Source organism: Salmo trutta, chromosome 19, assembly GCF_901001165.1.
Source record: "Salmo trutta chromosome 19, fSalTru1.1, whole genome shotgun sequence".
NCBI classification, from domain to species: Eukaryota; Metazoa; Chordata; class Actinopteri; order Salmoniformes; family Salmonidae; genus Salmo; species Salmo trutta.
The window spans coordinates 38,717,330-38,972,274 of NC_042975.1; the positions used below are offsets into that span (position 1 = coordinate 38,717,330).

Below are 254,945 nucleotides of genomic sequence, written 5' to 3' on the forward strand. Positions count from 1 at the left end.
CAGCATGATCATTACAATATGATCATTGACAATCAAAGGACACTCTAAAATGTGCAGTTTTGTCACACAACACAATGTCACAGATGTCTCAAGTTTTGAGGGAGCGTGCAATTGGCATGCTGACTGCAGGAATGTCCACCAGAGCTGTTGCCAGAGAATTTTATGTTTGTTTCTTTATAATAAGCCATCTCCAATGTTGTTTTAGAGAATTTGGCAGTACGTACAACCGGCCTCACAACCGCAGACCACGCCAACCAAGGACCTCCACATCCGGCTTCTTCACCTGGGGTACCGTCTGAGACCAGCCACCCGGACAGCTGATGAAACTGAGGAGTATTTCTGTCAGTAATAAAGCCCTTGTGTGGGGAAAAACTCATTCTGATTGGCTGGGCCTGGCCCCCCAGTGACGTGGGCCTATGCCCTCCCAGGCCCACCTATGGCTGTGCCCCTGACCAGTCATGTAAAATCCATAAATTAGGGCCTAATGAATTTCTCTCAATTGACTGATTTCCTTATTTGAACGGTAAGTCATTAAAAACATTGAAATTGTTGCATGTTGCGTTTATATTTTTGTTCAGTAAACAATGGGCGAGTTCGTTTTGTGCCCCGGGTTGGTGGAGATTTCACTTAAGGACCCATGGAATGGTCTAAAATGTGCAAACTCCGCCTAAACGGGGCACCGGGCCATGCATAACGGACTTGCCCACTGTCCCAGGCGCATCTGAGCAAATATCCCCTTCCTAGCAATGACTGGCTGCTTTTAAACAGGCAGCCCAATTCTGATATTTTTCCCACTAATTGGTCTTTTGACCGATCAGATTAGCTCTGAAAAAGATCTGACGTGATCGGTCAAAAGACAAATTAGTGGAAAAAAATTCTGAATTGGGCTGCCTGTGTAGATGCAGGCTACCCAATGAAGCAAAACATATAAATTAGGTCTATACCTCGTTTAAAGGCCCAGTGCAGTCAAAATGTTGTTTTTCTAGGTTTTTTTGTATCATATTGTACAACAGCTGATGAAATGAACACTGTAAAAGTGTGAAAACATTTGAATCATGTTATTTCCTGATTGAAAATACAATCTACGCTTCACATGGGTGGAGTTTCAGCTTGCTTGGTGACATCACCAGGAGGTAAATAAGTTAATAGACCATTAACAAAGAAAGTTCTAAACCTCTCTGGCAATTAAAGCTAGTTTCCCCACTCAGACCACTCCCAGACAGTCCTAGCAAAATTCTTGCTTTTGTTTCTTTTAGATGATTTTAATGGAAAACTCTTACAGTAAGGTACTTAATTGTTACCCAGAAATTACTTGATATTGCTATAAAACAGCTGCATTGGGCCTTTAAAGCCCTTTTGGCTACTTGGTCTACAATTTACTTCCCTCCCACACCTGAATGGGCTGGGACCCAACAGAAGCCATAGCAATGGAAAGGGGTCTCATCTTTCTATCCATGCAATTATGGCATCTGCAATAGCATGGGCAGGACCATTGATGAGATCTTCATAGTAGTCCTTTCTTCTTTTGTGTTTGAAAAGTGTAAGGCTTATATAGAGTACCACAGTATGAGTCATAATAACTATACAACCTAGAGGTCAAACATAGGGGATTTTAGAAACACTTCAAATAAGGACACTTAAAATAAGGTCTGTGTTTCGTGTAGGCTTAACCTGGCGTGATGTTTTGATAACTGTGTTAATCCCTCTAGGACAAGGTGAGCTATCAATAGATTTGCCTGCATTTAACCCCCCCCCCCCAAAAAAAGTGAAATAAATACTAATTAGCTGCTAGTGTGGCTATCATAAAAAACTGCAAATAAAATGATCTGGACGAGACTGACGAATCAAGGCAAAGGTAAGAATTTCTGGATTAACTATCTAATGTTAGCTAAATGTAATAATGAATAAATAGGCTACATTTCTTTAAATGGAAAATTCTGTGAACTGTCTTGTGCAAGTTTTAAATGGACACAAAACCTGTTAGCAAAGGTGTCAGCTAGAGATGACATGCAGGAGCTTGCAGGGATTTGTAGTTTTGCATGATGTAATGATGCTAATTAGCATTTTCAAATCTGAGAGTAAATAGAGCCAAATATTAGTAAGTCACCTTGTCCAAGAGAGATTTACATGGTTATCAAAATGTCACGCCAGGGTAAGCCTACACGAAACACAGCCCTTATTTTAAGTGTTTCTGAAATACCCTATGGGAAAAATGAATGGTGGAAAAACGATTGGAACTATATCCCTGTTTGAGTCCTGAACCAAATCTTGTCATTTATATATTGTGGACACTAGATGGCGTTAAAGCCATTTACAAACCATAGATCCCAATTTGAAGAAGAGAACACTGCTCTGATCATTGGTTGTTGCTCCCAACCAACAGGAATCCCCACCCAGTTGACTACTATAAATGGGGGAAGCCTTCAATGGCAACTGCTAAAACAGGTTATATCCTATTTGAGTCCTCTATACATATCTACAGCAGAAACGCACTGCCACACCCAGTCTCTCAGTTCTCCATAATAGACCTAATACCTCCAATAGTAGATCACTACTATTAGAGTTACCAGAGGATAAACTACACAGTACAGACAAAGAATCTGAGCATAATACAATTCTAATAGGTTGAGCTTCCTCCACCCACTGGAGAGCAATTACCATTGCCAACAGTTCAAAAGAGTATGCAGACAGGCCATATGTTAAGTCTTCTACAGTATTTCTGCAGATCAAATTCAGGAACATAAACTCCTGCTCCCGTGTCTCCCACTATCAAGATCCTTGGAACCATCTGTAAAAACTGTTAAGGAAACATAAAAGCTTCTAATTTTCAACCAGTTCACCTATATCACTGATTTCTGACCAAACATTTTGCTATTTTCCACCAAGGTTAAATCAACAACAGGGGTGGCGAGTAACCCCAGAGGGACATCCCCAAGCTACAGCTTTCTCCAAAAATGTGCACCCTGGTCAAGGGTGTCAGACTCATTCCATGGAGGGCCTAGTGTCTGCAGGTTTTCGCTCCTCCCTTATTAAAAAAAACTAAAACCTGCAGACAGGAGGCCCTCCATGGAATGAGTTTGACACCTCTTGCTCTATGTAAGCATAGCCTACTACAGGGGTAGGCATTTCATGTTTTTTATTTAACTGACCTGGAAGACCAGTTGTTGAATTTATTGAACTGATCAATTAGCTCAGTTGGTCAAGTGTGGTGCCTACGTGGAACAAAATCCTGCGGAACTCCAGGAACAGTGTTTCCTATCTCTGACCTATGACCTGGAGTGGTTCAAATCCATCCTGGCTGTTCTGTTCATTCACTTGGCCTATTTGCAAAACAACTCATTCATTCAAATAAACATATTTTATGTCTAAGACAGACACTCAGATTTTTTTATTATAACTTTATTTCATTTCAAGACGTTTGACATTCACATAGTGTCACTTGTGATAGGCACAGGCAGATCAAAAACGACGTAACATTTCAACGGATTCATTTTCCTCCAGAAAACCCTCCCACAAAAACAGGCAGTACATAGACTGTAGACAGTCACCATATAAATGTGTTTAAATGAGAGTACTGTAATTAAGACCATTAATTGGAAACAATGCCATTACATTTACAAGTTATCTTAAGTTGGCCTAAGTACATTTGTGCTATGAGTCATCTTAAAGCGTAAACAGCTTAAAGGTGAAATAAAAGGTCACGTAATGTAGTTTCACTGGTAATAAGTACACCATTATCCTATGTATTGCATCAAGTTGATAAAAATCTGACTATAGATGTCTACTGCATAACTGATAAAGCCCATAGACAATGTCTCTTTATTTCTAAATGCGAGTGTAGTCTACAACAATCTATCATGAGAACTGTGTCATTTCAAATGGCAATTTCCCTGCAAATATTTTAAGACCTTCATTTAGTTGACTTGTTAACAGGTGAATTTAACTTCCCACTCAAGAGTCACTACTAATGCAATGTAGAGTAAACTGCTAATTTTAAACATTAACACTTGCTCTCCCATGAATATGGACTCATTACTATATTGATAAAAAAACTGCAAAGTAGCTACATATCGACCATATTTTATGATATTGTGCTGTCAAGTAAATGCTTTAAAGTGACAAATATTTATATTAACCTTAGCATCTATTATAACAAGGAATAACATTTTAGAGGACTATAATATAACTGCAAGGTTTGATTTTACACACAGATGGCACTGAGGAAGAACGCTCAAATACAGACAATATAAATCATGTAAAAGTTGCTCAGCTGTCCTTTTCCTGACTCATTTTGAAAATAAATATTTATAACTGCTCATGTAAAATAGAAATATCTATACTACACAAAGGACATTGAAGCAGGTTTTTTCCCAATCAACATCTGACTAAAATCCTGCATTTTACAGTCCACCACATCAAACCTAGAAATAAAGTAACACATTCAGAGCCAACTGTGTTGCATTTGGAATAATTAGTTATTGTCATAATTTATCCATGCCCATGCATCCTTTCATGCTTAACAGCATTTCAAAAAAGTCTAACAATTTATAAAGGAATGTGTAACAGGATATACACTACCAGTTATGCACGTGAAAATATTTTTTCTGCAGTCTCACAAATATAATCAAACATAACAAGAACTTCCTGTTACAAAACATTATAAATATAACATTTACTGTGACAAATATTTTGTAATCCCTTTGCAACGCAATTAAATTTACAATATCAAACAAGATAATATAAATCATAAGACAGTTATGTATATTCTTCTGTATATCAAATTATATATACATGAACTTAATTTCCTTTAAAGACTCAGACATTAGTTAGAATCTAAATATTGCACAATGTCCTCATTTGTGGTTGCCTCAACAACAACTATACAATTCGTTTTTAGTTTGTGTCCTGAAAGTGATTTGACTTGGCAATGACAACATGCTCTTGTTCCCTCACTCATGATATTTCAGCAAAACAAATGGATATTTGATGGCAAAAACGTAAGATATGTCATAAAAAAAAACTGAAATGCACAATTCCAAATATTCAGCACTCTCTTGGGCCTTTAGTAAGTAGTGGTCCCATTGTTTTCAAAAGCCCCCCTCCATAAAATGACCAGAAATAAATTGGCCACATCCCTTCATTACAAAGTAAACCTAGAGATACAATAACATAGTGGTGCCTCTTTCATCTCTCCATTCTAGGTTCCATTCATTGCATAATTATGGATGAGCAACAGTAAGGGCCTCATATACAATTATTCATACCATCTACATGCACTGGTATCAAGCAATGATTGACTTCCATTGTTGGCTTCAAGTGACTACCCTGGAGGGTGCTCCCTATATATTCCACACAGGTCAACTGATCACTCTCACCCGAATTTGAAAGGCTGGTGTTTCTGAAAATTAGCTGAGAGATTTAAGGCTGCATGAGAAAAACCACTCTGGCACATAGAAGCAAGATGCTTGAGCATGTTCGCTGGTGTGCAGACGACAGGACAAACTATGACTCAACAACTGGAATTTATACAAGTATATTTCTACGTTTGGTTACAGTGAACAGGGTTGGCTTAGGATCCTTTCCTGTTACCTGACCAGGCGGAGAAATAACAGTAGAAAATATAGAGGATAGTGAAGAGAGACTTAATGGCTTTGATAAGAGGGTTAAACCCACAGTGGATCCTTCACTTGTTTGTCTTGGCTTTCAACTGAGCACACTTGGCATGGTCCAGCCGGGCTTGAATGTCTACAGGCCTCTCAAAGAAGCGCACAAGGACAGGTTCGTTGAGCAGGGATGCCAGGATCTGCTCAAAAGCGAATGACCACTCGACCTCCTGTGGGATGGAGCCTGCCTCCAGAGTGATGGGAGTGCTAGGTGTGTCAGAGCTGCTCTCAGGGGTGCTGGAAGCCTCCCCGTCAGGTAGAGCCCCCTCTAAGGCAGCCTGGATGGGGCTAGTGGTGGACTTCTGGGGACTGGTGGGCTCCTGGAGCCTGCGCCCTACTTCTTCCATTCTCAGCAGAAGACTGGTGACTCGAGCCACAGCACGGTACAGAGACTCTTCCTCAGGGTCACTATGGAACAGGTTGTAGAGCGTTTTGGAGAACTGGATAAACTGAGCCTGACAATCATAAAAAAAAGAGATAGATTAAATTAAGACTTTTGCATAAAGGAATGACATGTGGATTCAATTGTTCAAAGTTTATCTGTTCAAAACATAACTATTTCAGTCACCTGATTGACTTCATGTTAACCTAGATAGCTGTGTATTCACCTGGTTAATTCTGGGTAAATCCTTAATGCACTCCTCTTTCTTTAGTATCTCATCTTGCCATTGTTTCAGGTAGGCCTGCAGATCCACTTTCCCTCTACCTGTGGGAGTGAAACAGAACGTGCAATGTGTATTCTGACATTCTGTTCAAATTAGCAACATTGTGAAGCTTGGTAAAAGAGAAAAGCCAATTAAAATACCTCTTTCAGGACTTTTTCTGATCACGCCATCTTCTGGAAGATCAGACACTACATAGTAAGAATGGAGTACATTCACATAAGTCAAAGGAAGTCATACAGTAACTGTAAAGTACATTTTGCCATTCTAAACCATAACCAGTGAGCAATTATATCATATATACAGTTGAAGTCGGAAGTTTACATACACCTTAGCCAAATACATTTAAACTCAGTTTTTCACAATTCCTGACATTTAATCCTAGTAAAAATTCCCTGTCTTAGGTCAGTTAGGATCACCACTTTATTTAATGTGAAATGTCAGAATAATAGTAGCGTGATTAATTTCAGCTTTTATGCATTTCATCACATTCCCAGTGGGTCAGAAGTTTACATACACTCAATTAATCTTTGGTAGCATTGCCTTTAAATTGTTTAACTTGGGTCAAATGTTTCGGGTAGCCTTCCACAAGCTTCCCACAATAAGTTGGGTGAATTTAGGCCCATTCCTGCTGACAGACATGGTGTAACTGAGTCAGGTTTGTAGGCCTTGCTCGCACATGCTTTTTCAGTTCTGCCCACAAATTTGATATAGGATTGAGTAGGGCTGGGCGATAAATCAATAATTATCGAGGTAATTACTTCCCTCAATAACGACATAAATGTCTAGATTTATTTTCGTTAATGTCGATATAGAATAATTAGGTACAGCAGTCCATTTCACCTCTGACGCAGCAGGAACGTGCGGAGAAGTGACAATATGCACGTGGAGAAGTATACACCCACTAAAAACCACTTAGCACCTCGAGTGATGGAGTAGCCACTTAACCACGAACAATGAGTGATGTAGGCAAAAACAGTGGCAGTGATAGCCATGGAGAAGGAGCAGCTTCCAACAAAGAAATGATTGATAAAAAAGGTTAAACTGTTTCAGTAATTTGGAAGTGGTTTGGCTTTTTGAAGTCCGACAAAGAGCAGAGCAATGTTCGGTGCAAATTGTGCCGTAGACAGGTAGCTACGAAGTCTGGTAATACATGAAACCTTTTCCAACATCTGAAGCAAAATCACTCTTTGGAACATGCAAGATGTTTGAGTTTGCGCAACGGTATTGATAAAACACCCCTCAAGCACCAGCCAATCTGGGGATGTTTGCCCAAAGCAGTCAACACTGACAGCGTTTATGCCCTACAAAGCAAACATCGAAAAGACAAAGACATCACAAATGCTATTATGCATTGCATTGCTAAGGACATGCTACCAATTAGCACAGTTGAAAAGGAAGGTTTCAAGAGGCTTATCAATTTAACTGACCCCAGGTACGTGCTCCCTGGCCGCAAACATGGAACAATTTTCCTTAAAGTATAATTTTATGTGTAGCTCACATATTAAAAAAATAAAAATAAATGACCTTTATTTTATCTAGGCAAGTCAGTTGAGAACAACTTATTTACAATGACGGCCTCTACGCAGACGACACCATTCTGTATACCTCTGGCCCTTCGTTGGACACTGTTAACTAACCTCCAGATGAGCTTCAATGCCACACAACTCTCCTTCCAAATTTGTGGGCAGAAGTGAAAAAGCATGTGCGAGCAAGGCCTACAAACCACCCCCGTGCTTCACGGTTGGGATGGCGTTCTTCGCCTTGCAAGCTGATGAAACAAAAATAGAACTGTTTGGCCATAATGACCATCGTTATGTTTGGAGGAAAAGGGGGGAAGCTTGCAAGGCGAAGAACACCATCCCAACTGTGAAGCATGGGGATCGCAGCATCATGTTGTGGGGGTGCTTTGCTGCAGGAGGGACTGGTGAACTTCACAAAATAGATGGCATCATGAGGATGGAAAATTATGTGGATATATTGAAGTAACATCTCAAGACATCAGTCAGGAAGTTAAAGCTTGGTTGCAAATGGGTCTTCCAAATGGACAATGACCCCAAGCATACTTCCAAAGTTGTGCAAAATGGCTTAAGGACAACAAAGTAGCTGCTGGGAGGAGGTACTCTTATTCTCCATGAACTACAGTGTCCCAAAACTTTTTGGAATTAGTGTCGCAGGATGCAAATCTCTGTTCGAAAGAGCTAGCCTTTGCTTTCCTAACTGACTGTGTGTATTGGTTCCTGACTTCCCTGAAAAGTTGCCTATTGATGCTAGTGCAGTACGCCACAGGGTGTTTTTGTGCTGGTCAAGGTCAATCAAGTCTGGAGTTAACCAAGGGCTATATCTGTTCTTAGTTCTACATTTTTTGAAAGGGGCATGCTTATTTAAGATGGTGAGGAAAGCACTTTTAAAGAACAACCAGGCATCTTCTACTGACGGGATGAGGTCAATATCCTTCCAGGATACCCGGGCCAGGTCGATTAGAAAGGCCTGCTCGCAGAAGTGTTTTAGGGAGCGTTTGACAGTGATGAGGGGTGGTCGTTTGACCGCGGACCCATAACGGACGCAGCCAATGAGGCAGTTATCACTGAGATCCTGGTTGAAAACAGCAGAGGTGTATTTAGAGGGCAAGTTGGTCAGGATGATATCTATGAGGGTGCCTGTGTTTACGGATTTGGGGTTGTACCTGGTAGGTTCCATGATAATTTGTGTGAGATTGAGGGCATCTAGCTTAGATTGTAGGACGGCCGGGGGTTTTAAGCATGTCCCAATTTAGGTCACCTAGCAGTACGAACTCTGACGATAGATGGGGGGCAATCAACTCGCATATGGTGTCAAGGGCACAGCTGGGAGCTGAGGCGTGTCTATAACAAGCGGCAACAATGAGGGACTTAGTAGTGACGCCTCAAGCACTGCGATGCATTAGACGACTGCGCCACTCGGTAGGCTTCGAAACAGTTTTTAACACGTGATTGCAATTAGAACTGTTAAGCAATTTGTTGCGTAATGACTGGCCTTAAAAAAAAAAAAACACATTTCATTCCAGTACCCGCTTTTTGAGGAGCAGCTCTCACGTTGGAGGACAGGTGATAGGCTATTCTGCTCCTCAAACTAGACTCTGTATGCTGTGCGCATGTGATAAACAACACAAGAGATCCATATAGCACATTGGGGGGCTATGAAACAACAGAAGACCATTCATTTTCAATGAAGGAAGCAAAGTGGGCGGGGGACCGTTGAGCAATGCGAGCATAGAGTGTGAACAGGGCAGGACCAAAGTTGGAAAAAAGTTCACTATAGTTTCCAGCCCCTACTGGATTGGCTATTGAAACCTAGCACTAGCTCACCTGCTTGTTAGCACCAACATGAGGGCGAAGCAAGCTTGGCTATGCAAATTTACGCATTAAAAGGATCTTGGCCGTAAGCTACATGACGAATAACACCAATTTAATTCCACAAAATTATGCAAATTAACCTATAAACCGATAAGCATGAGCGATCAAATGTATTTTCCGCGGCTAACCAATTTAGTTAACATCCCTAGATGGTAGTAAAACAAATTGTACACAACAAAAGACATTGTTTAAGACATTGTTAAAGACAGACAGATGAGCATCTACCAAAGAGAAAAGCACAGAGAGGCCTAGAGTGAAATGGTTATAGCAGAGAAAGAAAAGAGCAAAGCAAGCTGACCAGTCAATCGACTCAAGTGGGATAGGTCGTCAGTCATTGGAATAAAGTGAGGCAGTCCTTGGGCCTTTGATTGGAAAGGACTACCTGTGAAAGCTGGAAGAAGACATTCTCTGTGAGAGCATACAACATTACAGTAGGGACAGATGTAAGGAACGGTTAACAGAGATTAGTTGGTGAGTAGAAGAGTAGCACAAAATATACAGTACAGTTGAAATTATAAAGGCATAGTCTGCAGGAAAATTGTATTGGGAGTCAGATTTGTTTCTTATTATACAGTGCCATCAGAAAACATTCACACCCCTTGACTTTTTCAAAATGTGTTGTGTTACAGTCTGAATTTAAAATTGATTAAGTTTAGATTTTTGGTCACTGGCCTACACACTATACCCCATAATGTCAAAGTGCAATTATGTTTTTAGAAAGTTTCCAAATTATTAAAAAATGAAAAGCCGAAATGTCTTGAGTAAATAAGTATTCAACCCCTTTGTTGTTGCACGCCTAAATAAATTCAGGAGTAAAAATTTGCTCTGTGTGAAATAAGTGTTTAACATGATTTGAATGTTTACCTCATCTCTGTACCCCACACAAAAAAAATAAGTGTAAGGTCCCTCAGTCGAGCAGTGAATTTCAAACACAAATTCAACCACAAAGACCATGGAGGTTTTCCAATGCCTTGCAAAGAAGGGCAGCTATTGGTAGACGGGTAAATATGAATCGGAGAGATGCAGGGGGTTGCATCTCTCTGATTCTGCATCTCTCGACATCATCGGCACCCGGGGAGCAGTTGTGGTTGGGGGTTAACTACCATGCTCAAGGGCAGAACGGCAGATCTTTCCACCTTGCCGGCTCTGGGATTCAAACCAGTGACCATTTTTTAATTACTGGCGGAAACACTTAACCGCTAGACCACCAGGCTACCTACAAATATACAGGCGTCCTTCCTAACTTGGTTGCCAGAGAGGAAGGAAAACGCTCAGGGATTTCACCATGAGGCCAATGGTGACTTTAAAACAGTTTAATGGCTGTAATAGGAGAAACCTGTGGATGGATCAACAACATTGTAGTTATTCCACAATACTAACCTAATTGACAGAGTGAAAAGAAGGGAGGCCTGTACAGAATACAAATATTTCAAAACATGCATCCTGTTTGCAATTAGGGATTAAAGTAAAACTGCAAAACATTTGGAAAAGCAATTACCTTTTTGTTCTGAATAGTGTTATGTTTGGGGCATTACAATACATTACTGAGTACCATATTGTCAAGCATAGTGGTGGCTGCATCATGTCATGGGTAGCTTGTAATTGTTAAGGACTGGGGAGTTAATCAGGATAAAAAAGGAATGGAGCTAAGCACAGGCAAAATCCTAGAGGAAAAGCTGGTTCAGTCTGTTTTCCACCAGACACTGGGAGATGAATTCACCTTTCAGCAGGACAATAACCTAAAACACCAAGGGTGAATTCACCAACCTAAAACACCAATGTCTATACTGGAGTTGCTTACCAAGAAGACATTGAATGTTCCTGAGTAATTTTTGTTTTGTTTTTTACATCTACTTGAAAATCTATGGCACGACCTGAAAATTGTCTAGCAATGATCAACAACCAATTTGACAGAGCTTGAATTTTTGAAAATAATAAATGGACAATTGTTGCAGAATCCAGGTGTGGAAAGCACTTAGAGACTTACCCAGAAAGACTAACAGCTGTAATCGCCGCAAAAGGTGCTTCTATTGACTCAGGGGTGTGAATAATGATGTAAATTAGATATTTCTGTAATTATTTTTTTTTTAAATGTGAAAAAATGTCTAAAAACATGTTTTCACTGTCATTATGAGTTGTGTGTCGATGGGTGAGAAAAAACATATACTGAATACATTATGAATTCAGGCTGTAACAACAAAATGTGGAATAAGTAAAGGGGTATGAATACTTTGTGAAGGCACTTGAGAAGGAATACACAACAAAAGTATCAGACATAGAATGACAAGTGGTTAATAGAGAAGGTGCTGATGAAGTTATTGGTGATCTTACTTACCTGGTGGCTGATGAAGCTTGAACAGGAATTTCAGTTTGTTGGTGAAAGTGCCACTGTACAAAATGTCTGTATTAAGAACAAAATAGGGAAGGGGTAAATTAGCATGAAAGGTTTCATGAGGTTGATGCTGGATTAGATGTGACATACAGTTCCCACAGATAATGTTAGAAGCGGAGGGTGGGAACAGCGTTCATAGACTTGTAGCTATGCATCAGAGCGCTGGTGTAACCTTACCCAAGGCACAGCAGAACTCTTTGAAGTTGATGAGGCCATCCTGGTTCTCATCCAGCAGGCGGAAGGCCCAGAGGAAGAGGGCGTCCTTGCCGCTGCAGAGGGACCAGGGCTCCAGGAGGGAGAAGAGCAGGCTGAACTGATGGAAGCCCAGCTGGTACTGCTCCAGATAGGCCAGGCTGGGGTCGTGGTGCAGCAGGACTGGGCTGTTCATCATCCAGTAGCAGCTGAGGAAATGTTGCCTCTGGAAACACATTGAAGTATTCAATCTCCAGCGGTTAACTTTGTGTCTATTTTCAACATATTTAAATGTTTCATGCCAGTCATGTCAACTCTGTGTCTATGAGAAGGAATATTAATGCATGTAGGTATATTATTATTATTTGAAAAGAGTGATTTTGATATTGCACCCACCTTGAACAATACATAAAGTTCGTCAAGCTGGGAAGCACTGAACTTTACTTCTTGTGACACTACCCGCAGCTGGGAAAAAAGTAAATCTCAAATAATTCTACATCAAATTGTAGTGAACAATGTCAAAAAGATGCTATGGAAGTTTGGGGATAAGCAACTCACCACATTTTGCTTGGTTGTATCCTCTAACGTTTGGATAACATATAGTTTGTTTCTTTTCCGCATGCTCTCTACTTCCTCTGATTTCATGTCTCCATATTTCTGTCAGCAAATTAAAAAAGTCTAATCAATGACAAGCCTGACATTGAGACATGGGGTCAGTCCTAGCAGCTCTGACTGTTACAGTACCTCATAGGCTTCTTTGATGAGATCACTGACGTCCACCTTGGAGCTGGATGATGCTTTGTCGTTGTTCCCTACAGAGTTTTGCTGCACTGTTTGTGGAAGAGGACTGTCCTTATTTGTCACATTATCGAAAAACCTGCCAGGGCAAACAGAGCAGCAGTTAAGTAACATGAATTAAATAGACATTCCTGTAGAATTAACTCATCGTTTTGGAGATTATGTTACTTCACAATCCATCATAAACCTAATACGGTACTTTGAAATAACCAATTCAGTTGACCTTCAGACCCCGCCCTCTCTGTGTTGACACTCACTTGTTGAGGATGGTGACTGCCTCAGCGTCGTCATGGGAGCTGATCAGGCCCTCCATGTTGTAGTCGAGCACAGCCAGGCCCAGCTGCAGGATGGCTTTGATGCCGTCGTAGAAGAAGCAGTCGACCACGTTGACAGCGCTCTCTATTGGCAGGACGCTGATAAACAGGGTGAGGAACCAGGACAGGGACACGGAGGAGAAGAAGGTCAGGTCTGTCATGTGCTCCGTCAGCTGGGTGAGGTGCATTCGGATCAGTTCCTCAAACACTGCCTGGTCCACCAGTGCACCTGAGGAAACAAGTTTGTAAACAGGATTTTTAGCAGTTAAGGGGGAAAGTGTAATTCAGTATCAAACACACATACAGTACATATATCTAATGTCACGCTACAACTAAAAATGATATTGTTATTCAGCTGCGTCATTCACCAATGATCCTGCGGTTGAAGTAATCAGGAAGCATCCTCTCACAGACGGCCACCAGCAGCCAGAAAGCCTCCTCCTCTTTTGCATAGAGCAACAGGACTGACGTCAGGATGTTCATGGCCTTCACAAGAGAAAAAGCACGAGAGATGTAAAGGTGCCCATTAGCTTTTTTAAATAAAAAATGTCAGGAAGTGTTATAGGGGTTTCTAGCTTGGTACCTGGCAATAGCCGATTTTGGGGTTCCTGTAGGCGTATGCAGTGAGGACTCTGCGCAGGGCAGAGATGCCTGTGTCGCTTTGGAAGGCAGGGTGCTCTGGTAGGGAGCGGTGCAGGTCTCTCTCTATCTCGTCAGTGGCCAGGGTGCTTGTCCCCAGAGACTGATCCACCAGCTCGCTGTAGTACCCCGGGTTAGTGGCCATGTCGTTGACTGCACCTATAGTACAATGGCAAAACAGCCCACACCATATTTAACGAAACACATCTAGCTTCCTACAGCTATCTACAGCATTAAACATTAAAGACACCACACTTTTACACGTCAGTAAAGGAAATGCGCCATTTAACAGTTAATGAGCCATTTCAAACAGAACCTGAGAAAAGCATCCAGAGCTCTCCCCTTAAGGCCTCAGGGACGCCACGCACAATCAGGTCTCGTGTCTTCTTGGTACAGAACATACTGGTACCACGGCCATATTCTGAGAAGTGGATGTTCCATGACTGCTCCTTCATCTTCTCTTTCAGCTGTCAGGCACAGAGATGAAACAGGAGAATAAGAAATGAGCTGACAAGGCTGGGACACCTCTACAGTACAGGGAGAGCACCTTTCCAAAAAAATAAATAAATAAATAAAAACTCCACCCTATTACCATGCTCCGCACATTCTCACACTGGAAAAAAACTGTTCTCCTAGAGAAACTATCCTGAACAAAAATATAAAAACGCAAGATGCAACAATTTCAAAGACTTCACTGAGTAAGTTTATATAAAGGAAATCAGTAAATTGAAATAAATTCAATAGGCCCTAATCTATGGATTTGACATGGGGAAAACAGATATGCATCTGTTGGTGACAGATGCCTTAAAAAAAAGTAGAGGTGTGGATCAGAAAACCAGTCAGTATCTGGTGTGACCATCATTTGCATCATGCAGCGCGACATCTCCTCTTCAATGACTGTGCGGAGTTGATGGATTTCGGCGGGAACTGGAACATGCTGTCGTACACGTCGATCCAGAGCATCCCAAACATGCTCAATGAGTGACATGTCTGGTGAGTATGCAGGCCATGGAAGAACATTTTCAGCTTCCATGAATTGTGTACAGATCCTTGCGATATGGGGCTGTGCATTATCATGCTGAAACATGAGGTGATAGTGGCGGATGAATGGCGCGACAATGGGCCTCAGGATCTCGTCACAGTATCTCTGTGCATTCAAATTGCCATTGATAAAATGCAATTGTGTTCATTGTCCGTAGCTTATGCCTGCCCATACCATAACCCCACTGCCACGATGGGGCAATCTATTCACAATTATGACATCAGCAAAACACTCCCCACACGACGCCATACACGTGGTCTGCGGTTGTGAGGCCAGTTGGACATAGTGCAAAATTCTCTAAAACAACGTTGGAGGCGGCTTATGGTAGAGAAATGAACATTCAATTCTCTGGCAACAGCTCTGGTGGACATTCCTGCAAGCAGCATGCCAATTGCATGCTCCCTCAAAACATGAGACATTTGTGGCATTGTGTTGTGTGACAAAACTGTACAATTTAGAGTGGCCTTTTGTTGTTCCCAGCACAAGGTGCACCTGTGTAGTAATCATGCTGTTTAATCAGCTTCTTGATATGCCACACCTGTCAGGTGGATGGATTATTTTGTCAAATGAGAAATGCTATCTAACAGGGATGTAAACAAATGTGTACACATTTGAGAGAAATAAGCTTTTTGTGTGTATGGAAAATGTAGGGGATCTTTTATTTCAGCTCATGAAATACGGGACCAACACCAACATATTTTAGTGAAATGTTTATATTTCTTCATACTATGAGCAAAAGTAATATTTTAGAAAAAAAGACCACTTATATCCACCATTTTGGGGTCCAGGTTTTCGGTGTCCTGGGGATGGAACACAGTCATGAGGGCCTCAGTGCTGACAGCCTTGCTGCTGTCCTTCTGTCCCACCATCAAAGCCACCTCCTCTGGGTTGTCCTCAAAGTGATTGATGAGGTTCTGGCACTCCCCTCTGATGACCTGCAAGGCACAGTGAACACACAGTTCTGTTTGTTTTCAACAAAAGCAATTATAGCCTGGCAGATAAGGAGGTGAATTAGAGACAGTTGCAAGGTTGATGGCAAAGGTCAAAACAGTAAGTTACCTCAGTTGATGCAGAGTGCTGAGGACTGGCCGTCATCCCACACCTCCTGCGGATTGCATTGGCGAGGCGCTCAAAGTCTCGGACTTCAGAGAACCGTAGAGCCCTCTTACCTCGCACACACACAATCAAAGCCCTGCTGCTACGGTCCGGCTTCTCCACACCAATCACCTGTAAGGATAGGAGTTGGTTTCAACAACACTGGACAAACCACTGAGCAACAGAACATATGCGATCAGTAATTAGTTCTGTTTCATGGAAGCGTCTTGCCTCTCTCATGGGGATGATGACGTGGCACTGGCTGCCATCCTGGCTGGCGAAACACAGGTAGCTCTCGGAAAGACAGATCTTCCCCAGTGTGTTGAAGTGGCTGAAGGGCACCCACAGGAAGCTCTCATACACCTCCAGCAGGTTCTCCTCTTTAGGCAGCCTGAAGAAGGCCCGGAACTGCTCGTTCCTAGCGTGCGTTTCTAAGCCTCTGGAAGAGAGGAAAGTGACTGAGAAAAGCATGGAAGAACTAAACAGAATTATGACTATCATCTCAGTTCACCATGGCACCCTGATGTAACTGTCATATAGGAGTAATGTGGAAGAGCGCAGGGACAGTCCATCAGTAGAGTACAGTACCTCTTGGTGATCTGCAGAGGGTCTGAGAGGGAGGGCTCTTCCTGGAAAGTCTCCTTATCAAACAGGCGTTTGATGGAGTAGTCAGCCAGCTGCTCCATGATCAGGAATGTCTCATTGAGATGAAGGAACATGGAGAAGAAGTGGTCCTCCCCATTGGCCAACACATGGATGCTCTCCGTCAGAATGACATTGGACGTTTTCTCTAGCCTCCAAATCTCATTCCAGGAGATAATCAGCTTCACTGAAAAGGAAACAGATTATTTTCAATGAGTAACTCACTGCCATTCTGTCATGACATGGAATGATAATAATATTGTATCCAAATACAATGTATAAGTGACAATTTAGTGACAGTTAGCCAACAGTGAGGGGTTGCTCAGGTCTCTGGTCTCACCCTCGGAGCCCAGCAGGTAGGAGTAGAAGGACAAGAAGTTGGTGCTGAGGTAGAGCCAGCCCTGGCAGGGCACGCGACCCCTCCAGTAGCTGCAGGAGTAGTAGGTGACCAGCTTCTCCTTCTGAGGGAGGTCAAACCATTTCTCAAACCTCAGCAACGCCTCACGGAACTTCTCAGGGTCATCCTCCTGCACGCATGACACCTTTCCTTCCTCAGCAATCAGACCCTTTATAGAAAGGAGAGGTCAACATCCCTCTAATGGCCACTGAGTTAGCTAATATAATTGAGCAGTCTAAACAAGTCAGTATGCCATCTCCATTCTGTAATATGTATCAAGGCATATAGATTAGCATAATATGGTTTCTTAATTCATATTGTTATTACAAACCTACTATCCTTTGCTTAGCTTTCAACAAATAGTAAAATGTTTCCATATCATAAAGCAGTTGTGAAATAACAATCACCACCAACTATTTTCAAAGAGTAAGCACTTATCATCAGTAGGCTTCACTTCATGAATAAATCATTAAGTCTGGAGGAGGCCTCCATCTCCCGTGAGAGTGGCAGAGATCAACAATAGTATTGTTGATGTCTGTGTCTAACCACATGTTTAATAAGCTTTAGTGATTACTTACTCTGATCTTGCCCTGCACAAAGCTGGTGATGTCGTCGCTGGAGTCAAACACAGACAGGGTTCTCATGATGTTCTTCTCCAGCCACTCCCAGTGTTGGCTGATCTCCTCCTTGGTGCCACCTAACCACAGGGAAAACTTAGTCACAATTGAAAGGAAACTGTTTACACTATCCATGACTAAGCCATCTATTTTGTTACAAAATGGGAAATGTGTGTAGACTAAAATATAATCCTAAAGGTTATTACATGATTGTAGCCTGTTATTACAAGACTAAAGCCTATATATAATGTTTACATTCAAATCAAATGACATTTCATTGGTCGCGTTCACATATTTTGCAGATGTTATTGCGGGTGTAGCGAAATGCTCATCTTTCTAGCTCCAACAGTGCAGTAATACCGAGCAATACAAAACATGCAAATCCCCAAAAAGGAATTAAGAAATAATAGAACGAGCAATGTTGGAGTCTGGAATATAAATATGTATATGATGGTGTGTATAGATATTATGGACAGTATATGAATACAAATGGTGTGTACAGCAGTAGTTATATAGGATGAGCCTTGACTAGAATACAGTACATACATATGAAGTGGGTAAAACACTTAATGTGTGGTGTCTACTCTGTCTGAAGAGTATAGTTGAGAAAGTGTAGAGAGACTCTCACCACATGCTATTGACCAGTAGACCTGGGAGTCCGGTGTCTGGTGTAGAATGCGAAACGGCGCAACCTTAGACGTAGAGTCCAGCATGGTATCCAGAGTTCCAACCAGGAGACCTGTCCCCAAAATATGTAGCAATCATTTCCATTAACAGTCAGATATTTTAACAGACATCCTAAGACATTTCAACATCATGAGGCAATTTCATGTCTATTGATTTACAGTATCTAGCAAACAAAACAGCCCTTTCACCTGGGTTGGGTCAGCATGCCATGATAATGTAACATGGAACAGTCAAAACTCAATGGATATTGTGCTGCTTATTATCACATTCAAGTGTCCTGCCTGTCGGTGGCTCAAACCAACAGTGTTGTGTTACCCATCTACCCCTGTAGTGGCCTTCATAAATTATTAACAAGGTCAGAGCTATACTGCTATCCCAGACTGCATCAGCAGCATCTATGGCTGCTGTGCTGGGGGATCATGACACAGCTGTAAAGTGGTCTTAACCTCAAACTCAGGCTAATTGCTAACAAGAGCCGGCTGGTGGATGAGACTACAATGGCCTACACTACAGCTGTGAACTGATTACAGACTTTGTTTTGCCCCATACTGTAAATCATCCATCATAAAAGTTTGGCAGTCACTCTGACAGAACTTGTTTGTCTGCAAGGGCCTAATTAGGAGCAGGCATCACTGGATAATAGCCTGCCCTCTGCCCTGTGGCCATTTGAGATTTAAATCTGGATACTTCAGAATAAAAAGTTAGAGTTGCAGGGGGCTTCCGAGAAGACGTTGAACAGGAGAGCAGCCATTGGTGGACCTCCATCCATCATTAGCCCAGTCAGAGAATATATCTATTGTGCCCCAAAAATTGTGTTCTCAGTGTCCATCTGATTGACAAATACATGTACAATGACCATCAGAAAGCTATAACCACTGGAACACAGTTGGCTTCAACAGAATAGAAGGCCACCATTGTTATTTTTAGCATTAGAGATGAGAAAATGGGAAAGTTAGCTATGCTGTTTAAGTCAAGTGGATAACTGTGATCAACAGCTGAGAATTGGCTTATTGGAGCCTGTGTGTGACCATGTGCAAGACAACCTACTATTATTGGGAAACTGACAGCTGACATTCATTGACTGCAATAGAGCAAACAAGGTACCCTACTCACTCTTGATGTAATTTATACAATGAATGACTCCTGACTTGCACGGTGAAGGAGGATCAATATGTAATCAAATAGGGCAGTATTGAACTCCAAGATCAGCAAACATAATTTTTTATAATGTAGAATATGATCATTCCACTTCAAATGCAGGGAATTAGTAGACCAGACTGACACTTTGGAAAGGATGAGCATTGACCTGGCTCTTCTGCCTCCAGGGCATCATGCTTGAGTAGATACAGTACATTCTCATACAGAAGTGCACATCAGTATAGCCCATTGCTCCACCCATAATAAACTAAAGCAAATGTCAGCAACCCAATATTTGACACACACTACCATGTCATAGTGTGTGTGCAAACAACATTGGTGTAATCAGTCCAAACCATTGCAACTAAAAGGAGAGTTTCTATTGGACAAATTCAAGTAAGTCCCTTCCTGTTTCGTTCCGTTTAAGAAACCTTTGCAACAGAATTGGCGTAATGAATACGCCCCAGACGTTAAGTGTTGTGACTGTGGTTTGTAAACAGAGACAGTTTTGTTGAAGCTCAGTCAGTGTTAACAAAATAACCAATCTGCATCGTAGGTAAGCTACTGTAAACTGTTACATTGTAGATACACTACATGACCAAAAGTATGTGGACATCTGCTCGTCGAACATCTCATTCCGAAATCATGGGCATTAATATGGAGTTCGTCCCCCTGCTTGCTGCTATAACAACCTACACTCTTCTTGGAAGGCTTTCAACTAGATGTTGGAACATTGCTGCGGGGACTTAATTCCATTCAGCCACAAGAGCATTAGTGAGGTCGGGCACTGTTGATGGGCGATTAGGCCTGGCTTGCAGTCAGCGTTCCAATTCATCCCACAGGTGTTCGATGGGGTTGAGGTCAGGGCTCTGTGCAGGCCAGTCAAGTTCTTTCACACCGATCTCGACAAACCATTTCTGTTTGGACCTTGCTTTATGCACGGGGGCATTGTCATGCTGAAACAGGAAAGGGCTTTCCCCAAACTGTAACAAAGTTGGAAGTACAGAATCATCTAGAATGTCATTGTATGCTGTAGCATTAAGATCTCTTCACTGAAACTAAGGGGCCTTGCCCAAAACATGAAAAACAGCCCCAGACCATTATTCCTCTTCCATCAAACTTTGTAGTTGGCACTATGCATTCGGGCAGGTAGCGTTCTCCAGACATTCGCCAAACCCAGATTTGTCCGTCGGACTGCCAGATGGTGAAGTGTGATTCATCACTCCAGAGAACACGTTTCCACTGCTTCAGAGTCCAACAGTGGCGACCTTTACACCACACCAGCCACGCTTGGCATTGTACATGGTGATCTTAGGCTTCTGTGCGGCTGCTCTTCCATTGAAACCCATTTCATGAAGCTCTCAACGAACAATTCTTGTGTTGACGTTGCTTCCAGAGGCAGTTTGGAACTCAGTAGTGAGTGTTGCAACCAAGGACAGTTGATTTTTATATGCTACGCGAGTCAGCAGTCCCGTTCTGTGGCCTAACACTTCGCAGCTGAGCCGTTGCTGCTCCTCAACGTTTCCACTCCACAAGAACAGCCCTTACAGTTGACCGGGGCAGCTCTAGCAGGGCAGAAATTTGACACATTGACTTGTTGGAAAGATGGCATCCTATGACAGTGCCACATTGAAAGTCACTGAGTTATTCAGTAAAGGCCATTCCACTGCAAATGTTTGTCTATTGAGCACTGGCCCACACATGGCTGTGTGTTCGATTTTATACAGCTGTCAGCAATGGGTGTGCCTGAAATAACCGAGTCCACTAATTTGAAGTGGTCTCCACATACTTTATATTGTGTACCTGTTGCAATCAAAGCTAACATTTCAAGTCCAGGCTCAGGCTGTCAATTTGTCACGGGCATCTGGAGAACTGTCTGCCCCCGTCCCCTATACATGCCATAATCTGGGGGACATTAGAAAATATAACGGAAATATGAGCTTTCGTCTGATGGCGTGAGCACTTCGCAGACGGTCATTGCGGTGCCACTGGGTTTTTACCAGAACAGCAAAGAACAGAACACATACCTGTCAAACCGCCTCCTCCTTCTCCATATCCTCGCCTTCTTTGTAATACGAAATAATCGTTGCCTTTTTCCGTCACCCATAACTTGAATGCATTTTTCAGCAATATCTCTTCAGGTTTAAGCCACATATTTCAATTCACATATGTTTATTGCTTCCAGAGGCAGTTTCAATTACCATATATTTATTGAATCCAATGTGCATGTCAAGATGTTCATTTCTATTCCAACCGACATCCATGGACATTTATTTGTTTATGTGAGCACTGAGCAGACCCTTTCCCACGTCGACAAAAACGTTGCTTAAATCAACGATACAAGGGCTTTTGGGGATTGTAGTTTCTTGACATTAGTGGATGCATGAAGCAGAACGAGCTCGCTTGATACTGTAGACTTGCTTTCCCATAGTCCTTCTCGGTCGAAAAGTATCACATTTCATAACTTCAGTGCAAAGCAGTGTTACAAATACTGTAACATAATAACTTGAGCGTCAAGTGCAATGACTATAATTTAATATGTATTCTGTCTATAGTCAAGTGCCGCTGATATAATTGACTGAACACATTTGCTCAGTATACTGTCTGTAGTATGAATAATATGACTTCTAATAATAATGTCCCTCATTGGGGAGGGGACTGTGGATCTGTCTACGTCCGTCCGTACGTCACACGCGATATCAGACAGCACTGGCCCGATTTTGACGAAACTTTGGTGAATGAAGCATCTTGCGGTCATTTACAAAATAACAGTGATTGACCAGATGGTGGCGCTATAACAAGATATTGAACATGGAAACGTTGAAATGTCACGCCCCTTACCCACCTGAAGTCATGAAATTCGGTAGCCTACACGGGTCCCTCTCCTCACAAGGAACAAATTTGGCTCAGGGACCGATAAGGTCCACCATGATGGATTTTTCTCCATTTTGAATTCATGAAACAGTTAAAACGAAACTAAAGATTTGTATAACTAACCCAAGATAGACCAGAGCCTGTCGTTTCCAACGTAGCAAATTAATCATAGTGGGAAGAGCCAAGCACGAACTACTGAGATCCTATTGGCACGTAATAACAGATATTTGCATATTTCCGTTAAGGAACGCCTACGCTGTGAAGTGCGCGTGTGCAATAACTAAATTCTCCCTTGCGCTCCTAAATAACGCTGTTTTTTAAAAACTTTGGCAAAGGGTAAAGTCCACTATGTTTGTTACAGATTCTAGTTTGGGAAACAGAAAACTTTGTTCTGACAAAATGTTTAATCGATGAGAAAATTTGCAGAATGTCGGCCAAAATCCATCTCGCTCCATCTTCTCCCACTTGCCGGACACCAAGCTTCCTCTCAGCATCATATTTGGTATTGAGTGGAAACGCCAACCTTCACATTAATAGTAATGGCGTATTCTTGGAGGCACTAACTCCGCCATGGTTCGTTCGTTGGACAAAGCCTATGAGAAAAATTAATGGTGTTTTTGTAAGGTTTTAGGATAAACGCCGAAAATAAGGTCTGTGGTAATCACATGGTTTAAGAGAATCTTCATCAGCTGCCACTTTTTGGGAATTCATTTATTATTTATTCTTGTTTTTTATTTAACTAGGCAAGTCAGTTATGAACAAATTCTTATTGACAATGACAGCCTACCAAAAGGCCTCCTGCTGGGACGGGCTGGGATTAAAAATAAAAATAAATGAAATACAAATATAGGACAAAACACACATCATGACAAGAGAGAAAGGTCATGTTAACTGACTGCTATTATCTCACAGAACAAAACATATAAAATCACCTACGCCTGGGTTAACCTTATTTTCAGTCTTTATTCCAAAACCTTATTCTTTCCCCATTCATTTTTCACATAGGGATGGCTGAAAGAACCAAATCGAGGTAATTTATTTCCAGGTTCTAGGACTACAATCTGGCAAGCTCTATATAGAGATCAATAGTCATGTTGTCTTTTTGTAGGTGTAAAGGACGTCACCTACTTGCTTGCTTAGTATCACTTGTTGGTTAGAGCCTGTAAGTAAGCATTTCACTGTAAGGTGACAAAAACTTTGATTTCTCCCAATTCGGCCCATACCTGGCGCGAACTCGGGACCTCTGCCGCACAAACACAATTTACCGCCCTCCTCAAGCGTTTAGCCGTTTGAGCCACCTCAAAATCTAGCTAATGAGGCGATTCAGGTGGGACACTTCAGGCTGAGGAGTATTCACTCCTCAAATTTACTCTACATCAACCCCAGCGTTGAGCTGAGCACAACTGTAGATCCGGGTCACGGCACCACAAGTAAGGACATCACGTTGCTTGCTAAGCGAGAACCATATCTTCCCGATTCGGACCATAGCTGGTGCGAAGCTAATACGCTCTCCTCAAGTGTATTAGCTGATGCACCACTTTAAAAGCTAGCTAATGAGGCTTTTTGTGAATTTTAAAGCATTTATGTAATAATTTTTAAAAAAGTCACAAAGCACCTAACTCTTTTGGCTACAATACCTCTTTTGTCAATTGGCCTGGACCCTTTACTGCTGACACGGAGCCCTGCCAATCCATTACGACTGGTCTGCCGACGTAACCGTCTGAGATGGTTTCAACAGCCTCTTACGTTGCTACGTTGCCGGATGCCCATCTGCTAGCCCCGGCACGCTAGCTGTCTAAATCACCGTGTCTCCAGCTCGCCTAGCGTAGCAGCGACTACGGAATTGGCTCCCTGACTCATCTAGTGCTACTCATTGGACCCTATGATTACTCAGCTACACATGGTCTCCCTAATGTCAATATGCCTTGTCTATTGCTGTTTTGGTTTAGGTATTGTCTTATTTCACCATAGCCCTGACCAATATGACTTAGAAAGACCTTTTCTTCCACCCCCCACACATGCGGTGACCTCGCCTGGCTTAACTGGTGCCTCCAGAGACGAAACCTCTCTCATCATCACTCAATGCCTAGGTTTACCTCCACTGTACTCACGTCCCACCATACCCTTGTCTGTACATTATACCTTGAATCTATTCTTCCGCACCCAGAAAACTGCTCCTTTTACGCTCTGTTCCGAACGCACTAGATGACCAGTTCTTATAGCCTTTAGCCATATCCTTATCCTACTCCTCCTCTGGTGATGTAGAGGTTAACCCAGGCCCTGCAGCCCCCAGCACCACTCCCATTCCCCAGGCGCTCTCATTTGTTGACTTCTGTAACCGTAAAAGCCTTGGTTTTATGAATGTTAACATTAGAAGCCTCCTCCTTGTTTTATTCACTGCTTTATCACACTCCTCCAACCCTGATGTCCAAGCCGTGTCTGAATCCTGGCTTAGGAAGGCCACCAAAAATCCTGAAATTTCCATCCCTAACTATAACATATTCCGACAAGTTATAACTGCCAAAGGGCGAAGTTGCAATCTACTGCAGAGATAGCCTGCAGAGTTCGGTCATACTATCCAGGTCTGTGCCCAAACAATTAAAGCTTCTACTTCTAAAAATCTACCTTTCCAGAAACAAGTCTCTCACCGTTGCCGCTTGTTATAGACCCCCTTCAGCCCCCAGCTGTGCCATGGACACCATATGTGAATTGATTTCCACCCATCTATCTTCAGAGTTCGTACTGTTAGGTGACTTAAACTGAGATATGCTTAACACCCTGGCCGTCCTACAATCTAAGATAGATGCCCTCAATCTCACACAAATGACCATGGAACCTACCAGGTACAACCCTAAATTCATAACCATTGGCACCCTCTTAGATATCACCCTGACCAACTTGCCCTCTAAATACACCTCTGCTGTCTTCAACCAGGATCTCAGCGATCACTGCATCATTGCCTGCGTGCGTGATGGGTCCGCGGTCAAATGACCACCCCTCATCACTGTCAAACGCTCCCTAAAACACTTCTGCGAGCAGGCCTTTCTAATCGACCTGGCCCGGGTATCCTGGAAGGATATTGACCTCATCCCGTCAGTAGAAGATGCCTGGTTGTTCTTTAAAAGTGCTTTCCTCACCATCTTAAATAAGCATGCCCCTTTCAAGAAATGAAGAACTAAGAACAGATATAGCCCTTGGTTCACCCTAGACTTGACTGCCCTTGACCAGCACAAAAACACCCGGTGGCGTTCCGCATTAGCATTGAATTGCCCCTGCGATATGCAACTTTTCAGGGAAGTCAGGAACCAATATACTCAGTCAGTTAGGAAAGCAAAGGCTAGCTTTTTCAAACAGAAATGTGCATCCTGTAGCACTAATTCCAAAAGGTTTAGGGACACTGTAAAGTCCATGGAGAATAAGAGCACCGCCTCCCAGCTGCCCACTGCACTGAGGCTAGGAAACACTGTCCCCACTGATAAATCTACGATGATCGAGAATTTCAATAATCATTTTTCTACGGCTGGCCATGCTTTCCACCTGGCTACCCCTACCAACAGCTCAGCACCCCCTGCAGCAACTTGCCCAAGCCCCCATCCGCTTCTCCTTCACCCAAATCCAGACAGCTGATGTTCTGAAAGAGCTGCAAAATATGGATCCCTACAAATCAGCTGGGCTAGACAATCTGGACCCTTTCTTTCTAAAATTACCGGCAAAATTGTTGCAACCGACTATTACTAGCCTGTTCAACCTCTCTTTCATATCGTCTGAGATCCCCAAAGATTGGAAAGCTGCCACGGTCTTCAAAGGGAGAGACACTCTAGACCCAAACCGTTATAGACCTATATCTCTCCTGCCCTGCCTTTCTAAAGTCTTCGAAAGCCAAGTTAACAAAAAGATCACCGACCATTTAGAATCCCACTGTACCTTCTCTGCTATGCAATCTGGTTTCCGAGCTGGTCATGGGTGCACCTCAGCCACGCTCAAGGTCCTAAACAATATCATAACTGCCATCGAGAAAAGACAGTACTGTGCAGCCGTCTTCATCGACATGGCCAAGGCTTTTGACTCTAAGTCACCGCATTCTTATCGTCAGACTCAACAGCCTTGGTTTCTCAAACGACTGCCTCGCCTTGTTCACCAACTACTTCTCAGATAGAGTTCAGTTTGTCAAACCGGAGGGCCTGTTGTACGGACCTCTGGGAGTCTATGGGGGTGCCACAGTGTTCAATTCTCGGGCCGACTCTTTTCTCTGTATATATATATATATATATCAATGATGTCGCTCTTGCTGCTGGTGATTCGCTGATCCACCTCTATGCAGACAACACCATTCTGTGTACATCTGGCCCTTCTTTGGACACTGTGTTAACAAACCTCCAAACGAGCGTCAATGCCATACAACACTCCTCCCATGGCCTCCAACTGCTTTTAAATGCTAGTAAACCTAAATGCATGCTCTTCAACCGATTGTTGCCCACACCCGCCCGACTAGCATCACTACCCTGGACGGTTCTGACTTAGAATATGTGGACAACTACAAATACCTAGATGTCTGGTTAGACTGAAGACTCTCCTTCCAGACTCACATCAAGCATCTCCAATCCAAAATTAAATCTAGAATCGGCTTCCTATTTCGCAACAAAGCCTCCTTCACTCATGCTGCCAAACATACCCTTGTAAAACTGACTATCCTACCGATCCTTGACTTTGGCGATGTTATTTACAAAATAGCCTGCAACACTCTACTCAGCAAACTGGATGTAGTCTATCACAGTGTCATCCGTTTTGTCACCAAAGCTTCATATACTACCCACCACTGCTACCTGTATGCTCTTGTTGGCTGGCCCTCACTACGTATTCGTTGCAAAACCCACTGGCTCCAGGTTATCTATAAGTCTTTACTAGGTAAAGTTCTGCATTATCTCAGTTCACTGGTCACCATAGCAACACCCACCCATAGCACACGCTCCAGCAGGTATATTTCACTGGTCATCCCCAAAGCCAACACTTACTTTGGCTGCCTTTCCTTCCAGTTCTCTGCTGCCAATGACTGGAACAAATTGCAAAAAATCACTGACGCTGGAGACATATTTCCCTCTCTAACTTTAAGCATCAGCTGTCAGAGTAGCTGACTGATCACGGTACACAGCCAATCTGTAAATAGCACACCCAACTACCTCATCCCTATGTTATTTATTCTCTTGCTCTTTTGCACCCCAGTATCTCTACTTGCACATCTATCACTCCAGTGTTAATGCTACATTTGAATTATTTCACCTCTATGGCCTATTTATTTCTTTACCTCCCTACTCTTCTACATTCACACACTGGACATAGATTTTTGTATTGTGTTATTGACTGTACGTTTGTTTCTGTGTAACTCTGTTTTTGCCAAAATGCTTTGCTTTATCTTGGCCAGGTCGCAGTTGTAAATGAGAACCTGGTTAAATAAAGGTGAAATAAAAAAAAACAAGGCTTCATGATTCAGAAAGGTCATGTTAACTGACTGATATCTCATAGAACAAAACATAAGATCTCCTAAGCTTGACTCCATACCTTATTTTCGCCATTTAACCCAAAACCCTATTCTTTCCCCATTCATTTTCCTCATAGGCTACCTCTGCTTCCTTCAGCCATGCGTAACTAATTTCAGGGTTTAAGGACTACAAGCTGGGGAGCTCTATGCCCGATCTGCACAAAACTTTATATGTGGCATCTATGGACAAAGGTCTCAACGCAATATTTACCTAAAACAACATGACCAATAAACAGTCCCGTGGTCATGGTATGGCACAAATGCATATAAATCAGTCAAGGATATTCGTATTGATGCAAGAACATACACATGCAAGAACATTCATATCGACCACATGGTGGCGCTACTTTTTAAATTAATTCTTTAACTCTTATTCTACCAAGTAAGTTTACTGAACACATTCTCATTGACAGCAACGACCTGGGGAATAGTTAAAGGGGAGATGAATGAGCCAATGGTAAACTGGGGATGATTAGGTGACCGTGTTGGTGAGGGCCAGATTGGGAATTTAGGCAGGACACCGGGGTTAACACCCCAACTCTTACAATAAGTGCAATGGAATCTATAGTAACCACAGAGAGTCAGGATACCTGTTTAACATCCCATCCAAAAGACAGCACCCTACACAGGGCAATGTCCCCAATCACTGCCCTGGGACAATGGGATATTTTTTTAGACCAGAGGAAAGGTTGCCTCCTAGTGGCCCTCCAACACCACCTCCAGCAACATCTGGTCTCCTATCCAGGAACCAAGCAGGACCAACCCTGCTTAGCTTCAGAAGCAAGCCAGCAGTGGGATGCAGGATGATATGCTGTTCGCACATGTTAATATCTCTTGATCTGTTCGACTCAACAATGCTGAAATTTGGTACACATCCTCAGGGATACGAGTCTAGCAAACCAACGTGATCTCAGACACCACTGGCACGATTTTGACAAAACTTGGGTGACTGACTTGCCTTAAAGATCAGTCATTTACAAAATTACACTGATTGGCCCAAGGAGGGCCCTGCATCATTCGTAGGAGATAACATGTTTACCTTTGCATGCATTTAACTTAATTATAGGTTCTTTACAAGGTTGTGTTCATTGCAGCCTACAGCGAATACCCATCAAACGTGATTAGTCTTCCCTGCTCTGACCATTTGCAAAATTTCTCACCAACTGAGGTGAGCATGGCCTTCTATGCAAAATAATTGTCACTAGTGAATGAAGATCAGAAAATGCTTTTAATCCGTATACACACAAAATGAACAAATTAATATCAAAATGCAATATTTTAATATGAAAATATATTTGCAATATTCTAAAAGTATTTTATGAATATATACCAGTTATCAAATTTCCCACATGCAGTGCCTTCAGAAAGTATTCACACCCCTTTACTTTTTCCACTTTTGTTGTTACAGCATACATTAAGATTATGTCACTGGCCTACACACAATACCCCATAATGTCAAATTAGAAATAGGTTTGAGTTTTTACAAATGAACTAAATATGAAAAGCTGAAATGTCTTGAAGTCAATAAGTATTAAACCCCTTTGTATGGAAAGCCTAAAGTTAATGAGTAAAAATGTGCTTAAGACCATGCACAATAAGTGTTTAACATTATTTTTGAATGAATACCTAAGCTCTACCTGTACCCCACACATAAAAAAAAAAATGTTGAGCACTGTCTTTATTTGTAAGAATAATGTGTAAATATTGTACAATCCAGGTGTGCAAAGCTGAGACTTATCCAGAAAGACTCACAGCTGTAATCACTGCCAAAAGGTGATTCTAACATGTATTCACACCCCTGAGTCAGTACTTAACTAGATATTTCTGTATTTCATTTTTAATAAATGTGCAAACATTTCTAAAAACATGATTTCACTTTGTCATCATGGGGTATTGTGTGTAGATGGATGAGAAAACAACTAATGTAAACCATTTAGAATTCAGGCTGTAACAAAATGTGGAATGAGTCAAGGGGTATGAAGGCACTAACTGAGTAAAATAAAATATAGAATACCCTTTTTGTCCCTTATTTAAGAAAAATACTATAATATACATTTACTCTGGAAAGGCTGAACAAGGTTAAGACGAGTGAAAAAAAACAGTGATACATATATCGAAAGTGTAATGAATTCATTCACGTAAAGTGCATGCACAATCTACTTGAAAATACAGTGAAATCATAGCATTTCCCTATCAAAGTAGGATGGCATGGAATTATATCTTGCACCGGTGAATCATTTTAAGGCACACACACCCACAAAGCACAGGTAGTTAGTCAAACACATTTTAAAATATTTGCATGAAGCCAGGGGGTTCAAAGAGATGCTCTTACTGCCATACCGTGAAAGACTATTTCCAAGTTTAAAAATACCATTCCTAACATGCATCAACCTCATAACAGACAAAAAAAATAAGCTACAGATCAGGGGCAGGGGGTTGGGGCAGAGCATGTAAGAAAGAGTAATGTCACAAGCATACAGTAGGTGGGGCAGTCCCTCATTTTGGAATTTACCTTAAATAAACAAGTGGTAAACCAAAAGTACAATCAATGACAACAATGGGTGCGTTTAGACAAGCAACCCATTGATTTTTTTACCACTAATTGGTCTTTTGACCAATCACATCTTTTCACATCAGGTCTTTTTTCAGAGCTGGTCTGATTGGCCAAAAGACTAATTAGTAAAAAAGAAAATGATCAGAATTGGGCTGCCTGTCTAAACTCAGCCAATGAGACACGAAAATCTTCATTTCGAACCTGGAATGTTCCTCAATCTTATGCTCTCCTCTGCTAGGTAAGGAAAATTGAGGATTGATCGAGAGAATAACATCCTTTGCTTATGATTTAAAGTAACTGTCCAGTGAAAATCACACTTCTAAAAGTTAATATTCTCATACCCAAATAATGTTGCTGACTCATCCTATACTCGTATGGGCTCCCGAGTGGCACAGCATCTCAGTGCAAGATGCGTCACTAGAGTCCCTGGTACGAATCCAGGCTGAATCACATCCGGTCGTGATTGGGAGTCCCATAGGGCAAGCGCACAATTGGTTGGAGAAAGAAAAAAAAAGAAAAACCTGAATCTCAAACAGACCATTTACAAAATGCTTGCCATTTCCTTATAGAGGATGAGCTGGCCAATCAACGATCTACTCGGATTAATATTTTTTTATGACCAGTATAGTGGCGAGTCGTCGTCTAACGTGACTTCACCATTCATTTACTGTATTCAGGGTTCCCTCAAACATTGTTTTAAGTGTTGTTTTACTATTGACAGTTATTTTCGGGATTATCGATTCGCTCTCCTTAAAATATAAGTAATCTGATGTATTCATTAAGGTCTCAATTGTTTAATCAAACTTTGCCGCCAGCTCCTAATATCAGGACATAAAAACTAGAATCTGTTTCCCTAATTAGCCTAGTGCACGTGCGTACTAGACCCGAGCTCAGTGATGCCAACTTAGCAATTTTGTTGCTAGATTTAGCAACTTTTCAGACTACCCTGGCAACAAAAAAAATCAGAAAACAGCACCTAGCATCAAATTTAGCTACTTTTAAAAATGTATTTGGAACTTTCAGCAACTTTTGAAGTGACTCAAACGCTAAAATGCATTTTCCCTCTAAATGACAAAATGATTTTCTCTGTCACACACTCTCTGTCACACACTGCAAAAGTGCATTGTGAGTGACGTCAGGAGCAGGCGCTCAGCTCGTGCAGAGGCAGCAGCAGGCCAGCAGCAATTTCAGCAAATTGCAAGTCATTGTTGGTAGTATGCGTTCGACGAGACAAACCCAATGAATATAGTTGGTCACAAATGTTTGATCTTGAACAGAACTTACAACATCAATCAACATGTCTCAATCAAAATTGTACAGCCAGAAGTACAGAAAAGAGTGGGAGTCTGTACCTGAATTTAAAGGGTGGCTAAAGCCAGTAATTGGGGATGATTGTCAGGCATACTGTGCGTACTGCAAATCAGACATGCTTGCAAAAATGTATGACATCAAAAAACATTGTGCTACAGCAAAGCATATAAATAAATCAAAACCGTACAACCCCACAACGCAGTCTACATTACCACAGTTGGTTAAGAAAGTGGATAACTGCATTGTTCGCTGCTAGCATGCGACCATTTAGGTATGGCTTGCAAAGCTGCCCTTTCAGATTCTGTGGCAGCAACAAACTTCCAAATGCACCGCACCAAGTGCACAGAAATGATTAGGGGAGTACTGGCTACTTATTTTCTCAAATGGGTAACATCAGATGTGGGGGATGAGAAGTTCAGTCTCCTTTTGGATGAGTCCACTGATGTCAGTGTCTCGAAATACCTGGGTGTGGTGATTCGGTATTTCAGTGCTAAAAAAAAAGAACCGTTGTATCCACATTTCTTGGGCTGGTTGAATTGGAGGGGGGCGATGCCAGATCAATAGCAAAGGCGGTAGTTGAGTTTCTTGAGAAGTGTAACCTTAAAAAAGATAATCTTCAGGGTATTGGCACTGATAATGTGTTCGTGATGACTGGGGTGCACAAGATTTTAAAGGAAGAATGTGCATTGCCCAATTTGGTACTAATCCGCTGTGTGTGCCAGTCTTTACAATTGGCTGACAGTGCAGCATCCAAAGAAACCATCCCTAGGAGTGTTGAGTACTTAATCAGGGAAACCTACAACTGGTTTTCGATTTCCCCAAAACGGCGCAAGGCGTACAAAGCAGTGTATGCCACCATTAATTGTGGCCAGAAACCCCTGCAGATCACCAAAGTGTGTGCCACACGTTGGCTATTGATTGAGCCTGCGTTAACTCGTATATCGAGCCAGTGGGAAGAACTGAAACTCCACTTTAAGGTGACCAAGGCCAGTGAGCTTTGCTACATGGCGGGTGTGCTCCACGCCATGTACAAGACCAACTATGTCTATCTGACATTCTTGAAATCAATCCTGTCCGACGTACAAGTTGCAGTGAAGTCATTTGAGGGAGAGCAAATAGATCCTGTCAAGCTTTTGGACAATCTGGTACACCTCTTAACATCAATTTGCAGCAGAGTAGTCAACCCTATGGCAAAAATTGATGTCCTGAAGGATGCCATTGATGGACATCTCAGTCCATCACCATACCTTGGGTACCTTTTTGAGAGCACGGTGTACCAACTCAGTCTTGCGCCAGAGGACAAAAAGGTCATTCGGAGACGGTGCATCAACTACATTGTTGCTTTAAGCAAGGAGCTGCAAGCAAGGCTCCCAGACAACCTTGAAGCCTTGCGAAACATGGCCTTGTTCAGTGTTAAAGAAATGTTAAAGCACAATAAAGGCACCACTGAAATTATTAAAGTAGCTGAGCTACTGGAATACCTGCCCCAAACAATTGATAAAATTGTTTCCCAATGGAAAAACATCCATCTGTTTTGGTGGGACTCAACTGAAAATATAGTCGAGTTTTGGAGTGAAGTTAATAACTACACGGACTCTTCCGGGTCAAATCCATTTGAATAACTGTGCAAAGCTGCACTCGCTGCCCTCTCCTTGCCACACTCAAATGCGGAGGTTGAACGGCTGTTCAACCAAATGAGTGTGGTCAAGTCAAAGTTAAGAAATAGAAAGTCACTGCACACAACTCCATACTCCTGGTGCGGTACGGACTGAAGCTGGCTGGTGATACCTGTTACCAGCATAAACTACCAAGTGAAGTTCTGCAGCAGTTTGGCACCACAGCAGCATACAGCTTTAAGGCCACTCCATCCTCTACTGCTGGTTCCAGCTCCGTGACAATGCAGTTGGACAGTGAAGATGAAGAGGATTTCCTTGCCAATCTATGATTCATCATATTTACAGTACGTATGCAAGGAGTGGACTTTCTGGAACTGGCGGAGACACACAGCTGATGGTGGCAGCGTGCACTGCAGTGTGTGCGAGAACAGTGGCAATATCTGGAGGAAACCATTGAGCAGCTAGCCAGCCAAGCAGCACAACAACCTGGAGAGAGATGCCAAGCGCACACATTATTTGAGTTAAGTTGCTTGTTCAATAAGATAGCATATATACCTTGTTATTAGCGTGTACCTATAATTGTTGATCAGTTAGGTTGCATGTTAACTACCAATACACTGCTTAAAACTATAATTGTTCAGAATGTGTAGGTTTACTAGTTGAAAATAAAAATTAAATGTAATTGTTCAATAATGTGTAATTGTTTAATAATTCAATGTGTTGTGTTTAAAAATGAAAATATCTGATCATATAAAATGTGTTGTGTTTATATTACTTTTACAAATAAAAATATGATAATAAACAAACAAATCTAAACTAACAAATGTCAAATCATATTTTTCGCCGAGATGGCTAGTCAATTTGAGTAACGTTATTGTGTATTCTACGTAATGATGCAGTTTTACGTTATACGTAATGACGTCACAAAGTCATTTAGCAACTTATCGACCTTCCTCTAGCAACTTTCCCTGAAAATTAGTTGGCAACACTGCCCGAGGTTGTTTTTCCTGGTTTTCCCTGGCTAAACTAGCTGAACTATGCTAGTTTTCATCCTCATTGCCAAACTTCATCAATACTGCACCCTCCACTTAAACTCCTTTGCTAGTTTTACAATTAGGTAACTCAGGAATTTGCTGTAAAGAAACGTAAAAATGATTTATAGTCTTGACTGGTTCGAGATATCTGTCGTAAAACGACAGTTGCGAAGGATATCATTGCTACTTAACACAGATCCAAATTCAGGTTTGATATTCACCGTCCTCTTTGGCGTAGGATCAGCTGGACGTTTCTAACTGGTCTTGGAACTGTGACAACGGGCAGCTTCTCCCACCTTGGCTCGATGGGATATGTAATGATTTTGACCCTTCATCTTTTTTTTAAATGACAGATTTGTTGATTAAATCGTCATCACTCAATACACCCACACTATTCTGTTGTTGGTGTGGGCGTATTGAGTATGGTAAAAAGCTTTTTAACATACTTAAATAGTTTTCCTTCCAAAAACTTACATTGTAATTAATTATAGGTCATATTTTATAGAAAATCTGGAAACACTGGACAGTTACTTTAAATAAAATCAAGGCTTAAAAGACATATACCAGTAAAAGTAAAATGGAGCTTTGAATAGCAGTGTAAAATACATTTTCCATGCAACAAGTAGTATTAGAAAATGTGTAAAGCAGCAAACCTTCAGAAAATGACATACTAGGGTTGTAAAAATCCAGTAACTTTCCCCAAATAGCTGCGGTTTTCCATAAAACCCGGTTGGAAGATATCCGGAATCAGGAGGAAATCTGGCTCCCTCAACAGGATTTCTGGAAAACCTGGGGATTTTGGGAGTTAACCGAATTTTGCAACCCTAGTTTTACTGATACATAAACTACTGGATTATTTTACATTTTGAAATCTAAGGGTCTTTTAAACTGAATTTGCATACCGTCTCTAGAACTTTTTTTGTCATTAGAACTGTTTCCTATTAACCCCATTAAAGGACAGTAGTCTAATCCCAATAACCTGAGGGTGTTAAATTAGCATATTGAAACAATTTAAAATAAGTAACTGATCAAGTGATACATTGACTGAAGTAATTAAGCCTCAAGAAACGTAATCAAATAAACCATATTATTAAAAGTACAATTAAATTAAATCATTTTGTGAATAATATCAGACCCACATTCCTGGTTTCCCTTGCTTCATGACCACAGAAAACATCTTTGAATGTAATTGATTGTGGCGCAAGTCCCATTAGCCAAGATCTAGTGCTTGGCGTGAGCATCCCATTCATGTCAGGGGTTCCCGTTGGTTTCGTGAGTTGCCCTCAAAGGCGAGGTTGTCATAATGGGGCTGGAGGATGTCCACCTGGATTGACCCTGAGCCAGGATGGTGCCCCAACGCTGCAACACGAACATGATTACCAGTCAGTCAAGCCCCACATGTGCTGCTAGAAAACCGTACAAAAAAACAGCCTGCTGATCAATAATTACTTTGGCAGTCACTCATACAGATGTCAATGGATAGGCAAGGTAAAGAGAGATGGAAAGGAGGCCCTTTAACCCCAGACAGTAAGAACAATGCTGATTGTTTGATCAGGAAGACTTTGTAGTGGAGTTGTTGATATCTACTTGCAGCAATCAAACTAAGTAAACAAAAATAGAATCAGAAAAATTAAATAACGGGAATATCTAACCACTACAATTCAAATATGGGTGGCAAAATTCACATGGTATGTCTTGAGCAAGGTCTTCAGCACATATTATCGAGTTAACGTGAAAGCCAGCATCTCCCAATGAACCCACACAGAGGTACCACTACCAACTGAACTAAAATACTTCCCCTTATCTCTATAGACATCGCTAATGATGTGAAAAAGCTATCAAAATCTATTCTTGTGATGTTAAAAGACTTATTGAAATAATTTTCTCCCTCAATGTAAATTGTGTGTCTTACTCTCATACACGTGGGTCTCATCTGCTGGGCTGCTGCGCTCCTCTGTGCATTGTACAGAAGCATAGCCTGCGGAGGCTGTCTCACTGCGGATGTCCTCTGGGACTAGAACCCTGGGGTAGGACGTCATTTCTGGCTGCATGGTCAACTGATGACTGGGCTGGTCCTCTTCCGGCTGCTGCTCATGGGGATTAAGTTGGATAGATGAATATCATCACTTTCATAAAAACAAAGCAATTTCAGGTCCCACTTCAGGTGTTTCAACTTGCAACCCTTGAAAACAGCAATCTAGCATGTGTGCCTATTCTTCTTAGACAATAACCACTAGCAGTTTAAATAGTATTTTTAATCTAAAACAGTCTTTAATCAAGAACTTCAGTGAATGACAGGCAAAGGTTATTTCAAAGTACTAGGTCATGATGCAAGGTCTAGTTGCCTACCTCTACTCCCAAGGCCTTGAGGATGTCACATTTACACATGGGGCAGGTCCTGTGCTCCATTAGCCAGGGCTCAATGCAGGTCTTGTGGAAGAAATGACTGGAAAGTTAAACCAAAATAAACACATAAGAATAATGATGACAATCACAAAATGAAGGTAATTGGAATAGCAGAGCGGGTAGGACTACTCTAATCCATTTGTCAATATTAAACGAGGTAAAAGCCACTGCAGTTCCGTACATACTTGCAGGTGAGAATGGTCAGCACGTCGCCAGACTTGTAAGCGTCAATACACACTGCACAGGTGTCAGCGTCAGGCCCAGTCTCCTGAAAGACAAGTTTAAAAATAGATTGTAGTGGCACTGAGCATACATTGGGGGTGTGAACGTTTAAAACTAGCGTTGCACGGTATACCAGTACCACAGTAATATCACAGTACCAAAACGTCATGATACCAACATTTTAGAATACCGTAGTACAGTTTCATATGATTCTACCGACATTTATATCCCTACCGATCTAAAGAACCTGCTGGTACCGGTTGTAAAATGTTTACTCAGTTTTGTTTATAAATTCAGTTGAATTGAAGCAACAGCTACTAGTCTCCTGTATGCACAGGTCCAATAATATCCACTTCCATTTCATGTGCATATCACTTGTGGTAGCTGTAATCAGCCAGCTCCATCCCCTACTAGCCCTCAAAGGCGCTGCATGGTCAATCTGCATCTGCATTGGCAATGCAGCATTTACAGTGATACGGCCTCTGCAGAAGTCAGGGAATTCATACTTTTTGCACTTCACAGAGCAGTGCAGCGCTGTTGTGAAGAAGTAGTCAAGGAAGTGAGTTTGTTTATACTTGACCTCCCGCCCCCACCTACCATCAACCAATCACATCAATGCTGAGCCCTCTGCGTTTTTACAAAAGCTGGGCGGGGCACGGCGATGTGGTACGGAGCTCAATTTGGCCTCTGCATGCCTTTGGAGGCTTCGTATTTGCGTCACACCGTCCATACAGCGCCTCCGACCACATTTTCGGATCAAGCATACATTTGCTTTCATTCACCTGCTTCTCTGTCTGCTCTTCACGAGCATCCATCTACACACTTTTTTCAGGACCCTGTCTTTCAAAGATAATTCGTAAAAATCCAAATGACTTCACAGATCTTAATTGTGAAAGGTTTTAACATTGTTTCCCATGCTTGTTCAATGAACCATAAATAATTTATGAACATGCACCTGTGGAACGGTTGTTAAGACACTAACAGCTTACAGACGGTAGGCAATTAAGGTCACAGTTATGAAAACTTAGTAGAAAGGCCTCATGTGAAAGTGCCTTAGGCATGCTGCAAGGAGGCATGAGGACTGCAGATGTGGCCAGGGAAATAAATTGCAATGTCCATACTGTGAGACGCCTAAGACAGCGCTACAGCTGATCGTCCTCGCAGTGGCAGACCACGTATCACCACCTGCACAGGATCGGTACATCCGAACATCACACCTGCGGGACAGGTACAGGATGGCAACAACAACTGCCCAAGTTACACCAGGAGAGCACAATACCTCCATCAGTGCTCAGACTGTCCGCAATAGGCTGAGAGAGGCTGGACTGAGGGATTGTAGGCCTGTTGTAAGGCAGGTCCTCACCAGACATCACCGGCAACAATGTCACCTATGGGCACAAACCCACCGTCGCTGGACCAGACAGGACTGGCAAAAAGTGCTCTTCACAGTTTTGTCTCACCAGGGATGATGGTCGGATTCATGTTTATTATCGAAAGGAATGAGCGTTACACCGAGGCCTGTACTCTGGAGCGGGATCGATTTGGAGGTGGAGGGTCCGTCATGGTCTGGGGCGGTGTGTCACAGCATCATCGGACTGAGCTTGTTGTCATTGCAGGCAATCTCAACGCTGTGCGTTACAGGGAAGACATCCTACCTCATGTGGTACCCTTCCTGCAGGCTCATCAACGTTAAGAAAAATCCCCCCCCCCCTTCACAAAATTATAATCACAGTGCAGTTAATACAAAACTACCACTAACAGATCGATCATTATCATAAAGAGAAAAAAAGACAAATATCTAACAATGCTATAACATTAGTTGGAAATATGCATCTTTATTTTGTATTACTTGCCACGCATATCAAGCGCTCAGTACGTCGTCAAGTAGAAAAAAATTGCTGAGAAAGGCAAGCGAAAGCAGCGAACAGCCTGCTCTGCCCCGAGTCAGTACAACTTCGAGTCTGCTGCGCAGCTGCAAGCTGTCAAACTATAGTAAATAAGAGACAAGAATGGCTGGGAATTGCCAGGGACTTCATGATACAATATGACAATACTTATATGCCGATACGATATGCACTGCGATTCTATATGTATTGCAATTCGATACTGATATTTTATTGCAATTTGTGGTTCCAAACATATTGCTCACTATGTCTGTTGCAGAGAGACAAGGGAGAACATGTGGAAAGTTGTCAGGGAAATAAAAGTTCTGAAAATGTTGGCCCACTATTCAATATGAAGATGAGAACAAGCTATAGGATGAAAAATTATGGAGTTTTGGCGCAGGTACAGCCGAGTAGCGCTAGCTACCTACAGTAGCAAAAAAACAAGAAAAAAGAGATATAATAGTTAAGAAATATTGCGATATGAAACTCAATTCCCCGATCACTAGAGACAAGCTACACACCGTTACGTATGATTGGCACTGCACAGATTAGTGAGCCAGCAAAAACTCTATCCCTGTGTTTATCAGTGAAGCGAGCTAGCAGCAGCCAGGCAACAACAAGCTAAAATCAACTGATGAAAATCACTGTCGGCCGATATACTTGCATATATTTTGTGCAGTAGAGAGCTGTCATTATGTTTTTATAAAACTTTTTCCACTATCTATCCGAGTACGCATCTGTTCGCCCAGTTCCTGTATTTCATAGCGAGTGAGTCATGCACAAGACCAGTCACGGTAGACAAATATGGAATATTCCCACAAGCCGGGTTGTGACAAAAACTCACTCATTCTTATGTTTAATAAATGTATCGTATAGTGTGTGTGGCAGGCTTACAATGACGGCGAAAAACAACATTTGAGAGTGCGCTGACACTGGTGCTAGAGGGGGTATGCAGCTTGAGGTTGAATGTTTGAAGGGGTACCGGACTATAAAAAGTGTAGGAATCACTGGTTTACAGTATACTGAAATGATCTAATTGTATATACTCATTAAGTATGTAGTATACAGTATGTTAGTATGGGTATTCGAACACAGCTCTGGTCTTTCTTTTCTGCACTTAACTGGACAGTAATCAAGAAGGGACAAGTTCAGAGCCTGTACAACTAGTAAAGTTGATTTGTGTTAAAAACGTATTTTAATAAAAGACATATCCCTCCCCATCTTCACAACAACTTTGTCAATATACAGTTGAAGTCAGAAGGTTACATACACCTTAGCCAAATACATTTACTCCGTTTTTCACAATTCCTAACATTTAATCCTAGTAAAAATTCCCTGGCTTAGGTCAGTTAGGATCACCACTTTATTTTAAGAATGTGAAATGTCAGAATAATAGTAGAGAGATTTCAGCTTTTATTTATTTCATCACATTCCCAGTGGGTCAGAAATTTACATACACTCAATTAGTATTTGGTAGCATTGCTTTAAATTGTTTAACTTTGGTAAAACGTTTTGGGTTGCCTTTCACAAGCACTTGGGTGACGTTTGGCCCATTCCTCCTGACAGAGCTGGTGTAACTGAGTCAGGTTTGTAGGCCTCCTTGCTCGCACATGCTTTTTCAGTTCTGCCCACAAATGTTCTATAGGATTGAGGTCAGGGCTTTGTGATGGCCACTCCAATACCTTGACTTTGTTGTCTGTAATGGAAATTATATGATTAAAGGTTTGACTAAATGATTTCACCCTGAAAAGGTATAACCGAGTGATTATAAGATGAATGTACTAATGTGTGTGTCGGAAAAGTTGAAGCTTAATGATTTAGCAATGTAAGCAAGACATTCAAGGGAAAAGGGGAACTGTTACCAGACAGCAGTCAACTTGTGACCACTGTGAAACTGATAACAGGAAGAAGGTCTCCCCACCCAGGGAGGGGAGAAACCTTTAGGCTTGCAGTAGATTATGTAACATGGGGCAGGATATGATAAGCAATGTATGAGATGGAGAAGACTTGTAAATAAGCATTGACAGTGTTAAAGAAGAGGGGCATTTGTAAGGGGTATGACATATGGTATGACAAATGTCAGGTATAAAAGGCTGTGTACATTGTATGATTTTCAGAGCTCTCGTAAATAAACATTCTGACCAATTGTAGGCTGGCTCTCCGTCTGCTTCATTCAACCAGAATCTTACACCCTCTGGGGGGCAGACTGAGTAGTTTCATTGAAGTTCGGTTTATGAACATTGGGAACAGAATTCCCATGACATTGTCCTTAAGCCATTTTGCCACAACTTTGGAAGTATGCTTAGGGTCATTGTCCATTTGGAAGACCCATTTGCGAACAAGTTTTAACTTCCTGACTGATGTCTTGAGATGTTGCTTCAATATATCCACATAATTTTCCTGCCTCATGATGCTATCTATTTTGTGAAGTGCACCAGTCCTTCCAGCAGCAAAGCACCCCCACAACATGATGCTGCCACCCCCGTGCTTCACGGTTGGGATGGTGTTCTTCGGCTTGCAAGCATCCTCCTTTTTCCTCCAAACATAACGATGGTCATTATGGCCAAACAGTTCTAATTTTCTTTCATCAGACCAGAGGACATTTCTCCAAAACTACGATGTTTGTAGCAATGTGCAGTTGCAAACCGTAGCCTGGCTTTTTTACGGCGGTTTTGGAGCAGTGGCTTTTTCCTTGCGAGTGGCCTTTCAGGTTATGTCGATATAGGACTCGTTTTACTGTGGATATAGATACTTTGTATCTGTTTCCTCCAGCATCTTCACAAGGTCCATTGCTGCTGTTCTGGGATTGATTTGCACTTTTCGCACCAAAGTACGTTCATCTCTAGGAGACAGAATGCATCTCCTTCCTGAGCGGTATGACGGCTGCGTGGTCCCATGGTGTTTATACTTGCGTACTATTGTTTGTACAGCTGAATGTGGTACCTTCAGGCATTTGGAAATTGCTCCCAAGGATGAACCAGACTTGTGGAGGTCTCCAAATTTTTTTCTGAGGTCTCGGCTGATTTCTTTGGATTTTCCCATGATGTCAAGCAAAGAGGCACTGAGTTAGAAGGTAGGCCTCCAATTGACTCAGATTATGTCAATTAGCCTATCAGAAGCTTCTAAAGCCATGACATTTTCTGGAATTTTCCAAGCTGTTTAAAGGCACAGTCAACTTAGTGTATGTAAACTTCTGACCCACTGGAATTGTGATGCAGTGAATTATAAGGGAAATAATCTGTCTGTAAACAATTGTTGGAAAAATTACTTCTGTCATGCACAAAGTAGATGTCCTAACCGACTTGCCAAAACTATAGTTTAAGAAATTTGTGGAGTTGTTGAAAAACGAGTTTTAATGACTCCAACCTAAGTGTATGTAAACTTCCGACTTCAACTGTATATTGCCCATGATAACGGACCATCCAATGTTATAACTATTTTAAGTTATAATATTAGAATTATCGACAGTGAGAATTAATGGTGCTAGTCAAGGAACAACTGAGGCCTGGACAAACTGACTTTTAAATAAATAATAATCTCTGCTAAAGCCCAACACAGGGGGGTGGGAAGGAGTGGAAAAGGTGGTTTCTAGGTGGCAGGGCGGGATGGAGAAATGTTGGATGGGCGGGGTTAGGGGAGTACGCTCACATTTGTATTATTTTCCTTGACATACTAAATGTTCTGTAAATATGATCATAATGATCAATACTTTGTGTTTATGTACCTTTAAAACTTTTTTTTTCTCCCTTTTGGAGAGGCAGCCCAGAGGTGAATACAAACTAAATATGAAATTATAGTCAAAGAATCATAAAACACACAGTAAAACTTGTATATGCCATGTGTTCCCAGTTTGAAACACCCATACTTGCATATGATCCTGAAAGTCATGCATAATAACCATAAACACATCTGGACTGTACTTGAACATTTACCTTATCTCCCCGTTTCACGGTCCGGACTTGCAGCTGGCCAATGGCTTTCTTGGCCTCTGCCTTGAGCTGTTTCTGTTGGAGTAGAGAGAAGAACGTGTTCAGTGTTTAAATTACATTAATCTGCTTCCTCTGACAATTGGAGACATCTGGTTTTCAGGAACAGTGTCTTCAACCTACCTTTGCCCTGAAAACCGGATGTGGGGACTCTGCTCAGCTGTTTCTTTACGCCTGCTACGTTAGGTTAAGCAACAGACAAATAAAAAATAAATAAAAATAACTATTTAAAAATGTCTAGAATGCAACACCAACACAGCCAACATTTTGCGGCAACAATTAAATGTTAATTTCCTGTAATGTGACCATACATGATTGAAATAGGAGTGAGCAGGAGAACAGTAAGAGATGAGGTCACGTTAGAGACCTTTATTCCATTTGAACATGGGTGATCTGGGAGGAGAGCGTTTATTAAAGCAGTCCTACTGTGTGCCATTAAGCCTCTGCTCTAAAACCATGTATTGGAAACATTACATCAGCTTTTATATAGGACAGAAAAACATCAGATTTACGTACACCAGGGGCTTAAGTATTAGGCATAATCATGAGGGACAGAGACCAGTTCAATTCTATATAATTTCGGATATACCGCATACACAAATAAAGACTGTTTATGCTGCTTATGCAGCCTCCCCATGGCAACAAGACAAAATAATGTGCACAAAGGCACATAGGAAGAATCAACATTATGAAAGGGATTTAAGATACATAGTATGAGGGATCACAGGGACACATTAGCATTAAGGATTCTCTGGAAAATATCATGGAGATATTTTCTGTGATATATACATAGAACTTCAGTGGCGAAAGGGCCACTGGCACACTGGAGAAGTGTGCTCTTCACGGATGAATCCCGGTTTCAACTGTACCGGGCAGATGTCAGAGTGTGCATGGCACCGTGTGGGCGAGCAGTTTACTGATGTCAACGTTGTGAACAGAGTGCCCCATTGTGGTGGTGGGGTTATGGTATGGGCATGCATAAGCTACGGACAACAAACACAATTTCATTTTATCAATGGCAATTTGAATTCACAGAGATACCGTGATGAGATCCTGAATGCCCATTGTCATTCCATTCATCCGCCGCCATCACCTCATGTTTCAGCATGCTAATGCATGGCCATGTCTCAAGGATCCGTACACAATTCCTGGAACCTGAAATTGTCCCAGTTCTTTAAGGCCTGCATAATTACCAGACATAGCATGTTTGGGATGCTATGGATCGATGTGTACGACAGCGTGATCCAGTTCAGACCAATGTCGCACAGCTATTGAAGAGTGGGATAACATTCCACAGCCTGATCAACTCTATGCGAAGGAGATTTTTCACACTGCATACGGGTCACACCAGATACTGACTGGTTTTCTGATCCACGCCCCTATTTTTTTTTTTTTAAGGCATCTGTGACCAACAGATGCAAATCTGTATTGCCAGTCATGTGAAATCAACAGATTTTATTTATTTAAACTAGGCAAGTCAGTTAAGAACAAATTCTTATTTAGAAGGACGACCTACAAGAAGGCAAAAGGCCTCCTGCGGGGACGGGGGCTGGGATAAAACACTACATAGAGACCTAAGACAACAATTACGGCCTAATGAATTTATTTCAATTGTTCTTCATAATCCTGAAAGGAGTAGATAGAGTGAATATTGTTACATGTTCACTTGTATATTTTAGAGAGGCATGTTGCTGTCATTCTAGCTCACAGGGCGAACATGGAGCTTGTTTTGCATACGATTACAGCCTGAACAATGGTGCCCTCTGAGCGTAAGGTCCTAGCTCAGTGGGCGAAGTCAGATCTGCTCTAACTCCTCAGCTACCCACTTCTCTGTATCAGACTATTTACCCAGTCTCTCTGCAGAAAGCCTTAGAGAACCAGCCACATTTGAACAGAGGCTGCCTTAGACCACCGGGTGCTTTTGGACAAGGAAAAAGTGGTACACTGTTTATAAGTTAGGGTATGCAAGACCGTTTGAAATCAGTCAGTCTTCAAGGTCACCCCCTATTTGCAGGAGTAATAAACTGTGAGAACATTATTGTAAACTTGCAAATCATGGGCCTGTCCATGTGAATGGTTTTAACTGGCATAACAGAACCAATCAATCAGATGAAAAGGAAACCCTGTTTGCGCAGCAGAAGTTTCTACAGAAACGCTCCCTTGAGTGAAACTAAGCATTCTGCCCATAGTAAACACTTCACCATATAGGCCTGACAGTTCAGGGCAATTCCAAGGTAACAACATTACACCTTTTAAAACGTACGCTAAACAAAAAACATTGATTTACAGTGGCATGTACTCATGGATGCCAAGGGAAGCCAAGCTTCCCCAAAAAAATGTACCAAGAAACATAAACTAATGTATCTTACGTCTCTGATGTATATTAGTGTTTTCCTTCATTTTGCAGAAGGCCAAATGCATCTCACCAGCGAAAGCATCCGAGCAAGCGAAACAGTACACCTCTTTCTCAGTGTGTGCAACTCATCTACCTGATGCTGTCTGGACAAAAACAATGACCTTGTTGCCAACCATAGCATTCAATGCAAGGGAAATCAGCAAGCATTTTGCCTCCCTTGATAAAATATAAAAAATAAATAGTCAATCAGCGTTGAGCTACATTGAGTGAACAACTGTGAATGGTGAATGGTCCTAGTGTCAAGGAAAGCCCGTTTAGATTTGGCTTCACACAAATCACATCACATCTAAAGGAGATCGTCCGGAAAAAAACTTGAATTGCTGCATCTCGTTGTGTCATTGTCTTCCGGTGGCTAGGTAGCTAGCCTAAAATCAGCCGGAGATAGGGATTTGGAATTCTCCGTACTGGCCAATGACTATAACGGCGATTCTGATCCAACCATTAATTCATACATTGTTGTGCCCCTGGCCTGAGAGGATATAAGTTCAATATGTAGCTAGATGTAGAAGGCTAATGTTAACTAGCTAATGTTGCCCATGAATGTTAGTTAGGCGAGCAAGCTCACTCATGGACTAACTATGCGCAATAATATTTTTTAACATGATTTTTATGACAACCTGATCTCTGTACCCTACACATACAGATAATTGTAAAGGTCCCTCAGTTGAGCAGTGAATTTCAAACACAGATTCAACCAAAGAGCAGGGTGGTTTTCCAATGCCTCACAAAAGGACATCTATTGGTGGATGTGAAAATAAAATAAAGAGCAGACATCGAATATCCCTCTGAGCATAGAGAAGTTATTAATTACACACCCAAGTCAGTTGCCGGAGAGGAAAGACACCGCTCAGGGATTTCACCATGAGACCAATGGTTACTTTAAAACAGTTAGAGTTTATGCCTGTGAAAGCAAAAACTGAGGGAGGATCAACAACATTGTAGTTACTCACAATACTAACCTAAATGACAGAGTGAAAAGGAAGCCTGTACACAATAAAAATATTCCAAAACATACACTATCGTTCAAGTTAGGGGTCACTAAGAAATGGACTTGTTTTCCATGAAAACATACATGAAATTAGTTGCAAAATGAAAAGGAAATATAGTCAAGACATTGACAAGGTTATAAATAATGATTTTTAATTGAAATAATAATTGTGTCCTTCAAACTTTGCTTTCATCAAAGAATTCTCCATTTGCAGCAATTACAGCCTTGCAGACCTTTGGCATTCCATTTGTCAATTTGTTGAGGTAATCTGAAGATATTCCACCCCATGCTTTCTGACGCACCTCCCACAAGTTGGATTGGCTTGATGGACACTTCTTACATACCATACAGTCAAGCTGCTCCCACAACAGCTCAAAAGGGTTGAGCTCCGGTGACTGTGCTGGCCACTCCATTATAGACAGAATACCAGCTGACTGATTCTTCCCAAAACAGTTCTTGCAGCGTTTGAAGCTGTGCTTTGGGTCATTGTCCTGTTGTAGGAGGAAATTGGCTCCCAATAAGCACCGTCCACAGGGTATGGCATGGCATCGCAAAATGTGATAGCCTTCCTTCAAGATACCTTTTACCCTGAACAAATCTCCCACTTCACCACCAAAGCACCCCCCGACTATCACATTGCCTCCACCATGCATGACAGACGATGTCAAGCACTCCTCCAGCATCTTTTCTGCATCTCTCGAATGTTCTTCTTTGTGATCTGAACACCTCAAAACGTATTCTTCTGTCCGTAAGACTTTTTTCCATATCTTCCTCCGTCCAGTGTGAGTTCTTTTGCCCATCCTAATCTTTTATTTTTATTGGCCAGTCAGATATGACTTTTTCTTTGCAACTCTGCCTAGAAGGCCAGCATCCCGAAGTCGCCTCTTCACTGTTGACATTGAGACTGGTGTTTTGCGGGTACTATTTAATGAAGCTGCCAGTTGAGCACTTGTGAGGCATCCATTTCTCAAACTAGAGACACTCAAAAGTACTTGTTCTCTTGCTCAGTTGTGCCCAGGGGCCTCCCACTCCTCTTTCTATTCTGGTTAGAGCCAGTTTGCGCCGTTCTGTGAAGGGAGGAGTACGAGATCGTCAGTATCTTGGCAATTTCTTACACGGAATAGCCTTCATTTCTCAGAAAAAGAATAGACTGACGGGGGCCTCCCAAGGTCTAAGGCACTGCATCGCAGTGCTAGCGGTGCCACTACAGATTCTGGGTTCGAGTCCAGGCTCTGTCGCAGCCGGCCACGACCGAGAGACCCATGGGGCGGCACACAATTGGCCCAGCGTCATCCGGGTTAAGGAGGGTTTGGCCAGCAGGGATGTCCTTGACCCATCACACACTAGCGACTCCTGTGACGGGCCGGGCGGAGTGCACGCTGACACGGTCACCATGTGTACGATGTTTCCTCCGACACATTGGTGCAGCTGGCTCCCGTGTTAAGTGGGCATTGTGTCAAGAAGCAGTACGGCTTGGTTGGGTTGTGTTTCAGAGGACGCACGGCTCTCAACCTTCGCCTCTCCCAAGTCCGTATAGGAGTTGCAGCGATGAGATAAAACTAACTACCAATTGGATACCACGAAATTGGGGAGAAAAGGGGTAAATAAATAAATATACATAAAAAGACTAATATCTTTCTTCTGAAACTCAGTTTCTGTAAGACAGACTGTAATCGAAACCACAAATGCTGATGCTCCAAATACTCAACTAGTCTAAAGGAGGCCAGTTTTATTGCTTCTTTAATCAGCACAAGTTTTCAGCTGTGCTAACATAATTGCAAAAGGGTTTTCTAATGATCAATAAGCCTTTTAAAATTAAAAACTTGGATTAGCTAACAACATGCCATTGGAACACAGGAGTGATGGTTGCTGATAAAATGGACCTATGTAGATATTAAAAAAAAAAAAATATATATATATATATATATATATATATATATTATTTTTTTTTAAATCTGCCGTTTCCAGCTACAATCGTCATCTACAACAATGTCTACACTATTTCTGATCAATCTGATGTTATTTTAAATGGACAATAATATATTTTCTTTCAAAAACAAGACATTTCTAAGTAACGGGTGTACATCCTGTTTGAAACAAGGCACTAAAGTAACAAAGCAATTAACACGTTATATTCAGGACAAAAAGTTATTTGGGGCAAATACAATACATTACTGAGTACCCCTCTCCATATTTTCAAGCATAGTGGTGGCTGCATCATGTTATGGGTATGCATGCAATCGTTAAGGACTGGAGTTTATCCAGGATAAAGAGAGAAACAGAACAGAGCTAAGCATCGGCAAAATCCCAGAAAACCTGGTTCAGTCTGCTTTCCACCAGACACTGGGAGATAAATTCACCTTTCAGCAGGACAATACCCTAAAACACAAGGCCAAATCTACACTGGAGTTGCTTACCAAGAAGAAAGTGAATGTTCCTGTGGCCGAGTTACAGTTGACCTAAATCCACTTGAAAATATATGGCAAAACCTGAAAATAGTTGTCTAGCAATGCTCAACAACCAATTTGACAGCTTTAAGAATTTTGAAAAGAAATGGGCAAATGTTGCACAATCCAGGTTTAGAAAGCTCTTAGAGACTTACCCAGGAAGACTCACTGCTGTAAATGTAATCACTGACAAAGGTGCTTCTACAAAGTATTGACTCTGGTGTGTGAAAACTTATGCAAATGAGATATTTAACATTTTAGTGAATTTTTAATTCAATAAATTTTTTAAAAAAAGTTTACATTTTGTCATTATGGGGTGTAGATCGCTGAGCACTAACAAAATGCTGTAACAAAAATGGTCCTCGATCTTGACTAGTTTGCAGGACCCTGCTGCGGAAAAACATCCCCACAACATGATGCTGCCACCACCACGCTTCACCATAGGGATGGTGCCAGGTTTCCTCCTGACGTGACGCTTACCATTCAGTCCAAAGAGTTAATTCTTGGTTTCGTCAGACCAGAGAATCTTGTTTCTCATGATCAGAGTCCTTTAGGTGACTTTTGGCAAACTCCAAGTGGGCTGTCATGTACCTTTTAGTGAGGAGTGTCTGGCCACTCTACCATATAGGCCTGATTGGTGGAGTGCTGCAGAGATAGTTGTCCTTCTGGAAGGTTCTTCCATCTCCACAGAGGAACTCTAGAGCTCTGACAGAGGGCCATCGGGTTCCAGGTCACTTCCGTGATCAAGGCCCTTCTCCCCCGATTGCTCAGTTTGGACAGCTCTAGGAAGAGTCTTGGTGGTTCCAAACTTCTTCCATTTAAAAATGGAGGCCACTATCTTCTTGGGGACCTTCAGTGCTGCAGAAATGTTTTGTCTCAGAGCTCTACGGACAATTCCCTCGACCTCATGGCTTGGTTTTGCCCTGACATTGCACTGTCAACTGTGGGATCTTATATAGACAGGTGTGTGCCTTTCCAAATCATGTCCAATCAATTGAATTTACCAGAGGTGGACTCCAATCAAGTTGTAGAAACATCTGATCAAGAATGATCAATGAAAAACAGGATGCACCTGAGTTCAATTTCAAGTCTCATAGCAAAGGGTCTGAATACTTATGTAAATCAGGTATTTCAGTTTATTTTCAATAAATATTAAAAAATAAAACCTTTTTGCTTTGTCATTATAGGGTAGTGTGTAGATTATTCTAAAATGTATTTAAAAAATAAGACTAACGTAACAAAATGTGGAAAAAGGGGTCTGAACTTTTTGAATGCACTGCATGTCTGCTTTGATGGCAGGTTTGAAACCTGTTATCAAAACAGCTATTGAGGGGGTAGTGGACCAACATTTTAATTGGGATGGCTTTGAGAGTGGAATCTAATTCTGCTCGCTTCGTAGCCGTGCGTGTGGTTAATTAATAAAGCCACAGTGCAAGTCACTAACAGTGGTTTTAACGGCCAAGGTAAGAAAGAAACGAGGAAAGAGCAGTGAGAATCTATCCCCAGGTGCAGAGCGTCAGAGCATTGTTTTAAATGTGGGGTCGTCGGTCATTGGAAGAGTGAGTGTAGCGGGGCAAGGGAGCTCGAAATAAACAGAATTTACGACAGGGAAAAGTACTACAATTAAGCAGGGTAACAAGGGCAGAATCAAAAGCGATATGACTACTACCCATGTCTCTGACCATAGGACCAGTAACAATACCCGAATACTGTTACATTGCGATGGGTGTGGAACCAATTTTGGGGTTGGAAGAATCTATGTGAAATGCCAGTGGAATGGATTATAAAACAACTCATGGTGTAATCATACAGGAACTCAAGTCCTTCTGCTCACCAGACCTAGAATTCCTTGCAATAAAATGCCGGCCATTTTACCTACCAACAGAATTCTCGTCAGTTATAGTCACAGCTGTGTACATTCCCCCTCAAGCAGACACCAAGACGGCCATCAAGAAACTTCACTGGACTATATGCAAACTGGAAGCCATATATTCTGAGGCTCCATTTATTGTAGCTGGGGATTTTAACAAAGCAAATTTGAGAACAAGGCTACCTATATTCTACCAGCATATTGATTGCGCTACGTGTACGGGCAATATCCTCGACCACTGCTACAATAAAGATGTTGTACCCACTGTGACTATTAAAACCTACCCTGGCGGCATTTGAGCAAAACTGAAAGCACGAGCCACTGCATTTAACCATGGAAAGAAGTCTGGGAATATGACTGAATATAAACAGTGTAGTTATTCCTCTCTGCAAGGCAATCTAAATCCCAGTACAGGGACAAGATGGAGTCGCAATTCAACAGCTCAGACATGAGACGTATGTGGCAGGGTCTACAGGAAATCACGGATTACAAAAGAAAACCATTCACGTCACAGACCCCATTGTCACACTTCCAGACAAACTAAACACCTTTGCCCGCTTTGAGGATAATACTTTGCCACCGTCGCGGCCCGCTAACAAGGACTGCGCCCCCCCTTCTCCGTGGCTGACGTGAGGAAAACATTTAAACGTGTTAACCCTCGCAAGGCTGATGGCCCAGAGAATCCCTAGCCGCGTCCTCAAAGCATGCGCAGACGAACTGGCGGGTGTGTTTATGGACATATTCAGTTGCTCCCTATCCCAGTCTGTTGTCCCCACATGCTTCAAGATGGCTACCATTGTTCCTGTACCCAAAGGAGCAAAGGTAACTGAACTAAATTACTACCGCCCCGTAGCACTCACTTCTGTCATCATGAAGTGCTTTGAGAGACTAGTCAAGGATCATATCACCACCTTAGCGGCCACCCTAGACCCACTTCAGTTTGTATACCGCCCCAACAGGTCCACAGACGACGCAATCACCATCACACTGCCGTATCCCATCTGGACAAAAGGAATACCTAAAGTGGTTCCTCCTTTAAAAGTTGCGTCACGGCACACCTTGCGTGCTGCCGCAGCATTCTGTGGCAAGTCATTTAATTCTCTGACATTTTTTCTGTTACTGTTATTGCTAGTTTGACCACCAGAGGGCATCTTTGAGAAGCATTTGATAGTATTCCGTATTGGCATTACCAGAGAATTTAAAACTATTTTTGTAGTAACATAGTATATGGGAATGATAACAAAAGTTGGCTTAATTAATTTGATTCATATTATGGTGTTTCTATTCAGAGAAAAACAAAACCCTCACAAGGAACCCAAACCGGCTGCGCGCGTGCATACATTTATTTTGTCCCCACACACCAAACGCGATCACGACACGCAGGTTAAAATATCAAAAACAAACTCTGAACCAATTATATTAATTTGGGGACAGGTCGAAAAGCATTAAACATTTGTGGCAATTTAGCTAGTTAGCTTGCACTTGCTAGCTAATTTGTCCTATTTAGCTAGCTTGCTGATGCTAGCTAATTTGTCCTGGGATATAAACATTGAGTTGTTATTTTACCTGAAATACACAAGGTCCTCTACTCTGCAAATTAATCCACACATAAAACGGTCAACCGAATCATTTCTAGTCATCTCTCTTCCTTCCAGGACTTTTCTTCTCTTGACTTTATATTGCAATTGGAAACTTTCATAAATTAGGTGCATTACCGTCACCACGTGGGTATAACCAATGAGGAGATGGCACATGGGTACCTGCTTCTATAAACCAATGAGGAGATGGGAGAGGCAGGACTTGCAGCGCAATCTGCGTCAGAAATAGAACTGATTTCTATTTTAGCCCTTGGCAACGCAGACGCTCGTTGGCGCACGGGAGCAGTGTGGGTGCAATAATTGAATAACATAGATTTCTACATTTATTTTGCAACGCTCTCGCACGCGGTGTGGTCAGCCTGTCAGGGTTTCCGTTAAGATGGAATGGAAAATATGGCGATGTACAACATGACGGTCAGGAGTAGGCTACAGGATTCTAAATTGTTTGCCTTCATTAGACAACTTTGTTCCAATATTTCTGTAAATCAATTATATTTATTCCCATAGTAATTTGTTATGGATCCATAACTAAATCAACACCTACACTTTGAAAGAGTATTTTTTATCATTACTTTATTAACGAAATGTGTTTGTTTATTAGGCTACTGTGCAGTCTACAGTACACACTGTAATAAACATGGGAAAGTGCCTAATTCCTTACATAAGGGAGAGCAGGTCATGTCTGTACTATAGAATGCAGGAGACACGGGAGACCGGGGTTCAAATCCCCATTGGGGAGGAAGGAGTAGGCTGTCCTTGTAAATAGGAATTTGTTCTTAACTGATTCCATATGTGTTATTTCATAGTTGTGATATCTTCACTATTATTCTACAATGTAGAAAGTAGTAAAATGATAGAAATCCTGGAATGAGTAGGTGTCCAAACTTGTGACTGGTACTTGCTGGAACGGAAAATGACGGTCGGCAGTACAGTATTAGGCTATTTACAAGGAAGGAGTAGGCTGTCCCTGTAAATAAGAATTTGTTCATAACTGACTTGCCTAGTTAAATAAAGGTTACACTAAGAGCATAACATTTCTGCACCCTAATTTTTTTATTCTTGTCTAACCAATACCCAAATGGAGATTAAGTGAAATAAACAGCCACGTTTGAATGTCCTTTTCTCTCGTTATTTTATTTACGAAAGCATGAAGATGTTGATGAAGAAACACTGTACTGCTGTTTTGAGTTAGAAATGTAACACTTTAGAGTACTTAAAGCATCGAATACATTGCAAGTTGAGGGATTTTCACAACAGTAGCCAGGTTCTAAAAAGTATTTTGTCCTGCTAATAGGAAACATTTGCATGATGGGCTACACCTGCTACAGTTGATGTCTTCACTATTATTCTACAATGTAGAAAATAGTAAAAATATAGAAAAATCCTTGAATAGGTATGTGTGTCCAAACTTTTGACTGGTACTTGCTGAATTAATTTGATTAATATTATGGTGTTCCTACTCCATGAAAAACGAAAAACCCTCTGGGTTTCTGTTAGGATGGAACAGAAAACATGGCGCTGTACAACGTGATGTCCGACAGTACTGGGCTATTTAGCTAAAGAATCCCTGTTTCGTGCTTGTCTCAGAGCAGCTTCTAACTTCAATATGCTTTTTAAATAAATAAGAACTACACAATTTAACAGTATATCTAAAAATATTTTTGTCAATGTGACTCTCCACCAATAATTACATTTAGAGGATTGGAGGACTCTATATTTAAATCTAAGGGTCATTTTCCATTATGATCTGTGAGAATATCTAAGGGGATTTTATATCATTGTAATTAATAACAAATCGCTTTGTTTAAAAAGTAAAGATATTTTGGAAATGTCGTTTTCATTTAACCTAGAGTGAGCGAGAAAAAGGCAATTCTTGAACATGGGGTGAGACATTCTCACTAATTTGTAAATAAAGCCAGTTATTTAGGAAGGTTTCTCCAGAAATAAATCGAACTTTATTATTTAGCCGACATCACTTGCTTATATTCAGTCAACACATATCTTAAGAATATCATGGAATATTTTAACATTTTCGTTTCTCCATGCTCATCTCAGAGCAGCACGAAACGGTGCTGAAATAGACAGCCACAGCGGGAAGGCTATGTATTCTGTGCCCACTCGTGGTATCCCTCTTTGTTTACATATCCTTGGAATAGCAGAACAGCATAACAGTCCGGGCGGCCCTTGCTGTGCCTGGTGAGCAGTTGGTCAAGTTCTGTTGTCAGAAGAGGAATGGAAATGTCAAGGTGAAGCAAAAACCTGACGAACCCGCCACGTCCTGTATGTTGACTGCCTGTTGGAGGTGGAGTTCCAGAGCTCACCTAGGTGTGCCTAGCATGGATTGTGATGCCATCTTGTTCCTTTTCAATGCGTGAGTAAGTCAATGACTATTCAAGCCATTGACTCACAGATGAATGAAGATGATGAGCGATCGGCAAAGGCAATCTAATCTGCGGGCATCACGGCTCGGTTAGAAATGTTATATATATACATACACCGCTCAAAAAAATAAAGGGAACACTAAAATAAAACATCCTAGATCTGAATGAATGAAATAATCTTATTAAATACTTTTACTTGAGTTTGATACATCTGGTATTGGATATGGCTGGAGAATTTTTTATTTTATTTTTTAAACTGTAATTTAGCAAGTTTTCGGAAGTCACCAAAAAAAAATGCACAATCGTTTGCCTCTATATTAACTAACATTTTTTATTTTGCTTGACTCGCTATGACATTATAACTACATAAATTTGCTTCCCCGTAATGTTTAGTCAGCCATCTTTGCTGAAGTCACCAGGGACGGGTGGCCCGCGTCAAATTCGTCATTGGAACCACTCGATATGATTGGAAATATAAAAACCTTGGGACCCAAATGCATTAGGAGTGCTCTAACTCCCCCTTGTGATGGTCTGGATCAATGAAGCCGTGAAGCTGGGTACCTCTAAATCCCGCTGTGTAAGCTCAGCATTCAACACCATAGTACCCTCCAAGCTCATCATCAAGCTGGAGGCCCTGGGTCTCAACCTCACCTTGCACAATTGGGTCCTGGACTTTGACGGGTAGGAAACATCTCCACTTCGCTGACCATCAACACTGGGGCCCCACAAGGGTGCGTGCTCAGCCCCCTCCTGTACTCCCTGTTCACCCACGACTGCGTGGCCTTGCACACCTCCAACTCAATCAAGTTTGCAGACGACACAACAGTAGTGGGCTTGATTACCAACAACGACGAGACAGCCTACAGGGAGGTGAGGGCACTCGGAGTGTGGTGTCAGGAAAACAACCTCTCACTCAACGTCATCAAAACAAAGGAGATGATCGTGGACTTCAGGAAACAGCAGAGGGAGCACCCCCCCATCCACATCGATGGGACAGCAGTGGAGAAGATGGAAAGTTAAGTTCCTCGCCGTACACATCACTGACAAACTGAAATGGTCCAGCCACACAGACAGTGTGGTGAAGCCTGGTACGGCAACTGCACCGCCCTCAACCGCAAGGCTCTCCAGAGGATGATGCGGTCTGCACAACGCATCACCGGGTGCAAACTACCTGCCCTCCAGGACACCTACAGCACCCGATGTCACAGGAAGGCCAAAAAGATCAAGGACATCAACCACTGCCTGTTCACACCACTACCATCCAGAAGGCGAGGTCAGTACAGGTGCAAAGCTGGGACCGAGAGACTGAAAAACAGCTTCTATCTCAAGGCCATCAGACTGCTAAACAGCAATCACTAACTCAGAGAGGCTGCTGCCTACATTGAGACCCAATCACTGGCCACTTTAAATAAATGAATCATTCGTCAGTCACTTTATACAACACCACTCTAAATAATGGCACTTTAATAATGTTTACATATCTTACATTACATGTATATAATGCATTTCATACATCGCTTGGCCATCGCTCATCCATATACTTTACATGTACATATTCTCATTCACCCTTTTAGATGTGTGTATTAGGTCGTTGTTGGGGATTTCTTAGATTACTTGTTAGATATTACTGCACTGTCGGAACTAGACGCACAAGAATTGCGCTACACTCGCATTAACATCTGCTAACTATGTGTATGTGACGAATAAAAATTGTTTTGAAAAGGTAACATGTTAGAATTGGCACGCCCAAACACTCCTTGCAAGCTCAGAAAACCTTGGGGAGTTTTACTCTAGTCTGACATTTGATTTAGTCTTATTCTGAAATAGATTTCCAGAATTGACAAAAGAGAGGAAGGGTCACGAGAAATTAGACTGGAGTTAATATTGTGAGTAATTGTTCGTAGACATTGGAAAAAGTAATTGTGTCAGGCGCCAGCATTGGGGATGCCAAAACTAAAATTACCTTACAAAAAAGAAATCATGAGCATGAAGGGCATTGTACAAAAATAAAAATAAAAAATAAATAAGAGTCCAGTCAAGTACGGTGGTAAATCGTTAGTCTCGGCAGCAAGAGGAACGCCATGTCTAATGATAGAACAGGATAGATAGTGTACAGAGAGGTTGGGATGGGTTAAAACACAAACGATTAATGAATGGAGGGAGAACAGTGGACTTCCAGTGAACTGAAGTTACCATGTTTTGTTTGTCGTTAACGCGACCTGTCATTAACATGCCACAGTGTAAGACAAGGATAAACGAGGGCAGTAATGAGAAAAGTTAATACCTGTAATATAAGTAGTACATACTTTCTATATATGGTTACCTGCATGTAAATGTACATTCTAACCATGTTGGTGTGTGCGCTAAGTTGGTCTTGAATTTGAGTGATTGACAGTCGTTAGTGCTCCAGAGTCTAAATTTGGGTTGGATAATTTAACAATTGTTTAAATGATAAAATCGGGAAGGGAGAGAAAGAGAGCGCGCTGCCCCTAAGCTGTGAGGAGAGGGTGCACTGCTCGAATCTTTTCACATCCTCCAAGAGGGAGGATATTAGAGAACCCACTAGATGGTAGCTTGGGCTAATCATGATGGAGACATTGATAGTAGGGGTTGTGTTGTACCATGTCATCAGAATCCTAATGTAAAAGCATACCAATACATATGGCTTTCTGGAAAATACAATTAATTACGTACAAGGCTCATAGGCTGTGTCCTGCTTTGACACCCGAGGATGAAGGAGACTGGCATGGAGACTAGCATATCATTGGCATAGAACATAACAGATGGACGGTTCTAGCCCCAATCTCATTCGCGTCAAGGGTGGTGTGAAATTATTTAAAAAAATATTTTCTCTCTTCAAGTCAATATGTTTTATAGGTGTCTTGGAACATGAGTGATCATTGTTCCAGATGAGGGATTGTTGGAAATTGACTTGAGCATGTTCTAGTATGTTTATAACTATATAAAAGTGGACAAGCAGTGACTAATGTGTTATGGGTTAAATGGAATGATTTATGTGCAAACGTATGTAGCCAGAGCCTAAGTACATACAGGGCATGTGTTTGGGACAGAATGTCTGCATAAGGGTGTACGTTACAGTCTGGCAGGACCGATATCACTATATTCTATGGAGTCCCAAAAACCAAGGTGTTAATGTTACAGGGAATTGGGAGAGCGGAAAATAATGTGACTGGGGCGTAGATCTGTGGCATCTTTTAGTGAGAAGTTCAACGAAGGTACAACTTGAAAGACTAGACACAGATCCCTGTATACAGGAGGCCACATCACAGGAAGGGAAGTTCACAGGAAGGGAAGTTCGAGGGACGATAACAGGAAAGTTATCAGAAGGTGGCTGCTCATCAACCGTTGGGACCCAAAGTTTACACTGTAACAAGGGTGTGCACAAAGGGGTGGGGTGTAGATCAGCCTTGGGATGAGCGATGTCTACCTAACCTTAGCACAGGAAAGTATTATCCACAGGTACCTACTGTAACAGAACATAGGATTTAATTGGAGATGTTGGTGGCTAGAAAACCAAGTATGAATTGGGAGACAGGTAGGGAGTATCTGAAAGAATCAGTCTTTGAGCTATCAGTGAACCACAAAAGCAATAGGAGATCAGGAGAGTCAATGCAATAGCTATTATCACGGTAGTAGTTGTCACGCCCTGACCAGGGGAACTCTGCTATTTTGGTCAGGGTGTGGTATTTCTATGGTTTATTTTCTATGTTTTGTTATAGCCTTTCTTTGTGGTTTATTTCTATGTTGGGCTCGGGGGTGATTTCAAATCAGACAGCTGTCGCTAGTTATGTCTGATTGGGAATCACATTTAAGTTCCTTTCCCCCCACGATGTTTGTGGGTTGTTGTCTCTTTGATTTTGAGCAGCTAACGTTTCGGTATTTTCTTGATTTTTGTGTACGTGTTTATTTCGGTGTAAAAGAATAAACATGTGTTCGCTCCCAGCTGCGTTTTGGTCCGCTTCCTCGTCACCAGACGCCGAACGTTACAGAACAACCCACCGAACCAGGACCAAGCAGCGGGAGGATAAGGAGCGCGAGAGATGGGCTCGCGAGGGGAAGGAGTTCTGGACCTGGGAGGAGATCATGTCGGGGAAAGGACCCTGGCGGAAGGATTCCCAGGTCGAGGAGGTGATGCCAGCCGGTGGAAGGAGTCGCAGGCGGTGGTCGAGGAGGCCCGGAAGACACCCCCAAGAATTTTTTTGGGGGGGGCTAATGGGGTGGTCCGGAAGGGCAGAGGAAGAGCCCAGACCACTGCTCTCGTGGGGGATAACGGCGAAGGAGGAGGCAGAGATGTGGCAGGTCCTGGAGGACCTGCGTAGGGACAGCGTGGAGGAAGAGCCTTGGGTGGCAGAGGTGCGCACGGTACCGCCAGTGCGCCTGCACAGCCCAGTGCGCTCTGTGCCAGCGCCCCACATTTGCCGGGCTAGGGGGAGTGTTCAGCGAGGACGTGTTGTGCCGGCTCAGCGCTCCTGGCCTCCGGTGCCCCTTCTCGGTCCGATGTATCCTGCGCCGAGGACGCGCACTGCGTCTCCGGTACGGCTGCACAGCCCAGTGCGTTCTGTGCCAGCGCTCCACACTTGCCAGGCTAAGGTGGGCGTTGAGCCAGAACGGGTGATGTCAGCTGTGCACTCCAGACCTCCAGTGCGCCTCCTCGGTCCAGGATATCCGGCGCCGCTTATGCGCACTGTGTCGCCGGTGTGCGGTCACGGTCCAGCACGTCCTGTGCCAGCACCTCGCCCTTGCCCGGCGAATGTGGTGCGTGTCCACAGTCCAGTCCGGCCCATCCTTGCTCCCCGCACCAGGTTAGTGGTGCGTGTCCCCAGTCCTGTCTGGCCCATCCCTGCTCCCCGCACCAAGTTAGTGGTGCGTGTCCACAGTCCTGTCCGGCCCATCCCTGCTCCCCGCACCAAGCCAGTGGTGCGTGTCCCCATTCCAGTCCGGCCCGTCCCTGCTCCCCGCACCAAGCCAGTGGTGCGTGTCCCCAGTCCAGTCCGGCCCGTCCCTGCTCCCCGCACCAGGTTAGTGGTGCGTGTCCCCAGTCCTGTCCGGCCCATTCCTGCTCCCCGCACCAGGTTAGTGGTGCGTGTCCACAGTCCTGTCCAGCCCATCCCGGCTCCCCGCACCAAGCCGGTGGTGCGTGTCCCCAGTCCAGTCCGGCCCGTCCCTGCTCCCCGCACCAGGTTGGTGGTGCGTGTCCCCAGGCCAGTCCGGCCCGTCCCTGCTCCCCGCACCAGGTTGGTGGTGCGTGTCCCCGGTCCTGTCCGGCCCGTCCCCGTTCCCCGCACCAGGCCCACGGCGCGTGTCCACAGTCCGGCACGGCCTGTGTCCGGTCCACCGGTGACCAGTCCTGTTCCGGTCGGCGGCTCCGCTCCAGAGCCTGAGCATGCCGCTCCACCGTGGTCCAGTCCGGGCCAGGGCTAGGGTGGAGGCAGGGGGAGAAACACGCCCGGGGCCAGAGCCTCCACCGAGGATGAGGCGCCCACCCGGGTCCCCCCCTAATAGACTTTAGGTTGGTGCGCCGGGAGTACGCACCGTTGGAGGGGGGGTACTGTCACGCCCTGACCAGGGGAACTCTGCTATTTTGGTCAGGGTGTGGTATTTCTATGGTTTATTTTCTATGTTTTGTTATAGCCTTTCTTTGTGGTTTATTTCTATGTTGGGCTCGGGGGTGATTTCCAATCAGACAGCTGTCGCTAGTTATGTCTGATTGGGAATCACATTTAAGTTCCTTTCCCCCCACGATGTTTGTGGGTTGTTGTCTCTTTAATTTTGAGCAGCTAACGTTTCGGTATTTTCTTGATTTTTGTGTACGTGTTTATTTCGGTGTAAAAGAATAAACATGTGTTCGCTCCCAGCTGCGTTTTGGTCCGCTTCCTCGTCACCAGACGCCGAACGTTACAGTAGTGGTGAAGAATGTTATAGTAACAGCATGGAACTGGAATAGGGCGCCAATGAGAGGTATTCTGAAGTATGCATCATGACCAGTGTTAATGGTAGCAGGGGTTAACTTGGTAGCATTGTTGTGATATCACCTTCTGAGGGCTGATTTACCTCAGGACAAGGTAAAGTTGATTAGGGCCACCGCATGTGTATATCGGGTGGCCATGGAGGAGATGGGGAGTGAAGTGAAAATGACCTGGCCTGGAACACCTCTTGGAACCTGTAGCCTAACGGGGAAGACTGGGTGAAAGCATGGATTTTTTTTAGGGCATTCATTTTTGTGGAACCCAGCAGAAACTTATCCCGAAGGAATAGTCAGGTGAAGAGAGTGGTAATCATCATGTTATCAAACTTTGTTTTTTCTTTGCATATATAATTCTGCATAGCTTAGCACATTATTCATACTTGTGTTTTTTGTGTCTTTTGCTTTTCAAATCTTGTGCCATCACTCTTAGGAACCCGAAGGAGGAAACGGAGAAAGTCAAAAGCTCCAGCTGAAATGTCAGTTGTCCGACAGGAGAGGGAAATAAGAGTGTGCATAGTGTAATTATAGATCAGAGGCCATACGTCTTGGAGGTGTAAATATATTAATCAACTGTGAATGTTAAATCATGTTTCAATGTTTTATTTTTGTTCATTTATAAGTCATTTCCAAGTTTATATAACGTTGAACAGTATGGAGTTACTGTTCAAAAGGGGGGACTGTTGGGTACTAAATTCTAAACTTTAAATATCCTTATTCATGTTACCATAAGAATCTTCTGAGTGAGAAAGGGGAGTGCAGGAAGAACATGTTATTGTTAAATCTCAAGTATCCTATGGAGAAAAGGACCAGTCTGGTTCCAGTCAACTGATAAGGTAGGACACGTGTGAGTTGGGGAGGAGTGAGGAATTTGGGCTGAGGTCAAGTCAGATGAAGTGAGAAAGAACAGGCATTACTAAAGTTCACGGCCAAGCAACAGAGATGTATTGGCGGTCTTGATGTGCAATGAGTTGTGCAATGAGTTATACCCTCCGCCCAGTGGAGGGTATAAATATATGTACACCACCGGTGAAAAGTCTTAGAACACCTACTCATTCAAGGGTTTTTCTTTATTTTGACTAATTTCTACATTGTAGAATAATAGTGAAGACATCAAAACTATGTATTAACACATATGGAATTATATAAAAACCAAAAAGTGTTAAATCAAAATATATTTTATATTTGTGATTCTTCAAATAGCCACCCTTTGCGCACTCTTGGCATTCTCTCAACCAGCTTCATGAGGTAATCACCTGGAATGCATTTAAAATGAATAGGTGTGCCTTGGTAAAAGTTCATTTGTGGAATTTCTTTCCTTCTTAATGTCTTTGAGTCAATCAATTGTGTTGTGACAAGGTAGTGGTGGTTTTCAAAATATAGCCCTATTTTGTAAAAGATCAAGTCAATATTATGGCCAGAACAGCTCAAATAAGCAAAGAGCAATGACAGTCCATCATTACTTTACAACATGAAGGTCAGTCAATACTAGGGATGCACGATATATCGGTGAACATATCGGAATTGGCCGAAATTAGCTAAAAATGCCAACATCAGTATAGGCTCGATGTCCAGTTTAACGCCCACATGCAAAACGGATGTCAAAGCTGACGTGCATACCTGTATAACGTAATGACTGCATGTAAAATATTGCGCTACACGTGAAACACAGCATTCCTAACCTAGCCCACAATGTCTGCTGTGTGGATTAAGCAGTCAACAAATTGAGCATTCATATGAAAGAGTAAGAACATTTCAGTGAGACAACTCAAAAGGTGAAATCCATTAAACGCCAAGATAATGTAATTCATTGCCCTTGACAATCAACCGTTCTCTGTCGTGGGTGATGGTGGCTTTCGCTGACTGGTCGAGCACGGGTACACAGTGCCAAGTGCGCTATTTTTAAGACGTTGCCGTACCAGAGTTACATAGTAATAGCGTCACAACATACTATGGAATGCTGTTTGGGTCTTTGCAATTCAAAAAAGATAGTGTTATTTGACCTGTTAAATAAGCTTTGAATTTGACATGTCAAATAACACAGTTCTATTATAGAATGTTGTGGGTTCTGAATTTGCATGTGCAAGCCAAGCACCACCACGACTATCAGTAACACTGTCAAAGATGTACAAAAAGTCTAAACAAGCAAACACCAGCCACGAACGATGGGTTTACAATACCACGTTGGTAATAAAGCATTATTTGTTCAACCACAACTTCTGGGGTACCTAGCTAGCACCAATATGTAAAAAATTAATGAACGCGTTAAATGTGATGTGCAGTCATTCATATTGTTATTTGACGTATCTTTGACACGCAAAGACCCAAATGGCGTTCCATAGTATGAGAAATGCTGGTTAAGAATGAAACGACTGAACAAACGAAACAGCACAGCAAGTAAGTGAAAGAAATACGTTTTGATTCTGTTTTACTGGTAATGGGGACATATGTAAACGCCAACAAATAACTTTTTGTTCAGTGTGGTGTGTGTAACCTTTAACTAGGCAAGTCAGTTAAAAACAAATTCTTATTTAACGACAGCCTACCCCGGTCAAACCCGGACAACGCTGGGCCAATTGTGCGCCGCCCTATGGGACTCCCAATCACGGCCGGATGAGATACATCGTCATTAATGGAGTTCCAAATTGAGCAGCAGCTGCTGAAAAATTGAGCTCCTACAAATATTGAAATTTACATGGTTTTTAGAGTGAAGTACTTCGGAAAAAAGCTAAAGAAAACTGCAAGACTGAATAGGAGAAAAAACAAGCAACAAACAAAGAAGATAGGCTTTTGAAAAAAGTTACTATTTTTCATAAAATTGTAGTTATCTTAGCTAGCTGAATTGTTTACCAGTTGCTAAGCAGTTGCTAGGGACTCTTTTGGAAGAAGCTAGCTAGCTAACGAAGAATAACAAAGAATATCTAGTTAACAGAAGAAAAGAAAGAGAAAATCAGGACAGAAGAAAAAGGATATCAAAGTGAAACAGTTCTCTAAAGACACAAGAGACAATAATACAAGAAACAACACTTCTGTAGCTTGTCAACTATGTGTCTGTCTATCCCTGTTCTCTCCCCTCTGCACAGGCCATACAACCGCTTCACACCGCGTGGCCGCTGCCACTCTAACCTGGTGGTCCCAGCGCGCACGACCCACGTGGAGTTCCAGGTCTCCGGCAGCCTCTGGAAGTGCCGGTCTGCGGCCAACAAGGCTGAGTTCATCTCAGCCTATGCTACCCTCCAGTCCCTAGACTTCCTGGCGCTGACGGAAACATGGATTACCACAGGTAACACTGCTACTCCTACTGCTCTCTCCTCGTCTGCCCACGTATTCTCGCATACCCCTAGAGCATCGAGCCAGCGGGGTGGTGGCACTGGAATCCTCATCTCTCCCAAGTGGACATTCTCTCTTTCTCCCCTGACCCATCTGTCTATCTCCTCATTTGAATTCCATGCTGTCACAGTTACCAGCCCTTTCAAGCTTAACATCCTTATCATTTATCGCCCTCCAGGTTCCCTTGGAGAGTTCATCAATGAGCTTGACGCCTTGATAAGTTCCTTTCCTGAGGATGGCTCACCTCTCACAGTTCTGGGTGACTTTAACCTCCCCACGTCTACCTTTGACTCATTCCTCTCTGCCTCCTTCTTTCCACTCCTCTCCTCTTTTGACCTCACCCTCTCACCTTCCCCCCCTACTCACAAGGCAGGCAATACGCTTGACCTCATCTTTACTAGATGCTGTTCTTCCACTAATCTCATTGCAACTCCCCTCCAAATCTCCGACCACTACCTTGTATCCTTTTCCCTCTCGCTCTCATCCAACACTTCTCACTCTGCCCCTACTCGGATGGTATTGCGCCGTCCCAACCTTCGCTCTCTCTCTCCCGCTACTCTCTCCTCTTCCATCCTATCATCTCTTCCCTCTGCTCAAACCTTCTCCAACCTATCTCCTGATTCTGCCTCCTCAACCCTCCTCTCCTCCCTTTCTGCATCCTTTGATTTTCTCTGTCCCCTATCCTCCAGGCCGGCTCGGTCCTCCCCTCCTGCTCCGTGGCTCGACGACTCACTGCGAGCTCACAGAACAGGGCTCCGGGCAGCCGAGCGGAAATGGAGGAAAACTCGCCTCCCTGCGGACCTGGCATCCTTTCACTCCCTCCTCTCTACATTCTCCTCTTCTGTCTCTGCTGCTAAAGCCACTTTCTACCACTCTAAATTCCAAGCATCTGCCTCTAACCCTAGGAAGCTCTTTGCTACCTTCTCCTCCCTCCTGAATCCTCCTCCCCCTCCTCCCTCTCTGCGGATGACTTCGTCAACCATTTTGAAAAGAAGGTTGACGATATCCGATCCTCGTTTGCTAAGTCAAACGACACCGCTGGTCCTGCTCACACTGCCCTACCCTGTGCTTTGACCTCTTTCTCCCCTCTCTCTCCAGATGAAATCTCGCGTCTTGTGACGGCCGGCCGCCCAACAACCTGCCCACTTGACCCTATCCCCTCCTCTCTTCTCCAGACCATTTCCGGAGACCTTCTCCCCTACCTCACCTCGCTCATCAACTCATCCTTGACCGCTGGCTACGTCCCTTCCGTCTTCAAGAGAGCGAGAGTTGCACCCCTTCTGAAAAAACCTACACTCGATCCCTCCCATGTCAACAACTACAGACCAGTATCCCTTCTTTCTTTTCTCTCCAAAACTCTTGAACGTGCCGTCCTTGGCCAGCTCTCCTGCTATCTCTCTCAGAATGACCTTCTTGATCCTAATCAGTCAGGTTTCAAGACTGGGCATTCAACTGAGACTGCTCTTCTCTGTGTCACGGAGGCTCTCCGCACTGCTAAAGCTAACTCTCTCTCCTCTGCTCTCATCCTTCTAGACCTATCTGCTGCCTTTGATACTGTGAACCATCAGATCCTCCTCTCCACCCTTTCCGAGTTGGGCATCTCCGGCGCGGCCCACGCTTGGATTGCGTCCTACCTGACAGGTCGCTCCTACCAGGTGGCGTGGCGAGAATCTGTCTCCGCACCATGCGCTCTCACCACTGGTGTCCCCCAGGGCTCTGTTCTAGGCCCTCTCCTTATCTCGCTATACACCAAGTCACTTGGCTCTGTCATATCCTCACATGGTCTCTCCTATCATTGCTATGCAGACGACACACAATTAATCTTCTCCTTTCCCCCTTCTGATAACCAGGCGGCGAATCGTATCTCTGCATGTCTGGCAGACATATCAGTGTGGATGACGGATCACCACCTCAAGCTGAACCTCGGCAAGACGGAGCTGCTCTTCCTCCCGGGGAAGGACTGCCCATTCCATGATCTCGCCATCACGGTTGACAACTCCCTCGTGTCCTCCTCCCAGAGTGCTAAGAACCTTGGCGTGATCCTGGACAACACCCTGTCGTTCTCCACTAACATCAAGGCGGTGACCCGATCCTGTAGGTTCACGCTCGCAGAGTACGACATTCGCAGAGTACGACCATGCCTCACACAGGAAGCGACGCAGGTCCTAATCCAGGCACTTGTCATCTCTCGTCTGGATTACTGCAACTCGCTGTTGGCTGGGCTCCCTGCCTGTGCCATTAAACCCCTACAACTCATCCAGAACGCCGCAGCCCGTCTGGTGTTCAACCTTCCCAAGTTCTCTCACGTCACCCCGCTCCTCCGCTCTCTCCACTGGCTTCCAGTTGAAGCTCGCATCCGCTACAAGACCATGGTGCTTGCCTACGGAGCTGTGAGGGGAACGGCACCTCCATACCTTCAGGCTCTGATCAGGCCCTACACCCAAACAAGGGCACTGCGTTCATCCACCTCTGGCCTACTGGCCCCCCTACCTCTGAGGAAGCACGGTTCCCGCTCAGCCCAGTCCAAACTGTTCGCTGCTCTGGCACCCCAATGGTGGAACAAGCTCCCTCACGACGCCAGGACAGTGGAGTCAATCACCACCTTCCGGAGACACCTGAAATCCCACCTCTTTAACTTCTTAGGGCTAGGGGGCAGTATTGAGAATTTTGAAAAAAATATGTGCCCATTTTTAACTGCCTCCTACACCAACTCAGAAGCTAGAATATGCATATTATTGTTCAGGTTTGGATAGAAATCACTCTGAATTTTCTAAAACTGTTTGAATGGTGTCTGTAAGTATAACAGAACTCATATGGCAGTCAAAACCCTGAGACAGATTCTGACAGGAAGTGGATACCTGATGTGTTGAATTACCTTTAAGCCTATGCCATTGAAACACACAGGGGCTTATTAATGTTTGAGCACTTCCTATTGCTTCCACTAGATGTCACCAGCCTTTACAAAGTGTTTTGAGTCTTCTACTGTGAGATCTGACCGAACAAGAGCCATGGAACGGTGATGGCCGATTAGACTCTGGCGCGCGAGTTCATGTTGGGTACTCTCGTTCCAATACGTTTTAAAAGAGAACGCAATCGTCCGCCTTGAATTTTATTCATGTTCTGGTTAAAAAAGGCACTAATGATTTATGCTATACAACGTTTGACATGTTTGAACGAACGTAAATATTTTTTCCCCCTCGTTCATGAAGTGAAGTCCGGCGGGCTTAGATCATGTGCTAACAACACGGAGCTTTTTGGACATAAATGATGAGCTTTTTTGAACAAAACTACATTCGTTATGGACCTGGGATTCCTGGAAGTGACATCTGATGAAGAGAATCAAAGGTAATGGATTATTTACATAGTATTTTTGATTTTAGATCTCTCCAACATGGCGGTTAGTCTGTATCGCAAAGCGTATTTTTCTGGGCGCAGTGCTCAGATTATTGCAAAGTGTGATTTCCCAGTAAGGTTATTTTTAAATCTGGCAAGCCGGTTGCGTTCAAGAGATGTAAATCTATAATTCTTTGATTGACAATATAATATTTTACCAATGTTTTCTAATATTAATTGTTTAATTTTTTGTGCTGACTTGACTGCCGGTTATTGGAGGGAAACGATTTCCTGAACATCAACGCCTTTCACGTCCTGGCCAGTATAAGCGTTAATTAGTATTGTAGTTTGGTCAGGACGTGGCAGAGGGTATTTGTTTTATGTGGTTCAGGGTGGCGTGTTTGTTAAAAGGGTGTTTGAATAAGTATTCCGGGGTTTTTGGGCACTGTTTGGTTTTCATGTATTTCTATGTTTAGTCTAGTGTGTGTGGTTCTATGTTGAATTAATTGGGGTTGGACTTCCAATTGAAGGCAGCTGTTTGGTGTTGCCTTTGATTGGAAGTCCTATATTAGTTGGGTGTGTTTGTCTTGTATTTTGTGGGAGATTGTTCTGTGTTGAGCCTTAGGCTTTGCCAGATTGTTTTGTTGTTCGTGGTTTCGTTTTTTTGTTATTTTTGTATGTTCATTCTGGAGTTTAATAAATGTTCAAAATGAACAATCGCATGCCTGCTGCGTTTTGGTCCTCCTTCACCGACGACAACCGTGACAACGCCAGAGTAAAACGCTGTTTTGGGAGTGCATAAAGGAGTTCTGTATCTATAATTCTTAAAATAATTGTTATGTTTTTTGTGAACGTTTATTGTGAGTAATTTAGTAAATTCACCGGAAGTGTTCGGTGGGAATGCTAGTTCTGAACGTCACATGCTAATGTAAAAGCTGGTTTTTGATATAAATATGAACTTGATAGAACTAAAAATGCATGTATTGTCTAACATAGTGTCCTAGGAGTGTCATCTGATGGAGATTGTCAAAGGTTAGTGCATAATTTTAGCTGATTTTATGGTTTTGGTGATGCCTGTCTTTGAATTGACTAAACATTACACACAGCTATTGTCAATGTACTCTCCTAACATAATCTAACTTTATGCTTTCGCCGTAAACCCTTTTTGAAATCGGACAACGTGGTTAGATTAAGGAGATGTTTATCTTTCAAAGGGTGTAAAATAGTTGTATGTTTGAAAAATTTGAATTTTTACATTTAATTGGTTTCAAATTTGCCGCTCTTGAAATGCACCTGTCGTTGATAGGGTGCACCACGGGTGGCACGCTTGCGTCCCACATAGCCCCAAGAAGTTAAGGAATACCTGGGATAGGATAAAGTAATCCTTCTAACCCCCCCCTTAAAAGATTTAGATGCACTATTGTAAAGTGGTTGTTCCACTGGATATCATAAGGTGAATGCACCAATTTGTAAGTCGCTCTGGATAAGAGCGTCTGCTAAATGACTTAAATGTAATGTAAATGTAAATGTAAGATACAGCCTGGATTCGAACCAGGGAATGTAGTCATGCTTCTTGCACTGAGATGCAGTGTCTAAGACCGCTGTGTCTGTGTGTGTTAACTATTTAACTGTACTAGAATGCTTAAAAAGGCCACTAAAATTTTAAATATGTAAAAAAAAATTGCCAAGGAAAATATCAGATATCGGCCATAATGTAATATCGGTGCGTCAGTAGCCAATTCGCAAAATTTCAAGAATTTTGAAAGTTTCTTCAAGTGCAGTCGCAAAAACCATCAAGCACTATGATGAAACTGGCTCTCATGAGGACCGCCACAGGAAAGGAAGACCCAGAGATATCTCTGCTGCACAGGATAAGTTCAGAGGTACCAAACTCAGAAATTGCAGCCCAAATAAATGCGTCAGAGTTCAAGTAACAGACACAACATCAGCTGTTCAGAGAAAGCTGCATGTATCAGGCCTTCATGGTCAAATTGCTGCAAAGAAACCACTACTAAAGGACACCAATAAGAAGAGACTTGCTTGGGCCAAGAAACACGAGCAAAGGACAATAGACTGGTGGAAATGTGTCCATTGGTCTTAAGAATCCAAATTGGAGATTTTTGGTTCCAACCGCCGTGTCTTTATGAGACGCGGTGTGGGTGAACGAATGATCTCCGCATGTCTATTTCCCACCGTGAAGCATGGAGGTGGTGGTGTTATGGTGTGGGGGTGCTTTGCTGGTGACACTGTCTTTGATTTATTTAGAATTCAAGGCACACTTAACCAGCATGACTACCACAACATTCTGCAGCGATGCGCCATTCCATCTGGTTTGGGCTTTTTTTTTCTCTTTCTCAACAGGACAATGACCCAACACACCTCCAGGCTGTGTAAGGGCTATTTTACCAAGGCGAGTGATGGAGTGCTGCATCAAATGACCTGGCCTCTACAATCCCATGACCTCAACTAAATTGAGATGGTTTGGATGAGTCGGACCGCAGAGTGAAGGAAAACAGTCAACAAGTGCTCAGCATGCAGTTGAAGTCGGAAGTTTACATAAACATGTTTTAATGACTCCAACTTAAGTGTATCAACCACTCCACAAATGTCTTGTTAACAAAATATAGTTTTGGCAAGTCAGTTAGGACATCTACTTTGTGCATGACAAGTAATCTTTCCAATAATTGTTTACAGACAGATTTCACTATCACAATTCTAGTGCTTCAGAAGTTTACTGTTGACTGTTCCAGAAAATGATGTCATGGCTTTAGAAATGTCTGATAGGCTAATTGACATCATTTGAGTCAATAGGAGGTGTACCTGTGGATGTATTTCAAGGCCTACCTTCTAACTCAGTGCCTCTTTGCTTGACATCATAGGAATATCAAAAGAAATCAGCCAAGACCTCAGAAAACAAAATTGGAGACCTCTGCAAGTCTGGTTCATCCTTGGGAGCAATTTCCAAATGCCTGAAGGTACCACGTTCATCTGTACAAACAATAGTACGCAAGTATAAACACCATGGGACCACGCAGCCGTCATACCGCTCAGGAAGGAGACGTGTTCTGTCTCCTAGAGATGAACATACTTTGGTGCGAAAAGTGCAAATCAATCCCAGAACAACAGAAAAGGACCTTGTGAAGATGCTGGAGTAAACAGGTACAAAAGTATCTATATCCACAGTAAAACAAGTCCTATATTGACATAACTTGAAAGACCGCTCAGCAAGGAATAAGCCACTGCTCCAAAACCGCCATAAAAAGACAGACTACGGTTTGCAACTGCATTAGGTAAAATATCCTACTTGGAGAAATGTCCTGTGGTCTAAAGAAACAAAATGTAACTGCTTGGCCATAATGACCATCTTTATGTTTGGAGGAAAAAGGGGGAAGCTTGCAAGCCGAAGAACACCATCCCAACCGTCAAGCATCATGGCAGCATCATGTTGTGGGGGTGCTTTGCTGCAGTAGGGACTAGTGCACTTCACTAAATAGATAGCATCATGAGGAAAGGACAATTGTGGATATATTGAAGCAACATCTCAAGACATCAGTCAGGAAGTTAAAACTTGGTCGCAAATGGGTCTTCCAATGGACAATGACCCCAAGCATACTTCCAAAGTTGTGGCAAAATGGCTTAAGGACAACAAAGAAAATGTGTGGGCAGAACTGAAAACGCTTGTGCGAGCAAGGAGGCCTACAAACCTGACTCAGTTACACCAGCTCTGTCATGAGGAATGGCCCTAAATTCACCCAACTTATTGTGGGAAGCTTGTGGAAGGCTACCCGAAACATTTGACCCAAGTTAGACAATTTAAAGGCAATGCTACCAAGTACTAATTGAGTGTATGTAAACTTCTGACCCACTGGGAATGTGATGAAAGAATTAAAAGCTGAAATAAATCACTCTCTCCTATTATTCTGACATTTCACATTAAATAAAGTGGTGATCCTAACTGACCTAAGCCAGGGAATATTTTACTAGGATTAAATGTTAGGAATTGTGAAAAACTGAGTTTAAATGCATTTGGTTAAGGTGTATGTAAACTTCCAACTTCAACTGTATGTGGGAACTACAAGACTGTTGGAAAAGCATTCCATGTGAAGCTGCTTGAGAGAATGCCAAAAGTGTGCAAAGCTATCATGAAGGCAAAGAGTGGCTATTTGAATAATCTGAAATATATTTTTGGTTACTACATGATTCCATCTGTGTTATTTCAGAGTTTTGATGTCTTCACAATTATTCTACAATGTAGTGTGACGACCCTCCCACTCTGTCTGCCGTATTCTCTCTCTTTGTTTTTGTTTCCTTATTAGGATGCCGGTGGGCGGAGTTGGAAGGGTCGTCAGCTAAATGGGAAGCACCTGTGCTCGGGTGTGTCCCAGGATAAAGAGGCCTCTTCCCCAGTCATTGGGAGACTCTCTCCATGCAGACACCTTGTTGTTTTTGGTTGTGCTAGTTATGGTATCTAATAAATATATATTTTTGATACTCCTTGTCTCCACGTTGTCTCCCTTTTGTTGCGAACTCTGAGCCGGTTCGTAACAAGTGGGAGCTCGTCCGGGATCTTGAACATGTGTTTGGGAGAAAACGTGGAGGTATGTTAAATTGAGGTGCTTTGTTTGTTAGTTTGAGTTTGGTGCTCAGTACTGGTTGCCGTTGTGTTGGAGAGAGTATATTGGTTAGTTTCCAGGCCCTACCTAGCCTGGAAACGCTTGTTCTACTCGCTGTTGGGACATTGGTCTGAGGAGGTGAGTGCAATCAGCTGTGTACCTCGGTGGGAGATTTGGATAGGGTAGTGAAACTTACTACCCGGAGCTATAGCCTTTTTCCCCTGATAGGCTTAGTGACGTGTTTCATTTTGGAATATGTTGGGCATTGTTAATGTTTGTTGTTTTTGCGTGGTGTCTGTGGACTGAGCAGTTGTCTCGGGAGCACATCCGTGGCTTGGTGGAATCTGCCAGCGTGCTGGGGGTTACTTCCTTGCCAGCGGGCTACAGTGCATAATTACCCACCGCAAATCTGCATGAAGACTAGGGTTGAGATATTGTAGGTTTTGGGGAAGCTCCATTTTAATCTCTTTTCTGTGGTGCCCGGTGTGATTGTATTTTCTCTTGTGGGCTGGTGTGCTCAACTTAATCGTGTGAGTGACTATGAATCGGTGTGAGTGACTATGAATCGTTGGGAAATGACTGAACCGTTGAGTGACTATGAATCGTTGGGAGATGTTGTTTGTAGCTGATACGGTCTCTTGTGTGCCCTGTTCCTGAGTGTTATGTGACTGACCATTGTTTGGTTTTGTCATGTTCTAACTTTCCTGTCTGTTCCCTCCTGGTCTTGTGTTCTTCTTTCCTCTTAAACATTGCTTCCTGTGCGCAAAGGTTGCTGAGGTCTGGGGAGAAGGAGGTTGGCTGGGGCAAGTGGAAGGTGAACATGTAACCTCTTGTCAATTTGGGACGCAGAGGCCTGTGTCAATTTGGGACGCAGAGGCCTGTGTCAATTTGGGACGCAGAGGCCTGTGTCAATTTGGGACGCAGAGGCCTGTGTCAATTTGGGACGCAGAGGCCTGTGTCAATTTGGGACGCAGAGGCCTGTGTCAATTTGGGACGCAGAGGCCTGTGTCAATTTGGGACGCAGAGGCTGTACGTTGTTCCGGGGCCCTTGTTGGTCCCCGGTTTTATGGGGGGGTGTGTGTGACGACCCTCCCACTCTGTCTGCCGTATTCTCTCTTTGTTTTTGTTTCCTTATTAGGATGCCGGTGGGCGGAGTTGGGAGGGTCGTCAGCTAAATGGGAAGCACCTGGGCTCGGGTGTGTCCCAGGATAAAGAGGCCTCTTCCCCAGTCATTGGGAGACTCTTTCCATGCAGACACCTTGTTGTTTTTGGTTGTGCTAGTTATGGTATCTAAATATATATTTTTGATACTCCTTGTCTCCACGTTGTCTCCCTTTTGTTGCGAACTCTGAGCCGGTTCGTAACAGTAGAAAATAGTACAAATAAAAAAAACTGAACACCTACTCAACTTTTGACCGGTAGTGTACTTGTAGAAACATGTTTTTGTCTTTGCAGCTGTTTGGCCCAGTGAGTGAATAAACTTGGTTTGAGCTTTTCCTAATTGTCCTCTAGGTTCTAATTAAACAGTAAAAACGAACAGTGCTCATGGTTCCTTTTTGATAGAAATGCCCTTCAGTTACACAAGTGGATAAATAAACATTTCCTTTATCGTTTAGAATATAGACTTTTTAAAAGCTGTATGGGACAGACATGTGCAGACAAAACAATTGACAAGCAGTAAGGGCAAAGAACTAAAAGTAAAAAAAGGTGCAATCTGTCACCATCTGAAAGAATACCAGCACAGGTCATGACTCCTACCTTCCCTTCACATTTCAGGAGGGAAAGTCACTGCTACTATCCCAACAAGGGCATGTCCATCAAAAGTCTGAGCACCTACAAATTTGGTGTCAAATGAAAGCTCTAAGAGTCTATTTTTGTATTCTGGTTGAAAGAATCAAGTCTGAGCAAATCCAATGTCCCTTTTATACCGCGAGTGCACCGTTCATGCAATCATTGCTAGAGTTAGACCACTGCACCAGGAGTCTGAGCTGCATCATAATAGCTCCTCACTCTTGCTGCACAGAAGTTAACATGTGAATAATGCAACACGGTATGTAGAAACGTTTCATTACTGTTCGCAAAACAATGTCCATAAAGGCTAGAACACTTTACAATGGAAGACGATACCGGTAGTTTCTAGCTTTGTAGGCTACATCTCCTTGCTAGCTTACAGCTGAAGCTAACATCAATTCATTACTTTAGTAACATGCACACCATAACGAAAATTATGCTGATTTCAAAGCGGATCGTAATCAAAAACGGTATTAACTATTGTCTCTCCCTCGGCAAACTGACTGTGCATGTCACGTGAATTACATCAATGTAGGTCAAAAGAAACCTACTTCTACACAAATGTTGATCAGTACAATAAAATAAATCCCTGATGGAAGAGAAACAGATTGTCATCTACACTATAGCCCCATGATAAGGCTCATCTGTAAAAGAGACCTTGATCTCAGCATGACTCCCTGTCAAAATAAAAGGTTAAATGAAATCATGGAAATGGAAATTTATTTTTTGCATATCCCACTCCCCCTGAGACACCCTCGGATAGTGGGGTCACAGCCAGGGATCAGCCATTATTGACGGCGAGCCTGGAGCAACTAGGGTTAAGTTCTTTGCGCAAAGGCAGATCGACAGATTTTCCAACTAGTCGGCTCGGGGATTTGAACTAGCAACCTTTCAGTAACTTCCCCAACGCTCTAACCCAGGTACAATCCCGTGAAAAAGCATTTGCCCCCTTTAAATGCTCTACTTTTGCAAATTTTGGATACTGAACATTAGATCTTAAACCAAAAACTAATATTTGTTAAAGGGAACAAATAAAATGACTTTAATTTCTCTCATTAACAAAGTGATGCAACACCCAATGCCCCTGTGTGAAAAAGTAATTGCCCCCTTGCTGTCAATAACTGCTTGTGTCACCTTTAGTTGTAATGACTCCAACCAAACGCTTCCTGTAGTTGTTGATCAGTATCTCACGTCGCTGTGGAGGTATTTTGGGTCACTCTTCCATGCAGAACTGCTGTAACTCAGCAACATATGTGGGTTTTCAATTATTAACTGCACGTTTCAAGTCCTGCCACATCTCAATTGGGATTAGGTTTGGACTTTGACTAGGCCATTCCAAAACGTCAAATTTGTTGTTTTTAGCTATTTTTAATGTAGACTTGATTGTGTGTTTTGGATCACCGTCTTGCTGCATGACCCAGCTGCGCTTTAGCTCACAGACGGATGGGACCCAACTCATCCAAAAAGTTGCCTCAAGTTTGCCAAAAAGCACCTGGAAGTACCTGGATGATCATCAAGACTCTTGGAAGAATGTTCTAGGGACAGATGATTCAAAAGTATAACTTTTTGGATGACATGGGTCCCAGGAGCTCCCGAGTGGCGCAGTGGTCTAAGGCACTGCATCTCAGTGCAAGAGGCATCACTACAGTCCCTGGTTTGAATCCAGGCTGAATCACACCCGGCCGTGACTGGGAGTCCCATAGGGCAGCGCACAATTGGCCCAGCGTCGTCCTGGTTTGGCCGGGGTAGGCCGTCATTGTAAATAAGAATTTGTTCTAAACTGACTTGCCTAGTTAAATAAAAAGGTAAAAAAATAAATGACTTAAATAAATGTAAAAAATATGCCTGGTGAAAACCAATCACTGCATTCAACAGTAAGAACCTCATACCAACGGTCAAGCGTGTTTGTATTGTGCTGGTTTGGGGATGCTATTACAATTCTTCAAGCTCTGTCAAGCTGGTTGTTGATCATTGCTAGACAGCAATTTTCAAGCCTTGCCATAGTTTTTCCAAGACAATTTTCAAGCAACTCCAGTGTTTATTTGGCCTTGTGTTTTAGGTTATTGTCCTGCTGAAAGATTAATTTGTATCCCAGTGTCTGTGGGAAAGCAAACAACCACATTTTCCTCTAGGATTTTGCCTGTGGTTAGCTCTATTCCATTTCTTTTTTATCCCTAGTCCTTGCCAATGACAAGCATATCTATAACATGATGCAGCCACCACCATGCGTCAAAATATGAAGGGTGGTACTCAGTGATGTGGATTTGACCCAAACATAAATCAAATTTAATTGGTCACATACACATGGTTAGCAGATGTTAATGCGAGGCTAGTGAAATGCTTGTGCTTCTAGTTCCGACCGTGCAGTAATATCTAACAAGTAATCTAACAATTTCACAACAACTACCTTATATATACATACACACACACACACACACACACACGTAAAGGAATGATTAAGAATATGTACATATAAATATATGGATGAGCAATGGCCGAGCGGCATAGGCAAGATGCAGTAGATGGTATAGAGTACGGTATATACATATACCCTACATTTCTCATCTCATATGTAAACATTATGTAAAGTGGCATTGTTTAAGTGACTAATGATACATTTATTCATCCAAATGTTAATTATAAAAGTGGCTAGAGATTGAGTCTGTTGGAAGAAGTCACTTAATGTTAGTGATGGCTGTTTAACAGTGTGATGGCCTTGAGATAGAAGCTGGTTTTGAGTCTCTCGGTCCCAGCTTTGATGCACCTGTACTGACCTCACCTTCTGAATGATAGCGGGGTGAACAGGCAGTGGCTCGGGTGGTTGTTGTCCTTGATGATCTTTTTGGCCTTCATGTGACATCGGGTGCTGTAGGTGTCCTGGAGAGCAGGTAGTTTGCCCCCGGTGATGCGTTGTGCAGACCTCACTACCCTCTGGAGAGCCTTACGGTTGTGGGCGGAGCAGTTGCCGTGCCAGGCGGTGATACAGCCCAACAGGATGCTCTCGATTGTGCATCTGTAAAAGGTTGTGAGTGTTTTTGATGACAAGCCAAATTTCTTCAGCCTCCTGAGGTTGAAGAGGCGCATTCACCACGCAGTCTGTGAGGGTGGACCATTTCAGTTTGTCAGGGATGTGTACGCTGAGGAACTTAACATTTTCCACCTTCTCCACTGCTGTCCCGTCGATGTGGATAGGGGGGTGCTCCCTCTGCTGTTTCATTAAGTCCACGATCATCTCCTTTGTTTTGTTGATGTTGAGTGAGAGGTTATTTTCCTGACACCGCACTCCGAGGGCACTCACCTCCTCCCCGTAGGCCGTCTCGTCGTTGTTGGTAATCAAGGCTACCACTGTAGTGTGGTCTGCAAACTTAATGATTGAGTTGGAGGCGTGCATGGCCACGCAGTCATGGGTGAACAGGGAGCACAGGAGAGGGCTGAGAATGCACCCTTGTGGGGGCCCAGTGTTGAGGATCAGCGGGCTGGAGATGTTTCCTACCCTCACCACCTGGGGACGGCCCGTCAGAAAGTCCAGGTCCCAGTTGCACAGGGCGGGGTCGAGAACCAGGGTCTCGAGCTTAATGACGGGTTTGGAGGGTACTATGGTGTTAAATGCTGAGCGGTAATCAATGAACAGCATTCTTACATAGGTATTCCTCTAGTCCAGATGGGTTAGGGCAGTGTGCATTGTGGTTGCGATTGCGTCGTCTGTGGACCTATTGGGGCGGTAAGCAAATTGGAGTGGGTCTAAGGTGTCAGATAGGGTGGAGGTGATATGATCCTTGACTAGTCTTTCAAAGCACTTCATGATGACGGAAGTGAGTGCTACGTGGCGATAGTCGTTTAGCTCAGTTACCTTAGCTTTCTTGGGAACAGGAACAATGCTGGCCCTCTTGAAGCATGTGGGAGCAGCAGACTGGGATTGATTGAATATGTCCGTAAACACACCAGCCAGCTGGTCTGCGCATGCTCTGAGGACGTGGCTAGGGATGCCGTCTGGCCGGCAGCCTTGCGAGGTTTAACACGTTTACATTTTTTACTCACGTTGGCTGCGGTGAAGGAGAGCCCGCAGGTTTTGGTAGCAGGCCGTGTCAGTGGCACTGTATTGTTCTCAAAGCGAGCAAAGAAGTTTAGTTTGTCTGGGAGCAAGATATCGGTGTCCGTGACGGGGCTGGTTTTCTTTTTGTAGTCCGTGATTGACTCTAGACCCTGCCACATACGTCTTGTGTCTGAGCCGTTTGATTGCCTTGCGGAGGGAATAGCTACACAGTTTGTATTCGGTCATGTTCCCGGTCGCCTTGCCATGATTAAAAGCAGTGGTTCGCGCTTTCAGTTTTGCACAAATGCTGCCATCAACCCACGGTTTCTGGTTGGGGAAGGATTTAATAGTCACAGTGGGTACCACATCACCGATGCACTTGCTAATAAACTCACTCACCGAATCAGCGTATACATCGACGTTATTGTCCAATGCTATCCGGAACATATCCCAGTCCACGTGATCGAAGCAATCTTGAAGCATGGAATCAGATTGGTCGGACCAACGTTGAACAAACCTGAGCACGGGCGTTTCCTGTTTCTGTCTATAGGCTGGGAGCAACAAAATGGAGTCATGGTCAGATTTGCCGAAAAGAGGGCGAGGGAGGGCTTTGTATGCATCGCAGAAATTAGAGTTGCAATGATCCAGAGTGTTGCCAGCCCAGGTTGCGCATTCGATATGCTGATAAAATTTAGGGAGCCTTGTTTTCAGACTAGCCTTGTTAAAATCCCCAGCTACAATAAATGCAGCCTCAGGATATGTGGTTTCCAATTTACATAGAGTCCTATGAAGTTCTTTCAGGGCCGTCGATGTGTCTGCTTGGGAGGATATACACAGCTGTGATTAAAATCGAAGAGAATTCTCTTGGTAGATAATGCGGTCGGCATTTGATGGTAAGGAATTCTAGGTCAGGTGAACAAAAGGACTTGAGTTCCTGTATGTTGTTATGCTCACACCACGACTCGTTAATCAATAAGGCATACACCCCCGCCCTTCTTACCAGATAGATGTTTGTTTCTGTCGGCGCGATGCGTGAAGAAACCGGATGGCTGTACCGACGCTGATAACGTATCCCGAGTGAGCCATGTTTCTGTGAAACAAAGAATGTTACAATCTCTGATGTCTCTCTGGAAGGCAACCCTTGCTCAAATTTTGTCTACCTTGTTGTCAAGAGACTGGACATTGGCGAGTAGTATACTCAGGAGCGGTGGGGGGTGTGCCCGTCTACGGAGCCTGACCAGAAGACCACTCCATCTGCCCCTTCTGCGGCACCGTTGTTTAGGGTCGCCTACTGGGATCCGATCCATTGTCCTGGGTGGTGGTCCAAACAGAGGATCCGCTTCGAGAAAGTCGTATTCCTGGTGGCAATGTCGGTAAGTTGACGTTGCTCTTATATCCAGCAGTTCCTCCCAGCTGTATATGATAAGACTTAAGACTTCCTGGGGTAATAGTAAGAAATAATACATAACTTTGTATTCAAGACAAAGTGAATTTCTTTGCCACATTTTTTCAGTTTTACTTTAGCGGGTGCGTGCTACACCACTGCTTATAAATAAGAAATTTGAAGATGTGTCAAATTCTATCCAGCTTAGGTCTCCTTTTAAAAACAAAATGGTATTGAAAATGCTGCTACCATGTTGTGCTGCTGCCATGTTGTTGCCATGCCATGTTGTCATCTTACGTCTCACTTTATGTAGTGTTGTGTTGTGTTCTCTTGCCGTGATGTGTGTTTTGCCCTATATTTTTTATTTATTCATATTTTTAATCTCAGCCCCCATCCCTGCAGGAGGCCTTTTGGTAGGCCATCATTGTAAATAAGAATTTGTTCTTAACTGACATGCCTAGTTAAATAAAGGTTAAATATATTTTTTTTAAATGAAATAACCCGGTATACCGCCCAAGCATCATGATACTAAACCTGGTGTCGGTATCAAAATAAAAATTCTGGTATTGACACTACATAATATTACAGTGAGCTCCAAAAGCATTGGGACAGTTACACATTTTTTGTTGTTTTGGCTCCAGCACTTTAGATTTGAAATGATATAATGACTGAAGTTAAAGTGCAGACTGTCAGCTTTAATTTGAGTGTATTTTCATCACAGTTTAGAAATTACAGCACTTCTTATACATAGTCACCCACCATTTTAGGGGACCAAAAGTATTGGGAGAAATTCACTTGTGTATTAAAGTACCGTAATTTCCGGACTATTGAGCGCACCTGAATATAAGCCGCACCCACTGAATTTTAAATGTTTTTTTTATTTTGAACATAAATAAGCCGCAGGTGCCTACCGGTACATTGAAACAAATTAACTTTACACAGGCTTTAACGAAACACGGCTTGTAACAAAAATAAAAATAGGCTTTAACAAAAATAAATAGGCTTTAACGAAACACGGCTTGTAACAAAAAATAAAAAATTAGCAGTAAGCTTTAGTTGTCTTTTTGCACTGAGTCAATTCCTCACGCTGCTGTTTCCAACGTCTTATCATCGACTCATTAACCCGTTCGGCAATTTCATTGGTCTAATGAAAGCTTCATGCCGCCAAAAAACTGAGCACGTCACAGAATGTCTTTTTTTGGAGAAAAAACATTTGAAAGCGGGAAAAATCCATATATTAGCCGCGTCATTGTTTAAGCCGCGAGGTTCAAAGCGTGGGAAAAAAGTTGCGGCTTATAGTCCGGAAATTACGGTAGTAAAAAGTTAAGTATTTGGTCCCATATTCCTAGCAGGCAATGACTACATTAAGCTTGTGACTGTACAAACTTGAATACATTTGCTGTTTGTTTTGGTTGCGTTTCAGATTTTGTGCCCAATAGAAATTAATGGTAAATAACGTAGTGTCATTTTGGAGTCACTTGTATTGTAAATAAGAATAGAATGTTTCAGACTCGTACATTAATGTGGATGATACCATGATTACGGATAGTCCTGAAAGAATCGTGAATAATGATGAGGGAGAAACTTAGACGCACAAATATCCTACCCCCAAGACATGCTAATAACCTCTCACCATTACAATAACAGGGGAGGTTAGCTTTTTTGGGGGGGGTATGGTATTCATGCCTCTAACTAATTTCAAATCCAAAGTGCTGAAGTAAAGAGCCAAAACAAAAAAAAATGTGTCACTGTGCCAATACTTTGAGCTCACTGTATGTTTAGTGTAGAAAAGAAAAACACTTCCAGTGGAATTTGCCCAGCCATATTGTTCTACTGATCAAAGGCGATATAGGTGCAGCATAAACCACTGACTGGGGTTACTGTCAAACAAGTAATTGCGTATTTACTAGCAGTCTTGGGACAAGTCTGTTGAATCTGACTGTTCAGGTTTAGACATTAAAACTTACGGTAACCTCATGGTCAGTCTACTTCGCTGTTTAACAATCACAAAACCAACTATATTTCCCTGTCTCCTAGAGGCAATTCAATAGAGACGAACATGACTGGTGAAAACAATCATGGGAAAGCAGTAGTTTACTTTGGCAGGAGCTCAACGGCGCTGAATACCAGAACCTCAAATTGTCTACTGCTATTGTTCCTGCACTTATTACAGAATATAGGCTTAAAACTACTGCAGTTCCTGCACCTAAATATAAACTGCACCTGCACACAAAATTAGTACGCAACCTATTTCAGTCCAAGTCAAGCATTGTGGGAATGTGTAAAACTGGTTTGTCAAGTTCTGGTTTACAGAGGGTAAATAATTGTCGTCATTGTTTCACAGACTGGAGTCTGACCTGTTGAAGGTTTTGTAGACGAACGGCGTTGAGGCGACGGGCCGAGTAGAAGATGAAGTAGCTCACAGTTACTGCTGTTATCATGAAGAAGGAGATGGAGACAAAGAAGACAGAGTAGTGGCTCATCCAGGGACCATGCTGCTTGCCCACCTCAATGGTCATCGAGACTGGAATCCCTTGCCTGATCAGCTCAACAATTTCCATGCCCCGTCTGTGACTAATCATGATGGCAACCATATCTCCTGTTCCTGTAACCAGATGGGAAACAAAGTATGAGGAAACATAACACACACAGGCTGAGCCTTAAATATGCTATCAGGTGCTCAAAGAAATCCCAGTATCTAGGCCTAATGTGTCGGTCTATTACAAATATTTAACAAGCAATGTAAGAACATGGTGTTCTTTAATGTGAAAACATATCTACTGCAAAGTAAGTAGAACAATAGAAGGATCCATTACATGGTAGTGATGGGGGATAATATCAATATAGTTATATATCAGGACATTTGTTTTAACGATATATCGTAGCGTTACAACAATATCGCAATATTATTTGTGCCAGTTGGCTGTACCTGCACCAAAACTCCAGTATACAGATGGTTCTGCATCATTTTAAATAGGGAGCCAATTTGTTTTACGCATTTTTATTTCCATGACAGATCAAAACTAGTTCTCATGCTCCCTCTGCAGCAAACATATGGTGAGCAATATGTTTGGAACGTTGAATCGCAATACATATCAGCACCTAAGTATCGTGATATCGTATCGGGAGGTCCCTGACACTTCAAATCAAAAATCAAATCAAATGTTATTAGTTGCAAACACATGTAGCGAAATGCTTGTGTTCCTAGCTCTAACAGCGCAATAATATCTAACAATACACAAAAATCTAAAAGAATGGAATTAAGAAATATATAAATATTCCCAGCCCTATTACATGGAGACTCATATCTCCCTCACTAACTTTAAGCATCATCTGTCAGAGCAGCTTACCGATTATTGCGCCTGTACACAGCCCATCTGTAAATAGCCCACCCAACTACCTCATCCCAATATTGTTATTTATTTTGTTCCTTTGCACCACAGTATCTCTACTTGCACATCTATCACTCCAGTGTTAATGCTAAATTGTAATTATTTCACCACTATGGCCTACTTATTGCCTTACCTCCCTATTCTTACTACATTTGCACACACTATATAGATTTTTCTATTGTGTTATTATTGTACATTTGTACATTTGTTTATACCATGTGTAACTCCGTTTTTTTTGTCACACTGCTTTATCTTGGCCAGGTTGCAGTTGTAAATGAGAACTTGTTCTCAACTGGCCTACCTGGTTAAATAAAAAAACGTGACTCATGTCAACACAAACATTTCCTAAATTAGCTAATGGAGTCAGGGCATAGCTCAATGACGTAATATTACAAGGCTTATTATCTTTTCACTTTAAAATCACTTCATTACGCCCTCACATGGAATGGACAATCTGAGGCAATTACTATAGTTTTTCAGCAAGTCAATGTCACTTAAGTGTCTAAACTGCATAAAGAATGGAAGAACAGGCAGAATGGAAGGCTATGCCACATGAGACATGTGTAGGTAGGCCTACAGTGGGGTTCTTCAGAATTAGAGCTGAGCAGAGGGAACACATTTTGCAAATACTTTCCAGATGTTGGCCTACCTTAAGTATACTCAAAAGTAATTCATAGAACATTAGAATTTAACAACTATAGACGACGGTTTTGAAATTAACTTATCTTGACCATTCGGCTATGAGAGCTTTTCATAAAATAATATAGTAGGCAATTGGGTGATTTAAGTGACCGGGGTTACCTAAATGAAAGAGAAGGGTGCAATTGCGGCCCAAAATTCGGGGCGTTCCAGTTAGGACAGGTCGGAGGCGGGGGTTACAGTTGTTATTGTGCATGAACACTACCATTGGATGCCAGCTGCGGATAAACAACACAAAAGGGGCGGGGGCGATAACAGTAGCTAGCCGTACACAGCGTCCTTCACCAGCTAGCTAGCACACGGTGTCGTTAACTATCAAGCTAGCTAGTACACGTTAGATCCTAGCCTCCTCTCTGCTGTGCTAGCGTGAGGCGGGACGACCGGTAGTGTCCTTCGCCCCACCTTTTTAGGACAGTGACATAGTACTTCTTTTTCACTTTTGACCAACATTCCCCCCCCCCAAAAAGGGGGGGGGTTCTCGCAGGAACGCCCCGAATTGCGGGCTGCAGTTACACACTATTGAAATTGAGAAAGTGAGCACATCTTGCTGTAAATTGCAAACTACGTAACGTTACCTGGGTGCGACATTTGGATGACTGTATTGTCTGTACCAAGACCATTGAAAATTACAGCAGCAACAGCTCCTTTACTGGCTGCAATATTGATCTTCTGTGAAAAAGTACATCCGTAGCCGCGTTGAATTATGGCGATCCACCCCTTCGACCCACTAGGCACATCATAAAAAGTATCACTTTCGCAACTGTAAATCGGATCAGGTAAATAAACGTCCCCCATCACCGTTACTTTAGGAGAATCTTGTCCATATACCGTTAGTCCGCTTTCCCCAAGTCGCGATATGGTTTCGTTGTTTGCAGGATCAATAAACGACACGTTCAGGTAGGCTGTGTAGTAAGTCGCTACTGCAAAATGTAAACTGGACACGTGAAGACTTAAAGCCACAAACAGCCATGAAAATAGATACCGTTTCGCTAAAGGTTCCATAATCTTTTTTTACGGCGTGGGTTATCAGTGCCGTTCCGCGTTGAACAGTCGATAAAAGGTATGAGACTTAAAAACCAAACAAAGAAAAGTTGTCGCTCGTCTAACTAATGTCATTACTATATTAAGCGGCTGACAGGTGAACTAGTTCTAGGCTCCTCTCTTCGTGACGTCAATGAGGTCAAATTGAGAGTAGTACGCTCCCATTTCATTCTTAAAGGAGAAGCACACGTTTAACCAAACCTCAAGGATTATTATTATTTTTTTTTTTTACATGGCGAAATAACACAAACAAATTCAACAGAGCCACAGCACAATAACAACGTTTACAATGCAATGCTTGCTATTGGGTTACAAACCTATGTTCCTGAGGAGTAAAGAGTTAAGGTTAGCTAAAATGCTAAGTTGTTGCAAAGCAGCTAAAAGTATTAAGTATTTTCTAATTAGCTAATATGCTAAAGTTGTCAAACACGCAGCCTTTAGGTTTCTAGTCTTTCGGTCCTAGATGTATAGCAGCCCACGTACTGAACGATGACATGCAACCATAACTCCTCCCCAGGCTTGTCCTCTGATTTAGAAAAAGGTTATCACTTGGTCAATTGATGTACAAATTAATTTCATTCATCTTGCTCTCATGTACAGTATGTCATTCCTTAAGTAATATAGACATACTGTATCATAAAATCAAGTGCTATTTGCATGTATTGTATTTGCTCAAAAAAAAAAATAATTTAAACAAATACCAGAAAACACCATTGCCTATTTTAGATACAAATGTGGCCAACATACAGTATAACTTACTAAAGTTAGCAGAATCATATCTAGCACAGGAGGCTGCTGAGGGGAGAACGGCTCATAATAATGGCTGGAATGGAATGATATTAAATACATGGAAACCATGTGTTTGTTTTCAATAACCTTTTCATAATTCTGTTCCAGCCATTACGAAGAGCCCGTCCTCCCCAATTAAGGCCGCCTGTATTACCTAGCCTACACACAGTATTAAAGGCCCACTACAGTCACACTGAACAAAAACGCAACATGTAAAGTGTTGTTCTCATGTTTCATGAAGTAAAAGTTCCCAGGAATTTTCCATGAGCAGAAAAAGCTTCTCTAAAATCAAATCAGGTCAATTTGATTGGTCACATACACATGTTTAGCAGATGTTATTGCGGGTGTAGCGAAATACTTGTTTCTAGCTCCAACAGTAATATCTAACAAGTTCACAACAATACACACAAATCTAAGTAAAGGAATGGAATTAAGAATATATAAATATGGGCAAGCATAGACTAAAATACAGTAGCATACAGTAAAATACAAATGAGATGAGTAATGCAAAATATGTAAACATTAAAGTGACTAGTGTTCCATTTATTAAAGTGGCCAGTGATGATTGAGTATATATATATATATATATATATATATATGCAGCAGCCTCTAATGTGATGGCTATTTAACAGTCTGCTGGTCTTGAGATTGAAAAACAGCTTCTGTCTCAGCTTTGATGTCCCAATACTGACCTCGCCTTCTGGATGATAGCGGGATGAACAGGCAGTGGCTTGGGTGGTTGTTGTCCTTGATCTTTTTGGCCTTCCTGTGACATCGAGTGCTGTAGGTGTCCTGGAGGGCAGGTAGTGATGGGTACGCCAAGGAACATGAAGCTTTCCAACTTCTCCACTGCAGTTCTGTCGATGTGGATGGGGGGGTGCTCCCTCTGCTGTTTCCTGAAGTCCATAATCAACTCCTTCGTTTTGTTGATGTTGAGTTAGAGGTTATTTTCCTGGCAACACACTCCCAGAGCCCTCACCTCCTCCCTGTAGGCAGTCTTGTCGTTGTCAGTAATCAAGCCTACTACTGTTGTCATCTGCAAGCTTGATGATTAAGTTGGAGGCATGCGTGGCCACGCAGTCATGGTTGAACAGGGAGTACAGGAGGGGACTGAGCATGCACCCTTGTGTTGAGGATCAGCGAAGCGGAGGTGTTGTTTCCTACCTTTACCACCTGTGGTGCGGCCTGTCGGAAGTCCAAAAACCAGTTGCACAGGGTGGGGTTCAGACCCAGGGCCTCAAGCTTAATGAAGAGCTTGGAGGGTACTATGGTGTTGAATGCTGAGCTGTAGTCAATGAATAGCATCCTCACATAGGTGTTCCTTTTGTCCAGGTGGGAAAGGGCAGTGTTGAGTGCCATAGAGATTGAAACATCTGTGGATCTGTTGAGGTGGTATGCAAATTGGAGTGGGTCTAGAGTTTCTGGGATAATGGTGCTGATGTGAGCCATGACGAGCCTTTCAAAGCACTTCATGGCTACAGACGTGAGTGCTATGGGTCGGTAGTCATTTAGGCAGGTTACCTTAGTGTTCTTGGGCATATGGACTATGGTGGCCTGCTTGAAACATGTTGGTATTACAGACTCAGTCAGGGACAGGTTGAAAATGTCAGTGAAGACACTTGCCAGTTGGTCAGCGCATGCTCAGAGTACACGTCCTGCTAATCCGTCTGGCCCTGTGGCCTTGTGAATGTTGACCTGTTCAAAGGTCTTACATCGCTATGGAGAGCATGATCACACAGTCGTCCAGAACGGCTGGTGCTCGCGTGCATGTTTCAGTGTTACTTGCCTCGAAGTGAGCATAGAAGTAATTTAGCTCGTTTGGTAGGATTATGTCACTGGGCACCTCGTGGCTGTGCTTCCCTTTGTAGTCTAATAGTTTGCAAGCCCTGCCACATCTGAGCATCGGAGCCGGTGTAGTACGATTCAATCTTAGTCCTGTATTGACACTTTGCCTGTGATGGTTTGTCAGAGGGCATTGCGGGATTTCTTATAAGCTTCCGGTTTAGTCCCGCTCCTTGAAAGCAGCAGCTCTACCCTTTAGCTCAGTGTGGATGTTGCCTGTAATCCATGGCTTCTGGTTGGGGTATATATGTACGGTCACTGTGGGGACGACATCATCAATAGTGGAGTCAAGCACCGTCTTCCTGATCTTCTGCCTGGGGCGCTGTACTGTAGGCAGTAAACTGACACCTGCCTTCTCTGTAACCTAAACCAAGTCTACATCAGTCGTCATCTCTATGTTATCTTAGTGGACCTTGCTCACTAGCTTTGCATTTGTTTAGTCCAAGTTTACCTGTGAATGCAAGAATGGAAAAAGAATATACAGCATATTGTTGATTTGACATGATTTTGTTTGTGATATTGCAGTGTTGTAATCCAACACATCATGATCTGTCTTCATTAGTTTCGGCCAGTGTGCTATCGAAAGTGTGTAAGAGGAAATGTTCTAGCAGGATTTAAAATGAGCTATGTCAACAAACACATGAAACGTCAATACACTACTGCTGCCATAACAGTGCACAAGATAATACATGACACTGTAGGCTTGAAATACCAAAGTTCAAGCAAAATAATTTAGGAAATTCCTTTGTTTACAGCATCACAAGTTGTAAAGTTCAGCCTAATGTGAAACCAGTTTAGTAACCACACTATAGCTCAAATGTTTAAACTATATCCTGTTTCAGGATGTTTAAGAGAATACTCAACTATTTTACCTTCTGCATAGTTCCATGTACTTTTTCCAGAGCCCATGTAGCTTGTCTTTATGCTATGGCATAAATAAACATTAAGCATGTGAATGTGGAAGATGATTTGACATAAATATTGAAGTAAAAAAAAGACAGTTTATGAATCCTCTTAAATGTGATGATTTTTATTTGTTGTTGAAATTATAATTACGTTTTTTCAAAATACTCAAACCCCCAGTTTAAAAAAATATATACAAAAATATTTCCAGTATTTAACAATAAAATGTGTCTGGCTAATCATGTTGACAAAGAACACATTCATTTCAGATTTGTCAGACAAGACAACACATACTGTGGTCCAATATCTATACCAAAGCAATGTCAGTCATTCTATACACCTTGGTGATGATAACCTCCACTTTCTCTCCTCCCAGATGACAGAGGTCAAGGATGCACACAAGATGGGTGTCTTTCAGTTCCTCAGCAGTTGCTAAAATCTCCTCTGAAAGAAAAAAGATTAAGAAGCACCAGCATACACAAATTAACTTCAGAATATTTAAAATTGTTGGAAACATTATGTATGCAAACCTAAAAACAATGTCTACATTCTACACTGAGTATATAAAACATTAACACCTTAACTGACCAGGTGAAAGTTATTGATGTCACTTATTAAATCCACTTCAAATCGGGTGTAGATGAAGGGGAGGAGACAAGTTAAAAGGATTTCAGCCTTGACAATTGAGGACATGGATTGTGTGTGTGTGCCATTCAGAGGGTGAATGGGCAAGACAAAATATTTAAGTGCCTTTGAACGGGGTATGGTAGTAGCTGTCAAGAACTGCAAAGCTGCTGTTTGGTTTTTCATGCTCAACAGTTTCTTGTGTGTATCAAGAAGGGTCCACCACCCAAAGGACATCCAGCCAACTTGACAACTGTGGGAACCATTGGAGTCAACATGGACCAGCAACTCAATACTAGGAAGAAGTTCCTAATGTTTGACTGTACTCAGTGCATGTAATTAATAAATTCCTAATATTATACATGTTGATAGAATCTACCATATCAATTGTTTGATTTGACCCTGTACTCAATACTCAGTCTAGCCTAAAATGGACAGCGCGTTTGATTTGCCATAACTGCTTTTTTAAGTGGACTCTTAAGTTTGAGTTGAAAGCCCCATTTGAAGGTCAACATATGATATTGTAAAAATGCATGTGAGCAGGTCAAGAACCATGAATAGTACACTCCTTGAAAATAGCCTGGAGTTTTACCTTAGCTAAAAGCACTGCCCCATGACTTGCTCTCAGGGGTGTGTTTAACTTTCACCCTCCCCTCCTGTCCCACTCTATCCGGTGTGTTACCTGGTTCAGGGAGAGCAACCTCACTCTGGCTCAGGGGGTCTGCGAGAGGGCAGATGAAGCCTGCAGACAGGCAGGACAGAAGTGTGTTGTCATGGGGGTCTTGAGTTAGACCTAAGGACCTGGGGTCCCCAGATGACATCACAGGAACAAAGGCAGCATCGATGGCCATCTGCTGGTTTATACCTGCCAGAGAGAGACATGTTTGTGTGTGTGTGTACATTTTACAGTAAAACAATTAAATTATAGCAATTCGTTTTTTTTGTGTGTACTTTTTACCCCTTTTTGTGATATCCAAATGGTTAGTTACAGCCTTGTCCCATCGCTGCAACTCCCGTACGGACTCGGGAAAGGCGAAGGTCGAGAGCCGTGCGTCCTCTGAAACACGACCCTGCCAAGCCGTATTGCTTCTTGACACTGCTCGCTTAACCCGGAAGCCAGCCACACCAATGTGTCGGAGGAAACACCGTATAACTGGCGACAGAAGTAAGCTTGCAGGCACCCGGCCTGTCACAAGGAGTCGCTAGAGGGCGATGGGACAAGGAAATCCCGGCCAGCCAAACCCTCCCCTAACCTAGACGACACTGGGCCAATTGTGCGACGGCTCATGGGTCTCCCGGTCACGGCCGGCTGTAACACAGCCTGGGATCGAACCCAGGCTGTAGAGACGCCTCAAGCACTGTGATGCAGTGCCTTAAACCGCTGCGCCACACGGGAGGCCCTGAAATTATAGAAGTTAAATTAAACAAGTAATAAGATAAATAAAACCACTAAGGATGTATAAAAATAAAATCAGGGGTAAAATATTTAATTGTTTCCCGGTACTGGACCTCCTATGTGCATAAATATTTTTGATGAGTCTAATAGTAAAGACATGGCATCTGTATTACCTTTTTAACAGCAGTGGAAAAAGTACCCAATTGTCATACTTGAGTAAAAGTACCTTAATAGAAAATGACTCAAGTGAAAGTCACCCAGTAAAATACTACTTGAGTAAAAGGTCTAAAAGTATTTGGTTTTAAATATACTTAAGTATAAAGTACAAATCATTTCAAATTCCTTATTAAGTAAACCAGATGGAGCCATATAGCTTTTTTAATTTACGGATAGCCAGGGTCACAGCTTAACGGTCAGACATAATTCACAAATGAAGCATGTGTGTTTAGTGAGTCCGCCAGATCAGAGGCAGCAGGGATGACCAGGGATGTTGTCTTTAAGCGTATGACTTGGACCCTTTCATGTCCTACTAAGCAATGAGTACTTTTGGGTGTCAGGGAAAATGTATGGAGTAAAAAGTTAATTGTTTTAGTTAGGAATGTAGTAAAGTAAAAGTTGTAAAAAATATAAATAGCAAAGTACAGATACCCCAAAAAACGACTTAAGTACTTTACACCACTGCCTTTTAATTGGCCATGAACACAACCAGGCATGATGTTTTTATCTGATTGTCAAACAAATCACATCTGCATACATTGGTCCACTAAAATAATTCCAGCATCTAAAACTGTACTGTGCACCCGACAATTGATGAATGGAAAGAGACATCTATTAAAACACCCCAAAAATGATGACATTCAGCAATTGTCATTGGAGACTTGCAGCCTGAATTGATTGTGTCCACTCACTGGTGTCCGCTTGCGTCACGGTCCCGGCAAATCATCTCTGCCTAGCAAAAATGTTGTGTTTACCTCAAACCAGACTGCATTTTGGAGCTATACCACCGGGTTTTAAGTCCATTCACTCATTTCTCATGCGGCTGACAGGCGCCAACAATAAATGGTACAATAGCCTACAGTTTTCATCTTTGATTTAATTATTGTGATAGGCTCATGTTTTACCAGTACGCCGTACCAGCACTATTTATTTTGCCGGTACTCTGTACCGGACCAGCTTACCTTCACCCCTGAGAACAATAAAAAAAATACCAGATTAACTCCAATCAAATGAAAGAAATTAACAAACAAATGATTTACATAACTCTACATTACCTAATATTGTGATTTTATAGTATCCTTTGCAGGTTACTGATGAGAGGGTGTCTGTGGTTTGCTCTGGAGTCCATCTAGCAGCATGTAGGTTACTCTGCTGCAGCAGAAGGGTCTTGTCGTCAAATCTGAATCTCTGAGAAAGGCTCTCTGAGTACACACCACCAGGATGTAAATATTCTAACACTTCTTGTCTCTGCTTCGGCCACGAGCTGCTTTCCCACGATGTCCTATCACAATCTGCAACTGATCTCTCTTCAGTAGCGCCTTTACTCTGTGGAATATCTTAGAAACAAAATATAGTAGGCCTATCAATGTCACCAGCCTTTTAACATCCCACATGAATGATGCGATGGCAAGTAGTTCCATGGTTTCCAGACAAACAGCATAGTTAATATCTCAGGCTAGCCCCCACACTTCACTAGCCATGCTTTACCCATAAAGAGAGGAATAAAAGTTAATCTCACCACTTATCTATGTGGGCTATGTTAATGTGACAAAAAACTCATACCTGGTGGACCTAGTTGTCCACTGGCTCTAGATTGGTCAGTTCTTTTTTCTAGTGGACCAACTTCCTCTGTTTCAGAATCACTCTCCTCTTCACTTAGCTCCTCTTCTGTTAAGCCATGGCCAGCCTCTCTGTGAACAGACAAAGCTCTCACCATAACCTGAGCATAGAGAAATTATTACAGTGACCTGGGATGGTTGACGATAGTTGATTCATTACCTTTTCTCTTGCACTCTGGCACGAGTAATGTAGCGTCGCTTCATCACTCTAAAAGACAAAAAAATATCTAAAACATTCAAGTGAAAATATGCTAATCTAATTTCCAATGCCATAGTAAAGGGGAGTTATAAGTACAATTTTGAATGTTTAATAGCCTACCCTTGTTTTAGGGTAGCCATACTAAACAAGTGGACCGTGGTCCAGATTCAGCCCAGAACAGGGTCAACAGACCGCAGGTCCCGATGAGATTATAATAATAATTTAACACGCATAAAAAAAAAAATGAAAATATGCAGAATTGCATTCTGCAATTTCTCTCCGCCCCACTTGGGGATTACTCACCTCTTCTTGGCTCGTTTTCTTTTCCGTCTGCTGGGTGAGCTCTGCACACTAGATGGCGCTGTTTCCCTGTTTATCAGCATCTGAGTCACTTCTACAGTCCTCTGATCACTGGGTGGGTCAGATACAGCCACAACAGACTGAACCATCTGCTGGAGAGAACCAGGCATTACATTATAAACTTGCCTTACCAATGACAATACCTATAAAGTTCTGTACAGGCAACTGGTGTTTTTTTGTCTTGCAATTCATCCTGTTTATTTTTCTTGTAAAAAAACAACAACCAACCAATCTACTTTAGAAAAAGACTAAGTGTGTTGAAATCACATGAAGTCTGTTATACAGTGGGGGAAAAAAGTATTTGATCCCCTGCTGATTTTGTACTTTTGCCCACTTACAAAGAAATGATCAGTCTATAATTTTAATGGTAGGTTTATTTGAACAGTGAGAGACAGAATAACAACAAAATAATCCAGAAAAACACATGTCAAAAATGTTATAAAATGATTTGCATTTTAATGAGGGAAATAAGTATTTGACCCCTCTGAAAAACATGACTTAGTACTTGGTGGCAAAACCCTTGTTGGCAATTAGAGGTCAGACGTTTCTTGTAGTTGGCCACCAGGTTTGCACACATCTCCGGAGGGATTTTGTCCCACTCCTCTTTGCAGATCTTCTCCAAGTCATTAAGGTTTCGAGGCTGACGTTTGGCAATTCGAACCTTCAGCTCCCTCCACAGATTTTCTATGGGATTAAGGTCTGGAGACTGGCTAGGCCACTCCAGGACCTTAATGTGCTTCTTCTTGAGCCACTCCTTTGTTGCCTTGGCCGTGTGTTTTGGGTCATTGTCATGCTGGAATGCCCATCCACGACTCATTATCAATGCCCTGGCTGAGGGAAGGAGGTTCTCACCCAAGATTTGACAGTACATGGCCCCGTCAAATGATGCGGTGAAGTTGTCCTGTCCCCTTAGCAGAAAAACACCCCCAAAGCATAATGTTTCCACCTCCATGTTTGATGGTGGAGATGGTGTTCTTGGGGTCATAGGCAGCATTCCTCCTCCTCCAAACACAGCGAGTAGAGTTGATGCCAAAGAGCTCCATTTTGGTCTCATCTGACCACAACACTTTACCCAGTTGTCCTCTGAATCATTCAGATGTTCCTTGGCAAACTTCAGACAGGCATGTATATGTATTCTTGAGCAGGGGGACCTTGCGGGCGCTGCAGGATTTCAGTCCTTCACGGCGTAGTGTGTTACCAATTGTTTTCTTGGTGACTATGGTCCCAGCTGCCTTGAGATCATTGACAAGATCCTCCCGTGTAGTTCTGGGCTGATTCCTCACCGTTCTCATGATCATTGCAACCCCATGAGGTGAGATCTTGCATGGAGCCCCAGGCCGAGGGATATTCACAGTTCTTTTGTGTTTCTTCCATTTGCGAATAATCGCACCAAATGTTGTCACCTTCTCACCAAGCTGCTTGGCGATGGTCTTGTAGCCCATTCCAGCCTTGTGTAGGTCTACAATCTTGTCCCTGACATCCTTGGAGAGCTCTTTGGTCTTGGCCATGGTGGAGAGTTTGGAATCTGATTTGATTGATTGCTTCTGTGGACAGATATCTTTTTTACAGTTAACAAGCTGCGGTTAGGAGCACTCCCTTTAAGTGTGCTCCTAATCTCAGCTCGTTACCTGTATAAAAGACACCTGGGAGCCAGAAATCTTTCTGAATGAGAGGGGGTCAAATACTTATTTCCCTCATTAAAATGCAAATCCATTTTTAACATTTTAGACATGCGTTTTTCTGGATTATTTTGTTGTTATTCTGTCTCTCACTGTTCAAATAAACCTACCATTAAAATTACAGACTGATCCTTTCTTTATCAGTGGGCAAACGTACAAAATCAGCAGGGGATCAAATACTTTCCCCCCCCACTGTACATCTATGAAGCCTACCTGGTCTGACAGAGTCTCCTCTGGCAATGTCACATACTGCACAGCCATGACCTGTCCTTGGATTGCCAGCCGCTTGTGCTCACGATAATGCAGACCCTCCATCTCACTCTTCAAGTCATTTGCAGCAACTAGAGGAACTTGAGCTGAGAGATGGGAAATACAGTGCATTCAGAAAGAACCCCTTGACTTTTTCCACAATACCCCATAATAAAAAAACAAAAACAAGTTTTAGCAAATGTATTACAAATAAAAAAACAGAAACACTTTATTTACATAAGTATTACGCTATGAGACTCGAAATTGAGCTCACGTGCATCATTTCCATTGATTATCCTTGAGATGTTTCTACAACTTGATTGGAGTACATCTCTGGTCAATTCAATTGATTGAACATGATTTGGAAAGGTACACACCTGTCTATATAAGGTCCCACAGTTGACAGTGCATGGCAGGGCAAAAACCAAGCCATAAGGTCGAAGGAATTGTCCGTAGAGCTCCGAGACAGGATTATTTTGAGGCACAGATCTGGGGAATGGTAGCAACATAAATTCTCAGAATTGAAGGTCTCCAACAACACAGTGGCCTCCATCATTATTAAATGGAAGAAGTTTGGAACCACCAAGACTCTTCCTAGGAGCTGGCCGGCCAGCCAAACTGAGCAATCGGGGGAGAAGGGCCTTGGTCAGGGAGGTAACAAAGAGCCCGATGGTCACTGACAGAGCTCCAGAGTTCCTCTGGGGATGGGAGAACATTCCAGAAGGACAACCATCTCTACAGCACTCCACCAATCAGGCCTTTATGGTAGACTGGCCAGACAGAAGCCACTCCTCAGTAAAAAGGCACATGACAGCCCTCTTGGACTTTGCCAAAAAGCACCTAAAGGACTCTCAGACCATGAGAAACAAGATTCTCTGTTCTGATGAAACCAAGATTGAACTCTTTGGCCTGAATGCCAAGCATCACATCTGGAGGAAACCTGGCACCATCCTTACGGTGAAGCATGGTGGTGGCAGCATCATCATGCTGTGGGGATGTTTTTCAGCAGCAGGGGCTTGGAGACTCGTCAGGATCGAGGGAAAGATGAACGGAGCAAAGAATTGAGAGATCCTTGATGAAAACCTGCACTAGATCACTCAGGACCTTAGACTGGAACGAAAGTTCACCTTCCAACAGGATAACGACCCTAAGCACACAGCCAAGACAACGCAGGAGTGGCTTTGGGAAAAATCTTATGTCCTTGAGTGGCCCAGCCAGAGCCCGGACTTGAACCTGATCAAACATCTCTGGAGAGACCTGAAAATAGCTGTACAGCAACGCTCCCTATCCAACCTGACAGAACTTGAGAGGATCTGCAGAGAAGAATGGGAGAAACTCCCCAAAACAGACATGCCAAGCTTGTAGCGTCATACCCAAGAAGACTCGAGGCTGTAATCGTTGCCAAAGGTGCTTCAACAAAGTACTGAGTAAAGGGTCTGTATACTTATGTAAATATGATATTTCTGATTTTTAATACATTTGCAAAAAAATCAATTTTAGAATAAGTCTAACGTAACAAAATGTGGAAAAAGTCATGGTGCTGAATACTTTCCAAATGCACTATAATTATGAAAACAATTTAAATGGTGATGTCTGCTGTAGTTAAAAACAAGCATACAAACAAACAAACCAGTGATGCATATTACAGGCAGATGTAGATCTTTCCTTCTTGAAAAAGGTTCACCTCTTTTACCTGAGCCATCTGCCACAGACTGTGTGAAGATAAGAGGGGCGTGAGGGAAGCAGTAATGGCCACCAACAGCAGTCTTCTTCAGCATGACACTGTCCTTCAGAGTCTTGGTCCATTGGATGAAGCTCTTCACTCTGGGGTCTGACACGTAGGGCTGGCCCTTGTGATACCCTGATGGAAAACTACATCTGATCAAGTATAACAACTACATACTAGATCTTAACATAAAGTTGCAGTGTGTTTCTCCATATATTGAGTGGGTTGAGTCACTAACGGGGGTCTTCCTGTCTGGGTTGGAACCCCCCCTTGGGTTGTGCCGTGGCAGAGATCTTTGTGGGCTATACTCGGCCTTGTCTCAGGATGATAAGTTGGTGGTTGAATATATCCCTCTAGTGGTGTGGGGGCTATGCTTTGGCAAAGTGGGTGAGGTTATATCCTGTCTGTTTGGCCCTGTCCGGGGGTATCATCGGATGGGGCCACAGTGTCTCCTGACCCCTCGTCTCAGCCTTCAGTATTTATGCTGCAGTAGTTTGTGTCGGGAGGCTAGGGTCAGTCTGTTATATCTGGAGTATTTCTCCCGTCTTATCCGGTGTCCTGGGTGAATTTAAGTATGCTCCCTCTAATTCTCTCGGAGGAACTGAGCCCTAGGACCATGCCTCAGGACTACCTGGCATGATGACTCCTTGCTGTCCCCAGTCCACCTGGCCATGCTGCTGGTCCAGTTTCAATTGTTCTGCCTGCGGCTATGGAACCCTGACCTGTTAACCGGACTTGCTACCTGTCCCAGACCTGCTGTTTTCAACTCTCTAGAGACAGCAGGAGCGGTAGAGATACTCTCAAAGATCAGCTATGAAAAGCCAACTGACATTTACTCCTGAGGTGCTGACCTGTGATTATTATTATTTGTCCATGCTGGTCATTTATGAACATTTGAACATCTTGGCCATGTTCTGTTATAATCTCCACCCGGCACAGCCAGAAGAGGACTGGCCACTCCTCATAGCCTGGTTCCTCTCTAGGTTTCGGCATTTCTAGGGAGTTTTTCCTAGCCACCGTGCTTCTACACCTGCATTGCGTGCTGTTTGGGGTTTTATGCTGGGTTTCTGTACAGCACTTTGAGATATCAGCTGATGTAAGAAGGGCTATATAAATAAATTTGATATTCCTTTTTAAATAGAGCAGTTTTACTGTTGACCTTTTCGGATTCACAATGTTTCGCATTTGTTTGATAAGCAGTTGTGGAAAAAGTACCCAATGTTCATACTTGAGTAAAAGTAAGACACCCAGTAAAAGAAAATTACTCAAGTAAAAGTCACCCAGTAAAATACGACTTAAGTAAAACTATTTGGTTTTAAATGTACTTAAGTATCAAAAGAAAGTATAAATCATTTAAAATGTCTTATTAAGCAAACCAGACTTTTTCCTTTAAATTTACAGATAGCCAAGGTCACAGTTCAACACTCTGACATAATTTACAAACTAAGCATTTGTGTTTAGTGAGTCTGCCAGATCAGAGGCATTAGGGATGACCAGGGATGTACTATTGATAAGTGCGTGAATTAGACAATTTTCCTGTCCTGCTACAAGTACTTTTGGGAGTCAGGGAAAATGTAAGGAATAAAAAGTACATTATTTTCTTTAAGAATGTAGTAAAGTAAAAGTTAAAAAAATATAAAACGTAAAGTACAGATACCCTAAAAACAACTTAAGTAGTACTTAAGTTAAAATACTTAAGTACTTTACACCACTGTATAGAAGGGACAATTATTGTGTGTTTATTATATATTGTCTGCTATTTTATTAGTATGTTTTACTTTTATTCATCTACATGTATTCTGTACTGTTGAGGAAGACACAAGTAAGCATTTTACTGTACTGTCGTCACATCCACTCTATTTTGTGCATGTGACAAACTTTGATTTGATCTTTTGTTTCTTTGCAAATGACAGCAGCACTTACCTGTAGTGAATATCTGTGTCTCACAGCTGCTGGTGAGGTAAGGCAGTGAGTCTGGCTCTTGACACTTCCTCATCTGAGTGCAGACCAGGTATGTCACTGCATTGGTAAGAAGGGAGGGCGCAGAGCAGGGAGAAAAGAAGTACAATTAGGAGAGTTCTGTTGCAGTTTATCTATGGAATTGTTGGTATTTTACTAACTGTCATATTTACTTGGGTATATCCCATTGAATATTTCTGGTTGTGAAGAAGCAAAAATCTCCAAAATGAAAGGAATATTGGATGTTCCATCCACTGCATGGACCCAGCGGTAAGTCCAGTATTTTTCTGGGCCTGCAAAAAAATGAATAAATTATGGCTATTTGTGTTACTTTCACATGGAATTACCTAATAGTGAGAAATAAGTGAGTAGTTCAAGTGTAATGAGCAACTCTTACCTGTGTTCCCCTTACTCTTTATTCTCTCCACCCGACTCACAAAAGTTACCAAGCCAATGACATCACATGCAGAATTGCTGGCCAAGCTCTCCAGTTCTGATCTAGAAGAAAAACATTTATTAGTAGTTCAGGCAGATGATAAAGACTGCTTAGTAATGTTGGAAATGTTACCCAGGGAAAGGCCTTTGTTTTTACATAAAATCTCATTTCAACTGCATAATGTGGTTGTGAACTTACCTAACGGTGAACTGGTAGGAAACCTCGGGCAAGCCCCATTGAGGTGGCACACTCTTGGCTGGAACCACAGTAAGGACTGCAGTGGGATTCCGTGGATTCAGACAAATTTCTGCAAGGCAGGCAAAGTCAAAATTCATACTAAAATGAACAGTTTCGCAAAGATTCAGACAGAATGTTCTCTCAAAATGACTACCGTAAATTCCGGACTATAAGCCGCAACTTTTTTCCCAGCATTGAACCTCGCGGCTTAAACAATGACGCGGCTAATATATGGATTTTTCCCGCTTTCAATTTTATTTATTTTTTTAAAACACATTCTGTGACGTGCTCAGTTTTTTCGAGGCATGAAGCTTTCATTAGACCAATGAAATTGCCGAACGGGTTAAGGGCAAACAACTTTTTTGTTTACTGTTGAGATTAAATCGAGCGCTCTCAAACTTCCCATCATTCTGATTACGGTAGTCATTTTGTCACCCTCATCATGGCAAAGACACGGAGAAATGCATATGATGAAGCTTTCAAGTTGAAGGCGATTGATCTGGCTGTTGGAAAAGGAAATAGAGCTGCTGCATGGGAGCTTGGTCTTAATGAGTCGATGATAAGACGTTGAAAACAGCAGCGTGAGGAATTGACTCAGTGCAAAAAGACAACTAAAGCTTACTGCTAATTTTTTATTTTTTGTTACAAGCCGTGTTTCGTTAAAGCCTATTTATTTTTGTTACAAGCCGTGTTTCGTTAAAGCCTGTGTAAAATTCATTTGTTTCAATGAACCGGTAGGCACCTGCGGCTTATAGACATGTGCGGCTTATTTATGTTCAAAATAAATAAAAACATTTATATTCAGGTGCGCTTAATAGTCCGGAAATTACGGTACTCAGGAGTGCTGCCTGGCAACATACTGGTAATGATGATTTACTAAGTTGTGAATGACTTGGTTCAGTTCAGTACCTACTGAGTGAAAGCTCTTCATTCTGTGGTTGTCTATGTGAGGTCGTGACCTGTTCTGATAGCTCTGCTTGAGAGTGTAGTTTTGGAGATAGAGCACAGTTCCAACATTCAGTCTCTGGTACCATTCTGGGCACAGCTCATTCCACAGGACAAGGGACATGGTGCCACTCTGGTCTGCAACCTCAAAGTAGGCCTGGAGAATAGAGAAATAAAACATAAAATCCTGATGAGACACTTCATACAGAATACTGACAACATTCGAAGAGACATTAATTATAGTGTCAGGGTTCAGTAGAGAAGAGACGGTGTATTGGTCAATGGTATGGTACAGATACTTGATTATACGTTTATGCCTCACCTGGTACGGGTAATTCATCTTGAGTCCAGGTTTTCCATAATACCGAAGTCTGGATTTATGAATCACCCTCACTATCAGGGGGAGAGGTCGAAACATGCATCCGAGTGACGACTCTAGATCACACAGGAGGGTCATCTTTGACACTGTTGAAGACATAATATCTTATCACAATTTCTGTTGGAGATTGTGGTTTCTCACAAGTCAGCAACTTAAATTCACATCTTACCATCCAGCACCACGTCTGATGGGGGGACATCTGGAACCCATAGTCTGCCTTCAGGATCCTCGTTATTCCAAAGAGACAGGTAATGCTTGCGGCCCACCTGCAGGGGTGAATCACTTTGCAATGCCACAATGTTCCCAAAGCCATCCTTTGAAATCATGGGGAGGGAATCCAAGTCCTTAATCTTGCGCAACACATTAGACTCCTTTGAACCATGTTCAATCTTCTCGATGCAAACACAACCCTGACCCAATCTTCTCTCATTGTAAACAAACGAGCACTGGGTGATGTGGATATCAATTCCACTACTTATAATGTTTTTGTGGATCAGATGATTTAAACTACGGTCAAGAATGCACTTGGCCTGCCAGACTCCATCAGTCACTATCATGTCATAGCTGTAGCTGTCAGGAGGTTGTTGTCCAACATTTTGTTGTTCTGTCAAATATCTCTGAAGTTCAATGACAGCTACAGCATCGGTTTTATCAATTTTAAGTGTACGTGTTTTTGCAGTAAAGAACTTTTCCAAAGTAGAATGTAAGAAAGAATTCTGATTATTTTCAGTCAATGGATCGGAACAAGCCGATATGTTTTGAAATTCTTCGGGCATCATTAATGCGCAACAGGCTGGGGGAAATGGGTTTGTTTACAACTACCTACCTACCTTAAATGTATGCCTTGGCTAACGATGTAGTTAGCTAGCTAACTTTAGCTCTGTAAACAAAGATTGTTATTAACAGCCATTTGCTGACTAGCTGACCACGCAACCAAGCGTTAACCATCAACCTAGTGCTAGCTGTATCGGTCTTGCCACATCCAATAATATAGCTAGCGTTTTCTTGCAAAAAAAACGCTAGTAGCTAACTTTAGATATTTAGCTAACTAACTAACGCGTTAGCATGCTAATGACGTTACTGATGAACAAGAATGAACAGTTTCCGTTTTATGACTAGCTAGCTAGTTTTGTACTTACAAAAGACGATAAAGTCACGATAAATTGGTTGGAAACATTGTAGCTAGCTAGTTACAGCATCTTAGAGAGTTCCGCTTTTGCTTCGGCGGCAGTGGATTTGAATTCTGGAAGCGGTTATTCTACACATCAACACAGTGCTTTGCATATCACTTATATTATGAACGACAAAATAATCTTCAATTACACATTAACCCATTCATGTCCATAACGAAATGTATAATTTATTTTGTTACACTTGTTCTCTGAGTTTACTAATGGACAAATATTTTATAATTTTTATAAATCGGCCAAAGGGTTTGTCTACAATGTGAGTGAGTTTTTTATATTGTACTATACTGAACAAAAATAAACGCAGCATATAACAATTTCAAAGATTTTACTGAGCTACAGTTCATGTAAGGAAATCAGTCAATTGAAGTAAATTAATTTGGCCCTAATCTATAGATTTCACATAATTGGGAATATATGCATCTGCTGGTCACAGATACCTTAAAAAACGTAGGGACATGGATCAGAAAACCTGTCAGTATCCAACTAATTTTCAGAGTAAATTGCTAGAGGCATCTTGATTTGTTGCTAAAAGTTGCTAAATGACGTTGTGATGTCATTGCGTGATAACGTAAAACTGCGTCATTACGTAGAATACACAATAACTGAAATTGACTGGCCATCTCGGCGAAAAATATAATTTGACATTTGTTCAGGTTGTTCAATTTGAGAAGATATCTCAGCTAGCTAACTAGCAAAGCCAACCAACTACACACCAAATATACACCGAGCAAATAATGATTTTATAAACTAATGTTAGTCTCAACCAAATGACAAGTACATAGGTAGACCTATTGCTCTGACACACAACGTTAGAACCACTAGATACAGGCTAGCCAGAAGGCTCTAATGCTAGCTAGCTAACCAGTCATGTCTGACGTCCTAATTGGTTTCTTTGACTGAATGTTTAGTTTGTGGGAACTGTAGAATTGTTATTTTTTTTACCTTTTAGATGTGGAAATAACAACCAGTCATGATGTTTTTGTCTGATTGTCAATCACTTCAAAAAGGCGCTTCTGAAGGTTACCCACAGGCTGTGGCGATTTTAGCATGTAAATCTTGGTGGGGCAAAATAATATATACAGTATGTTTTTTGATGCATGCCAGCAAAGCGACTACACAACACAAGACTAAACAATACATTAATTGCACCATAATGATGAAAAACGGTACCAACAACTGTTAGGGCCTACATAAAGCTGTCCCAACAGCAGAGTCCCAACACCAGTCCCAGCACCTTACCACTGCTTACCTGGCTATCAGTGGAGCCTTGTCTGGCATCGAAACAGTTCATTTAGCCTCATTAACTGCCTTAAAAAAACAGCTGATATGGCTGACTTGCTGAAACAAATATGGTTTCTACTGACAATTGAGATGTACAAACTATGGCATAAGGGGACGACGAGCGGATAAGAGGCAATCCGTAATTTTGATTAAGACATTAATGAGCGAGCTAGGACGGATGTGGTCAACATAACTATTTGTTCAGCACTTTTGAAATGTACATCGACAGAATTCAGAACAGTATTCTTACAGTATTCTCCCTGTACACCAAGTCATAACCGGTCCTTTGTGGGAAAATTTTGTCTTCAAAGTCTAGCATTCTCTAGATTTCTGGTTCTTTCAAGACAACTGGGAACTCTGAAAAAAACAAGGTCAAATCATGATGACGTCAGTGACCTTCAGGTCAGTGCTCTAGAAAGAGGCCCGAGATCCCGACTTGCAATTCCGAGTTGGATGACCATTCAAAATGTATTTTCTCAGTCAGAGCTCGTTTTTTCCCAAGTTCCCAGTTGTCTTGAAGTTACTGTAGTCAGATTTCCCAGTTCTGAGTTTCCAGTTGTTTTGAGCACGGCAGGGGTCATGCTGGATTGACAGCATGGCCAATGTTGAATGTTTATCCTTTTAAGCTTGGAAATGAAACCTTTAAACCCAGACTTGGTACCACACACCCACTCCACTGCATAGCAGGTTAGTGATTGCTTTGCAATGCTTTCAGTTAGCCACTGTTTCCTTCCAAACCCCTCATTGTTGAATTTGCGATTTCCAACTTGTTGTGTCATGTTTATGTCCAACGGCCGATGAGCACCGATACGTTTTATCTCTAATTTCTCTTCATATGACAAGGATTAAAAAGCATTTGCCAGTAGATAGCTTGCTAGCTAAGATTTTGAAAGTATGATGTTGACATGATCAGTCCAATCAAAGCTACTGTAGATATAACGTGATTTGACATAATTTTATCTGTGGCCAATTACCTTGAGCCAAATTTGATGGGCACTTCTAATGTATGGTCACTCTATGGCAGCACCCAAGGGTCTTGAATTTTCAAACTCTACCCTTAGATTTGGCGGTAACGTAGAGTTCCCATGAGTGACAGAACACTGAGCCAATCACGGTGCAACTAGAGAACATTAACCAATCACAGCGCAACTAGAGAACATTACCAACCCCTACGCTCTGTATTTTCCACGGGCTGCCCCACCACCACAGACTGCCCCTCCACCACAGAAAGCACTGAGCTAGACTGAAACCACTGCATTTTGGAGCTGCCTTACTCAAGAAAGCAAAAAAGAGACCAAGTTTGTATGCAGCTTTATTAACTCAATGATTTTATTTATTGTTTTACATTGTTTGCAAACTGATATGTGACAGGTATTAATGTCAAAATAATGTGAAAAACATGCAAACCTGTTTTTAGCTAAAAAGGTGGGGCTCGATGGTTTGCCACTGCCCACAGGTCAGCTGTTTGTTCACCCACCGGCAATTGCTAATAACCCATCCGACTATATGTGATCAAGTGAAAATCTGAGGCCAGCACCCAACCCTAACCGTAAATACAGAAAACGCGCTATAGGATACAGTCAAAGAAGGCAGTACGATTTTTTGAAACGGGGTGCAGGATTTTTTTTGCTGCCTGATTTAGATATGGTTCTGCTTATAATTGTCATTTTGGTAGGCTATTTGTTAGTCAACTTGTCTATAATTAGAAACATGTAGCTTATCTTTTGGCATTCGAAGATAAATAAACCCTTGCACAGCAGAATAATGTATCGTAATAGATCAATAGAACGAATGCTTCAATCTAGTTGATATCAAGTTTTCTCTGTCATATTTCGCAGAGCAAAGATGTTTAGGGACTGGGGAGAAAATACAATAACAAAAAAGGTCTATATTTTCTGTGCAAAATATCCAAATGACATTAGTTTTATATGTTGTAAAGAAAAGAAAGCTGTGAAAACGACCCAACTTGTTTCTGATAAGATTTCATTTCGGCTTCGATGCATATTTTATGTGGTTGAAACACTATCTATCAGCTGTTATGATGAAGACAGTACCTTTACAGATGGTATCTAACTGAGCATTGCATTCTCTCAAGATGCAGAAGTAAATAAATCATATTTCTCCACTCCTGTTCCCAAGTCCAAATTTCTCCTTAATTTGGTGTATAATTTTACTTCAAGAAATGCTTAATTCTGCAGGAATTATTATTAAGGCTATGTGAGAGGTTATAGACCTACAGTCAGTGTCCAGATTTCAGTTTCCATTTAACCAATCTAAACAGTAGGCTACAGTTCCATTGACATGCCATAGGCCTATTTGAAGTCCCGTGATTGTCGAATTTGTATAGTGCCTCACAATCATTTTACCACTTCATCAAATATTTTCCTAACATTACTTTTCTGGCCCTCCCTTCTCTTTTTCATTTCTCATTTCACAGCTTTTGTTTTATTGAATTAAACTTAGACTTTTTGCCTTTGTGGATTGACATTACATTTTTCTGCCCATTCCCAAAAGCATTATTTGGCGATTGACACATACAGTTAAGCCCTAAAGTTTAGGTTTATGCACTAATACCAGATAGATTAAAATAAAGAAAAACCTCAATATACTGTAGCCTGTATAAATTGCACAATAATTATAAATGTATGGACATTTTCAAATATTGTTTCTCTTTATTCAACTCGCCGGCCACCCACCCGCACTTCAGCCACACAATATTTAATGACCCTAACTTGTCTGCCCCGCAGATATAACAGCAGGGATTGCAGGTTATGAGCAGGGGCGAAAATCTGATATCAACTTTGGAGGGGACAATTACATGAAATTTTCTCAAGAGCAATTCCTGAGGGGGACACCAAAAGTAGTGCTGTAACACATAGCCTACGTTGTAATATGGTAAATGTATATTGAGGAACCAAAGAAATAAGGTGTTTGCCGTACTCCTAACTACCAGTACCCAAAACTACACAACTAATCACAACAGCAATACCATTGCCTTTAACAAATCTTAGTTCAGTCACCAGTTTAAGTTGAGAGTGGGGGTATCCATGGCATTTTCCAATTATGTTCCTATTTTACAAGTCCAAAAAAATTGAGAACCTTTCATAATGTTGCCAAACAAAGACTCAACAAACTAATCTGAGACTCCCTGTCTCTGCCAGTCTGTCCCTGTATATCTGTCCCCAACTCTGCTGTCTGTGTGCCATCTGTTGCCTGCTCTGCCTAATGACATCATTGTGAAACATTTCCATTAGCATTTCACTTCTTTCTTATGAACATTTTATCAACTAGTCTTTGAGATATTAGGCTACTAGGGTTCTTACTTTGCGTTTCGGTGTACGGAAAAACACACCAATGTCTGTCTTTTTTCTGCCATTTTTCTACCTGGCTGGCTACACACACACACACACACACACACACACACACACACACACACACACACACACACACACACACACACACACACACACACACACACACAGTGTGTAGGTTATTTACAGTAGGAGATGGGCTTCTACCAACTTATCTTCTATCATTCTATATGGGCTTTGATCTAAAAGGTAGCTTAGCAAATGTGGAACGGATTGCAGTGACAAGAGTTGACAGCTGTATGAGTTCACCATTTACACAACATATGCTGCAACCTTTTGTAATTTTAATCGTTTGTTTCATATTGGCTGGCTTCCAACAATAGCTGAATTTGCAAAGTTAGCGAGCACCAATTCCATTTCAGTGGTGTTTGCTATAATCTTTGCTACCCGGGTTAAATAAAGGTGAAATAAAATAAATAAATAAAAGTTCCCTTGCGACAATTTAGCTTTTGCAACGAGACCATTAAATATATTTAAGACAATGGTAGAAGAAAGTCTAGTTCTGTTCAGTTTATCGCTAACCTTTATCACAGGGACTTTGAAGCACTAATTTACATGCGTGCTGATCTTGGAATAAATTGACGATAGCAAAGATTCCATCTTTGACGACGCCACATAAATGGAATAGGTACTAGCTAGCTTAATAGTTAATATTTGCACGCTAGCTCTGCATATTCAGCTAGTGTATGTGTGAACCCTGGCGCGATTGACTGGATGAACCTCCCGTCAGTTACGTGCATTGAGTTCCTTTCAGACAGTAGACACGAACCCTCTGTTACCTTGCCAACTAAGGAACTGGCAGTGGATCAAACCATTGTGAGGCAAAGGGCGGGGGGGTCGCAATCTTTTGAAACTTAAAAACGAGCTATTAAGTGTCTATAATCAGCACAATTGCTTTCATTGCGTATTATTATTATTATTTAAATTACATAGTTATGTTTACAGTGATATATTGGGGGGGACAAATCATATTTTTCCCAGGATGGGGGGGTCGTGTGTCCCCCGTCCCCCCTGGGATTTCCGCCCCTGGTTATGAGTCAACCCGCGCATCACTAAACCTCCACTATTTCATACTTCTAGTGTCAATCGTAAAATGTCAATGTGGCCTGTGTATTTTGATATTGACATGAATGGGTTAATGAAAACACACAGAATAAAGTGCACCAAATGTGTTATTTATATATATATATAAATAAATATTTATTTAATTTCAAAGATAGCATGTTATCCAGATTGATGTATAAATAATTCAATATCACCATCAGAAAATTAATATCCAAGCGGTTTCAGAATGTAAACTTTTTTATTAATTTATTTTAAAACAATATTAATATGTTACAATTTTATTTTTGATGGTATATACAGAGAGAAAAACAAGCCATACAATATTATCAACTGTGCAACACCAACTTGCTGAATTTAAGAAATAAAAAACTCAGCTCCCCAATAAGACACTTTAATAATGTGTTACAAAATACTTGTTTGTTTTACTTTAAAATCATGTAACATACATACATACATACATACATACATACATACATACATACATACATACATACATACATACATACATACATACATACATACATACACATATATTCAATCTATTTGACATCTTATAAAATAACTATATAATCTAAACATGTTTTGTACATTCTATAATACAATATTTTCAATTAGTTTTCTGCAATGAAATGGCTGTTATGTACAGTACCAGGTTCTTTTTTGTTTGTGTCTTACTTCTTCCTGGCAAATTCTATACAGTATTCATTCATGGACTCTCCACCCCATATACTGCAAGGATGCGCAGTCACCTCTAAAGGTCAGAAATGCAAAAATCAAGGTCACAAAAAGAATGACACTTGATGAAGAATCAATGAACATACAACTATAGTCAAACGGTAAAACAAAAAGTGCGTATTCTACTGCTGGGGAGACAGATTCAACAGAATCAAAGAGAGAAACAGTACCATTTGATCTAATGTAGCAATTACAATTAACAAACAAATACCAATAAACATTAACATTTGTATAAACTGAAGCAATACACAGCAAACACACAATGGCTATCAGTATGACCTCTGTGGGAAATCCTCTGTGGGACTGGGTTAATGGAAATGTAATAACTGCCTGTGGATGCAAATAGGGGCAACTAAAGCAAATTCTTTACATAAAATGGAGGATAAACTACAGTTAGCTAGAGAGCACACTGGACAATTTTGAGAACATGGTTTACTCTTATTCTATCAGCTTGGCAATTAAACATACACTACATGTTCCTTCAACCAGCTTCAAAAGGCAGTTTACTATATGATTGGGCATTGAGCACATTGAACCAACAACTGAGTTTTTTTCTGAATGATAAGGTTGAGAGGAGGCCAACCTGGGGACATATTTTGCTGACTATCAACAAACAGGATTTAAAAAGGATTGGGTATGTTAACAGGACTGTTTCTAAACAAATCTGCATGTAGGTCTTGAATAGAGTCACTGTTGTGTCTTTAGAGTAATAATGAACTGACACAGTAACTATGTTGAAACAATGTGTTGTTCATACCACTTAAAACAATGTTTATGTATGGCTGACCCCAGCAAGAGGCCAACAAGTTTTACTGAATCTAATGTGGCCCCCTTTCCTGATGCCAGCATCACTCTGAGAAAAGTTGACCTGCGTCTTTAGTGTGGATTAAGTCATTCTAACAAAGTCTTTATCAGATACAAGCTGTACCTCAGTAAAGACACTGCTGATATTCATGGTTGAAGGAATGTTAAAGATATTTCCATTTAATTCACATAGTACATTAGATTATAGTATACAACTATATCTCTTTTTTTTTACATGAGTGCATACTTGCCTAGAAACATAATTTCAACAGCATAAATATTTTTTTCTAAATTAAAACAGCACATACTATAAGAATTCTAGAACTTTGTTTGATCTCTTCAACCAAAATGAACAGCACCAGTCTTCGTGAGAGTGACTGTAACCGATGAAGTGATAGCGACTCAATGTCCATAGCAGAGATTGGTAGGATTGTCATAAACGTTGTACAATTTAAGATTCTTATCACTCCACAATGCATTTCAACCTTCACTTCATGTGAAATGGCACATTTAGTTTAGAATTCCAATATGTTGTTCAATTTTGTTATGGCTAGTGAGTGTAAAGGGAAATTGAGGCATACATAGGATATTAGTGTTTCACAGTAGGACTTTCACATTAAAATATTACAATATCTAATGAATGTGGGGCAACTCAAGTCAGATACCTACTGTTGTAGTTATTTGGGGAAAACGTATGGAACTTGAAAAAAAAGTAAACAGGAAATACGTAGTATTATTTTAAGTGCTCAGTTTGATTGTCATTTACATTAGCAGGCCATTTGTCTCTGGTTAGTATTTGTTCATACACAGTATTCCTAAAATCCCCAGTGTATGGACACAATTACTCATACATGGATAAATACACTTATAGTCTCTATAGTCCAAAAATCAACAACATTCTGCTGAATTGCAAAGATTACCAAATATAAACAATTTAACTGTAACCAACAAATTATGAAATGTACAAATTGTTAATGTAATACTGAGAATATTTGTTTCCACAAATAACCTGAGAAAAAAATTACATTATGAAAGTATACATAATCAATGTAAGACAACTACAATATATTAGTGATGTCTTCCTAATCATTGCAGCATCTGTTACACTTGATACAAAACAATGAGTTCTTGGGTGATTTGGGCAACAAACTACTGTTACTGTGCTGTTAGTAGCTGTTAATGCCTTAACCGGCTTACAAGCATTAAGACCTTATTGACTTATCTTTCAATGCCTGATTAAAAACGCACCCAGTGAAACAGCTTCAATTTGTTCAGAAATGTATGATAAATAAACAAACATGCTATGGTAGTCTACTAATAAGGTTTGCTCTTTCCATTAAGGTGTGGATAAATAATATGAAGCTTGATTTTTATGAATTATTGAATACAAATGTTGCCATAACTAATTGGTACTATTGTTCGCTTTTAGAAAAAATCATGTCTAAATATTTGATTCTACAATGAATATAATAGTAATTGTATGAGGACATTTGTTGCTGTGTCAGTCATAAAAAAATATTTTTTCCCCAAACATGGACTAATAGCGTTGAGTGGTGAATATGCTTCAGTGTTTACTAATGATATCAACTATGTCTGGGAGTGGCTGATTGAATATTTGATGAAAAGACGACACGTCCAACATCAAAATGACCTCTTCCTTTATGTTTCCTTGAAACTACGGTTTCATAATAGTCTTCCTATATTAAAACAAATATATGTATGCACAGCAAAACCATAACCTACAGACAAGTGTTTTTCATGTGAAATGAAGATGCAACTTTGAAGGAGTAAATGCTCACTGCATGCGTTTACTCTCTGGAAACAACAGGACAGATGGTATGAACACAGTGCAGTCAGTGCACAACAAGGCTCACCTAACAACCTCTTTTTTTTGTTGAAAACACATCTGCATGAAAACACACAGTAGCACGGTTTTCCTGTTGATTCCTAGGACAGTTTTTTCCCCATCCAGCAGTGTCATGATGAAATATGACGAGTAAGCATGGCCCCCAGTAGCTCAGTGAAGTGGGACAGAGATGTTGGTGCAGCGAATATTTTCATTTTCACGTTTTGTTTTTGCTGTGTAAAAAAAGCCACAATGGCTTCTTAAACAGTGAAGAACACAACACAGCACGGCATGGGACCAAATATGCCTCTCTGTGTCTTCTATGCATCCCATAGAATTCTGCCGCCAAACCTGTAACAATACGTTTCAGAAGATATCTCACCACTCTGTTTGTGTCTTCGGTGCTACTGAGTGAGCATATTTCGGAAGTCTGAAAGGCTGCCAGGCTGGTTTTGGGAATGGTGGTGTTGCCGCTGTTGCTGCTGTTGTTGTTGTTGTTGCTGCGGTTGTTGTTGAATATAACTGACAGTACCTTGCTGTGGGACATTAGTAGTGTGGAAAAAAGCCTGAGTGGTTCCACTGTGTAAGAGTCCTTGGGGCTGCATCTATCAACAGAAAGGGATCAGGGTATAAGTGAGGCGATACTAGTTCTACAGAGTGAGCCAAACCCCTCCAGCCCAAGGCCTGCTATCACATTACTGCAAGTAGTAGGACTACTACTGTACCTGAAAGAACTGCTGGGGCTGCTGCAACTGCAGAGAGTGCTGGCAGGCCTGCTGCTGAGCGTGGTAGGAGGGCTGGGCCTGGTGCGTGATAAAGCTGTTGTGAGGGATCATGATGGAGGACGTGAAGACAGGAGAGGGGACCAGGACAGCGTTGCAGTTCACCTGCTGCATGGGAAACGACGGGGTCATCATCTGCTGCTCCAGGGTGTATCTGGGAAGGGATGGGTGCAATCAACAGGTCAAATATGTTTACTATGTTGATAGTTACAGAATGTGTGTGCCATTCAGAGGGCTCTATTTTCGTCTGGCGTTATGGCGGCGTTAGCGTCAAAGGCACGTTATTTAGAAACATAAAAAAAGAATGCTTTTTTCCCCCATTTCGTTTTATTTGATTAAAAACCAAGCACAGCCTCCCCTCCTCTTAATTAAGGCTTTTTTTCCCCTGCCCAATGCAGTCGCGAAAAAGTCAAGACTATCGATAAATGGTTTGGATCCTGAGACCGCTTTGAATTACATCTTAATCACCAAAGCCTTATTAAAAATAAACAAAAATTTGACAGGCGCAAAACAGTGAGCTGACATTCCATTTTTATCTATGCATTTTAGGGAGACCCATGTTATTTTAGCCATGCAAGTGCCGTTTTGGACGTGCGTAAAACCCCCTCCATGATGTAAGCTACGTGTCCATGCCCATCATCAAATGAGCAATGAGAACATCTGTACCGGTGAACCTCGTATTTAGAAGTTATTTTCCTGTGACAATTGCTTGTTTTGCGTTTTAGATTTTCAAAACCAAGGCCTCCCTTACCCTAAGCCTACTATAATGACTCCCTTACCCTAGGCCTACTTTCTTTTCTTTAACCTTTATTTAACTAGGCAAGTCAGTTAAGAACAAATTCTTATTTACAATGATGGCCTAGGAACAGTGGGTTAACTGCCTTGTTCAGGGGCAGAACGACAGATTTTAACCATTCGGTTACTGGCCCTCTAACCACTAGGCTACCTGCCGCTACTATAATGACTCCCTTACTCTAGGCCTACTATAATGAAGGCTGGTTCAACAGCAATGCATCTTTTTTATCCAAGCGATTTTACATTTATTGTTGTTGTTAAAAAAAACTGATTTCTTGTTTTTCATTTCATTTTACTACAACCAAACTTATTAGAATGATTCACTTTCCTGGTTTTATGGTGACAACTCGTGGCGCAAATGCAATGCAACTCCTGGACTTGTGTGAATACGATCTGATCTGTAACATAATCAGAACTATGTTCATAAAAACATATTAGGGAGCTGTATAAAGGTGAGTGGACATTCTCCCTTTCTCTTTATATTGGATCCAGCAACTGTGAAAGTTTGGATGTGCGTAAAACCCTTTATAGTCTGCATTGTTTTAATATTATATGACCACAGGAGAAATTATGGTGCCTGTAAGTGTGACATAGCCTATTTAAAAAAAAGTTGTTTAGTTTTGCTTAGAATTTGGTTTTTGCCTAAATTCTCTTTTTAGGCCTTATTAATAATGAATTGAATCTTGCTTATTGACAATGTTTGCCATATCCATGCTCAGCCATAATGCAATTTATAGTAGGCCTAGCCCCTATATCAGTGTGAATGCTACGGAAGTCATGCAATTCCTTAGAAGAAGTGGACTGCAAATGGGTTCAAGTTAACATATTTAGCAAAGATAGGTCTACATTTTGTTATTTCATTTCTGTAAGACATTTAAACTATAACAGACTAACATTGGAATTGGAGTTGATTCAATGTATAAAAGACCGTAAATACACAACTTAAAGGAACCACATACTTCGCCATGGAGCACGTTCTGATTGGCCAGTGAGGGGCCAAGCCTCGACACACCCACAACTTGTTTATTCATCAAAACCCAGCCCTTTCACGCCAATGCCAGCAAGTGCGCCAATATTTGTAATAGTAAAAATAGCTAAAATAATTCTGCCACACCCCGGAAACTATAACGCTACCACCTATGCTTAGATTTACCATTGCGTTAGGTTTGTTAAAATAGAGCCCAGAGGGTGAATGGGCCAGACAAACGATTTAAGTGCCTTTGAACGGGTTATGGTAGTAGGTGCCAGGCACACCGGTTTGAGTGTGTTAAGAACTGCAACGCTGCTAGGTTTTTCACGCTCAACAGTTTTCCGTGTGTGTCAAGAATGGTCCGCCACCCAAAGTACATCCAGACAACTGTGTGAAGCATTGGAGTCAACATGGGCCAGCATCCCTATGGAACTCTTTCGACACCTTGTAGAGTCCATGCCCTGGCGAATTGAGGCTGTTCTGAGGACAAAAGGGGGTGCAACGCTATATTAGGAAGATGTTCCTAATGTTTGTACACTCAGTGTATGTAGATCAGTAGTGCTAAAATGTAGGTATGGTGTGATTCTTTGCAACTAAGGGTATATCATGTGTTTTAAATACATTCAGTTCATATCAAGGATAAATGCATTCATTGTTCCCATATTTCACTACATTTACAGTACCAGTCAAACGTTTGGACACACCTACTCATTCAAGGTTTTTTTTTTTTTTTACTATTGATCACATTGTAGAATAATAGTAAAGACATCAGAACTATGAAATAACACATATGGAATCATGTAGTATCCAAAAAAGTGTTAAACAAATCAAAATATATTTCACCTTCTTCAAATTAGCTACCCTTTGCCTTGACAGCTTTGCAGACTCTTGGCATTCTCTCAACCAGCTTCACCTGGAACGCTTTTCCAGCAGTCTTGAAGGAGTTCCCACATATGCTTAGCACTTGTTGGCTGCTTTTCCTTCACTCTGATTCACGCAGTCTCCTCTGAACAGTTGATGTTGAGATGTGTTTGTTACTTGAACTCTGTGAAGCATTTATCTGTATACTGATACTCTAATGAAGGTATCCTCTGCAGCAGAGGTAACTCTGGGTCTTCCTTTCCTGTGGCGGTCCTCATGAGAGCCAGTTTCATCATAGCACATGGTGTTTGCAACTGCACTTGAAGAAACTTAGAAAGTTCTTGACATTTTCCATATTGACTGACCTTCATGTCTTAAAGTAATGATGGACTGTTGTTTCTCTTTGCTTATTTGAGTTGTTCTTGCCAAAATATGGACTTGGTATTTTCCCAACTAGGGCTATCTTCTGTATACCACTCCTATCTTGTCACAACACAACTGATTGGTTCAAACGCATAAACACTTTTTCGTTTACTACATGATTGAACATGTGTTATTTCATAGTTCTGCAATGTAGAAAATAGTAAAAAAAAGAAGAAAAACTTGAATGAGTAGGTGTGTCCAAACTTTTGACTGGTACTGTACGTCAAATAACCAACAGCGTAAAGAGTCAACATAATGATTACACACACACTCAAACACACACTTACTTGGTTTGCTGGATGGCTGTGTTGCACTGGGAAGCCTGGGAGCTAACACTGCTATCAGGTACGAGTGTCTGCACTGGCTGGTTGAGCAGCATGCTGCCAGAAAGAACAGTCTATGTCATTCTCAAAGCTAATACTCCAACCTTTAAAAAAAAAGCCTCCTGGGCCATGGGGACAGACTGCACGCGCTGTTATTTTCCCCCGGTGATATATTTCTCCATTTTCCAAACACAGTGTGAGTACAATGTACAGGACAAAAGGTTTCGTGACTCAAGGAGACTATTCCCTCTCCAATGTAACCCAATATTCTTTCTTCTAGTTACTTTCTCTTCAAGGTTAGAGTAAGCACGTGTTAAGCAGGTGTTCTTTCATTCGGAATTCATACAATGTAGATATGATTTCAACTTCAACTCATAAAGCTTTGTTTTGATAAAATAAAGCTTCCCATGTCAATTGTTTCCCAAAATGTACTGAGTTACAAGTTGCTTCAATTTAGACCAAACTAAAGGCTGAGTTACACTGACCATGAAGAACAAACTTTCGACAACATGTTCTTGAAAATAATTCTGCAACATGAAATCAGACTGAGTGGTTTACTGTCTGTAGGGCTCACCGTAGCTGTCTCTCTTGGCTAAACTCAGAGTCTGAGTGTCTTTGGTTTGCGTCCTGCAGTGCCCGTGCGGTCGTCTGCTGAGAGAACATCATGGAGTTGCTGTAGAAGGGCATGGTCAGGTTGGCATGGGTCTGCACCGGGAGACTGACCGCCTGCATCTGCCCGCCTGCACTCCTTATCAACCTCTGCTGCACCTAAAGCAACAACAACAACACTGAAACTACCACCAGGTTGACTACAGTCTGCAAACCCCACTTCCTTGTATATTTTGACAGAATATTACCCTGCTTACTCTACACAAAGTAAAAGTTGAAAGCTATTGGGATAAGAGTACGGAGGGAGAACTGGGGTACCTGAGGGGAGGGTGTGCTGTGCTCTGTGAGGAGAGAGTGAGGGGACGAGCCATGGGCTCCATGAAGAGGCTGTTTGGAGTGGCTCGAGGCCTGCCTGATCACCCCAGACTGGGCCTGCTGCTGGGCTGGCCTCCCTGGACCCTGATGGACCTGGCCAAAGTCACTGTGGACCGGCTGCTGTAACAACATCTACACACACACACACACACACACACACACACACACACACACACACACACACACACACACACACACACACACACACACACACACACACACACACACACACACACACACACACACACACACACACGGGAGGGATTAGCTACTGATCCACTGTACAACAATTTGCTTAGGTTTAGAGATCGTTTTAGGCAGGGCGTCTGATTAGCGGTAAGCATGGTTACCTGGAGGTTAGCCAGCTGCAGCTTCTCCTTGATGTCATACAGCTCCTGTTGCTGAGTCTTGATGTCCATCTGCAGGATGCGTGTCCTCTCCTCCAGCTGCTCCTTGAGCTGGTGCATGACACCTAGCTGAGGCTCAGGAGGCTGCTGCTGGTACATGGACTGTTGCTGCTGCTGTGGCTTCTGTTGTTGTTGCTGCGACTGGAAGAATAGGATACACAGCCATCATGATAAAGGTGATTCATATCACAGTACCATGTATGGGTCATGCTCTGGCACAAGCCTTCACAGCTGCTCACACACATTTTCAGAACCAAGGAGGGCTTTACAGTAGTTCAGAAATACACCACTCGATAACTTGAGGACCACAGCAATCACCCTCAGCTTGATTAGCACTTCCAGCTCTTCTTGTTTCCATATCATGTAGATGTAGGAGATGCTTTTACTGGGCCTCATTTCAGATGAGTTGAAGTGATCATCTTGAGACAATTTTAACATACGTGAGAATAGTAGTTTTGCGACACTGAACAAAAATATGAAAGCAACATGTAAAGTGTTGGTCCCATGTTTCATGAGCTGAAATAAAAGATACCAGAAATGTTCCATACGTACAAAAAGCTGATTTCTCTCAAATTTTGTGCACAAATTTGTTTACATCTCTGTTAGTGAGCATTTCTCCTTTGCCAAGATAATCTATCCACCTGAGGTGTTGCATATCAAGAAGCTGATTAAACAGCATGATCATTACACAGGTGCACTTTGTACTGGGGACAATACAATTCCTCTCTGAAATGTGCAGTTTCGTCACACAACACAATGCCACAGATGTCTCAAGTTGACGGAGTGTGTAACTGGCATACTGACTACAGGAATGTCCACCAGAGCTGTTGCCAGACAACTGAATGTTCATTTCTCTACCATAAGCCGCCTCCAATGTCATTTTAGAGAATTTGGCAGTACGTCCAACCAGCCTCACAACCGCAGACCACTTGTAACCGCGCCAGCCCAGGACTTCAACATCCAGCTTCTTCACCCACAGGATCGTCTGCGACCAGCCACCCGGACAGCCACCCGGACAACCAAAGACTTTCTGCACAAACTATCAGAAACCGTCTCAGGCAAGCTCATCTGCGTACTCGTCGTCCTCACCAGAGTCATGACCTGACTGCAGTTTGGCGTCGTAACCGACTTCAGTAGGCAAATGCCCACCTTTGATGGCCACTGGCACGCTGGAGAAGTGTGCTCTTCACAAATGAATCCTGGCTTCAACTGCACAGGAAACCGAAATGGCAGACAGCGTGTATGGCATCGTGTGGGCGAGCGGTTTGTTGATGTCAACGTTGTGAACAGAGTGCCCCATGGTGGCGATGGGGTTATGGTATAGGCAGGCATAAGCTACGAACAACAAACACAATTGCATTTTATCGATGGCATTTCGAATGTACAGAGATACCGTGATAAGATCTTGAGGCCCATTGTCGTGCCATTAATCCGCCACCATCACCTCATGTTTCAGCATGATAATGCATGGCCCCATGTCGCAAGGATCTTTATACAATTCCTGGAAGCTGAAAATGTCCCAGTTCTTCCATGGCCTGCATACTCACCAGACTTGTCACCCATTGAGCATGTTTGGGATGCTCCTGATCGACGTGTACGACAGCGTGTTCCAGTTCCCGCCAATATCCAGCAACTTCGAAGAGGAGTGGGACAACATTCCACAATCAACAGCCTGATCAACTCTATGCGAAGGAGATGTCACCCTGCATGAGGCAAATGGTGGTCACACCAGATACTGACTGGTTTTCTGATCCACGCCACTACCTTTTTTCAAGGTATCTGTGACCAACAGATGCATATCTGTATTCCCAGTCATTAGAAATCCATAGATTAGGGCCTAATGAATTTATTTAAATTGACTGATTTCTTTGTATGAATTGTAACTGAGTAAAGTCTTTGAAAATGTTGCATGTTGCATTTATATTTTTGTTCAGTGTAGAATTTAAACATCTATATTTACATCTAAATTATGATCATCCTAAATGACATTGGTGTGGTCTAAAATCAAGTGAGTGTGGAAGCATTTCACGCAATTGAACGAGGAAGTAAACCAACAGACAAGCTGTCATAATACTGTGAAGCTACAAGACAAACAGTGAGCAGGCAGACAGGTGACAGACAGGAAAACTCAACACCAACCATTGCGGAGTGCTGGCTGCAGGTAGGAGAAAGGGGGAGGCTTAGTTGGGGAAGGAGGTCAAAAGAGTTTTGCCCCAAAGTCTACAAGGAGAAGGAAAACAAAACAGGCAGTTGAGCAGGATCCTGGATGCTACCTCCGGGCTAATGTTCTTTCACATTTATTGGTTTTTCCACTGGCATAATGAGGTGAGCTGACCTTTGCACTACTGGGTGCGAGTCTGGACAAATTCTTCTCTGTCCCAGCGATGGATGCAGACTGCCGTGATGGTGTGTAAGCATCTGTGTACCGCAAAGATGAGTTGGCTGCTGGGAAAAATGTATCAATAGATACTGTAGAAGGTTATGCATACTTCATAATTAACCATCTAAATTCAAAATAGTATACAATAAGTAAGTGTGTGGTAGTGCAGAGTTTGGATTAGGGTGAGAGTGGTGTTGTATGGTACAGGGTTCAATTTGGAACGGACTGATCCAGTATGGGGGTATTTGGGTTAGCTGGACAAAGAGAGCAGCAGGGGGACTCACATGCCGTGTCGGACAGGGCAGTGTGGGAGGACTTCCGGGAGCTGTGGGAGGACACTGAGCGTGCCCCGCTCATCCTGTCCAGTCCGGGGGGGTCCAGATTGGGACAGATGTCCAGGTACACCTCCTGAGCCTGAAACACACAGGATAGAGGAGCATTAAGTACTGACAGCACCAAAAACAAGATTTGGAACACATCTGCTTTTTCCCTGAATTCACACAACAGCCTGACACTGGATAGCGCCATATTTGCATGGCAATTCACCATCCCATTCAGTTCTGAACACTGACATAGGAGTGGGAAGTAAAGCACTACTGTACATGATTACTACAACTGGAACTCGACTTGGTAAAATGGCTATGCATTATGAAACTTGAATACTGTATGTTATTGTAACATTCTTCACGATTCATCATTTATGTTTGATCGTAGAGTCTCTTCTTCATACCTTCATGGATGACGAAGTGGCCATGTCAGGTGACGTCTCCTCCAAGCCAAACTCTCTCCTCCTCTCCGCTCGCACCTCCGCATAACTACAAGTCCGTGAAAGAGTGCAATAGAAAGAAAGATCAAATGTCAAATTATCTGCCCACAAGTCAAGCTTTCACATTTATATTCATCCTAAATTTACAATATCAAATAACAGACAGATACCACAGACCCCTAGTGCAGTGATAAGGTTCAATAGCTCTACACTAGACTGATCTTGAACTATAGGGAGGCGATAACTTTCTCACCATCAGGGGGCGTCAGAGTATACAATACCAAACATGACAGAGAGAGACAGAGGAATTAGGTTTACCTGACGACTGTGTGAGTGCACACTATGAACTCTGGCTTGGAGTTCCACTGGTGGTATGTAATGTAGTAGTGTGTCTGGAGCCAGATCCACTGCTGACCCTTGCTTAGAAACCGATAGTAGCAGGATTTACCCTTCCCAAACTGCATTACTGTGAAGACAACACAACACAGAGGGATATTTTCAGCAGTCAGGCATATACAAACCACTACAGCACACTGCCCTAGTTCACAGTGTACAAGGTAGGAGAGGTTTGCGTCATCCTAAAACATCAGGGCAGGGGTGAAGAACTCTAAGCAGCCTCATAGTTCCAGGCTTTTTATGCTCATTGGTGAAGCAGAAATAGAAATGTAACTACAGCAGGATGACCTATTTCTGTGAAATGGCTGCCTGGATCCTGTGGTAGTGAGGGAGAGCGAGATAGGGGAGGGGGGGGGGGGGGTGAAAGAGAGAGAACGTGGAGAGAGTTGCTTACATTGCTTATGACATCGCGCTATAAGCTCCAAGTCATCCACATGATAGTAATCATAGCCAGAAGTCCCAAGAACCTCAAAGGGCAAGTACCCGATGATTGGTGAAGCTCTGAAGAGAGACAATAATCAAGATATTAAACAACTATGTTTTATGACAACAACAGACTGGTTAAACTGGGACAATAACTACAGTATCTATTTTGTCGGAATTTACCAATTTATAGCCTGGAGAGAATAACTTCCATAACTACCTTGACAAGTACAAAATGTAAAATGTAAATGTAAAAAATGTAAATGTAATTGAAAAATTCATAAACATTACGATTAAATAAACCTAACAGGTCTGTATTGTCTCAAGCACACAGGGCAATAGAATCTCATCTTATGCATTCTGATATAACACATTGACAGAATATCACCTCTAAATTGGTTAGGGCTGAGCGAGTGTGACGTTTCTCTTGCCTCAAAAATGCATAAACATGGCAATGTCGTATAATCACAGCTATGATTATGACTTGATTTTGGCTCACCTGATGCGTTTCATTCATCAATGCTCAGTTAAATCCATTTAGCCTAGGCCCCCATAAGCCAAATTCTGAATGGCATGCAGGTCACATTATGGAGGCAGCCTTTCTTGTAACCCAGCACATAGCACAGTAGTTTGGCAAGGAGCTGTGAATGTCCAATTATAGCTCAGCAGAGGACACAATGTACAATTTCCTCCCCTGGTTTTACCCAATAATATATAAACCCTGGATTTCTGATGCTATGTATTGGCCAATGAGAGGCTTTGAAGCCACCGGTTCGCCATATTGGCACTCCCCAGAAGAAGCAGACGTACATAGGAATGAATGGAATTCTACAGTATTTCAATTAAATGTTTCAGAGACAAAATTACATGTATTTAAGTATTTTTGTTGTTGTAGTGGGGACTAACATTAGTCTTTGCAAAAAAATTATACTTTAAGGAAAATGTTTTTATATATTTGTTAATTTTCTATTTTATGTTTGGCTCACATAATATATTTTAAATGTATGCATTAATGTGTCTGTAATAGAATAAACGTGAAAAAACAAATGTTAATGGATTTGATACTGCAGCGCTGGTGTCATGAATGATAGAACGTAGCAGTCTGGGCTGTTTCTTACTGGGCCGTTATCACTTGGTGTTGCAGACTAATCTTTGGGCTCCCTGTCACTATCCAGGGCATGGCAGCAGGTTTAAAGGCCTTTCTGGGTGAGGAGGCCCGGCCACACGGGGGAAACTAGCACAATCAGTCAGTCACGCTACTAGCAGCAGCAGCAGTCTGCTGATCACTGAGCCTGATCACCCAAAGCCAATCAGATGGCACGTAACCAAGGGATGACACACCAGTTAACAGAGTTTACAAACAACAATATCATGTTAATGCCAACATAACGAAAGGAGAGAACAGCAGTTGTCCTCTTGATTCTATGTGTTCCTGTAGTGTTAAAGATGTGCCGCCCAGAGGATGTCAGTAGATGGGCATCGATGATAGTGTAGCTTTCAATAAGGCTATGAAACTTATCAAATTAAAGACTGATAACAGATGGAAGACAAGGTGTTAATGTTTCTCAGCTCCTCTTACCTGTGATCTAAGAACAGGAACTTCCATTCAAGGCTGTGTCTGGATGTGAATTCATCACAGGGACCTTCCACATTACACAAATCCTGGTCAAAGAAAAAAAAATATACATTTAAGACCAGTCCTGGAATTATAAAAAGTTCTATCTGTGAAAAGTCTAGATTTGAGTTATTGAGCATCAAAGCATCAGAACTGTTTTGCAGTGATGAATTCCTCATGAAGTCCCTCACCTTAAAGGTAAGAGTACAGAGTATCAAAATCCTGGGACATTTGTAAATGTGTTTTTTTTAGGGGAGGGGGTTGTAATTGTAACATTGTTTTTCTCAAAAGTGGATCTGGGTTGAGTAAAAAGGTTATTTCATTGAAAAGTAGTAATTTATAAATGAAGAGAATACACTTCCTTCAAACCACATTATCAAGTACATTAATTCATGTTCACCATATATTTGTTAAAGCCATAGTTCACTAAAATGACAAATAACTAGGAACATTGCTGAAGCTTACATCTGTATCAGTAAACTTAAATAATTGTCTGGTCTCTGATGCCCATAGTAAGCAAACTATTTGCTAGTTATCCATGAAATGTGCAAAGTTTATATTTTTTGGTGAAATACTCGTTCTATGGGAAGTTTTCGTACTGACATATAGAATGATATCAGACAAAACAACAATTCCTCTCCAATGGGCCTTGGTACCTCTCCAAGGTACCTATATTTATGTTAGCCAGAGCCATTCTTCTGCAAAACTGGTTGCAAAAGAGGGCCATCGCATAAGATATCAAGGACTTGGAAGTCAAGGACTTGGAATTATAAGGTTCTATCTTCAAAATGTATAGTTCTGACATATGGAGTATTATTCAAGTCCCAGATCTCAGAACTGTTTTGTGATGGCTTACTCTTTCATGACTCAATAAGTACATGACTTTACATGCATATAATATGAAGATTCACAATGCAAAAACCTCTAAAACAGGCCTCTAAAACAGGATTTTCAAAATGTACAATTTTCTTCAACACTTTTCCACCGTTCTTTACACGTAATATCCACAAACATAAACCATCTGTGTGTTCTCAAATAGAATCAGTAAAGATTTAGCAAAAGAAACATGATCTTACCTTTAAAAATTGCGGAGTGACTAATCGTACAGTGGCAACAAGGCAGACCTGCTCTTCCAGCGACGACGGCAGGGTTCTGGGTAATGTCAAATCAAACCCGTTACAAGAGGATGTAGGCACTGTGAGTCAGAAACAACAGAAACAACATTCACTTCTAAATATCTCACCAGAGGACGGATGTAGGAATAGCAAATATGAATGAACAACTACAATCCATTAGGTGTATTACAACGGTATGTTATAGACACTATGAGTGATAACCATCAACCCCACACAGGTATATCTGTTACAAGAGGACGTAGCCGCTGTGAAACAAAGTCAACTGTGTTTCCTGGCCACATCAGTGTGTGCTGGGGTTTTTGTCCTTGCCGCTTTAATCACACACTAATTGGAGAAAGGAAAATCAGCAGGACTGTGGCCCCTGAGGACTGGAGTAGTGATCTCCAGCTAAGAGTCGAGGGTAATGGCAAATCAGACACAAAAAAATCTATGATTGGCTGTGTGGGGTTATTCTACGAGTGCCAAATATCTTTACATAATCTTTCCATCTCAACACACACTCTGGTGGCCTTACAATGGCATTATGCTATTCAAATGACTGGAAGTCCCGCACTTTAAAGAGTATGGAAATACCCAACAATACGGAGTGTCATTTCAGAGGAGAGGGAAACATTTCCTCATACGTCTAATTTTCCAGTCAATTAGCCTGATATTTGAATAATGATCCACAATGAGATATGCAGTTCTGAAACGGTTTAAAAACCTGTTTGATTGTCTGCCTGCTTTATGTCTTGAGTAAGTTTTCATGACATAATATCTGGTTTATGGCACAAATCTTCATTCCAAACTTAATAGAATGCAGAGGTTGGCCTTATAAATATAACTACATAGTTAAGTGTCTTTTTATCAGTTTGTAGCTCAGTCAGTCTTTTTATCAGTTTGTAGCTCAGTCAGTCTTTTTATCAGTTTGTAGCTCAGTCAGTTTGTAGCTCAGTCAGTACAGATGATAATCAATAGTTCTGGCTGCTGACAGGGAAAGTCACTTCTGTTGTTATGCGAATATGTCAAGGAAATAAAGACTTGGGAACTAAAACATTGCAAAGTGTTACACAACATTCCAATGTTAAGTGAGCTGGAGGTAGAAAAACAAAAACACTCACCATTGTTATGAAACTTCAAATCTCCGACAAATTTAACATACTCATATGTAGACGGTTCCTTTGGGTGGCTGTTTCCTCTGGCTAAATGACAGCAGAACTCAATGTGTGTCTTACCTGGAAAAAAGAGCAGATGGGAGTTAGCTGGAGTGTCTTCAACGAAACACAATGCTCGTCACAAAAAAATATAAATTGAGATTTTTTTTTACTGCCAAAGCAAATAACCCATTACCAGGTTATATTTAGACATCCTCTATAGACTCTTCGTTTCTTACATACACATAGCAAGACAACCACAATAAAGGAGTGGTTCTGCAGGTGGGGACCACAGACCACTTCTCAGTTCCTATGCTTCCTGGCTGATGTTTTGGTCATTTTTGAATGGTGCCGGTGCTTTCACTCTAGTGGTAGCATGAGACGGAGTCTACAACCCACACAAGTGGCTCAGGTAGTGCAGCTCATCCAGGATGGCACATCAATGCGAGCTGTGGCAAGAAGGTTTGCTGTGTCTGTCAGCGTAGTGTCCAGAGCATGGAGGCGCTACCAGGAGACAGGCCAGAACATCAGGAGACGTGGAGGAGGCCGTAGCAGGGCAACAACCCAGCAGCAGGACCGCTACCTCCGCCTTTGGGCAAGGAGGAGCAGGAGGAGCACTGCCAGAGCCCTGCAAAATGACCTCCAGCAGGCCACAAATGTGCATGTGTCTGCTCAAACTGTCAGAAACAGACTCCATGAGGGTGGTATGAGGGCCCGACGTCCACAGGTGGGGGTTGTGCTCACAACCCAACACCGTGTAGGATGTTTGGCATTTCCCAGAGAACACCAAGATTGGCAAATTCGCCACTGGCGCCCTGTGCTCTTCACAGATGAAAGCAGGTTCACACTGAGCACGTGACAGACGTGACAGAGTCTGGAGACGCCGTGGAGAACGTTCTGCTGCCTGCAACATCCTCCAGCATGACCGGTTTGGCGGTGGGTCAGTCATGGTGTGGGGTGGCATTTCTTTGGGGGGCCGCACAGCCCTCCATGTGCTCGCCAGAGGTAGCCTGACTGCCATTAGGTACCGAGATGAGATCCTCAGACCCCTTGTGAGACCATATGCTGGTGCGGTTGGCCCTGGGTTCCTCCTAATGCAAGACAATGCTAGACCTCATGTGGCTGGAGTGTGTCAGCAGTTCCTGCAAGAGGAAGGCATTGATGCTATGGACTGGCCCGCCCGTTCCCCAGACCTGAATCCAATTGAGCACATATGGGACATCATGTCTCGCTCCATCCACCAACGCCACGTTGCACCACAGACTGTCCAGGAGTTGGCAGATGCTTTAGTCCAGGTCTGGAAGGAGATCCCTCAGGAGACCATCCGCCACCTCATCAGGAGCATGCCCAGGCGTTGTAGGGAGGTCATACAGGCATGTGAAGGCCACACACACTCCATACATATATATATATATATATATATGTGGACATCCCTTCAAATGAGTGGATTCGTCTATTTCAGCCACACCCGTTGCTGACAGGTGTATAAAATCGAGGACACAGCTATGCAATCTCCAATGACAAACATTTGAAGTAGAATGGCCTTACTGAAGAGCTCAGTGACTTTCAACATGGCACCGTCATAGGACGCCACCTTTCCAACAAGTCAGTTCATCAGATTTCTGCTCTGCTAGAGCTGCCCCGGTCAACTGTAAGTGCTGTTATTGTGAAGTGGAAACGTCAAGGAGCAACAACGGCTCAGTGGTAAGCCACACAAGCTCACAGAACGGGACCACCCGAGTGCTGAAGAGCGTAAAAATTGTCTGTCCTTGGTTGCAACACTCACTACCGCATTCCAAACTGCTTCTGGAAGCAACGTCAGCCCAAGAACTGTTTGTCGGGAGCTTCATTAAATAGGTTTCTATGGCCGTGCTGCCGCACACAAGCCTAAGATCACCATGCACAATGCCAAGCGTGGGCTGGAGTGGTGTAAAGCTCGCCACCAATGGACTCTGGAGCAGTGGAAATGTGTTTTCTGGAGTGATGAATTACGCTTCACGATCTGGCGGACGAATCTGGGTTTGGCTGATACCAGGAGAACACTACCTGCCCCAATGCATAGTGCCAACTGTAAAGTTTGGTGGAGGAGGAATAATGGTCTGGGGCTGTTTTCCATGGTTCGGGTGAAGGGAAATCTTAATGCTGCAGCATACAATGACATTCTAGATGATTATGTGCTTCAAACTTTGTTTGGGGAAGGCCCTTTCCTGTTACAGCATGACAATTCCCCTGTGCACAAAGCGAGGTCCATACAGAAATGGTTTGTCGAGGTCGGTGTGGAAGAACTTGACTGGCCTGCACAGAGTTTTGACCTCAACCCCATCGAACACCTTTGGGATGAATTGGAATGTGAGTCAGGCCTAATCGCCCAACATCAATGCCCGACCTCAATAATGCCCCTGTTGACTGAACGGAAGCAAGTCCCCGTAGCAATGTTCCAACATCTAGAGGAAAGCCTTCCCAGAAGAGTGAAGGTTGTTATAGCAGCAAAGGTGGAACCAACTCTATATTAATGCCCATGAGTTTGGAATGAGATGTTCGACAAGCAGGTGTCCACATAGCTATGGTCATGTAGTGTATATCTTCTTGTAGTCTTCATGGTGCAACATGATAAACTCTGTTTTCAAATAGTTTAATATTTTATGTGAGTGCAATGGATGAATCTCTGACAGAGCCGGTGAACCTCAGAGAAAAGTTGCCATTACAACTTCTGTTCCTCACAACCGCTGACAGCTCAGACATTTTGGCCTTTCTCTCATGGCTGGAAATCACACAGCTCCCGGTGAATGGCATTCAACCCAACATAGTTGTCTCAGTTGTCATAGGACGGCTCAGCAGTGTTGTTTCTACAGCTGAGGTTTTACTTGGCAGGGGAACGAGACCAGCGGGGGAGAGGACGAGGGTGAGTATGTATGTCAATGTGCCATCAACACACTCTTACAAACTGAGCACTGATGATGTTCCAAATACTCTTCATCCAGACACAAAGTCACAGTCACACAGAATGTCTGACCACAGTCGTCATTTTCTAGCGAGTGCATGGCTCCTCTTTAAATGGGTTACCTTGGGTCAAGAGAATGCCCCCACTGACTTGTCAAAGCACTAGCTCAGATGTACTGTACACACTAAGGAGACTCACTGTATACAATTTTTATTAAGCCTCCAAACCCAATGTGTTGCTCTTCATTAGACTGAAAATAAAGCATTGTGGCATTGTCAGGAGGCTGAGTATACCAGTGGCCCTGTGCCATTCTAACAGAGAGAGAGAGAGAGAGAGATCTGTGTAGAATGACACACATTTGGGATTTAAAGTGCAGAAAAAAACATTCCTTATCAAACCAAGACTGATATCATCCCTCCATTGTTACATATATACGTGGGTTCAAAGAGAAGTAAAATGCTTCCTCTGTGGTGCTGTAAGCTCCAACTCAAGTATCGGAGTTCACTTATCCAAGAGTAGCTAGAAGTACCCAACATAATGTATGTATTAGTGATGACCACTCAACTCAGAGCAACACACCTTACCATAGCAATCGTCAACAGAATGGTAGCAGCACATTAATCAAATCTTTGTGGGCTATACTCGGCCTTGTCTTCGGACGGTAAGTTGGTGGTTGTAGATATCCCTCTAGTGGTGTGGGGGCTGTGCTTTGGCAAAGTGGGTGGGGTTATATCCTGCCTGTTTGGCCCTGTCCGGGGGTATCATCGGATGGGGCCACAGTGTCTTCTGATCCCTCCTGTCTCAGCCTCCAGTATTTATGCTGCAGTAGTTTATGTGTCGGGGGGCTAGGGTCAGTCTGTTACATCTGGAGTATTCTCTTGTCTTATCCGGTGTCCTGTGTGAATGTAAATATGCTCTCTCTAATTCTCTCTTTCTCTCTTTCTTTCTCTCGGAGGACCTGAGCCCTAGGACCATGCCTCAGGACTACCTGGCATGATGACTCCTTGCTGTCCCCAGTCCACCTGGCCATGCTGCTGCTCCAGTTTCAACTGTTCTGCCTGCGGCTACGGAACCCTGACCTGTTCACCGGACGTGCTTGTTGCACCCTCGACAATTACTATGATTATTATTATTTGACCATGCTGGTCATTTACGAACATTTTAACATCTTGACCATGTTCTGTTATAATATCCACCCGGCACAGCCAGAAGAGGACTGGCCACCCCTCACAGCCTGGTTCCTCTCTAGGTTTCTTCCTAGGTTTTTGGCCTTTCTCAGGAGTTTTTCCTAGGGAGTTTTTCCCAGCCACCGTGCTTCTTTCACATGCATTGCTTGCTGTTTGGGGTTTTAGGCTGGGTTTCTGTACAGCACTTTGAGATTTCAGCTGATGTACGAAGGGCTATATAAATAAATTTGATTTGATTTTGAAAAGAAAATTGCAGACTTCCTAAGCATTTCGTGTGTTAAACATGAGAAGCAGTGTTGTTTTTTGTTTTTATATATATATTATAATTATATATACATTTCTTTACCCCTTTTTCTCCCCAATTTCATGGTATCCAATGGGTAGTTACAGTCTTGTCTCATCGCTGTAACTCCCGTAAGGACTCGGGAGAGGTGAAGGTCGGGAGCCGTGCGTCCATCGAAACACAACCCAACCAAGTCGCACTGCTTCTTGACACAATGCCCACTTAACCCGGAAGCCAGCCACACCAATGTGTCGGAGGAAACACCGTACAACCCTATACCCTAGACACCCACCTGAATGACCCAGATACTAAGGAGTGTTTTATGGGCCTGCTGTAAGCGGCCTGTATGCAGCCAAAATGCAGTCAGAGACCTTCTAGAGCTGCACCGCCCCCTCAAGAATCTGAGCCTGCCTGGCAGGGTTGGTCCTGCAAAGCCAGAGCCCCCTGATGGGAGAGCATAATATACAAGGATATTCTCAAATGAGAACCTTGACGACCTTGTACCTAGCCAGTGGGGACTCCGGTGGGGTGCCCCCACCAAGGCAGTGGCATTGCTGGCAACACTAGCCGCAGTAACTGGCAACACTAGCCGCAGTAACCCATGGGGGTCACACTCGGACATTTTTTAATTTTAATTTTACCTTTATTTAACTAGGCAAGTCAGTTAAGAACAAATTCTTATTTTCAATGATGGCCTAGGGGCAGAACGACAGATTTTTACCTTGTCAGCTCGGGGATTTGATCTTGCAACCTTCCGGTCCAACGTTCTAACCACTAGGCTACCTGCCGCCCCACATTCAGAGAGGGGGCATATCACTGTGGCCCTGGTGGTACAAAATCAAAGGTCTGACTGCACGGAGATGCTTGGGAATATGGTCAATATGGGGGAACATGTTGTGGGTGTTTCAGGGGAAGGGGGTATATCTGACCTCCATCATCTAGGATGTGACAATGGTTAATCAAATCTCCACATTTCTGCCCATTTTTTTTTTTCTCGCAGTTTTGCAGGGCTTCTCATACAGCTGCAACTGTATATGCATTCGTAAATCAAGGCCTTTCTTGAGTTGGGCTCTGGGATGGTGCAACTGTTGAAAATCTGAGTCTACGGTTGTTGTGGGGGAAAGGGGTTGAGTGTGTATGTGTGTGTGTGTGTGTGTGTGTGTGTGTGTGTGTGTGTGTGTGTGGGTATCCCACAACTGTTGCGAGGGAGTAAAATATGTTAGGGACAATAAAGGATGATTCACAATAATTGGATCCAGGGGCCAATAATCTCTCCGGGGCCACGGGATCCAGGGGATCGAGGGTGGTCTGCCGGGCATTGGGATGACAACCCAACTTGGGATAAGGAGGGCTTTTAGCGGGGGGAATAGTGGGGACCAATTGGAGGTTTACTTAGTAGCAATGCAAATATCATGGTACAGCTATATAGACAATCATCATGTTACTTTTTGATGGTACGTTTACAAACATATATTTTGATAAATAGAATTGAAACTGGTCTCTCATTATGGTAAGTGTTGAAATAAGTATAGCCACTTATAATTGTAATGGCCTAGCAGATCATTAGAAAAGACGATCAGTATTTCCCTGGCTAAAAGAGAAGGAATATAATATCTATTGTTGACAGGAAACTCATTCAACAATTTTAGATGAAGTTTTGTAGAAAAATGACTGGGGGGCGAAATATATTTCTCCCATGGGCAAACAAATTCAAAAGGGGTGATGATATTAATTAACAGTCATTTTGATCCAAATGTGCAAATTGTCCAAACAGATCATCAAGGTAGATGGACTATTTTAAATATGTTATTGGACAATAAACAGATATGACTTATTAACCTATACAGTCCAAATAATGATGACCCAAGCCTCTTTGAAAATATATATAAGAATTTATCAACTCTACAAGCAACACTAGACTATTATTATGGTGGGGGATTTTAATACAGTTTTAAATACCTCTATGAACCGGAAAGGAAATCACACTATAAACGTTCACCCTCAGACACTTAAGGAAATCATGAATGTCATGGATATATTGGAATTAGTGGATATATGGAGGCTTAAATACCCTGACCTAGTGAGATATACATGGCGGAGGCTTAATCAAGCTAGTCATCTTGATTACTTTCTTATGTCATTCTCTCTGGCACCAAAAGTTTAAAAAGTGTTGAAAGGGGACAGAATGCGGTCGGATCATCACATAATTGGCATATATATATATACACATATTACTCTTACAGAATTTCCACGTGGGCAAGGATATTGGAAATGTAATCAAAGCCTACTGGATGATAACTTGTTTATAACTAGGACAGGAGAATTTATAATTGACTTTTTCCGACATAACATAGGTACAGCAGATCCCCTTATTGTATGGGAGATCTTTAAATGTGCATTTACAGGCCATGCAATTCAGTACTAATCTATAAAACAAAAGCAGTTTAGATCAAAAGAGTCCATATTAACAAAGGAAATTGAAGGACTAACAGTACAGTTAGATAGCAATAAAAACTGTACCATCGAGGCACAGAATAAGTTAGAGGAAAAACAAAAAGAAATGGAGGAACTTAATTCAAGAAAGATCCAGTGTAACATATTATAAAAAATAAAGTGAACTGGATGGAATATGGGGAAAAATACACCAAATTCTTTTTCAATCTCCAACATAGAAATGCAACCCAATTTTTTTTTTTTACTTGTTACAGATTTACATTTACATTTAAGTCATTTAGCAGACGCTCTTATCCAGAGCGATTTACAAATTACAGATGATGGAGTCACGCATGAGTCACCGAATGATATTTTGAAAGAGGAAGTAAAGTACTTTAAGAATATGTTTTCGTTTCAGTCTCCTCCATCTCCACTAACCGGAGCTAATTATATGGATTTATTTCCTATTAATAATGTAAAATTAACATCTGCACAGAAAGACTCATGCGAAGGCCAAATTACAGAGGAACTTCTTGATGCAATTAAAGCCTTTAAGGCTGGGAAAACTCCAGGGCTGGATGGCATACCAGTGGAAGTATACAAAACTTTTTTTGATATACTCAGAGGACCATTATTAGCATGCTTTAACCACTCCTATATAAACGGTAAATTATCGGACACGCAACAAGAAGGTTTGATTTCATTACTACTGAAACAGGATCCAAGTGGTATATATAAAGATCCAGTCCATTTAAAAAATGGGAGACCTCTTACACTTTAGTGTTGTGATGCAAAAATTCTAGCTAAATGCTTGGCGCATAGAATTAAAAAGGTATTGTCAGATATTATTAATCCTAATCAGACAGGTTTTTTACATTGACGATACATTGGAGATAATATAAGACTGGAAACAATAGAATACTATGAAATATCTAGGACACCAGGCCTGGTTTTCATAGCTGATTTTGAAAAGGCTTTTGATAAAGTATGACTGAAGTTTATATATAAATGCCTGGAATATTTCAATTTTGGAGAATCTCTTATCAAATGGGTTAAAGTTATGTATAGTAACCCTAGATTGAAAATAGTAAATAATGGCTACATCTCAGAAAGTTTTAAATTGTCAAGAGGAGTAAAACAAGGTTGTTCACAATCGGCATATCTATTTATTATTGCCATCGAAATGTTAGCTGTTAAAATTAGATCCAACAATGATATCAAGGGATTAGAAATCCGTGGCTTAAAAACAAAGGTGTCATTGTATGCTGAGGATTCATGTTTTCTTTTAAAACCACAATTAGAATCCATCCACACCCTCATAGAGGATCTAGATACTTTTGCTAACCTTTCTGGATTAAAACCAAATTATGATAAGTGTATTTATTGTATGTATTGGATCACAAAAAAAAAAAAATACATTACTGTGTAGTTTACCAATAAAATGGTCTGACGGGGATGTGGACATACTCGGTATACATATCCCGAAATAAAGAAAGGATCTCACTCCAATACATTTTTATAGGAAGTTAGTAAAAATAGATAAGATCTTGCTACCATGGAAAGGAAAATACCTGTCTATTTGTGGAAAAATCACCTTGATTAACTCTTTAGTCATATCACAGTTTACCTATTTGCTTATGGTTTTACCTACACCTATTGACCAGCTTTTTAAATTATATGAACAAAAAATATTCACAGTTATTTGGAATGGTAAGCCAGAATTAAAAGGGCCTATTTATATAACGAATATGAATTCAGAGGGCAGAAATGTTTAAATATTAAAGCATTAGACCTCTCACTAAAGGCATCAGTCATACAAACGTATACTTAAATCCGAAATGGTTCTCTAGTAAATTAGTAACAATGTCTAACACCATGTTCAAGAATGGCCTTTTCCCCTTTATTCAGATTACAACTGTTCACTTTCGGTTATTTGAAAACGAAATAATCTCCAAAATATCGTTATTTTTTAAACAAGCCTTAGAAAGTTGGTTGCAATTTCAGTTTAATCCACCTGAAAAGACAGAACAAATAATAAAACAAATATTGTGGTTTAACTCAAATATACTAATTGATTAAAAAAACATTTTTCAATAAAATGTTTAAAAAAGGTATAATTGTTGTAAATTATATCATAAATAGGACTGGTAGAGTTATGTCACACATGCAGCTAACACAGACATGGAAATGTCTGCTCTACCCAAAATTACAACCAACTAATTGCAGCATTACCACAAAAATTAAACAGGCAAGTAGAAGAGGGAAAAAGTAAGGAACATGTCTGTCGGCCCTGCATTAAAGACCATAAATGGTTAAAGAAAATTGTGATGAATAAAAAACATATACCAATTTCATTTAAGGGCCAAAAAATTGACAGCTGTGCCATATAAACTGCAAAATAGTTGGGAAGAGATTTTTGATGTACCTATTCCATGACACATGGTTTATGAAACAAAACGGATTCAAAACTTCTAATTTTTCAATTTTAATTATTATACAAAATTCTTGCAACCAATAGAATGGTATATATATGGGGGATACAATCTTCCCAGCTCTGTAGATCTTGCTGTGAGGAGATCATTTATTTTGGTACTGTCCATATGTAGCTCGTTTTTGGTCACAGGTCCAGGAATGGCTGAAGAATTGCAACATTTGCCTAGAACTAACGCTGATAGCAATACTGGGTGATTTGAAAAGTCATAATCAATCAATAATATAATAATTATTTTAGCAAAAATGTTTATCTTTAATTTACAATCTGTAGAAGCTATAGAATAGAAAGGTTCAGTACTTTTGTGAAGCATCACAACACAGTTGAAAAATATATGGCAAATAGAAATCCTAAATGGATGGTGTTAAGAGATAGATGGGAGGTGTTGAATGGGTCTGTAAAATGCATATAGGGTCATAGATGTTGTTAAATAGCACAGTTACAAATAGAAATCCTAAATGGATGGTGTTAAGAGATAGATGGGGGGTGTTGAATGGGTCTGTAAAATGCATATAGGGTCATAGATGTTGTTAAATAGCACAGTTACAAATAGAAATCAAACTGGATGGACATCAGAATTAGAGGAAGGACTAAAAACAAACAAAATCTACAGTGAGAGAAAAAAATATTTGATCCCCTGCTGATTTTGTACGTTTGCCCACTGACAAAGAAATGATCAGTCTATAATTTTAATGGTAGGTTTATTTGAACAGTGAGAGACAGAATAACAACCAAAAAATCCAGAAAAACGCATGTCAAAAATGTTATAAATTGATTTGCATTTTAATGAGGGAAATAAGTAGGACAGGAGCTGTCAATTCACTAACAAAACAAACCTAGTAGTAATTTCCAACATGAACAGTTTAGTTTTTTTATTTTCTTCAGGTAACAACTTAACACATTTTGATAGTCTCTTCACTTTTATCTCTGTCTGACAACAATCCCTAATGGGAAACCTACAGATTAAGTCTTTTTGGTGGCTGGGACAGACGCCCGCAGCGTGAAAAGACAGGGGGCTTGTCTGCGAGGACTGCGGGTTCCCGCACAGGCGTGTCACCTGACTGTCTAAGGGAAGTATTGATGGGCGAGGGAGCGGCCGACCTGTGATCCCCTGGCTCTTCGCCCAGTGCCTCAGGCCCCATGTGACTTGCTGGGGTTCCGTCTAATTGTGAAAAACTGAGTTTAAATGTATTTTGGCTAAGGTGTATGTAAACTTCCGACTTCAAATGTATGTGTATGTATGTATGAATGTTTATGAAAACACACACACACACACACACACACACACACACACACACACACGTATGTATGTATGTATGTATGTATGTATGTATGTATATATATATATATTTACCCCCAAAATATATGGGGGATTGTAAATGATGCAGACAATTACATTGATGGAAGCAACAATCTATCCACAATATTGAAGCTGATCCACCCCCCCCAAAAAAATTTTTTTTTCTTCTTTTTTTTAAACACCGTACACCAGGCGACCTGTCAGCGTGGATTGCGTCCTGCCCGCCACAGGAGTCGCTAGTGTGCGATGGGACTAGGACATCCCTGCCGGTCAAACCCTCCCCTAACCCAGATGACGCTGAGCCAATTGTGCACCGCCCCATGGGTTGCCTGGTCGCGGCGGGCTGCGACAGAGCCTGGACTCTAACCCAGAATCTCTAGTGGCACAGCGATGCAGTGCCTTAGACCACTGCGCCACTCGGGAGGCCTGAAGCAGTGTTGCTTTACATGAAAGAAAGGAGATGAAAGACAACTACAGGAATTGCCTATTGTGAATGAGGCTAGGAGGAGATGATGATTATTCCGGACACAGTATCGTACAGGAATACAGTCTATGCTTTGTATTCCTGTAGTTCTAAACATAGACCTAGACGATTCCACACCGGTCTCTTTCTCAGAAGAGCACAATTGTAGCGTGGGATTGAGGTCAGTCTCTAGAGCCCTAGATACAGACAGCACTGCTGTGGATTACTGACGCTACCATAACAGTGATTAAAACTCCTATCCACGCTGCTAGGCCAGCTACTATTTTTAGCTAAAGGACTCATCATAGGACCACACTGTCCAGCAATCCAATAAACGGCAACCTGCTCTATATTTCATGGCTCCAACACACCAATAGCGTTTTATAGCCGAGCGTACTTAGCACATCTGAACAGAGTGCCGGCCGTAATTTTCTATACCAAGTGCGCACCAATTTTCCATGTAGAATCACGTGAAAATATTGGCAGTCAGACGTCTCAGCAGGTGGTCCCTAAAACACAGCACGCTGAATGATCGGCAGACGAACAGTACAGTACAGTGTGAACTCCTAAAGCACAGTGGCAATAGTCATGTAAATACAATAGAACTGGATGGATGCCTACAGGAGAGATTTAACACCGTGTCAAACAGAATTTCCCCCACTGCTGGAATAAAATCGCTGCTTGTGTTGGAGGCTTTGGTGTGTGACTGCTCGGCCACTGCATGCTTTGATGTATAATTCATGACATGGGGATATCGTTCATGAAATAAGTGATATCCAACTTCAATAATTGTTCTGTAACATGGTGCCAATAAGAAAAACAAAATAGAACAAAATGTTTATTCAGCTACCCTAGTTTAGACCTGTGGATGAACAACAACATGATTATGGTGTAAATGTTTGTTAAATGTCAGCCATACCGTTTATGTAAAAGCTAATTAATATGGTGATGGACTCCCTGCTTAGACATCACAGATGACTTCTCATCACCACGAGTCCAAGACACTCTGAGACAGGCAAGAACATTTTAAACTTCTCATCAAACAACACTATTGTAAAATACAGAGCCATCTCCTAAGCTGAGCATTCCTGGTGGTGCCAGGGCTGGAGATGGACCCAGTACTGATGGACTGAGAAGGGTGGTACTGAGACAGTGAAAATGAGGAATAAATACTCACTGTCCAGGACGTCAGCAGAGATGGGGTCAGTCATCAGCATGTGGGATGATAGCAGCTTATAGACCTCCCCATGCTCATGCTCATGGAGGAAGTTCAAGATATTTTGGTCCACCATATCTGACTGATACAAAAGGATAAAAGGTCAGTTTCTATGGTCCATGATTGTCCATGAACATGTCATATATCATAGTCATATTATAAGTTATGGCATCATTCTGTAGTGTCAGTGTCAGTGTCCAAATTGTAATAAAGCATACATTGATTTGAATGAGTGTATTGAGAGCATAAGTACAGTACCAGTCAAAAGTTTGGACACACCTACTCATTACAGGGTTTTTCTTTATTTTTACTATTTTCTACATTGTAGAATAATAGTGAAGACATCAAACTATGAAATAGCACATATGGAATTACGTAGTAACCAAAAAAGTGTTAAACAAATCAAAGTATATTTTAGATTTTAGATTCTTCAAAGTAGCCACCCTTCGCCTTGATGACAGCTTTGCACACTCTTGACATTATCACAACCAGCTTCACCGAGAATGCTTTTCCAAAAGTCTTGAAAGAGTTCCCACATATGCTGAGCACTTGTCAGCTGCTTCTCCTTCACTCTGCAGTCCAACTCATCCCAAACCATCTCCATTGGGTTGAGGTCGGGTGATTGTGGAGGCCATCACTCCATCACTCTCCTTCTTGGTCAAATAGCCCTTACACAGCCTGGAGGTGTGTTGGGTCATTGTCCAGTTGAAAAACAAATGATAGTGAGACTAATTCGCAAACCAGATGGGATGGCGTATCGCTGCAGAATGCTGTGGTAGCCATGCTGGTTAAGTGTGCCTTGAATTCTAAATAAATCACTGACAGTGTCACCAGCAATGCACCCCCACACCATCACACTTCCTCCTCCATGCTTCATGGTGGGAACAACACATGCGGAGATCATCCGTTCACCTACTCTGCGTCTCACAAAGACACGGTGGTTGGAACCAAAAATCTCAAATTTGGACTCATCAGACCAAAGGACAGATTTACTCCGGTCTACTGTCCATTGCTCGTGTTTCTTGGCCCAAGCAGTTCAACCATGAAGGCCTGATTCACGCAGTCTCCTCTGAACAGTTGATGTTGAGATGTGTCTGTTACTTGAACTGTGAAGGATTTATTTGGGCTGCAATCTGAGGTGCTGTTAACTCTAATGAACGTATCCTCTGCAGCAGAGGTAACTCTGGGTCTTCCTTTCCTGTGGCGGTCCTCATGAGAGCCAGTTTCATCATAGCACTTGATGGTTTTTGCGACTGCACTTGAAGAAACTTTCAAAGTTCATGAAATGTTTTGGATTGACTGACCTTCATGTCTTAAAGTAATGATGGACTGTTGTTTCTCTTTGCTTATTTGAGCTGTCCTTGCCATAATATGGACTTGGTCTTTTATCAAATAGAGCTATCGCACCCCCACCTTGTCACAATACAACTGATTGGCTCAAACGCATTAAGGAAAGAAATTCCACAAATTAACAAGGTACACATTTTAATTGAAATGCATTCCAGGTGACTACCTCATGAAGCTGGTTGAGAGAATGCCAAGAGTGTGCAAAGCTGTCATCAAGGCAAACATGATTCCATACTACATGATTCCATTTGTGTTATTTCATAGTTTTGATGTCTTCACTATTATTCTACAACGTAGAAAATAGTAAAATTTAAGAAAAACCCTGGAATGAGTAGGTGTGTCCAAACTTTTGACTGGTACTGTATATACATGAATACTAAGAATCAAACATGCAATAACGAGCTAGATCAGAGTGGCTCTCACTTACCGGTAAATGGCCAATGAGTGAAGACACACTGTCGGACACATATATAATGTTTCCATCTGTGGTTAGTGCTATGAGGAAACCGTCTAAAGCCTATGGAAGGAAACAAAGTCATTATTATTATGCCGGCTACTATAATTATTGTGTGTTATATTTCTTTCAGAGGTGCATCATGGGTAATGTTGGTGCTGGCCTACAGAGGTTCATCAGGATGTCAAAATACAATATTCCTTCATTTACAAAGCTTATTTCATTTCAACACAGTCTATCACCAGTACTAGTGGAGGATATCCTTTGACTTTATTTCATATCAGAGGACATAAACGTGGAGCTGAGCTGATTTTTACCTCCAGCATCAACTGGGTGAACTCCTCATTACTGAGGAACGAAGGCTTCCAGTCCTGCCGGATCTCACATGACTCTGTCTGTGCTGTGATTTCTGAAACAGAGGAGGCAGAGAAAGGCCAGGAAGAGGGGTTAGATAGATCTGTTAGCACTACACACCCACATCCAGGGACCATCGCTGCCAAATAGGTTAGTAGTGGAAGGATCCTGATGAATACCGGAGACACACAACAGAAGAGGAAAAGAGGTTAAGAAATATCCCAGATCAGGAATGTTTATCTCAGAAACACTGACATCTATGACCTTGATTCTGACAGAAGACTGAGTTGAGGTTCTGTCGGTCTGGGCCAAGCTTGGTAGGGAAGTGAAGTAGTCCTCTCTTTTCTCTCTGTCCTGTCCAACAAGTACTAGACAGCTAATGTCCTCCACCCTCATAGTTCCTTCTCTTCCCACCCTTTCTGTGAGCAGTGATGTTCTGCATGTAGGGCAGGACGCATGTGCCACACGCACGACAGGTCAGCAGGAGGTCAACATCAATGTGATGACTGACGCAGCCAACTACGTTACACATTCCTACCTTTCTGTTTCTGCAGGAAGTCGATAGTTCTCTGCAGTATGGTGGACTTGTCCATCTTGCGCGGATGGCCTTGGCCCTGCAACATGGTGCACAGCTCCTTGATGAGCACATTGAATTGGTCTCTTCTTTTCTTTTCTGATTTGTTCCGAGATGCCCTTGAACAGAACAGATGATAAATGTACAGGATTACATTTCTGACCATATACACTTCGGGAACTTTGACCATCTATATGCTTTATAAAGAAGTGCATTTGAAGTGGAAATTGCGAGCTCAACAATTCCAACTACAGCTTCGTATTTATGAAACACACACTCCTGCTAATGAGTGATAGCTGCTTATCAATAACCACCATCGCAATTCACTCATTCCTCTGCCACCATAAAACAGCTTGCAGGATGGAAATCCCTTCTGATCGCACAAGCAAACGTTTATGAAGATTCATCTGATATGTACTTGTGATGGAAAAAACTATGATATCAATAGCTTCGCAAACACTAAATCTACCATTAACACAAACGTTCAGACATTTTCTCTTTAAGTTTTTGCTGTTTAAGTTTTTCTCCCCAGACTCAAATACATCTCCACCCCCTGACTAATGATTTGAAAGTCTACTTTCAGCCAGACTTGTGTGCATCATTACTGGAAAGCAAAAATGTCGTGACCCTGTTGGATAGATGGAGGGGGCCCTCTCCTCAACACATTCCTATGACATTTTTCTAAGCAGTCTAGGCACAGAAACCAACAGAAACATTTGTCTTTGTGCTGAAAAGGGATTTTGAGAGATGAAAATGTGAAGAGTCTTGACATCTGCAAAGCAGACATCTTCACAGATGTAATGCCAAAGTAGGGCCACGTCAAAGAGGACCTTTTATTAACAGGTACAAGTTGTGAACTTCCACTTGCCTCTGTCTGCCTCATCTTGCGTCCTCACACTCATATGTCTCTTGCTCAGAGACACACACGTGAACACACACATGTGGAATACCTTTTTGCCCTGTCTTTGTCATCTTCATCCATCAAATCGTCCACACAGCTGCTGGTGCTAGATGGAAAAGGGAGAGACAAGTTAGAATGCTGTTTCTCTGAATATTCACCAATAAGATTATTATGCCCCTTCTCCGCTACAACATTATGAATAGAGATAGATAGACACCCTTGGAGTGGAAACCATTCTTAATAATGACTTAATCTACATCTTATACATAAACAGGGTCTCTCCTACTATGGTCCAAAGAAACTGACTTGTGCCAAGGTGTTTTCTAGGGTGTTCGTGTTCACATAGTACAGTAGTCAACCAAGTATAGCCCTGTATATGAAGAGTTTCATTCCAAAACGCTATATATCCATTTTCAGAAATGTTGGTAAATTAGCTTTTATTGTTTAAAGAAATTATGAAAGAGACTGGTGTGTTTTTCACTATCTAATCATGGCATGGGGTTGTTCAATGACAGACATGTATTTGTTTATGTAACGATGTACGCTGAAAGTCAGGAAGCAAGTTCAGGGAGTGAATACGTAATAAATAAAGGAACAAAACAAGAAACACGAACAGTGCTTCGACATAGAACAGAACAATGACGACAGGGGAAGAAACCAAATGGAGTGACATATAAAGGGCAGGTAATCAAGGAGGTGATGGAGTCCAGGTTAGTGTCCTTTTGCGCCTAACGCTGGTGACAGGTGTGCGCCCTAACGAGCAGCCTGGTGACCTAGATGCCGGAGAGGAAGCACAAGTGACAGTTTAAAATCTATCACTTGATGGTTTCATTTCAGAGAGACAAATAATCATGTTTTTTTTCAAAATGCTATATAATCGGCCTCAATCTCAGATAAATAATTAGCACTGCTTGGTTTTACACAGACAAATGTAACAAATAACTACATTTTTAATAAAGAACTGTACAAATGATACATTTGTGACATCAATATTTAAAAACAATTTAAATATTCTTTCTCAATACAGTAATATGAGATCTGTATGTAAAACATTTACATTTGACATTTTAATCATTTTGCAGATGCTCTTATCCAGAGCGACGCGCATTTATCTCAAATCAAGTACATTTTTATTTGTCACACGCTTCGTAAACAACAGGTATGGACTTACAGTGAAATGCTTCCTTACGGAACCTTCCCAACAATGCAGAGAACAAAAATAGAGAAATAATAAAAGTAATAATAGATACACAATGAGTAATGATAACTTGGCTATATACATGGGGTACCAGTACCGAGACGATGTGCAGAGGTACGAAGTAATTGAGGTAGATATGTACATATAACTAGGAATAAAGTAACAGATAGTAAACAGTAACAGCAGCGTATGTGATGAGTCAAAAAAGTTAATGCAAAAAGGATCAATGCAGGTAGTTAAATAGTTAACCAAATAGCTACCCAGACTAACTATTTAGTAGTCTTATGGAGGTAGAAGCTGTTCAGCGTTATTGTTATTTTCAGACTTGGTGCATCGGTACTGCATGCCGTGCGGTAGCATAGAGAACAGTCTATGTCTTGGTTGGCTGGAGTCTTTGACAATTTGTATGTACTGCGCCATCCACACTACCCTCTGTAGCGCCTTGCAGTCAGATGCCAAGCAGTTGCCATACCAAGCGGTGATGCAGCCAGTCAAGATGCAGCTGTATAACTTTTTGAGGATCTGAGGGTCCCATGCCAAATCTTTTCAGCCTCATGACTGTGTTGGTGTATTTGGACCATGATAGATCCTTAGCGATGTGGACAGAGAGGAACTTGAAGTGATCGACCCGCTCCACTACAGCCACGTCGATGTGAATGGGGGTGTGCTCGGGCCCTCCGTTTCCTGTAGTCCACGATCAGCTCCCTTGTCTTGCTGATGTTGAGGTAGAGGTTGTTGTCTTGGCACCACACTGCCAGGTCTATGACCTCCGCCCTATAGAATGTTTTATCGTTGTCAGTGATCAGGCCCTACCACCGTTGTGTCGTCTACAAACTTAATGATGGTGTTGGGAGTTGTGGGCAGCCATGCAGTCATGGGTTAACCAGGATTACAGCAGGGAATTAAGTACACACCCCTGAGGGGCCCCCGTGTTGAGGGTCAGTGTGGCGGATGTGTTCTTGCCTACCCTCACCACCTGGGGGAACCCATCAGGAAGTCCAGGATCCAGTTGCAGAGGGAGGTGTTCAGTTCCAGGGACCTTAGCTTAGTGTTGAGCTTCGAGGTCACTATGGTGTTGAACACTGAGTTGTAGTCAATAAACAGCATTCTCACGTAGGTGTTCCTTTTGTTCAGGTCGGAAAGGGCAGTGTGGAGTGCAATAGAGATTGCGTCATCTGTGGATCTGTTGGGACAGTATGTAAATTGGAGTGGATCCAGGGTGTCTGGGATAATGATTTTGATGAGCCATGACCAGCCTTTCAAAGCATTTCATGGCTACAAATCAAATTATAGTTTATTTGTCACATACGCCGAATACAACAGGTGTAGACCTTACAGTGAAATGCTTACTTACAAGCCCTGGCGGGACACAATGCAAATAGTCCGGGTAGCCATTTGATTACCTGTTCAGGAGTCTTATGGCTTGGGGGTAAAAGCTGTTGAGAAGCCTTTTGGTCCTAGACTTGGCACTCTGGTACTGCTTGCCATGCGGTAGCAGAGAGAACAGTCTATGACTGGGGTGGCTGGGGTCTTTGTCAATTTTTAGGGCCTTCCTCTGACACTGCCTGGTGTAGAAGTCCTGGATGGCAGGTAGCTTAGACCCAGTGATGTACTGGGCCGTACGCACTACCCTCTGTAGGGCCTTGCGGTCGGTGGCCGAGCAATTGCTGTACCAGGCAGTGATGCAACCAGTCAGGATGCTCTCGATGTTGCAGCTGTAGAACCTTTTGAGGATCTGAGGACCCATGCCAAATCTGTTTAGTTCCTGAGGGGGAATAGGTTTTGTCGTGCCCTCTTCACGACTATCTTGGTGTGTTTGGACCATTCTAGTTTGTTGGTGATGTGGACACCAAGGAACTTGAAGCTCTCAACCTGCTCCACTACAGCCCCGTGGATGTGAATGGGGGCGTGCTCGGTCCTCCTATTCCTGTAGTCCACAATCATCTCCTTTGTCTTGACTACGTTGGGGGATAGGTTGTTATTATAGATGTGAGTGTTATTCTTGGGCACAGGGACTATGGTGGTCTGCTTTAAACATGTAGGTTTACAGACTGGGTCAGGGATAGGTTGAAAATGTCAGTGAAGACACTTGCCATCTGTTCGGCGCATATTCTGAGATAGCTAAGTGAGACAACATATCACAGTCAAATATACAAGATACAAACATTGCATTTCAGCACAACAATGGATATATAGCTTTTTGCAACAACAAAAAATAAATACATTTTCTGTCACATCCTGATCTGTTTCACTTGTCCTCGTTATTGTCTCCACCCCCTCCAGGTGTCGCTTGTTTTCCCAAGTGTATTTATCCCTGTGTTTCCTGTCTCTCTGTGCCAGTTCGTCTTGTATGTCCAAGCCTACCAGCGGTTTTTCCCGTTTTCCTGCTTTGCCTTTTCTCCTTTTTCTAGTCCTCCCGGTTTTGACCCTTGTTTGTTCTGGACTCTATACCCGCCTGCCTGACCATTCTGCCTGCCCTGACCTCAAACCTGCCTGCCACTCTGTACCTCCTGTACTCTGATCTGGTTATGACCTTTTGCCTGTCCACGACCATTCTCTTGCCTATTCCCTTTGGATTTATTAAACATCTTAAACTCCAACCATCTGCCTCCTGTGTCTGCATTTGGGTCTCGCCTTGTGTCATGATATTTTCGTACACATCTAAAATCTATTAATACAAATCTGAGAACAGTAATATGTCATACACACACACACACACACACACACACACACACACACACACACACACACACACACACACACACACACACACACACACACACACACACACACACACACACACACACACACAAATGTACCCATAAGAAATAACCACTGATGAAAAAACACAAATGTAAAAAATTGGTGGATATAGCATTTTGGAAATAAACTCTTCATATATTGTTAGTAACCAAGTAGTATTTCTCTACATTTACATTACATTTAAGTCATTTAGCAGACGCTCTTATCCAGAGCGACTTACAAATTGGTGCATTCACCTCATGATATCCAGTGGAACAACCGCCTTACAATAGTGCATCTAAATCTTTTAAGGGGGGGGGGGTTAGAAGGATTACTTTATCCTATCCCAGGTATTCCTTAAAGAGGTGGGGTTTCAGGTGTCTCCGGAAAGTGCCAGAGCAGCGAACAGTTTGGACTGTCTCTATACAAACTAATGTATTTGACAATGACAGGAAACACAAGAGAGAATAAAAGTAGCCTAGATACTTACTCCCATTCCCTCCTGCTGGACGGACACAGGGACCCAAAGTCGGAAAGGTTGTCCATTCTCACTCCCTCTCCCAGCCAGGCCCTATCTGAAGTCTGATGTATCCCATCCGCGCTGGCTGCGCTGAAGCTGCAAGGAAAAAGCTAGTGATCACCTGCTGCCCAACTCCTCCTGGAGTCCACCACAGAAACACCAAAACCTGTGGAGGACAATAAGAATGTGAGTAAAGGGGGAAAATCTCGGCCTATTACTTATACATCGATAATCCGTTAATTACTGTAACTTGATTCATCTGCAGTTTCATTCAAGTGTCAGAACTCTTATTCACACTTAAGCACATCCCAAAAGGTACTTGAAAGTGATCCTATTTCCAATTCTATTCTGACCAAGTCTACGTTTTAAAGTTATTCTTGTGAAAAACAATGCATACAAAAGTATCATGTTTATTGTAAAATACAATAGGCTATTATTTATCAACCCAGAGCATATCTCAGAGAATATAATCTCAGTGAGTGAACACATTACCAGAAGAAACATCATTATTCATTGTGATTTATGAGCCATGATTTTCCCCAGTGAACAGCATGCATTAAAGGGAAGAGTGTTAAACATCAATTACCACCTGGATACAACAATTCAACATGGAGGAGCTCTACTGACCCCAAAACATCAAAGAGGCAGAGACACCTCTTTTGCTAATCCACCATTACTGCTATTAAAATAATAGAGGTATGTGGGCTGGAAATATATTTATTTTAATTCTAAAAGTTTGGACACACCTACTCATTCAAGGGTTCTTCTTTATTTTAACTATTTTTTGCATTCTATAATAATAGTGAAGACATCAAAACTATGAAATAACACATATGGAATCATATACTAACCAAAACAGTGTTAAACGAATCAAAATATATTTTAGATTCTTCAAAGTAGCCACCCTTTGCCTTGATGTCAGCTTTGCACACTCTTGGCATTCTCTCAACCAGCTTCACCTGGAATGCTTTTCCAACAGTCTTGAAGGAGTTCCCACATATGCTGAGCACTTGGCTGCTTCTCCTTCACTCTGCAGTCCAACTCATCCCAAACCATCTCAATTGGGTTGAGGTCGGGTGATTGTGGTGGCCAGGTCATCTGATGCAGCACCCCATTACTCTCCTTCTTGGTCAAATAGCCCTTACACAGCCTGGAGGTGTGTTGGGTCATTGTCCAGTTGAAAAACAAATGATAGTGAGACTAAGCGCAAACCAGATGGGATGGCATATCGCTGAAGAATGCTGTGGTATTCATGCTGGTTAAGTGTGCCTTGAATTCTAAATAAATCCGATTATTTTCAATCTTTTACCCAGATGTAATAACAAAAACAACAGTACAAGATGTTGTACACTGTGTTCATATCTTACAACTTAGACCTCAAACACTTGATGTATACCCTTTACAAAGACAGAAAGTGGTTACAGATGGAGCGCGAACAACAAAAAAATGGGCTATACTCGGCCTTGTCTTAGGACGGTAAGTTGGTGGTTGTAGATATCCCTCTAGTGGTGTGGGGGCTGTGCTTTGGCAAAGTGGGTGGGGTTATATCCTGCCTGTTTGGCCCTGTCCGGTGGTATCATCGGATGGGGCCACAGTGTCTTCTGATCCCTCCTGTCTCAGCCTCCAGTATTTATGCTGCAGTAGTTTATGTGTCGGGGGGCTAGGGTCAGTCTGTTACATCTGGAGTATTTCTCTTGTCTTATCCGGTGTCCTGTGTGAATTTAAATATGCTCTCTCTAATTCTCTCTTTCTCTCTTTCTTTCTTTCTCTCGGAGGACCTGAGCCCTAGGACCATGCCTCAGGACTACCTGGCATGATGACTCCTTGCTGTCCCCAGTCCACCTGGCCATGCTGCTGCTCCAGTTTCAACTGTTCTGCCTGCGGCTACGGAACCCTGACCTGTTCACCGGACGTGCTTGTTGCACCCTCGACAACTACTATGATTATTATTATTTGACCATGCTGGTCATTTATGAACATTTTAACATCTTGACCATGTTCTGTTATAATATCCACCCTGCACAGCCAGAAGAGGACTGGCCACCCCTCATAGCCTGGTTCCTCTCTAGGTTTCTTCCTAGGTTTTTGGCCTTTCTAGGGAGTTTTTCCTAGCCACCATGCTTCTTTCACATGCATTGCTTGCTGTTTGGGGTTTTAGGCTGGGTTTCTGTACAGCACTTTGAGATTTCAGCTGATGTACGAAGGGCTATATAAAATAAATTTGATTTGATTTGATTTTGACAAGAATATATTTAAAAATCAGATAATGATAGGATGGGTGTCCCTTTGAGAACTAGGAATTTGGTCCGTGGACTACGCTACTTCTCCTTCAATTGGACAAAAAAAACTGACCAAGTCTAGTAGAGTAGACTGGACCCACTGGGCACAAACGTCAATTAAGCATCTATTCCAAATTTGTTCAACGAAATTAAATTGAAATGACATGGAAACAACGTTGAATCAACCAGTGTGTGCCCAGTGGGGAGCTTCTTCCATCGAAGAGGACTACCTTTACTTTCATATACAAGGAAATAAAACATTGAACAACACATGCATTTTAGTGTACTGTACATGGTGCATGGTGAATTTCTACCTGGAAACTCTTCTTTGAGTGAGAATATTACACCACACCCAGAATGCATTGAGTTCAGTGAGACAAGGTTTACAGCTGTCAAGTGGAGTTACACATGTGCCCTGAGGGGCATGGATCTTAAATTGTCTGCCTGAACTCGATGGCAGAGGAGAGGAATACACATCCAAGTTTATGTTCACGACCATCGCCTGCACTAACATACCACCTCAGGCAGGCACACCACAAGATTACTTTTCTCACTAACTCTGGCAAGAAACGATTGACGTGTCAGACTACATCTTCCTAGAACTCGTCTGTACACATGGTGAACAACCTCACAATGACAAAAACCTGTTCTATTGCAAAAGGCAGAAAACCTCTTATCTTTGCCTGTGGGAGATTTTGACTGTGTATTTCAGTTTGTTTCTTTAATGAAAAGCCATGCAATAGCATATTCACACTGCCAATGGTTCACGTTCTCACACACACACACACACACACACACACACACATACACATTCAATGGAATTCAGAGAGTAATTATTTTTATTGAAGCTGCCATCTTTAATCTTAGAATCTTTCAACTATGAAACCTGTCAATATATATCACTGCTGAGAATGGTTTGGAAGGAGCTGCTGGTTACAGCTCTCAACTCTTTCATAACCAAAGTGACTTATTTAAGTGTTCATCAAGGATGTAATTCCATGAGATTATCACCTCATGTCAAGGAACAATTGGTTGTTTACTTGAGGTGAGAGGTAACCAATGACGGCATAAGGATATTCAATCTAAGTTGAAGTGTCAGTGAAACATACGGTGAAAAAAGGGAAAGAGAATGTGAGACTAAACACGTAAGACATGACATGTTTCAGGCTGATGATATAATTTATGGGGGGTGATTTGATTGTACTTGACAATGATGTAATTGATGTGACATTTGCGATTTATAATGTCAGTGTTGTACGTAATGTCACGACAGCAGGTAGCCAAGCGGTTAGAGCGCTGGGCCAGTAACAGAAAGGTCGCTGGTTTGAATACCCGAGCCGACAAGGTTAAAAATCTCTCTCGATGTACCATTGAGCAATGCACTTAACCCTAATTTGCTTCAGGGGCAATGTACTACTATGGCTAACCCTGTAAAATAACACTTTTTTAATTAAAAAATATTATATACTAAATGGTCTAATTTGTATAGCCAGGTTAGCTGATTAGCATCAAAACCGACGCGCGCGCAACTATAGGGCAAAACAGATGGGGCCGGCTTAGATTGTTGACAACATGTAAACTACAGTGCAATCGTAAAGTATTCAGACCCCTTCTCTTTTTCTCCTGAGAGGCACAGCGGTCCAAGGCACTGCATTTCAGTGCTAGAGGATTCTCTGCAGCACTCCACCAATCAGGCCTTTATGGTAGAGTGGCCAGACGGAAGCCACTCCTCGAGTAAAAGGCACATGACAGCCTGCTTGGAGTTTGCCAAGAGAAACCTAAATGACTCTCAGACCATGAGAAACAAGATTCTCTGGTCTGATGAAACCAAGATTGAATTATTTGGCCTGAATGCCAAGCGTCACATCTGGAAGAAACCTGGCACCATCCCTACAGTGAAACATGGTGGTGGCAGCATCATGCTATGGGAATGTTTTTCAGTGGCAGGGACTGGGAGACTAATCAGAATCAAGGGAAAGATGAACGGAGCAAAGTACAAAGAGATCCTTGATGAAAACCTGCTCCAGAGATCTCAGGACCTCAGACTGGGGCGAAGGTTCACCTTCCAACTGGACAACGACCCTAAGCACACAGCCAAGAAAGCACAGGAGTGGCTTCGGGACAAGTCTCTGAATGTCCTTGAGTGGCCCAGTCAGAGCCCTGGCTTGAACATCTCTGGAGAGACCTGAAAATAGCTGTGCAGCGACGCTCCCCATCCAACCTGACAGAGCTTGAGAGGATCTGCAGGGAAGAATGGGAGAAACTCCCATTCTTTTATAATAATTTTATTGAACCTTTATTTTGACAGGTAGTCATGCTGAGACCAAGGTGTCTTTCACAGATGAGCCCTGTGTCCACATCAATACACACATCAACATACACATCAATATTCACATCAATACATGAAAAGCAAAACACAATCATAGAAAACAAACACATTCGTCAGTAAAATAGGTCCTCAATCAGCCTGTTGAATTGCCCTAGAGGCACCAATTCATCACATTTTAGAGAGCCTTGGAGATTATTCCACAATTAAGGGGCAAAAACACTAAAAGCAGATTTACCTAACTCAGTGGATATTGAAGAGATCTAAAGTCCCAAAAGCACTATGTTTTAATCAAGGTAAACATGGTTTTAAAATTATGTCTCTCAAAAAAAGACAACTCATTCACTTGCAAGGACACACTATACTTGTAAATCTATACCAGTGAGCTGAATTGTCATTGTGCCTTTTAAGAAAATGATTAACTACGTTGTGAATTACACACAGGACATATAACATTTCTCTATGAAAATAGACATAGAAAGCATAGAAATTAACATTGTATTATAGTTAACCTAGTTTATTTGTATGTTGACATCTTGGCTTTAGAAGCAGTAGCCAACAGATATATCCATCCAAAATGGAAGCAACTGCCAACCTATAGCCTACTGTACGTTTTAATAATACAAGACTAGAGTGACAGAAAATGCAAAGGACATTAATCTTACATACCTTGAAAATTGGACTTTAGATCCATATTTTACTTTTGAAGGTACTCATTTTCCAACAGCCTACTGTGTAACTCACTGAGCCAACTACCCTAAGCTTGACTCACCACAAACACATCACAAACAGATCATAGTACATACAGACGCTGCCTAAGTATTGTGCAAACTACAATTTAAGTAACATACCTATTCGGAACATAGACTAACAAGATTTCAGGAGTAATCATTTTCAGGTCTATGCTCGGTCTGTTTTCCTCTACCACTCAACATACTCCGTTGACAGTCCCTTGTAAACAGGACTGAGCCGCTGTGACCAGGGAAAGTAGGTCAGTCGGTAGCTCAATACTTAGCTAACGACATCATTAGCAACCGGCTGTGCAACACACAACTAAGAGTATATAGTGAGAAAATAGTTTGGATAATAGGCTACTGACACTTGAATGCCATTTCGGGACACATTATTCTGAATTTTGAACATCTGTAATTAATTTCAGTGCTGAGTTTCTTCCATGTGAATTGAAACATTGTAACCAACAGGGGGTAGAGCAGGAGGTGTAGAAACTCGGATAGGCTCAAGGTTTGCTGTCAATGAGTTTGCTCCCAATTACTACATTGTAATAATGTTGCCAATGTCATATATGATCGAGGCCTTATTGTCACCTGTATCATGTAGCCTATAACCTCTTGTGCATGGTTGGCAATGGCATGGCATGATGACAAATATTGAAATTAGAATTAAATGAATTTTATACTGAAAACTTCTGAGATCACAATGAATAACATTTGACCAGTCTTTTCTAATGCCCTGGCCTGGAGCCTAACAAATAATACTGAACAGTGTAATTATGAAAAACATTCAGTACAATAGGCCAACATACAAGCAGAAATCATTACCAAAAAAAGTCAGCCTATTCTAAGAAAATATCTGGTACTGTGGTTGCCCGATGCTACCAATAAGATCTTGTTCACTAGAACTCTAAGTCACATGTTCTATAAAGGCTACGCTTTACAAATAATGTTAGTACAATTTACAGAATATTTCTGTCCAGAGAAGTCTATTTAGAGTCTAATAATTTAATTAAACATAATTAAACCCAACTGAACAAAAGAGTTTATGCTACTCATCATCTCATTGTAAGAAGTACTGCATCTTCCCAATTTGTGAAATCAAATTAGGACCTACCAGAGTAGCAGAACAATCAGGGAACAGTTAAGCAAAAGGGAATATTGGTCAGGTCCTGCAGACAGAGTAATAAAATATACACAACCCAGTTATGGGAAATAATAAAATAGCCCAAGATCTGATAAGCTGTAACAACAACACACAAACCCACATTTACAGTGCACACATGGTGACACACAGATTCAGATTCTACATACTCTTCTGTATTATTACAAAAATAATATTCAGTAAGTTCCATGAATACCCTTTGCATGATATAAAAATAAGAATTTGTTCTTAACTGACTTGCCTAGTTAAATAAAGGTAAAATAAAAAATAAATAAAAAATGTCCCTACACCAACAGCCTTGCCGGATCACCTCCACTACACTGGTAATATTGATATATCAATAAATGTGTTTTGAACTGGCTCTCATCTACTTACAAAAAAATGTTACTGAATGCTTTCTGAATACCAAACTCAGGCTACTGTACACATACACAATAAAAACACGTGTTGCTTCTTTTTTGTGTGTATCGCACACATAAATGCAGACACCTGTTACTCTGATAAATCTTCAATTATTATAATAATGAGGGACAGATGGACTACTCATGTCAATCACAAATGTGTCACACACAGTTTAAGCACTGTAATACTTATGCTCTTGATTTAACAATACAATTAAAATTCATTAAAACACATCTGTCCTGGGTTAAGTCTGTTCACATAGACCCGTTGCACAGTTTTTCTTTGTAGTGTCAAAATCATTTTAATCACTGTATTTGATATATATTTTTTGAAATTGACAACTTACACATTTGCGTTTCTTTCCGCAGCCCAGGTGACATTTAGTCCACTATATACAGCTTTAGACAACCTCCTCATGAAAAGGACAACATGTGAATGAGGAGGCTTCCCAAGCCATAAGAGCCATAACTACTTATCTGGCTGCAATAAAACCTTATTACTTTGTTTACCTGAGAAATGTAACATCATGACACGTTTCAACTTTAAACTTGTCAGTTCCTTAACTAATTACAGCCATAAGCTTCCTGTACCAGAATGATGCTAAAGTCTCAGAGGTGGAAATGTGTTCTTTCCACACAGGCTTTTGCTCCAAGACCTGTCTTCGAACTCGAACTGGATACAAAACGGGACTGTTTCCTTTTGAGACCTTTGGAAATCCCTCAGAGTATAAGCTGGATAATAAAAGGCTTGGTTTTTAATGGCAGCAATAGTCAAACTGATACAAAAATAAACACAGATTCAAAGGAAGTAGTATGCACACTCAGAAACAAATCTTAGGTGCCACTATTTCACTCACCGATGTTAAAGTATGCTCTCTATTCTGTAATCTCTCGTGGACAGATTCTCGTGGACAGATGAAACGGTGAGAATCTGTCAAGGATCACGTAGAATTATGTGATATGAGCAGCAGTAGTTCCTAGTTTTGGGTTTTCGTCGTTGATTATTTGGACGAATCAGGATTGGACGAATGTGGTACTTAAACTGGTGCGGTGATTTTCAAGCCTGTGTGCGGATGATAAACAGTTTCCACTAGATTCCACAGCCACAAAGTTAAAATTGGCTGTATCATAAAATAAAAATGTGCTTATTGGCCATGATAAACGTGTGAAATTAGCAGAAGGGAGGAGTTTGGCCGAGAGTTTCATTTGTGAGTGAGGAGACTTCGCTTCATTCCTTTGTACACAGGTAATCACAATTGTTAATGGAATTAACCCCAGAAGTAAAAGGGTAAATGACAAACTTTAGCAAGATAATTGTACTTCTGGGTAACCGAGATGATCTATTTTGTAACCATTGCCATGTCCTGTGTATCAAGGCATCATGGGAACCTGTCCACACCCCCCATGCAGTAGACACTATAATCTCTCCTATTTCCTTCTATTTCACTGTATTTTATTAACCTTAGCCAATTGCAGTAGTAATATTGTAAAATAAACAATAATAGTGCTTCATCTCGTAATTTACAAAATGCAAGTTAATGCAGAGATTCTGGCAGGTTTTAGATACCTGATTTCCCTTCAACAGTCTTTCAGTCAGAGACACAAAAGTTTGGGGTCACTTAGAAATGTCCTTGTTTTTGAAAGAAAAGCAAAACGGTTTGCCCATTAAAATAACATAAAATTGATTAGAAATACAGTGTAGACATTGTTAATGTTGTAAATGACTATTGGTAGCTGGAAATGGCAGATTTTTTATGGAATATATACATAGGCATACAGAGGCCCATTATCAGCAACCATCACTCCTGTGTTCTAATGGCACGTTGTGTTAGCTAATCCAAGTTTATCATTTTAAAAGGCTAATTGATCATTAGAAAACCCTTCTGCAATTATGTTAGCACAGCTGAAAACTCTTGTGCTGATTAAAGAAGCAATACAACTGGCCTTCTTTAGACTAGTTGAGTATCTGGAGCATCAGCATTTGTGGGTTCGATTACAGGCTCAAAATGGCCAGAAACAAAGAACTTTCTTCTGAAACTCGTCAGTCTATTCTTGTTCTGAGAAATTAAGGCTATTCCATGCGAGAAATTGCCAAGAAACTGAAGATCTCATACAACCCTTCACAGAACAGCGCAAACTGTCTCTAACCAGAATAGAAAGAGGAGTGAGTGGGAGGCTCCGGTGCACAACTGAGCAAGAGGACAAGTACATTACAGTGTCTAGTTTGAGAAACAGATGCCTCACAAGTCCTCAACTGGTAGCTTCATTAAATAGTACCCGCTAAACACCAGTCTCAACGTCAACCGTGAAGAGGCGGCTCCGGGATGTTGGCCTTCTAGGCAGAGTAAATCTGTCCAGTGACTGTGTTCTTTTGCCCATCTTAATCTTTACTTTTATTGGCCAGTCTGAGATATGGCTTTTTCTTTACAACTCTGCCTAGAAGGCCAGCATCCTGGAGTCGCCTCTTCACTGTTGACGTTGAGACTGGTGTTTTGCAGGTACTATTTAATGAAGTTGCCAGTTGAGGACTCTAATGATCAATTAGCCTTTTAAAAGGATAAACTTGGATTAGCTAACACAACGTGCCATTGGAACACAGGAGTGATGGTTGCTGATAATGGGCCTGTGTATGCCTATGTAGATATTCCATAAAAAAATCAGCCATTTCCAGGTACAATAGTCATGTACAACATTTGTACCTGGAACACACTGTATTTCGGATCAATTTACACTGTATTTCGGATCAATTTGATGTTATTTTAATGGACCAAAAAAATTGCTTTTCTTTCAAAAACAAGGACATTTCTAAGTGACCCCAAACTTTTGAATGGTAGTGCAAGTTCAAGAGAAAATCCTGAAATTTGGAATTTTGCCCTAACCTTTAGAACCTATTACTCCTTATATGGCTACCCAGACTTTTGCATTTTCCCCACCCCCCATTTTTACGCTGCTGCTACTCTCTGTTTATTATCCATGCATGGTCACTTTACCTCTTCCTACATGTACATATTACCTTAATTACCTCGACTAACCGGTGCCCCTGCACATTGACTCTGTACTGGAACCCTCTGTATACAGCCTCGCTACTGTTATTTTATTGTTGCTCCTTAATTATTTGTTATATTTCTCTTTTTTTTCTTCTTAAAACTGCATTGTTGGTTAAGGGTTTGTAAGTAAGCATGGTTAAATAACAAGCATATGCACACAGAAACTATAAGGAAAAAATAATGGCACTGATTGGCCTATAGGAGGCACTGTTATAAGCAGTCTCACTTAAACCCTCATATCCGTCGCCCCGTTTGACCTAGAGACTTGAAACGTTGTATGTAGGTGTCTTTCATCATGCTGAACAAATTTGTCTCAAGGACCTATAAAGTCCATCAGGATAGACTTCCCTCCGTCTTGACAAACCTTTGAAAAACATTTTAAAAAGTCAAAATAACACGGGATGTAAGCCCATGGTACATTGCTTAATTAAGCTTGAGAAAAGTTAAATAAATCCACTCCACAATGGCCTATCAACTTGATACATTTTAGGGTCAAAGACATTACCATGATGAACCATGTTAAGTTTGGCATTGATATCGTAAAAAATATGGAAACTATTAACAATTCACTTTTTTAACCATGTAACGTTAATGAAAAAAATTATATTCTCAAAGTCAGATTAATTCCAAATGAATAGTCCCTAAAGAGTTTGAGAAAATAACATTGATGGATTCAAAGATGGCCACACTATAACAGTAGATGTATTAACACATACACTAACATGCTAAAATATTCTTCTTCAAATGAACCATTGGACCGAATGACACCAAATGTGGAATGTAAGCCCATGGTACACGTCTTAGCTTTCAAACAAAGTTAAGGGATTGGTCAAAAGATGGCTGAGTTATTGACAAATAAAAAAATAAATTGGATTTTACGTGTCCATTTAAACCCCTGTAAATCTACTCCACAGTGGCCTATCAACTTTAAACGTGTAATCGCTATCATGGACATCCGTAAAATGAACCACAATGTATTTGGTATTGATATCTCAAACAACAAGGAAATTATTAACAACTCATTCTTTGCATTTGTAACACTAGTGCTCAAAATCATCAGCAATCAATCCTCATGAACCATACATCAGATTCACTCCAGATTTTGTAATTAGACTCATTACATCAGTCTTTAACCCAATGAGTCCCACTGTAATGCAGGCGTGTTTTGGACTTCTAACCTCTTTCAAACATTGCGTGTTTGAGCTACAGACTGGGCTGTATCTTGGATTTGTCTATTTCTTCTGCAACTGTATCTACCAACCATTAGAGTGTGTGATTAACGGGAGCTAGAGCGTTGTTTGTGAGACAAGGGCGGATCTCGAAGGGCCCCGGGGCGGGGTCTTTTAACAAAACGCCTGTAGAGTATGAATGGTTTGAGACTCTTATGGACTCTATGCTCTATGACACTCATAAGCTACACAAGAGTTGTTAGAAGGGGTTCTTCTACATAGATGATCATTGGAAATCCCAGGACATAGTGTCATAATACTGTAATTAGTTCACATAGTTGCTGTCAAAAACTCCAAACAGTTGTCACTGACTAGTTGAATATCCATTTCCCAGTGCACAAATCATTTCTGTACTTACAGCATTTATATCAATACATTTTTTAATCAGGTTTTTGCTCTAGCAGAATTAATTGTATTGACATTTGTCAATAAAACTCATGAATGCAACTGTTTATGTTCAATTTGTGGTCTACTTGTAGCCATGTTTGTCATGAAAGTAAAATGGTTCAACACATTCATTGGGGGCTGGACATGCAGATAAATTAAAGTCAGGTAAATGAAAAGCTGATTTCTGTGGGGGTTTTGGGACTGATAGGGTAAATGGTTTTGATTATGTATCATTTTTGCTGCATTCAAATATGGACGCATTGTACCTATATTAGCATATGTTAGCACATATGCTAATATACTGGAAAAATCTCTTCTCATGAACCATAAATCAGATCGACTCCAGATTAGTTGATACATTCAAAGTCGGCCACGCTACACCACTAGATGGCACCATAGCACACTAGGGCTATAAGTACTGAACCGATGAAAAAGGGCGCATGAAATGTGGTATGTAAACTTTATGTACAGTATCAGTAAAAAGTTTGGACACACCTACTCATTCCAGGGTTTTTCATTATTTGTACTATTTTCTACATTGTAGAATAATACTGAAGACATCAAAACTATGAAATAACACATATGGAATCATGTAGTAACCAAAAGAAGTGTTAAACAAATCAAAATATATTTTAGATTTTAGATTCTTCAAAAACCACCCTTTGCCTTGATGACAGCTTTGCACACTCTTGGCATTCTCTCATCCAGCTTCAAGAGGAATGCTTTTCCAACAGTCTTGAAGGAGTTCCCACATATGCTGAGCACTTGTTGGCTGCTTTTCCTTCCCACTGCGGTCCAACTCATCCCAAACCATCTCAATTGGGTTGAGGTCAGGTGATTGTGGAGGCCAGGTCATCTGATGCAGCACTCCATCACTCTCCTTCTTGGTCAAATAGCGATTAGCCAGCCTGGATAATGTTTATTAATTATAAAATTCTAAAAAAATACTCATAACATTCCACCCATGAGGCCACTAGAGGGCGATTTGGTCATTTGATTGCAGGAAAGGCCTACGCACTGTAATTTTGAATCAGAATTATTCAAATAAATGTAGCATAGTTTTGATTTAAATAAGGTTATATGAGTAAAAAGAAGTTCCCTCATGCTTGTCAAAAAAGTACCCTTATTGCATGATGATCACAGAGTGAACTGATTCCAGGATAATGATGCTGTATCACACTGAAAGAACAGTTCCTATGCCAGTGGCCAACAAGTCGGAGGCATATATGATTCATAAAGATCTCCCACATTTTACTGCATTATTCACTATCCGCCTACGTGGAGATTAGTTCCTCTCTGTTATGTAGGTCAGGCGATTGGATAAATGGGATGACACTCACTGTTCATAAACAGTGTCCTTCTACGTAATAAATAGATGGGCTGCAGCGTATGTCACTCTGTACCTAAAGCCCAGCTGATGCCCTCAGATCTTAGAAAAAAAGAGAATAGTCTTAACACTGCTAAAAATGTGATATTTAGCCACACTGCCTCTAGCAGGCATCTGTGATGCTGGTGTATGTGATGTCATCACAGTCGTCATCTGAAGCACTGACTGTCATTAATCAGGCTGGGATATTTCTGTTCTCTCTGTGTTTCCATGGAAACGCTGTGTGGCGGAAATGCATGTGGTCCTGTCTTTTCCATCAGCCAACGCAGTCCTGTCCCTCAACTCACTGAATTAAAGCAGAGTCCTACCATAGGTCCAAATATAACTGGAAGGTAGTCTTAGAATGTCCCTGTTTCCGCAAGACTGAGGACTGGCTTTCTAAAGTCTGATGAAATACAAACCTACACTTTAAGTGCAGCATCCACATTAATGTTGGCAAAACTAAATATTTGATGGAATTGATGTTCACGATATTGCCACAATATACTCTAGGTCAAGATGTTTCATTTAGATCCCATGTCCCATCTGACAAAAGGTCATCATGTCCTTATGACTTACTAAGATGGACTGTGTAGACAATGTTCCCAAAAGGAGAGACAATGTTCCCAAAGGAGACACCTTTGGAAACCCTGAGGCAGCAGAAATCATGTGAGTGGAGAGCAGCTGACCAGTCTGAAAATCACAAATTTACCTCAGAATGAATTTCATGCCACGCATGCATGGACTGAGTGAGTTCTGGCGTACGTTGACATATTTCTTGTCGAGATAAGATAAGGATATCTTATCATGTTGGGTGTCATTCAGCTTAACTGAATGGAATTGGATACTTTCCTTAGGCATAAATTACACATGACATGCATTTGAAACTAATGGACCTTACAATAAATATACAAGCAGCCTACAAAAGCACACAATAAATGTATTTGTCATCTTGAAAATTATGAGTGACATGAATATAGTTGTTGGCCTTGAAATGAACCATTATGAGGTGACAGAAAATCAACATCCAAAGGTGATTATTTGTATTTATTAAGGCAGCAGCTACACTTCCTGGGGTCCAGCAAAATTAAGGCCATTCATACCATTTTAAAAACATTACAATACATTCACAGATTTCACTACACACTGTGTGCCTTCAGGCCCCTACTCCACCACTGCCACATTCAGTGCCTTTGGAAAGTATTCAGACCCCTTGACTTTTTCCACACTTTGTTAGGTTACAGCCTTACTCTAAAATTGCTTAAATAGTTTTTTTAATCATCAATCTACACACAGTACCTCAATGACAAAGCAAAAATAGGATTTTATAAAAAATAAAAAAACATAAGTATTCAGAACCTTTACTCAGTACTTTGTTGAAGGACCTTTGGCAAAGATTACAGCCTTCTTGGGTATGATGCTATAAGCTTGGCACACCTGTTTTTGGGGAGTTTCTCACATTCTTCTCTGCAGATCCTCTCAAGCTCTGTCAGGTGGATGGGGAGTGTCGCTGCACTGCTATTTTCAGGTCTCTCCAGAGATGTTCGATAAGGTTCAAGTCCGGGCTCTAGCTGGGCCTCTCAAGGACATTCAGAGACTTGTCCTGAAGCAACTCCTGCATTGTCTTGGCTGTGTGCTTAGGGTCGTTGTCCTGTTGGAAGATGAATCCTTCGTCCCAGTTTGTGGTCCTGAGCTCTCTGGAACAGGTTTTCATCAAGGATTTCTCTGTAGTTCGTTCTGTTCATCTTTCCCCTCGATCCTGACTAGTGTCTCCCACTCCCTGCTGCTGAAAACATCCCTACAGCATGATGCTGCCACCAGCATGCTTCACCTTAGGGATGGTGCCAGGTTTCCTCTAGAAGTGACGCTTGGCATTCAGGCCAAAGAGTTCAATCTTGGTGTCATCAGACCAGGGAATCTTGTTTCTCATGGTCTGAGAGTCTTTAGGTGCCTTTTGGCAAACTCCAAGCAGGCTGTCATGTGCCTTTTACTGTGGAGTGGCTTCTGTCTGGCCACTCTACCATAAAGGCCTGACTGGAGGAGTGCTACAGAGACGGTTGCCCTTCTGAAAGGTTCTCCCATCTACACAGAGAAACTCTAGAGCTCTGTCAGACTGACCATCAGGTTCATGGTCACCTCCCTGACCAAGGCCCTTCTCCCCCGATGGCTCAGTTTGGCCAGGCAGCCAGCTCTAGGAAGAGTCTTTGTTGTTCCAAACTTGTTTCATTTAAGAATGTTGGCGGCCACTGTGTTCTTGGGGACCTTCAATGCTGCAGACATTTATTGGTACCCTTCCTCAGATCTGTGCCTTGTCTCTGAGCTCTACGGACAATTCCTACAACCTCATGGCTTGGTTTTTGCTCTGACATGCCCTGTCAACTGTGGGACCTTATATAGACAGGTGTGTGCCTTTGCAAATCAAGTCCAATCAATTGAATTTACCACAGGTGGACTCCAATCAAGTTGTAGAAACATCATAAGGATGATCAATGGAAACAGGATGCACCTGAGCTCAACTTCGAGTCTTATAGCAAAGGGTATAAATTCTTATGTAAATAAGTTGTTTCTGTTTTTTAATTCTAAAAACCTGTTTTCGCTTTGTCGTTATGGGGTATTGTGTGTAGATTGCTGAGGAATTTGTTTTATTTAATCGATTTTACAATAAGGCTGTGAGGTAACAAAATGTGGAAAAAGTCACAATACTTTCCGAAGGCACTGTATCTACAGTACAAAATCCATGTGCACGTGTGTGTATAGTGCGTCTGTTATCGCGTGTGTGTATGCATGTGCCTATGTTTGTGTTGCTTCACAGTCCCCGCTGTTCCATAAGGTGTATTTTTATCTGTTTTTTATCAAATTTTACTGCTTGCATCAGTTACTTGATGTGGTACAGAGTTCTATGTAGTCATGGCTCTATGTAGTACTGTGCTCCTCCCATAGTCTGTTCTGGACTTGGGGACTGTGAAGAGACCTTTTGTGGCATGTCTTGTGGGGTATGCATGGGTTTCCAAGCTGTGCGCCAGTAGTTCAAAACAGACAGCTCAGTGCATTCAATTAATACAAGTAGTGATGAAGTCAATCTCTCCTCCACTTTGAGCCAGGAGAGATTGACATGCATATTATTAATATTAGCTCTCTGTGTACATCCAAGGGCCAGCCGTGCTGCCCTGTTCTGAGCCAATTGCAATTTTCCTAAGTCCCTTTTTGTGGCACCTGACAACACGACTGAACAGTAGTCCAGACGCGACAAAACTAGAGCCTGTAGGACCTGCCTTGTTGATAGTGCTGTTAAGAAGGTAGAGCAACGCTTTATTATGGACTGACTTCTCATCTTAGCTACTGTTGTATCAATGTTTTGACCATAACAGTTTACAATCCAGGGTTACTCCAAGCAGTTTAGTCACCTCAGCTTGCTCAATTTCCACATTAGTTATTACAAGATTTAGTTTAGGGTTTAGTGAATAATTTGTCCCAAATACAATGCTTTTAGTTTTAGAAATATGTAGTACAAACTTATTCCATGTCATCCACTCTGAAACTAACTGCAGCTGTTTGTTAAGTGTTCCAGTCATTTCCGTCGCTGTAGTAGCTTACATGTATAGTGTTGAGTCATCCGCATACAGTTGAAGTCGGAAGTTTACATACACTTAGGTTGGAGTCATTAAAACTTTTTTTTTAACCACTCCACAAATGTCGTGTTAACAACCTATAGTTTTGGCAAGTTGGTTAGGACATCTACTTTGTGCATGACACAAGTCATTTTTCCAACAATTGTTTACAGACAGATTATTTAACTTATAATTCACTGTATCACAATTCCAGTGGGTCAGAAGTTTGCACACACTAAGTTGACTGTGCCTTAAAACAGTTTTATGAAAATTCCAGAAAATGTCATGGATTTAGAATCTTCTGCTAGGCTAATTGACATCATTTGAGTCAATTGGAGGTGTACCTGTGGATGTATTTCAAGGCCTACCTTCAAACTCAGTGCCTCTTTGCTTGACATCATTGGAAAAATCAAAAGAAATCAGCCAAGACCTCAGAAAAAGAATTGTAGTCCTCCACAAGTCTGGTTCATCCTTGGGAGCAATTTCAAAACGCCTGAAGGCACCACGTTCATCTGTACAAACAATAGTACGCAAGTATAAACACCATGGGACCACGCAGCCGTCATACCGCTCAGGAAGGAGACACGTTCTGTCTCCTAGAGATGAACGTACTTTGGTGCGCAAAGTGCAAATCAATCCCAGAACAACAGCAAAGGACCTTGTGAAGATGCTGGAGGAAACAGGTACAAAAGTATCTATATCCACAGTAAAACGAGTCATATATCGACATAACCTGAAAGGCCGCTCAGCAAGGAAGAAGCCACTGCTCCAAAACTACCATAACAAAACCAGACTACGGTTTGCAACTGCACATGGGGACAAAGATCGTACTTTTTGGAGAAATGTCCTCTGGTCTGATGAAACAAAAATAGAACTGTTTGGCCATAATGACCATCGTTATGTTTGGAGGAAAAAGGGGGAGCCTTGCAAGCCGAAGAACACAATCCCAACCTTGAAGCACGGGGGTGGCAGCATCATGTTGTGGGGGTGCTTTGCTGCAGGAGGGACTGGTGCACTTCACAAAATAGATGGCATCATGAAGACGGAAAATTATATGGATATATTGAAGCAACATCTCAAGACATCAGTCAGGAAGTTAAAGCTTGGTCACAAATGTGTCTTCCAAATGGAAAACGACCCCCAAGCATACTTCCAAAGTTGTGCAAAATGGCTTAAGGACAACAAAGTCAAGGTATTGGAGTGGCCATCACAAAGCCCTGACCTCAGTCCTATAGAAGATTTGTGGGCAGAACTCAAAAAGCGTGTGCGAGCAATGAGGCTTACAAACCTGACTCAGTTACACCAGCTCTGTCAGGAGGAATGGGCCAAAATTCACCCAACGTATTGTGGGAAGCTTGTGGAAGGCTACCTGAAACGTTTGACCCAAGTTAAACAATTTAAAGGCAATGCTACCAAATACTAATTGAGTGTATGTAAAGTTCTGACCCACTGGGAATGTGATGAAAGAAATAAAAGCTGAAATAAATCATTCTCTCTACTATTTTTCTGACCATTCACATTCTAAAAATAAAAGTGGTGATCCTAACTGACCTAAAACAGGGAATTTTTACTCGGATTAAATGTCAGGAATTGTGAAAAATTGAGTTCAAATGTATTTGGCTAAGGTGTATGTAAACTTCCGACTTCAACTGTACATATACACACTGGCTTTACTGTCATTAGTAAAGATTTAAAAAAGTAAGGGGCCAACACAGCTGCCCTGGAGAATTCCAGATTCTACCTGGATTATGTTGGAGAGGCTTCCATTAAAGAACACCCTCTGTGTTCTGTTAGACAGGTAACACTTTATTATATAGCAGGGGTGCAAAGCCATAACACATACTTTTTTCCAGCAGCAGACTATGATTGGTAATGTCAAAAGCCGCACTGAAATCTAACAAAACGGCCCCTACAATCTTTTTATCATCAATTTCTCTCAGCCAATCAGTAATTTGTGTACGTGCTGTGCTTGTTGAGTGTCCTTCCCTATAAGCATGCTGAACGTTTGCTGTCAATTTGTTCACTGTAAAATTGCATTGTATCTGGTCAAACAATTATTTCCAAAAGTTTACCAAATGTTGATAACAGGCTGGTTACTATATTGTGATATGGTTACTATATTGTGATCACTACATCCGATGGATCTGGATACTGCTTTCAAACTAATTTCTGCAGCATTAGTAAAGATGTGATCAATGCATGTTAATGATTTCATTCCTGTGCTGTTTGTAACTATCCTGGTAGGTTGACTGATAACCTGAACCAGGTTGCAGGCACTTGTTACAGTTTGAAGCTTTTTCTTGAATGGGCAGCTTGATGAAAGCCAGTCAATATTTAAAATCACCCAGAAAATATACCTCTGTTGATATCACATTATCAAGCATTTCACACGTTATCCAGCTACTGACGGTTTACACTTGGTGGTCTATAGCAGCTTCCCACCAGAATGGGCTTTAGGTGAGGCAGATGAACCTGTAGCCATATTACTTCCACAGTATTTAACATGAGATCCTCTTTAATCTTTACAGGAATATGGTTCTGAATATAAACAGCAACACCTCCACCATTGGCATTTTTATATTTTCTGTAAATGTTATAACCTTGTATTGCTACCACTGTACATTTTACATTTACATTTTAGTCATTTAGTCACTTATCCAGAGCGACTTACAGTAGTGAATGCATACATTTCATACATTTTTTTCTCCGTACTGGTCCCCCGTGGGAATCGAACCCACAACCCTGGCGTTGCAAACACCATGCTCTACCAACTGAGCCACACGGGATCATCAAAGCTATTATCTAAGTGAGTTTCAGAGATAGTCAGAATATGATTGTCATCTGTTACTAGCAAATTATTGATTTCATGAACCTTGTTTCTTAAGCTACATATGTTAACATGGGCTATTTTTGAGCACTTTTCTTCTGGTATGCTTACTTGTTTTCATTGCTTTACTGGGAAGCTTAGCAGAAGTAGATATGCTCATGTTATTTATATTAGTGCAGGGTGAGCTGCACACAGTCGACTTCCTCCTAGGGCACACCGACTCAGTGCTAACAGTATAAATCTGGTTCATAGGCACATGATTACTGCATACAATAGTTGTAGGATCAGCAGAGACATTTAGGGCAGTTAGATGGACATAAATTAGGTAACTTACATTGTGTCTACCAATGCCCCTGGTGTAATGTACATTTTCTGAAGCATTATGACAACTGGTAGGGGTTAGATGAGCTGGGCTTGGGTCCTTAATAAGTCATTGTCTCAACGAAGCCTTATAATGCTGTGAAAAGATCCAGGAACCCAAATTATTTGGGTGGATTCTATCCTCCTTATAAAACTTGTTTTGTTTCCAAAAGATATTGAAATTGTCAACAAAAGTTACACCCATTGAGCTGCAATAATCCCGTAGTAAATTTTGAAGAGAATGAAACCTGCTAAAGCGTTCAATGCCACGATTCAGAGAGAGCACAGGGCCAGATACGATGGTTCTTTTGTTAGTGTCTAGCAGAAAGTCAAACAGCTCTTTAAAATGCAGTTTCAACTGCTCAGAGCTGCCCTTCATAATGCCATTAAAACCCACATGGACTACGATAGAATCGATTTAAATGTCCTGACGTAGTACATTCGGGAGCATCTTAGTAATGTCATTTACTCGAGGTCCGGGATAGGACATTGTTATTCATAAATAATCTATTGGTAGCAGCAAAGCCATACATTGAGTGTACGAAACATTAGGAACACCTGCTCTTTCCAGGACAGACTGACCAGGTGAATCCAGGTGAAAACTATGATCCCTTACTGATGTCCCTTGTTAAATCCACTTCAAATCAGTGTAGATGAAGGGGAAGAGACAGGTTAAATAATGATTTATAAACCTTGAGACAACTGAGACATGGATTGTGTATGTGTGCCATTCAGAGCGTGAATGGTCAAGACAAAAGATTTAAGTGCCTTTAAAACGGGTTTTGGTAGTATGTGGAGTGTGTCAAGAACTGTAACACTGGTGGGTTTTTCACACTCAACAGTTTTCCATGTGTATCAAGAATGGTCTACCACCCAAAGGACATCCAGCCAACTTGACACAACTGTGGGAAGCATTTGAGTCAACATGGGCCAGCATCCCTGTGGAACGCTTTCGACACCTTGTAGAGTCCATACCCCGATGAATTGAGGCTGTTCTGATGGCAAAAAGGGGTGCAACTCAACATTAGGAAGGTGTTCCTAATGTTTTTTACACTCAGTGTAGACCCCATACTCAACTGGTCAGAACTTGATCGGGCTTCGACCTCTGGTATCATATAAAACACATAAAACGTGGCAAAATTGTAGAATTGCAGGAAATAAGCTTTAAAAGTTATGTATGATCCCCTGATGCAGACAAAAGTGATTTAAAAAAAGTACAATTAAGTGAGCTCTTTGAATTACTTTCTGATAGTGGACCTACTGTTTTTTGTAAATGAACTAACTGTTTTCATGCACCATCTAAGAAACATTCTAACTACAAAGCTGGTGCCATGATTTTTCACCAAGAAGTCACAATTTTTTTTACTATTCTAATTCAATCAATTAAGACATGTTCAGATTCAACAATTATTCAGAAAGCTCGGTTTCCCTGATAATAGATCCCCTGAACAAATCTTTATGTATTAATGAATGCCCGGTAAATCAATTCATCAAATGGTTTCATTAAGAAATGTGCCTAAAGCAAATGTCTGTGCAACTTTAATAGATGATCAGTTCATCTTGATTCTAAAACTACCAGGGGCAATTCATTTCAACAATTATATGGAACTGACTGTGTGAACTCATTAATAATACTCAACGTAGAAACATAACAGTATTATGGATATAGTTTAGTAAAATAAATTGTATTAACTTTGAAATACTTCACTATTACACTACATAGATTTCTGACAGTCATTATCGTTTAACAAACTTCCCAAGCATACACCACAAAATAAGAAAAAAATGTAGCAGTCCTATCATTCAACAGGCCTCTTATTGCATCCTGCTCAGGAGCAAAAGACATGATCTTTGCTGCATATATTATGAAAATTATCTAAAGTGGTGTGTGAGCAGATATGTGGGTCACAATTCTAGGGCATGGGTGGAAGGGCCATGCAGCTCACTTTTTGTGCACACAAGCTCTGAGAGGAGGCTAGATGGCGCCGACAGAGATGGTCACCTCGCTTCGAGTCGTTAGGAAACTATGCAATATTTTGTTTTTTATGTATTATTTCTTACATTGTTACCACAGGAAATCTTAAGTCTTATTACATACACCCGGGATGAACTATTGGATATAAGAACAACGTCAACTTACCAACATTATGACCAGGAATACAACTTTCCCGAAGCGGATCCTTTGTTTGGACCACCATCCAGGACAATGGATCTAATCCCAGAAGCCGACCCAAAACAACGGCCATCTAAGAAACATTTTAACTACAAAGGGGCAGATAGAGCGGCCTCCTGGTCAACTCCGTAGACGTGCACATGCCCACCGCTCCTTAGTATACTACTCTCCAATGTCCAATTCGAGCAAGGGTTGCCTTCCAGAGAGACAGAGATTGTAACATTCTCTTTTTCACAGAAACATGGCACTCTCGGGATATGCTGTCGGAATTGGTTCTGCCACCGGGCTTCTCCATGCATCGTGCCGACAGAGATAAACACCTCTCTGGGAAGAGGAAGGGCGGGGGTGTATGCTTCATGATTAACGACTCATGGTGTAATCATAACAACATACAGGAACTCAAGTTCTTCTGCTCACCCAAAGTAGAATTCCTTACAATCAAATGCCGGCCATATTACATACCTTCAGGCTCTGATCAGGCCCTACACCCAAACAAGGGCACTGCGTTCATCCACCTCTGGCCTGCTGGCCCCCCTACCTCTGAGGAAGCACGGTTCCCGCTCAGCCCAGTCCAAACTGTTCGCTGCTCTGGCACCCCAATGGTGGAACAAGCTCCCTCACGACGCCAGGACAGCGGAGTCAATCACCACCTTCCGGAGACACCTGAAACCCCACCTCTTTAACCTCTACGGGCTAGGGGGCAGCATTGAGAATTTTGGAAAAAATATGTGCCCATTTTTAACTGCCTCCTACACCAACTCAGAAGCTAGAATATGCATATTATTGTTCAGGTTTGGATAGAAAACACCCTAAAGTTTCTAAAACTGTTTGAATGGTGTCTGTGAGTATAACAGAACTCCTATGGCAGGCAAAAACCTGAGAAGGTTTCATGCAGGAAGTACCCTGTCTGACAAGGTGTTGTTGTTCTTGCTTCTGTTTATTGAAGAGTCAGGATCTTAGCTGTAACGTGACAATTCCTAGGGCTCCAATAGGCTCTCAGAACCCGGGAAAATCTGAACGATGACGAGGCAGCCTCAGGCTGAAACACATTATCTCCTTTTCCAAGTGTCCCATCAGGTGACAATAGAATTAGGCGCGTGCGCGATTCGCCCCCGTGGAGTATTTTCATTCGGCTGTTTAGCTAATTGCAGATTCCCGGTCGGAATATTAGCGCTTTTCTACGAGATAAATTGCATAAAAATTGATTTTAAACAGCGGTTGACATGCTTCGAAGTACGGTAATGGAATATTTAGAAATGTTTTGTCACGTTCTGCGCCATGCGCACGACCGTGATTTACCATTGGGATAGTGTCTAGAACGCACGAACAAAACGTCGTTGATGGAACATAACGATGGATTATTTGGGACCAAACCTACATTTGTTATTGAAGTAGAAGTCTTGGGAGTGCATTCTGACGAAGAACAGGAAAGGTAAGACCATTTTTCTTATAGGAAATGTGATTTTGGTGAAGGCTGAACTGGGTGGGTGTCTAAATAGCTAGCCCGTGATGGCTGGGCTATGTACTTAGAATATTGCAAAATGTGCTTCATCCGAAAAGCTATTTTAAAATCGGACATATCGAGTGCATAGAGGAGTAATGTATCTATAATTCTTAAAATAATTGTTATGCTTTTTGTGAACGTTTATCGTGAGTAATTTAGGAAATTGTTAGTAAATTCCCCGGAAGTTTGAGGGGGGTATGCTTTTTCTGAACGTCACATGCTAATGTAAAAAGCTGGTTTTTGATATAAATATGAACTTGATTGAACAGACATGCATGTATTTTATAACATAATGTCCTAGGTGTGTCATCTGATGAAGATCATAAAAGGTTAGTGCTGCATTTAGCTGTGGTTTGGGTTTTTGTGACATTATATGCTAGCTTGAAAAATGGGTGTCTGATTATTTCTGGCTGGGCACTCTCCTGACATAATCTAATGTTTTGCTTTCGTTGTAAAGCCTTTTTGAAATCGGACAGTGTGGTTAGATTAACGAGAGTCTTGTCTTTAAATAGCTGTAAAATAGTCATATGTTTGAGAAATTGAAGTAATAGTATTTCAAATGTTTTAAAAATTGCGCCACTGGATTCAACTGGCTGTTACGTAGGTGGGACGAATTCGTCCCGCCGGTCCCATAGAGGTTAAGGAATACCTGGGATAGGATAAAGTAATCCTTCTAACCCCCCCCCCCTTAAAAGATTTAGATGCACTATTGTAAAGTGGTTGTTCCACTGGATATCATAAGGTGAATGCACCAATTTGTAAGTCGCTCTGGATAAGAGCGTCTGCTAAATGACTTAAATGTAATGTAAATGTACATCCCAAAGGAATTTCGTCAGTTATTGTCATAGCTGTGTATATTCCCCTTCAAGCAGACAACAAGATGGCCCTCAAGGAATTTCACTGGACTCTATTAAAACTGGAAACCACATATCCTGAGGCTGCATTTATTGTAGCTGGGGATTTTAACAAAGCAAATTTGAGAACAAGGCTACCTAAATTCTATCTGCATATTGATTGAACTACACAAGGGGATAATACACTCGATCACTGCTACTCTAACTTCCGCTATGCATACAAAGCCCTCCCCCGCCCTCCCTTCAGCAAATCCGACCACAACTCCTTCTTGCGCCTACCGTCTTATAGGCAGAAACTCAAACAGGATGTACCAGTGACTAGAACCATTCAACGCTGGTCTGACCAATTGGAATCCACGCTTCAAGATTGAAACAATCACGCAGACTGGAATATGTTTCGGTCAACCTCAGAGAACAACATCGATCTGTATGCTGACTTGGTGAATGAGTTTATAAAGAAGTGCAATGGAGATGTTGTATCCACTGTGACTATTAAAACCTACCCTAACCAGAAACAGTGGATGGATGGCGGCATTCGCGCAAAACTGAAAGCGCAAATGTAACCGATGTGAAATGGCTAGTAGTTAGCGGTGGTGTGCGCTAATAGCGTTTCAATCGGTGACGTCACTCGCTCTGAGACCTGAAGTAGGGTTTCCCCTTGCGTTGCAAGGGCCGTGGCTTTTGTGGCGCGATGGGTAACGATGCTTTGTGGGTGTCAGTTGTTGATGTGTGCAAGGGTCCCTGGTTCGAGCCCAGGTTGGGGCAAAGAGAGGGACGGAACCTACACTGTTACACAAACCACCGCATTTAACCATGGAAAGAGGTCTGAGAATATGGCTGAACATAAACTGTGTAGTTATTCCCTCCGCAAGGCAATCAAACCAGTGAAATGCCGGTACAGTGACAAAGTGGAGTCGCAATTCAATGGTTCAGATACAAGACATATGTGGCATGTTCTACAGGAAATCACGGACTACAAAAAGAAAACCAGCCATGTCACGGACACCGACGTCATGCTTCCAGACAAACTAAACATCTTCTTTGCCCGCTTTGAGGATAATACAATGCCACTGTTGCGGCCCCCTCTCCTTCTCCATGGCCGACGTGAATAAAACATTTAAACGTGTTAACCCTTGCAAGGCTGCTGGCCCAGATGGCATCCCTAGCCGCGTCCTCAGAGCATGCGCAGACCAGCTGGCTGGTGTGTTTACTGACATATTCAATCGCTCCCTATCCCAGTCTGCTGTCCCCACATGCTTCAAGATGGCCACCATTGTTCCTGTGCCCAAGAAGGCAAAGATAACTGAACTAAATGACTACCGGCCCGTAGCACACACTTCTGTCATCATGAAGTGCTTTGAGAGACTAGTTGAGGATCATATCAACTCCACCTTACCGGCCACCCTAGACCCACTTCAGTTTGCATACCGCCCCAACAAGTCCACAGACGATGCAATCGCCATCACACTGCACACTGCCCTTTCCCATCTGGACAAGAGGAATACCTTTTGTAAGAATGCTGTTCATTGACTACAGCATTCAACACCATAGTACCCTCCAAGCTCATCATCAAGCTGGAGGCCCTGGGTCTCAACCCTACCCTGTGCAATTAGGTCCTGGACTTTCTGATGGGCCACCCCTAGGTGGTGAAGGAAGGAAACAACATCTCCACTTCGCTGACCCTCAACACTGGGGCCCCACAAGGGTGCGTGCTCAGCCCCCTCCTGTACTCCCTGTTTACCCACGACTGCGTGGCCATGCACGCCTCCAACTCAATCATCAAGTTTGCAGATGACACAACAGTAGTGGGCTTGATTACCAACAACGACGAGACAGCCTACAGTGAGGAGGTGAGGGCACTCGGAGTGTGGTGTCAGGAAGACAACCTCTCACTCAACGTTAACAAAACAAAGGAGATGATCGTGGACTTCAGGAAACAGCAGAGGGAGCACCCCCCTATCCACATTGAAGGGACATCAGTGGAGAAGGTGGAAAGTTTTAAGTTCCTCGGCATACACATCACAGACAAACTGAAATGGTCCACCCACACCCACAGTGTGGTGAAGAAGGTGCAATAGTGTCTCTTAAACCTCAGTAGGCTGAAGAAATATGTCTTATCACCCAAAACCCTGAAAAACTTTTACAGATGCACAATCGAGAGCATCCTGTCGGGCTGTATCACAGCCTGGTACGGCAACCGTACAGGACTCAACCGCACCGCCCTCAACCGCAAGGCTCTCCAGAGGGTAATGAAGTCTACACAACGCATCACCAGGGGAAAACTACCTGCCCTCCATGACACCTACAGTACCTGATGTCACAGGAAGGCCAAAAAGATCATCAAGGCCAAAAAGATCATCAAGGACAACAACCAACTGAGCCACTGACTGTTCACACCGCTACCATCCAGAAGGCGAGGTCAGTACAGGTGCATCAAAGCTGGGACTGAGAGACTGAAAAACAGCTACTATCTCAAGGCCATCAGACTGCTAAACAGCAGTCGCTAACTCAGAGAGGCTGCTCCCTACATTGAGACCCAATCACTGGCCACTTTAATAAAATGGATCACTGATCACTTGAAACAATATCACTTTAAATAATGCCACTTTAATAATGATGTTGACATATCTTACATTACTCATATCAAATGTATATACTGTACCATCTATTGCACCTTGCCTATGCTGCTCAGCCATCTCTCATCCATATATTTATATGTACATATTCTCATTCACCCCTTTAGATTTGTGTGTATTAGGTAGCTGTTGGGAAATTGTTAGATTACTTGTTAGATATTACTGCACTGTCGGAACTAGAAGCACAAGCATTTTCCTACACTTTGCTAACCATGTGTATGTGACCAATAACATTTGATTTGACATCTTTAATTGAATTCCTTGCTGCAGAAAGGCCTTGATTATGTTCCAATACCCTGAAGAGACACCTTGGGCTGACAAAGTATCATCATCGTCACCATCAGTATAATAAAACTAAATACATTTAAGATCTAAAGGTGAAGCTGATAAAGCTGTAAGTGGAGCATACTGGAATGGCTTTGAAAAGCAGAACAAACTATCCATGAAAAATATGATCCAATATGTCATTCCTGTCAATTGCTACCTAATTTTCCTCATTGTGTAAGAGTTTACTGCACGTCCTGATTTGGCCTCGTTTAAGATTTAAAATCAAATCAAATACATTTTTATTGGTCACGTGCGGAATACAACAGGTGTAGACTTTACAGTGAAATGCTTACTTACAAGCCCTTTCCCAACAGTACAGAGTTAAAAAGACAAATATTTGCTAAATAAAAAAGGAAATAGTAACACAATAAAAACAATAACGAGGCTATATACAAGGAGTACCAGTACTGAGTCAATGTGCAGGGGTACGAGGTAGTTGAGGTAATTGAGATAATACAGTATGTACACGTGGGTAGGAATAAAAGTGACTTGTCAATCAGGATATATAATAAAGAGTAGCAGCAGTGTGTGTGTGTGTGTGTGTGTGTGTGTGGCGTCTATATGCATGTGTGTGTGTTTTGTGTGTGTGAGCGTATGTAGTGTGTGTGCGCGCGTGTGTCAGTGTAGTATGTGTGAGTGTGTGGGTAGAGTCTAGTGAGTGTGCACAGAGCCAGTGTAAGAAAGTCAGTGCAAAACAATTAAGATAAATGAATAAATAATAAAGGTGGTCAATGTAAATTGTCTGAGTAGCCATTTGATTAACTGTTCAGCATTCTTATGGCTTGGGGATAGAAGCTGTTCTGTGAGGTAGCAGAGAGAACAGTCTGACTTGGGTGGCTGGAGTTGTTGACAGTTTTTAGGGCCTTCCTCTGACATCACCACTTCCTCTGGTTCATTAAGAAATGCTAGTGGCCATGACTGAATTCAAACATAAGATGGTTTCGCGGTTGTGGTTTGTTGTGGGTGTTCGCAGGTGGGAAGAGTTAGACAAATTATTTAGCCAGTTAGCTTCAGCCGGCTGGTGTGCGACCATGGCAAAGTTGGTTTGACTTTGGGTAGCCTCACTCTGGGTATAGTTAGGAACCGTCCATAAATTAAACAATGTAAATGGGACAATATTTTAATGTTGCACATCTTTTAGTTGACTCATTAAATGCTTTCAATATTTGTATATGAATTTCTAGTCATTGAAGTGTTTAGTCATTGAAATTCAGAGCTATTGACCTTTTTAAATATTGTCTCATGTACATTGTGTAATTTACTTATCGTCCCCAACTAGCCACATAGGGATATCAGATGTCAAACCAAATTGTGCTCCAAATTGATGATTACTTCGGTGCTGTCAGATGTGGGCAGGATTAAAATAAACCCAACCCACAGAAAACTTTTATGGTACCCTTCATTCCGTGACATGCTTTATCACCAGAATTATCCTAACTACAAATCCTACACTGTGTAGTAAATTCTGATACTAGAATAAATGTTTCTGACATAGGACATTGTCAAAACAAGAAGTTGTTTTTTAGGAGCAGTCTCTAACACAGCTCCTTATACTAGGGCTGACCCCATTTACTCGACTGGTCAACTGTTTAGTCGATAGGCTGTTGGTTAGTCGACAAAGATTTTTTGTGGTTGAGCAGTGGTAAATATATAAAAAAGATCCTACGGCACATGAGACACCTGTCTGACTTACACCTGTTTGAGTGGACTAATCCATTGCGGAAGCCATGGGGATGGCACACCAGTTTCACCAGTAGTACATGCACCATTAATTACCATAATTTCTAATCTACAATGTTTGTTTGGTTACGGTCATTTCTATTAAAGCATTCAACATAGTATTATTACAGTCTTACCGTCGTCAACCTTGAGTGGACACGTTGTTTGCAGAGTGCACAACCTAGGCTACACTTGTGAGAATTTTGGGGGGTTTATTTAATTCCATGTATGAGTTGTCAACTTATTAATTGTCTTTAGTTTGGAGCACTTCTGTCAATCTTGAGTAAGGACACGCACCTGGCTACGCATAGAAGTAGGCCTAGGCTACTTGGCCTGTGCGCAAATGTAAGCTTATAAATGTGCCCATTTGGGGATCTGATACTATTTCTGATTCTTAACACCATCACTGTGGAGCTTCTCAATGTAATGTTTTCTTCGAACAAAGTCCATTTTTACGTCCATTGAGAATGACAATAGTTCCTCAATGTAGCCTATTTGAAAAATCTTTCCAGCTCTCTCCCTTTCGATAACCACAACATGAAAGCGGGAAAAAATGTCATGCTCTGATTCGGTGGAAAAGGCATAAGAATTATCCCTTGAGCAAATAGTCTACAGCTGTGTTTGTCTGTCTGTAAACTTGCTAGCACTAGCATCTTCAGGCTAGACCAAGAAAATAGTTGATACAATGTTTCAAGTTCCTTACAGCAGACAGTCCATGCAGAGCCAATGTGATTTATAGGATATTTACCTGCAGGCTGAAATTTCTTTGGGATGGGGGGGGGGTGCTTTATGTGGGCTATATTTACATATTGGCAATGGCAAGAAAATTTACTTTTAGATTTGTAGCATTTTCATTTAGATAGAATTTTGATTAACCACATAAGATTGATTTAGAGATAGATATGAAGACTATTATAAATGAAATAGTAGAAATGGTATGATAACTTGGCACTTCAAAAGGAAAAGGTTGCCAACCACTGGTGTAGCCTATTACCGGCAACTTCAGGAGTGTAAGGCGCTGCAGCGTGAGGATCGATTGGTCGAAAGAACAGACAACTCTCGGTCGACCAATCATTTTTTTTGTCAGAGACAGCCCTACCTTATACTCCCTCTAGTTTGGTCTGGGAAAGCTAATGCTTTTCAGCAACAACAAAAAACACTTACGGTAACAAGTCACACACATATATCTCCCTCTTGACATGTGTACACAGCGGCGTGTATGAGAAAGAACACATTTGTGCGGGAAAATATGACAGACACTCTGGGAAGGAAAAGCCACCACAAATTAACTCCAAAATACAAGCAATGTTAAGAGTAGAGTGTTAAGGTGTAACAACAGCATCTTCTAAGCATTGTAATAATAGAATTTCATACCGTCTCTATATCCTAAATCAAAATATTGCCTAAGATTCTACTACAAAATGTACACAGCTTTGACATTTGAACCCACATGTGAGTAAAGGTTTGTAAAAATTAAATTGACAATTTAAAACGGGTTATTAACATGAGGAAATACTTTTTCTAGTTCTTACTAGGGAGTTGTCAGACCTATATTCTACTGTACAGTGATTTAGACATTTGCTCATTTGATAAACATTCAGGGAGAAGCGCCAAATGTGCATTTGTAGTATTCCATAACACAAACAAATGATTACGTCAGTAATAGACGCACAACCAACACCCTGAGCACAAGATCTGAATTACATCTAGGTCAATCACGCAAGGGCTGGGACTGCTCATATTTTGAAACCAAACGGTCTTCCTCTGAGAGCACCAGTGTAGCCACACCCAATCCTTGACTGTGACCTTTTGCCTTGGGTGACTTAGATAAAGCCTGAACAGCCAGGATTATTACAACCAGCCATAAGAATAGACCCTCTACAAGGCATCCCTGTCTGGCACACGGTTGGGGATTAAAATAGACCCAGATTGAAGTATGTTCACCTCTCAGTTAACTAGACTCATTATGTAAGAGGTTTATTCTATGATCCCGTGAACCAGCTGCACTGATCACCATCTGTCTGGGGATTCCAGGTCATCAAGGCCAGTGGTTCTCAACTGGGGGGGGGGGGGGGCAACTTGCAATACTCTTGAAAGTAGTAATAGTAGAATGCAAGGTGCAATTTCAAAATTGGGTAGTGAATTATCAGTTTTCCACTTGTCATGTCAGTCATTGCATACCTAAGAGAGCTATTTATAACTTGTCAGAAATGTCCAGATCAACTTGCCCATGTCAGCTAATGTTTTTTAGCCCATAGATTTTGTAGTAATGTTGGAGTGGTAGAAATGAACACTGCAGGGGAAAAATCCTTGGAAATGTTATCTTAGTAAATGTTTCACATTCAGTAAGTACGCATGCCTTTGGAAATTAGTACGCATGCCATTTCTGCTAACTAATTTCAATGGATCCACTGAAGCTACATGACACACAACACATTAATAATCATTTGAACAACTGGAAGAAAGGAACATAAAATGAAAAAGCAATTTAGTGTCTTTAATCATGCCCCTAGTAGGTCTCTGCCTGTAGCTAGTAAGTACAAAGACAGTGTGCTGTGGCCCAGAGATGAGCGACATCAGCAGAGAGGCTAATGACGTCTGTACTGGCAGTTGTATAACGCGAGCTGAACATTTTGTCTGTCACAGTTAGAAGGTTAAAGAGGGTGACATGAATACCAAACATACTCTCAAGAGTCATGTGCAACATAGTTCCACTGGGCATATGAAGCCACCGCCAAGTACACCAAGGAATGTTACAGTACTACTACAGCACACAGGTTCACCAGGATTCTGTGCCTAATGACATACTGAACCACAAGCTACCTGGCATATTTAGGTCATCATGTCAGGCCTTTCTACCTCTAGATTTGCATAACTGTATTTCCACCATAGGTTAAATCCGTTAAATGAATATGGGTTATCTGATAGCAGAAATGCCTATTTTTTGCTTATATGACAAGCACTAAGCTGTACTAGGCAGGTAGCCTAGCAGTGAAGAGCGTTGGGATAGTAACCGAAGGTTTGCTGGTTCGAGTCCCCAAGCCACCTAGGTGAATAATCTGTTGATGTGCCCTTGAACAAGGCACTTAACCCTAATTGTCGCTGTGAGTCGCTCTAAATGACTGAAATGTCAAATCCATAGCACGATCCGATTGTGCCGTGTCATGGCTGTCAGGCCTATTCAACTGGGGTAATTGGCAGCACTTGATCTCATCTTTGTTAAACTTCATTTTCAAAAAAGGAGTGATGGGAATGATAAATAAATAATGTATTCCAGATGTGTTAACACCTCTGACCTAATTATTTAACTGATCAATAGTTGTATCCTCAACCTATCCCAGCAGGGGACACCAAAATCACAAGAATATCATTTGTATGACTGGTTATGAGTCAGTCATATTCTAATCCTGTTGGCAGATGCATTAAACTTGACTGTCACTTCATTACAGTAGTGAAGTGTTAATTACTGCTCTTACATCCATTCCAATTATGTTCCAAAAGAAGGGCTTAGGGATCCCCTTCAAAAATTAATGAAATAAATATCCTCTTTGCAACAACAACGACTTCCCAGGAAACAAGTGTTTGTTCACTGTATTATCAGTCACTGCCTGAGGACATAAGAGACAGGAAAATAACCATCAAATGCATGATGTTGGTGATGGGAGGCATTATTATGTTGATATTTAATGTGACACAGTGCAGCTGACACTCATGTGACATGACATTTTCGGTGTCTCAAAAAAACATAGCACAAACAAGGTGACACAACACAACTGAAGAAGGGGCCCGCAAATAGATGCTTGCTGTATAACAGTTGTGCACTGCCAGGGTGACTGCCTTTATTATTTTACATCAGTTACTAGAGATATAAGGAGGTTTAAATGTAGTCCAAATCACTAACTATTGACTTCTACTGGCCTGTGAAGCTATGCTAACCCCGGCTCCATCTTATCTTCCAAACCTCCTGTTGCCATACAAACTGACTAGACAGTTGAGGACTACAGATACCAGGCACCCCCAAATCAAACCATCGTAGCTTTGGAGTTAGATCCTTTTCTTCGGATTGGCTCTCAGACTGGGATTTCTCCCTGACCTGTCCATGACATAAAGGGTCAGGGCACAGTCTCTGTCTGACCTGTGTCTTTCTGATTGAATCAAGTCTGAATCATTCTCTGAATGTGTTTCATAACCTTACACTTGGAGCTCTGCTATTTCTCTGCAAAGCAGTACAGGTTTGATTGGATTCTGTCCTGAGTTGCTGCCGAGTAGAATGCACTGCCTAATCAGAGCCACTGATGTAGGTCACTGTAAGATGGTTTAGATATCTGGTGCCTAGCTGCTGAACCTTAAGTAGAGACCTTGTGACCCCAAACTCAGAGGTCAGATAGAGGCTGAGTCAGTGAATAGAATATTGTCTGGTGAATAGAATATTGGCATACAGAACGAGAGACAGAGAGCTCTATATTCACATGCAGTAGGCTAAATCCTCACTGATTTCCCAGAATGCACCGTGACAGAGGAGTTCAACTGTGTTTCACAATGCTAACAGGTCAATTCACAAAATGAACATTTTCTTTGATATAAAACTGCCTTTAAAAAGAAAAACTCCAGCACACTGGTAAGCTTGTTGTTTCTCTTTAACAAAGACACCTAATAACACAATAATAGCAGTTGAACAAAAAACTTTTGTGATACAGACACTCTCAGTTTCATTGAGAGAGTACATAAAGAAGCATTCTCAGGTAAATCATGGAAATAGAAAATGGTGTGGTGCGATCCTCACTGCTCAAGGGAAAACTCATCTCCAGACTCCTAAAAAATAAACCTGTAGTCATGTTTCATCTATATTTTGTGCAGTTGAAATGAATCAACATGAGTTGAACCTTCACCAAAGCTTTGAGGAGAGCCGACTGTCTTTCTTAAAGGGACAGAGCACAAGCAAAGATGTCTTTCCTATTGCATGGACCTGCTCCATTTGTGGATGGCCAGTCACACAACGCAGCTCCAGCAATATTCTGACTAGTGTTCAGTCTAAGCTTGCAGGACATGGCCCAGTAACCTACTTTCCCTCCAGCAGGCTCTGTAACATCAGAGGCGTACATGTCATCAGTTACCTAACGTTCACACAGCAGGGTAAATCCATTTGAATTCAATCACTTTTTGACAGCATTCCTTTTAATTTAAACAAAACTTTCCATACAGGTTTGCCCATGGAAGAAGTGGTCAGAAAGTTACTTTTTTTCCTGAATGCCAAAACATTCAGGAGATAAAGGTGCTGAGTTGACCCATTTGAATACCCTACCATACAATGAGACATCCATGTCTTCATCACAGGAAAAGATAAACGGTTCAGTTTGATATAATTTAAAAGCTTACCAATAGGGTTGTCAAACTATTTGTTAATTTCTTGAAAAAAATGTATTTTAGATAATTGACAATGTCAATAATGTACATTTGTCTTTTAAATAAATAATCAAATAGCTTGACAACCCTGTTTGTAAGTTTCTAAATGACATGATGACAATGATATTTTCCATTGATGAAGACATGGTTGTCTCACGGTATGGTGGGGTATGCAAAATATATCTACTTTGAGGACCTTTATCTCTTGAATGTTTTGGCATTCAGGTCCAAAAAGTCACTTTCTGAACACTCAACAATGGGCAAATACATGCATGTATGGAAGGTTTTGTTCAAATCAAATGGGGTGCTGTCAAAAATGGATGGATTTCACCAGCATTTTTTCAGGCAAAGAAACGTGAAAACACACTACATCATAAGGAGGGGTCAGAGACCCCACTTCCTCTCTGAACGCACTTCCAATAAAATACAAGAATGTCAATGAGGTATGTGAAAGCAAAGGTTATAGCATCACCTCCTTAACAGAGCTTGCTGCATCTACTTTAGCTATAAACTCAAATTAAGGCTTGTTGTTAATTTTCAACCTTTATAACCAGGGCTTGAACTGACCCTCTATACTACTGCCATGACACAGCTTTGCTAGGAAAACCTCATAGTTAAGCCAAACAGTCAGAGCGAAAGGGCAGTGGTATCCATAAAAATAAAGGAATTGTATGGTAAGAGCGTGAAATACAGGGAGAAACAGATACCGGTAGATAGAAATGTGCAGATGAGTGAGGAAAAGGAGATGGGAGACAGTTGAGGACAGACAGCGTATCTCTTGCATTAAAAGTCTAGCTCAAGCAGGTTGGTTCAGTAAAACACCCTTACCTCACCACCATTACTTCACCTCACCTAACTGTGGCTTCCACAAGCCTGACCACATGGAACCACCCACATCACAGACCGGATTAACATGAGTAAAACATAGGTTAACAATCCATGTTCCGTCAAAAGATTTTTTGCCACAGAGCAAATGTCAGGTCTGCAGAGCGCAAACTTGAACGTTGTGACAATTCTGTGCAACTTTAGGCGCTTTTACTATGAACACTGAGGCTCTATCCGCTTTAAGTTACAGTACAGTTATAACAGTGGCCAAGTAGGCTGCTGTGGCTATTTGATCATAATGTAGGCCTATCAGAGTGGTCTACCATCAAAAACAATGGAGAAAATGCATCCCATAACATTTTAACATGGAAATAGTTGTTCTATCATTCAGCCTACAGTAGCAGACAATGTGTGGTGTTAAATGTAGGCCTACATTCCGTGAAATGTTGGAAAGAATATGCAGGGTTTGACATTAACCACTTGTCCTTCAGACAAGAAGTTGACTGAAAATGTGTTGTTTGATGCAAGAAACCACTTTACAAATAAAGTTAATTATTATTCCCATACCATTATTACAGAGAATCAGACAAATTATGCTATCCTCTGCCTATTGGCTACTTAGCTTAGTCAAGCCTGTCTCAAAATACAACACCGCCCCTTAAGACAGAAATACTTATCTTTACCTGACTCACTTTTCAAAGATGGCTAGAAATGCACACGCTTTGTGCTCTTGTAGGAAACAACCACTCCCGCATTTCTGACTAGAAATGAGCTATAACTGGTTAATAACTCACTTACTAGCAAAGACTATGAACAAATGTGCACACGTGGCTACATGCAATGCACATCTATTCCTGACCACTCATGCTGTAAACACAGTCCAGTTCAAACTAAATGGCACAGATCCATATATGGCAATAGTCTATTTGCATATAGAGATACTGAAGCTCTGATTGGTTTTGCCACACTGGTCTGTAGAGTATGGGCTGAGTTGTGCCTGTCACTGCAAAATAATCTTACTCCGGTGTGTTCCGCCTACTGTACAAGAAAATCTCTTGCATAGTTAGTTTTGCATACTAGTCTTGCATAGTTTGTTTTGTTTCGGTATGTTGCAGTGAAAGTGGCTAATATTGGCAATTCCCCCAGTAGAGGGAAACATTGATAGTGTTAACTAAAGGGGAAAACTAGAAAGTTGAAGTTCAATGTTCTGCTTCTCTGTGCGGCCTGATATTTATTCTGCGCGGCAGTCCTGCACCCGCGAGCAGCTTAGAGGGAACATAATCAAGGCAAATGGAAACTTGAATATTTAATGACTTTAAAATAATGGTTCACATCATTGCAGTGTGTTGCAGTAATGAAACGATGACCACAAACCTTTTGCCATCATAAATTGAATGTGGTTTGATTGAAGGAGTACTATCCATATCCATGCAGCCGAAAGGGATACAGACTGAATTAGGCCAATGTTTCAAATGGTTTGAATATTCATTTTTTGAAGCAAGGGCATATACTAGTCACAAAAATACATTTTACAAGTATTATTTTACAAAACTGACTGAAATGATCTGAAGAGCATATTTTTGTCTGATGTACTGTTACCTCTGCTTTGTATTGTGTGACACTCTGTCCTATGTAGGCCAATGTGACTGTGACTGTAACTGTACCTCCTGCTGAGTTGATTGTGTAGTCTAACCTGTACAAAATAACATCCTCAGGGGATAATAAAGTATTCTATCATATTCTGCTCTGCTCTATTGTATCCTACTTTCATTTATCTTATAGAAAAATATAGGACATCGTTTCCTAAGGTTGCCTTATCTGAACTAAGGCTGTACTATTTCAGATAGTCTGATATTCAAGAAATTGAGGAGAGGCCCAATTATCATCAATCATACCACGCAATCAAAGCCCTACATAAGGTTGAACAGCTTTCGTTGCTGCGCAGCAAGGGTTAGATAGTTTTCCTTTTAATAAATAAATCTGGGGCATGACGTCACTGCAATCGGCTCATGCTTCTTCTTGAGTCATGAGTTACATAAGAGCAAATTTCTATTTTAGTGATTAACCTACATAACTTAGATTTTTGTTAGGCCTGCTCTGCTGACTGTGTGCTCACTGTCATCCTTTCAGAATAAAGAAACTTGATATAGGACCAAAACTATAATTCCCTGGACCATGGTCTGTCTCAGATAGCATAGGATAGCACTTACTGTATTTCAAAGTAGGCTACAGGCTATTCAACAATCAACATATCTAAAACGTGCAGTCTTTTATCATTCCTAAATATTGGATGAAAAAAATAAATACATCACTTGGTCTAGTAGCCTGTCAAATTAGGTAATCTTATAGAAATAATGAAATCACCTGGAAGTTCCTTTCGGACAAATGCACGAATATAAAACCATTATAGGCTCAAGAGAGAAACATAAAACAATAGGCAGGCCTAAGCTGCTAAACATGTATACGCAACATACCGGTAGACTATTATTCACAGACATATCAGTGGAACTTCAACGTTCGATTACGCGTAGCCAGATGTCACTCACTCCACTAAATGTAGGTTACGCTTGAACTTGCTGTAAGTGACTAAAAGTCATGCATGAACTTACCTCATGTAAAGCAGTAACGAGGGGACGATTCCAATATGAAAGGCGCATCCGTGAAATACAAAACGGCTTTTACACTGCTATTCCTACCATGCAATAGTGTTATGTAACTGGCACCATTTCTGTGGGCAAGACATCGAAGTGTTCTCTGTGCTGGTTTTCATTTTCCAACCCACACACCTCACAATTTACATCATCAGCCTTCGTCGCACCTTAAAAGGAGATAAAGGGTGTGACCAAATCAAGCGCGTTGTATCCGGATTCGCTACAGTTGGGGAGGGAAGCACCCAGCACCGCAAGTGATACTCAGTTTCAATGAGGGAGGAGCGGCGTTCTCAAATCGAGCATTAGCCTAATCAAGTTGTCAATAAAGCAGCATGGTGCATCGTCCAGAAATATACATCTCTTTTCCATCAAATATATTTTCAAATGTTCAAACTAGTTTTCATTGGGAAGGCAGATAAAGCGTTTTTATCAAAAGCAATAACTTTTGCGTGTGAAAACACATAATTGTACATTACACCACGTGCGTAATCTAGCCAAGGCTACCTCACTTGTGTTTTGAGCCGATATCGCTTTGGGTTTTGAAGGGGTTACCTGGCTGGTTCCAAAACGAATGCAATCACTTTTCACCCGAAATAAACTCCTCCAACCGGGGTAACCCGGGCCAGATAATCGAATCCCCTCATTGCCATAGAAACGTAGCCCGCTAATGTCATCGCGCAAAATTATAGACGACATTGGCCCTATTCGAGAGGATCAAACCCGAAATGTATCATGGGTAAATTGTGACTGACTGATCTACAATGGGTAATTATTTTGTATTTATGATGCAAGATGATTTGTAGATCAGTCCGTCGGCAGTTGCCTGCAGTCGTTTTGATGCTCTCGAACACGGCCATTCACTATATATTCGTTCACGTGTTAATCGGAACTAGGATACTCGGAAATGAACGATTTGCTATTGAACACGGCACATTCAATAAACGTTAGTAAATCGGGAATGTCGGAGGTTCCTAGTTCCGATTAGCACTCGAACGCGGCATCAGACAATTAATTCGTACTAGGCTATCAACCGAGGTAATCTGCTGCTGCAGGGCAAGAACCACATTTCGACTTTGGCAACAGTTTCCAATTTATGCAACATGCATCATGTGCACGGCCTTTTTGGTGTCAGGACCAAGTCGTATGACGTGTGTTCAGCAACTTACTTGGTTACACAACAACCATTAATTAATCAAATGAAGGGCTACTACTACTTGCTCCCATCACTGAATGGACAGTGATATTGCGTCACTACCCTGACAGACTTCTTTGCTTTTTATGTCAATAACTATTAAGCCTTACCATTGGCCTATTGGCATATGGCGCAAATAGCCTACTATGCTAGAGTTCAAAGTAGCCCACTATAGTTGGATTAAACAGGTGGGCTGAAACTGGGTCATCCAGGACTTTTTACGGTCTCTATACAGGACAGATAAAGGCCACACAGTATCAAACCCGACTCAGTGCAATTACATGATTGAAAATGCGTATGACTTTTGTATTTAGAATGATTTAGAAATGCTATGAGACCTTCACATTATCTAAATCACTGAAATATTAAAATGTCTAAAATCCACGACATGATTTCAAAATGTACATTCACAGGTAGAAAACACATTAACAGCTGAATTTCTAAATCTAATCAACTGTTATTTGCCACATCTGCCGAATACAACAGGTATATTCACCTTATAGTGAAATGCCTACTTACAAGCCCTTAACCAACAGTGCTTTACATTAATAAAAAAAAGTGTTAGGTAAAAAATAGAAAGTAAAAGTAACAAATAATTAAACAGCAGCAGTAAAATAACAATAGTGAGGCAATATACAGGGTGTACCGGTACAGAGTCAATGTGTGGGGGCACCGGTTAGTCGAGGTAATATGTACATGTAGGTAGAGTTAAAGTGACGATGAATAGATAATGAACAGAGAGTAGCAGCAGCGTAAAAGAGGGGTCTGGGTAACCATTTGATCAGCTGTCTTATGGCTTGGGGGTAGAAGCTGTTAAGAAGCCTTTTGGACCTAGACTTGGTGCTCCGGTACTGCTTGCCGTGCGGTAGCACAGAGAACAGTCTATGACGAGGGTGGCTGGAGTCTTTGACAATTTATAGGGCCTTCCTTTGACACCCCCTGGTATAGAGGTCCTGGATGGCATGAAGATTGGCCCCAGTGATGTACTGGGCCGTAAGCACTACCCTCTGTAGTACCTTGCGGTCGGAGGCCGAGCAGTTGCCATACCAGGCAGTGACGCAATCAGTCAGGATGCTCTCGATGGTGCAGCTGTAGAACCTTTTGAGGATCTGAGGACCCATGCCAAATCTTTTCAGTCTCCTGAGGGGGATTAAGCTTTGGTGTGCCCTCTTCACAGCTGTTACTGTGTTTGAACCATGATAACTTATTGGTGATGTGGACACCAAGGAACTTGAAGCTCTCAATCTGCTCCACTGCAGTCCCATCGATGAGAATGGGGGCGTGCTTGGTCCTCCTTTTCCTGTAGTACACAATCATCTCATTTGTCTTGCTCGCGTTGAGGGAGAGGTTGTTGTCCTGGCACCACATGGGCCAGGTCTCTGACCTCCTCCTTGATGGTGATCAGGCCTACCACTGCTGTGTCATCGGAAACTTGATGATGGTGTTGGAGTCGTGCCTAGCCATGCAGTCATGAGTGAACAGGGAGTACAGGAGGGGACTGAGCACGCACCCCTGAGGGGCCCCGTGTTGAGGGTCAGCATGGCGGATGTGTTGTTACCCTTACCACCTGGGGGCGGCCCGTCAGGAAGTTCAGGATCCAGTTGCAGAGGGAGGCATTTAGTCCCATGGTCCTTAGCTTAGTGATGAGCTTTGAGGGCACTGTGGTGATGAACGCTGAGCTGTAGTCGATGAATAGCATTCTCACATAGGTGTTCATTTTGTCCAGGGCAGTGTTGGATCTATTGGGGCGGTACGCAAATCGGAGCGGGTCTAGGGTTTCTGGGATAATGGTGTTGATGTGAGCCATAACCAGCCTTTCAAAGCAATTCATGGCTACAGACATGAGTGCTACAGGTCGATAGTCATTTAGGCAGGTTACCTTAGTGTTCTTTGGCACAGGGACAATGGTGATCTGCTTGAAACATGTTGGTATTACAGACTCAGTCAGGGACAGGTTGAAAATGAGCGTCAAAGCCGGTGTAGTACGATTCAATCTAAGTCCTGTATTGACGCTTTGCCTGTTTGATGGTTCGTCGGAGGGCATAGCAGGATTTCTTATAAGCTTCCGGGTTAGAGTCCAGCTCCTTGAAAGCGGCAGCTCTACCCTTTAGCTCAGTGCGGATGTTGCCTGTAATCCATGGCTTCTGGTATGTATATACGGTCACTGTGGGGACCACGTCATCGATGACTTTATTGATGAAGCCAGTGACTGATGTGGTGTACTCCTCAATGCCATCGGAAGAATCGCGGAACATATTCCAGTCTGTGCTAGCAAAACAGTCCTGTAGTTTAGCATCTGCTTCATCTAAGCACTTTCTTATTGACTGAGTCACTGGTGCTTCCTGCTTTCGTTTTTGCTTGTAAGCAGGAATCAGGAGGATATAATTATGGTCAGATTTGCCAAATGGAGGGTGAGGGAGAGCTTTGTACATGTCTCTGTGTGTGGAGTAAAGGTGGTCTAGAGTTTTTTCCTGTTTGCTTATGGACGTATACAGCTCATTGAGTGTGGTCTTAGTGCCAGCATCGGTTTGTGGTGGTATATAGACAGCTACAAAAAATACAGATGAAAAATCTCTTGGTAAATAGAGTATCTCATGATAAGCTGTAGACCACACTCCCTCAGGCGAGCAAAACCTCGAGACTTCCTTCGTGCACCAGCTGTTGTTTACAAATATACATAGACCGCCACCCCTTGTCTTACCAGAGGCTGCTGTTCTATCCTGCCCGAAAAAGCTTAAAACCCAACAGCTATATGTTATTTATGTCATCGTTCGTCAACTCGGAGGAACATAAGATATTACAGTTTTTAATGTCCCGTTGGTAGGATATACGTTATCATAGTTCGTCTATTTTATTATCGATTGATTGTACGTTGGCTAATAGGACCGATGGTAAAGGTAGATTGCCCTCTTGGCAACGAATCCGAACAAGGCACCTGGACCTTCGTCTCTGATACCTCCATCTCCTACGAATGACGGGGATGAGGGCCTTGTCGGGTGTCTGAAGTAAATTCTTCCCATCCGACTCGTTGAAGAAAAAGTATTCCTCCAGCACGGGGTGAGTAATCGCTGTCCTGATATCTAGAAGCTCTTTCTGATCATAAGACACGGTGGCAGAAACATTATGTACAAAATTAGTTAAAAATAACGCATAAAAATTACACAATAGCACAACTGGTTACGCGATTGTAAAACGGCAGCCATCTCCTTCGGCGCCATTCTTTACAATACCAAATATGGCATTAAGAGGTAGCCCAGTGGCCGGCAGTGGGAGAAGATGGAATGAGATCGATTTTGGCCGACATTCTGCAAATTTTCTCATCGATGAAACATTTGATCTCAATACAGTTTTCTGTTCCCAAGCCTAGAATCTGTTATAAACAGAGTGGACTAAGTTTTGTAAACTCTCACAAATACGCCGCTTCCCCACACTGGTGTCTTTTCTCCAGCCCACATCAATTTTCCACTTTGCTCTCCAAAATCCCTTTAGCTCTCGCAAATGCTTACTATAATTTTATAACGGGGACATTCGAGCCAATGAACATAGCCTGTAGCAGTCTACTGAAACGCAATTGGTCAGGTTTTTGGACCAATCACGGCTTGACTTCTCTAACCAGATTTTTTTTTACCATGGAAATGAAAGGGGACGGTGAAAGGTGAACGATGGCTGACAAAAATGAAGAGGTAAGTTCGATAGTTTTTCAGTGGAAAAAACAGCTAACCAACTATGATTTTAAAATGTTGAAATTGAAGTAAACAGTTATTTGGTTTTCTGTTATTAAAACAGGCTATTGATGAGGCAAGCCCAATGAACATTATCTTGCTAGGAAGCTAACTGGGTCATTCCTACAATGGTTACTTTTGGACCAAATAACTTTTGTTTAAAAAAAAAGAAGATTTTTCATTTATTTTGTATCAGAAAAACATATTGGTCAAGCTCAGGCACTTAAATCCTAATAAATATAGGTAGATTGTTCACACACACGGACCATGGGATATTTCCACCCTATCTGAAAGTGTTAATGATGCATGTGCACTACCGTTCAAAAGTTTGGGGTCACTTAGAAATGTCCTTGTTTTTTAAAGAAAAGCACATTTTTGTCCAATAAAATAACATCAAATTGATCAGAAATACAATATAGACATTGTTAATGTTGTAAATGACTATTGTAGCTGGAAAAGGCATATTTTTATGGAATATCTACGTAGGCGTACAGAGGCCCATTATCAGCAACCATCACTCCTGTGTTCCAATGGCACGTTGTGTTAGCTAATCCAAGTTTATCATTTAAAAGGCTAATTGATCATTAGAAAACCCTTTTGCAATTATGCTGGCACAGCTGAAAACTGTTGTCCTGATTAAATAAGCTAGACTAGTTCAGTATCTGGAGCATCAGCTTTTGTGGGTTCGATTACAGGCTCAAAATGGCTATAAACAAAGACTTTCTTCTGAAACTCGTCAGTCTATTCTTGTTCTGAGAAATGAAGCCAATTCCATGTGAGAAATTGCCAAGAAACTGAAGATGTCGTACAACAATGTGTACTACTCCCTTCACAGAACAGCGCAAACTGTCTCTAATCAGAATAGAAAGAGGAGTGGGAGGCCCCAGTGCACAACTGAGCAAGAGGACAAGTACATTAGAGTGTCTAGTTTGAGAAACAGACGCCTCACAAGTTCTCAAATGGAAGCATCATTACATAGTACCCGCAAAATACCAGTCGCAATGTCAACAGTGAAGAGGCGACTCCGGGATGCTGGCCTTCTAGGCAGAGTTCCTCTGTCCACAGATCTTGGAGCCTCAGCAGCTCCTAGAGTTGATCTTGGAGCCTCAGCAGCTTCTAGAGTTGATGTGAGTTGCTTCTTTTAACTGAAAGCAGGGATACTCCATGACCCCCTCATTTCTTTGGCAAACAGGTTATGTCTCGGTACTTGAGGCATCTTATCACTTGATGCAGTTAGATGGGTTACCTGGGAAGAGATTACAATATACTAAGATTAGAAAAGCTTTGAAAACATTCCCCTACTCACACAGCATCTAGACAAGATCTCCTTCTTGCAGTAAAAAAATTGACATGCAAAAAAGCAGCTCTGGGTTTGTGTGTACGCACACACACACCTACCTCAAGTGTTTCTTGCACCTTTGTGTCAACACTGTTCTCGCTGACAAAGAAGAGCTCTACTGATGCAGACTTTAAGTTGTTGAACAGTGCCCCAGTATCTGGAATGTCTTCTCCTGGGCGCACTAGCCTGTGGGCTGATCTATTCAGGGTCCCCTTTGCCATGGCTGGCCTCGAAGAAATTCTAGCTTATGTCATGGAAGCCTCGCTTGAATGGTTCAGTCGAAAAGAGGAAGAAGTTTCCCTTCTGTTTTATTTTGGCTTGCTGGCCAGTTGCTGAAGAAATGCAGCTGATTAACTTCTGGGTACCTGTCCTTAACCATCTCCAGAACTGGATCAAGGTGTGCCCAGATTGCTGGCAGGTCATGCCTTCTCGATGGGGAGATGGAGCAGAAGGCAACGGGTGAAGGCTGTGCTCCTGCATATAATACTCCAGTATGGATGGTTGCCTGCTGATGCGAACCTCCAAAATGAACAGACTGGACTTCCATAGAGTATTTGCAGGTGTCACACCCTGATCTGTTTCACCTGTTCCTGTGATTGTCTCCACCCCCTCCAGGTGTCACTTATTTTCCCCAGTGTATTTATCCCTGTGTTTCCTGTCTCTCTGTGCCAGTTCGTCTTGTATGTTTAGTCAGGTCAACCAGTGTGTTTTTCCCGTACTCCTTTTGCTATTCTCCTTTTCTGGACTCTGTACCCGCCTGCCTGACCATTCTGCCTGCCTTGACCATGAGCCTGTTTGCCACTCTGTACCTCTTGGACTCTAATCTGGTTTTGACCTTTTTGCCTGTCCACGACCATTCTCTTGCCTACCCCCTTTGTATTATTAAACATTGTAAGACTCCAACCATCTGCCTCCTGTGTCTGCATCTGGGTCTCACCTTGTGCCTTGATAGCAGGAGTAATTCTCGCTTAAGTCCACATGGATCAAACACTCATTGTGCATCAAATCAAATGTTATTGGTCACATACACGTGTTTAGCAGATGTTATTGCGGGTGTTGCGAAATGCTTGTGTTTCTAGCTCCGACAGTTTTTATTTTTATTTATTTAACCTTTATTTAACCAGGTAGGCCAGTTGAGAACAAGTTCTCATTTACAACTGCGACCTGGCCAAGATAAGGCAAAGCAGATTGACACATACAACAACACAGAGTTACACATGGAATAAACAAACATACAGTCAATAATACAGTAGGGGGAAAAAATATATTCAATGTGTGCAAATGAGGTAATTTAAGGGAGGTAAGGCAATAAAATAGGCCATAGTGGCGAGGTAATTATGATATAGCAATTAAACACTGGAGTGATAGATGTGCAGAAGATGAATGTGCAAGTAGAGATACTGGTGTGCAAAGGAGCAAAAGAGAAATAACAATATGGGGATGAGGTAGTTGGGTGGGCTATTTACAGACTGGCTGTGTACAGGTGCAATGATTGGTAAGCTATTTTGTAAATGACATCGCCGAAGTCAATGATCGGTAGCATAGTCAGTTTTACGAGGGTATGTTTGGCAGCATGAGTGAAGGGTGCTTTGTTGCGGAATAGGAAGCGGTATCTAGATTTCATTTTGGATTGGAGATGCTTAATGTTAGCATGGAAGGAGAGTTTACGGTCTAACCAGACACCTAGGTATTGGTAGTTGTCCACATATTCTAAGTCAGAACCGTCCAGAGTAGTGATGCTAGACGGGTGGGCGGGTGCGGGCAGCGATCGGTTGAAGAGCATGCATTTAGTTTTACTTGTGTTTAAGAACAGTTGGAGGCCACGGAAGGAGTGTTGTATGGCACTGAAGCTCATCTGGAGGTTTGTGAACACAGTGTCCAAAGAAGGGCCAGAAGTATACAGTGCAGCAATATCTAACAATTTCACAACATATACCCAATACACACAAATGTAAGTAAAGGAATATAATTAAGTGAAATATTAAATATATGGACAATCACTGTCAGAGCGGCATAGACTAAGATACAGTAGGATAGTATAGAATACAGTATATACATATAAGATGGGTAATGCAAGATACAGTTGAAGTCGGAAGTTTACATCCAATTAGTTTGGAGTCATTAAAACTCGTTTTTCAACCACTCCACATATTTCTTGTTATCAAACTATAGTTTTGGCAAGTCGGTTAGGACATCTACTTTGTTCATGACAAGTAATTTTTCCAACAATTGTTTACAGACAGATTATTTCACTTATAATTCACTGTATAACAATTCAAGTGGGTCAGAAGTTTACATACACTAAGTATTAAAGACTGCGCCTTTAAATAGCTTGGAAAATTCCAGAAAATGATGTCATGGCTTTAGAAGCTTCTGATAGGCTAATTGACATCATTTGAGTCAATTGGAGGTGTACCTGTGGATATATTTCTAGGCCTATCTTCAAACTCAGTGCCTCTTTGCTTGACATCATGGGAAAATCAAAATAAATCAGCCAAGACCTCCACTATTCTGGTTCATCCTTGGGAGCAATTTCCAAACGGCTGAAGGTACCACGTTCATCTGAACAAACAATAGTACGCAAGTATAAACACCATGGGACCACGCAGCCGTCATACCGCTCAGGAAGGAGACATGTTCTATCTCCTTGAGATGAACGTACTTTGATGCGAAAAGTGCAAATCAATCCCAGAACAACAGCAAAGGACCTTGTGAAGATGCTGGAGGAAACAGGTACAAAAGTATCTATATCCACAGTAAAACAAGTCCTATATCGACATAACCTGAAAGGCCGCTCAGCAAGGAAGAAGCCACTGCTCCAAAACTACCATAACAAAACCAGACTACGGTTTGCAACTGCACATGGGGACAAAGATCGTACTTTTTGGAGAAATGTCCTCTGGTCTGATGAAACAAAAATAGAACTGTTTGGCCATAATGACCATTGTTATGTTTGGAGGAAAAAGGGGGAGGCTTGCAAGCCGAAGAACACAATCCCAACCGTGAAGCACGGGGATGCAGCATCATATTGTGGGGGTGTTTTGCTGCAGGAGGGACTGGTGCACTTCACAAAATAGATGGCATCATGAGGCAGGAAAATTATATGGCTATATTGAAGCAACATCTCAAGACATCAGTCAGGAAGTTAAAGCTTGGTCGCAAATGGGTCTTCCAAATGGACAATGACCCCAAGCATACTTCCAAAGTTGTGCAAAATGGCTTAAGGACAACAAAGTCAAGTTATTGGAGTGGTCATCACAAAGCCCTGACCTCAATCCCATAGAAAATTTGTGGGCAGAACTGAAAAAGTGTGTGCGAGCAAACCTGACTCAGTTACACCAGCTCTGTCAGGAGGGATGGGCCAAAATTCACCCAACTTATTGTGGGAAGCTTGTGGAAGGCTACCCAAAACGTTTGACCCAAGTTAATCAATTTAAAGGCAATGCTACCAAATACTAATTGAGTGTATGTAAAGTTCTGACCCACTGGGAATGTGATGAAAGAAATAAAAGCTGAAATGAATCATTCTCTCTACTATTATTCTGACCTTTCACATTCTTAAAATAAAGTGGTGATCCTAACTGACCTAAGACAGACAATTTGAACTAGGATTAAATGTCAGGAATTGTGAAAAACTGAGTTTAAATGTATTTGGCTAAGGTGTATGTAAACTTTCGACTTCAACTGTCGTAAACATTATTAAAGTGACTAGTGTTCCATTTATTAAAGTGGCCAGTGATTTCAAGTATATGTATATAGGCAGCAGCCTCTATGTGCTAGTGATGACTATTTAATCTCTCTGGCGCAGGCGTTCCACTAGCGACCCACCTCGACAACATCCGGTGAAATTGCAGAGCGCCAAATTCAAAATACAGAAATAGTCATAATAAACTTTCATAAAAATACAAGTGTTATACATCGGTTTATGGATTAAGTTTTTGTTAATCCAGCCGCTTTGTCAGATTTCAAAAAGGCTTTACGGCGAAAGCATACCATGCGATTGTCTGAGGACAGCGCCCCGCTTACAAAATCATACAAACATTTTCAAGTCACGAAAGTCAGAAATAGCGATAAAATTAATCACTTACCTTTGAAGATCCTCATCTGGTTACAGTTACAAGAGTCCCAGCTACACAATAAATGTTTGTTTTGTTCGATAAATTTCTTTATTTCCCAAAAACTCAGTTTTGTTGGCGCGTTTTGTTCAGTAATCCACTGGCTCAAAGGAGGTCACAACATGCAGACGAATACATCCTAATAGTACCGGTAAAGTTTGTCGAAACATGTCAAACGATGTTTATAATTAATCCTCAAGTTGTCTATTGTCTAAATAATTGATAATATTTCAACCGGACAATAGCGTATTCAATAGAAAGGAAAAACAACGAAGAGCGCGCAATCGGTCATGCGCACAAACCAGCTCTGCTTCATTCTACAGTCCACTTACAAAATGGTCTCATTCTTCTTAATTTTTCAGAAAACAAGCCTGACAATGTCTAATGACTGTTGACATCTAGTGGAAGCCATAGGAATTGCAATCTGGGTCCTAACCCATTACATACTGTATAGGCATTCAATTGAAAACTACCCACATCAAAAAAATCACACTTCCTGGATGGATTTTCCTCAGGTCTTTGCCTGCCATATCAGTTCTGTTATACTCACAGACATTATTTTAACAGTTTTGGAAACTTTAGAGTGTTTTCTATCCAAATCTACCTATTATTTCTATTATATGCATATCCTAGCCTCTGGGCCTGAGTAACAGGCAGTTTACTTTGGGCACGCTTCATATCCAGATGTGAAAATACTGCCCCCAAGCTATAACAAGTTTTAACAGTCTGATGGCCTTGAGATTCAAGGTTTTAATGCTAACCTACAAAGCATTACATGGGCTTGCTCCCACCTATCTTTCCGATTTGGTCCTGCCGTACATACCTACACGTACGCTTCGGTCACAAGACGCAGGCCTCCTTATTGTTCCTAGAATTTCTAAGCAAACAGCTGGAGGCAGGGCTTTCTCCTATAGTGCTCAATTTTTATGGAATGGTCTGCCTACCCATGTGAGAGACGCAGACTCGGTCTCAACCTTTAAGTCTTGAAGACTCATCTCAGATGGGGCCACAGTGTCTCCCGACCCCTCTTCTTGTCTCAGTATTTATGCGTTGGGGGCTAGGGTCAGTCTGTTATATCTGGAGTATTTCTCCTGTCTTATCTGGTGTGAATTTAAGTCTCACTCACTCACTCACTCACTCACTCACTCACTCACTCACTCACTCACTCACTCACTCACTCACTCACTCACATACATACATACATACATACATACACATATATATATATATATGCCTAATGACTCCTTGCTGGCCATGCTGCTGCTCAAGTTTCAACTGTTCTGCCTGCAGCTATGTAACCCTGACCTGTTCACCGGACGTGCTACCTGTCCCCAGACCTGCCGTTTTCAACTCTCTCGAGACAGCAGGAGCGGTAGAGATACTCTGAATGATCGGCTATGAAAAGCCAACTGACATTTACTCCTGAGGTTCTGACCTGTTGCACCCTCGACAACCACTGTGATTATTATTATTTGACCCTGCTGGTCATCTATGAACATTTGAACATCTTGGCCATGTTCTGTTATAATCTCCACCCAGCACAGCCAGAAGAGGACTGGCCACCCCTCATTGCCTGGTTCCTCTCTAGGTTTCTTCCTAGGTTCTGGCCTTTCTAGGGAGTTTTTCCGAGCCACTGTGCTTCTACACCTGCATTGCTTGCTGTTTGGGGTTTTAGGCTGGGTTTCTGTACAGCACTTTGAGATATCAGCTGATGTAAGAAGGGCTTTATAAATTGTATTTGATTGATTGATTTGATTGAGATAGCTGTTGAGAAGCTGTTTTTCAGTCTCTCGGTCCCAGCTTTGATGTACCTGTACTGACCTCACCTACTGGATGATAGCGGAGTGAACATGCACTGGCTCGGTTGGTTGTTGTCCTTGATGATCTTTTTGGCCTTCCTGTGACATCGGGTGCTGTCGGTGTCCTGGAGGGCAGATAGTTTGCCCCCGGTGATGCATTGGGCAGAGCGCACCACCCTCTGGAGAGCCCTGCGGTTGCGGGCAGTGCTGTTGCTGTACCAAGCAGTGATACAGCTTGAGACTCACCCTCAGCTCTTTGTACACTGCATACTGCCATCTGATGTTAAAAAGGTGGTGCCTGAATCTGAAGAGCCTATCCTGGAAATGACTGACAAGTTTGTCCTCAGTCGTCGTCACCTCCTTCTTCACTGTAACGTTGGTCCTCTATTCTTCATCTTTGGAGGTCGCAACTGACCATTGGGTCAGGGCAATTTCATTGTTTGATGGGAGTTTCACAAGGGTGTGAGTGGTATGTTGGCACTCTTTACACTCACCATACGCACAGGTTTAAGACTTGGTGTTGCACACAGTGACATCTGCCATTTCCTCAAGATTTTTTGAGGATAAAAGCCCACGGCTGTAAAGGCTGTTAGCCATGAATTGGAGATTCTCGTGGGATTTAAATTGGTACATCTCACGGTCAGCTTCTGTGGGTGCTTTTTACTCCGTTACATTTGACCACATCAACTGTTACATATTTAGTTAAAGATTTATATTATTATATATTATGTTGACAGCCGATTCCATTGACTGATTCCTACTCTGCCAGCCCAGCCGATACACCAGAGGTAAGTAGAGAACTAAAAATCTGTGGAGACAGGGTGAACCTTATTGACACTATGTGTAAGGTGTTTGCCTTTTTAAGCCAGCGACGTGGGTTTGCTTCCTTGCCCCGCCGTTCGCTACATTGGTGTCAGTAATGGAATTTACCGTCCACCTTCCGCTTCCATCATGTTCTGTTCCCCTGGATAGCCTTCTTGCTATACTTATTTACAGATGCCTAGCTTTCCCAGTGTTGGTGTTTTATATGGGCGCTGAAGCAATACAACGAGGAAAGCCTCCCTCTAGTAGGGTGCCCTATGGAGGGGCAGCGCTGCTTACGCTTGATCTCCAAGCCTATGGTCCCGTTCCGGGCCTTGTAGGTCTTGCTGGGATTTGGTGTTGCAGCTTTTCAGCCGCAGTTAGACATACACTTTGCCTTCCTGTAACAAGCCATCTGCCATAGCCTTTACATCCGCAGAGCGAACGGGTGCGCTACTACACTATCATTCTGCTATTGCCAGCAGCTTGCCAGGGTTTCTTCCGTAACGGGATCGAACCCTACCTTTTGCCTGGTACCGGTGGGATGCTTTTCCATCCAGATGTTACTGGTCTCTACCCACGACCCCCGTTTTTCCCCTAGGAAAAGGGCACCTCCCGACTTGGGGATCCATTTGTGCTTTTTACACGTCTGTTTGGATAGAGTTGGATTGACAGGAGAGCTGCCTCTCCCTGTCTCCTGGGCACCTCCCTGCAGGGGCAGGTCACTTCTCTCTCAGCTGTCCCTGTTGGATAGAGGAGGTCCATTAAGTTGGCATGGGTATACTACCCCGGTGAGGCTTGAGGTTCTCTTTGCTACCATTGTCAGGCCCACTCAAAGGTATTGTTTGAGGCATCTCTGTTAAGAGATTTGTTAAGCTCTATGTTACCCCTCATTCATTATGAGGTTTCCCCCGAATGGACGTCTTGCGCCTGTTCGGCGCATACATCCTGGGGCCTCTTAGGTATGATTCTGTCAAGACTACCTAGCTTCAGAGAGTGTAAGAGCACTACGGAAGTTGGCTACTTCCCCATAGTGAGAGACCGAAACTAGTATTTGAAAGAGAACTTAAGGTTACTTGCTTAACGCCGATTCTCTGATAATATGAGTGAGGTTTCTCACTGCATTTCCCTTCACACTTCTAAGGAAGAAAACATATGGTTGATCATGAAGTCGTGGGCGGGACAGTGGCGCCTTATAAGGAGTGGGGTTGCCCACTATTCACCATGTTTCCTGTCTGTATCCGACAGATGTTGTATGATTGGAGATTCCTGTGACTCTGCCCCGAAGGCGTCCCCCATAGTGAGCGACCCCACTCATTATCAGAGAACCAGGGTTACGCAAGTATCCTTAGGTTATGGTGTGGAATGTTTATTTCCTTAATATGTCACTGCTTGTTTTGCTTGCTTGAATCATTTGTCTTGGTCAGACAATTTACAGTAAGCTCTATTGAAACCTTTAAAAATGTGGTATATAACAGAAAATATTCAGAGGAGTCCTTGCTGTTACACATATGCACTCCAAAACAGCTCTGACCTGAAGTGAATTGATTTGAAATTCTGATAATGGCACAACCTTTATGGAAATCACTGCTCTTTGCTGAATCACCCTTGGTTACATTGCACAATAACCTTACAGGATATTAGTTCCATGTGTGTCCATGGCGACATGGTGACTTCGTTCTATTTCGGAAGAGGAGAGCAAGAGATTCCTCCCATCCATTACTTAACCCTAGTGGTCTTCCCTGGCTGTATTGTGACTGGTCACCACTAGATTAGGTCACATACAGAACATTCTAAGGTTATACATTGGAATAATGTACTTTGGGGGTTATTACTAGATAATGTAGAGGTCTAAATTGCAGCAAAGTGGTGAACCTTTATAATTAAAGCCAGTGTAGAAAGATACTGCTGTGCTGGCTTTAATTATAAAGGTTCACCACTAATTGACCGTAGAACCATCAAATAGTAATCAAATGTACATCTTCATAGTGTAATGATTAGAGGCTTGCTGAATGAAGTATACGCTGATCCCTGTATGCTTGAAAATACATTGGCTGAAAAGGTGTCTGGCATTTTTTGCCACAGGCACCTTTTAGCAGATGAATTTTTCATTACACACTTCAAATTTCAGCTATACCATAAAATATAATGTACAACATACAACAACAAAAAACACAATATATATATATGCCTGCACTTAGACATGTATTAGAGGTTGTCATAGTATCCTACAGTAGCAGTCGCATAAATGATGCACTTCATTATTAACAATGCACACTGGAGTCCTCATGGTACAACTTTTTCATCAATTAGTTGACCAGGATTCATGTAGCAATAAAAAGTAAATTAAATAAACTGTGTTCTACAACTCCCATCTACCTTACAGACCTTGCAGCTTGAGGATATGCCATCATGGTGAGTCAGAGAAGGGAGAATAAAGGGAAAAACAAACACACTTAGAAACCCGCACACTAGTGATGGGCATTCCGGTTCAGTGAGCCGGCTCGTTCGGCTTAGCTCACCATAAAGAGCCGGCTCTTTTGGCTCCTAAACGGCTTTAAAAAAAAGTGTTTCGTATTTTTTCAAGTCAAACAGTTTGCGATAGTTTGACTATGATTGGTGTTGAAACAATTCTAATTAAATTATTAAATGAAATCATACTCTATTTTAGTCCAAGATGGCGTAGCAATTTAGAGATCTTTGTCTTCGTCTTGTCCCGTGTATATATATTTTTTCCCCCTTCGTATATATTTTTTTATATTTTAACCTCTGTTTCAACATACTCTCCTGCAACCCGCCTCACCCAATGTGGTATGGATCTGCTATTTTCTATACATTAGAACCGGAACCCCCAACAGAAGCTAGCCAGATAACTAGCTAATAGCTAATAGTCAGTTAGCCACGGCTAGCGGTCATCAGCTAACCTTAGCCTGGTCAACTCCTGCCAGTCTGTATAGCGCGTTTCAACCCAGAGCTTACCGGACTGCTCTTTCTCCATCTCCAGTTTCCTACCGCAAGCTCTGAACCTTTTCACCTGGATCATCGCAGCTACCTAGCTGCTATCCGAGTGGCTACCCCCCTGGCTAACGTCTCTGTCCCGAAGCAAGCACCAGTGAGCCTGGAACTAGCCTCATGCTAGGCCCAGCCCCCGGCTAGCTTAACGAGGTCCATCAGCCACTCCTTCGGCTACAATTCATATTTTGCAATTGGCCTGGACCCCTTTTACTGCCGACACGGAGCCCTGCCGATTCCAACACGACTGGTCTACCGACGTAATCCGCCCGAGGAGTGTCAACAGGCTCCTCCGTTGCGACGTCCCCTGAAGGCCCAATCGCTAGCCTGCTAGCCGCGGCCCGCTAGCTGTCTAGAGCATATCGGACTGCTAGCTGAAGAGGACCATCAGCCAATTTCTGGGGCTACAATACCTATTTTGCCAATTGGCCTGGACCCTTTAACTGCCTACACGGAGCTCTGCCAATCCAACATGACTGGTCTGCCGACGTAACCGTCCAAGGGAGCTACAACAGACTTTCTTCTGTCGCGACATCCCCCCTAAGGCCCTTCTGCTAGCCCCGGCCCACTAGCTGTCTGAATCGCCGTGTCTCCAGCTCGCCTAGCCTCCCAATGATCTCTATGATCACTCGGCTATGCATGTCTCTCCCTAATGTCAATATGTCTTGTCCATTGCTGTTTTGGTTAGTGATTATTGTCTTATTTCACTGTAGAGACTCCAGCCCTGCTCAATATGCCTTACCTAGCCCTTTTGTTTCACCTCCCACACATGCGGTGACCTCACCTAGTCTAAATGATGTCTCGAGACAAAACCTCTCTCATCGTCACGCAATACCTAGGTTTACCTCCACTGTATTCACACCCTACCATACCCTTGTCTGTACATTATGCCTTGAATCTATTCTTCCACGCCCAGAAACCTGTTCCTTATACTCTCTATTCCGAACGCACTAGACGACCAGTCCTTATAGCCTTTAGCCGTACCCTTATCCTACTCCTCCTCTGTTCCTCTGGTGATGTAGAGGTTAATCCAGGCCCTGCAGTGCCTAGCTCCACTCCCATTCCCCAGGCGCTCTCATTTGTTGATTTCTGTAACCGTAAAAGCCTTGGTTTCATGCATGTTAACATTAGAAGCCTCCTCCCTAAGTTTGTTTTACTCACTGCTTTAGCAACCTCTGCCAACTCGGATGTCCTAGCTGTGTCTGAATCCTGGTTTAGGAAGGCCACCAAAAATCCTGAAATTTCCATCCCTAACTATAACACTTTCCGACAAGATAGAACTGCCAAGTTGCAATCTACTGCAGAGATAGCCTGCGGAGTTCTCTCATACTATCCAGGTCTGTGCCCAAACAATTCGAGCTTCTATTTGTAAAAATCCACCTTTCCAGAAACAAGTCTCTCACCGTTGCCGCTTGTTATAGACTACCTTCTGCCCCCAGCTGTGCCCTGGACACCATATGTGAATTGATTGACCCCCATCTATCTCCAGAGCTCATACTGTTAGGTGACCTAAACTGGGACATGCTTAACACCCCAGCCTTCCTACAATCTAACCTTGATGCCCTCAATCTCACACAAATTAACCCAAAATCTGTAAACACGGCACCCTCATAGATATCATCCTGACAAACCTTCCCTCTAAATACACCTCTGCTGTCTTCAACCAGGATCTCAGCGATCACTGCCTCACTGGCTGCGTCCGTAATGAGTCTACAGTCAAACAACCACCCCTCATCACTGTCAAATACTCCCTAAAACACTTCAGCGAGAAGGCCTTTGTAATCGACCTGGCCCGGGTATCCTGGAAGGATATTGACCTCATTCCGTCAGTAGAGGATGCCTGGTTATTCTTTAAAAGTGCTTTCCTCACCATCTTAAATAAGCATGCCCCATTCAAAAAATGTTGAACCTGGAACAGATGGAGCCCTTGGTTCACTCCAGACCTGACTGCCCTTGACCAGCACAAAAACATCCTGTGGTGTACTCCATTAGCATCGAATAGCCCCCACGATACGCAACTTTTCAGGGAAGTTAGGAACCAATATACACAGGCAGTTAGGAGAGAAAAGGCTAGCTTTTTCAAACAGAAACTTGCATACTGTAGCACAAACTCCAAAATGTTCTGGGACACTGTAAAGTCCATGAAGAATAAGAGCACCTCCTCTCAGCTGCCCACTGCACTGAGGCTAAATCCACGATAATTGAGAATTTCAATAAGCATTTTTCTACGGCTGGCCATGCTTTCCACCTGTCTACCCCTACCACGGCGGCAGGATAGTGGTTAGAGTGTTGGACTAGTAACCGAAAGGTTGCAAGTTCAAATCCCCGAGCTGACAAGGTACAAATCTGTCGTTCTGCCCCTGAACAAGGCAGTTAACCCACTGTTCCTAGGCCATCATTGAAAATAAGAACTTGTTCTTGACTGACTTGCCTAGTTAAATAAAGGTAAAATAATAATAATTTCTCCCGAAAACTGATGTTCTGAAAGAGTTGCAAAATCTGGACCCCTACAAATTAGCTGGGCTAGACAATCTGGACCCTCTCTTTCTAAAATTATCCACCGTAATTGTTGAAACCCCTATTACTAGCCTGTTCCACATCCCTTTCGTATCGTCTGAGATCCCCAAAGATTGGAAAGCTGCCGCGGTCATACCCCTCTTCAAAGGGGGAAACACTCTAGACCCAAACTATTGCAAACCTATATCTATCTTACCCTGCCTATCTAAGGTCTTCGAAAGCAAAGTTAACAAACAGATCACCGACCATTTTGAATCCCACCGTAACTTCTGCGCTATGCAATCTGGTTTCCGAGCTGGTCATGGGTGCACCTCAGCCACGCTCAAGGTCCTAAACGATATCATAACCGCCATCGATAAAAGACAATACCGTGCAGCCGTATTCATCGACCTTGCCAAGGCTTTCGACTGTGTCAATCACCACATTCTTATCGGCAGACTCAACGGCCTTGGTTTCTCAAACAACTGCCTCGCCTGGTTCACCAGACAGAGTTCAGTGTGTCAAATCGGAGGGCCTGTTGTCCGTACCTCTGGCAGTCTCTATGGGGGTGTCACAGGGTTCAATTCTCGGGCCGACTCTTTTCTTTGTATACATCAATGATGTTGCTCTTGCTGCTGGTGATTCTCTGATCCACCTCTAAGCAGATGACACCATTCTGTATACTTCTGGCCCTTCTTTGGACACTGTGTTAACTAACCTCCAAACGAGCTTCAATGCCATACAACTCTCCTTCCGTGGCCTGCAACTGCTCTTAAATGCAAGTAAAACTAAATGCATGCTCTTCAACCGATCGTGGCCCGCACCCGCCCGCCTGTCCAGCATCACTACTCTGGACGGTTCTGACTGAGAATATGTGGACAATTACAAATACCTAGGTGTCTGGTTAGACTGTAAACTCTCCTTCTAGGCTCACATTAAGCATCTCCAATCCAAAATTCAATCTAGAATTGGCTTCCTATTTCGCAACAAAGCATCCTTCACTCATGCTGCCAAACATACCCTCGTAAACCTGACTATCCTACCGATCCTTGACTTCAGCGATGTCATTTATAAAATAGCCTCCAACACTCTACTCAGCAAATTGGATGCAGTCTATCACAGTACCATCTGTTTTGTCACCAAAGCCCCATATACTACCCACCACTGCGATCTGTATGCTCTCATTGGCTGGCCCTCACTTCATATTCGTTGCCAAACCCACTGGCTCCAGGTCATCTATAAGTCTTTGCTAGGTAAAGCTCCGCCTTATCTCAGCTCACTGGTCACCATAGCAGCACCAACCCGTAGCACGCGCTCCAGCAGGTATATTTCACTGGTCACCCCCAAAGCCAATTCCTCATTTGGCCGCCTTTCCTTCTAGTTCTCTGCTGCCAATGACTGGAACGAACTGCAGAAATCGCTGAAGCTGGATACTTTTATCTCCCTCACTAACTTCAAGCACCAGCTGTCAGAGCAGCTCACAGATCATTGCACCTGTACATAGCCCATCTGTAAATAGCCCATCCAACTACCTCATCCCCATACTGTATTTATTTATTTTGCTCCTTTGCACCCCAGTATCTCTACTTGCACATTCATCTTCTGCACATCTATCACTCCAGTGTTTAATTGCTATATTGTATATATTCCTGCATAACTTCATTAGGATGAACACGAGGACCAGGAGGGGATCTGCAGCTCGCCGCTGTGTGCCAGAGGGGAAGTCTGCTGCTCTGCAGGATGTTTCAAGGATGGGGTCCAACAACTGCGGGTCCTCCTAAGAGAGGCAATCCGTGTGCGGGAGATTTTCACCTCCTACTTCTTCGAAGAGGGTTCTGTTCCCTGGCAACACCATAGACTACACTATGCACAACCAAAGGCTCTTTTAAGAGCCATTCACATTGCAATAAGAGTATTATTTCATTTACTTAGCCATGCCAACTGCAGTTTTTCAATTCCCAGTTTCTCTCCCTTTGAATTCTACTTCTCAGGTGAGGGTGCTGTTTAGGTAAGGGATGTCTGTACAAAAACAAAACAGGCTCTTTTAAGTAGAGGCCGACCGATTATGATTTTTCAACGCCGATACCGATTATTGGAGGACCAAAAAAAAGCCGCTACCGAGTAATCGGACAATTTTTATATATTTGTAATAATGACAATTACAACAATACTGAATGAACAATAAACACTTATTTTAACTTAATATAATACATAAATCAAATCTATTTAGTCTCAAATAAATAATTAAACATGTTCAATTTGGTTTAAATAATGCAAAAACACAGTGTTGGAGAAGAAAGTAAAAGTGCAATATGTGCCATGTAAAAAAAGCTAACATTTAAGTTCCTTGCTCAGAACATGAGAACATATGAAAGCTGGTGATTCAATATTCCCAGTTAAGAGGTTTTAGGTTGTAGTTATTGTAGGAATTATGAAGCGTCGACCATTTCTCTCTATAACATTTGTATTTCATATACCTTTGACTATTGGATGTTCTTATAGGCACTTTAGTATTGCCAGCCTAATCTCGGGAGTTGATAGACAAAGTTATAAACAGCGCTGTGCCTCAAGCATTGCTAAGAGCTGCTGGCAAACACAGTAAAGTGCTGTTTGAATGAATGCTTATGAGCCTGCTGCTGCCTACCACTGCTCAGTCAGACTACTCTATCAAATCATAGACTTAATTATAATATAATAAAACACAGAAATATGAGCCTTTGGTCATTAATTTGGTCAAATCTGGAAACTATAATTTCGAAAACAAAACGTTTATTCTTTCATTGAAATACGGAACCGTTCCATATTTTATCGAACGGGTGGCAACCTTAAGTCTAAATATTGCTGTTATATTGCACAACCTTCAATGTTATGTCATAATTATGTAAAATTCTGGCAAATTAGCTCACAACGAGCCAAACTGTTGCATATACCCTGACTCTGCTTGCACTGAACGCAAGAGAAGTGACAATTTCCCTAGTTAATATTGCCTGCTAACATTAATTTCTTTTAACAAAATATGCAGGTTAAAAAAAGATACTTCTGTGTATTGATTTTAAGAAAGGAATTGATGTTATGGTTAGGTACATTTGTGCTTTTTTCGTGAATGTGCTTTTGTTAAATCATCACCCGTTTGGTGAAGTTGAATTAGGCTGTAATTCGATGATAAATTAACAGGCACCGCATTGATTATATCCAACGCAGGACAAGCTAGTTAACCATTAATATCATCAACCATGTGTAGGTAACTAGTGATTGTGAAGATTGTTTTTTTATAAGTTTAATGCTAGCTAGCAACTTACCTTGGCTCCTTGCAGCCACAAGGTCCTTTTGACTCTGCACTCGCGTAATAGGTGGTTAGCCTGCCACGCTGTTTCCTCGTGGATTGCAATGTAATTGGCCATAATCGGCGTCCAAAAAGGCCGATAACAGATTGTTATGAAAACTTGAAATCGGCCAAATTGTGCCAATTAATCGGTCGACCTTTACTTTTAAGAGTCACCCATATTGAAAATATGTAGAACAATAAGACACCCTATAACCCACACACTCATGTATCAATCTGATTTATGGATTGTGTTGTGCAGTAAGCAGGCGCAAGTGTATAACTGTGGCTCCTTCCACCTTCAACGAATAGGCAAAGAGGGACAACCATGGAGAATAGTAAGACACTTCATTATTTCTATAACTACGCTATATTGTTTGTCCTCGTGTGCCCATTCATGTTTTTCAGCATAAAGTACTCTGCAGCCACTTAGTGTGGTGTGGACACCAGGTGAAGCCACACATATTCCTGTTGAACACTGTCTCTTTAACTACCTTATTTTCTCAATAACAGTCTCTCTCCTTCACTTCATCCCTCTCTCCTCTTCTCCCTAAATCCACTAGGTTATATCATCTGTGTCGGTGAACCCATCCCGCATCTGAACTGGCTACATAGAGGGCACTTGGTCAGGTCAACAGGAAGTAATATTAATAAAGAGATGCTTTACATTGAAAAACAAATAGAGATGCACTAGTCCCAGAGTCAATGATCAAAGGTCAGTTTCGCATTTCACCTGATTATTATGATGACTAATAATGTTAGAATAAAAAATAAAAACAAGGCTTAAACATGCAGATATGTTTTGATGTGAGAGGATGCCAACCCCCAGTCCCATCATCGCCACCTCACCCGCTCTTAAGATAACCTTCAGGCCGACTAGAGACACTATTATGTAATTGTGATGAACTGAGAGAAAATTTGGGTAGCACTGTAATTCATGAATCATATGCTGCCTTCCCTGCTCCTATGTTCTTACCTCTTTCCCTTTGTCTTTTCCACCTCTCTTGCCACCTCCTCTTTCTTCCTGTTTTTATAATGCACAACAGATGTGCATTGAAGTACAGATTTAACTTGTTTTTATAATATTACAATTATATTTATAATGCATGTATTTATAACACTTGGATAATTAGCTTCTTTCAATAAAGCGTTTCATTCTCTACTGGTTGAAATTAAGTCTCATTTGATGAAATACTACACCTATCCTGTGTTTATCCCCTCAATGCAGATGAAGGGCATTAGATATTGAGATTAAACGGTTTTAGGCTATTTACATGATGCATAGGAAGTGTAGTGTACTGTTTTTTTAAAATGATATTTCTGTATATATGAATTACAAATCAGCCTTTAACTAGTTAAATCCTTTTTCTAGTCTATTAGTTACAATATATAACCATTGATGTCCCAGGACCAAGATTGGTAAACACTGTTGAAGTGTTTAATTGTAATGCAGACACATCATTCAAAGACTGGAATTTGATACTCCTGGTATTGGATATGACTGAAAAATAATCTCAAAGACACTCATACCTGAACTGCACCTTTATTTGCCAAGGTAGAATACATGATCAGTGAATATATTTAATGTACAGGCTACAATGTGTGGATGTCATGCATGGTAATAACTACATGTATATAATATTTGCATCCTTGGCACAAAGTGATATTATATTCTACTCAATCCATAGGCTTCATTAAAATGTCATTCAGACTGTTTTGAAGTTGATACAACAGGCTATGATAGCTGAGGTTCATAGGTTCTGAACTAATATGTATACCAAACATTTGGGTCCATACACAGATCAGCTAGATAGCTAGCTACACATCCATAGGCGTACAGTTGAAGTCGGAAGTTTACATACACCTTAGCCAAAAACATTAAAACCAAGTTTTTTACAATTCCCGACATTTAATCCTAGAAAACATTGCCTGTCTTAGGTCAGTTAGGATCACCACTTAATTTTAACAATGTGAAATGTCAGAATAATAGTAGGGAGAATGATTTATTTCAGCTTTTATTTCTTTCATCATATTCCCAGTGGGTCAGAAGTTTACATACACTCAATTAGTATTTGGTAGCATTGCCTTTAAATTGTTTAACTTGGGTCAAACGTGTCGGGTAGCCTTCTACAAGCTTCCCACAATACGTTGGGTGAATTCTGGCCCATTCCTCCCGACAGAGCTGGTGTAACCGAGTGAGGTTTGTAAGCCTCCCGTCTTGCCAAAACTATAGTTTGTTAACAAGAAATTTGTGGAGTGGTTGAAAAACGACTTTTAATGACTCCAAACTAAGTGTATGTAAACTTCCGACTTCAACTGTATAAGTAACAAATAAAAATCTTTCCAGTATAATTTATTCATATGGGCAAATAAATTCCATGGTAACAGAGTAATGCTGAGACCCAGATTTTTCACTTTAAAAATGTATGTCAAACAAAAACCAATGATTAAAAATGTAAACAAACCATATAACTGCTATGCACAAGGTCTACTTTTAAAGGTCCAATGCAGCCCTTTTTAATCACAATATCAAATAATTTCTGGATAACAATGAAGTACGTTACTGTGATTTAAAAAAAAATGTGAATTGTAAAAATAAACAAAAATAGCTTCTTAGCAAAGACATTTCTCAAGTAAGAATTTTGCTGGGGCTGTCTGGGAGTGGTCTGAGTCGGGAGGGGAAAACTCAAAACGAGCTTTTATTGGCAGAGAGGTTTGGAACTATTTCTTATTGGTCTATTAACTAATTTACTGCCTGGTGATGTCACCAGGAAGACCAAAACTCCATCCCACCATAACAGGCTGAAATTTCAGGCGGTCTTTTCAAACAGCTCTTACACTAAAAGGGCATTATCATAATTTCCACAATTTCACAGTATTATTCTAATCTTATAGTGTGGAACTATATATAAAAACACAGGAAAATCATGTTGCACAATTTCCACAGAAAATTGGACAAAAACACATTTACTTGACAAACAGTGCAGATGCAAAGTTTGGTAACAGAATGACGGCACAAACTTCATGAATAGTCATTCTGTTACCAAACGTTGCATCTGCACTGTTTGTCAAGTAAATGTGTTCTTGTAAAAAAAAAAAAAAAAACTGGAAATTAAGTAGTAGTATGCATAAAGACAATATATCCACGGGAAAGTATAAATAAATCAAATTTTCAAAGTACAAATTCCTATTTACAATGACGGCCTAGGAACAGTGGGTTAACTGCCTTGTTCAGGGGCAGAACAACAGATTTTTACCTTACGTGTTTCGTGCACGTGTTTACATGGTTCTGCACATGCTTAAGGTGATAGCAATGTAAATGTACTACGAGAGCATTGAAAAGTTAATTAGATTACACTTTCCTGTGGATATACCGTCTCACATTACTACCTGCAAAAGGATAAACTGCACAGACAACCGGTGAAATAAGTTAAACTATCATTTGAAAGTGAGAGGAAGTGATTGTGAGTTGGCAGTTACAGTGCGTTCGGTGTGGTGCATACCTTGGATTCATCGAACGTATGCATCACTGTTTGGGTTGTCAAACTGTATGCGTAGACGGTTGAAACTCGATCACACCGACAGAATCCTTGCGCAAAATAGTATGCACCATCATCTGGACATGTATGCAACAAAAGTTCAACATTCACCTTCTGCTAACGTTACCATTTCTGTCAAGCCGCATACGTTTGCCTATCCGTATCAGGTTACCCTCTGATATCTGGAACAGGACCTGGCATTGAGTTCAACGATTGTTTATTATAGTTATCCATGTTTGGCTTAACTAAATTCCACAAGTAATACTTTTGAATAAAATATTACAATGTCGATGACTCTTGCAGTGGCGATGTAAACATACGGGACTTCCGGGTTAAATCACATGACAATGACGTAGCTAATTTAAAGGAGCAGGGTGTGTACTATTTGCCAGAGACGAACAGGCTGGTTGTTTAGCAACAAAACAAAACCGACTCGTGCAGTAGAGTTCCTCGACAAAAACATAAAAATTAATGTGTGATTTCTTGAGTTACCCTAGAGTAATTCTGACTATTTTGAGTAAGTGGCTACTGCATCTCAAAATGGACAAACCGTACTATTGACGTGTTATTCTCGTTCTTCTTCTTTTTCCGCTGAGGTTTATTGGCAGACTCATAAGGTGTATTGCCGCCACCTACTGTACAGGTTTATTTTTTTAAATGAACAAATCATACCAATTACCAAAAATAAAATACCAAAAATAAACACAAACCAAATTCACCCTACTGCCCTGAATTTCAAACAGAACTACTACTATTCAAAAAACTACTACTATTCAGATCCCTACACAAGCATAGGAACCTGGGAGGGGGAACCCCTGTAACATTTTGGCTGTGAAGTCCTGGAGATCCAAAAATCTATTTGCCGCCTTCACAATGATGTCTAGCTTCTTTGATTTTTGATTAGTTTGAGTAGTTCAATTTATCACCTGTGCTATAGACGCAACAAAGTCCACCTTCTTCACTATTAGTATGTCAGGATCGTTCTCCTGCATGGCATTCACTACAGACTGTGGGACATCCACTACCATCTCCTCTCTACTCACTCCTTCAGGTATTTTCACTGCCTCCTTATAGGAGACATGCAGGATCGCCCTGATCCTAGGTATTACGACCTCCTTCATCCGTACAGGGCACTCTGGGAACTTGGGAATGTGATTCCCATCACAATTACAACAACATACTTCATCTGACTCTTCAACTACTACATATTTATTCATTCAAAAATCACTTGCTACGAGTCCAAACTTTTTAGAATTATAACACTGCAACGGCATCTGTACATACAGTCTCACCGTATATCTCACATACCCAAGTTTTACATCAGTTGGGAGAATCACTTCACCCAAAAACTTTTAAAAGCGATATGCTTTGCTCCTTCCTTCCGTCTATCATTCGATTCAATCGACGCTCGTCTACCACTCCTGGAATGTTATTCCTAAACCACACAGACTCTATGTTCAACAAAACACCAGAGATGACACCTTTAACCGGTGCCCTACTCTGAAAATCTTAGCTTTCCACATCATACGTTGACATCTTGAGCCACAGAGCTTTCTCTTTTTGCGCTTTTGACACACACGAAATCAGCATCATACCGCTCCTGGTCATAAGAACCAATTCCACTTTACGCAAACCATATTTCTTATTTGTTTATCTTGTTTTTCAAGAGAATGTCATTTAAGGGAGTATGTGAGCACACTCGTTTGGTTCGGCTTGCCGAGTTCCGCTAGGTGCCAGCCGAACTGAAGCATGCTGACGCCTTTAGACTGTTGACAACATGTACACTAATATTTAGTCTCCAAATGTTTATTGAACATATAAATACATTTGCACAATGAGCACTTGTCTGTCAAATACTGTACGTTGTTACAGTTGTTGTTCAGGTTTATGCCTGTTGCCACGAGCAGCATACGTGGTAGGAGCATGAGCACAGCGGTTTGTGTCTCAACTCTAACACCAGAGGAAGATGCCTGTGACAACTTTAACAGTTTCCTCTTGTCTCTCTTTAATGTATTCTGTTTAACGGGTATGTAGTGTACACAATCACATTATCTATAGGAAATGTTATAGTCGAAATGGTTATCCGAGTGATACTTACCTTTTTATGTGGAAATTGAAAAGTTTAAATGTATAAATTGATCGAGTGAAAATGACCCTTACAAAAAAAGATTGCAGTTTTGAAACTGCAGTAAAAGTGCAGTAATTGCAATCGACTGATATTTTGGACGCAGTAATTGCAGAATAACTGCACTCTAACTGTAGTTGAATTGCATAATTACTGCAGTAAAAAAATAATAATTGGAATGCACTATTTGCCACATACTGCATTTGTACTGCACTCAGACTGCAATCTTTTTTCAAAGTGATCTCACCATAGAGATAAATGGGTTAAGCTAGGCTAGTTAATAGAATAATATTAGACAAAATGGCGCCTGCTAATATTCAGGTTTGAACGTTTGGTTAATATCTCCTCTAATATAATATCGTGGTTTCTTTTCTACTTCATTTATACCTTTATTCATTTTTATCTGAGGTTATGATAAATACTGCAAAGGTATATTTTGAAATTCAAGTTAATGTATTAGTAGGACTATTTTAAATACAGAGGCTGTATTATATTGCTGCACTTAAAGTACTTTATAAGGTCTCATGAGTTTCTAAAGGGAAAACAAGTTGAATGTATTTCATTGTGGTTTCTCATGTGAATTTGTTTTAGAATATTGGAAAAGTAATTTGTACACATGACCTTTTTGAACTTTAACTAGTAAAGAAAACATGATTGAGTGCTTTATCAAACGAAAAGTGAATAAACACTAGAGGAATACGCCTGTTACAACTTTAACTGTTTCCTCCTGTCTCCCTTTTATTTGTTCTGTTTAACAGAAACACAACATTATCTGCATTTTAGTTTCCGCCACATGGGACCTGTAACATCAACATAGACATGACATCAGTCAAAACACCTCAAAACAAGACGGTATCAATAACAAAATACAACAAGCTGAAACGAGCCACCTACGATTCCCCACATGGCGGCTTCTTGTCATTTGTTGATAGCCATCTGACCTTTCAGAATCATAACAATACATGCCTTCCGGCCACGTTGCACATACATTATTTTTGTGAAGTTGTCAGCCAACCAGTCTATAGAAACCAAGAGTTGACCAAGTCAATGTAGCCTGGGTACCAATCAGTCTGATTAGCTATCATTCCACTCCTTGTCATGTTTGTCATGACAATTTCATCAGGAGTTCAATTAAGAGAGCAGAAATAGACTGGCACACAGGCTAAAGTCAATAGTTTTGACATGGCATATTTTTTTATTTGTGCAGTGCCAATCAGTGTTCTTTTAACCATGTCTATGTTTCTAAAATAGGATCATTTTATTCACCAACATTGTTGTCCTATCAAATACTGATAACTTTGTTTCTGACTATCTCTTGCCTACAGATGCACTCACACCTGATGCTTGAAAAGTCACAGTAATACTGTACAGTATTTACAAACATGGTGCCTCTGGATTTAGAAACTCTGTGGTAAAGGTCTTCACGGGTCCAACCGAACCTGATATACTGAGCGGGTCCGGGTCCAAAATTCTAACTTGTTCCTCGGGTCCGGGTTGGGTACTGTTTGATTGCCAGCGGGTCTCGGGTTTATGTAACTACAGTTGATAGACCCAAGTGAACCCGAATGGACCCAACCAGGCTCTGCATAGTCTATAGCATATTTATTTTACACTAATAAGGGGAATTTATTGACTTATCAAAGGCCTAGCCAACATATAGAGACATTCGTTAACCAGAAGAGCAACTTGATGATAAAGATAATTTTTTGTCACTCGGTCCAATCAGGTCTGGTCTACACACCAGGACCCATTAGGGTCGGGTCTAGGTTGGGTTGTTCTCAGGTCCATTCGGGTTCTGATTGTTCTGATTGTTCTTGGGTCCGTTTGGGTCCAGGTCCCCAGTTTTTATTTTTTATTAACAGGTCCGGGTCTGATTGTCTTCGGTTCTATTTGGGTCCGGGTCCAACTTCTTGGACCCATGAAGACCTCTACCCTACACCACTCTCACAACGATAGTATAGGATGAAAGACAAGCGGCAAGCAGAGGTCATAGCAATATGCACATGGCAGGATTAGAATATTTATTTTCTTTAATACAGTTCTAGTTCCCCTTGAGAGGGTGTGATGAGTGATTAAAGTCAGATGACATCACCAGAAATGTGTTGTGTCTGTCAACTGGCTTGTGAAATCCAAATAGATGAGACTAGTCCCACAGTTAACATTTCAACAACTTCTGATTGAATACTGCTTATTTGTTGTACACCCCTCCTTTTATAGCTACGTGAGATGAATTGCAATTAGTTTCACAATGTTCTGTACTGTGAATCATCAACCCCGAGGTGTCTTTGCAGCAATGTCCCAACGTCCCTTGTATTAAGTCCATTATGCATAATATGGATTTTTCCTTCATTCAGCACGGGAATAAGATGAGATGTTCTGGATGACTGTGTGATAACGCTTTTGGTAGCCAATGTGAGCAAGAGCTTTAAACAGGTCAACATTCCCAAAGCCGCAGGGTCAGACGGATTACCAGGATGTGTACTTAAAGCATACGTGGAACAACTGGCAAGTGTCGTCACTGACATTTTCAACCACTCCCTGACTGAGTCTGTAATACCTACACGTTTCAAGCAGACCGCCATAGTCCCTGTGCCCAAGGAAGTGAAGGTAAACTGCCTAAATGATTACCGCCTGTAGCACTCACGTCGGTAGCCATGAAGTGCTTTGAAAGGCTGGTCATGGCTCACATCCCAGAAACCCTAGACCCACTCCAATTCGCATATTGCCCCAACAGATTCACAGATGACGCAATCTCAATCGCACTCCACACTGATTTCCCACCTGGACAAAAGGAACACCTATGTGAGAATGCTGTTCATTGACTACAGCTCAGCGTTTAACAGCATAGTGCCCACGAAGCTCATCACTAAGCTAAGGACCCTGGGACTAATCACCTCCCTCTGCAACTGGATCTTGGACTTCCTGACGGGCCACCCCCAGGTGGTAAGGGTAGGCAACAACACGTCTGCACACTGATCCTCAACACTGGGGCCCCTCGAGTGTGTACTTAGTCCCCTCCTGAACTCCCTGTTCACCCACGACTGCGTGGCCAAACATGACTCTAACACCATCATTAAGTTTGCTGACGACAACAGTGGTAGGCCTGATCACCGACAACGATGAGACAGCCTATAGGGAGGAGGTCAGAGAACTGGCAGTGTGGTGCCATGACAACAACCTCTCCCTCAATGTGAGCAAGAGAAAGGAGCTAATCGTGGACTACAGGAAAAGGCGGGCCGAACAGGCCCCCATTATCATCAACCGGGCTGTAGTGGAGCGGGTCGAGAGTTTCAAGTTCATTGGTGTCCACATCACCAACAAACTATAATGGTCCAAACACACCAAGACAGTCGTGAAGAGGGCACAACAAAACTTTTTCCCCCTCAGGAGACTGAAAAGATTTCGCATGGGTCCCCAGATCCTGAAAAAGTTATACAGCTGCACCATCGAGAGCATCCTGACCGGTTGCATCACCGCCTGGTATGGCAATTGCTCAGCATCTGACCGTAAGGTGCTACAGAGGGTAGTGCGTACGGCCCAGTACATCCCTGGGACCAAGCTTCCTTCAATCCAGGACCTATATCTTGAACTGCACTGTTGGTTAAGGGCTTGTAAGTAAGCATTTCACGGTAAGGTCTACACTTGTATTCGGTGCATGTGACAAATAAAGTTTGATTTGATTTTAGATAACTTTAAATCGAAATTACAGTTTACAACTTTTAGCTGGGACTGATGAGGGACAATATCACTGATGAGGTCAACTGTTTCTATCTCATTACCTGTATGACGCAGCAGTGTCTTGCTTTAAACTCTTTTGGCACTTGTTTTGCTTCATATACAGTTGAAGTCGGAGGTTTACATACACCTTAGCCAAATACATTTAAACTCAGTTTTTCACAATTCCTGACATTTAATCCTAGTACAAATTCCCTGTTTTAGGTCAGTTAGGATCACCACTTTATTTTAAGAATGTGAAAGGTCAGAATAAGAGTAGAGAGAATGATTTATTTCAGCTTTTATTTCTTTCATCACGTTCCCAAGGGGTCAGAAGTTTACATACACTCAATTAGTATTTGGTAGCATTGCCTTTAAATTGTTTAACTTGGGTCAAACGTTTTGGGTAGCCTTCCACAAGCTTCCCACAATACGTTGGGTGAATTTTGGCCCATTCCTCCTGACAGAGCTGGTGTAACTGAGTCAGGGTTGTAAGCCTCATTGCTCGCACACGCTTTTTCAGTTCTGCCCACAAATTTTCTATGGGATTGAGGTCAGGGCTTTGTGATGGCCACTCCAATACTTTTACTTCCTTGTCCTTAAGCCATTTTTCCACAACTTTGGAAGTATGCTTGGGGTCTGCTTGGGCTCATGATGTCATCTATTTTGTGAAGTGCACCAGTCCCTCCTGCAGCAAAGTACCCCACAACATAATGCTGCTACCCCCATGCTTCACGGTTGGGATGGTGTTCTTCGGCTTGCAAGCCACCCCCTTTTTCCTCCAAACATAACAATGGTAATTATGGCCAAACATTTCTATTTTTGTTTCATCAGACCAGAGGATATTTCTCAAAAAAGTACAATCTTTGTCCCCATGTGCAGTTGCAAACCATAGTCTGGCTTTTTTATGGCTGTTTTGGAGCAGTGGCTTCTTCCTTGCTGAGCGGCCTTTCAAGTTATGTCGAGATAGGACTTGTTTTACTGTGGATATAGATACTTTTGTACCTGTTTCCTCCAGCATCTTCACAAGGTCCTTTGCTGTTGTTCTTGGATTGATTTGCACTTTTCGCACCAAAGTACGTTCATCTCTAGGAGACAGAACGTGTCTCCTTCCTGAGCGGTATGACAACTGCGTTGTCCCATGGCGTTTATAATTGCGTACTATTGTTTGTACAGATGAACGTGGTACCTTCAGGCGTCTGGAAATTGCTCCCAAGGATGAACCAGACTTGTGGAGGTCTACAATTTTTTTCTGAGGTCTTGGCTGATTTCTCTTGATTTTCCCATGATGTCAAGCAAAGAGGCACTGAGTTTTAAGGTAGGCCTTGAAATACATCCACAGGGACACATCTCCAATTGACTCAAATTATGTCAATTTGCCTATCAGAAGCTTCTAAAGCCATGACATCATTTTCTGGAATTTCCCAGGTGTTTAAAGGCACAGTGAACTTAGTGTATGTAAACTTCTGACCCACTGGAATTGTGATACAGTGAATTATAAGTGAAATTATCTGTCTGTAAACCATTTTTGGAAAAAATACTTGTGTCATGCACAAAGTAGATGTCCAAATCGACTTGCCAAAATTATAGTTTGTTAACAAGAAATATGTGGAGTGGTTGAAAAACGAGTTTTAATGACTCCAAACTAAGTGTATGTAAACTTCCGACTTCAACTGTATATGCTCTATGAAGTAATCTCTGTACAACTTATAAAGGACAACTTTTTTAAATATCTAATGTCTCAGAATTTTACAATACAAACTTCTCTGTAGGCTCAAAAATATGACACAAAGCATGATATACTGGTTACGGCAAAAAAAAACATTTGAACACTGAACAAATTTGATCAAAAACATGTTATAGCCTATGAAAGCATGACATTTATCTTGTGCCCTTTCATATTATTTTAAAGGAAGAAATTAACAGTAATTAGCTATTCTCCATCACCCTTACCTGTGTGCTATTTGACACTATGTGTGATGGTTTCAGTGGCGATTTTAACATGTCAATCATGGTGGGGGAAAAATAAATAAAGTTGATGCATTCCAGCAAAGCCACAACACAACACTAAACAATACATTAATTGCACTATAACGGTGAGTGACAAACGGTACCCACAAACTGTTAAGGCCTACATAAAGCCTTCCTAACAGCAGTCCCAACATCTTACCACTGCTACACCTGGCTATCAGCGGAGCCTTGTCTGGCAGTGAAACAGTTAATTCAGCCTCATTTACTGCCTTTAAAAAAAACATGGCTCACTTGCTTAAACAAATGTGGTTTCTAATGACAATTGAGATGTACAAACTATGGCATAAGGGGATGACAAGCGGATAAGAGGCAATCCGTAATTCGATTAAGACATTAATCAGCGCGCTATGATGGGCGTAACGTTAGTGAATATAACTATTTGTTTAGCACTTTTGAAATGTACAGCGACAGAATTCAGAACATGGGCCGTTCTTACAGTATTATCCCTGTACACCAAGTCAGAACCGTAGGATAAATAAAGGAACCGTAGGATGCATACAGTATAAGCAGACAATGAAAGCTCTTACAATATTTGATGATTACATTTCTCTAAAACAGGTTATAGGCTACATGTGCACCACCAAGTCAGAACAGTAGGTGAAATTAAGAGGGGTAAATATACCAAATTATTAGGGTGAGGCACATGGGCTACTAACATTTTACTACACAACATACACTTAGTATTACTTTCTTAGCTACAGTATACATATCTCCCTGGCATATTGCATAATTTATGCAGCAGCATATAATACATTTTTGGACTCAACTTGTTGTGATCACTTGAACAGGAAGGTGGCACGGCGAGTCTTCGTGGGCAAATTTTGTCATCAAAGTCTGGCATTCTCTGGATTTATGGTGCTTTCAAAACAACTATACTGGAGGCCAGATTTAGAATTCCGAGTTGGATGACCATTCAAAACGTATTTTCCCAGTCGGAGCTCGTTTATTCCCGACTTCCCAGTTGTCTTGAAACTCACTGAAGTCAAGTTAACAGCTGTTTTGAGCGTGGCACAAATCATGTTTCATTGACAGCATGGCCAATGTTGAATGTTTATCAATATAAACTTGGAAAAGAGCCCCTTAATACCAGATTTGGGACCACACAACCACTGTCACTGATTTCTTCCAAACCACTTGTTGAATTTGCGATTTACAACTTGTTGTGTAATGCCCAATGGCCAATGAGCATCGATACATTTTATCTATAATTTCTCTTCATTATTTCTCTTCATATGACAAGGATTAAAAAGGATTTGCCAGTAGATTGTCGACTTGATTCACGATGATGACTGCTAGCTAAGATTGTGAAAGTATGATGCTGACATGATCAGTCCAATCAAAGCTACTGTACATATAATTTGATTTGATGTAATTTTATCTGTGGCCAATGACCTTAAGTCTTCTTGGATGAGCACTTCTAATGTAACACCTGAAGGGCTAGAATTTAAGGTCTCCTCTTCCTCTTTGCAGTAACGTAAAGTCCCCATGAGTGACAGAACACTGAGCCAATCACAGCGCAACGCTCCGTATTTTCTGTTGGCTTGCCCCACCACCACAGAAAGCACTGAGCTAGGCTGAAACACCTGCATTTTGGAGTTGCCTTACTCAAGAAAACAAAAAAGAGACCATGTTTGTATGCGGCTTTAATAACTCAATTACATTTACATTACATTTAAGTCATTTAGCAGACGCTCTTATCCAGAGCGACTTACAATTGTATATATTATTTTTACCTTGTTTGTAAATTGATATGTGACACGTATTAATGCTAAAATAACATGCAAAACAGGCCATTTTTGCTAGAAATGTGGGGCTGAATGACGGCTCGCCACTGGATGGTTTATTTGTTCTTTTAAATCCCTCAGTCCAACACCTGTAGCCTTACATAAAAATAGTTTGAGGGGTACACAGCGGTAAGAGGATGTGTATGTTTTCCTTACAAAAGTTCTGATTGAGAAACCCGTAGATGACAGCATTGAGACAGCTGTTGAAATAGGCCATAAAGTACCTGGTGACAAAGACCCACTCTGGGATATTTGCTGCCACCATTCCCGAGTTAATGGCCAGTGCCAGGCCAATAATGTTTAGTGGTCCCCAGCCCACCAAACATTAGGAACACCACAAACATAGTCAAGAAGTTACTTTAGTTTCTGCTTGTCATCTGGTTTCACCCGGATGATAAACACCCAGATCCTCAGGTAGCAGTAACAGACCACCGAGAGGGGCACCAGGAAGTGGATCAGCACCAGAGATGGTCTAGTAGGAGCTGACAGTCTGGGCGAAGGTGCAGGAGTAGAGGCGTGGGTCATACTGCAGAGCCCACTAAGAAGTTGAGCACTGTGGCCATGGCAGTGAGCAGCCAGGTGAGGCCCAGGTAACAGCAGGTGTTCCTGGTGCACAACATGTGGTCATAGTGCAGGCTGTGGCAGATGTACCGGTTGATGGAAATGGCCAAGATGTTAAAGACAGAGCCAATGATACTGAGGCCTATGATGAAGCCACTGAGCTGGCAGTGCATGTCCCCAACGATCCAGTCATTGTGGAAGATGGACAGGAGAGCCAGGGGGTAGGGGTACACTGCCACCACGTCTTCTACCAACATGCTCACCAAAGATGTTTCCTACAAGAGACAAAACAATAATTTTAGTGGTCCAACTTAGTAAATATAAACATACCTACATACATACCTACATACATTAAATATGTCTGGCTGTTCCAGTGTATACTAATATCATGGCCAGACAGTTACTGCGTAATATTTAAAGACACTTGTTGGATTCAGCGCATGTGACAAATACATTTGACTTGAGACACAGTCGTCTGGTTTCACAAGACTAGGTGCATACTAATATAGTAGTATTTGTTCAGGTAAACTTGAGCAGCAAATCTATAACCTCATTTTAAAAATGTCTAATCCAATGGGACAAAATGTACTGAGCCAATTGAAGCAAAATAATTTCCTGCTGTGGACTCTATGTCATCAGTTTGATTTATGGAGCATGATTCCTCCTGGCAGGAGTAGCGTCTGTCTCTCTCTCTCCCTCCGATGACCAATGTCCAGCCAGAGAAACACACACTTCTCAATAATAGAATTGTCTTGACTTGATAATCCTATCCACTTTGCCCTTGATTTTATGTAGGTGCCATTCACCTTCTTTATGTAAACATCATGGAATTTGGATTGTAGATTAGTGTATTTTTGTCATCGAAAGACAAATCTGACTTGTTACAAAGAATGGTGAACAAAAATATAAATGCAACATGCAACAATTTCAAAGATTTTACTAGGGCTGTCCCCGACCCCAAAAAATATTGGTCGACCAAGAGTAGTCTGGTCTTTCGACCAATTGACTGGTTGAAGTTTTAAATGTGTATTTTTCCATACATACACACACCCTATGTGTTTTAATAAAATCAACTATATGTAGGCTACTAAGCTTGTCTGATGCTTTAAGCACGGTCATTAAATAATTAAGACACACACAAATGACTCGATGGAGCCAGAAATCAAGATAGCCTAACCAGAAGAAAATAAACTGTTCCCAAATCTCCTCCTCCAGCTGCAGCTGGGCTTTGCAGATTCTGCTGTTACGCTCGAAGTTGCCGGTAATAGGCTACACCAGGGGTCAGCAACCTTTTCCATTTGGAGTGCCAATTTATCTTACCATTTCTACCGATCTGCATGCCAGTTATGATTTTCATATGCACATTTTCATGGAACAGTTTTATTTATTTTATAATAAAGTCTTATCTCAAAATCATTGTCATATGATTAATAAAAATGTGATCTATGAAAACTATACAAATCTAGATACAAATCTAAAAGTAATTTATATTGCCATTGCCAACTATGTAAAAATAGCCTACAAAAATAGCCAACATATAAAAACATTGCGGCCTGCAGGTAGAAAATATCCTAATAAACTTAAATCACATTTGCTATTCATGGTCTGTCTGCAAGGAACTTGAAACATTGTATCAACTATCAACTTGTTAAAGCCAAAGCTTGCATATTCTGGACCCTCAGTGTTTCCTGCACCAGTGAGCTCAGGACAGACACAGCTGTAAGCCATTTGCACAAGGGATAAGAAGTAAATCGGATAGGCCAATTTTCTGAAGATTCCACTGGATCAGAGCATGACAATTTTTTCCCTTTCACACTGAATGGTTATCGACAGGGAGAGAGCTGGGAAGAAGTCATTCTCAATGGATGTAAAAACAGACTTTGTTTACTTGCTGTTTGAGGTGAAGAAAAAATTACTTTGATAAGCTTCACAGTTCATTAGTGGTGGTGAGTTAAGACAATCAGAAATACTATCAGATCCCCAAATGGGCACATTTATAAGCCTACATTTGTGCACAGGCCAGGTAGCCTAGGTCTATTTCTATGCGTAGTCAGGTGCACATCCTTACTCAACATTGACAGGAGCATTCCAAACAAAACACAATTAATAAATATACAACTCATAAATGGAATGAAATAAACACAAACTTCTTTTGTCACAAGTGTAGCCTAGGTTGTGCACTCTGCAAACAACCTGTCCACTTCGACAGTGAGAACTGTAAAAGACTGTAATAATAATATATTGAATGAATTAACAATTTGCCTCATGCAGCGCGACACATCTCCTTAGCATAGTGTTGATCAGGCTGTTGATTGTGGCCTGTGGAATGTTGTCCCACTCCTCTTCAATGGCTGTGCGAAGTTGCTGGATATTAGCAGGAACTGGAACACGTGGTCATACTCATCAATCCAGAGCATCCCAAACATGCTCAATGGGTGTATTTTTTAATTTTTATGCATTTGGCAGTGTTCAATTAATTCGCACAAAACAAACAAACAAAAGCATTCACTGTCAAAGTTTATACATGTAGGCCCTTCACATATACGTTGCATTCGGGAAGTATTCAGACCCCTTGACTTTTTCCACATTTTGTTAAGTTACAGCCTTCTTCTAAAATGCATTAAATTGTTTGTTTTTTTACCCTTACCAATCTACACACAATACCCCATAATGACTAAGCAAAAACAGGTTTTTAGACATTTTTACATAAGTATTCAGACCCTTTACTCAGTACTTTGTTAAAGCACATTTGGCAGCAATTACAGCCTTGAGTCTTCTTGGGTATGAAGCTATAAGCTTGGCACACCTGTATTTGGGGAGTTTCTCCCATTACTCTTTACAGATCCTCTCAAGCTCTGTCAGGTTGGATGGTGAATGTCACTGCACAGCTATTTTCAGGTCTTTCAAGAGATGTTCAATCAGGTTTAAGTTCGGGCTCTGACTGGACCACTCAAGGACATTCAGAGACTTGTCTCGAAGCCACTCCTACATTGTCTTGGCTGTGTGCTTAGGGTTGTTGTCCTGTTGGAAGGTGAACCTTCGTCCCAGTCTGAGGTCCTAGGCACTCGGAAGCAGGTGTTCATCAAGGATCTCTGAGTACTTTGCTCCGTTCATCTTTGCCTCGATCCTGACTAGTCTCCCAGTCCCTGCCGCTGAAAAACATCCCAACAGCACGATGCTGCCACCACCATGCTTCACCGTAGGGACTGTGCCAGGTTTCCTCCAGACGTGACGCTTGGCATTCACACCGAAGTGTTCAATGTTGGTTTCATCAGACCAGAGAATCTTGTTTCTCATGGTCTGAGAGTCCTTTAGGTGCCTTTTGGCAAACTCCAAGTGGGCTGTTATGTGCCTTTTACTGAGGAGTGGCTTCCGTCTGGCCACTCTAACATAAAGGCCTGATTGGTGGAGTGCTGCAGAGATGGTTTACCTTCTGGAATATTCTTCCATCTCCACAGAGGAACGCTGGAGCTCTGTAAGAGTGACCATCTGGTTCTTGGTCACCTCCCCCGATTGCTTAGCTTGGCCTGGTGGCCAGCTCTAGGAAGAGTCTTAGTGGTTCCAAACTTCTTCCATTTAAGAATGATGGAGGCCACTGTAGTCTTGGGGACACACAATGCTGCTGACATTTTTTGGTACCCTTCCCCAGATCTGTGCCTTGACACAATCCTGTCTCGGAGCTCTACAGACAATTCCTTCGACCTGAAGGCTTGGTTTTTGCTCTGACATGCACTGTCACCTTTGGGACCTTATATAGACAGGTGTGTTCCTTTCCAAATCATGTCCAATCAATTGAATTTACCACAGGTGGACTCCAATCAAGTTGTAGAAACATCTCAAGGATGATCAATCGAAACAGGATGCTTCTGCTCAATTTCGAGTCTCATAGCAAAGGATCTGAATACTTATGTAAATAAGGTATCTGTTTATTTGTAATACATTTGCAAAAATGTCTAAACCTATTTTCACTCTGTCATTATACGGTAGTGTGTGTAGATTGATTAGGAAAATGTTTTATTGAATCCATTTTAGAATAAGGCTGTAACGTAACAAAATGTGGAAAAGTGAATGGGTCTGAAAACTTTCAGAATGCACTGTAGGCTATGCGCAGCACTTCGTTTAATTCAACAAATCAGTTCTTGTTTTCTTGCTCAAACCTTGAGCAATACCTATCAAACTCAGACATTTCTCTCAAAACATAGGTATGTCGATTCGCACGGGACTAGTATTATTTTTTTTTTACATTTTACCAAGATGGCATAGCAGTCAGACGTCTTTTGTCCTCGTCTTGTCATGTCCCATGTATATATATTTACTTATTTTCTTCGCATATCTTTTTATATATTTTTTTTCTAAAAAACTCAACTTCAAAACTCTCCTGCAACCCAACTCACCAATTAAAAAATAAAAAAATAAAAAGTATTATTCACCTCAAATCTGAAATCCACAACAGAAGCTAGCCAAAAGCTAGCGTTAGTATTCAGCTAACCACGGCTGGCGTTCATCAGCTACCCCTTAGCTCGAATAGCTATCGCCAGTTTTGTACAACGCGACTCAGACCAGAGCATACCGTACGTATTTTTCTCTCCATATCCCCGGATTTCTATCGCAAGCTCTGGACAATTACACCTGGATCCTGCAGCTAGCTAGCTGCTATCTGAGTGACTATTGGCTGACGTCAGTCCCAGAGCACACATCAATTATTCCAAAGCTAGCCAGCTTAAGAGTTCCATCAGCCACTCCTGGGCTACAATCACCTATCCGGACTCGTTTCACTGCCGATGCGGAGTCTCACCGGGCCTTCATGACTGGACTACCGACGTTATCTGCCCGATGGAGTTATCCAACTGGCCCCTCCGTCGCGACGTAACCTGAACGCCCATCTGCGGCCCGCTAATCGATAGCTGTCTTATCGGCTGCTATCTGAAAAGGTCTATCGGACAATTTTCTTGGGCCACTATAACTATACTGCTGAAAAAAATAAAGGGAACACTTAAACAACACATCCTAGATCTGAATGAAAGAAATAATCTTATTAAATACTTTTTTCTTTACATAGTTCAATGTGCTGACAACAAAATCACACAAAAATAATCAATGGAAATCCAATTTATCAACCCATGGAAGTCTGGATTTGGAGTCACACTCAAAATGAAAGTGGAAAACCACACTACAGGCTGATCCAACTTTGATGTAATGTCCTTAAAACAAGTCAAAATGAGGCTCAGTAGTGTGTGTGGTCTCCACGTGCCTGTATGACCTCCCTACAACGCCTGGGCATGCTCCTGATGAGGTGGCGGATGGTCTCCTGAGGGATCTCCTCCCAGACCTGGACTAAAGCATCCGCCAACTCCTGGACAGTCTGTGGTGCAACGTGGCGTTGGTGGATGGAGCGAGACATGATGTCCAGATGTGCTCAATTGGATTCAGGTCTGGGGAACGGGCGGGCCAGTCCATAGCATCAATGCCTTCCTTTTGCAGGAACTGCTGACACACTCCAGCCACATGAGGTCTAGCATTGTCTTGCATTAGGAGGAACCCAGGGCCAACCGCACCAGCATATGGTCTCACAAGGGCTCTGAGGATCTCATCTCGGTACCTATTGGCAGTCAGGCTACCTCTGGCAAGCACATGGAGGGCACATGTTTCTGACCGTTTGAGCAGACACATGCACATTTTGCAGGGCTCTGGCAGTGCTCCTCCTGCTCCTCCTTGCACAAAGGCGGAGGTAGCGGTCCTGCTGCTGGGTTGTTGCCCTCCTACGGCCTCCTCCACGTCTCCTGATGTACTGGCCTGTCTCCTGGTAGCGCCTCCATGCTCTGGACACTACGCTGACAGACACAGCAAACCTTCTTGCCACAGCTCGCATTGATGTGCCATCCTGGATGAGCTGCACTACCTGAGCCACTTGTGTGGGTTGTAGACTCCGTATTATGCTACCACTAGAGTGAAAGCACCGCCAGCATTCAAAAGTGACCAAAACATCAGCCAGGAAGCATAGGAACTGAGAAGTGGTCTGTGGTTTCCACCTGCAGAACCACTCCTTTATTGGGGGTGTCTTGCTTATTGCCTATAATTTCCACCTGTTGTCTATTCCATTTGCACAACAGCATGTGAAATGTATTGACAATCAGTGTTGCTTCCTAAGTGGACAGTTTGATTTCACAGAAGTGTGATTGACTTGGGGTTACATTGTGTTGTTTAAGTGTTCCCTTTATTTTTTTGAGCAGTATATTTTGCCAGTTGGATTGGTCCCCTCTACCACACGGAACCCCACTAATCTACCGACGGAAACGCACGAGGTGGCTAAAAACAGACCTCCCTCCATCTTCTGCCAGCTTGCTACCTATGGCCCGGCTAGCTGTCTGAATCTCACTGGACCCTTATGATCACTCGGCTAAGCATGCCTCTCCTTAATGTCAATATGCCTTGTCCATTGCTGTTCTGGTTAGTGTTTATAGGCTTATTTCACTGTAGAGCCTCTAGCCCTGCTCATTATATCCTATCCAACCTTTCAGTTCCACCACCCACACATGCTATGACATCATCTGGTTTCAATGATGTTTCTAGAGACAATATCTCTCTCATCAGTACTCAATGCCTAGGTTTACCTCCACTGTATTCACATCCTGCCATACCTTTGTACATTACACCTTGAAGCTATTTTATCGCCCCCAGAAACCTGCTCCTTTTACTCTCTATTCCGGATGTCATAGATGACCAATTCTCATAGCTTTTAGCCGTACCCTTATCCTATCACTCCTCTGGTCCTCTGGTGATGTAGAGGTGAATCCAGGCCCTGCAGTGCCTAGCTCCACTCCCATTCCCCAGGCGCTCTCTTTTGATGACTTCTGTAACCGTAATAGCCTTGGTTTCATGCATGTTAACCTCTTACATCTAGACGTTCTGCTAGGGGAACACCTGCTCCAATATCCAATGATAGGCGTGGCGCGAATTATAAATTCCTCAAAAATACAAAAACTTCAATTTTACAAACATATGACTATTTTACACCATTTTAAAGACAAGACTCTCCTTTATCTAACCACACTGTCCGATTTCAAAAAGGCTTTACAGCGAAAGCAAAACATTAGATTATGTCAGCAGAGTACCCAGCCAGAAATAATCAGACACCCATCTTTCAAGCTAGCATATAATGTCACAAAAAACAAAACCACAGCTAAATGCAGCACTAACCTTTGATGATCTTCATCAGATGACATGCCTAGGACATTATGTTATACAATACATGCATGTTTTGTTCAATCAAGTTCATATTTATATCAAAAACCAGCTTTTTACATTAGCATGTGATGTTCAGAACTAGCATAGCCACCGAAAACTTCCGGTGAATTTACTAAATTACTCACGATAAACGTTCACAAAAAACATAACAATTATTTTAAGAATTATAGATACAGAACTCCTTTATGCACTCGCTATGTCCGATTTTAAAATAGCTTTTCGGTGAAAGCACATTTTGCAATATTCTGAGTAGATAGCACGCCATCACAGGCTAGCTATTTTGACACCCACCAAGTTTGACCCTCACCAAACTCCGATTTACTATTAGAAAAGTTTGATTACCTTTCCTGTTCTTCGTCAGAATGCACTTCCAGGACTTCTACTTCAATAACAAATGTTGGTTTGGTTCAAAATAATCCATAGTTATATCCAAATAGCGGCGTTTTGTTTGTGCGTTCAAGACACTATCCAAGGGTGACAAAGGGTTACGCGTTTCGTGCCAAAAAAATTCTAAATATTCCATTACCGTACTTCGATGTCAACTGCTGTTTAAAATCTATTTTTATGCTATTTTTCTCGTAAAAAAGCGATAATATTCCGACCGGGAGTCGTTGTTTACGCTCAAAGACGAAAGAATAAAAACATGGGGTCGCCTCGTGCACGCGCGTCAGTCTCATTGTACTCTGATCGACCACTATCAAAATGCGCTGTTTTTCAGCCAGGGCCTGCAAAGCCACGATTCAGCTTTTTGCCGCCTTCTGAGAGCCTATGGGAGCCGTAGGAAGTGTCACGTAACAGCAGAGATCCCTTGTTTTGGATAGAGATGATCAAGAAGGCCAAGAAATGGTCAGACAGGGTACTTCCTGTACAGAATCTTCTCAGGTTTTGGCCTGCCAAATGAGTTCTGTTATACTCACAGACACCATTCAAACAGTTTTAGAAACTTTCGAGTGTTTTCTATCCAAAGCTAATAATTATATGCATATTTTAGTTTCTGGGCAGGAGTAATAATCAGATTAAATCGGGTACGTTTTTATCCGGCCGTGAAAATACTGCCCCCTATCCATAACAGGTTAACTAGAGGTCGACCGATTAATCGGAATGGCCGATTAATTAGGGCCGATTTCAAGTTTTCATAACAATCGGAAATCGGTATTTTTGGATGCCGATTTGGCCAATTTTTTGTTATTTATTTTGTAATTTATTTTTTTATTATTATATATATATATATATTTTACACCTTTATTTAACTAGGCAAGTCAGTTAAGAACACATTCTTACTTTCAATGACGGCCTAGGAACGGTGGGTTAACTGCCTTGTTCAGGGGCAGAACGACAGATTTTTACCTTGTCAGCTCGGGGATTCAATCTGCAACCTTACGGTTAACTAGTCCAATGCTCTAACTGTTATATCTAGCCTAGCTCTAGAAGAACGCACAACTGCACAATTTCACATTGTACATCACTCTGTCGTTTAATGACATGTGCCACTCATTCTGACAACCCATTAATCCGTAAAGCAGCACACTGTCGTAAACCATAACAACGTACAGTATGACGTACAGCACGTCATACCATACATAACATTTCCCCCCCCTTTCCAAAACCAGGGACTGGTACCATATATAAAATGTCCATAGGGCAATAACCTAGAGTGATACCTGTAAGAAATAAACATTAACCCTTAAACGGAAGGACTCTCCAAACTAGCCAGTTCAGTGCATTAACCTGGAGGTTGACTAAGACACCTACCGGAGCCTAAGAATGAAAAGAGGTTAAGTAGTCCCCCAGATGAGCAGGGCAAGTTCGTGCCTGCATAGGCCTTTCTTCAACCGCCACCGCTTGTGGCTCTGGCCCTTGGGGAGCCCACAGAGGCTGGGGCTCGGGTGGTAGTGGTGGGGGAGGTCCATCCGGTGGCATCTCTGGCCTGCATGTCTGTTTTGTGTGCATTCGTATTCCTCAAGGGGCAGGGACTTTTCTGAGGCGGCTGGCATGCCAGCGTGATCCATTGCTCAACATGAATGTGGCGGGCCCCAGTCGTCGACTGACCTGCAAGGGGTTCGACCAGAATGAGGCCATTTTGATGCACCGCTGAGGCCGTCGGGCTCGGACCCAGTCAGACACTTGGATGATCGACTTCTTCACCCTGTGTGCCTTGTCAAAATGCTGTTTCATTGCTCTTTGGTGCCTGGTCACTGCCTGCTGTTCTTGGGTGCACCTAGTCGCCGGTTCTGCTACTCTCTGTGTTCTGAGTCTGTCCAGTGGCAGTTCCATCTCACAACCTAGCATGAGGGATGCCGGGAAGACCTGTGTTGTTGTGTGTTTGCTTGCTCTGTAGTGCATTAGCGTTTGATTCAAAGCAGTTTGGAACGTGCACCCCTGGACCAGGTGCGCTCTGATGCCGTTCTTCAGCGTTTGGTTGAAGCGTTCCACCCCTCCGTTAGCTTGTGGGTTGTAGTAGGCCGTGCGGATGTGTTTGATTCCCTTGTTGCTGAGATATGAGAAACTCGGCAGAGGTTAAATGGGGCCCATTGTCCGTGGTAAGGGCGAGGGGTAGGCCCCACCTTGTGAACAGGCTGTCTAGGATGTCCACGATGGCCTGTGCTGAGACAGTTCCGACAGGAACCACTTCTGGCCACTTAGAGTGGAGGTCATACACCACCACCAGGAAGCGCTGATGGTGAGGGACTGCGTGTCCATGGATCTCGCCACAAATGTCCAGTTGGATGTGCTCCCAGTGGCGGGACGGCCATGCGAGACGCTGCAGGGGGGGGGGGGGGGGCGGACTGTCCTGTTTTCCCACTGAGGAGGCATGCAGCACAATCCCTGACCAGGGCTTCAATGTCGTGGTCGATGCCTGGCCACCACACAAGGTCTCGACATCGCTGTTTGACCTTCACTATGCCCAAGTGCCCCTCGTGCGCCATGGAACACGCGCACGCAGACCACTCGGGACCACAGTGCAAAGCCCTCGAGAGACACAGACTTCTTCCCAGCAAGAAAGTTCGTGCTTCACCCTGGCGAAAGTCGCCAGCTCTTCCTGCACGTGTGCTGGCCATCCAGCGTGTATGTAGGTGCGCAGGGTAGACAGTGTGGGATCCTGTTCCGATGCTTGCTTCAGCTCCTCCAGTGAGACGACTGACTGAAGAGGAGCGTAAAGCATTTGTACAAGCTCTGTTTAGTTGTCGTCTGGCAAGACGGTCGGAGTAGGAGCGTCAAAGGAGCGTGAGAGGAGGTCTGCCACCACGTTATCCCTCCCCGGAGTGAACTTCAGCTGATAGTCGTACTGTCTGAGGCGGTCGGCCCATCTGTGCAGCCGAAGTGGCTTGTGGCCTGTTCTGGTGGTCGGGGACTGGTGGTCGGTTCGGAGCGTGAACAGACGGCCATATAGGTAGAGGTGCCACCTTTCGCACGCCCAGACACAGGCCAGTGCTTCTTGTTCGCCCACATAGTACCGTTGTTCTGTGGGGCTCAGGGCCCTTGAGGTGAAGGCGACGTTGCTGCAACGTGTACCTAACCATAAACATCAATGCCTTTCTTAAAATCAATACACAGAAGTATATATTTTTAAACCTGCATAAAAGAAATCCAGGTTAGCAGGCAATATTAACCAGGTGAAATTGTGTCACTTCTCTTGCGTTCATTGCACGCAGAGTCAGGGTATATGTAACAGTTTGGGCCACCTGGCTCGTTGCGAACTAATTTGCCAGAATTTTACGTAATTATGACATAACATTGAAAGTTGTGCAATGTAACAGGAATATTTAGACTTATGGATGTCACCTGTTAGATAAAATACAGAACGGTTCCTTATTTCACTGAAAGAATAAACATGATAGTTTCCGGATTCTACCATATTAATGACCTAAGGCTCGTATTTCTGTGTGTTTATTATATTATAATTAAGTCTATGATTTGATAGAGCAGTCTGACTGAGCGATGGTAGGCACCAGCAGGCTCGTAAGCATTCATTCAAACAGCACTTTCGTGCGTTTTGCCAGCAGCTCTTCGCAATGCTTCAAGCATTGCGCTGTTTATGACTTCAAGCCTATCAACTCCCGAGATTAGGCTGGTGTAACCCATGTGAAATGGCTAGCTAGTTAGCGGGGTGCGCGCTAATAGCGTTTCAAACGTCACTTGCTCTGCATGGGTAACGCTGCTTCGAGGGTGGCTGTTGTCGATGTGTTCCTGGTTCGAGCCCAGGTAGGAGCGAGGAGAGGGACGGAAGCTATACCGGCAATACTAAAGTGCCTATAAGAACATCCAATAGTCAAAGGTATTTGAAATACAAATCGTATAGAGAGAAATAGTCCTATAATTCCTATAATAACTACAACCTAAAACTTCTTACCTGGGAATATTGAAGACTCATGTTAAAAGGAACCACCAGCTTTCATATGTTCTCATGTTCTGAGCAAGGCACTTAAACGTTAGCTTTCTTACATGGCACATATTGCACTTTTACTTTCTTCTCCAACACTGTTTTGCATCATTTAAACCAAATTGAACATGTTTCATTATTTATTTGAGGCTAAATTGATTTTATTGATGTATTATATTAAGTTAAAATAAGTGTTCATTCAGTATTGTTGTAATTGTCATTATTACAAATGAATAAACAAAAAAATCGGCCGATTAATCCGTATCGTCTTTTTTTGGTCCTCCAATAACCGGTATCGGCGTTGAAAAATCATAATTGGTCGACCTCTAATGTTAACATTAGAAGCCTCCTCCCTAAGTTTGTTTTATTCACTGCTTTAGCACACTCTGCCAACCCGGATGTCCTAGCTGTGTCTGAATCCTGGCTTAGGAAGACTCTGAAATCTTCATCCCTAACTACAACATTTTCAGACAAGATAGAACAGCCAAAGGGGACGGTGTTGCAATCTACTGCAGAGATAGCCTGCAGAGTTCTGTCCTACTATCCAGGTCTGTGCCCAAACAATTTGAACTTCTACTTTTAAAAATCCACCTCTCTAAAAACAAGTCTCTCACCGTTGCCGCCTGCTATAGACCACCCTCTGCCCCCAGCTGTGCTCTGGACACCATATGTGAACAGATTGCCCCCCCCCCCATCTATCTTCAGAGCTTGTGCTGCTTGGTGACCTAAACTGGGATATGCTTAACACCCCAGCCATCCTACAATCTAAGCTTGATGCTCTTAATCTCACACAAATTATCAATGAACATACCATGTACCACCCCAAAGCCGTAAACACGGGCACCCTCATAGATATCATCCTAACCAACTTGCCCTCTAAATACACCTCTGCTGTTTTCAACCAAGATCTCAGTGATCACTGCCTCATTGTCTGCATCCGTAATGGGTCAGCGGTCAAACGACCTCCACTCATCACTGTCAAACGCTCCCTGAAACACTTCAGCGAGCAAGCCTTTCTAATCGACCTGGCCTGGGTACCCTGGAAGGATATTGACCTCATCCCGTCAGTAGAGGATGCCTGGTTCTTTTTTTTAAATGCCTTCCTCACCATCTTAAATAAGCATGCCCCATTAAAGAAATTTAGAACCAGGAACAGATATAGCCCTTGGTTCTCTCCAGACCTGATTGCCCTTAACCAACACAAAAACATCCTATGGCGTTCTGCATTAGCATCGAACAGCCCCCGTGAAATGCAACTTTTCAGGGAAGTTAGAAACCAATATACACAAGCAGTTAGAAAAGCCAAGGCTAGCTTTTTCAAGCAGAAATTTGCTTCCTGCAACACAAACTCAAAAAGGTTCTGGGACACTGTAAAGTCCATGGAGAATAAGAACACCTCCTCCAAGCTGCCCACTGCACTGAGGAAAGGAAACTCTGTCACCACCGATAAATCCACTATAATTGAGAATTTCAAGAAGCATTTTTGACGGCTGGCCATGCTTTCCACCGGGATTTACCCCTACCGCGGTCAACAGCACTGCACCCCCCCACAGCTACTCGCCCAAGCCTTCCCCATTTCTCCTTCTCCCAAATCCAGTCAGCTGATGTTCTGAAAGACCTGCAAAATCTGGACCCCTACAAATCAGCCAGGCTAGACAATCTGGACCCTTTCTTTCTAAAATTATCTGCTGAAATTGTTGCAACCCATATTACAAGCCTGTTCAACCTCTCTTTCGTGTCGTCTGAGATTCCCAAAGATTGGAAAACAGCTGCGGTCCTCCCCCTCTTCAAAGGGGGGGACACTCTTGATCCAAACTGCTACAGACCTATATCTATCCTACCCTGCCTTTCTAAGGTCTTCGAAAGCCAAGTCAACAAACAGATTACCGACCATTTCGAATCCCACCCTACCTTCTGCGCTATGCAATCTGGTTTCCGAGCTGGTCATGGGTGCACCTCAGCCACGCTCAAGGTCCTAAACGATATCATAACCGCCATCGATAAAAGACAATACTGTGCAGTCGTATTCATCGACCTGGCCAAGGCTTTCGACTCTGTCAATCACCAAATTCTTATCGGCAGACTCAACAGCCTTGGTTTCTCAAACGACTGCCTCGCCAGGTTCATCAACTACTTCTCTGATAGAGTTCAATGTGTCAAATCGGATGGCCTGTTTTCCGGGCCTCTGGCAGTCTCTATGGGGGTGCCACAGGGTTCAATTCATGGGCCAACTCTTTTCTCTGTATACATCAATGATGTCGCTCTTGCTGCTGGTGAGTCTCTGATCCACCTCTACACAGACGACACCATTCTGTATACTTCTGGCCCTTCTTTGGACACTGTGTTAACAACCCTCCAGACGAGCTTCAATGCCATACAACTCTCCTTCCGTGGCCTCCAACTGCTCTTAAATGCAAGTAAAACTAAATGCATGCTCTTCAACCGATTGCTGCACACACCTGCCCGCCTGTCCAGCATCACTACTCTGGACGGTTTTGACTTAAAACATGTGGACAACTACAAATACCTAGGTGTCTGGTTAGACTGTAAACTCTCCTTCCAGACTCACATCAAACATCTCCAATCCAAAGTTAAATCTAGAATTGGATTCCTATTTCGCAACAAAGCATCCTTCACTCATGCTGCTAAACATACCCTTGTAAAACTGACCATCCTACCGATCCTCGACTTCGGCGATGTCATTTACAAAATAGCCTCCAATACCCTACTCAATAAACTGGATGCAGTCTATCACAGTGCCATCCGTTTTGTCACCAAAGCCCCATATACTACCCACCACTGCGACCTGTACGCTCTCGTTGACTGGCCCTCGCTTCATACTCGTCGCCAAACCCACTGGCTCCAGGTCATCTACAAGACCCTGCTAGGTAAAGTCCCCCAATATCTCAGCTCACTGGTCACCATAGCAGCACCCACCTGTAGCACGCACTCCAGCAGGTATATCTCTCTGGTCACCCCCAAAGCCAATTCCTCCTTTGGCAGTCTCTCCTTCCAGTTCTCTGCTGCCAACGACTGAAACGAACTACAAAAATCTCTGAAACTGGAAACACTTATCTCCCTCACTAGCTTTAAGCAGCAGCTGTCAGAGCAGCTCACAGATCACTGAACCTGTACATAGCCCATGTATAATTTAGTCCAAACAACTACCTCTTCCCCTACTGTATTTATTTATTTTGCTCCTTTGCACCCCACTATTTCTATTTCTACTTTGCACTTTCTTCCACTACAAATCTACCATTCCAGTGTTTTACTTGCTATATTGTATTTACTTTGCCACCATGGCCTTTTTTGCCTTTACCTCCCTTATCTCACCTCATTTGCTCACATTGTATATAGACTTCTTTTTCTACTGTATTATTGACTATGTTTGTTTTACTCCATGTGTAACTCTGTGTTGTTGTATGTGTCGAACTGCTTTGCTTTATCTTGGCCAGGTCGCAATTGTAAATGAGAACTTGTTCTCAACTTGCCTACCTGGTTAAATAAAGGTGAAATAAAATAAATAAAATTATCAGAGGACTTTGTCAATGTCCAGATTTCAGTTTCCATTTAACCCATCTAAACAGTAGGCTACTGTTCCCTTGACATGCGATAGGCCTATTTGAAGTCCCGTCTTGTGACTGTTGAATTTGTATAGTGCCTCACAATCATCACACATAACATAGCAGGCACTGCCATCCTCTTTTACCACTTCACCAAATCTTTTCCAAACATTACTTTTCTGTCCGTTCTCTTTATTTTCAACTCATTTCACAGCTTTTGTCTTATTGACTTAAACTTTGACAATGTCCTTTTTGCCTCCGTTCCCAAAAGCATTATTTGGCGATTGGCTGTGTAGGCCCTAAAGTTAAGGCTTAAGCACTAATACCACATAGTCTAAAATAATTAAAGAAAAACCTCAATATAGCCTATATAAGTTGCACCACAAATATACATTTATGGATTTAAGTTTAATGTTGCTCCTTATTTCAACCCACAGCCATTCAGGAAACAAAATATTTAATGACCCTAAACCCATCCGCCCAGTTCAACCCACGCATCACAACCCCAGACACCAGGCTTTGATGAGCTATAACTCAGTTCTAGAATGTTGTCTTTGAAGGAGAATGAACCTAAAAATCTGTTGACATTCAGAACTGACTTTGTTTAGACATCCAGCCTGGGGATCAGTCGTTGGATGAGGCGTTTTCTGTAAAGTTTCATGACCAGACATCTTGAAAGGCACAGAATATATTGATTCAGGGTGGTACAGTACATGCATTCAGTCTTGATTTATATGATCCATCCTACTTTATAGATTGATAGTATGTCAAGTGATAAAATCCCAAATGATCAATTAAAGGTTTATGGAAAATCTGCCCTTGTTCTCATGTGAAAATTACAGTTTATTAAATATTCTACAGCTGTAATGTCATCAACCAAATCAAATTATTTTACAGCACATTTCTTACAACAAATGCATTTCAAGGTGTTCAAAGTCATGCATTGAAATGGCATGTGACACAACATCTTACCTCTCGGCAGGTCTCTATAGGTGACCAGATGCATTCAAAATGACTACAGGGAAGAATGTGCAGGGTCTGGGATCCTGGGTGCTTCACCGGATGGTCTGGTGGGCACCACAGCTGTGGTGGACGTCAAGTGTCTCTACGGTGCAAGGGACCTTACCATTGAGGAGGCAGTGAAGTCGAAGGATTTCTAGATCCAGGACGGAGGGTCTTACACCCTCCATGAAGACCATCCTTACTGGCATTAGGTCCAAGGGCAGCTCGACATCAATGGAAGGGACACTTGCTTCTTCGTTGTGTGGACCACCAAAGCCTCCATCCCCACCCTCATCCAGCATGACGACCTCTGGCAGACTCATTTTGCTGGATTAGAGGAGTTTTCAAGGACCACATGCTCCCAAAGCTGTCTTTGCAACAGTGAACATCTAAATATCTTATAAATAGTTTTTTCACACTGTTTTTGTTCTTACTTTGAGGTTTTATTCCAATCAGTTTTTTTGGGCGGGCTCCGGATCAGTGTTCTCGTCGCGCCTCCTGTCAGTACCTGTTACAGGGAAGCCAATGGTTCAAATCTTCCACAAAGTTCATACACACATTAGGCTCCCAGAATAGGTTATATTATACAAGTTTTGCTCAAAAACAGCGAGCTTAAGTAATGTAGTTAACGTAAATTAAATCACAAAGGCTGGTCTGCGCCCATCTGCTCAGTTTCATTCAGTAGTACAACACAATTCACATTGCATTTTATCATGGGCACAGTTGGAATTTATATCCATGATGTTTAAATTATGTCTTTCCCCCATCACTTCCAACAGATCTCCTTGCTGAGGATGGCATTTATCATGCACTGCTTTCTCTTGGGGTGAGCCTGATGTTCCGCATGTCACGCCTCATGTCTAAAACACGAGGAAAAGGGGATATGAAGTCCATTTTGATGCATCTACAAATTCAATGTTTTACACAATATTGTATCATTTGATGAGTTTGTGTTTTGTATGGGGAACACATTGAGTCCACAAGTACTTTGTGAGCTAGCTAGCCAACTTTAGCTCACTATCTAACCAAGGTGTCTAACTAGCTAGCTCACCGGCGATATTTAGCTAGCTAGCTAGTTAACATTAGTTCACCGGGGCCTCCCGAGTGGCACAGCGATCTAAGGCACTGCATTGCAGTGCTTGAGGTGTCACTACAGACCCGGGTTCGATCCCAGGCTGTGTCACAGCCGGCCGTAACTGGGAGACCCATGAGGCAGCACACAATTGGCCCAGCGTCGTCCGGATTAGGGGAGGGTTTGGCTGGGCCCGGGATTTCCTTGTCCCATTGCGCTATAGCGACTGCTTGTGGTGGGCCGGGCGCCTGCAAGCTGACTTCGGTCGCCAGCTGGATGGTGTTTCCTCCGACACATTGGTGCAGCTGGCTTCCGGGTTAAGCGAGCAGTGTGTCAAGAAGCAGTGCGGCTTGGCAGGGTCGTGTTTCGGAGGATGCATGGCTCTCGATCTTTACCTCTCCCAAGTCCGTAGGGGAGTTGCAGCGATAGGACATGACTATACTTACCAATTGGATATCACAAAATTGGGGAGAAAAAGGGGTAAAAGTAAATTAAAAATAAACAGTTCATGCAGTCAGACTTTTCTAAGTGGTGACATGCTAGCTAACCATTTATCCTTGCCATGGTGCCGTCGTAACGTTAGCTAGAAAATCTTGACTACACGAATGGGGAATTAACGTTAACTAGCTAACATTAGCTAAATATCCTTTCCCTGGTGGGCTAATGCTAGCTAGCATGTCACCACGTGAAAAAGTATGACTACCAAACTGTGAACTAATGTTAACTAGCTGGCTAGCTCACTAAATACTTGCCAATAAAAAGTTCACAACAGTCATTGTGCTAGTCTATGCTGGTTTTCGTTTTACTTGTAAGGAAGGCAACGTGCGTTGTACACGTTACTACAGTCAGTGGTTATCTCGCTAATTTTCATATACACCTAGCTAACTATAGCTCTTTGACCTAACAAAACAGCTTGTTCGCAACTAGCAAACAGGGTTTACCTTATCACACAGCTCCAACAACGCCTCTCGATTATAGAGGTCGGAAAACAATAAAACGCATATGTGCTTATCGGAGTAGCGGTTACAATCCGGTACATAGCACTGAACCATCCTGGCAGCTGGCTTCAGATCAACGGAGACACTTAAGGTTAGCTAGTTCACTACAAAGGCCAGAGGGTAATTCTAGTAACAAAAAAATGCTAAAGGTAGCTAGCTAGGTAATTTAGAAAATGCTTAACAAGCATACACACAAGAAATACACAATATCAAACAAAAAAAGTTATATTTACTTGCTAGGTTACTGCATGGAGAAATGTGCCTTAAGGGATGACGTCAAATCTTGCGACAAGATGTGTAGTTCTGTATATTTCTTTTTTTTTTTTTTTTTTAAGTTTGCACAGATCTTTATTTAACTTGTTGTAAATAACAGTAACATGCAAAACAGTAACATGCAAAACATAAACATAACATAACAGCCAGAAGGAATCCAAAGAAATTAGAGAAAAATAAAAAAACTATTATATCAAATCAAATACAGACATATATCGAATACATTTTTTTGACATATTGTTTTGTATACGTTTTAAAGATTCTAAGTACTGTTCCAAATCATATAAAAAAATTAAGAAAAGGGGCTTTTTCTTCATAAATTTTGATTTGTGGATGAAAGATTTTCCTAATAAAATAAAGAGATTTATGACATACTCACGTTCAATTGTGGAATCAGTGTAGTAAAATAATATGTCAAACTTAGTAATATCAATGGTTGTATGCAATTTGCGGCTTAGATATAGTTTTACATCAGTCCAAAATACTTCACTATATAAACAATTACAGAATAAGTGTTCAATAGATTCAGTTTCTAGTTCACAAAACCTGCATTCACTGGTAACGTCAAATATATATTTAGAAATCAAGCTATTACATGGATAGAATCTATGGATTATCTTAAAGGAGATCTCCTTTACTTTATTGGTCACCATAAATCTGTGTGGAGTGAGCCAAGCACGGCGCCAGTTTACATCAAACGATGAAGCCCAACAAAATATCGCAGAGGGAATAGACTTCCTGTAGAAAATATCCCTTATTAAACGATTGTTGAATTTCGTATCTAGTAGACCAATGCCATTCAACTGAATATCGCTTACAATCGGAGATATTCCAAAATATGCATTATTCTGAAGTAAAGTTTTTATCCCACTAGGTATAGCTTTAATAACAGTGTCATATTCCTTGCTTGAAACCTCAAAGTTGTATATTTCCATAAATTCTCTCCGTGTAAATAGATTCCCACTGTTATTAACCAATTGGCTGACAAGAACAATGTTTTTCGAGAACCATTTATGGTTAAATAACATCTTATTTCTATGTAATATTGACCCATTGTTCCAAATAAAACATTTATGAGGTGAAAAGTTGTGTTTATACAACAAAGCCCAGCACATTAAAGCCTGCTTGTGAAAAACTGCCAGTTTCACAGGAATTTTACCCACAATATATGGACATTGTAGTAAAAAATTAAGCCCGCTGAACTTCTGAAAAACAAAATGAGGTATAATATTCAAGAAGCTATGAGGATTTTTTATGTACCTTTTAATCCAGTTGACCTTTGATATCTGATTGAAGAGAGTGAAATCTAAGACATTTAGACCGCCATCACAAACCCTGTTGGTGATAACATCTCTTTTTATCTTATGTGGCTTGTTTTTCCATATGAAGTTGTACAAAAGCCTATCTAAGGTACAGCAAGTGGATTTGGGAATGTCAATAGATGAAAAAAGATAGGATGCACGAGATAGCCCCTCAGCTTTGGATAAAAGCACCCTTCCTTGAAGACTTAAATCCCTCCCTAACCATGAGGAGAATTTTTTTTTGACAGATTCAGTTACAGGGTTCAAATTAAGATCATTCATAGCCTTAAGATTTTTGGTGATCTTTACACCGAGGTAGGTTACAGTATCTTTTTCAGAGATGTTACAATCTGCTGGGTTGACAGCTCCTTTCACAACAAACAACTCATATTTGGAAAGATTTAAAGTCAAGCCTGAGATTTTGGAGAACTGCTTCACGATATCCAATGCTAATCTAGCTTGAGATACATTTTTCAAAAAAAGTGAGGTGTCATCCGCCAGTTGGGATATCTTGATCTCTCTGGACTGGAATGTAATGCCTTCAAATGGACTTTTATGAACTAATGAGCATAACATTTGAGAAACTAACAAAAATAAAAAAGGTGAAATTGGACAACCTTGTCGTATTCCTTTGTAAATGTTAAATCTTGAGGATGTTCCATGACAGAGTTTGATACAGCTATTGCCACCATTATACAGAGTTCTAATAGCATCAACAAAGAAACAACCAAATTTCAAATGCTTAAGACAATCAAAGATAAAATTGTGACTTACTGTATCAAATGCTTTCTGAAAATCCAAAAATAGGATAACAGGGAAGTCATCTAATAGATCACGATACTCAACCAAGTCTAATATCAGCCTCAGATTATTAGATATATGGCGCCCTTTCATAAACCCTGATTGACATTCATCAATCAGATCATTTAAGCAAGACTTTAACCTTTTTGCAAAGATTAAGGCTATAATTTTGTAGTCGTTATTTAGGAGTGTGATTGGACGCCAATTATCAATACCTAGGAGATCCTTGTGTGGTTTAGGTATAAGAGTAATAACCCCTTGCTTCAGAGAGGCAGGTAGTTCTCCCTTATTTATAGCCTCCTTAAAGGTTTCAAGTAAAAAAGGTGCTATTTCTTCAAAGAAGGTTTTGTAAAATTCAGAGGTTAATCCATCACAACCTGGAGATTTGTTCTTTTTTAACTGAGCAACCCCATACTGGATGTCCATAATGGATAAATCTTGGCAACAAGACTGATTGAGTTCTTCACTAATCGAATTAACATTCTCTATAGAATCAAGGAGATCCTTAGAGTCACTCAAATTGTTATCTAAGGAGTAAAGATTCTCATAAAATTTAGTGGTAAATTCTGATAACAACTCTCTATCCTCAGTGGTAACCCCATTAATCTTAAGTTTCCGAAGTGTGTTGAGTTCCCCTCTCCTCTTCTCCAAATTAAAAAAGTATCTACTGTTCTTTTCACCTTTTTCAAGCCATTGTTTTCTAGATCTTATGAAAGCTCCTCTAGCCTTTTCCTCATACAATGTATCAAGTTGATTCTGTAAATCATTCAATTTAGCTTTCTTATTAAGATCAAGATGCTCAATCTCTGTGATATCGGCAATTGTCTTAGAGAGTTCAGCTACCTCACATCTTCTTCTTAAAGCAAGCCGTTTTCCATAAGTAATACAGGCTGAGCGGATTTTAAATTTCAGCAGTTCCCAATATTTCCCATATTCTGCATTAGATGTAGCTAAACTCCAGTAAACAGAGATTAGATTCTTAATCACATTTTTTAAATCATCATGCAATAACAATGAGTTATTTAGTTTCCAGTAACCACCAGAGTATTTCTTACCATCATTACTGCATATTCTTACAGTCAACCATATGACTTTATGATCCGTCAGGACTGCAGGCAGTATTTTTACCTCTACAGTGTTGGGCACAAGACTAGAGGTTATCACCCACAAATCAATTCTTGATTGTAAGGAACGATCTCTATTACTCCATGTGTATTGTATCTCTCCAGGGTTTTTTACTCTCCATATGTCAATTAAGTCCAGGCTTTGGCAGAAATTCACCAACTTGTTCACACCAATGTTAGGCCTATGAGGCAATCTATCAGTCTCATTAGAATAAACCATATTAAAATCTCCACCAACTATTATCTGACTGGATGGAAATTTTCTCAGAAGATTTTTAAGAATTTCTTCAATTTCCTCTAGAAGTAAGTTATTTGGAGGACTAGAACAGTATCCATATACATTACACAACACAAATAATCTGTCCATGTGGTTGATGACCGCTACTAGCCAATGTCCATTGGAGTCCATTTGAGTAAACAAAAATTTCCCTTTGAAATTGTGTGCTAAAATTGCAACCCCAGCTGAATAATTTGTCCCGTGGGCCAAAAAAATGTCACTGCCCCAATAGTTCTGTATATTAGTGGCTAATTAGCGTTTCATTTCTGGGGGTAATTGCAGGCGACTATATTGATAAAAGTGACCTTGTCCAAGAGAGCTTTGCACGGTTATTAAAACATCACGCCGGGGTAAGCCTACACGGAACACAGCCCTTGTTTTAAGTGTTTCCTATGGGAAAAATGAATGGTCGAAAAACGATTGAAACCATTTCCCTGTTTGACAGCTAGGTTTTATGGGTATTATGACTCATACTGTGGCACTATGGAGCAAAGCAGGAAGTAAAAGAAGTAAAAGCAGGAAGTGTACCGATCAAAATGTGCTGTGATTTGTTGATTCAACGCAACTGACGTTGCAAAAAGTACATTGAATTGCATGATCCGCATCAGTTAACATCATCCGAGGGAACATTCTACATTACATGGAAATTATTGCATCATAATACCAGGCAGCCATTGCGAGTGTACCCAAGAGTTAGAGGTTCCAAAACCGTCAATATGTTCAGATCTCTGGCAAAAATCAAGGAATAGTCAAAATAGAATATGCACCAATTAGATTGTTAGATTTACTATTCTCTATATAATTGACGGGGATTCTTCCAATCACTGCATGTCTACACTTCATCCGCCTTCTCCCAGTCAGCCAATCTGCTTCCTCAAGTGGAATCAAAAGGTTGTTTGTGAAATCCATTATCTGTTCTTTGTAAAGAGCGATTTTCCCTTCTACGTGTGTAAGAATCTCCAAACATTTATTTTGTAAAGGTATGAAAACGTAATAGTTGAATATGCAAGAATGTTGTTTTCATCTGAGAAGTTGCTTATATTAGCTAACTAGCAATATGTTACATACATTTGCTAGGAACAAAACGATTGTGCTAGTTAGCTATGTTAGCTTAGTGGTGAGGATGGTTAGCTTAGGTAAGTAGCGAAATTGCTAGCTAGCTTCACATAAGTAGCTAACAGTTAACTAACATGTTTTAATTCGTTAGCTAACTAACAGATTGTTGAACAATCGATATTGGTTTGCTAGCTGCCACTGCCCGTCTTGAACTAGTTAGCTAGCTATGCTAGCTAGCAAACAAAGCCGGTGGCTTTCACATTTTGGTAACGTTACTCTACAGTAACTAACGTTGGCTAACTAGTTGATTTAGCTACTGTATATTACATTTTGTTACCTAGCCAATGGTCGCTCTCAACGCCACTCGTTACCATATACGATTTGCTTGTTAAACGTTAACCAAAATATGTTTTAGACTGAAATTATCTGTTATAGCTAACGTTATAACGAAACACTTTGCTAGCCAGCTTAACATTAGCTATAGCGTTCCTCTGGCTTTGACATCTTTTGCATCCTCATGCATTTTTTTTTTGCCCGATAGTGTTAGCTATAAAACTCAATGTGTTGACTCTGTTAATGACTGTCCTTTTAATTAGATGCAAGGAAACCAGGGCCCCCGTGGAGAACAGCAGTACCATGGCCCATCTAGACACCAGTTTGAAAACCAGAGAAATCCTGGAGTCAACAGCAATGGACAGCATGCAGATGAGCAGGAGAGCCCAAGTAAGATAGGTTTCATTGACTCCTGAGCCCTGTATTGGAAGGAAATGAAATCATCCAGTATTAGATTATTCTAATATTTTGCTTCTCTTTAGATGCAGGGATAACCATAGATCTACAAAACTTCAGGAAACCTGGAGAGAAGACTTACACTCAGCGTAGCCGTCTCTTTGTGGGAAATTTACCAACTGGTGTTACAGAGGCAGAGGTGGAGAAGTTGTTTTCCAAGTATGGCAAGGCAGCTGAGATTTTCATCAACAAGGACCGGGGGTTTGGATTCATTAGACTGGTAAGTAGTTAGTGTAGCGGCTGACCAAGTGCATCACTACTGCCTTCCTGAGATGTAGAAGTACCGTTACCCCCCGATCCAGAATTGCCTTAGCTTTCTGGGTCAGTTATATTGACAGTGCCTCTTGAGTTTTTGTTACAGTGGGGAGGGTTGTAAGTTTGCACCCCAGTTTGGGATGAATTTCCACTCTGTCACAGTAGCATGTTCAAGGGATAGAAGTTATATTCCTCAATCTTAAATTATTGGGAAAGCATTCCCGTGTGACTACTTTGTAAATGTTCTTATTTTATACTTTTCTACCAACAGGAGACAAAAACAGTGGCTGAGATTGCTAAAGCGGAGCTTGATGACACCTCATTCAGAGGCAGACAGTTGCGTGTGCGATTTGCAACACATGGTGCTGCTCTAACTGTGAGGAATTTGCCACAGTTCATTTCCAATGAGCTCCTGGAAGAGGCTTTCTCTGTCTTTGGCCAGATTGAAAGGGCCATAGTCATAGTAGATGATAGAGGGAGACCCACAGGAAAAGGGATTGTGGAATACACAGCCAAGCCTGCAGCAAGGAAGGCTCTGGATAGGTGTGCAGATGGAGCCTTTCTATTGACTGCGTAAGTATCAGGCTGTAAATAAAATGAAAACATGTAATGTTTCAAATGCATTTTGTTATAATGTTTTCAAAATGGGAGAGGTAATGCTGATTGTTTTACGCTTTTCAGATTCCCCAGGCCAGTGACAGTTGAGCCAATGGAGCAGTTTGATGAGGATGAGGGACTGCCAGAGAGGATTGTAAACAAAAACCAAGTGTTTCACAAGTGAGTAATCATAGTTTTGGGGTTTTGGCATACTTTCTCCAAATACATTGGTCAGAACTGTGCATAGAACAATCTTGCACCATGCTGTTGAAAAGAGGTACAATCCATGACATTAAAGTGTTGCATATTGATCTGGTTTTCTTGTGTAAAATCTCTGCCAGGGAGCGGGAGCAGCCACCGAGATTTGCTCAGCCAGGGACATTTGAGTATGAGTATGCCATGCGCTGGAAGGCCCTGATGGAGATGGAGAAGCAGCAGTATGAGCAGGTGGACAGGAACATCAAGGAGGCTCAGGAGAAGCTGGAGCAAGAGATGGAGGCAGCTAGACATGAGCACCAGGTTATCTTGATGAGACAAGGTTTGTATGGTCTGGGTCCACTCTACAGACACCTTATCAATCCAACGTTAAGGACACTAATAAACACAAAACAGGGTGTCTTATGGAGAAATGTATGTATTTCTTGGAGTGTCCATCCACCAGATATAGCCCAGATATCAATCTCATACACCACTTGAATCCAATCCTGTTGGTAATTGATTTATATGGTGTAGGCCTTTTGACTAGGTTACTAACGAATGGGGTGTCTCATTATTCGTCTCATTACAGACCTGCTGAGGCGTCAAGAGGAGCTGAGGAGAATGGAGGAGCTCCATAACCAGGAGATGCAGAAGAGGAAGCAAATGGCGCTGCGTCAGGAAGAGGACTGTCGCAGGAGGGAGGAGGAGATGAGGATGCACAGTGAGGAGATGATGAGGCGGCAGCAGGAGGGCTTCAAGGGGAACTTCCCTGGAAATGTGAGTCATTGCTATTTGACACTGGTTTAAATACTCTGATAAAACAAATATCTGTCATTATTCCTCTATACACAAATGGAAGTTGCCTAAATGTTTCTAAGCACCTTTGCAATTGTGTTGGTGGTTAAGCAATTGGAAAAAGGACCATTATTCACTAAAATAATATTTTGGTTGCTTATTCTAAGCTGTCTATTGTTTAATCTGTGTTATCATTTTTCTTAGCGGGAGCAGGAGATGCGGATGCACATGCAAGGTAAGGTTTACATTAGCTTTCAGATCTTCACTGAGCTGTCAAGGGTGATGGTCACCATGTTATCTAGTATATACAGTGGGGTCCGGAATTATTGGATCCCTTGATAAAGATAAGTAAAAAAGACAGTGTAAAATAAATAATTATATTGAAAACTACAGAAAAATGTATAAAATATGAAGAATTATATTTTATACTAATACATGTCTTAGATCCCTCCCAATTTGTTCTTTTGAACCCATCTTTTTTAGAATTTAAAAAATAAAAAATAACTTGTTAAGCAACCTCTTTCACTGAGCAATTGCATTTGGATAAAATCTTTATTTTGTATTTTATTTTTAGCGTACAATATAGCTCAGTATTTTTATTTTAGTATTTTTTTTGCTAATCTTAATCAAGCGATCCAATCATTCCTGACCCCATTGTATTGGTTTGCTGATGTGCTGTCTGTTTTTTGGTTTGGTGTAGGTCAAGGAATTAACAGAAACTCGATGGGTGGTGGTGAAGGAAACCCCAGCGTGCCCATCCCTGGAGCTGCCAACATACCTGCCGAGAACCCCCCTTTAATGGTAATGTTAGATATTTTAGAATAACAAACAATATATTTACATTCCAAGATCAACACAATTATTGTGCCAACAGGGATACGGTAACCAAATATGTATTTCATTTCACCTCTATGTTAATCTTGTAAATCTCATGTAAATATATAGCTGCAAGAAACTCTTTCATTTGTCATTATCACTCATCTTGCGTGTCTTTTCTGTTTTCTCCCAGCAGGGGGCAGGAAACAACAACATGCCGGTAGGAGGCCAGCCTGTGTTCCCAAGAGTCCCTGGCCAAGGCCCTGCGGACTTTGGTGCCAACAAGCGTCGCAGATTCTAAAATGGTCAATTACATTTTTTTTTTACTTTTCAAACTGTACTATATTTAAAAATTCATACATGTTATGTACTGTGAAAATTGCATGGGAAATATTCAGAATGTTTTTGTTTTAAAATAGCATCACGAGTTGGCATTTTCGTATTTCAGATGAATACTGATTCTGTATAGACTTTTTTTTTTTTTTTTTTAATTCCTCAAAGCAATGTTTTATATAGCAATAGTAAATGTGTCACTCATTCTCTCTCAATAAGCCTTTCTGAACAGTTTTAAATAAAATTGTAATTCCTTGGTACTTTTTCATGTGTTTTATTTGTGCGTTAACCATGTTAGAATGTAATCCTTTCCTTCAAAAGGCTGGTTCAGCGAAGGTGTTGTGAAATCAATTGAATAGAAGACATACATAAGAGGATAGTGTAGTTGCAAGTAAGTTTCATGACGTTTCAAAATATAAACGCAACATGAAAAGTGTTGGTCCCATTTTTCATGAGCTGAAATAAAAGATCCCAAAATGTTTCCATTCCTGTTAGTGAGCATTTCTCCTTTGCCAAGATAATCCATCCACCTGACAGGTGTGACATATTAAGCAGCATGATCATTACACAGGTGCACCTTGTGCCGGGGACAAAAGGCCACTTTAAAATGTGCAGTTTTGTGTCAACACCATGCCACAAATGCCTCATGTCTTGAGGGAGTGTGCAATTGGCATGCTGACTACAGGAATGTACAACAGAGCTGTTGCCAGATAATTGAATGTTAATTTCTCTACCACAAACTGCCCTCAATGTTGTTTTTGAGAATTTGGCAGTACATCCAACCGGCCTCAACCGCACACCATGTAACCAGCCCAGGACCTCCACATCTGGCTTCTTCGTCTGCTGGATGGGGATGGGGGGGGGGGTTTGTCAGGAGTATTTTGGTCTGTAATAAAGCCCTTTTGTGGGGGGAAAACTCATTCGTATTTGTTGTATGGCACACTGTATTGTTAAACAACTAATATAAGGACAGGACATGAGACGGGAGTAGAAATTAACATGGGCGTTGTTTAATATGTTTCACAGGAAGAACATTCCAAGCATTTCAACGTAGGTAAGCAAGGGGGGGTAATAGGGACCCTAAAGGGACAAAACTAGAATATCAATACACAACATATTCCTCCCCCTTTACTTTTGATGACTCATAAAGAAAAAGTTAATATTCACTGTTTTGCCTATTGTTTTCTTTTTAACATAAGTTCTCTTAATGTAAATAAATGAACTTTTCAGATTAACCTTTTCTGAACTAGGGAAAGAGGGTAGACTGCCTCAGTTCCCAGACTTAACCCTGGGGTGTATTCTGCCCCAATGTCGGAGGTTAGTCTGAACTAAATAGTCAAGCTGTCAGGGGGTTGTCTTTCTCTTGCAGAGTAATGATGGCGTACAGGTGAGTCGACAGTCACATTGTCTCTGAGTGGTGATGGTGTATGCCCAGACTGGGGTGCAACACTACCCTGAGTAGGCACTCTGTCGGGTTCAGGTGAGTCTGGAGCACTTTCCACATTTGTATGTTGCTGCAGTGGATGTTCAGGTGATAGCTCGTAGTCATGGTAGGTCTCCAGTAGCTGATCTTGGTTTGTCACTTGACAGGAGTCATCTCTGAGGTTGTTTCCTGGCAACAGTTTATCCACGTGTCTCTTCCAGATGATGTTTTCCGGTGTGTCAACTGTATAGGACACAGCCCCTGTTTGTGCAACCACTGGTATCCACTTTTGATCTTGCAGTAGTTCCGAGCAAGAACTCTCTCTCCAGCTATGAAGCTTCTGTATTTTGCTTTGCTCCGTCTCTCCACCTGTGCTCTCTGTTGTGTCTGTACAACCTGTTTAGTCTTTGGAGGTCTCGAGGTCGAGTGGCGTGCAAAGCTGTCTTTTCATCATGGCTGACGCGGGTAGCACTTTGGTTGTAGCGTGGGGAGTGTTTCTGTAGGTTAACAGGAAGGTGTTTAGGCGCCTATTGAGGGAGCCGTTCCCTTGTGATGATTTTAAAGCTTGCTTCATTGTTTGGACAAACCTTTCAGCGAGGCCGTTCGTTGCAAGGTGATACGGCGCTGACTTGATGTGCTGAATTCCATTTGCTTCCGTGAATTACAGGAACTCTTCAGACACCAGTTGGGGGCCATTATCGCTAACGAATTGCGTTGGCAAGCCGAAGCGACTGAAGATTGACCGTAGCTCTTCGATGGTTCTCTCCGCTGAGGTGCTCCTCATCACTGTGACCTCAGGCCATTTGCTGTGTGCGTCAACTATAACTAAGAACATACGATCCTCCAGTGGGCCTGCATAGTCTATGTGGACTCGCTGCCAAGGCTCCTCTGGGAAGTCCCATGGGTGTAGTGGCGCTAGCTGAGGCATGTTCCTCATCTTTTGACATGCAGAACATGACTTGACCTGGTCTTCGATAGCTGCGTCCAAACCTGGCCACCAAAAGTAGCTGCATGCAATCTCCTTCATTCGCACCATGCCACAGTGCCCTGAATAGAGTTCTTCAAGCACCTGCCTTCTCAGTGGCGGCGGTATGATGACTCGAAAACCCAATAGAAAGCATCCAAACTGAACTGTGAGCTCGTTTCTCCTCACTAGGTAAGGTTGTAGGCTTTCCAACAGCACTCCTTCTTTTCCACAACCTCAGACATCACTGGATCAGTGGGGTGAACTTTTTCACTTGGACAGATGTAACTGGGGCGTTCATCACTTCCTTGAAGTAGAAGATTTCAGCCTGGGAGTGCTCAGTGTGTGCGACAGGTAAGGGAAGCCTTGAGAGGCCGTTTGCATTGCAGTGCTGCTCAGACCTTCTGTACTTGATATTGTACTGGTGAGCAGATGACAATAATGCCCATCGCTGCATGCGGCTGGCTGCAAGCGACGGAATGCCGGTGTGGGGACCAAAGATGGAGGTGAGGGGTCTATGGTCCACCAGCAGTGTGAATCGTCAGCCAAACAGAAACTGATGAAACTCCAAACACAATGGCGAGTGCTTCACGCTCTATCTGTGCATAATTGCTCTTGGCTTTACTTAAGGTCCATGATGCGAAAGCAATTGGCCTTTCTTCACCTGATGGCATGATGTGTGAGACAATCGCACCAACGCCATAAGGCGATGCATCACATGCCAACTGTAATGGCAAGTTGGGGTTGAAGTGGGTTAGGGCCTCTGACTGAGCTAAGGCTGTTTTCACTTTCTTGAAGGCCTCCTCACATCTGTCTGTCCACTTCCACTGTTTGCTTTTGTTCAAAAGTTCATGCAGTGGCTTTAACATGTTAGCTAGGTTTGGCCCAAACTTTGCGTAGTATGTCAGTAGTCCTAAGAATGATCTCAGCTGACTCACGTTCTGTGTGGAGCTCGAACTGTCGATGACGTGGTCCAGGTACTCAACAGAGGGTCGGAAAAACTTGCATTTGTCCTTCCGGAACCTCAGACCATACTCCTCCAATCTCTGTAGTGTGGTGTTCAGGTTTCTCAGGTGCTCCTGCTCGTCTTTGCCGGTGATGAGTAGATCATCAAGGTAACATTGAACCCCAGTGAGCCCACTCAGTATCTGGTCCATAGCTCTCTGAAACAAGGCCGGAGCTGAGGTGATTCCAAAAGGAAGCTTCCGGTTCCTGTACAGTCCTTTGTGGGTCACTATGGTCAACAGTTCTTGTGGTCCACATGCATCTGTAAATAGGCCTGACATAAGTCTATCTTACTGAATTTTTGTCCTCCAGCTAAACCAGAAAAGCGGTCGTCAATGAGGGGTAGTGGATATTTTTCAGCAGTCAAGACTGGGTTAATAGTGACTTTGAAATCATCACAGAGTCTGAGTGATCCATCTTTTTTTATGACTGGAACAACGGGTGTAGCCCATTCACTAACATTCACTGTTTAGCTCAATTTCAACTTTTGGTTTTATGGTGTATGGGACAGGTCTAGCTTTGAAGCATTTTGGCTTGCTGTCTGGTTTCACGGTCAGTTTAACTGTAATGTCCTTCATACTGCCAAGTTCTCCTTTGAACACATCTGAATGTTTCCTCAATATCCTTTGTAGGTTTGTGTCCTCTTTTGCAACCATGTGAATTTTCTGCCAGTTTAGTTTTATCTTTTCCAGCCATGTGCGTCCTAGCAATGCTGGATGGTTGCCTTTCACAATGTAGAGTGGTAGCTTTACCTTCTGTTTGTTGAGCTCCACTGTAACAATCACGCTTCCTCTCACTGGAACAATCTCACCGGTGTATGTTTTCAGCGTCATCTTTGTGGGCTGTAGTGTGAGGTGATGTAGTTTCTCCTTGTATACAGCCTCTGAAATCAAAGATATGGCTGCTCCAGTGTCCACTTGCATCCATACTGCGTTTCCATCCAGTAGCGGTGTTCATTGTCTGAAATGGACAAAACATGCAAAGATTCTTCCCCTTCAGACAGGGTATCACTTTGTTCATCCTCTGTGTGCTCCATTTTATGCACTTTCTTTTTGTACTCCGTAAAGTCACTTTTCCTTTGTTCAGTACTTTTGTTTGATTGTCTCTTTTTGTTTTTACATGCACGTTTGATGTGATGCTTTTTTCCACAACTTCTGCAGTCTAAGTCTTTGCACCAACACTCCTCTGCTTGGTGACCTGGTTTCCCACAGCGATAGCATGGCTTGCCACCTCCTGCCTTGTTTTTTTTAACTCCGTAGACACCTTATGCACTTTGATCGATGCACTGAGCTGTTGTGCGTCTTATTTTCCATTTCCATTGACGTACTCACTTCTATTGCTCTCTGCAATGTTAAGTTACTCTCAGTCAAAAGGCGTTTCTGAATTGCTTCGCTGCGCATGCCACACACTAACCTATCACGTATAGTGTCACTCATTGATCGCCCAAATTCACAGTGTTCAGATAACTGTTTCAATACAGCCACAAACTGTGAGATTGATTCCCCTTCCTTTTGATTTCTCTTATGAAACCTGAATCTCTCTGCGATTATCAGTGTTTTGGGAGAATAATGTCCTTTTAAGATAACCACAATTTCATCATATGATTTATCACTAGGTTTTTCAGGTGTTACTAGGCTGCACAGTAGATTAAATGTTTTTCCTCCCATAACAGTCAAAAATGTTGGCACAACGACTTCTGCTTTAATTCCATTTGCCAACACAAAGTACTCAAAACGTTCTGTGTAAGAACTCCATTGTTCCACAGATTCATCAAATGTTCCAATATTTCCAACCAATGCAGACATTTTCAGTTTATTTTTTTTTTCTTACACTTTTCTGACGGTCCCTTACTCCCAGACCCTTTTTTTGTTCTTTTAACTCACGATGACTTCATTTTCTCCCGCAGCGAAATTCTTCCTATCCCTTGAGGCTCTCGTTTCTGTGACATCAAAAGCTAGCTAGCATCACTCGACTGGCTAGCTCCACGTTTTATTTGCGTCTTTCTACAGCAAAAAAAAATATGAATTTAACTGACTTTCTGCCGAAGATAATGAGCACAAACGTGAGAAAGTTTCTTCCTCGTCGCCAGTTTTGTTGTATAGCACACTGTATTACTTATACAACTAATATAAGGACAGGACATGAGACAGGAGTAGAAATTAACGTGGGCATTATTTAATGCGTTTCATAGGAAGAACATTCCAAGCATTTCAACATAGGTAAGCAAGGGGGGGTTACAGGTGCCCTAAAGGGACAAAACTAGAATATCAATACACAAGAGTAATGGCTGGGCCTGGCTCCCCAGTGGGTGGGCCTATGCCCTCCCAGGCCTACCCATGGCTGCGCCCCTGCCCAATCATGTGAAATCATGATTTCCTTCTATGAACTGTAACTCAGTAAGATCTTTGAAATTGTTGCATGTTGTGTTCATATTTATGTTCAGTATACTTCAAAACACTGCTACGCTTCTCAGTGAAAATGATATGGAATATAAATAATATAAAGGTATATTTGTCTTATACAATAACATTGTTCCTCTTGTCTAATATACTGTGCAAACTGGTATACAGTAAAATAGGGCTTTTAACTCTATGGCCATTTAAACATTGAAATCAAGTGTTTGTCCAAAAAAACATCAACTGTTTTTTTACTAGTCTACCACAGGAGGTTGGTGGCACCTTATTTTGGGAGGACGGGCTCGTGATAGTGGCTGGAGCAGAATTAGTGGAACGGTATCAAACACAAGGTTTCCATGTGTTTGATGCCATTCCATTTGTGCCATTCCAGACATTATTATGAGCCGTTCTCCACTTATCAGTCTCCACTGCAGTCTACAACTTACCACATTGACAAACTGCTCTTACCATTTTTTTGCAGATCAAAACAATAGCGTAAATGTTTTGACATTTTTCAGGTCTGTTAGATTTCTTTTTAATAGTTGGCCATTAAATGAAACAATGCGAGCTTTGAGGTATTCTGTATTTCCAGAGGCAGCAAGAATGTGATGTGACTGGACATCAGGCCTGGACACAGAGCATGCTGTTTTTAGTGCAGACCTTCATTTAGCCTCGAGACAGTCCCATAGATCTCAGGAGTAGCTGGTTAGCTTGACCTTCATTTAGCCATGAGACAGTCCATAGATCTCAGGAGTAGCTGGTTAGCTTGATGTGTAGTTTTATAAGACTGTATGTTTCAACTCCAAAGTTACCATCCAGGATCTCAGAAAGGTCTTTGAAAGTAGGGATGTATCCTGATTCAAGCTTGGACCTCACTGGTGTATCTTTAGAGAAAATTGAATAAATGGTACACCAATATTCACTAGATTTGAGAGAACTTAACAAAGTTGAAACAATACATTTAAAGTAAGACACTTCAAGGACAACAAGACTAGCTCACCAAGTGTAACTTCAAAAGCACCAGGGGATAATACTAGGATCTCTAAGATGCTGCTGAATTAAAATGTCAGCGTGCAGGAAAATATATGAAAGAGATTGTATAAACAGATGAAAGGGGGATATAAACTCAAATAATCACATTTAACCCAAAACCTATAGCCTACATTTTAATTTGCATATTTGAAGGTGGAATGAAACTCTACCTTATTCTGTCCATTCCAAGTGCAGGAAATAGGTTTTGACCACTACCAATCAAAGACATTTTGATGTAGTAGATAAAATGTCCAACGTACCTAAAGAGAAAGAGGTAGAACATGCAACTGACGCGAAGTTTAGCCTTACGAAAGTTTTTATACCCCTTGACTTATTCCACATTTTGAATTCAAAATGGATTCAATTGATTTTTTCTCACCCATTTCAAATCAAATCAGATTTGATTTGTCACATGTGCCGAATACATCAGGTGTAGACCTTACAGTGAAATGCTTACAAGCCCTTAACCAACAATGCAGTTTTAAGAAAAAGAAGTGTTAAATAAAAAATAGATAAGTAAAAAATTGAAAATAAAAGTAACAAATAATGAAACAGCAGCAGTAAAATAACAATAGCAAGGCAATATACAGGGGGTACCGGTACAGAGTCAATGTGCAGGGGCACATAGTTGAGGTAATTGAGGTAATATGTACACTACCTTTAAAAGTTTGGGGTCACTTAAAAATGTCTTTGTTTTGGAACGAAAAGCAATTTTTTTGTCCATTAAAATAATATACAATTGATCAGAAATACAGTGTAGACATTGTTAATGTTGTAAATGACTATTGTAGCTGGAAAATGCATTTTTTTAATGGAATATCTACATAGGCGTACAGAGGCCCATTATCAGCAACCATCACTCCTGTGTTCCAATGGCACGTTGTGTTAGCTAATCCAAGTTTATCATTTTAAAAGGCTAATTGATCATTAGAAAACTCTTTTGCAATTATGTTAGCACAGCTGAAAACTCTTGTTCTGATTAAAGAAGCAATACCACTGGCCTTCTTAAGACTAGTTGAGTATATGGAGCATCAGCATTTGTGGGTTCGATTACAGGTTCAAAATGGCCAGAAACAAAGAACTTTCTTCTGAAACTCGTCAGTCTATTCTTGTTCTGAGAAAAGAAGGCTATTCCATGCGAGAAATTGCCAAGAAACTGAAGATCTTGTACAACGCTGTGTACTACTCCCTTCACAGAACAGCGCAAACTGGCTCTAACCAGAATAGAAAGAGGAGTGGGAGGCCCTGGTGCACAACTGAGCAAGAGGACAAGTACATTAGAGTGTCTAGTTTGAGAAACAAGTCCTCAACTGGCAGTTACATTAAACAGTACCCGCAAAACACCAGTCTCAACGTCAACAGTGGAGAGCTACTTAGAATATAGATGAAAAGTCTCTTGGTAAATAGTACAGCTTATCATGAGATACTCTACCTCAGGCGAGCTAAACCTCGAGACTTCCTTAGATATCGTGCACCAGCTGTTGTTTACATATATGCATAGACCTCGCCCTGTGTCTTTCCAGAGGCTGCTGTTCTATCCTGCCGATAGATTGTATAACCTGCCAGCTGCATGTTCTTAATGTCGTCGTTCAGCCACGACTCGGTGAAACATAAGATATTACAGTTTTTAATGTCCCGTTGGTAGGATATACGTGCTTTGAGTTCGTCCCATTTGTTTTCCACCGATTGAACTTTAACGGTCATAAGAGACGGTAGCAGCAACAATGCGAAAAATTAAACAAAATAGCATGGTTGCTTAGAGCCGATAAGAGACGATCCCATGGCACTAATTGTAAGAGTAGGGGTGTTAACCCCAGTGTCCTGGCTAAATTCCAAATCTGACCCTCATACCATTATGGCCACCTAATCATTCCCAGCTTCCAATTGGCTCATTCATCCCCCATCCTCTCCTCTGTAACTATTACCCAGGTCGTTGCAATAAATGAGAATGCGTTCTCAGGCAACTTACCTGGTAAAATAAATAAATAATAAAACAAGCATGAAATTCAAATAAAAAAATGTCCGCTGCCATTTTACAAGACATAAACCTCAGTAACAATGAAACATAAACATTTTGAGGTATTTTGTATGCATGTGTCAAGCCTCGAAATCAGACACAAGCAAATACAGGTGGCTCATAATTAGGCATGCCTCTTCATTCTTTTGTGTGAAATTGCACAAGCTAAAAAACAACGCAGTGCGTTATAGGATACCACTTAGCTCTGAAGCCGGCAGCGTAGCTGGCTCAGTCAAAGTGGCTATCGGAGGGTCTAATCAGCCCCTACACCCTCCTTAATTTTCACTCCCTCAGCTTTGGGATACTTGTGCATATGCCAGAGGCGCGTGTGAACGCACAAATGGAGGGGCGAGGGAAGGGAATAATTTGGGATTCAGCAAATGATTCCCTCTCCGTTGACCTTTGAACCCTGACTATGTATCTCATGTCCTATTGTGTCCCACAGTAGTGACCTGGGGCCTGATGTAGGCTATGAGTCCATTGGGATAGTAGACAGTAACCTTCCAACTGTTGGAGTGTTTGCCAAAGCCACTGCTAAGAACACCCCCAAAGCTGCTACAGAGAAGTCAGGTATGACCTTCCACAATATACTGATTTACAGTCAACATCTGATTCTACAGAAGGACCTCTGTGTACTTTACAAATCAAGAGTAAATATTTAATATCCCCCAAAACAATTGATTTGAAGACATAGACTGAGCGTCTTTCCTCTGATTGCTGTAATAACAGGAATCCGTTCGGAGAGAGACTGAGGGGATGACCAGTAGCCCTGTAGCCTCTTCCACCTGTGCACCCCCTCCAATACCCCAGCAGAAGGACGACTACGGGAAAGGAGTGAACTTCTATCTGCGAGACAAAGTGGTGGTAGGCACAAAGTGGTGGTAGGCATTATCCTGTGGAACGTGTTCAACAGAATGCCCATTGCAAGGAAGGTGAGAACCGTCACAAATGTAGGAGGATAAATATTATCTCTGTTCTAACACTTAGTGTCACCAAAGTGAAGTTCAAAGCAGAGTTAAATATAGACTGATTTGCTTTGCATTCTTGTCTTTGCAGATCATCAAAGATGGAGAGGAACATGCCGATCTGAATGAAGTGGCTAAGCTCTTCAACATTCACGATGACTGAGTCTTCGCTCCTCTGGGGAGGCTGAGCCTATGCTGGGAGATGTACACTGTCACTACTCATGAAGGCTTTGAACTTTCACAGTCATCGTCAGGCTTTGGCAGACCCTAATATGATGATGCATTTGAAAAGAAAAGGGAGACTCTGACACATCTACTCTGTACATGTACATTTCCTGTCGCTGGAATATTTTCATGTGTTGGTAATTTATACCACATGCATCTGTTTTTTTCTTTTCTATTCAAGATAGTGAATAGTGATATTCACCCTGTCTAATCAATCTATAGTATAAATGTTGCATTTTGTGATCAAGGTGAAATTGTTCATCCCGGGAATACAGGTGACGGTGTACAAAGTACTAACAATATACTGGTACGTGGAGGTTATTTTTCAGTGTGATCAGAGCAGTTCATTATGTTAAAGGCTGCAATAAAAATATTTTGAATTATCCTACCATTTGCATTATTATGTCCAAAGATATGACCTCTCAGTTAGGGGAACTGGTTCTGATATGAAATGATAGCACTATAGTCTAGCACCTTGATGCAAGTTTTCTTGGAAATGTACTTTAAGACATCACGGTTTCGCATCGTTGAAATGTTGGTAATTAAATTACACAAGCTCAAATTTGGAATCACAGTTTAGTTAATCAAAAGAGCCATTCCCAAATTTCAACCATCACTACTAACCTGC

General features: G+C 41.8%; 5 protein-coding genes and 1 pseudogene across 16 annotated transcripts; 1 reads left to right on the plus strand and 5 right to left on the minus strand.

The window, feature by feature from the left end:
- Positions 1 to 3,383: 3,383 nt before the first annotated feature.
- Positions 3,384 to 22,591, minus strand: LOC115154554 (TBC1 domain family member 8B). Of its 3 annotated transcripts, none has more exons than XM_029700873.1 (21): positions 22,518 to 22,591; positions 18,477 to 18,587; positions 17,810 to 17,928; positions 17,175 to 17,400; positions 16,781 to 17,021; positions 16,424 to 16,631; positions 16,157 to 16,324; positions 15,871 to 16,032; positions 14,372 to 14,522; positions 14,000 to 14,214; positions 13,785 to 13,902; positions 13,360 to 13,645; positions 13,049 to 13,181; positions 12,863 to 12,961; positions 12,701 to 12,769; positions 12,290 to 12,530; positions 12,056 to 12,121; positions 10,019 to 10,111; positions 6,469 to 6,516; positions 6,272 to 6,369; positions 3,384 to 6,118 (listed from the first exon to the last, which is right to left on the minus strand). In XM_029700873.1, exons 1-21 carry the CDS (start codon positions 22,525 to 22,527, stop codon positions 5,684 to 5,686), a joined length of 3,297 nt encoding a protein of 1,098 aa, XP_029556733.1. In that variant the 5' UTR covers positions 22,528 to 22,591; the 3' UTR covers positions 3,384 to 5,683. The 3 variants fall into 3 exon arrangements, with proteins under 3 accessions (XP_029556733.1, XP_029556730.1, XP_029556732.1); XM_029700870.1 differs by lacking the exon at positions 22,518 to 22,591 and adding an exon at positions 21,700 to 21,988; XM_029700872.1 differs by lacking the exons at positions 10,019 to 10,111; positions 22,518 to 22,591 and adding an exon at positions 21,700 to 21,826.
- A 7,606-nt stretch (positions 22,592 to 30,197) lies between these two features.
- Positions 30,198 to 84,530, minus strand: LOC115154555 (E3 ubiquitin-protein ligase RNF128). Its single transcript, XM_029700874.1, has 7 exons — positions 83,931 to 84,530; positions 81,622 to 81,869; positions 43,044 to 43,115; positions 37,189 to 37,271; positions 36,947 to 37,043; positions 36,510 to 36,684; positions 30,198 to 35,956 (listed from the first exon to the last, which is right to left on the minus strand). Exons 1-7 carry the CDS (start codon positions 84,355 to 84,357, stop codon positions 35,844 to 35,846), a joined length of 1,215 nt encoding a protein of 404 aa, XP_029556734.1. The 5' UTR covers positions 84,358 to 84,530; the 3' UTR covers positions 30,198 to 35,843.
- A 3,498-nt stretch (positions 84,531 to 88,028) lies between these two features.
- radx (RPA1 related single stranded DNA binding protein) lies at positions 88,029 to 101,258 on the minus strand. Of its 3 annotated transcripts, none has more exons than XM_029700876.1 (15): positions 100,124 to 101,258; positions 99,898 to 100,040; positions 99,540 to 99,732; positions 98,592 to 98,700; positions 98,355 to 98,455; positions 98,131 to 98,250; positions 97,922 to 98,017; positions 95,966 to 96,133; positions 94,237 to 94,379; positions 92,288 to 92,433; positions 91,946 to 91,993; positions 91,730 to 91,857; positions 91,222 to 91,503; positions 89,237 to 89,419; positions 88,029 to 88,374 (listed from the first exon to the last, which is right to left on the minus strand). In XM_029700876.1, the coding sequence occupies exons 1-15, from the start codon at positions 100,731 to 100,733 to the stop codon at positions 88,238 to 88,240; spliced, it is 2,607 nt and encodes an 868-aa protein (XP_029556736.1). In that variant the 5' UTR covers positions 100,734 to 101,258; the 3' UTR covers positions 88,029 to 88,237. The 3 variants fall into 3 exon arrangements, with proteins under 3 accessions (XP_029556736.1, XP_029556735.1, XP_029556737.1); XM_029700875.1 differs by having other exon boundaries at positions 92,288 to 92,436; XM_029700877.1 differs by lacking the exon at positions 100,124 to 101,258 and having other exon boundaries at positions 92,288 to 92,436; positions 99,544 to 99,732; positions 99,898 to 100,015.
- Positions 101,259 to 107,123: 5,865 nt separating this feature from the next.
- On the minus strand, positions 107,124 to 207,609 carry LOC115154557 (neuronal PAS domain-containing protein 2). Of its 5 annotated transcripts, none has more exons than XM_029700879.1 (22): positions 207,164 to 207,609; positions 144,015 to 144,210; positions 139,634 to 139,690; positions 138,648 to 138,802; positions 138,073 to 138,164; positions 137,729 to 137,818; positions 135,916 to 136,036; positions 123,608 to 123,721; positions 122,448 to 122,566; positions 121,336 to 121,418; positions 119,728 to 119,834; positions 119,256 to 119,403; positions 118,902 to 118,986; positions 118,456 to 118,585; positions 118,127 to 118,236; positions 117,931 to 118,011; positions 115,735 to 115,932; positions 115,328 to 115,516; positions 114,975 to 115,168; positions 114,365 to 114,457; positions 110,972 to 111,182; positions 107,124 to 110,851 (listed from the first exon to the last, which is right to left on the minus strand). In XM_029700879.1, the coding sequence occupies exons 2-22, from the start codon at positions 144,068 to 144,070 to the stop codon at positions 110,651 to 110,653; spliced, it is 2,634 nt and encodes an 877-aa protein (XP_029556739.1). In that variant the 5' UTR covers positions 144,071 to 144,210; positions 207,164 to 207,609; the 3' UTR covers positions 107,124 to 110,650. The 5 variants fall into 5 exon arrangements, with proteins under 5 accessions (XP_029556739.1, XP_029556738.1, XP_029556742.1 ...); XM_029700878.1 differs by lacking the exon at positions 207,164 to 207,609 and adding an exon at positions 181,821 to 182,323; XM_029700882.1 differs by lacking the exon at positions 207,164 to 207,609 and adding an exon at positions 181,821 to 182,322 and having other exon boundaries at positions 118,127 to 118,233.
- Positions 207,610 to 216,858: 9,249 nt separating this feature from the next.
- LOC115153706 (melatonin receptor type 1C-like) lies at positions 216,859 to 217,702 on the minus strand (annotated as a pseudogene).
- A 22,359-nt stretch (positions 217,703 to 240,061) lies between these two features.
- Positions 240,062 to 244,550, plus strand: LOC115154558 (non-POU domain-containing octamer-binding protein). 4 transcript variants are annotated; one of them, XM_029700885.1, is made up of 10 exons: positions 240,062 to 240,342; positions 241,104 to 241,230; positions 241,323 to 241,516; positions 241,823 to 242,124; positions 242,233 to 242,328; positions 242,490 to 242,686; positions 242,936 to 243,123; positions 243,346 to 243,376; positions 243,842 to 243,942; positions 244,154 to 244,550. In XM_029700885.1, the coding sequence occupies exons 1-10, from the start codon at positions 240,280 to 240,282 to the stop codon at positions 244,256 to 244,258; spliced, it is 1,404 nt and encodes a 467-aa protein (XP_029556745.1). In that variant the 5' UTR covers positions 240,062 to 240,279; the 3' UTR covers positions 244,259 to 244,550. The 4 variants fall into 4 exon arrangements, with proteins under 4 accessions (XP_029556745.1, XP_029556744.1, XP_029556746.1 ...); XM_029700884.1 differs by having other exon boundaries at positions 240,064 to 240,342; positions 244,151 to 244,550; XM_029700886.1 differs by having other exon boundaries at positions 240,320 to 240,431; positions 244,151 to 244,550.
- The last annotated feature ends 10,395 nt before the right edge of the window (positions 244,551 to 254,945 follow it).

Coding starts and splice junctions, on each gene's coding strand:
- LOC115154555 (XM_029700874.1), bottom strand. CDS start 84,357: ATGGAACCTTTAGCGAAACGGTATCTATTTTCATGGCTGTTTGTGGCT. Junction 81,870..83,930: donor CATCCAAATGTCGCACCCAG/GTAACGTTACGT, acceptor ATCTGGTTACAG/GAACAGGAGATATGGTTGCC. Junction 43,116..81,621: donor GTCTACAAAACCTTCAACAG/GTCAGACTCCAG, acceptor CTACTCCAACAG/AAACAGCTCAAGGCAGAGGC.
- LOC115154558 (XM_029700884.1), top strand. CDS start 240,280: ATGTCTACACTTCATCCGCCTTCTCCCAGTCAGCCAATCTGCTTCCTC. Junction 242,125..242,232: donor GGAGCCTTTCTATTGACTGC/GTAAGTATCAGG, acceptor TACGCTTTTCAG/ATTCCCCAGGCCAGTGACAG. Junction 243,943..244,150: donor CCGAGAACCCCCCTTTAATG/GTAATGTTAGAT, acceptor GTTTTCTCCCAG/CAGGGGGCAGGAAACAACAA.
- LOC115154554 (XM_029700870.1), bottom strand. CDS start 21,826: ATGTGGCTTAAACCTGAAGAGATATTGCTGAAAAATGCATTCAAGTTA. Junction 14,215..14,371: donor GCTCTGGATGCTTTTCTCAG/GTTCTGTTTGAA, acceptor ATTGTACTATAG/GTGCAGTCAACGACATGGCC. Junction 6,517..10,018: donor CCACTTGAGTCGATTGACTG/GTCAGCTTGCTT, acceptor CTTACTATGTAG/TGTCTGATCTTCCAGAAGAT.
- radx (XM_029700875.1), bottom strand. CDS start 100,733: ATGATGCCCGAAGAATTTCAAAACATATCGGCTTGTTCCGATCCATTG. Junction 98,456..98,591: donor TCCTACCAGTTCACCGTTAG/GTAAGTTCACAA, acceptor TTTTTCTTCTAG/ATCAGAACTGGAGAGCTTGG. Junction 91,994..92,287: donor AGAAAACGAGCCAAGAAGAG/GTGAGTAATCCC, acceptor TTTGTCTTTTAG/AGTGATGAAGCGACGCTACA.
- LOC115154557 (XM_029700879.1), bottom strand. CDS start 144,070: ATGGACAACCTTTCCGACTTTGGGTCCCTGTGTCCGTCCAGCAGGAGG. Junction 138,803..139,633: donor GACAAAGACAGGGCAAAAAG/GTATTCCACATG, acceptor GTTCTGTTCAAG/GGCATCTCGGAACAAATCAG. Junction 118,586..118,901: donor CCACTTCGTCATCCATGAAG/GTATGAAGAAGA, acceptor TGTGTGTTTCAG/GCTCAGGAGGTGTACCTGGA.